The 270,109-nt window shown below is 37.5% G+C and overlaps 3 protein-coding genes and 1 long non-coding RNA gene across 7 annotated transcripts; 2 read left to right on the top strand and 2 right to left on the bottom strand.

Moving 5' to 3' along the window:
* Positions 1 to 48,789: 48,789 nt before the first annotated feature.
* On the top strand, positions 48,790 to 99,733 carry LONP2 (lon peptidase 2, peroxisomal). Its single transcript, XM_068693894.1, has 15 exons — positions 48,790 to 49,146; positions 49,957 to 50,191; positions 51,006 to 51,137; positions 52,416 to 52,538; positions 53,434 to 53,597; positions 54,297 to 54,391; positions 63,330 to 63,588; positions 71,267 to 71,408; positions 76,802 to 76,952; positions 78,597 to 78,723; positions 79,783 to 79,916; positions 88,072 to 88,214; positions 91,680 to 91,887; positions 93,130 to 93,320; positions 95,209 to 99,733. Exons 1-15 carry the CDS (start codon positions 48,914 to 48,916, stop codon positions 95,428 to 95,430), a joined length of 2,559 nt encoding a protein of 852 aa, XP_068549995.1. The 5' UTR covers positions 48,790 to 48,913; the 3' UTR covers positions 95,431 to 99,733.
* Positions 99,734 to 100,172: 439 nt separating this feature from the next.
* Positions 100,173 to 165,409, bottom strand: SIAH1 (siah E3 ubiquitin protein ligase 1). Of its 4 annotated transcripts, XM_068693897.1 has the most exons (3): positions 165,273 to 165,409; positions 122,589 to 122,648; positions 100,173 to 101,576 (listed from the first exon to the last, which is right to left on the bottom strand). In XM_068693897.1, the coding sequence occupies exon 3, from the start codon at positions 101,572 to 101,574 to the stop codon at positions 100,726 to 100,728; it is 849 nt and encodes a 282-aa protein (XP_068549998.1). In that variant the 5' UTR covers positions 101,575 to 101,576; positions 122,589 to 122,648; positions 165,273 to 165,409; the 3' UTR covers positions 100,173 to 100,725. The 4 variants fall into 4 exon arrangements, with proteins under 4 accessions (XP_068549998.1, XP_068549999.1, XP_068549996.1 ...); XM_068693898.1 differs by lacking the exon at positions 122,589 to 122,648 and having other exon boundaries at positions 165,273 to 165,293; XM_068693895.1 differs by lacking the exons at positions 122,589 to 122,648; positions 165,273 to 165,409 and adding an exon at positions 119,136 to 119,272.
* Positions 165,410 to 175,436: 10,027 nt separating this feature from the next.
* N4BP1 (NEDD4 binding protein 1) lies at positions 175,437 to 195,908 on the bottom strand. The gene is made up of 7 exons (XM_068693136.1): positions 195,302 to 195,908; positions 191,205 to 192,964; positions 184,154 to 184,284; positions 183,644 to 183,740; positions 181,760 to 181,867; positions 180,110 to 180,217; positions 175,437 to 177,980 (listed from the first exon to the last, which is right to left on the bottom strand). The coding sequence occupies exons 1-7, from the start codon at positions 195,554 to 195,556 to the stop codon at positions 177,644 to 177,646; spliced, it is 2,796 nt and encodes a 931-aa protein (XP_068549237.1). The 5' UTR covers positions 195,557 to 195,908; the 3' UTR covers positions 175,437 to 177,643.
* A 37,702-nt stretch (positions 195,909 to 233,610) lies between these two features.
* Positions 233,611 to 263,366, top strand: LOC137862049 (uncharacterized). Its single transcript, XR_011100033.1, has 3 exons — positions 233,611 to 233,747; positions 245,884 to 245,996; positions 260,280 to 263,366. It is a non-coding gene; the product is annotated as an uncharacterized lncRNA (long non-coding RNA).
* The last annotated feature ends 6,743 nt before the right edge of the window (positions 263,367 to 270,109 follow it).

Here is a 270,109-nt window from a genome sequence, read left to right as displayed (position 1 = left end):
CCAAACCAGAAATAACTCAGGTGTTTCTTACTCCTACTGTTCTTATAGAACTTGTAGCATTTAGCATATGTCTGGAGAGTGCAGAAGAGAGATCAGTGCTCTACTTCAAAATGCCGTGACTGGTAAACGAGAAAACTGAATCTATTCCTATTAGGCTTCAGTTCATTTGATAGGACCCCATTTTCTGTCAGAAAATGCTTAGATGTCTGCAGATTGAGAAACGTTGAAGAGCACTGAAACTATCAGCATAGATATTCTGGCAAAGCTAGCCTTGCAGGAAGAAGGTAGGGAGCTCTGAAGACCAAGGGTGCAGCTGGCTAGCAAGAGATGAGGCACACAGCAAAGCTGAGAGGGGGTGTGGGTAACGATACCTGCTGTGAGGAGAGCAGTGGAGCACAGGAAGAGCTGTTTTCTCTTTATAGCAACAAGTCTGAATTTACAATTGAACGTGTGGTGACTCTAGTCCCCATCTGTAACCTTTATTAATACCTGGAAATGCTTTTCTCTTATGTCCTCCCTGCCGAAACTCCACCCATTGGTTATTTTTGGATTGGAGATACTCAGAATTCACAGTAGTGAGAAGTGAAGAGTCAAACTGGGGAAAAAAAAAAAAAGCTGCTTTGGCTCAGATATTTTTTCTTTTTCCCCCCTCCAATCTTGGAAATAAAACAACTCCTTTCATTATAGGAAGGAAAGAGGAGAAGAAGCAAGTACAGACACTTTAGTACCTTGGCTTAAAGATGTAATATAAAACGTTCTCGGTGTTTTGAGGTGGAAGTGTAACATGCAAACAGATCAAGTAGGTTGGTACTATGACAAAGGAGAGTTTGAGATGGCTGGGCAGAATATCAGTAGGCCGTTGAGCTAATTTTATTTTAAGTGAGAGTTGATTGTTGAGGGAGGTGAAACTGAGTGTTGGAGGAAATCTCTTACATGCTATTCTTTACTGTTAAAGAAATAGTATGAGAACTTCTGCACCTTGGTCGATCTGATCTGTACTGCCTTACTAAGCCATTCCTCTGAAGTAGAAACAATCCTTTTTGATGTACTTTCCAATCCAACTACAGAATATCTTGCAAATAAAAGTCTACCATGATTACGAAAACAAAAGGGGTTAGTAATCAGATAATTATCTCAATCAGATAGTGACAGGACAAGGGGGAATGGTTTTATACTAAAAGAGGAGAGATTGAGATTAGGAGGGAATTCTTCACTCAGATGGTGGTGAGGGACTGGCACAGGCTGTCCAGAAAGGCTGTGGATGCCCTGTCTCTGGAGGTGTTCAAGTTCAGGTTAGATGATGCCCTGGGCAAGCTGATCTAGTGGGTGGCATCCCCACCCATGGCAGGGGAGCTGGAACTAGATGATCTTTAAGGTCTATTCCAACCCAAGCAATTCCAGGATTATATAATAATGCTGATTCTGAGTTTTGTACAAAGCTTTGCTGACTGGTGTTGAGGACTTTTGCTAAATGGAAACACCATCTCCAGCTGACACAGCATCTGGCTGCAAATTCTGCATTTTCTTCTTACTCTATTCTACTCTCACTGGTTTGTAGGCTTGAAGATCAAAAGAATAGGGTCATTCTACTGGTCTCCAACTCTAACTAACTCTTTTCTTGTGAGTTCTAAACAGGTACCAGTTTTGTTCTCAGCAGATATATGTTGGACCTCTTGACAGTCATTTGGGGTTCATCTGAAACGCTATTACAAAGTAAAAATGTCAGAACATATTTTTGAGTGCTATATAAAACTCTCTTATTTGCTTTTACTTTTGTTTTGATCTATATATGATTGAATTGACTTCCACAGAGCTCTTGTTCTCTGAGCATGAACCTGAAATATATGCATTGCACAGTTGTTTTACAGTAACTTGTTCACTGCATTTAAAGTGATAGTCACTGAAAATTTGACTGATATCTGTTCCATATGTGTTTTATTAAAGTAGGTACTATTTCTTATCTGTTTTTAACATGACACAGTTTATTGTCAAAAATCTTAGACCCAAATTTACCTGTAATCTAATTCGAGGGATGTTATTGTACAATCTATGAAGTAAAATCAAATGTAATTGGTTTTGCATAAATTTCCATTATTGGTGATGTTCAGAGTACTGCAGGTAGCTGATAAAGCATTTGCTGGTTTTCCATCTTCTTGTGGTTTGTGAAATGTATGACTTCCTCTGATTAAGATGTTTTTTATTGCAAAATAATTTATGCACACCTTACAGTTTTTACTAGATCTCAGCTACTCTTATGGGAAAATCACAGCTTCTGAGATGTCAGCATTTTGTGTGTTCATTGGTTATTCAGTAGCGCTCTGTCCAACTTGAACAGCTTCAACAGCTGCAAAAGGATTTCACTACGTATTAGTAAGATACAAAGTAAAATCCTGTCTTTCATATCCCACATAGTATCTTTTGTCTACTATTGCCCTAAAAAGAGTATTAGGTATATCCTGCCACATAAATCCATAATAAATCAAGTCTTCCTGTTTAGTTCACTTAACATCACCTTCAATGGAATTACGAAGGAAAGAAAAACGAAAGCTTCCAATCAAAGCGGTTGTTAAGAAGATATAAAAACAAAAGAAATGCACATGTAAAGTTCAGCATTTAAGAGCTTTTGAATTTGCAGGTTTTTGATGCATCCTCCATGGCTATAAATGCTAATAGAAGTGTAGGATTTAGAGGGAGAATCTCAAGAGGTAGAAAAGATCTTTGGAAGATAAAAGCTTAATTCACAGAATTCCTGTTCCCAGCACTTCCAATAGTCAAACACAAGTTTTGCAGCAAAATCCCCCTTTACAAAAGATGCACGAATACATTTTGCACTTCTAAAAGCTGGAACTGTTGAGGTCTAAAAGGCATGAAATTATCCTTAATTTACAAGATTGCTTATAACATATAAAATGTTCTTCTTTCAGCTATAAAAGAATCATACACATTTATTTATATATTTTGACTGCCTATATAAAGGCATATGCACAGCCTTTTTTTTTTTATCTGCTGGAGAGATGTGTACATTATATGTTTGGGCTTCGATATCATTAATATTGTGTGTGCCAGTAGTGCTAGCACATTGGGCTAGCACTTAGAGTTGTGGATATTGTGAGGAAGAGTAGATAAAATGAAACAAGATGAAAGAAATAAGATCACTTTAAAAAATAAAAATAATAATAAAAAAAATAGGAATGGGTAGAGGCGAGAGAGAGAGAACAAATGATGATGAAAAATTCCAGGAAATCCAAAGACGGAAAAGAGCAGTACAGACAAGAATACAAGTAATGAAACAAATTTTGAGTTGAGATCTTTATATAACCATTGAGTTGGTGTGATGTCAAACATTTCATTAAAAGGATAAGTAACCTTATACAATTTCTTTGCTACTGTTAAATTGAACGCTTTAGGAAAAAGACCTCTGTAATGGTAGTTGTAAATTTTAAATCATGGTTGTTCTTTAAAGAAGACCACTATTTCAGTAAGATAGTAAAAGTGTTCTCTAATTTTGACCTTGCTACCTTAATTCCTACAAGAAACTTAGAAATGTCAGTTTTGCATGATTGGAAGTTGGGAATGACTGTTTTTATTGATAGAATCAGTAATGCTTGTCGTGTATTTTCCAGAAGTATTTGCTTCAGTGACTATTTCAATTGAGTGAAGATATTTTTCTTAATTTAAGAAAGGCAAGTGGTTTCATTTAACAGAAGAATAGCTGTGTTAAGTGTTTCAGACTTCCCTTGAAAAGAAAGCCTTATTTTCTACTTTCAGCTAATATGTGGTAGCTGAAATCTGAACTGATGCTACTGTTCTAGTAAAATTTGTTATTGAGTTAGCACATCAGTTAAGAAAATAATTTAGCTACAAATTTGACAGTAATATTATAATGTGCAACCTTGGAGAGATTTGATTTATTGTTGTAAGAATAAATGAATATGAATTTGATCTAGCAATACTCTGTAAAATTCCACTGTTATTTTTCACATGCCATTTGATAAGGTGAAGATAATAATGCATTCTCACAGAAGAAAAAAAAAAATGCAGTATTCCAAGAAGTAAACTATTAACTTATAACCATAATGATTCAGAGCATTTAGAAAGGTTTCAAAACAGTCCTTAAAAAGCAAAGCACTTTATAGGTGCACATGGGTCAAAAGTACATTCACATGGGTTATAACTAGTATTGGGTTAAGGTGTTGGTTCATGTGGTCAGTCTCTACAAGATGTGTATAAGCTGTCTTCAAATTCTAGAGTTGAAACTGATAATTGTTTTGCATAACCAATTCTATGTCTTTTCTGTGTCTGGCATAAAACTGTTTTGGTTTTGCACTGCAGCGGTAGTTAGAAATATTTCTGATATTCTTCCCTCCCCCCTTTGAGAAATACAACAACTTTTACCAGAACTTTGCAGTTATTTTTAGCAGAAATCAGAAATGCAATTAAAAAAATGCATTGGGAAATGTTCCAGAAGCCTAGGTCTCTTTATTTTTCTTGTTGTTTTTATGTTGTGGGGCTGAATTTGTTAAGAGAATGATTCTTAAGCCCCCGTTTTTGAAATTTACTTGAAATAATTTGGCTTCTTCCAACTCAACAGCTATAGAGTGTCTCCTACTGCTGCTGATTCATACCATTTGTTCTTTGATACATCTCAGAAACATACTCCTTGTGACTGGAGCTCTTGTTATATTCCAGTCTAATTTACAGATTCCTTCAATTTTTCTGCAATTCTGAGTTTTCTCTGCTAGTCTGTCACTACATCCTTTTTCTGTGTCTGTCATTTCCAAAATGTATTTTGAAAAGGAATGGAAGATGAGCCTTTATAAACTTCTGTATCATATTATCTTTCCATTCATGAATGTCTAGCCTGAAAAACTTATTGATAGAGGAGCTTGATGCAAGAATGTCCTTAGAATTTTGGGTCATGCTTTTGTCTGATTCTTTGGACATACCACATAGCAGCTCTGTTCTAGTTGTTTGTAAAACATTTAGTATTTACCTAGCTCAGAAGCATAAAGTATGGATTGTGACATCTCATTATTTTGTATTGGCTGCTTTGAAAATGAACTATTGTGTAGTTTGAGTTACCACAAACTGGATTGTACCATAGATCCTAGCATTAAGCAGAGCTTCACCTTCCAAACAATCACGGCAGAGTTGTAATATAATATAGCTTGCTGTATAGAATAAGAGCAAAAGAACAAATTGTAAAGCTCAGGAGATCTGACTAGACCATTCCTAATATCAGATCATCTAATTTTTAAATATAGCTGTCAGTAGTATTTTAAAAATCTATTTTCAACATTCTGTAGAATTTCAAAAATGGGTTGTTAGATTACATGCAAAACCATCATGAGCTATATATTAGACAAATACATTTTTCTGTCTTTGGGGCTAACTGGTGAGGCAAGTCTGGGCAGACTTGAATTTTCTTTGTATAATTAAAAACATTAACCAAACAGTTCTGTTGGCATCAGTGACGTGGCACACGTGGTTTGAAACTAACCTCAAGCTGTTGCTTATTGTATCTTTTCAAGAGAAAAAAGGGAGATCAGGGAATCAGCTACTGTAAATTGTTTACCTTTTTATGTTTTCTACCTTTTCCAGATGATCCTCTTGCTGCTGCCTCAAGCTAGTCAGCTTCCTGAGGTATGCGCTAACTTTACAGAGGTAAAAGTAATTTAAAAAGGAAGATATAATTTTAACACGAGAGTTGGCTAATGGTATGTAATTTAACTTGAAATGAAGTCAATATTCCTGGGTGCAGAAGTATTGCCCTTTTCTATCAGAAATGAATAGCATCGGGGTTGGCAGGAACATTTTGAGTTATCCCATCGCATCATTAATTTATCTGAAATACACTGTGCTTCACTGAGATAATGGTGATCATAAGAAATTCATCTAGTAATTATGTGCAAGGCATAGAAATCCTTTGATCCTACCCTCTGAACATGGGTGAAGTATTCATACAGGCAGTAGCTCCTTAAAGTTCAACTGCTAACAATCTGTATTTTACATATATTCTTTTACCTAAGGGTAGTAAACATGAGTTCAGTTCAGTTTCTGTGCTTATATTCTTTGCAAGAAAGAAGTTTAAAACACCTTTCTCCCTCTTTGCCTGACCTTTTCTTTTGCCAATGGAATGCAAAACAAGCAACCAACAAAAAGCACGGTTTGTTTGGTTCGTGGAATGTTACAGATGCAGTGTGACTGAAGAACTGATACTGAATTTAATGGCTATAAAATGAATGTCTGCAGTCCTCAATTTTTCCTTTCTTACTGTTTGCACCATTTTGATTGTCTGGTCAAAAGAGGTGAGAATAAAAGATTTCTGAAATAGTAGGTTTTATGAATCTTAGCTATAGAAATACCTGATTTGTTAGGTTATTAATTAGGAAAGCTTTACATAGTATGCAATTTTTAATTTGAGCCATAGAGAGTAGGATGAGATTACTTGTTTAATGGCTGTCAGTGGTGCCCCTGTTTAGAACAAAGACAACACAAAATAAAAAAACTCTTTCCTATGGTTCTGGTACATGCTCTCTTCTTTTTTTTTTTTTTTTTTTTTTGTATTTTTGTGTACTCATAGTTTTTGAAGGCAAATGTTGTAAAATATGTTTAGACAGGGTGAAAACTGAGTTCATCAGTGGTAGCAGATGACTTTCAGTGATGGTTCTGACTTTTGTCCTTATTTTTTGTGTAAGCCTCTGAAAGGTCTCTATCTAATAAGGTGGTTGGTACTCCAATTTCTTCTTCATGATTTTTCACACAAAAACAGCACAATAAAACCCTTAAACTTATTATAAAAAAAAAAAGAGAGAACAAAAAAACCCTCAAACCCTATGTGACAGTAGGTGGCAAAAGGGGAATACAAACCATTTAGATTTTGGGCACAAGTATAGTCTTAAAATGGGTGAAGTTTGTCACGACAAAAGCTCTGTTTTATAGATGTGATTTTTTTTTTTTCAGTGTTTTTTATGTGAGTTCCTGGAAGCAGGTAAATGGTTCTTTCAAAGGTTCAGAGTAGATTGAACAGATTCAAACAAGGTGGGTATGAAGGCTTGTGGGTAGAGTATGAGAAATAGGTAAGGAGGCCATCCTTCTGGAGTTCTGGTATTTAAAAAAAAAAAAAAATAGTGGAAAAAAATAGTAAGATTAAATGTCAAAACCCACACTGTTTTGTATTTTGGTGAAGTAGCCAGGAGAAGAGCGAGTCTTTTTCCCAACAGGGCTTCGACATTCTCATTTTATTTTTATTTTATTTTTTTTAATTCATGTGCTCTCAAACACATTTAAAACTGCATGGGCTCAAGAAAATGACAGATCCCTCTGAGGACTCCTTTGCAGAGTAGAATGCGGAGGCTGGGAAGCCCTTCGAGGAGTCCCAAGCAGCTCTAGCCTGTTTCCTTTTCCAAGTGGGGTGGAGCTGCCACTTCAACATAATAAATAGGGATAAATAAAGTAATGGAGCTGTTTGCATCCCCAGCCATATGCTTCCTATCCCCACAGGCTCAACACCATCAATCAAATGTGAGTTACAGACACATTGTACCTCTGTTACATGTCAGGTAGCTATTCAGGCATTACCAGATGTAAATTAATTTACAAGCTTGAAATAAGGAAAAAGCAAGGTAAAAATGTATCTGTAAACTATTTGCTGTGTCCTTGGTTAAGTCTGTGCAGCATAATGTGCCTCAGCTCCACTTGCAGTATGTGCCCACGTGGATGAGGGGTTCTTTTGGGGTGATCAAAAGACGAATATCAACAGCCAAATTAGTTGAGAAGTGATTCACATTCTTCTGGCTTCTGCCATTGGTATGAAATCCTCATGCACATCTGGTGGACAAAGCTACCTTAGTGATTTAGCTGACCATTGAATCATTTTTCCTCTGGAGAGTTGTGCAGGGTGTAAGTACATGTGCTGCTGCTCCTAGTTTACTCAAGAATGATGGTCCTTTTTTAGGTGAGGGATTGAAGCAGATGTCGTGATTATCCTGAAATTCTCCAAATTCTTCTCGTCTGGTGAGGACTGTTTTTCTTGAGGGAGAAAAACAGGAAGTTCATTCCCTGAAAAACTTAGAGGGCTTTGTATTATTTAATTATGACTTTTAAATCTAAAACTGTGTCTGTACTGCTGGGCTACTGCTGTATTGGATTGCATAGAACCTGTAATGGGGACTCAGCTTACCATCAAAGCTGCAAATTATACTGATACAAGTGAAACATATCAGTGAAAGCTCACCTGTGCTAATACATAAATGTATGAGCATTAGGGGCTTGTGCTAGCACAGCTGCTCATTGTGGGAGGCATCTACTTGGCAAAATACAAATTTGCGATGGCTTAGTTAAGATTTGGGGCACAGGTTGCTTGTTTTGCTGTTGCTTAGAGGCTGCAGCCAGGTGTCATGCATGCTACCCCCAAAGCACCCAGCTGATACCCTAGAGTTCACTATACAGTTATCCAGCTACTACACCTATATATTTTTGGTAGAATTTAGCTCCCATAGCAGAACTATTTTTTTGCCCACATTTATAAAAAGGAAATGTTAGTCTCCATTCCAGAAGATATCATGCATTTCAAGTGGTTAAATGAAATAACCTTTGTTTCCTGCACTGTGCACTTCTCATTTATCTGAAGTGATATGGCTGGTACTGAATGCAGTTTCCATACAAAAAGAGTTACTGTGTCCTCATTTAATACTTCCTTATTACTGTTACTTCTTCTTGCTACTGATGCTTGGCTGGTTACAATCTGACACTTTCTTCTTCTGGTCCCAAAACGCAGTCTTAAAATAACTGGTGAAATGCAGAAGTTCTTCTGGAGCCAGCAAAGCGTAATATAGTTTTAGATGGAGCAGACAAACAGCAGACAAAGCTGCTGTATTTAAGACTGTCGTGCTGGAATGGAAAACAATGGGACTGTATATGCAGATATATTTAATGTACAAAATATGTGAATTTCAGCTTCCATGAAAATGCAAGTAGAGGCAATAGCCAGTGAGAAAATACTGGAAAAATACATGGGTAAATAGTTTGGCTGCTGATCTGAATCTGATAGGTAATTTTTGATTTGAGGATTTTTGGCAAAGCTGCATTATACTGTGCTATTTCAGTCAAAGTCTACGTTATTCCATTTTATACAAATTACAGTAGATTTTGGACAGATCACAGAATGGTTAAGGTTGGAAGAACCTCTGGAGATCATCTGGTCCAACCCTTCTGCCCAGCAGGGTCACCCAGAGCATGTTGCACAGGCTCACATCCAGGCAGATTTTGAATATCTCCAAAGGAGACTCCCCAGCCTCCCTGGGCAGACCTGTCCCAGGGTTCCATCACCCTCACAGTAAAGACGTGTTTTGCCATATTGAGCTGGAACTTCCTGTGCTTCAGTTTCTGCTCATTGCCTCTTGTCCTGTCTCTGGGAACCACTGAAAAGAGCCTGGTATCCTCCCCTTGACACCCTCCCTTCAGATATTTATACACATTGATGAGATCCCCTCTCAGCTTTCTCTTCTCCAAGCAAAGCAGGCCCAGTTCTCTCAGCCTCTAGAGGTAACTCTGAGTTCTGATCTGGATTCAGAGCACTAGTAACCAGGTACTAACAGCAATTTTCACATTGTATTATGTTGTATTTTGTTTTCTTTTTCCACATTATAAATATGTATTAATATGTAATCTGAACCCCAAGGAGTACATTGAATGCAGAGAGACTATGAGATTCTAACTGACATCTTAGTTCACATATATGATATGGCTATACTGGTGCATGTGAGATGCATATAGACAGCTAAGTCTATGTTTATACTGATGCATTCCCATTTGTTTTTAGATTTAGGTTATGGCCAGTAATTTAAAACTGGAGTGGTGGAACTTATTTTTCTGTACAAACAGAGTTCTCCCAAATCCAGGGAGTTAACAGTTAACAAAACAGTGATGGTATAGTAATAGCATGCAAATGTATGGCTAGATTTTGAGGTATAGATGTGATAATTGCATGTGGGGGGAAAAAAAACAACTATTGTCTAGCTTTCTACTGTGCAGCTAAATGGGACATGTATGTGAAGAGTCTTAGTCAAAAGAGAGCATTCATTCTTACTTGTCTGTATTAGGAAGTCAATGAGAGATGTCTGTTTCATTTTGAATTTGGAGGTTGTTTTATTTACCCCAGAACAAATTGTTGCATTACCTACTCTTTGGCAATAAATCTTTTTATTTTTCTCTAGACTTTTTAGACCTTCTCATTAAGCGATGAAATGATTATTTTTATACACTGAATTCTAACAGGGAAGATTGTGTGATGAAAAAGCTGGAAAAGCTGGAATTGCATTATAGGACTGCACCGAATTTGCATTAAAATTGAAATTGGCAAGAGATAAGAACCTACTTTAGACTACTTACTATAATAGCTATATAATCTCTGAAACTTGATGAAGTAATTTTTATTTTTGTGCGGTAAACAATCTCAGGGCTTACAAATCTAAGCCCTTTAAAATATGGGAATTCAATATAAAGATAAAGATCATTAGTGGATTTTTACCTGGTGTAATATAAGTAAGCAGGAAAACAGTAGGAACAGAGTCAGGTTTCATGCCATCATTATTAGCATTTCATGAAAGGTTTGTGACATCCCAGACTGTTTTTAAAGAAAGTGGAAACAACCTTCATATCTTCTTGCTAAAATTTGGAGTAAGCTGTAAAAACAAGCTGTTCTGCAAAAGAAATAGCAGAATAGAAAATAAATACTGGAACTACACCTTTATGTCATGAAATGGCCACTGAGTGTTTTTTTGTTTGTTTGTGTTTTTTTTTTTTTTTTTTGTTTTGTTTTTTTTTGTTTTTTTTTGTGGTTCTGTATGTTGTATTTCCTCTAACCAGGGCAGCACCTAGCGGCTGGGGAATGCACAGCTCTGGAAACGGAGCAGGGTCCCGGTGTTTGGCAGGCGGGGAGGACAGACGTCCCCATCATGCACGGAATCATTCCGTAGTAATGACTGTAGGATTGCTATCGGTCAGTTACATGCTACAGTAACTTACTTTGCTGCTGAAGTATCTCAAGTGCTTTTGATTGCGAACACCAAAATAAAATGCATAGAATTTGTAGCTCCAGATACCAAAGCATTTTGGGAGAAACACAGTGCAGCTGATACAGAGTTTAATGTCAGTGGTATTAAAAGTCATAAAATAATGTTGCAGATGGTATGATGCTTTGGATTTTGACAGGGCAGGCTTCCCTTTACTTAGGGACCTGGTTGACAGAGTCACTTGGGGGCCATTCTCAAGGGCAAAGGAGTCCAGGAAGGCTGGACATCCTTCAGGAAGGAAATCCCAAAGGCACAGGAGTAGGCAGTCCTTATGTGCTGAAAGGTGAGCTGCTGGGGGGAAGACAGTTCTGGCTGAACAGAGAGCTTCTCCGGTAGAAAAAGAGTTTATGATCTTCTGAAGAAGGGGCAGGGGACTCAGGAGGACTAAAAAGATTTTGTGAGGTAAAGCAGGGAGGAAATGAGAAGGGCAAAAGCCCAGCTAGAATTCAAAATGGCTACCGCAGTATAAGACAATTAAAACTGTTTTATAAAAAACATAACAAAAGGAGGACTAAGAAGAATATCTATCCTCTTCTGGATGCAGAAGGAAACATGGTGATGAGAGATGAGGAAAAGGCTGCGGTACTTAATGCCTTCTTTGCCTCAGTCTCTGTGTAAGAGTATTTGTTCTTGGGGTACCCAGCCCCCTGAGCTGAAAGGCAGGTAGGGAGCAGAATGCAGCCCTTATAGTCTGAGGGGAAATGGTTAGTCACCTGCTACACCACTTGGACACCCACAAAACTACAGGGCCAGGCAGGATCCCCCCAAGGGTGCTGAAGGAGTTTGTAAAATTGATCACCAAGTCACTTTCAATAATTTGTCAGTAGTCCTGGCTAACCAGGGAGGTCCTAGAAGACTGGAGATTGGCAAATGTGATGTTCGTGTTCTACAAGAAGGGCAGGAAGGAGGATCTGGGGAATTACAGGCCTGGCAGTCTGTCCTTGGTTCCAGGGAAGGTCATGGAGCAGATCACACAGCACGTACAGGATAAGCAGGTGATGGGATGCAGCCAGCATGGGTTTATGGAGGGTGGGCACTGCCTGGCTAACCTGATCTCCTGCTGTGACAAGGTGACCTGCTTAGTGGACAAGGGAAAGGTCGGGGAAGTTGTTTACTTGGACTTTAGCAAGGCATCTGGTGCTGTTTTCCACAGCCTTCTGGAGAAGGTTGCTTGTGGCTTTGGCTGATGTGGTGTTTGCCTGGTAAAAAGCTGGAGGGCTGGGCCCAAAGGGTCACTGTGAATGGAGGTAAAGATGGTTGGCGGCTGGTCACAAGTGGTGGTCCCCAGGACCCAGTACCTGGCCTAGTGGTGGATTTGGAAGTGTTAGGTAATGTACTTGATGGTCTTACGGGTCTTTTCCAACCTAAATAATTCTATGATTTATATCTAGTCTGAGTAAAGTGACGAGGTTTGAAGTGTTGTTTAGGTCTTACATGTTATTTCATGCTTGTATGCTGCCTTTGACCTTTGTGAAATATATACACCAGCTACGTTGATAGTTGAAAACTGATACTCCATTTGACCCCTGAATACCTTCCTTTCCTCAGTCAGTTAAGATGACACAAAAATTCAGTTGCTTAACTGTTTATCTAGGTAGTATGTCTGCTTACATTAAAGGGAAGTATCTCGTGAGTTCTTACACATCAGTTCTGTGCTGGCATGCGGTTGCTGTGCATCTCCCACCAGCTCAGGATGATACAGGCCATTACACTGGAAAAGAGTTAGAAAATGTCACTTATACCCTGTTCCTTTATTTTTTTATTTTTTTTTTATTTTTTTATCTGATATGACTTAGCCTTATCTGCTTCAGGTTGTAGACAGTCCTACAGATTGCCGTGAAACAACTCACAAGAGTAAAGTGCCCGCAGAACCACTCTGTTTTTATCTTGGAAGCTTCTAGCATTTTAGCAAGATAAAGGACTAAGAATAGATTTTCCAAAAGAACTCAGAGAAATCATATTAAAAACCTGGCACTGACTGTCGCAGTGGGAACTGCTGAGTTCTGCAAGTTTAGCCTCATTTCAGTGTTGAGGTTGGAACTGTCTTTTTTTTTTTTTCTTCTTGATTCCAGTCATGTTTACAGATATGTAGGTGTTGGTGATTTTTGAAAATCCAGTCACATGCAAAAAAACTAGAATCATGACAGGCTTTTGGGGGCTGCATTAGATTCCTTTTGGAAATTAATTTTCTAGTGAAGTGTAATCTACCATATTGACTATTAATAAGGAATAAACGAGGGTAGCCATATACACGTTTCCTACTTCAGCCTGGCTGTGAGTTGTTAAGAGCTCTGTGAAATTGGCTGTGATTCTGAAGGTTTGCCCAATTACAGTTCTGTGCAACACAAGCCGGAACTTCTTATTTAGAATTCTTTTTGAGGGAAATTTACATTTGGAGTAGTGGAACTGTAGCTCTTGATCTTCACTTAATTAATACTGACAACGTTGCATTCATTCAAATAGATCTAAACACAGAAATGTGTAATTTTCATGCCAATTAGACAGGTCAAGTGAGGTTAGCTAATGAGAGTGTATTTAACTCAAGAAGGAATTCAATATTTGTTCAAAAAAAAAAAAAAAGTCCTCCACTGTTATAGAACATGCAGTACAGATCACACACCTGCAAAGGTGCTAAATGGTGGTTAAGTTTTAGATATCTGGAAACTTGAGGGAAACAGGAATAAGACAACAAGCCTGCAATGTAAATGGACAGCAGTACGTCTCGTAATGGTTGGTGGCTAGCCAGCTCTGTTTACTGTTGATGCTAGCTGAGGAGAGGTCTGGTAAGTGCTGCAAAAAGCTGAGAATGCAGAGTAGGTGTAGCTGTCAATTTTAATCATAAGCCGGGAGAAACACGCGTAGTGTCTGCTTGCTAGAACATTGGGAGAGGCTGCGAAGTTTGCAGTGGCTCTTTTAGTTTTTTGTCAGGAGAAATTGCCTCAAATTTAGTTTTTGAGAATCTCTGCCTGCAGGAATTATGTAGAGATGCTGACGTATGGAGGATGATCATCCATGGGAAAGCAGGGGACTCGTACAATGGATATTTGGGGTTGAGGTGTGTGCTATTTGTCAAATTCTAGACATGAACTAAGGTAGGGAACTGGTCTGATCATTGTTACATAAATTGGTAGAGAAATCCATCTGTTATATATGGGGGGCACAAATCTCTAAATGGCAAATCATGTCAGCAATATTTTCTATGTAGGGGATGTGCAGTCTGGTTGCATCACTCAGTATGTATGCACCAAGTCTCTTGTATTTCCGCTCACCTTTACTGCAGAGTGACTAGCGATTGAGGCATATTCTTATCGTTCAATTTGTACTTTTCCTACCATAGCTATTAATGGATTGATAAAGTTAATTATTGCATAAGTTGCACATAACACATCTTTCAGATACGCAATTAGTATGAGAAGAACACAAAAAAAACCTACAGTTTGAAACTGTAGTGCATTAAGACAATAGTTCTGGCTTTTGAGATATAACAGATGCATGTATGTTTAAAAAGATTGCCTCTGTGGTCTTATCATAGTCCAGAGATAAAATTAGAAAAAGATACAGTTCAATTAAAACAAAACAAAAAAATGTTCTGTGCATACTATCTCCTGCTCAGCATCCAGCAACAGAGATTTCCTTCAGCAGTATCTGAGTTACCCTATAAACAGTGCCGCCTTAAAGAATATATGAGGCACTTTCTGTTTTCTGGAGATGCTTACACTGTATGCTGTTCCCCAGCCTCCCCAGGGAAAAGCTGTGCTCTGTTTTGGGCTACAGTACTAAATGTCAGGAGGTGATTGTGGATTTGCGGTGGAGGGGGGTGTCCCCAACCTGAAGCAGGTTGTTCCACCTACCTCTGCTGAGGCTCACAACTTGAAAAGGCTCTGGATAGCCCTGAGGTGGAGGATAAGCGAAAGTCAGGAGGATAAATACAACGGCATGTCTGTATGGAATTTGCAGGCTGCACAGGTCATGAAGAGAATATAGTTGGAGGCTTTGTTGGTCTCTGTGGGTCAGTTAGGTTGGACAAACATTCTCTGAGTAAAGCAGAAACCCCAGAAAGATTTTGCTAAACCTGGTCTTCGTGTGTCCTCTTGTGCTAGTTGCTCAGATCATGAATATTACTGAAATGTACACCTACTGGGGGCTTGGCTGGCAATTCATGTAGCCCTACTGTAAAGGAAGCAGGGCAAATATTGGCATCTGGAAGCACTAAGTGCATTTGGAACAATCAGCAGTGAATTTCAGTTTGATTGAACAATTCCTGTATTTAGGCAGCTTGTGCTGTATAATTTTGATTCCAAGTAATCCATGCAGTTTAAGAAAAATGCTATACATGAGTTTATGATGGGTATTGCAATGCCACAGTAACATCGTGCAGTGTGATTATACCGTGGGTTTGTTTGCAATGCTCATTTGGAATTTGGTTAGAAGCAATGTTGATTTTCTACTGGGTCTTCTGACAAGGACTCAATGAGGAAATCTGAAGCTTCTTTTCTATGTAATATCACTCATGCCTCTACAGGGATGATGTACAGCCAAATGTCCAAGGCTATGAAGCTAGTTGCTTGCTGCAGATGAGTGATGCAAATGAGTAGAGTTAGGCTTTTTTACAAGAACTTTTGGCTTACCACATTCATCTACATAAAAGTTAGAAGAAAAAGGCTTAAGCAAAACCATGACTGTTTATCTATCCTGCTCCCTATAATACTAATTTGAATGAGAATGCAGGCCATGAAGTAGAAATCTAAGTAAATATTTCCTGCAAATTTCTGATTTGTAAACTAGATTGAGGGAGAAATTCTTGATGTTCTCAATCATAGGCTGACATTCATAACTAGACAGGATTATGCTGGTTAACAAAGAGCTGGAAATAATTTCAAGATCCATATTTTTAGTTTTAGAAGGCAGTTTTGTACATTTGAACAACTTAGGAAGGTATTTGTTTAGAGGGCTGAAGCTGAACTGTTGATTACTGACTGATACTACCTTCTCTTGAAGGCTATTATCTGGGAATAATTCTGAGAGGGTATCTCAAAAGCAACCATTTTAGTGTATAAAATGCATAGATGACTTTAAAGGTTACCTTGCAGGAGCAAGGTAGAATTCCCCTGAAGAAGGACAAAGCTGCCATATCTGAGCTCTATCATCTCTTGTGAAGTGGATATACTATGGATGCTGCACTGTGTGATGGAATCACTGTCTGGCTTTTCTTGTGGATAAATTAAATATTTCATTTAAAGTGAAAGAGCTTTACTAATGAGCACAAAGGTCTTCATTTCCAATACCATTATTCTTTAAAGATGAGAGAGGACAATGAAGAAGTTTAAGTGTTTGAGAAATATACAGAATGTAAAAGCAATCTGGAGTGGGTTTAAGTAGCAATAAGGCAGAGAAATAATGAAGGCATAAAGAGGGAGAAGTTTCCACAAAAGATGCGTTGCAAGATGAAAATTTGCTGGTCCTTCTTCAGCAGATTTATATATCACTGCATGTAATCCAGATAAACATACCATAAGGAGTGAGAGGATAATAGCAGTGTATGGGGGTTGACTTGATAGGCTCATTTCCTCTAGTTTCCATACTTTTTGATTGCTCGTCATCAGAGTTTTGCCAGATTCCAGAACTGTCTAGGTGATGTGTGCTGGTTAACACTGTAAAGCCTTAAATACTTCCCTGATTGTGCATGAAATTAGTGCGTGTAACTTGGCATCAATAGAAGCTGTGGCTTCATCAGGAAGTATGATCTTCTGAGAGAAGGAACATTTCAGGCATTTGATGGATTAGCAATTCAATGCTAAATGTCTTGAAGCCTTGTTTTTATACAAGAGTAGAGAAATATATATTAAAAGCTAGGTAACTATTTTCAGTTGCTTGTTATTTACAGTGCAACTAGAACAAGAAAATAAAATAGCTGGGCTAAAGATTTTTCAAGTTTCAAAGAATTTGAGCAGTTGTAATACGAGCAGTTCCAGATAGCACACTTGAAACAGGTGATGGCAGGGTTTTTGTTGTGGTTTTGTTTGTTTGTTGATTTTTGTTTTTATAGCAAAGCAAGGAGTATCTACTGGAAAAATATTTTGAGCAGAAGCCACAGTTGAGAAAGAGGTCTCAGAAATAGGTGGCACTTGGGTAAGTTTTCAAGAAAAGACAAAACATTGGATATTCATCCTGGAGTCTGTATGAACCACGACCTTCAGTGTAGATATCCTGTTGTTTTTTTACGTGTGCTTATGAGTCTAAAATTTACCAAGTATTTTCAACCTTCATAGGGAAATCTACAGTACTCTGCAGCATGAATCTCATTAAAGGCCCTTTTCCCCTGCAGTGAAGCTGTCTAGCCACTATGGTAAGGCTAGTTTTCTAAGGAGAGTAAAATGGGTTCCTATTGAGCTTCATGCTGCTTTGATTAAACAGCTTCAGATACCTGAGTTACTTTCTTTAAATATAGGCAAAGTACCTCTTAGTACGAGACCTTTAAGTGACAGCTGGAATCCACTGACAAAAACAGTAGGAAAAAAAAAAAAAAAAAAAAAAAACATTAGAACAAAGAGCAGAAATTGTCTGTGGGAGTACCAAGATGGTGTCTGAATGTGAAGAACCATATTTACTGTGTAGGATGGCTAGTGAAGTGTAAGAATTGAGAAGGCTTCAATGGAACCTAAAAGATGAAAAGGATTGGGAGGAAAAAAGGGGGGGGGGGGGCGCAAAAAGTATGTTTCATTCATATTTATTTTGTACATTAACTGATCACCTAAATAACAGACAAAATACTATTTATTTTCAGGTTTCTCTTTCCCCTTTTTTTGTTTAGAAAGATAAAAGTTTCTAGCAGTTTACTGCTTTATATGAGTATTCAAACCCATACTTGGAATACAAAATATTACTTCTGAATTCTGAAGTGGTGGTCTAGCCATACAAAGAAACTTCCAGTTTTCAACAGTTGCTTGTAGGTTTCCTGGCAGTTCACCACCTAGAGTATGTGCTGTGAGGGGTTGGTTGTGTTTTAAAATGACAAGGCTTTTCTTGCATTCTTTATACTGGTTGTGTTCCGCTGCACATTTGTCTGATTTCATAATTAGTTGTATAGCATGTATTTCTGGCAATACTGTACCACAAATGAAAGGATGAAAGCACATTGTAGTTATAGTACATTCATATTAGTGAGAGTATATACTCAGTATTGTTGCAGTAGCTTTCATGGATAATTATGTGCTGTAATAAATAATCCATTTCAATTCATTTTAGTGCTTCTATCAGAAAAGAAACTGACTGAAAACCTCAAATATATACACTATCTTTTGTAAATGTTCTTTCAAGTGCTTGCCATACCTGATCATCTGTGCAATTACTGAAAGGATCTAAGTTTAGTGATATGGTTTAGTGGAGGACTGGTTAGTGTTAGGTCAGAGGTTGGACTAGGTGATCTTGAAGGTCTCTTCCAACCTAGACGATTCTGTGATTCTATAAATTTTATCTGAAAGAGGAAGAAATAGCCTTTAAAAAGGTAAAAGTGCAGGATTTCTGTTATGTTGAAATATTTGTGAGAGTGATCAAATCCACTCCATGCATTTCAATATAACTTTTATAATAGCCTAGACATAATTTTCTTCAGATTTTTCTGTACTCAGGTGTTCATGGAGTCTGAAAGGAAAAAGAATGTTTTTTCTTATGATTTCAGTAATTATTACCTTTCAGAAGAAATAGCAATATTTTTGTAAAGCATACTAGCTTCCTGCAAACTATTTTACCTAATTAATCCTTGCCTCCATTCTGAGAATGGTTGCCTTTACCTTTCTAATTAATTTTTGCAAAAAGAATAGTATGTTACAAAGCTAGATTTACAAAGGACCTAATGGTAACTTTGTCAACAAATTGAGGAAGGTATTCCAAGTGTAAGTAGTATGAAAGATGACACTGATGGTCTTGTGAAAATGAAGTAGCTACTAAGAGTTGGTAGAGAAGAATTTAAGGGGAAAGGGGAGGAGTGAAGGGAGACCAGACGTTCATTAATTCTGTATGTGTGTAGATGCCATTACTCTGTGTTCGGAAGGTAAGTTCAAGAACAGTCATCTACAGCCTGAAGCCATGGGAATGGAAGGCCGGAGATGGTGCGACATGAACATTTTGAAAAGTCAAGCATGGCTGAAGACTGATTATCTATTGTAATGAGGGGAGAAAGGATGTTGGAGAAGGCTTAACTCAGCTTAAAGTAACAGCTATTTAGCTGTTGTAGTATGTGGTGACATAGTTCCTAAGAGAGGGAGGTTTTTTTGAAAATGGCTGACCCATCCATAGTTTTTAAAAGTATAAGTTCAAATATTTTTAAATAGCTTATATTTTATATAGTTCTCTACCTCGTTCCTTGTGGATTTCTAGGCAAATGGTTATGAGATCTAGATTTAGCTTCCAGTTTTGTTTCAGGCTGTATAAACTTGAGGTATGGTCTTGACCAAGTCACTTGATCTGTCTGTATCCCATCTGTAATGAGTGTTAGCACTTCCATTCTCCAAACTTCTATTTGCTTAGACTGTTTGCAGTGTACAGTCTTCACCTTAAAATTGTATAATGGAGTTTAGATCTTACTGTTAGCTGAATGAGTACTAGAAACAAACCCAGTCTCAGACTGCAAGTCTTTAAGCTTCTATAATAGCAGTGGGAGTTCTACCATCAGGTAAAAATATGATATTTTTTTTTGTTGTTCCCTCACAACAAGTGTGAGTTTACAATGACAAAAATAACTACCTCATAACTACCTGTGAACTGAAAATGGTCAAGAGGAATAACCAAGTTTTGTTCTCAGATCTTGAAAACTAATTGTACAGACATTTCACACTGCCTATCAGGATAGTGCCAGCAGTTGGTTCTAATAGTTGAAGCAGTGCTACTCATAATGAAGACTTGCCTGCAGAAAATAAAACATGGAATGAAGTAGCTATCTATAGTGGGTGCTGCCCATAGATAGATGCAGGAGTTTACAGTGGCAAAGCTACAACTGAACATCTGTATTTTTTCCCCTACAGTTAAAATACAATATAATTGGTATGACTGCAAGATGCTAAAAGTAGTCTTTTTGCCATCACATCATTATTCCACATCCATCATTTGGAGCATGCCAGAGAGGAAGGTACGATTTTAAAGTTCTATGATGTTTGCTTATGCAACTTAATTGCTGTTTTGGGGTGGTCTGAAAATATTAACAAGTGCACCAGTAACATTAAAATGGTTTTATAACAAGGGCATTCTTGGAAATTTTCTTGAAAGCTTCTCAAAAGATTTCTGATTTCAAGAAAGGAGCATTAATATAAAAACTGAACCTACACAGTTGGTTTTTCTGGTATAGGAAAATTTACAAGATAAAATTAATGTATACCAGATTGTGCAAGCAATTTGTTGAAGTAGACAGTTTCAGAACTGGTAGAGTTTAGAAATGTCCATGAAAATTCAAAAGTTCTTAAACTTTTAAATTAACTAAATTAAAATTTAAAAATGCACTTAAAATTAATTCTTTTATCTTTAATTAAAGATAATCAAATCAATTAAATCTGATTTGATATTTGTTCAACTGTAAATGTGCAGATATCAATATGCTAGGATATTTTCATTAATTGCTGAGTAGGCAATATTCTTTATGGCTTGTGCATAATTAAAGATTAATCTTGATCACCCTCCCTATGGATTGTTTATATAGCATAATAAAATGTTGCATACTGATACCAGATCTGATTGTGTGCACTGAAATACTACAGTAATGCTGCTATGTTTACATATTGTTTGACAGCAGTTTACATACTCTTTCTTAGCATCATCTATTAATGTGTATGGAGCATAATATACTTAATGCATTGCTGTTTCTTTTATTAAGCTATCTTTTTTAGAATTGTCTTAGTATGTGATTTTACTGCCCTGCAATAGGTAGTATGTCTCTTTATAGCCTAAGACTATAATTTACAGATAAATGTATTTAGAACTGTAGGTCTTTGAGAAATACAGTGGTAGGTGGAATGAGGAGGAAAAAAAAAAAAAGGACCAAAAGAAAACCACCACCCTGTTTTCCGTATATTTCATTTGATAATCTTTAAATATAATTTCTTCTTTAAATATAATTTCTTCTTTAAATATAATTTCTCTGAAATGTTATGGAGGCTCTGGAATATGTTTCAGAAAGGGGGGGAATATTTAATGCACGCACCAAGTCTTAAATAATTCTGTTACATTTCTGCAAGCTGTAGTCTGGCTGTCACATTTACAGGTATCTCTTACCAAGGCCTATTATCTGTTCAACTGAAGTATCTTTTGCATCTGATTGAGTTGCTATTCTTACACGCACCTGAAGAAGTCCACTCAGCTATAATTTAACCAGGAAAAAAAATCAAATATAATTATTGGAAAATCACCTTTTGTTCATTTTTGTCTATAATAGCTCTGTTGGGAAAAGATAAGTGACTAATCAAAGTAAAAGGCTGCTTAGGAACGAAGCAATATAAAGCTCATCAACAACGGAATTCAGTGATAGACCCTGAGGCAATTTCCAAGCTATTACAACTGCCTGTGGAGACTGCCAAGCTGCAGTAGCTAGAAAAATATCTTTCACAGTTTGATGTGAAGTCTTCTGTTTCTCTGTCATCTCTTCCTTACTTTTAGGAGATATTGTGTAGTTAATGAAATGCAATAAGTGGTATATTTACTGTGAAATTTTAACTAAATATATGTATTCTAACAATACAGTAGTAATGTTACTACAGTGTGTTTATTTCCCTATGCTAATTTTTAATAGATGTTTGAATTTTAAATATAAATAGAAGTAATGGGCTGACATAGAGAAAAAAAAAAGGCTAGTATAAAAAAAAAGCTTATTGCATATCAGCATTATATTATCATTGGCAATATTTGCAAATATTACAAAAATGAAAAAATTAAACACCTGAAGCACTACCCTGAGACTGTAAAATGAGGATGTCAAAAATAACATTTACTGTGAAGGAGCAATTCTAATTCCTCTTATGCCATAAACTGATTCATTTTCTCTTATGTGTTTTAAACAAAGCTAAGTGATGTTTACAGATCCTCAAAGCACATATGTAGAACAATTTCTTGTTTTTTATTTAATAGCATACAAAGCCAGTAATCAGAATATGATACAAAAAATAAACTATAGTCTTGGCTTTGCCCATAATGAAAGACTTCGAATCTCATTTAAGAAAGCTATTGCAAGTAAGTTTAACAAGCTATAGTAGGTAGCTAATGTGGAATGAAATACATGTACAGTAACAGTGGCAGATACATGTACAACTTTGTGTCATACAGGAGCTCTTTCTGAAGTATGGCCTTTTCCCTTTCTCCTCCCTTTTCATTGTTGTACCTTGGTATGCTGACAGTATGCTGTCTGCTTATAAGTGCGATGGAATGTGGCCCAAGCGATTTTAATTCTTGAACCATTTGGTACAAACAGTGGCTAGAATAAGAAAGTTACATTTAACAGTATAATTTAACAACAAGATTAACCTGTAAATAAATCATTTTCCCTGGGTGATGTAGGATAACATCAAACCTTTTGATGCAGCACTTAAAGAAGGAAGGCTCAAAACAAGTAATGCCATTCAAAGTCACAAAGCTAATGAAAAATCTCTGTTTTAGCTGCAAACCAGTGTGACGCACAGTTGAATATGAGAAAATGTTTGGCATTTTCTTTAGTTAACATTTTAAACCTGAAATGAAAACAGAAGTTACTATTTAATTTTATATAAAAGTGTTTTTAATATAAATGGAAGTTTTATATCAAAAGTTGTAGTGCTGATTTTTTAACACAAGCTTCATGAATGTTTTCACTCAAAATACTGTGCAAGGGCAGTTGACTGAAGCAGGCATGCCCATTTATGAATTTATGAAGAACCAGTTTATTTTGCCACATTTTTTTAAGGGAAGTAATAAGTTCCAAAGAGAATTTTGCAGGTCTGGAACATAGCAATAAGAACACCTATGTGGTGAAGGCACTTGTACCAGTGTTTACCACTTGGGGAATGTATTTCTTAAAAGATGCTACCCACCCTTAGTTTGAGAAGCAATCTTCTGGAGCATACCGGTTCTTCTCTCTTTGCTGAATATAAATGCTCATATTAAAGGACCAATATTTAATATGGTCATAAACCCATTGTTTACCAGCTCTGGCAGACCAGTAGGTAAACTTTCGTTCAGTACAGACATGGAAAGATAAATTCTACACAAGCATGAATATTGAAGCTAAACTCCGTGCAAATGTAGAAAAGAACTGTGTATGTAATTTACTTGTCTGTGTGTATACAGGTTAAGCAAAGGATTAGCCAAGGAACTCTGGACATGATAAAAGTGTGAAGAGAACTAAGGAGATCCCTTATCCTGCCTTGCTGAAATTATGATATCTTAATATTCCTCTTATATGGAGAGAAGTGCATGTCATATTGTCACCCTATTTGGATAGGACCCACAGTACTCAGAGGGGCAAAGTGTGTACAACTGTAAAGGGATTACAGCTAATGTGATCATGCAGTTGAAGGGTCCTTTCCTTGTGTCTGAGCATCAAACCTCTGCATGGATGCAAACTACACTATTGAGTGTTTCTGTTGGGCAACAAAATTGCCTCTGGTCTGCACAGCATACATTGACTCTAGATATCTCGCTGTTCAGAATCCTGTTAGATTAAAGTGTTATTAGTTAACTTAATGATTCACTGGGTTACCAGTTTAAACAAATCCCATGCAATACATTCTTTTCTCCTTTATATGCTGAGACCTATTTTCTTACTCTCTGAGACAGATAGCTTCCCCAGAGGTTACATATAGCAGTATCAACTGTGTTAAGAACCCTCTAATGAGTCATTGAACCTTATCTCTTCACCTTTGAGATCTTGCAGAGAGTTCTGGACAGATTGGAGAGCTGGGCGATCACCAACCGCATGAAGTTTAACAAAAGCAAGTGCCAGTTCCTGCACCTGGGACGGGGCAACCCAGGCTATACGTACAGACCGGGTGATGAGATGCTGGAGAGCAGCCCCGCAGAGAGGGATCTGGGGGTTGTGGTTGACAGCAAGTTGAATATGAGCCAGCAGTGTGCCCTGGCAGCCAGGAGGGCCAACTGTATCCTGAGGTGCATCAAGCTCGGCATTGCTAGTCAATCAAGGGAGGTGACTGTCCCGCTCTACTCTGTGCTGGTCTGGCCTCACCTCAATTAGTGTGTGCAGTTCTGGGCACCACAGTACAAGAAGGACATTAAACTGTTGGAGAGCCTCCAGAGGAGGGCGATGAAGATGGTGAGGGGCCTAGAGGGGAAGATGTATGAGGAGCGGCTGAGGGCACTGGGCCTGTTCAGCCTGGAGAAGAGGAGGCTGAGGACGGACCTCATCGTGGTCTACAAGCCCCTTGCGAGGGGGAGTGGAGAGGCAGGTGACCTATTCTCCATAATCACCAGTGATAGGACCTGTGGGAACAGTGTCAAGCTGAGGCAGGGCACATTTAGTCTGGACATCAGGAAGAGGTTCTTCACCGAGAGAGCGGTTGCACACTGGAACAGATTCGCCAGGGAAGTGGTCACTGCACCAAGTCTGTCTGAATTTAAGAAGCAATTGGACTGTGCGCTTGGTCACATGGTCTAGAATTTTGGGCAGACCTGTGCAATGCCAGGAGTTGGACTTGATGATCCTTATGGGTTGGATCCTTCCAACTTGGGGTATTCTATGATTCTTCTAGAACCTTTTAAAAAGTATCTGCTACGTTTAAAATTTGGCATAGTAAGATGGATTTAATGGTGTTAGTGAAATTCTTTGAAGGATTGTAGCAGAAACCAGTAGCATTCCTGTGGGCTGTTCATTCTCTACATATAAAAAGCTACAGGATCTTTGCTGCCTGTACAGCACGGTAACTTTGATCAAACGATTCTTTTATCACCCAGTTGAGGTTTCATCAAAGACACTTGGGATACCAGCCTGTAGTACCCACGATCATCTGGATCTGAAGGCAGTGCTGCCTATCTAAATTAGAGCAAAAATGAAACAAAGAATGTTCAATTGCATTCGTCTTACTGATTGCTGTAGTTAGTCATCTTTTCCATCATAAGCATGAATTATCTTGAGAATTTGCACACAAGAAGATAAAAGGCCACGGTGGTGATTTGCTTGTTTTCATTCTTTTTGGTTCTTGAATAGCTCTCAGAAAAATTCTGCAATACAACAGAAACACAATATACAACTCTTATGTGTAAGTAAAACCCATGGGTGCACATCATAGCTGGTAATTTGGTAAATATACTGACTCATGAAAGTGATTTGAACTGAAACTTCTCAATATGTGTAAATGGTCAGCTCTCAGAAGGTTTGTGCTGTATAATTTTGCCTCCATCTCCAATGAATGCAGAACTCTGTATTTTCTTCCAATATCTGCTTTCCTTTTTCCTAGGATTTAAGTTCTGCTTTCAATTTAGAGCAAATTGAGACTATGGCCTTTTTCTTTTGCTATTAACTTGTAAAATATTTTGTACCTCCAGAAGCCTCCAAGAAAATAGTCCCTATATTTCCTGAGCAGAATGACAGCAATTTTATCTGGGTTAGGTGGAACAGTAGAAAGGTAAGACAGCCTTTTTGCTTGCAGTTTCAACAAATACCTATTTTAGGAATCTTAAAACACCACCTCTTGAAAACACCACTTCCTGTTTAGCAGGGTAGCTAGCACTGTTTGAGTAGGTTCCCTTCAGGTTAGCATAGGCACTTGTCAGTTACACTCCAGCCACTTCGGTACCTACTTCTACACCTGCCATTGGTCTTCCTCAGGTCTTCCCTGAAGATTTAGTATAGAAAAATGCTACTTAGAATATTCACAATTTCCTGTCATGTTTCAATATGCGTAATGTGAAATCTTCTCCATTATTTTGTCCTTTTATTACTGATGGATTATGAATATTGAAATATGACAATACATACCGGGGCGGGGGCAATTAAAATGCTGTAACTGGTGTTGTCACAAGGGGAGAGAAATCTGAGGAACAGCATCACATCTAATCAAGCATCTGCTCTTCAAACAAACAAAAAACCTACTGGATTCTTTTATATGGTTGCTGAATATAAGAAGGGGTTATCTTTGAATGTCCTTAATTCTTGCATTGCTGAATGCTCTTTCATGTGCTCCAGTGGGGAGTTTCCAGCTACTTCACTTGGCCAGTCATGTTAACCTGGCCTATTTTCTGGGTCTTTGTTGCTAGCTGTAGGGCTCTGGGTGAACAGGCTGGCAGCTGACTTGCATGTCTGTAATCTCATTCTGCGCAGATGAAGAGACTTGTCTATATTAGAAAAAAATGGTTTAACCAAAGACTGAATATAGCCCTTTATATAAAAAGCAGAGAATAATTGAGAACTTGCTGTGCTAGATGTGCTTGTATTTAAGATACTTGGTTCTACAGTTCTCAGCTTCTGATGCGCCTTTACAAACAGATCTGAAGAATTGGGGTTTAAGAATAAAATACAAAAGCATACTCTGTAAATTTCTACTGGTCAAACAAAAGGTAATTCAAATCATTTATCTTGAAAAAATAGTATATCAACCTCAAAACAAAAATAATAGCTATGACAGCAACTGCAATTAGCAGAAAAGGGAAAACAAGAGCTGTTATGACTAGAATAAAGACCACCTTAAACTGCTGCAAAAAATACTCAGCGTGAAGTGGAAGGCTCACATCCAATTCATCCATATTATTAGAAAAATGGTTCATTAGCCTGCCAGTGGGAGTTGTATCAAAGAAACTCATTGGACTCTGTAAGATCTGTGGATAAAGGGAAAGAGCAGAATCAGATGGAAGTCTTTTGTCTTTTATTGTAGTTAGAATTTATGTAGTAATGCAGACAATAGATTTGATCTTGGCCAAGATTAAAATTATAGGACCAGCAAACGATTTTATTACAGTTTTTACAACATCAGCGTTTGTAAAAGCAACTTTTGAAAGTAAAGTAATGCATTTGAAAGTAAAATAAATGTCTTCAAGTCTTTTTGTGTTGATTTTATAAGTAAAACAAAATAAATGCATGAGTCAGGATATCAAGAACCGGACTATTTTGTAGCAGAATTGTACTACCTCCAATTAGCTGTGACTTGTACACTAACAATAGCAACTTAAATTGCAGATTATAGGTGCTATTACAGATTTAGGTTACATAGAGTGATAGTTTTTATTTACAGACAGCTTTTGCTTCACAGGGCTTGGACTCTAAGAAAACTGATTAAAACACCCTCCTACCCACAAGATAGTACTTTCCATCAACTTCTTTATTTCATTAAAATGCCTGGATCCATATAAACTGTTTCAGGTATCTAAGATGTAGATGTCTGCACCTAAGCCTGTTATCTAAGCTCTCTTTACTATCAATGAAGTATACACTTCTGTAAGACTGTTCATCTGACATTTTTCAAACATTTTGTCCCAAGACGGGATGAATCTTGCTTAGGAGGCTTGTTTTTTTTTTTTTTTTTTTTTTTTTTTTTCCAGCAGCTGTTGAGGAAGTCTTGCCAAATAAGTATTCAATAAGTATTCTCTACTAACCATAAAGAACAAAGTAGTTCCTTTTACTTTTTAAAATAAGTTGTTAGGTATTGTAGAAGAACCCCTTAATGTTGTCTTTGTTAAAATAAAGCCTTTATTAATGCTTAGTATGATCATGGTTGCCATGCAGATTCTGTGGACTAATCAATAAAAACATATTCTAGGGCTATTTGAGATCCTTTCAGCACAGAAAGTTTTGTTTAATTACCCAGTGTGGTTGTTTTCTTTTTAAAAATGATTTTTAAAAAGCCATGATCTAAACTTTAGCTCTTCACGATAGGAGTGGAGAAAGACAGGGCAGCTGGAATAGAAGGGAACTCATCTATACTGCTTTCTATTAAAAATAAAAAAATAAAAAAATAAAAAAATAAAAAAATTGAAGTCTGAGGAAAAAAGATGTATAAAGCAGCTTTAGGAAGTCTCGTGCATAGTAAATCCTTCTTCTGCTTCAGGTAGAAAAGCCATGGAAGGCTGGATATCTAGGCTTTATACAGCGCTCTTGTATTACAGAGATGTCATTTTTTTTGTTACTGTATTGAGTTATAAAACTTCTGTAATAATTTTGATGTGTTGAGGTAAGTACTATATCAAATTTTGCCATCTAAAAAATGTGTTTTGACCCAAATTGTGCGCTCTCACTTTAATATCTCGCTTTTCATTTGATAAAACTGCTACATTTACACTTTCACCAATATTAAGTGCTTAAAGACTTGTCTTTCTGGATAAAAAAGATTCCTTCTGGATTCCTTTCCTCCGCTAAACAGAATAATTATTATTATTTTTTTTTTTCATAGGCAATGCATAAATCAGAGTTGCAGAGAATAATTCTTTTGAGTTTTTAAAGACAGGTCTGAACTCCATGTTGTAACAAGTTTCAGATGGCTGTGATATACTCTTGCTGTATCTCTTCCTTCGGGAATAATAAATTTGAAAATATTTGCACTCCTTGTACTTTGTACTCTCAGAAATACTGTCAATTGATTTGCACAAGAGTTTCTTTTAATCCTTTTGTATGTAAGTGGTATAGTTTAACATAAATGGCTTTTAGCTTATGATAACTATCTGAAATCAAAGTTTGATTTTGTTCCATTAAAATCAATACACTGCAATTTCCAATACACTTAATCTCTTATTAAATTAACCTAGAAATGTACCCACCACATTTACTGATTTTTATGATAATGCACTTAAAAGTCCAAGATGCTGCAGACTGATAAGTCTAATTATCTAGTGAGACCCACATGTAGTTGCTTTCTCTTCACTTTGTCTGTATAATGTTTCTTTACCTTTGCAAAGAGAAATATTTTTGTAGAGAAAATCATTGAGGAAAAAGAAAAAACGGAACAATATGCGTTTCGAGTTTATAAATATTTTATAAAGTTAATAATGTTTTTTGTAAATACATTACTTAATATTGTGGTTTTGATATTTAAAAAAAAAGGTTAAAGCAGGGTTATTGAAACAATAACTCTGTTTTGATACTGTATAGTTCAGTTTTGAAAAAGAAAACCAATTCTTGTCTTCTTGGACAGGCTGATTTATAGGAGTTGTAATATGAAGTGTTGCTTTTTTTTTTTTTGTGGGACTAGATGTGGTGATTTTTGTGCCAGTGTCAGCCAATACTAAGCATAATTTAGCACAAGAACCAGACAAAAGAACCTTTGTGTTATTTCATAGGAACATTTTTCAAATGTACTTACTCATTTGTAGAATCCTTGATATTGCTAAATGCTGCTATATGGCAAGTACTCCTTGCAGTTTTGTAAGAGTTATTGAATGACTAAAAAATGGTGGTAAATCACATGCACTTACCGAGAATGATGAATAGATTTAGATCTGCATACCAACCTCTATTGATATTCCATTTTTCCCTCTTCATCCTTGACAAAACAAAATATCAATACAAAGAAAGGCACAACCCCAAATTTTGTTCTATGTCAAAGTAGCTATAAACTCAGTTTTTCCCTTTGTGTTTCTGAATTGAACTAGAAGGGCAGAATTTTTTGTAGTGTGATGGATTCTCCTTTTCTTATGGAATTATAAACTGTCTCACTTGAATTAATTCATTTCCATAATTCTGTTTTAGACTACACTTAACCCAAACTACAGCCTTTCTGTGGTAATACTGTTTCTATTTTTTCTTTAAGAAAAATCTGGCAAGGAAGATCTGTTGAGACAAACTGGTACCATTTGAATTATGCTTAACCTTAAAATTCTGCTTTGGCAGACCTCTTACTGTCATCTCAGAAATACAAATTCCATGCTTTCATGGCTTCATGCAGATAAAGACTCATAGGATTTTTGCTACTGGAGAAGCACATACAAAGTAGATGAACACAGAAGTATTTATTATTTTTTTTTTTTTATTTTGCCTCATTTGAGGTCAGAATTTGCCATTCATTCCCTTGTGCTCTTTTTTAGTATTTTTAGCTAATGCCCAGTTTTATTCCAAGGGGACAGCAGTAGATAACAGTACATTCTCAAGTGACTGTGTTTGACCTTAATGACTGTACCTCCATGAAGTGTACTGTTCGCATTTGTGCATTGGAAATATGCACTGGTGGTTAAGTGCAGCCAAATACATTAAAGTGTCCATCTGAAATAGAAAGGAAAAGATCAGTTAAGTCAAAGTATTTCCATCAGTGTTAAATCAGCCAAGTTTATACAACTTTTTTTTTTTTTTTTTTTCCCTTCTGTGTTCAGCATCTAGGGGAATATTCTTTCAGGATCCTTCGATGTTGACTTCTTTTTATCTCTCTAACCTTAATGTTGAATTAGTTGAGTGTTTGTTATGTTAGCATTTACTCTAGGATATAGTCATGTATTTGATTCATACAGAACATTGTTTTCTAGCTTATCTTTTCAGTCAGCATATGTTGATTTTTTTATACCACCTGCTGGCAATTTGCTTTTATAAGGCTAAAAAGATCAGAAAAATAAAATAGAATGGCATTTGCTACGTAAATACAGAAGGAGAATGATTGGGAGAAGGACAGAGGAATATTTCTCTTCTAGGACCAGAAGTAGGCAGGTAAGATAAATTCCTTGTGTAATTCTGAATTTAAACATCTATGCTTCAACTACATACTCAGAAAAATAGGATTGTGATTTAATGGAGTGAGGGACTTAAAGCACTGTAAGTGGCTCAGCGTTATGAATATGTCTATTTGAGCATAAATCTGGTTCTGCCTGTCCGTTGAGGCTGTAAAAATTTCCATCCAAGACTTGGTTTGGGGCAAAGGGAAAATCATGTTGAGCTAATGTACAACTTAAAAATAAAATAGCTGTCAGTGAAGACAACTAGTGTAAGCCTTTTGCCTTTTTTAATTTTTTTTTTCTTCTTCAAGGGCCTCTTTTCTGCATTCTTGAGAAATAAGGTCTTCAACATGTGCATCAACTGCTAATAGGGAATCATCCGACAAATATCTCTGGCATAAACAGCATGTGCAAAGCTGATCCATTGGCTCTGATAGCCAGAAAGGTAGAGTCCTCTTTCATCTATCTAACAGGAAGAGGTAACTGTAAGTTAGAGGACAGACAACTATATGAAACACAGTATTAAGGGAGATAGTTCTGTATTTATAATTACTATTGATCCATAACTTACATTCTGTGGTCTTAATCAGATGAGGATTTACTTAACTAAAATAGTTCCGGGTTTCCATGGAACAAATATATCAAATCACACACAAATCTTATGAGGCTTGATTCTGTGACTTGATCATCTTTATTTTGGTGTTGCTTTTGTTGGCTTTCACACATTCATAAAAACACTGTGAGCTACCTACTGATGTTTGATGATAATCATAACAAGAAAGTATTCCCTCATAGAGCTAGCCATAACTTGACTGATGTGTACTGAACCTTAAAGAAACTTGCAGCAAGTTTAAACTTCAATTTCATGTCTTTCTAGTTATTTCGGTCAGGTATCAAATCTTTTAAATCTTTTAAAGAGTCAGTGAAATAAAAATTGTAGTGGGACATGTCTCTTCAGCACAGTGAATTGTGAAAAAGGGAGTGTGGCTGTCTAAAGCTACAAAAGGACTATCTTAACTTGGGAAAAAAGGGTAGCTCAAAATCCTCATTGTGTAGTAGTAACTTGCATTTCAACCTGTTTCAAAGTGTTCTACAAAATGGATGTTTCTCAAGAATTCTGTTACATATTTACTAATACTCTGTTCTTAGTATTTTTGATCTGTTTCAGCTGAAGCATGAGTTTTCTTTCAGATTTCAAAAAATGTTAGTCAACCAGTATTTTTCAGAGATCCCTAGCAATTGCTAAATATAAAAGGGGCAGATAGAAATTGGATAGGAAGGCTCTTCATGACTTCAGCTGCCCCTAAATTTAACTTTTTTTTTTTCTGGCTACATCACAGTATTTGATCTCAAATCCTTCTGAAGAATTTAAACCTGTCTTTCCCATATCTAAAGTAAGAATTGTAGCTATCAACTGTTTAACTGCAATGTACTTGTGAAGAAATTAATATACAAGCTTCAAACAGAAGTTGGAACGGGTGAGAAATTGTAAAACTTCTGTTCAGTTATGTCCTGATGACAGCTGCTTCTCTAGCCAAGGCAGAGAAAAAGACCTTACAGAGAACAGCTCAGGTCAGTGGATAACTGATCTATTATAAGCTGACGCACAGATGGTTTCAGTTCTCAAGTTTGAAAGTGGGTCACTTTCATTCCACCAAGATTTTTGAAAGAGAAGGATAAAATCTGAAGACGGACAAAATGACTGTGTAACAAGGTGCTGTCTTGTTACCTGATTGCATCACTTCTGTGACTGATCACATTAGCATTTGTTCTGATTATTAGAACTACTACTACATCATTTGAAATGCATACCTGTCAAGTAGTTGAATTAGCTTAATCAGTTGTAGTATAATTTTTTAACCGTAATTTTTTTCATCTGCATTTTCAATCCCGAAATGCAGATCAAGGAATTGTCACTTAAAGAAAATATACGACTAACTTCAAAACACTTCAGAATGTTTGTTCCTATGCATAATCAGGATCTTATATGATTGGGGTGTGGGGGGACACCAAAAAACTCAGTAGTTAAATTCACCTTTTGGAAAATACTGGCTTAAGCAGTAACTTCTTTATTCTTTTTGGCTTTTTCTTAAATGGTACTGTAATGTCCTATATTATAATATGAATGGTAATACCTCAGTTATGTCTCCTTGAGGAAGAATTTCCATATCTGACTCTAGGCTGCATACATGGATTGTGTAATTGCATCTGAAATATGAGTTCAATATTATTTCTTGGCATCTGAGAAGAACCTCATACATTTCTATTATTTATTGCATCTGTGCTCTGAAATAATACGTTGATCTGTACAGATACATTGCCAACATTGTTCTTCATTTAGCTCTAATGTTTTCTGTCTGTAAAAATTGCATCTTTTCCATGCTGTCAGATCTGTGGTATTCTCTTTAGCTCTTGCATAGGTGTTTTTTTGTGTGTCTGTGTGTGAAGATAAATATCGTTGCACTTTCTAGCACACATTTTAGATGGGGAGCACTGGATCTAAACTTTTGAGCTCTCTTGCAAACCAACAAGTTAGGTTGACCTAAGATTTTATTCAGGATTTCTCAGACATGACTGGTAATGTGTTATCAGTGTGCCTATCACTTTGTTGAGCTAAGTTTGTTTCTAATTACCATTAAGAAGTTTTAACTGTGCTCTCTTACGGCAGTGTAACAAGCCCTAAAATCTGAGTTGAAGGAGGTAAGATTTAAGGAAATACAGTTGTGTAAGTGCACAGTCAAATGCAAAATGCACAATCTTTAAATCTAGTTGTGGTAGAGTCTAGTTGTGACACAGCTTGGTCTTGGAAAAGTGTAGAGTTATTAACAATGAAGAGTAGAGTTTTGTTCTTCTTACAGGAGTGTCCTGGAAGTACAATACCTAGATTGTACTGTTAGATAGCAAGATGTAAGAACTCATTTTGAGTTTTTGAGCATGTTCCTATTATAGCTGGCAGTAAATTTAATGATTGTCTTCTCTAAGACTTGTACTCTGTTGTAGTTAGTTTGAACACGGCTGCACAGCAAGAGGAATAAAATAGTGATATGTAATGTTTGTGAATGCAAGAACAGAGAAGTTGAAAAAAAATCCTGTATTCTTCAAATCAATCAATATACTAATTCTGCTTTGCAAATCAAACTTAAAAATTAGAAAGCCATTAACACCATCTTGCTACGCTATGGGGAATATGCAGTAAATCCCATTATTTATCATACCATAGTTAACTTGGTACTGTATACCATTTGAAGGTAAGTGTTCACATTCACAAGTGAATATAAATTAATACAGACTTGTGACCATATTTACTCCTTAAGATTCATACATTTAAAACTTGTTATCTTCATAAAATTTGTGAAAAGTTAGTTCCGAAAAGACCAAGTTGCTCCTTACCTATCACTTTTATAGACTTTCAATTAGGGAAATCGAAGTTTAGCAAACTGCATCAAAAGTTCTTTGAAAAGTAAGGGAATAATTTATGAGAAAAGATTAAGTGAGTTAAATATGCATGGCTTATTTAAAGAACAACTCTGTGGTTCGTAAAGGTGTGCAGATATTTAACAGATAAAAACAGCACAGTGTGAGTGGAATTATTAAAGGTCTTCTAATCATCTGGTGAATAGCGAAGTGAAGTGGTTTTTTTTGTTTGGTTGTTTTTTTTTTTGGTTTGAAAGTCAGAGAGACTAGTGATTTAAAAATTTTAATCTTTGGGTCAGCATAGCATGATTTGGGTAACCTTTAACATGTTCAGGTAAGGATCAGGAATTGAAAATCATGAAAGAGTCACAGCACTTTTAAACAGATTGTTTCATTATTTATCATAATTTCAAAAATATTTTCGTTTTTTAAATTACTGGAATTAGCATAATTAACTAAGGTGCTTGGAAAATATGAATTAGATGTGAATGTAGTACCAAAAAAAAAAAAAAACAAAACCAAACCACAAACCAAAGTCACAAAAATTTCCAGGGCACTTCTGTAGGAAACTGCTTAAGTAATAAAATGCATCGTCTTACTCTGTCAGTTCATGTGAAGATGTCTTTAGAAGTAATACACAGAGCACATTTTCACAGAGCAACATCTCATGAAAAGAATTCATTATGCAAAATGACTCCTCTAGGAAATTATTAAAATGAAACATTAATTGAGAATTTGTTTCATGAGGACAGACAGTGTTAATTTTTGAGCTAAATGGAGACCACAGTGGAATAGGATGAAATCGTTGTTTTTTTTCAACCCCTGGAGTGAAGTCACAGAGTGCTAATATTAAGTTGAAATGAGTGTCAGTTTCCAGTGCTAGAAAACAGTTTCACAGGCTTATTAATGCCAAACATAAAGCTCATTTCCTTTCACAAAGCTTTGCAGTATTTTGGACCTGGTGCCATAAAGTTTTGAGCAATCTGACCCCACCCCATTGTGCCATAAACATGAATTTCAGGTTATAAATATATTTTACGGTGTTCTTCACTGTTCGTGCCAATTGGGAACAGGACATTTGGATTGGTTTCAATGTACACAAAAGCAATTTACAGTTTCTGCTTGTTTTTGATTAGGACCACATGCTAGTTTGGCTGAAGGCACATGCAGATTGCTGAATTTTGAGAATAATTCTTCACAGCCTTTTTCATTTTATGGGTAGAGACTAGAGATTGTTCCATAACATTGAAAGAAAGATGCAGCAAACTTTTTTTAATTTTGCTTGTATATTTATTTCTCTGTTTTCGTGTATGCACACAGCTCCTACTTGTCATTTTCTGTCATGGTCTGCTCCTCACGTCATTTTTATTTTATCATTTTGGGAATGATGTGTTAAGTAAAATGATGGGACCAGTACAAAATTTTTGGATCTGATGTATATTAGTTCTTCCAGTTTGCATGTATCTCCAGTCATGACTAACTCTAGAAGGTCACACAAATAAGAATCTTGCAGTATTTCAAGTTTGTTGACTGGCTACAACTGAAGCCTTTTTGCCTTTGAGTTTGTACTGTTGTAACATGACAGTGGTGGTAAGCTATCCACAGTGATGTTACGTGATAGATCCTATTAAGGGTGAAAGCTAAGAGTGTGTAACAGATGAGAACGCTCCCGCAACATCCACTGGATTAACAGCCAACTCAAGGGAAAACAGATGATGACATTATATATTCACTACGTTCGTTTTATTGTTGTCAAACTGACCTTAAAAATGTTAACTACAGGAAAACTATGTGCTGAAATATGTAAATATCTTTTGATGCTTACAGACATTGCCTATCATGCATTTTTAGGAGTGTAACAGACAACCCAAATGCACCACTTACTAATTATCTGGTGAGGGCTAAGAACCAAGACATCCTTTGCATTGAATGCATTCTGTTTGCTCTACTTCTTCAAGTCAACTGTTATTTGCTACACATAACCAGTATATTCCTCATACTGCTACGGGGCATGCACAGAGCATCAGGTAACACAGCAGTTTGTGTTAACATTCAACAGTGCTGAAATGTTAGATTCTTGAAGTTTATCTCAGCTCAGGTTGTGGCTAAAAATTATCTTGACAATGTATTGACCCAGTTTAAATTAAAAAAAAAATGTTTTATAATGAGATAGGTAATGAAATTTCAATTTTTCTGTTTGTTTCTGCATTTTATTTTTCAATTATAAATGGATATAACTTACTTTTGCTTTATGTGTTATGGATAGGAATATTTTTTTTCAACTTGGTTTGCATTTCTGAAGAATTTTTGCATTTACTTGTCCATCTGCCTCAGTGTTAGTTGTCATTGCAACAGGTATGTGTGTATATATATATATGTACACATATATATATATATGTACACCTGTGTACCTTATGTATTGAGGAATTGGAAATCTGATGGGAACATGTAGAGAGCTATCAGGCTAGTTTCAAGTTTAAAAACAATATTTTATTGGCCTGATTTTCATTAACAATACACATTGCCAATGGTTCCTAATCATGTTCATTTAGGATATTTCTCCTGTTATTTCTTAGCAATCTTGTAAACTAGCTAACTAGCTGATGTAAAAAAAACAACGACAACAACAACAACAACAAAAATAAATAAATAAAGGAGAGAAAAAAGAGGGGAAGAGAAAGGCAACCGTGGGCTCTGGTCTTGACTGTCTTAGTTGCAGAGTTCAAGGTGATCAGACTTAAGAGCTCTTCAACAAGGAGAGCTGGAACTGAAGGGGACAGTATTTTCCCTTTCTTCTCTGACCTTAGTTTTCTCACCCCATCCTCAAAAGAAAAGGGGGTGATCTCATGGTGGGGGAGAGAGTGCTGGGGATGAGGACTTCTGTTCTTTTTCTTTTTTTTTTTTTTTTTTTTCTTTCTGCCAGGCATCTTTCTTGCTTATTTTGCAGGATTTCTCTGGTTTTATCAGATACCACTTTTTCTGCTGGATAGTTTTGGTTTCATAGGCCACCTTTCCTGTCCACACTATTTGCTTTGTCCTTCATGCAAATTTTACTGCTTGTGGATGTTTTTCTCTACCCCATTTGTGCAGCTGTACCACAGATCTGTTTGCCTCTTTGTGGTATGTATATACATAAATATAAATAACTTTTTAAATGTTCTGTGTCTAGGTTTAAAAAATAATTTTAATCTTGCATTGTCTACTGCTTTAGGGGGGTGCATTTGTAGCCTAAAGGGTATGTTTTCCCTTTTGCATTTTTGTTTTCAATACCATGTTTCTTTACTGAATATATTGCATTTTACTATCACCATTTCTTCTTGAATACTTGCCATTTATGGTATCCAACTGAGGACAGAGGTGCTTAAACTTAGGAAATTTTAGTTTGAGAGAATTTAGTCTAATTGTCATCAACTTTTCTAGTGATAATGCTAACTTTATTCCAATATCTCAATGATCTGATTTAAACAAACAAACAATTGAAACATCTGCATTTTGGTTATTCTATATTTTGTTAATCTTTATGCTTTGGTATTCATCATTTACCAGACATAAAAAGAAAAGAAAAAAAAAAGAGAGAGAAAAGGCAAGTTACTCCATTTTTTGGTTTTACCAATCAGAATGTTCTCATTTCCTCTCTTTCATCTTTCTGTTGCTACACCTCTATCATGCCCAAAAACATCACCTGAGAGTCTGGGTTGTATTCCTTTTACTGGAATCAGTGGGATTTTTTTTTTTTTTTAGTGGGTTTTAGAATTAACCCCCAGTCTCTTTTATTTGAGTTAATATCTCATTTATTTATCTTGATTTCTTGGTAAGATTTTCTGCTAAAGTCTTCAAACCGTAACTAGAGTCAGCTTGCCCCAAAGCTGTATTTTTACAGCTGAAGTGTGTGTGCATGTGTGCATGCGCGCAGATAATTCATATTTTAAAATGCTTACCTACATGTATATACATATATTTATAAATGCCCCAGGAATCCTACTGTTTCCTACTTGTTTTCTAGTCTTTCTCTGTCACTCTAATTCACCTGCATCAAGTTATACATCTTTTTCCTCCTCAGTTTTATATCACCTGCATATTTGATCAAAGCACAATACATCTCTTTCCAGTCTTCATAAATATTAATTATGTTAATTGAGTATTAAATATAAATAAAATTAAAAGATTAAATATTAAGAGATCTGATGTTGGTGGCTAGGAGACCAGATACCCAGAAATTCTCTCCTAGTTAATGTTATATGGTTTGTAATTGTTATGTTAATGGCCCAGCAGCCAATTATGCATTTCAGACCACTGTATTCATGTTCATGTCACATTATATTTACTCCCTAGAATAGATTGTTGAACTATACTGAAACAATTGATAAAAATTAGTATAGATTTCCAGTGATTATAGTACATGACCAGAGAAGTATACTGATTAAAGCTGATGCTTGTTCCCCAGTTCTAAGGCTGCTGTCTTTGTAGCTTGGTCTTGGCTATATTTTTATACCTAATCATCACTGAAGGGGGGGAAAGAAGTATTATATTTCTACACTTTTTTTCCTTATTATGACTTCTACTCTTGGAGTTTTCACAATGGAAAAGCTAGTTTGTGCTTGACATTTGGCATTTTATGTAACCAGAAGATATTACGTATTTTTTTTGAAAAGCTGAGCTTACAGCTCTTCTTCAAACCTGTATTCAGTGTTGTGGAAAGAACTACATGTTCTTTGTGTTTGCTGCTGAAACATTCCTGCAATTGTATCACATGGTCTCATATGTTCAGGTAAATTGCAAGTGTCTTGACAGTTCTGTTGTCTTACTAAATCTTCTTTAAAGCTAAACTTGTATTACTGTGAATTTAAAATGCAACTCCACAAGGTAAAAAAATAAATGAATAGCAATGGGTGAAAACTAGGTTCCTTGTCTTTGCAGCATGTTTTCTCTAACAATATTTCCTACTGTAGCAAGGTTGCATTAGGAAGACTGGGCTACACAACAAGAAGTGCTGTATCCAGTAGAAGACAGATGTAGACATACTGGGTTGAGTCTAGTAAATGGATGCAGAAGTTCTTAAGCATTTAGAGCATCTAACATCTGGAAAGGTGTTATTTAATGCTTGTAAGCTTTTTGAACATGAACCTAAAGCTGTTTCTATAAGAGTTTTTTCATACTGACTCATTCCAGTGTTCACTGTATAGTGACATCACTGGTAAGTACTTGATAAATATTACTGTTGAAACAGGTGGGACTAAAGGATAATATCCCCTGCACTTGGAGTAAAGCAGTGGGAAGCTGTGTATGGGTGAAAACTCTTTTCAAACCTGTTACTGATTTAAATAATAATAATAATAATAATAGTCGGGTAACTTTTGTACATGTTGTGAAAAAGCAACTGGTATTAAGGATAAAAGAGGTCTTAATTAGTTTCTGCATTAAAAGAAAGGTAAGCAGAAGACTATTCGGCTTTATTCTACATCCTGTTTAGCAATCATTTCTTAGCCATCTGTGGCCAATTAGTCTTCTTACAGCTACAGACCAAGTAAAGTGCTCCTCTTTCAGTTGTGCTTGCAGATTACTCCAGAAGGTGCAAATGTGTAGCAATTGAATATTTCCTAGATTTAATTAAAGGATAAGGACAAAGATGTTGCTGTCATTAATACTTGTATGTGAGAATCGAACCTAATGTGCAATTGACAGGAAGATATGGTCCTCCCTTTCTAAATACCATATAAATAATGAAAGAACCAACTTCTCCTGTTCTGAATTTTCATAAGTATGAGAAAATAGCTTACATCAAAAGGAATTCATATTAATGTTGATATGGTAAAAACATATAATGTTTTCCAGAGATTACATGAATGGAGAAGATTGTTTCTATCAGGTAAATGAGGGTATAAAAATAAAGAAATGTGAGCAGAATGAAGCAGACTAAAATTTCAATATTTATGCAAAGATGGTGCCCCTGTGTGGAGCCAGGAGCTGGACTCGATGATCCTTGTGGGTCCCTTCTAACTCAAGAAACTCTATGATTGTATATGTAGAAATTAAGCTTGTTTTCCTTCTGTTAATTTGTAATTCACATTGGTACTTCTCCATTGTTGTGTTTTCCTTGTGATATTGAAGAGTGAATCCCAAAATGGGTGATTGAATTATAGACAGTTGTAATTCTAGTGACATGACTTGCAGTCTCAGATGTTAGCAGAGGGAAGGCTAACTGAATGGAAGACCCTTTACTTAGCACAGTTCTGATAAGCATACTGTACCTTCCATGTTCCATAGTGAAACTAGATAGTGTATAGTACGTCCAACTTAAGAAATTCATGCATATCACAATGACTTAATTTCATCACTGTAAATAACAGAAAGTGGTAGAGATGGTTCCATGCATACTTTATACTGTCTGTTTTCTCTTCTACAACCTTATTTACAGCAGGTTTTTTTCTTTGTTTGTTTGTTTTGTTGTTCTTTTTTTTTTTTCCAAGACTCTCAGGAATTTTTCAACACTGATTAGCCTTTTAAATTTTGTAATAGATACTGAAGAAAAAGAAGTGTGTTCACAAAAGTTTTACAAAGTGGCAATAGGTAAACATAAAGGTAGCTGTAGCTACAAGGTTTTGTATATTTGGTATCATAGTGTCCTACTGGAGGACCAACTAGATTAAAATGTACAAATGTAGATTAGACTGTGCATACAATCATTTCTATGAAAAACAAGTTTAAAAAAACAAACAAACAAAAAAACAAGTTTATTTATGTACGTTCAATCAGAATGAAATAGCAGAGTGGTTGCCATGTATATGTGATATGTTTCATCTACCAAGATTTCAGAATTTCCAACAAATGAGGTCAGTGGCTACCTGACCTGAATTTAGACAACTGTATTAGAGAGGAAATTGGTTTTAGTATATAATTTCCTGAAACATCCTCAGGGAGTACACAGTTATGATTACATAGTAGCTTTAAATCAATGCAGCTGGAACAATATTTGTAATATTTGGCAGCTTAAAAATATTTTCTTAAACATTAAATTATGGATAACATTTTGGCTAATGACTCATTAGTATCATGATTGAAGTCAGGAATGAAGAACTGCATGTTTATGTAGCACAGATTCTACCAAATGGCTGTGTGAAGATACAATTACAAAGAATGACCACCTTTGAAAGGATTACTTGGCTAATTCATAGATAGGATAACAGATTCTATTAAACTTTATTTTTGAAGAATTTTTTCTTTTGGAAAATTGAATAATGTAGATGAAACTCGGCTGAACAAAAAAGCAGAGTGGTCATGCTTTGTGTAGGGCCTCCTACCCAGGATCAGGTAGTGAAACATTCTTGAGTTAATTGACTACAGAGTGCAGTTAATGTACTATCAAACCATTAAAACATAGAAGTGTGACTAAATCTAGGCCAGGCAGTCTATTCAGAGTTCCTGTCTGAACAGATATGATAGAAAGCACATTCAGTTAGAAACTGAGGAGAAGCAAATGCAGAGGAAGAAAGAGCAAAAATACAGTAAGAATTAGAGAAAATGGAAGTAAATGTTCAGTCCTTCCTTGTATTTTGCTTTGAATGTGTCTTAAATACCTGCAAGGATTGCTAAACAACTTGGAAGTTGCAGGTGTTTAGCGGTACCTATGCAAGCAAATGAATCAAGAGAAAAGAAATCTGGGCAATAAATGTGGAGGGGAGTAATGTTATTTGGACAAAAATACACTGCAAGTGAGGTTAAAGAAGCAATGATAACAAAAGTAGAAGTTTTTATATTCAAATAAGATTGAAAATCAAGAAATTACTTTACTAGTAGTCCATCAGAATGAATTTGATGTAGATGCCAGACTAAAATTGCTTTAATATTGATGTAACTCCTGTGATACTGTAATGAATTGATAAATAGAATGGGATATATGCAAAGATTTTGTTGCTAAATAAGTGTTTAATGTGTGACTTGAATTTTACAGTGTGGTTAGGCCATGAACTAGGAAGCATCATGAAAAAATAAGGATAGGCTAACAGAAAGTGTGAAGTTGAGGCTGGCTTACTCTGTATTGCTACTGTGAAGAGCTCTAACCAAGTTGTCCATCGATAGCATAGAGGTTGCATGTTACTTCCTATCAAAGAAAATAAAATGTCCACTTGCACATAAATAATCCTAGCTTGGTAGAGCAGTACCTATTAGATAATAATGTTACAATTAGGAGAGCTATAATCTAATTTTTGCTCTAAGGGGCAAAGCTTACAAAAATATACCAAAGAAATATGAACATCAAACCAGGCCCATTCTGCTCTTCCATTCAGTTAAATTACACCAAGGAAACATTTTTGTCTCTCAGTAGCAGTTCTCATAAAAAGGTTGATTTGATATTATGCAGATCAAAGGGTAAAAAATAAATATCCAGAAAAAAATAATCCGGGTAGTATGACACTGTATGCTGCAAAACTAAGCTAAGTCTGAGTTAGAGATTCTCTTTCAATTCCTTATAGCTTTGTACTCATCTGAGAGTTAATCAGCACAGCTTTACTGATTCCATTTCTTTAATTTACCATGGATATTCCCTGTCCTTCAGAATTTCCTCTGTGTCTTTATTATTTTTGTGAAATGTGTCTGTTGTGAAAATCCTGTCTGGCAAAGCAAGACAGGCAAAAACTCTGCCCCAAGTTATTCTAGCTCAAGTTTCAAATCTGAACAATAAGTTTGAAAGTCCTTTTCGGTTACCTATTTTCCCCCTTTTCATAAGCTCTCTCTGATTTTTGAATAGAAAATGCAGATTTTAAGTTCAGTTATTCTTGTGAGGTCTGTTACCACTTGCAAAATGCATTTTGCAATTGCCGTAAAAGAATGCTATACGCAGCTTCAGAAATTTCCAAAAGGTCTCACACTGCCATAGTCTCAGTAATGTGCTGCCAGCCAGCAACTCTTGGCATGTGCTCAACATGCTGAGCTTTCATAACCAACTGGTAGCTTTTTAATCAAGCTAGATGTGAAAAATCCGATATTCCTTTGTGTGAAGAAAGAACGATTGAGGATATGTAATAAATACATTTAAAAAAAAAAAAAAGATTTTAGAATTTCCACTTTAACCTTATAGTGAGTAGAAAAATTAGACATTAAAAACAAATGAACTTTAAAATGCAGTTGGGTTACATTATGGCATTCTTTGAATAGCTTACATAAGCTTACTTCCTAGATACAGTATTTTAAAGGTTTTTGAGGAGTTTGTGATTCATGCCAAGATGGTAGGAAACAGAATTCATGCAGCACTGGGGGAAAATGAAATACTCTTGAGGGAAATAATCTAATGAACAGTTGATTTTGTAAGTTCATCTTGTGCATGGGGATGGACGGTGCGTCTATAGAGTCTCTCACCTGGTAAGGCTGCAAAACGTACATTGTTTCATCAGATGTATTGAAAAATCCTTGCAGTAACTACTTTATACCACATCAGTCTCACATATTTTTTTTTTCTTCATATTAACTGATGTATAAAAATACAGCTTGGAATCAATTCAAAGCATCAATTTGCATCTTTAAGCAGTGTGCTTAAGTACTTTGTTGCATTGTGAGCCAGATGATATGTTAGTGAAGAGAAGCTCCTAAATTTTTATTCTGTAGAGAGAAAATTTGAAAAGAAAATTGGCAAACTTTGTCGTTCTCTTTCATTCACAGACACAGCAGTTGAGGCTGACAAGAAATAATTTTGAAAGAACACCACTGAATCAAACAATCTGTAAGTTTAAACTAAAAACAGTATGAGAAAGGGAGTTTGATGGGAGATTGTGTCATCTTATAACATAGCTGCAGGAGGTTGAGCGAAGGCTTGAGAACTCTATGAAAGTGCCAGTGAGGGGGCAGAAGAGAAGAAAGTATGTGCATCTTATGCAGAAGAAGAGAATTAAGTTCAGAGAGGTGATGAAATGTTAACAGGCTAGGAGTTTATATTGCGTGGAAACTTAGCAGTAGATATCACTAGTTAGAACAGTGTTTTTAATATTCAACATGTACTACTCTGTAGGCACTATCAAGATGTTTCATTTTACAATTCAGTTTTGAAAACAAATTCAAATGGTTGCAGAGATTAACCTCTACAGAATTTACTACAGGTTTGAAATTTCTACCACAACCCACAAGAGAAAATGTCCTCAGTTTATGCGGATTGGCAGCTGCAAAACAGCTTGTACCTCTTTCCTAACTTTTAAAAAGATAGAATCACTTCCATTTGTCCTCAGACCATGAGCCTCTGGAAAAGGCTAATTTTATATAAAGGACGTTTTTATGTAGTCAAAGCATTTAAAATATGGGAACTTTAAGGTCCTAAAACTATGATATGGAGTAGAAAGACTTCACTACCTTTATATTATTTATAGTTGACATCTAGTGGGCAAAAATAAATATCATTGGGATTAATAAGCAAGTTAAGGATATAGCAGCTCTAAAGCATGTAACATCAAGTATGCACAACCTTAGTTAAGCCAATCAAAATGCAAAATGGCTTAATTCCTATGCATTGATAAAAGTAATATTTGTTTTAATTGTATTTTGTATCTTTGTATTAAATTATTTCCACTTTAAAGTAATGCTAAATACTATTTCCAAACAATAACAGTGAGTGCAAAATACTAGAAACATACTTGAAATGAAAATAGATGTACAGCAAGTATATGATATGTTTCTATTGGAAGTTTTTATTACTTGACAAATGCAAATTTTTAAAAATATAAAGTAGATCAAGAAGGACAAAGAAACTACCAGTTTTTAAAGGAAAACTACCTAGGATATGCTACATTATCTAAGAAATCTTCCCAACCCTCATGTCCTAACACATTCTAAAGCTCTTGTAAAACATTTAAGTGTTGAAGCCTTTAAAGGTACTACACAGATATAAATACATGCAGAAGCAGTGGCCAGACAGCAGGGAGATTCTATCAACGCTCCTACCAGGAAAAATTAGGGAGAACTCAGCCATTTTCAGTTGCATTTGTGATCTACCAGCAGGTGAATTAGTATGCTCAGTGTTCCAGCTGAGCTGCTTTCTTTTGTACTGTTTATTGCTTGGCTGTCTGGTGTGAAACAACCTATATAAGGACTGTGTGAGGAATCCAGAAGTATTTGGTAGAATGCATCGACATCTACTTGTGCCTATTAAACCTTAAAGAATGATGATTTTAGAGGAAAAAAAGATGAATACCACTGTTTCAATTCTGAATTTTAATTTCAGAATTTTTGTAAAGTATTTTTATTTGATATTTTGAAATAAATATACCACTTTCATAACACAAATCATCACTATATGGTATAAAACAGATTATCTCATGAGTTATTCCACTTACTCTATCAAAATATTTTTTTTCTATTGGCCATAAATCTTGAGGCAAATGTTTTTATACACAGTTGTACTGTAGCAATTTCTGTGCCTAATTAATATAAAGGTTAGGTCATGTTATGTTAAGACAATGTGTTTAGACAATCATTGTATGCAGTTCTAGCTGCAGCATTAATATGAACACAAATGTCTTGATGTGAAAGTCAGTCTAGTGCTTATGAAAATGAAGAGGAAGAACTGAGGCTAAAATTTGTTTATATTATGTCTTGTCCTTCAGTACAGCAATCAATTCCTAAGTCCTTCAATTGAGAGCAATGTGTATAGAATGAGGTATATATGTGATGCAAGGGAAATGATTAGATATATTCAAAGTAGAGAATGCTGGATTAGGAATCCTGAGCTGTTTTCATGATTGTTCTGCTGATATACTGCAAGCCTGGGGACAGCAACATTACTAATTTCAAGCCTTCATTGTGAAGTACCTTGATCTTATTTTATGGAGATGCCGAATTCTTTCATGTTCATACAAATGAAAGAAAGAGCAGAGTTGGGGGAGAGTGGAACAACTTAAATGAGTTTTATAGGTATGAAATAAATGCATCTCTGAATTGCTTGATTTTTTTTTTTTTTTTTGAAGAAATATGTCTTGCAGAAGACCCATATTGCAAAATATTCTTGTCAACGAGCTCAGGGAGATCATTGCTAGCTATCCTTTCAGTCTTTGAAAGATATGGAATTAATGGGACTCTTTACGTGCTTAATGTGGAAGAGCTGGTTTTGTACCTTACTGAACTGAGATCTAAAGCCCATCTGTTTTAGTCACTGAAAATTCCGTGAGGTCTAACTGTTGTGTCAGTCCAGCATCAGAGAGTGGAAGCAGGAGACTCTGCAGAGCTCAGGTAATAGACACAGATTTATGAGGTGGGAATCACAGTTGTACCATGCCATCTGGGATAGTATGCACTATCTCGTACCATATATCATATTGATGCAGATCTCTGTCAGTCAGATTTGTACAGCATCCATCACAAAGCGTTAGTGCGTAAGCTGTGTGAAGCAGCTACAAACTGCTAGGCTACAAACTTCAGGTTTGATTTTATAAGAAGGGAATATCAAATGTGAACACAAAGAAGGTATTATTCCTTTTATACACAGTTGCAAAGCCACTACTGGAATACTGCTTTTAGGCCATCTACCATTTAAGAAGGATGAAATCTTTAAATAAATAAATAAATAAATCAGAAATATACTTTAACAGAGCAGTTTAGTAAGATAAGTGGTGGCTTGGTCTCGGAGTATTGGTAGGGTTTTTCTCATAGTAGGCAACTCTTCAATCTAATAGGTAAAGATACAGCAGCAGCTGATCTTAAACCGATATTACAAGCAGGATGCAAATTTGAACAACATAATCAACTATTGAAACACTTAGCTGTGAAGGTGGTTGGCTCTTTTAAATAGCAAGTGTTTAAACCCCGGCTGAATTCTTCTCCAGGCAATACAGTGCATCTCAGATATTGCGGACTCGATGCAGAAGTTGCTGGTGAGATGCAGAGGAGGTCAGATCATGTGGCTGTTGTCCCTTCTGGTCTAAAAGCTTCTGAGTTGGAGGCACAGAATTCTGCTAATGTCTTAACGGTAGCCTGGTTCTCGATGTGCCAAGAGATTCAGCTAGTCAGAAAAAAGTTCAAAACAGCTGTTGCTTAAATGTCATCTGATTGTATTTAAGCAGAAAACAATTTAGAGAAGTACTATCTAGACATCCTAATCAAGATGTGTCCCTATTGTACTGGACACTTAGTTTGCGCAGTAAAATACAGTCCTGGATATTGGGAATTGCTTGTGGAAATTGAAAGGGATTTTAAATCACTCATTGAAATTTTCTGTTACGGTTCCAGAATGAGTTAAACTATTTTTAATGACCAGAGGGACTAGTCATTTCTGAAGAAGGGAAGAAAATTACAGCCTGGAGAATAAACATGATGAGATTGGTATTTTTTTTTTTTTTAATGAAAAGATTCAGATTGAGCGAATTTATCAATAACTATGATGAGCAAATGTTTAACCTTTAGATTTGGTTTGTGTTTGCATTCCAAACTAATATAATTAGAGAAGCTTAAACATATGTGAGTGTTGAACATATGTTTACAGAGTAATTATGTTTAACATCAGGAAGTTCACAAAACATTTTCCATATTCCTGTGTTAAGTACTCTTTTGCATTAGTATTTTCTAAATGTCATGTTGAATAGTACATTAAATTCTAGGTTCTTTCTAAGTTGTCTGAGGTAGCTGTTTTTTTTCGTGATTTTTTTTTTCTCAGCTGTAGTAATTTCTTGCATTTAACCATTGTTATTATTTCCATATATCATTTTACTGTGACATCTTCTAGTAGGCCAACAGAGAAAGGTATTAATAAACTGCATGACTAAGCAAGTTTCTTACTGTAGCTATACTTGCATGTTTCAAAAGTGCCAGCTTGTATAAACAGCCCTTGCTACCACAATTTCACCTTTGTACAGGCTTACCTTTGTTCAAAGCATACCGAGCCTGTCAGTGATTAACAAGGCTTGGCTAACATAGTTCATTGCATCATGCACTTTTAATATTGCACCTCTTGTCACCAGTGGAGGGGAGGGGGGAAAAATGGCAAGTTTCTGCAATCAGCTTGCTCATCTGACCTCTCCATAGGCCTGAGCGCTCACAGTCCTTCACTCGAGCAGGCTTTTGCAGGAATGAGCAAAGCAGTATTACTAGAGCAAAAGGAGCTAGACACAGCACCCCTGTACCCATGCTGAACCTAATTACACTGCGCTAAACGTTGCCCTGCAGTTGTGGGGTCCTGGGATCAGTGTCAACCCTCAACTGGCCCCATGAACAGGCTGGGAGTGGATTAGGCTGTGTCCCGGGCACCACCACTTGGTACTTGAATCCTCGTGTGGCCAAAGCTTGAGCTGAAGTTCTGGGCCCTCGCCCCTACCCTGCTGCAGAGAGATGGCGGGGTCAGGGCTGCCTGGGGCGCTGGGGAGCCCCTGCCCCAACACCTGCCTGAAGAAACGGGGCCTGGGCTGACCGTGTGGGAACGTGCCTTTTACTCAGGGAACTGGCAACCAGTAACTGGAATCCCAAAGCCTTGCTTTTCACTATCTACCCTTATGTTAATGGAGCCTTAGTGTTATTACAAACTCCTCCAGAGCACTTTTTGGAATAATTTATTTATTTAACAGGCACACAAACCGAAACCCCGAGCCCATTGCAAGTGCTGGCCTGCCCTCTGCTGGCCGAGGCTGCCGTGGCACAGCGCTGTCCCCGCGCCATCACCCCCAGGCAGGGGAGAAACCAAACACCACAGAACAAAACACGGGGTAGGGCCGGGGCCCGGCGGCAGGCGGGGCCCCCCACAGGACCGGGCCGCCCGGCGGCGGGTGCCGCGGGGCCGCCCCTCCGGGCCCGGCCGGTCCCTCTCGGGTGCCCGTAGCGGGCGGGGCCGGGCCGTGGGCGGGCGGCGCGGCGGGGCGCAGCGGGCGGCCATGGCGGCGGGCAGCGCCATCCAGATCCCCAGCCGCCTGCCGCTGCTGCTCACCCACGAGGGCGTCCTGCTGCCCGGCTCCACCATGCGGACCAGCGTGGACTCGCCGCGCAACATGCAGCTGGTGCGCAGCCGGCTCCTGAAGGGCACCTCGCTGCGCAGCACCATCATCGGCGTCATCCCCAACACCAGCGACCCCACGTCCGACTGCGACGACCTGCCCAACCTGCACAGGTGGCGAGCCGGGCCCTGGGGACGGGGCTCTGCGGCTCGGCCGCCCGGGGGCAGCCTCTCCCCTCCACGGAGCTTCTCCCGAGGGGTCGCGGTGGCGGGGACTGGGGGCCGGCGCCTGCCAGAAAGTTGGGAAGGCGAGACCGGGGTGCGGGAGAGTAGCGCGGTGCGATAAAGCTTGGGGTCAATAAGGCTCTACCCGTTACTGGTTATTGTTCTGCTTTAGTAACTAATGCAGGCAGAGAGCTAGGTTACTGAAAGCTAACTGTATTTCTGTGGGATAAAGTACAAATAGAACTGATAGGCTTTATTCCTTACCAAACTTTGTTTTGTTAGCGGATTCAGTAACGTTTTGCAAGAATGTATTTTAATTCTGCTTAAGCAGGTAGTTTAATCATAGTTCAGTCAGACAAATGTGAACTAAAACGTTAATTCTGGATGAGACAGACAATTTCACTGAAGAACAGTAGTTTACAAACACCCAGTTTTCTAGTGCAAATGGTTCAAGCAGAAATGTAAGCGTTCCTGTCCTGTGCCGAGATCCTTTCAATTATTTATGAAAAAGTTACTTGTTCCCAAGAAGGATGTTTGTATTATATTGCTATTGTTAGTTTGTCAGTTACCGCATTCCTTTTTGAGTTTTAAGGTTTGGTTTTGTTGATCCGTGTGCAAAAGAGGTCATGCAATTCTGTTACCTTTGTTGAAAATGAACTGCGACCTCAGAGGTCCTACAGTCCAGTTTCTTGATGGTAAGGGACACGTGAAATGTTCTGTGGAAGGTGCCAAGTAATACAAAATGTGTTCTGTTTTTAGGATTGGCACTGCTGCTCTGGCAGTCCAGGTGGTTGGTAGCAACTGGCCCAAGCCCCATTATACATTGCTGGTTACGGGCCTCTGCCGGTTCCAGATACTGCAGTTGCTGAAAGAGAAGCCCTATCCAGTTGCTGAAGTTGAACAGTTGGATCGACTTGAGCAGTTTACTAATCAGCATAAATCTGAGGAGGAGCTTGGAGAGTTGTCAGAGCAATTCTATAAGTATGCAGTACAGGTAAATTATTATAATCCGATTTAGTATATCAGTTTATTTCTGCGTGTACTTAGACTTTTCTCTTTGTTTCTTCTTGTTGCCTTTCTCTCCCCCCTCTATCATGTTTTTCAGTGATGGATAGTTTCAGTTCTACTAGAAAATAAGGCTTTGATATAGCTTAAGGTTTCTGTTTTGGGTTCCAGGGTCTCAGTACAGTTCATTGCAGGATGGTTCTAACATGCGTATATTACTATTCCAATAGCTTGATGCTGTTTCATATGTAGTAATGCAATGAGTATACTCTAGTAAAAGGAACTCTTGAATAGATATTTTTTTCTAGGATTCATGATATGCATAACTGATTTATTTACTTTTAAGTATACGTTATAGTATTTGTTAATTTTAAGTATATTATTAAATGGGAAAAAATGTATAGAATCTTTATTATAAACCATTATAAACCCAGGGTATATTGAATTTGTGTTTAAAGGAAGTGGAGAAGAAAAATGATAATAGCCTTAAGGGAACTGCAAATGTTTGTAATCAGGATGTTTGGGGGCTACTAGGAGATGTAGGCATTGAAAAAAGCACTGGAAACTATGATGATACTTTTGAACTTCCCGAACCAGTAGAAAGCCCAAAGTCTCAATTGTCCTATGCTGAGTTAATGCCTCTTCTGCATGCATTTTTGTTCTATGTTTTTGGTAAAGCATCTAGACATTTTTTTCGTACCAATACTTAAAGATGCACTGCTTTTTAGGTCAGATAGTTGCTTACATAATTTAAAAAGAAACATCAACGACTACAAATACTGTTCATTGTGTGCTCATTACAGTTGGTTGAGATGCTGGATATGTCTGTTCCTGCAGTTGCAAAGCTGAGACGTCTTCTGGACAACCTGCCTAGAGAAGCTTTGCCAGATATACTTACTTCTATCATCCGTACATCCAACCAAGAGAAGCTTCAGGTATTATGTCCTTAAACTGTTTAAGGAGAATTAGGTGTTGGCTATTTTCTTATAGTTAATCACTTTTTAGATAATTTTGAAGTTGCTTACACATCATATTGAACAGCAATAATGTCATGCTAGGAAGTATTCGTGTTACAACTGATAGTGAATATATTTAACAAATTTCATGCTGTTTAAAATATTTTTCCTTATGTCTTTATGTCAGAATTCACCTAAAACTTAAATATTAGTTAGTGCTGGAAACGGATCATTTTATACAACAACCAGAAGTATAACATGGACTTCCCCATCCCGTAGTAAAGATTATAAATCTATCTTTAAATTGTGTTGAAATCTTGCTTGTCAGAGTTGACAGATCACTATATATTTAATGCTAACAATTCCAGAATCAGGTTCCTTTTAATCGTTTTAAAAAACATTTAAACATGTGGCTTTTTTTAAATATTGAGACACTAGTGAAATTTGCATCTTATGTCACAATAACATTATATAAAAATAATGCTTATGTTAGGATACTTAGTAGTCTTCCTATAGTTAATTGCTGTTTTTGTGAGTTGTGTTCCTTTTCTTTTGTCACTGCCAGTGCTATGAATTCAACCTTGAATTGAAAGCGTAACATAAATTGTTTCAGAGTACAACAGTTAAAAATAAATGCAGTACTTTGAAGTGAAGTTGTGCACTGTAATACAACCTCCTGCTGGAGGAAGGTACATCAAACAACAAATTTACCATGTCCAGTTTTTGTCTGAAGTGATAAAGGAGAGCAAGCAGTGGAAGCTGTGGAAGTCATATTCTACCCATTTCCACACATGAACATAATTAAACATGAGGATGAAATACTGTATAAAGTCAAAAACAACAACAACAAAACAAACAAACAAAACCCAACAGCTTAACACACAAGGTGATTTTTTTGGGTTAGCTGAGGAGATCGTGCTGTAGTTTTTTTTCAAGAGAGAGCTCTTTTCTGAGGCTGTGTAACTGAGAAATAGAATGCTGGTAGATGTTTGCCACAGAAATGTAACTGAACTAACAAGGCACTTTAAAAATGGGACAAACTTTTGTTCTTTGAGGTATTTTGTAGTTTTGGTATACAGACCTTAAGGCTAGATTTTGTATCCTGTAATCTCTTTCATTTTCTATTTCTTTTTTCCCAAACCATCTATTTCATAACAGTGATCAAAAAACAGTAACAGCATCAACAGGGTTTTCCTTCCTCACATTGATAATCCATTGGTGTGAACGTGTTGGTTTCTTATAACTCTGTGCTCTTAGATTTTAGATGCTGTTAGGCTGGAGGAGCGGTTCAAGATGACTATACCATTGCTTGTTAGACAAATTGAAGGACTGAAGCTGCTTCAAAAAACAAGAAAACCCAAACAGGACGATGATAAAAGGGTATGGACCTTTATGTCTGGGATACTTAAATATCGTAAATAAGTATAAAGCTGCACTTTTAAACAGGCTGATGAACATACATGATTATGATTTGTGCAAAGTGTTGATCTGTGGCCACAACGTCTCATGGTCATTCTGTATCAGCAGAGAACACTCAGCTGGCAACTTTGGTTGTTCAGGTACTTAACAAAGAAAACATTCTTTTAAAGTTACCCAGGCATCATTTGTTTTAATCTGGGCATTTTCTGACTTTGAATAAATGCTCTTTTTTTTTTTTTCTTTAAAGAATCCTCTGATGACCAGTATACACACATGGTATGTGCATACTGTGCAGTGAAAAATGTACATTTTATTAACAACATTGAAGGTGAATGACAGCTTTTGAAATGCAGATATGTGTTTGAAATACAAATGCGTGTTGTGAAATGTAGTTGGCTAAACTGGGGCAACCTAGACTTGCTGCATCTAATTATATATATGCAATTTAGAAATCAGGAAGTAATTGAGAAATGCAAAAGAGTAAGAGAGATGACTTATCTGTTTTGTAAAGATTATCCTTATTCTGCCCAATACTATGGGCTGCAATGCTAAGCCATTCAAAATATCACAGTAACTCTTCTAAATTTTGTCCTGGTCTTCTGTTACCGACTAGTAATATGACAAATGCACTTAGTGAATAATATACAGTAAAATAAAAACTAACTTTTTTAAAGTTATACCAGCAACACCTTTTCAAGTATTTTAGTGGATTAAAATCTGACTTTTTCTATTAAGTGGGCTTTCAAAAAATCTTGCATGTTTTTCTTATGGTTTCTATTCAAAGTCAAAGTACCCACCTTCTTTAAAAAAATAAAAAATGGTGCTATTCTGTGGCTTTCTGTTAACTATTTCATAGGTTGTAGCTATTCGTCCTAATAGAAGAATCAATCACATTCCAAGCACTGCAGAAGATGAGGAGGAGGAGGAAGATCATGATGATGTTGTTATGCTGGAAAAAAAGATAAGAACATCCAGTATGTCAGAACAAGCTCTTAAAGTTTGTCTTAAGGAAATAAAGAGGTAGGAGACTTTCAAATGAGGGTTTCATTTCTTTCTCTTAGAAAGAAATACTGTATTAGCCTTTTACATGATTATGTATTTGTGTTGGTTGTGTTTTAGAAACAATTCTTAGCATTTTGGTAAAGTGCTACTTTTTACTTACAAATTTCATCATTTTGTCTTTTTGTCATCCTGTTGGATTTTCCAAATACAAAGTCTTCTACGTGTGGATTATAAATTAATAAAGCATTAAATTGTAGGCTCTAAACCTCTATGTTATGAAGTGAAAAAGTAAAAGAAAAGGGGGGGACAAATAATACCACTGCTGTTAATAATTAGTGGATCAAAAGATCCAGATACTAGTCTTTTTTTCCTCCTCCTTTGGTGTGGAGATAAATGGTATCGGTGGTAGAGGTGATGGTTAACAACCTCCTTGGTGGTAATGTATATGCATTGTGTTGCATGCATTGTGTATGCAATGTATGCATAGGGATATGATACTTTTTTTTTTTTTCCCTTTTCTGGTTATATAATGCAAGTAAACTTGTTTTACATTCTGCAAAGACAATCTCCTAACTGATATAATAGTTATTTACTTTTTTAGTATTGCAGATGTTGGAAAGTTAAGAGGGTTTGCTAAATATCTTTCTTGTAGTACAGGAGAGTGTCTTTGCAGTTAGTTTTTCATTAGCCTTATGAAGTCTGTGCATGTACTTCCAGATTAAAGAAGATGCCGCAGTCAATGCCAGAATATGCTTTGACAAGAAATTACTTGGAACTTATGGTAGAATTGCCATGGAACAAGAGTACGAAAGGTAAATGCTTCTTTTATTGTTTGTCTTTTGCAGGGATGTTTTAGGACAAGTAGCTACAATGCAAAGACTGCATACTTCTCTCTTGCAAAAATTTTTTTCATTGCTTCATAGTAAAAATGTTATTAATGGTACTAAAGCCTCTCAGATTACCTTTTTTAAGGTAAGATCTGTATACTGAATATTTTAGCCAAGTTTGGTTAAGAACAAGAAGGTGAAAAAGGAGAGTTGTAGTTTTTTGTAGTAAAAATTTTGAGCACAATAGGAAAAAAAACAAGTATCCTCTCAGCTTTTTACCACAGTTTTCAAAAGCTTTGAGTAGAGATTGATATTATTCTTATAAGAACAGGATGCAAAAATGGAAAGCAATAAAAAGGTAGAAAATCAAGCCTGACTTTTCTTTCTGACCAAGGTGAGTAGATTAATTGCGCAACAATACTTTCCAGAAAAGTGTTCTGCTGGGGTAAAGGGTTTTAGTTCCTTCTAGCTTTTGAAGAATGAAGCTTTTAAATGACTTTTAAAACAATATGATCTTAAACAGAAATTTAATATACCACACCATCAGAAACATGTCTTTTGCCTTCTTCGCACACATGGTCACAAATCTTGGCATTTTTGAACTAGACCCTTGTGCGTTCACAAATTTTCTTGTCCATCTTTTTACAATTTAGTGATTAAAGAAAATATCTGCATACAAATGCAGTATTACACAAAGAATCCCAAAGTGGGTAAAGTGTTTGTTGACTCTCATGTCCTGTTGGAGAAAGGTGCTCTTTAATCTTGCAGAATTGTGCCATGTCACATGGTTTGAAGTTTTTCCTTGAAGCAAAGTTGCAAAGTTTGTTTTTGTGTTCATGTGAGTGATACTTTGGACTTCATAGATACAGTGAATAAAAATACACATGAATAGAAAAATGGAAAATCCAATTTAAAAATCCAGAAAAATATGGTAATTAATTTTTTGTTCAGTGTTTCATTACAAAAAAAATCACATGGTTGATGGGACAAATAACTGTTGTCTATATGCGAAACATGCACAATTATTGGTATGAGGAGGTTTGAATGTGCAGCCTGTAGAAGTTGAAAGGTAGGTGTGTGCAGAGTTGATAGACTTCATTACTTCCTGCCTTCTCTCTTTATGTTATAGAGGAAAGGACAGAGATCTGTGCTAAGCATTAGTTAATATTTGGATTCAATTTATCTCAAATTATGGCAACTGCAAAAGCTTAACTCTTCCAGTCCTAGTATCACAGGGGTATTTTATGTAGTGCAAAATCACTTAAAATGTTGTATAGCAAGTAAAGCCTGCCATTCAAGCCAATGGGATCTTGCTTTGTTAGTCAGATGGTAGCGTAAGTAGATGATGAAGAGGAGATAGGGATGAATTTGTCATTTGATAAGACCTGACAGGATCAGACTTGTTTCTGTACGAAAGCAAATGCTGAGAATTTTTACATTGCTGAATTGCTGTTTCTGGACACGTATAAAGTTCATTTGAACCAGATTTCAAATCTCTGACACAGCGGAAGGGTGTTTTGTTTGTGTGGTTTTTAATTCCATTATCAATAGTGTGAGAAACACTCTGTAGCCAATAACTTAGGCTCAGGCGAGGATCTCAGTGAAGTAGTAATTTATTCGCGATTGCAATGGCGGGCGCCCCACAAGCAGGAGAGAGCGCATCTACTAGTTCCAAAACACAGTTTATATACCTTTTGATGGCAGGACCCTCCCCTGTTTCCCCACTGAGTGGGTAATCCAGGTTCACAATCTATCTGATGCTTCACAAACAATGCATGGCCTTCAGTTGCCGGCCTGTTAAATTTCAAATTTCTTTTGACATTTTTACTGTTTGAAGTGGTAATGTTTCTTCACTTATCTGACTTGACTTGACACCGTGATTTTCACCTAATTGTCCTAAGGAGACTGGTTGTCTGCATTTTACTAGGTCGCCTGCTAAACTTTCTTATCACTGTAAGCATATCTCAGTACCACATTCCCTCCTTCTAAACAATGTAACTCTGCAAAAACAACATTTCTATTCCCACAATTCCCCCCTTTTCTTTTTTTATAAACTGTTGATTTTTGCAAAACCTTTCTCTAAGGTGCAATTTGATAGACTTCTTCTTCTTTGCTTTCTTTGCTTTCCATCTCCTCATTATCACCTTATCTGAGTAAGGTGGTGGCTCCATGGTCATTTGTTTCAATAGTGCGGTTTCAGTTAACCACTGTACTGGTCCTCTTACACAGAGGATAATGCAGCAACCAATGGCTGTCAAAACTCCTACAACTACGATCAATGTTGCAAATATGCCTATTTTTTTATTTTATTTTATTTTTTTTTTTTTTCTGCCAATTCACTGGCAAGGGTGGTAAGCCCTTGCAATGCTCTTGTTACCGAGCCATCTGGGACACTATTGTTAGGTATAAGATTGCAACAATGGTTGCTCAGTATTACACACACAAACACACCTCCTTCCTCTGCGAGCATCATATCTAATGCTATCCTGTTTTCCCAAGCCATTTTGCTGATGGCATCTAGTTGTTCAGTGATTCCTCTCATCACATCCTTGGTATAATTGATGAATCTCTGCTGATTATAATAGAAATAATTAATCCAATCCACATTTTTATTGATTGTTACCCACCAGAACAGTGACTCAAACCCTGCAGCAATTTGATTTCTGGCTTTATGTTCATCTGCAACTCCTCTAGGTACCCCAATAGAATCTATGTATACTCTATCATCAAATGATATTCCTAAGCCTCTTTTACTTCCTCTGGGTATTTGTGATGTTTCTCCCCCAAATGCCAGGGCGAAGGGTATAGCCAATTGAACAAGTGCACAAGTGCCTTCCCAATTAGATGGTAGGGTGGACCGTAAGATCTTCCCTCCACCGTACCACCAGAGATCTGCCCCGGGGATCTCCAGTCCCGAGCAGTTTCCCATCAAGTCCTTGGTAGCACAAGGCAAATTCTCATAGATGCCAGGTAGCACTCACACCCCGCCGTGAGAGGCAAGCCGCATGGCCACCTATAGCTGTAGAGAATGCAGGGGGAACCGTGATACTGTTATCATGCAAGGAACAGCAAAGAGAGACTTACAGGCCTCACCTCCCCAGGCAGTCCCCTCTTGGTACAATGCAATCATACATCGCATCCCCTGGGAGTCTTTGGTCCACCACCATGGGAAAGGCACCATCTGGGCAATCGGTCATCCCGAGGCACAAGCATAGCAGTAGCTACGGTTGAGACTCTGGACGGTACACTTGACCCATTCTATCCAGGCATTCACATCCCCATACCTTGTTTGAACTGACACATTTCAGAGGGCCTCCCGCTTTCCCTCCTGTTTTCTCCTTGAGCTTCTCCCCCCCTCTGATGGCAACAGAGGATCGTTTCCATACAGCTATTCTCAATCTGGCTGCTGGGTCTCTCCCAGTTATTTGCTCTCTCCGCTCAACTGTCGCTGGGCATCCAGATCTCCACAAGCTAACACCTCACAAACATCAAACGTGACAGAATGTGGTACATAACCCTCTGTCACAGTCACCCATATTTTGATGGGGTATCCCATTTCTGCTATTATCTGGTCATGCCTTTTGCAAGTTGCCAATTGACCAAGGCCTTCTCTGAGGCCTAGAATCACTAAAAACAAAATTAGTAATCAATTTTTCCCTGTCATTATTTTTAAACCTTAGGTTTCCAAATAATTATCGATACAAAAAAATAAGATGTACACTACTACTATAACAACCCCCCCCTTGGGAGCACTGCATTTCGCTATAGGTCTGTTCTTTCTTTCAATCACAAGTCGCAGTCGTTAGTTACCTGTGAAAATAAAGGTTAGTTTACAATTGTAAGCTCTTATCCTGCTCAGAGTCCACTATGAGATTTTTCTATTCAATTTCAACTTCCAACAAGTCTTTTGTAGGAACAGCTTCCCAGGTACTAGCGTCGACGGATGCCTTCACTCGAGTATAGTGAGTCCAACCTTTTTCCGCAGTTCTTATGGCTGTTTCAGTGGTTAGTAATTGTCCTTCCCATTCAGGCTGGAGTTGACTCTTTCCAGGTCCAAATCAGGACCCGGTTTCCTGGGTGATGGTGGTGAATGGGGAATTCCAAAGGTGGGGTTTGAGCCAACAACCCACAGGTCCTGAGAAATGACAAAGAAGAGGACAAACCCAGAATACAGTTCTTAAGAAAACTCTCTTGTTTTAAATTGTGGTATCTCATCCCTTCTGCCCAGATAGGGCAATCTGAACAGCATCTCATATGGTGAAATTCCTATATCCTTTCTTGGTGCTGTTTAAACCTGTAGGAGTAAGCATTTTACCCAAGGAAGTTGGGTTTCTAACACTAGTTTAGTTAATTGCTTCTTTAATGTCTGATTCATTCGCTCCACCTTCCCAGAAGAGGAGGGGTACCAGGGGCTGTGAAAATCCCACTCAATCTCTAAGGCCTGCTTTAACCCTTGCAGTAAAGCTTTACACCCATCCAGTCACGTGGTCAATTAGGACAAACAAGTAACTCAGTAAAGTTTACCTGTATACTTTGGAAAGGTCAAACCCCTGGCTCCCGTCCCCCTCTAGATGGGTTACAGAAGACCTTTTTATTTACCTTTTGACATATGGTACATCCTCTACATATGTGCTTCCCTAAAGTGTATATTCCTACACAGACATACTTTCTTATCACATATTGCTTGCACCTCCCAATGACTCTTCTGATGTAAAACAGTTAATATTTGCCTCATTATCACTTTATTCAGCATTTCTCTCCCATTAGGGAGTATCCATTTTCCTTCAGACTTCATGGCTCCTGATTTCTTAAAAAAAATCTTTCTTTTAAAACTTTTTAGTTCTTTCTTAATTTTCAACAATTCTTTGAATCCTCTCTGCATTTATTCTTTGTTTTCCTTCAGACATTAGATGCCTTAAATACCTGACTTCTCTTTCTCCATATTGTAATTTATTTATTTTTTTTTTAATACTCCCAAGCCCTGCTTTCCCAGAAAGTTGAATAGCTTGTTAGTAGCTTTCTTCACAACTCTTTTCTCCTGTCCTGACAATAGAAAACGATCCATATATTTGTTAACATTAATACCCCCTTGGGAGGTTGTAATTGCTCCAAAATCTTTTTTAGAACTTAACCAAATAGATAGGTGGCCCAGTAAACCCTTGGGGTAAAATTGTCCACCTATATTGTTGCTTCCGCCCCCATTTCAGGGTCTTTCCAGTCAGAGGTGAATATACATGTATGTTTGCTCTCAGGGCCTGAGAGCACTCCATTAATAACACTGTTATTCCAGTCTAACAATTTACTATTTGAATGCCCAATTTAACCATCAAATCCCTTCTCAACAAGTTAGTCCCTGCCTTGGGTACATACAATAATTACCCAGTGATCATTTTATCCCCTGGTCTCAGCTTGGTATCCCCCAAAAGTGGCACTGTTATTCCAGTCCCTTCTACCCCCATCACTTTTTAGGGTTTCATTAGTTAATTTAATCCCTGATACTTTACAAGTCAGTAATGACCTAGCTGCTCCCCAGTGTATTGGGTTTGATGGCAAGGTTCGGGGGCTGTGAGTGGGGGGGGTAGGAAACTGCAGTGGCAGCCCCTGTGAGGAAAAAAAAAAAAAAAAACAGAAGCCTCCCCGTGGCACATAAGGGACAATTTCATCTGGCCCTAAAGGGGCCCACTGCTGCCCAGAGCCAAGCCATGAGCAATACAGGCCGTGCCTCTGTGAGAGCACATCCACAAAAACAAACAAACAAACAAACAAAAACCTGCTGCTCAACAGCAGTTGGGAGAGCGAGAAACCCCCCCCGCAGGCACCAAAGTCAGTGCAGAAGGAGGGGGAGGAGGCGCTCCAGGCGCTGGAGCCGAAGCCCCCCTGCGGCCGCTGGAGAGGCTCCTGGTGGAGCAGGCTGTTCCCCCCCACCGTCCCCCTCCCCGATGCTTGGGAAACTGACCAAACACCACAGCAAATATGCAAATATACCAAAACTTCTAGACTGTTACTTAGATAATGCCTACATCCCCTTTCCCTGCTCATTCAACTTCAAACAGCTCTGTTAAATACTACATGCCACACCTTTAACCCCTTCAGCAACCCTTTTAACACTTCCTTTATCTTTCTCCAGCCTGTACTTTAATACCAGCACCAAAGGCTCAGTCAGGGTCCAACTTAATTCCATACTTTTTCCCTCCAAGATAAACAACATATCAATATAGCATATTTCATCCCATTTTCCTTCTTCCCTCCTTCTTCCACTCCACATATTCCTATTCGAAGTGGCCAGCCTGGCCACACTTAAAACATCTTATCAAAGCCTGTCCCTGCTAGGACTCAGGCCACAACACAGGCAGCCTTCTTTGCCTGCCATTCCTTCATCTCTCTTCCTCTCCTTTCCATCCTGGCCCTGACTCTCCCTGAAGATTTTCTTCCTCTTTCTCCAACCCTCTGCCTCACTACCCGCTGCACTGTCAATACCATTAGTTTCGCTCTTTTTTTTTTTTTTTTCCTTCTTATCTCCCCTTCGGACACACACCTCCCAGGCCTCCCGCAGGAGGGTCCCCCAGTGACTGTTCACTACATCCCCCCACCTTCTGAATCATTTTCTGCGTATTTTGCCAGGCTTTAATCACACAATGAACTTTCAAGAGCCCTTGGGTTACTGGGTCCTCAGGTCTTATCCCCAAGTACTTTCTCATTCTGACCCCAAGTCTCTCATATGATTTCTGTGTTGCACACTATTATTATTCCAGCCAGGATTGGCAAGTGGGTATTTCTGCCCTGCCGGTATTACCCCTGGTCCTGGAGGATGAGCTCTTTCCCATTCTTGTATAGCAGCTCTCCTCCTGATCATTCCCATTTCTTTCCCTGTAAACAACATACTTATAGACATAATTCCCTCCCCCAAGAGTATAAATCAGGTCGTAGGAACTGGTCTAATTGTTCAACTAGGCTGTCGGGGTCCTCAAATAAAGACTTCCTCTCCTTCTTAAAAGTCCTAACCTCTCTGCTGGTAAGGAGGGGGGGGTAGTTCACCTAAGAGGATACACAGTTAGTGTTAATACTGTTAGTATCAGGGAAGGCAAAATTCTCAGTATATCTTCTACCTTGTTCTAATTCTTGCCGGAGCCTAGGGTACGATACTTTTTTAGGGACAGTGTTAATTACAGTCCCTGTCTCCCTTCCTGGAGTGACTGCTGCTGCCACCAGTTCAATATTAAGATTATAGGGAGCATAACTTGGCTCCTTCTCTGAAAAAGGAATCTTCTTGTTTACACATAAATTTAAAGCCTGAATTTTCATCAGACCCGTATTTTGGCCAAAATACTGCTGTTTCCTTAATTGGTTCTTTTGTCCAGACTGATACACAATATTTAACCTTTTTAAAATTATTTTTCTTTTACAATCCCTCTAATTTTGGGATTATGTTTCCAATTTCTTATCATTCTTCAGGAAGAACTATTAGTAGGCACTCCCCCAGGGATATCTCCCTGTCCCCTGGAACTCATATTTTCCCATTTTTCCTAACCCTCGCCAGTATGTGCTACAGAAATTTCCCTTCTGCAGTGTACCACACACCAACGTACTGAAAAATGGGGGTGTACCGCCGAGCACTTCCCCGTGCCAGCGTTACCGCACACCTATGAGTTTACCAGATTCCCTGGAACTCGTACTTCCCATCTTTCCTAACCCTCGCCAGTATGTGCTACAGAATTTTCCCTTCTGCAGTGTACCACACACCAACGTACTGAAAGATGGGGGTGTACCGCCAAGCACTTCCCCGTGCCAGCGTTACCGCACACCTGAGTTTACCAGATTCCCTGGTGTACTTCCAAGCACTTCCCCGTGCAAGGATTACCGTACACCAGATTCCCCTGGTGTAGTGCCAGCACTTCCCCGTGCAAGGGCTTACCATACACCAGATACCCGACCCCCAAGGCAATACTTAATATTTCTTACCTTGGTCTGTGCACAGAGTTACCGGATCGATTCTTAAAAACCCGGAGTGCCTACCTTCTTCCTTTCCCCACTACTTCACGGATCCTGCCTCTTTAACCAGTCTCGGGCCCTCTGTCAGCTTTCCGCAGAACCGCCACCGTCGATGCACAGGACCGCTGAAATCAGCGGGGCATGCCTTCCTGCTGCTGCGGCGGTGGGGCTCCCCAGTAGGTGACTGGATCCCGGACGAGCCCCCAAATTGTGAGAAACACTCTGTAGCCAATAACTTAGGCTCAGGCGAGGATCTCAGTGAAGTAGTAATTTATTCGCGATTGCAATGGCGGGCGCCCCACAAGCAGGAGAGAGCGCATCTACTAGTTCCAAAACACAGTTTATATACCTTTTGATGGCAGGACCCTCCCCTGTTTCCCCACTGAGTGGGTAATCCAGGTTCACAATCTATCTGATGCTTCACAAACAATGCATGGCCTTCAGTTGCCGGCCTGTTAAATTTCAAATTTCTTTTGACATTTTTACTGTTTGAAGTGGTAATGTTTCTTCACTTATCTGACTTGACTTGACACCGTGATTTTCACCTAATTGTCCTAAGGAGACTGGTTGTCTGCATTTTACTAGGTCGCCTGCTAAACTTTCTTATCACTGTAAGCATATCTCAGTACCACATTCCCTCCTTCTAAACAATGTAACTCTGCAAAAACAACATTTCTATTCCCACAATAGTTTATAGTAATAGTAATTTATAGTTTATAGTAATAGTTTAAATAGCAATTTACTTTTCCTTATTAAAGAAAAAAGGATTATAAGAACGTTGTTTTAGTAAAACATTGTGTACAATTGTGTGTGTTGGGAAGATTCCATTACTGAATGTGTTTGAGAATGTATTTTTTTTCTGTTGTACTGTAGAATGAATTGTTTCCATTTCAAAGGGGAAATGTGCTGATATCCTTTCTGTTGTTAATGATAGATCGCCTAGAAATTCGTGCAGCTCGAATTCTTTTGGATAATGATCATTATGCTATGGAGAAGTTGAAGAAGAGAGTTTTGGAGTACTTAGCTGTCAGACAGCTTAAAAACAACCTCAAGGGACCCATTCTTTGTTTTGTGGGACCCCCAGGAGTTGGTAAAACTAGTGTTGGAAGATCAATTGCAAAGACTTTGGGTCGAGAATTCCACAGAATTGCCTTAGGAGGAGTCTGTGATCAGTCTGATATTCGAGGCCACAGGTAACAATTTACTCCTTTCCTACGTGTATTTTTTTCTTTTATTACAGAACATATCGATTATTTTAATTGTTCTGCTGATGTAGAGAGATTTTACTAATTTCAAACACTGGTAGTTATTAATTGATTTTCATTGGTATTCAGTAATATAATTTTAATAACAGGAGAGTATGTTCAGTGTTGAGATAGGTATTTATCCTTCTGCTACTGCCCTTTATTGTAACAGTGGAGAACAGAATAATCACAAATAGATATAGAAATGCAACACAAAAATCATGAACTGCAAAGTTCAAAAGTTTGTGACTTAAGAATTGACATATGCTTGGGATAATTAAAAGTGCAGTTATATTTTTAAGCCATTTAATCTTCTGTTATTTTGGCCCTGTGTACTAAAATTCAGTAGAAAGTCTAATGCAAACAACTTTCTTAATATTGGATCTGATTTTTCTCCTTTGAAGGGGAGTGCAAAGATTTAGTTACAAAAAGTAGTGTTTTATCAACAATTCAGTACTTTATAACAATGTTTGATACTAAAGCCAGAATAAAAACTGTAAGTGATGCTTAAAAATTGCTCAGGAATAACAACTGAGTTATTAATAGTATTTCAAACTTGTTGGTGTACTATTTTTCCGTTTTTACAAGGAACTTAAGCTGAAAGACTTCAAAGGAGATTTTTTGGTTAACTTTCCTTAGGACTTTTGTTTTCATCTTACATCTCTTTACACCTTAATCTTCTAAACCATTTGTTTATATCAGTTTGTTTCCCATACCTCACAACTGGAAGCATAACGAATGGGTAATGTAGATAAGTAACTGCTAAACATCAGTGCAGCATTTTTGGTTCCGTTAACCATCTTCTGTGCTTACTGCATGCAGTGTAAGAAGTTTGGAATAATGAATTTGTTGGGGCTCTACAGATCTGTAAAACCATGAGATTTCTCCTTACAGCAGTTGGCGAATAATTGCAAATTAAAATTGGTTCTTTGTTGATGCTGTGTAGCAGATAATTTTGCCCCATGGCTGTGCTGCTGTTTTCAGCTCTCAGAATACACCGTCAGCGTTGCTTCGGTTCCAGATTATCCTGTGATTTCTTCTTGTTTTCAAGGCATAAAAAAGACCTTGGTATTCTTATTACTTCACTGCTGATTTTAATGAAAACTTAAATGCCTAACAAAAGTTTATTTTGTGGTATCAAACTTGTCAGTGTGTAAGCTCGTTGTATGAGTGAGCACATTGGCGTGGTGGAAGTTCAGAGTCCCAGCTGGGGAATCTTGTGGTGAAACTCTTGTGCATAAACTTCTAGGAATCCGGGATGTAATGTATTACTAGGAATCTAGTGTTTAATATATTATTGATCAGTCACTTCTTCACCCAGAACATGGGAGAAAAAGTATTGAAACAGTGGTTTTGTACTTGATAACAACTTAAAATTCAGAGTTGTTTTGTAGACCTTTGGTTGAGCTCCCTTGGGAAAATGAGTAATACGTGTTTATTCCTATACGCATTCTTCTGTCACAAATCTGCAGGGTTTTGTTTTCCACTGTTGGACACACCTAGTTTGGCCTTGAGCATGTAGCTTGAATGATCATCTTAAGTCTTTTCTTAGGGTAGGTTTAATCAACATACCCAGCAGCCACTGGAGGTCTAAATATTGCATAGTAGAAGGTTGTAGATACATTTGTTTTAATATATCATTTTTCAGTGTCTAGCAACAGTGTGTCTGTGATTGTTTTGTAAACCTTTGCAGTATCTGGCCTTCTTGCCAGTTTACTTAGATACTAATGGAAAAAGCAGCAAGACTGCCCTCCTTCTTCACTGGATGTTATTCCTGTAATTCACAAAGTGTCACTGTTTTAGTAAGTAAGGATTCTCATGTTTCAAATTACTTATGGTATGGATCCTAAAAGTAATTTAAGTGTAGTTCAACTACCAGTTGCTGTTTGAACTGGAACCACTAGAGGCTGTTGAATACTAAGCATTTACAGACATTAAGTAACTTTTTCCACAGCTCGGTGCGAATCAAGCATTTCTAAAAGGGAGACCGTGTCTGTGAAGCAGACATTATGAACAAAAGTAAAACTGTCATCAACTCTTACTCAATTGCTGGTAATTCCTTACTGTTTTCTTTATTTAATTTTTGGCTTTCTGTCTTGCACTTACACCTAATACAGAAGGCTACAGTTACATAAGGACTTTAAAAACTGTCAAATTCAGGTGCTTGTGGCTGTCATAGTATTTTTGAAGGCGTTATTAAATTATTAATGCATGTGAGAAGCTAATCTTCATTTAAAAAAAAATGCAAAAAATTAGCTGATGGGAAGTATTTGATAAGACAAGAAAGGAAAAACACTACCCAGAACTGACAAGAGTTTTATGTGGTTACTCTTCAACAAATGAGTTTATAGTTGAACACTAGAACATCATGGCAGCTAGTAGGAGTCCCTTGTAACCAACTGCTTTTGCAAGGTTTGTGTAAGCAAAAAACCAAGTTGAATACATTTTTTTTAAATTCTACTACAGTTTTTGTTCTGCATTTCTGCTTCTCAGATTTAATCAAGTTAAAACTACAGCCTTTCTGTAAACTGTTCTCTGTAATGTCCTTTTGCATGAATAGATCCTCCAAGTTAATCCCAGTCAAGTGAATCCGTATCGTGCTTCTGGCAGCAGTCGAAGAAAGGAATTACAGAAGCTGTCTGAACGTGGAGGAGACATAGGTTCCTGTTTCCTGAGTGTTACTGATAAGTAGGCTGGTTGTCTAGTACTACATGTTGGGAGCCCTTCTTTTTCTCCTCAAAGCTCCCATTTAGGCTTTAAGGCGTAAGTTAAAAGATACCATTAACACCTCAGAAAAACGATAGCGTATGTACCACTAATGTACTAAACATTTACAGAATGTACCAAGTGTACTAAAACATTAAGAAAGAAACTGTGGATCCATCTCATTTGCAAGCAGATAGTGCCTGAAATGGCATTTGCTTTGGCAGTGTGTTACTGTCGCAGGTGAAAGGGGTGTGCTGCTAGATTCAGCAAGCAAAGCAAAACGTATTGGATTGCAGCAGGGAGGGTGGTGGTGTCTCCGTGTGCTGTTCTGCGTGAGGTGTAACTAGGGCAATCTGCAAGTGCCCAGTTTCGACCATTGAAGTGTGGATCATGTGCCTGCAGCTGGGGTTTCTGTGAGTTGTTTTTGATTGGGTGCGGAGCAGCTACTACTGTTCTGCATTCCCCAAATGAAGTCATCAGCTTGGTACAAAAACAGAACTGCTTTATCAGACATCCTCCAGCTGTTGTTACATGTACAACTCAGCTACACCATATGTAAAAGTTTGCTCTTTTATTCTTGGTGGTAACTTGAATTTAAAAAAAAACAACTGTTACCCAGTAAGTTCACTGAGTGTAAGATCTCCTCAGTCCTGATACTTTGTTCCATGCACGAACTATATGATCTTCTCTCTTGCATGTGTGTAGTTTTCTATTTTTAAAAAGGAAAGATGTAATTGCACCGTTCATTTATAGAGGTGCTAGTGAGATCACTGTGTATCTCTCTCTCTTCCCTGTGCGAAGTGCTCTTTTATTATCAGCACTCTTCACTTTCCAGAAGCTTGGATTACTTCTGGCTTAGCTATGTGCTGAAGATTTGTTCAGGTGCATCTGTGTGTGAAAAGGTGCAGTTCCTGACCAGCCATAGTACAGGCCTTGTTGTACTAGGGGAAAAAAAAAAAAAGAAAAAAAAAAAAAGTTTGACCCCTGCAGAATAGCTTTGTTACACAATTGCAAAGCATAGATACATTTGTAAAGCACTTGGGTAGGTGCACCCCAGATCATAAATAATATCTCCAGTGGCATTAACGTTGTTATCTTTCCTTAATTCTGCAGTTTGAAAACCACTGTAGTTAAAAACAATTTAAAACTGTTTGTCATAGAACAACGTGAAGAAATTGGGTCATGCTTTTATCCATAATACTAAGACTGCTTTAAGGGTTCTGATTCATTAACATTCCTAGTGTACCTTGGGAGAACTGATCAAGTTAGATTTTCCACCTGTCTTTTTTCTATGATAGGTAGCTCCTGATACCAGGCTGTGCAGCTCTAGTGTTTCTTAAGGGTAACTTTTCACTGATTTAAAAATAAAAAGATTACTAAATTATAGACCTTCTGTAGCATGAACTCTTAAGGTGTTTTTCAGCTGTTACTACAGAGGAGAGACAGCCAGGAAACTTGATCTGAACTTCCTGTTTTAATGGAAAGGAGCTGATGCTGTTTCTAGGTTGCATGCATGGAGAGAAGCAGTGTGTCAAAAACTGAGCAAAGCCACATTATATCAAAATGCTAATGTTAGAACATCGTTTTTCTTTCTTTTAACCCTTGCTAAAATAATGAAAATAGAGAATGACATCCTTACAATCAGCGGCTGCTGCTCACAAACAGCAGCGTTTGTTTTTACATGTTACAAGGCAAAGGTTGATGTCCAAACAGATAAAAGGCCATATCTGCTTGTAATTTTAATGTTACGATATTGCAGTGTTTTTATATGTAAATATCTGCTGAGTCTGTCTCTCAGAGGGCTCTTCCATTCAGTTGTGTTCCATAGTAACTGTTTAGAAATTAGACAGGCTATCTATGTTTGTATTTTTAAGGTAAAATACTAGGTTGTTCTTCTTTGTTGTTAAATGTGTGGCATTAGCATTCCTTACTCACTCTGAAGATCGTGAGTCTTTGATAAGTAGCATAATGAAATAGGCATTTGTCCATCTCTGATAAATGAAGGTGTATCACAGATTTAGGCTGTTACACATGAGAAGAGTAGATTGATACCTAGGTATTTGTTATCCTAAAATGTATAGACCCAAGTTTCTGTTGTGTAAATTAACTTGAACATGCTTTTATTTGAAATGCAATGTGTTGATTAAACATTTACATTGAAGTTAATTGTTTGATTTACCAAATCTAGAGACAATTTAAATTGCAAATGAGAAGAAGAATGTACAGGAGGGAGGAAGAGAAAGACTAGTCAATTGTTACATAGTGAAAGGAAGAGTAGAATACTTTAGCCTCCATGTACTTTTATCATCTATTATCCCTAATTCTGTGGAGATGATGGTATTTTGCAGAACTCCTCCATATTTCCTGCAAAAAGTTCCTTTAATTTTGGCCTTTGATTTCTTGAAGATGTTTTGAGTTGTATAGGTAACCATTTCATCCTTTTAGTAACAGTAGACCCATTTCAGTTGGACTGTCGTTTCTATTTTTTATGTGGTAGCTCATGACCCAAGGCTTATTTTGGACAGAGTGCATTTAAACAAAGAATCTTTTAATAATTTGCTGTAACTGTTGGAATCTTTTTCTTATCTCTTGCTTTAGAAGCCCTTTAATTTTGATACTCTTGATATTCTCTGATCTGTTAATCTCATGTGACTTGTTACAAATTGGCTTCAGTACCTATCTGTTTTCCTGTTTTTCCATAACTGCATCTTGATGCGTTGTTTCATCCTTCCTAGAGCTTGGTTTTTGTGCAATATTAAGGAACTTGATTGTGCACAACAATTTCACTGAAAGATTTTGTGTATACGAGAATCTTCTACAAGTGTTCCTGTGTCATTAAATACCCAAATCTTCTTTAAACTAAAATGACTGTGAATTGAAGTCTGGCTTCAGGGTTGAGGGGGGAAAAGTGCATTTCAATCTAAGAATAACAATATCTGCTGTTTATCAGGGAAGAAAAACCCTGATTTTTTTTACAGTGTTTCTTTTTGAAAAAAAAAAAAATAATAAAAAAAAAGGGTGAGGGTGTAAATGAACACGTGCTATTCAGAAAATCTTTTGGTACCTAGTGCCTTTATTCTTTGAACTGTTTTGTTGCAATCAGATGGTAAAGGCAGAGAAAGAGCTGGTTGTTCTCAGTACTTTCCCTGCACTAGAGAAACCCAGTATGCCTCCATTCAGTTTATAAGCCAAAGCTGTTTTTTATAACCGGTCGGAACACAGGTGTCTCAAAAATGTATAGAATTTAAAAGGATCAGCTAAAACTTAGTGTGTATAAATACACACGTGCTCAGTGTATTGTCTTTAAGCATGTACTTGAGAATAATGTATCAAGCAAGTAAGAAGGTTTAATGTTTACTTAAATATTTTATCTTATTATTGGTATAGAAAGAATATTAAAAATATTCATGCTGCATTGTCTGTGAAGCATATGAAATTATTTACTGGTGCAGTAAGCATCCTGTGAAAAAAACAGAATTGCTACTATGATTAGTTTGGTTGAACTGCTACGTGATTCACTTCTGTGAACTTCAGTTCTGCTTCAGTCTCATATTTTTTTGATAGCATTTTATGGGATCCTTTCATGCTTTTGGCAAGGTTGGTGTGTGCAGATGGAGAATGAAGTGACATGCTAGTATAATAGCTCCCCCGTGCAGATTCTGGATCAGTAATAAATGTTATATAGTGTACTTCTCAGTGGAGAGGAGTGCACTTGTTCACTGCAGAGTAAAGCTCTACAAAAAAAAGCAGTGAGGTGATGACAAACTAGTGCATACTGCACCGGTCTGCTCCAGTCTGTAACAGCTGTCTCATGGAGGTGGTAATAGGCAAACTAAAATTCTATTGTACTTCTGCCTATTTAAAAGACCTTATCAACTTTTATTTTTGCCCAGATCCAGAATTAAATACAGTAACTGCAGTTTGTACCCTCAGTCATTAAATATTATATGGAACTAACATAACTGCCATGTGTTTTGAGAGTGGCTTGTTGGTGGTTTTTTTTTTTTTTTTTAGCATATTTAAGGTCTTCTCTAGTATGTTTTGAAATTACTCCCATGGTACTTTTGGTTTCATCATTCTAAATGTCATCCTGTTTATTTTGGACTGTGTTAAAACAGATCATGTGGCAAAGCAGGCCTGTTCTGCATATCTGCTCTCTGAGTGTTATGAGATAGGTACTCTAATTCAGCACTTCATGTATCTCTTTCTTCTGAGTGATCAGCATTTTGTACTGTTCATTATTGTATTTTGATTAGTTACACACAAGCAGAAAAAGCTATGATAAATACAGCAAACAATTGATATGCATGGATGTAAAATATCTGTATTTATTGTGAAAAAAGTTTTACTAGCTTTGCAGAATAAATTCAGATACCTTTTTGTTCCACTGCACTGTTCAAGATCCCATTTCATGTTGATAGGATTCTTTTTATGAGTATCAGTTAAAGCAGTACATATCAACATTTCAGCATATTTGGAATTCGGACCTAATTTGTAACGTGCTTTGTAAACTCTATTGTGATGACAAAAACCCGGTATCATCTTATTAAAATTGTAGTATTAATGTTCCCAAATCTGTTTCTGCTTGCTCGTACAGTAGAACTTGTACATTCTGCTTGTCCAATCATGCAGAATGCCTGTAAGCCATAAAGTTTTCCTATTCTTCAGTGGCTATGTAGTTTATCTTTCTAGACCAACTAATGCAACATGGAACTGGAATTTCCATCTTCTAATATAATTGCTTATATCAGTTTAGATGCATATTCCGTATTTGTATATATTAGTTCCAAAAAGTTGTGCAAGAAAGGAAGAATTGTTATAAGGCAGCTTATTATTGCATTTTTGAGTTTTATTTTCAATGTTTCTACTCCTGTTTCATGTGTCTGACTCCTCTTTCCCCACATACATTTATTTCTCACAGACGCACCTATGTTGGCAGTATGCCTGGCAGAATAATCAATGGACTGAAGACAGTTGGAGTTAACAATCCAGTATTCCTTTTAGATGAGGTTGATAAACTGGGCAAGAGCTTGCAGGGGGATCCTGCAGCAGCCTTACTAGAGGTAAGAGATACCAAATTACAAGTGTTTTTCCATTTATGACTAAAATGAAGTAAAATATTGGACTTGGGAAAATAGGAATTACCAGAGGAAAAATAGCATGAAGCATCAGTTCTTTTACTCAAATACCACATACTATGTTTGAAGTTCGTGAATTCCTCTCAGTTGTGCACAAAGCAAATGCTGTCATACAGTATACTAAGAAGGATGTTTTTCATGTCAGTGGTCCATACTTAAGCGTGAAGACGTATATTGTACTATGTGTTCTGTATATTTAAAGACTCTTTAGGCTTTAAATATATTTGGAGGATTTTTAAGGCATTGGTTTTTAATGACCAAATGCTGCTAGCTATCTGAAAGAACCACTAACCAGCCAGAAGGTAGGCGAACTTTTTTCAAGTTTTCCCTTTATTTCTTTGAACAATTTTAATACAAGCTTATTTTGGACCGTTCCTAGCATGGAATATGAATTAGTTGCGTGTTCTTTTAGCAGCATTTCTTTAATTTATGTTGTAATTAACTTGCTGAAGCAAAATTTTTCATTTAAGTCACAGTTTCCAACTTCTTGACTGATTATGATGTGGCACATGGCTTTGCTTTCCATAAGTCAGCTATTATGTTTGCCTGGGAGTGTGCTTTTTCTTTAACTTTGGGACTCAGACCAAGACACGAATGAATACAATTTTGAAGTACATGGTATAGTTTTACCACAAAGAGTTGAGACTTCCGTAAAGATACAGGTAAAATCAGGGACTTTGGTGAAGAAGATAACTGTTGTAATATCTATCAACTGTTGAGATATTATTAATTAGGTTAGTTGTTGGGATTTCAGGAGGCTGTGATGAACTGAGGCCTGGGCTTTGCAGGTTTGACGTATCGAAGGAGTCTGCAGTACAGAGCAGTAATGAGCTGCCAGAACCTTACTCATCCCTTCTCTTTCCCTGGTGAATGAAATATGATGATATTCCAATATAATTCCTTCTCCCACTGATTTACACATTTAGCAGTTTTGTTCTAGTAGTGTGCTAGAGAGAGGAAGGAGTATATTCAAGGGTATGGGGAAGAGATGAGGAGCTTTGCCCTTCCTCATTATCTTAGCACTGAAGATTGTGCACATCTTTCTGTCCTAGCACTGCTGAAGAGGAAAGGAGGGGATGAGGAAGGTAATGGCACAGCAAGCGTTCGCCAAACTTAAACGCTTCAGACTGTTCAGTGTTAGTGTACTTAATGATTTTGGTATTGTGTATATTTAGTATTTCGTTAAGCTGCTGTACTGTTATCCTGTCTACCACTTGGGTACGTTCTTTCTGACTACAGAGGCTACCATGCCATCGCTGAAAAGCTTGAGCTGCTTCTGTGATTGTTCGTTACCTGTTTCAGTCAAAATGAGTTGGATTAGTAAAATATTTAACTAAATTTTTTGAGCTAGCCTGGTACGTTTTCACTGAAATGATTTAGCAAATATTCCTATAAGCTTCTCAGTTGTCAGACCGAAGTACGGTTAACTTCTGTATCTGGGAGGTTGTGGCTGGGGATAAAAGTAAATGATTCCAGTAGTATTTGCCTACAGAGTCATTTTTTTGACTCTTTTTTAGCGATAGCGTTTAATATAGTGTTTAGAATATGAAAAATGCTACATTAGAGCAGGTTAAATTATTATTTTTTAATTATTTGTGTTTGAATTTTTGGTGTTTTTTGTTGCTTTGGGATGCTTCTGCTTTCCATATTTTAAAGCCTTATTCTCAGTGGTACTCAGCTCAGCTTCTACTTCCAGCAGAGGCTTGTTAGGTTAGCTTCCAACTGTCTGCTTGGGCTGCAGTCTGTAAGTTATTGCTAATTGACCAGAAGTTGCATCTGGAGAAGTAATTGCTCTGTTAACCATGTCTGGGCTGCTCTCACATGAGATGTGTATATCTCTCTGCTGCTGTCTAAACATCCTGCAGCAGGTGCTTTACCTCTTGTAAAGGAGAACTTATGCCTGAACGGCGAACGTGACAGCTTTTTGTGGTGTACACTGCTGGAAAGTCCATCTGGAATGAGCAAAGTGGGCTATTATGTAAGAGAACAAACAATAGCAAGTGGTCACCTAGATAGCACATTTGTTTTTCAGACTGCTGGTTCTTGTTTGGTAAGTGCCATCGTTAAGTATAAATTGCACATTCTTTTTTTCCTTACTGTGTAGGTGTGTTAAACACTCACTGACTGTCCGCAGTGTGGGAAATTGCCATGCCCTATAAGCTTGGAAGCAAAGCTTGGTATTTTATAATCGCCGGATATGTGTTTAGGTCTAGTGCTGCTGGAGAGTTGTTGCTTAGGCAAAGCAGAATGTCTTCTGATTTCCAGTTACTGTTCATCAACAAGGGAATGCTTTAGTCTAAATTTAGATGACCTCACTTTAAAACAGAAGAAAATAGAAATGGATCCAAGTGCTTGATAGCGAGTATTTGTATGCAGGAAATTAGACCAGGAGCATAGCCAGGCAATTAAATGTTCATGGAACTTATTCTGGATTTTGTGGTAATAAAATGCTGGTACAGAGAAGCCTTTGTAGACATGTGAGCTATCGGCCATAAATTAATCAAGATGTTTTGTTCATTAAATGTTCTTTTTGTACTTAATATTTTTCTATTAGTTGTGTATCTGAAAACTTTTGAACTTGAACTTCAGCACAGAAGAACAGTTCTATTTGCTTTGGAAAATCTGTTTTGATTGTGTAGGCATGGTCCTGTTTTAAGTCTTAAGAAATTGATACTGTAACAGAATTATTAGTCCAGAGAAACTCCTAACCCTTGTAGAAAATGTCAGATAATTCATATTTTTAGGTATTCCTTAGATAAGTTGTTTTTTATTACAGCTTGCTTTACCTTTATCAGATAGCATTTTTGCACTCAAGTACAATAACACAACTATTTTATAATAATATGATGTTATAATGAGCAGCCTAGCACTTCATAGAAATTGTAAGAATTTCTAGTTAGAGACTAGAAGGAGAAAGAGAGAAACATGCATGCAGGCACCTGCTATAAAACGTGATAGTTTGTTCTGACCATAGAACATTATTATTCTGAAGATTTTTAACTTTTCAAAGATTTAACAGAATTTAAGAGTAATGAAAATTAAGAATTGTTTATTTCCTAGCTAGCTAAGAAGTGTTCAAATTCATTATTTTTTTTTAGAATTATAAACACTGTTCTTGGCTATAATTCAAGTTGCTAAGACAAGGCATGCATTCATTTGGGTATGGGCAGATAAATTATTTTGACAGTAGTGTGCCATTTCTAAGGAGATGCATAGGTCCCATTATTTGTAACATGAGAATTCATGTGAGCATAGCATTGATAATTCATCATGTGGGAAGAAAAAGTGTGGCGATACTTTAAGGGGGGATGGAGCGAGGGCGGTACATAGGTGGTGGTAAACAACACATTTCTGAGTGCCTGAGCAGGAGCACAGTGGATGGGAGCAGTCACTGCATTTACCCAGGTAGATCAGTCCCGACCAACCAGGTTATTATTTGTGATGAACAAATGACTGAATTTGTGTGTAAAGGAAGAACGGTGAGTGTCGCTGACCTTGACTTTAGCAAGACTTTGGCCAGTTGCACCCACAACATTATTCTTTCCAAATTGCAGCCTGGCGGGGTGGATACCTAGACAGGTATAAAGCTGGTTGGATGATCAGGCTCAGACCGTAGTGATTAGTGGGTCTGGCTCTGTCTGCAGGCCTGTAGTTTTCCGAGTACCACAGGCTGTACAGGGACCTGTCCTCTTTATTGCTATTATCAGGAATCTCGAGGAGGTGATGGCATGCACTTGCATCATGTCAGCAGATGTCACCAAATTAAGGGAGACCGGTCACAGTCTTGAGGGCAGGGCTGCTGTCCAAGGAAACCTAGACAGGCTGGAAGCATGGGCCAGCAGGAACCTGACAAATCCAGCGTGGATAAGTGCAGAGTCCTGAGCTTGGGAAAGAACAGTGTTATGCCAGAATACAAGCTGAGGAAAGGCTTTCTGAGCAGATTAGTTGAAAAGGAGCTGGGAATTTTTGTTAATACCAAGGTGAATGTGGGCCAGCAGCGCATTCTTATCAGCCAAGAAGGCCAACAGCATCCTGGGTTATGTTAACTGGACATAGCCCATAAATAAAGGGATGTGATTGTCCCCTTACTTGGCACTTGTTAGGCTGCATCTAGAATATTGCGCCCAACTTTGGGTTCCCCAAACAAATAAGATATCAAAAGAGTGTGTGGAAAATTAATTTGTAAGCCTGTTATTAATATGCTAAGTGAAAATTCCAGCAGTCTTGAACTTTTTTAGTGAAAAATGATCATTTGAAAAATAAACAGGAAGAAAACCAGTGAGTTGAAAATACTCAAAAAATCAAATATATTTGCTATCACTTTTGTCTTTACCTCTGCATCAATTGGTTAGAAATGTCAGTTTCTGATACTATGAACTGAATGTGATAGTGAATTTTAAAGCGAGGAACAAATTGGTTCACCGATTATGTTTATGTGTGACCCAGCCAAAATAGAAGTTGATAGTTTCATTTATGGAGGAAAACAGTGGAGTGAGTTTTATTTTCTTCATTCACTGAAGAAAAACTACAATTTTTAAAATAATTGTAAGTATACTAACAATGAAAGGAACTGTTACCTTCCAACAGTATAAATCAGAAGGAAGGATAGAATCATGGATGCAGAGTTAAATGACTCGCAGTGACCTCAGTCCCATGAGAAGTGGCCTACACAGGACCTCTTCAGCCCTTGGCATCAAAAAGTTATGCTGACTACAGTGGTTGGAGCTGTTGCTGGTATTGCATATTAGAAGACTTGAAGGGTAATCATCAGGAAGTTGTTTCTTTTTTAAAACAAACAAACAAACAAAAAAAAACTGAAAGAGAAGAGTCAGGAAAACATTTTAAGCAAGTAAATTCTTAAAATCAGCAGCGTTCTGTAGTGGAGGTACATTAGTGGTCACAGAAACATTTGGTAGCAATATGTGATATATCCCTTGTGCTGAGTTAATTAGCTTCCAGCAATTTCTGATATTCAACTTTATAATTTAACTTCATTATGCACATTTTATGTTAAAAATAATTGTGCTGTTTGAATTGTTCATGTTGAATACAAAGCAATGGACAGGTAGGATCTATTTCAGTACTGCTGTCAATAGGACAGAATTAAAGGTTCTATTACCAACTTTTTTTTTTTTGGTATGTTGTATGGAATGTAGTTTAAAGTAGTCAGAGCTGGGCAGAGTATTGAGGCTTAAATAATAATAGTATTATATTTCATGAATATATAGTCAGATTGACAGATCCTATTAACAAAATGTGTATATTTTATTTATGTCTAATGGAGCAAATGCATCAATTTTATTTTCACTCTTGTTAAGGTATTGGATCCAGAACAAAATCACAGTTTCACCGATCACTACTTAAATGTAGCCTTTGATCTGTCCCAAGTCCTTTTCATAGCCACAGCCAATACTACAGCTACTATCCCACCTGCGCTGCTGGACAGGATGGAAGTCATTCAAGTTCCAGGTAACACTAAAGTGTTTTTATTAAAATGGCTAGTGCAAGTCCTTAAGGTTGGGTGTTGTTCCTGAAATAAAAAGCAGTTTGTTAAGCCTCCTAGGAAACTAGACTTTACAGCCAGAATCATCAAAAGAGACTGTTCACAATGCCTCCATTACAGACTCTGTCATGAAATTGGAAGGTTTTAGTATAGCACTTATTAAAGTTCAGTTTCAATTATATGGAGATAACATTACATTCTCGAGAAATATTTTCACTAATTGATGTGTTTGTCTGTTGGTGGGTGCATCTTTTTAAGATTCCAGTGAAGAAAGATCTTTGAAAGAGTAAAATTATTCTTCACGTGAGGTTATGAATAACCACAAAGTTATCATACCAACCACCCTTTAAGTTGTAGCTGGTTAAAGACTAATAGCAGCAACTGACTAGGTCTGACATCGAAATAAGTACTGGTATGAAAAGGAAAAGCTCCTCCAGAGACCTACATAGTTACTGGAAAGAGAAGAATCTGTTGAACGTTTTCTGTCAGCCCACACATTTATAGTTCTGTGTGAAAATTGCTTGGAGATGATTAGGACTTAAGAAAATGAAGCTGGATGTGAGCATCACAGGAGTTAGAGCCCATAGGTATTATACTTTGATAAGTATGCAAAGAAAAATAGCATAGCTCTGTAACATACTTAGGATATGCTTATTCCTCTTTCTCATTGTGTATTTGCTACAGCAAAGTAAGTTCTTTAGGGTGTCTAAAGCCTACTAGTACAAAATTTTTCAATTTTTAGAAATACTGTTTATGAACTAATAGTGTGAGAAAAAAACGTAGTGCATTGAACTATTTTCTGAAAATGTTTTCTCATTTGTGTGAAGTAATTCGGTAAAATAAGGACCGGATCTTCAGCGAAACATAGGAAGTATAAATTTTAGGCCTTGCATAAGCAACCTGAACTGGGAAGCCTGCATTTGATATATAGTAGCCAGTCTTTTGTCTGAGCATGGGCTAGACTGTGGGAAATCTCGGTCCTACTTTTTTCTCTGAAGATTATTTGTGTGGTTTTATATTAAATCACAATTTGATAATACATTGCACCTATCCCTTTCCTTTCCTAATGACTGCCCTAATAATTAAGATAACTCTCCAGTGTGGCTATCACCTTGCAAGGCATCAAAATGACTTTCAGGATCGCTGAAACAATGACTGATGCTATCGTTGTGTGTATGCACACACATGCATGCATATGTGCATATTAAATCAGTTTTTCTAGACATATACAGAATATGCTTAATGTTTTACTCTGTCACATTAAGGCCTCTTTAGAACCCTTTACACAGGAACTTGTGCATTTTGTTTGCACGTACCTGAGTGGAGTGTTTCTTAAATAGGGGAATTATTTCTAGACATGAGTGACGAGCAGTTTAGGTACCTAGAATTTAACGACTATAAATGTAAATGAGAATGTTTTTCTGATTTTTCTGAAGTCTTACTTTAGGGACCTGAGTAAATTTTTGTGATCTGGAGGTAAGTATATTGTTTGTTTATTGTTTATTATTATTATTAAATCTAATCAGGTAAAATTATAACTGGTATGAAATTTGATGATATTACAGTATAAAAGCAAAAAGATCGGCAAACATGTGTTTTTTCTTCTGAAGGATACACACAAGAAGAAAAAATTGAAATTGCTCATAGACACTTGATCCCTAAACAGCTTGAACAACATGGCCTTACTCCACAGCAGATACAGATTCCACAAGTAACCACTTTAGACATCATTACTAGGTAAATCCTTTGTTCATTGCTTTAAATTTTCAATAACTTATTTTTCTTGTAACTAGTGAATTAATTTTAGAGTGATAACACAAAGCACTTCTTAAGATCTGTTGTCCTTCATACCTTTAGAAGTTCAACAGTTGGTAACTTATGGAATTGCTCTTTCTGAGCTCTGTCAGGTTCTGCTCTCTAAACCAAATAATGCTTGTTTCCCTAGAGAATTCCGTGTCTTTGGCTCTGAGAGTGTAGCTCTGGATCAGTTGTGTTGGCACAATTGATAAGGCAGCATGCATAAATAGAAGCACTTGATGCTGGTATTTCTGCAGTGTTCAGTGTAAATTCATGGTCTTGGCAGCAGACAAACTTTATTTTAAAGAATGAAATTTTATTTCTGTCGTCTTCATAGAAAAAAAAGTAATTATCATTTTGTTTCTTGTGATTTGATGGGCCACATTTGTCTAAAAATTGGAATTTGTTTTAAAAATTGAAAATGCATTTTTAAACAGCTTGTACTAATCAGAACTACTGTTTCAGTTGGACAGGAGAGCAAAGATACTAATCAGAACATCTTTTGAACTTGAAAGTGACTTGTTTACAATGGAAGAATTGTATTGAATGAACTGATACATTTATGACCAGGAACAGCATTTTGGCATTTAGTAAATGTTTTTGCCTGACATTTCTTCTTAATTCATAGATTAAAAGAAAATATTCTTTTCTAGTCGGCTCATCTAATTTCAGTGAATTTTATTTTTAACTTAAAAATAGTACTCTCTTTTGATTTTTAATGCACGTGAAAAGAGCTCAGTGTTATTGGAGTATTGTTTAGCATTTCACTGAGGTTCAGCTCCAACCGTTACTCGTCTTCTTCCCACTCAGTAGTTTTCTTTCTTAACTTCTATCAGCAAACAACAGTTACTTTGATATTAGCACATGACATTTTTATGTTTATTACAGCAGCTCAAGGTCTCACTGCCTTCTACGTTTCATTTTATTAGAATGTATTTTTTAAAAAGAAAAAATGTTTACATTCAAAAGAAATCTCTCTTACAATTGTCTCTATGCTAGATACACTAGAGAGGCAGGAGTCCGCTCTCTGGATCGAAAGCTGGGAGCTATTTGCAGAGCAGTGGCAGTGAAAGTTGCAGAAGGACAACACAAAGAAACAAAGCCAGATCGTGCTGAAGTGGGTGAAGGAGAAGGTGTGTATTTTTTGCATGTTTTACTAAAAATGAATCTTCTAACACTGTAGTCACTAGTTAGCTGATTTATCAACATTTTCTTCTTTTTTATGCTTCTTGAAGGGTTTTTAACGTTTTGTGAATAGAGTAACATTCGTATGTATGTTCCAGTAGTGCTGAATTATAGGTTGGGATGCAAATAGTGTGATTTCAGCCTACCAGAGTGGTAACGGAGAAGTACAATGGATCCGTTCCATATCTTAAGTATGCAGTTCTGATTTGTTTATATTTTCTTACCTAGTTGGGCTTTTTTATGCAAATCTTTCACTTTTCTCTTTCTTTAATAAAAGGCTAAGCAGTAGCTTTAGTTACTGTATTTGAAGAGTTTCTTTAATTGTGTTCTGCGTGCTCTACCAGCTCAGAACTCAATCACATTGTTTTGTTGTATTCTGAAATAAATGTCTGCTTTAAGGCCTCTGAAATTAGGAAGGTTGTTTTTATGCACCTTTGACTGCAACATATCCATCACTTGAGGGGTTAGGGCCGTTTGTAAAACTCATTGGTTAGAATAGTATCCTAAGAAATGATGCTTCAGTGATCTTTATTGATAAAGATTTAGTACTTTTCAATTATTTGTTTGGTGGTTGTTATTCACTGTCTTGAAGAATGGGAAGCTTAGATTTTTCCTTTAGCTCTGCACAGTAGAATTTGATTATTTTACTGTTGACAAATAGTAGAATTTGTATTTGATCCAAACATGTAGTAGCACTTGACGCTTGTCATCGTTATTAAGTTTGTTCTTTCCCATGTATACAGAAGTTAGTGACTTCATATTCCCAGTGATCCAAATATCTGTAAGCTTTGTTGGCAATTGCATCAGCTGAAGGTAGATGACAAGTGTGAAAGGACAGAATCTCAATCCAAAGCTGAACTTCTAGAATACGGATGGATAGTCACTAGAATCACCTAGGTTGGAAAAGATCTTTACGATCAAGTCCAAACATCAGCCTGACCTACTGAGTCCCATCAGTAAACCATGCCCCTTAGTGCTGCTTTAGTCTTAATAAAACCTAGCAAATGGGGTGTTGGCTGTTCTGTTTGTTTCTTAAAGGCTGCAGTGAGTCGGACTGATGCTTTCTGACAAGAAGTACTGCCAGGCTTTTAAAGAACAACTGTGTGCCAAAGGACACCAGAAAGCAAAAACTGCAGAAAGGCTGCTTACTTTTGCTCCAGAGTATTCACAAACATAAAATACTAAATAGATATCTGTTGGTTTGATCACAGAATCATCTAGTTTGGAAGAGACCTCAAGATCATCTAGTCCAACCTCTGACCTAACACTAACAGTCCCCACTAAACCATATCCCTAAGCTCTACATCTAAATGTCTTTTGAAGACTTCCAGGGATGGTGACTCCACCACTGCCCTGGGCAGCCCATTCCAATGCCTAACAACCCTCTCAGTAAAAAAGATTTTCCTAATATCCAACCTAAACCTCCCCTGGCGCAACTTAAGCCCGTTCCCCCTTGTCCTGTCACCAGGCACGTGGGAGAACAGACCAACCCCCACCTCACTACAGCCTACCTGTAGAGAGCAATAAGGTCGCCCCTGAGCCTCCTCTTCTCCAGGCTGAACAAGCCCAGCTCCCTCAGCCGCTCCACATAGGACTTGTTCTCCAGGCCCCTCACCAGCTTCGTCGCCCTTCTCTGGACTCGCTCAAGCACCTCCATGTCCTTCTTGTAGCGAGGGGCCCAAAACTGAACACAGTACTCGAGGTGCGGCCTCACCAGAGGCATTATTGTGAAAGATTCCACAACTGAACCTATGTGGGGGAGAAAAATACTAGCTTTTTTCCCACAGCTAGAATAGGTTCTGGTTGGTATTAGAGGACAAATAGAGAGACTCATTATCTTTTCCTTTAAAATCAGGCAGCTTTCAGGTCTGAATGGTGACCCCTGACTTCAGGGAGTAAAACCTGGAGGAGGAAGTATAACTGGTATTTGTACAAAGACAGTGTTGTTAATTAGAAGAGCATATGAAAAAGTCTTACTCATAGTAAAATCTCCTTAATTTTTCTTCAGAAATCTGTTTTTTGATGGTCTTTTAGCTTTTCCTCGCTTTATTCCCCTAAGTTGGTATTCACTTCTGAAAATTAAATCTTTTACATTGTTGAGTCTTCCAGGATCATCATAATGTCCATGGAAGCTGCCTGTAATATCAGGAATTTGAACTTGGGTCAGTTCAATCAGTGTTTGCTTAACTGGATTCAGCTCAGTTTTCTCGGAAGGCTTAAGGAAGGTAGACTCTCACGGTAGCAATGGTTCTGTGAATGACTGCAGTTTAAATTTTCCCATCTACGTGCATACTTATTAGCGCTTTCCATTTAGAGTATGTATCTTGCCTACCTCTCTTCTTTGTGTTGGATGTTTCTGAAGTGAGATACTGAGTTTGTCAATACTTCATGATACCTGAATTAGCTCTTGAACCAGAATGCTGAGCCTTTAGGCTGTGGTGGCTGTGCTTACTGGCAGCAAGAAAATCAAGTTGTCTTGGCTCGTGGGAGTTGTGTTTTTAAAATATTTCTTTTCACTGAAATATAGTTGTATCTAAAATGTGTTTAAAAGGCCTAATATGATTGCTGAATAAGAAACCTAGTATCATTCTGCTCCTAAAACCTTCTGATTAAACAGAAGAAAAGTAGCTTCAGAGCACAACTCCTGATACTGTCAGAAGGATCATTTTACTATTAAAGCACAGCACAAAAAGGAGCTGTATTGGACATCTCAATCCAGTGAGAGAGGTATTTGCAATGTTAAAATTAGCACTGTACTTGCAACTTAGGAGAGGTATTTACACTTTTAAAATTAGTACTGGATTTGCAACTTACCAAAGCTAAGCAAAAACAGCAAGTTAAGTGATCCAAAAGAGGACGAAATGCTAGGATTTTTGGTTGACATGTGATCTGGAGTAGGCCCAAAAGAAATGATCTGTGAACAGTTGTCTTTGTGCCTCTGGACTTGAAATTCTTCATAAGAAGAAGCTGTATTAATAAGAGGGAGTTCAAGGGAAAAGTGGATCTATAGTTAAACTTTGGTGTTACAAAGACGTGTGTAGAATGATGTAGTCAACAAAATGTGGCTTATTTTGTACTAATGATGTGCTCATACCTAGCTGTATTTTTAGCAGAGTATGTCACTTGCTGGGAGTGTATGAGAGTGAGACATGTTTTAAAAATATTTTTGTTTAGTTTTTATTCGGTCTGTTGGAAGCAACCAAGTATTTAAAACAAAACCTGGAAACAATCCCCAAACTCTAATACTTGCAAGTTGACACAAATAATGTAGCTTAAGTTTCTTTCTTTGGTTGTATTGCATGTTTTTTTCCTGTTGATGCGTGGACATGTGCAGTTGTGCATAGAGATGATGAATTTTTATTTCATATAGTTAATGACTCTGGAGGAATACTTAAGTTGTTGTATCTTAATAGTTTAAATTTTCTAAATTATTTTTTTTAATGTATCTGTATAAAAAGACAATTCAGTTTTGCTTTAAACATCTGTCAGTGACTAATGTGGGATTAAGACTGCAGTTAATGCATTTGTACATCACAAGATTGGAATGAGAGAGTAAGTAAGCTACAAGCTCACCTTGTGGATGCTAACATGCTAAACTATTTTTTATATCTGATTTGTAGCACATCAGACTAGTAATGTCGTGCCTGTGCTGTTTATTCAGCTGAGTGCCTTCTGGCTTGTGGCTTTGTAATAAAATGTGAAAGAAACGAGGTACTAGAACCACAAATTTTCCATCATTATATTGATTAAATCAGATCATTAAATTAAAGTGGAGCAACTGTTTCTAAGTCTTAGTAAACATGGGGCTTTCGACACTCTTCAGTAGTGGGGCCTAGAAATGCAGAATATCCGCAGTAGCAGAACTGATGCAAGGAGATATGCAGTCAAGAGATGTTTAGCGCTTTCCAAAAATCTGTGCCTGAAGTACACTGGCAGTTTTGTTTTGCCTTTCTCGCTCCTTTGATTCCTGAGTTTTATGACAGAGTTGGCAAGTGGAAGAGTGTTCATTTGCATCAGTCGTTGAATTTGTACAGTGAACTTGAGGAAAAGCAAATGGAGTCATTTTTCAGACCTCTCCAGGGAGGCATCCTTGTGTACAGTAACACTACCTGCTATTTTATTGAAACACTATCTGAGGTTTATGAGACACTCATCTAGTGTTTGACACTAAAGAAAATTCCAGGAGTCACAAAAATAGGTGAGACCTTCCTATTTTGGAGCAACTGCCTCAAGACTACAGTGAAGCAGCTGGGATCAGATCATGATACAGCAGTTGAAACCCAGAGTGAAAAATGATGTATCGAATTCAGACTTGAAAAGGAGGTTTAGGAAGTTTACTAAACCTCCTAAGTAACTAAAAGTGATTGAGGATCCTATCTACATTGAAACCAAGGTTTTGAAAATGCTTAAGTATTTCTATAACCCAGTAATGATACACAGCTTGTTCTACTACTTGGGGATGAAACTACGCTTGTTTGTGAGTTTATATGCAAGCATTACTAGTGCTTAGCTAACTAAATCATATGAGGAGCTGAGAAATTGTACATGTTGAAGTTTTCTTCATCTCTTCCAGTTACTTTCTTCCATTATATCTCTAGAAGAAAGCAGCAGTCTTAAATTCCTAAACCTTTGTTTTTGTGCCTTGGAATTCCTTTTTAGATGAAATCCTGACGTATATAGTAAGTAGTTCATTGTCTGTGTGTACTTGCAGGAATCCATTATCTTACAAATCCAGTATTTAAATGCAAGGTTTTGTTTAATTTTTGGAACTGCAGATGTCTGGGGAACATTGTCTCAGTCTTTGCTGAATAGCTGCTGTACTGAGTAGCTAAGTAGCTGTGAATTTTACTTTCAAGCATTATCTATTGTTTTTTGTTCTTTTTTTCCCTTCTTTGACCTAACCAAAAAATGCCTCTTTCCGGAGACTGAAATTTTACTGATTCGTTTTAGATAAATGTGTCATTTAACTTTTAATATGATTTATGGTCATTCCTCTGCTATAGGTAGGGAACATGTATATGCCATCATTAATGGAATCTTGATTACTTGTGTCCTTATACATTCTTCACAGTAATGTAAAGGTGATAAAATAATACATTTTTTTCTATCAAAGAAAAAGCTAGTGTTTGTAATATATTTGAAACATGACTTTATGCTTTTATAGCAATTCAGTTTGTGTCAGAATTTAGGTTAATACTAAAAAAGAAAAAAAAAAGGATTTTGAAAAAGGATGTCTGGAGTTTGTTATTGTTACAAATTACAAAGTGGGGTCTCCCAATTAAATTATATAAGCTCAAAGAAAGAGATTTTGATTCTTTTAATAGGGCAGGTGGCCTCAAAAATTAACTTACTGATTTGTTTACAAGAAGTCTGTCTGCTTCAGCTGCATACGTAGAACCAGGTGAAATATAAGGGCAAGCAGAAATGGGAAATTGTGTTTGTTGGGTAGTAAAATCCTGCTATAGAACAAAAGTAGTTTCTTTTAAGGTCAGTTTTGTTTTAAAATATGAATTGCCATATCAAATTACTTGGGTTTTAAAGATCTGTAGTACTGGAATTGCAATCTTGAGTTGCAGGAATAGCATGCAGGGTTATGTTTCCTAGACTTGTTAGTATTTGTGTATTTAAATTTATTACGTACAGAAATAGTAGTTCAACAAAAATACAGAGACATGCTGGAACAACAGGGGGGCCATCTGACTAAGGCAGTGTTTACAATAAAGGAATGGAATTTATGCATTGAGCAATGAGATGTACAGTGGAAAGATTAATGGCTGTTGGATAATAAATATTAGATTTGAGTGCTGAATGAAAGCTGAGTTGGTACTGTTACAGGAATAACGATGTAGAATATTTTCCCTGATACTGCATGGACACATTAGTGAGAATTGCGCTGTAAATAAATTAACTGTAAAAAGGTTTTCCTTATATGCCAGGATTAATAAAAGGGTAGTTTGTATCTCATGAAATGAGACATTCACTTTTCATCCATTCTGAGAATTACTTCTGTAGCACAGAACACTTCTTAATGTTACATTAAATAGATTAGATCATTGATCTGTGTTTTCCCGTAATTGTTTAAAGTCCTGGATCTTCAGTTAATGTGCATGAATTAATATGCAAAGAAAGACAGTTTCTTCATTGAATGGGGGAAAAAATCAAAGAAAGGAAGCGACTGTAAATAATTTTCCAAAATACACTACAGGAGTCTTGGAGCTCAGTATACATTCCTGCATAATAAAGACATGCTTAAAATTTATCTTAGGTTTGTATATTTGGGGTGGGAAGAGGTATCTCCGCTGTATGGATGTGTACAATGCTTTTCTTAATGGCAGCCTCAGGGCAGGGAGGCACTGCTGTAAAGCTCTGCCACAGAACCTTAGAAACATCTGGATTGTTCAAGTATTTTTCATTTCTCTGATAAATGTTTCACTGAAATATTGCTTTGGGCTCTCAAGAAAATGGTAATGAGTCCTTTGCATCTGGATCAAATTCTGTGGGGAAATGACTCCCTGCTTGCCTTCTCCTTCTGTATACAGTCACTGAAGTATATGTACAGTGTAGGCCTACTACAAATGATGTTTAAGTTCTTCAGCTTATTCATGCAAATAAACAGCTGCACAGTCTGATTTGAAACAATTCTGAGGCTTTGATATTTGTATGGTCTGCATTACAGTTCGTTTTTGTACAGAAAACACATTTGTGTAGAAAAACATTTTACTACTAAAGAAACAATCGTATGGATAAGCAACACAATCATACTTTAAATGGAGGAAGGAAAGAGCATGGTTTTGAATCCACACATACTGTTTTAATTGCTTGGTCTCTTCTTAATGACACTTGAGTGTATTGTATTCAAAAGTGTCAGGCTAATTGGGTTTTATAGCCTGTCCCGGAGAGTGCATCACACCTATACATATTTCTAAAGACAAATAATTTGATCTTTGGGGAATGTTTTGCTGCTACTGTTTATTGTTCAAGACACGTTGAAATATCCAACAAAAGAGGAGAGCAGAGTCCTGTTAAAGGTTAATATTGCAAGATAAAATCAGTAGATGAAGTTAATTGTACAGAAATTATTTGGAGCTTTTCCACTGAGCAAGGACTGTGTATGCTGTGAACCAACTGCGTGTTGGAAAAATGAGGGACATGGATTTTGTGAATTAAGCTTTGCATTGAGTAAAGCCGTAATAGCCCTTAGAGACAAGCATTGAAGTAAAAAGTATAGTGTGAAAATATCTGCTGTGTAGGTAGCCCTAAAGGTGGGCTGTGTTACACCGGGGCTGTGGTTCCCAGCGGGGTGGGGTGAGTTAGGCGTCCTTCCACAGGAGCTGTCCTGGGCAGGAGCCGCAAGCACTGGCGTCTGCAGCTGCTCTGTTTGGCATCGGGGGTTTGTGAGGTTGGGGTATGGAGCCAGGAGGGCAGAGCCACGCGGTGTGATGGCCTTGTTGAATACTACGGAATGAGATGGTAAGGAACATGTGGACTATCTCTAAATAATGGATGCAGCTGCGTGGCAAAGCAATGTGTGGAAGTCTGACCAAGATGCACCTACTTTATGTGACAGGGCTTAATTATTCGTCAGAGGCTAAGCATTTAAAATCCTTTCATAAGGAGACCACAGAGAGCACAGTAGCAAACCCTTCCCATCATAAAAGAGAACAGTAATTGTAGAACTTCAGTAAGATTTCCACATTCAGCTCCATTTTCTATATTACACTACATTAAACACGATCACTTCTGCACTGTTTACTCCTTACACTGTTTTTATGCACAAATCTGACGAAAAGTGCAAAGTCCTAAATGAACTTAATGCATTTTTGCTATTTGGCCTGGTTTAAAATGCATTTGAGCAGGTGAGTTGCACGTCTGTCAGTGGTCTAGACTTAATAGTATCCTTGCTGAACTCTTAGAACAAGTTTAGTCTTAATAAATTTGATGCCATATTACCTTTAATTTGACAAGATTTTTGTGAAAGATGCTTTAAACTCGTTTTCATGAACTTTTCTAAATATTTCTATGAGTGTTGTTTTCTTGTTATGATTTTTCTAATTCCTGTGTCAAGAAAGACTGCCAGAAATCCTAAAATAGATCTTCTCTTAGATTGCAAAGAACACGTCACAGAAGACACAAAAGCAGAATCCATCAGTGACACGGCTGACCTGGCTCTGCCACCTGAAATGCCAATTTTAATTGATTTCCATGCCTTAAAAGATATCCTGGGGCCACCCATGTATGAAATGGAGGTAACATCCTCATTTTTTTCTGCTTCACTGTTGTTTCTGTGTATTTTGATTAGTTGACTATTTTATTGCTATTGGCTGAGTTTATGCAATGTTAACTTTAAAAAATATGTATTCGAAACCAGATTGTGTTTGTGTTCCACCAAGCATTTTTTCACCTAAAGAATATATGTGTGTGTGTGTGTGTGTGTGTGTATACATATGTATACTTTTTTTTTTAATTGAGAGCACATAAATAATGTAATGGCATGACTTTCTGTTGGTAAAGATGCCTGCAGCAGTGCTTAAGAATGTGGTAGTGTTTTTTTTCAGTTCATAACATCTTTGCTTTTGTTTGGAGGATGTTTTTGTGGTCTTGGGAAGGAAGCCAAAATAGAACCCAGGAATCCTGTCTCTGAGGCAGCTTTCTTAAGGACTGTCCCACATACCTCCTTAAAGCCAGTCAGCATTCTTGGGTATTAAAACCACTTCACTTTACACCAGAGTTCTCAAACATTCTTCAAATTAATGTAACACTTAGCCAGTAAAAATAAATGTTATCGTCAGTCACCTCCAGCCTCCTGGTGTCTGCTTTGCTCCTCAGTAGGCATGTTCCAGATTTTTTCCCCCATCTGTATTTTCCTATATTTTATGAAAATGACATCAATTCAAGTAGTTATTTGGGGGTTCTCTTTTCACCCTTTATGTTGCAATTATTCTCTGCTTTACTTTAGATCCAGGGAAACTGGCCAGGTGTAAGTAGGATATATAAAACTCTGACAGGAATCCAGTTGCTGATGGAACTCTAAACCCTTTTTGTTTGTTTGTTTGTTTTCCAGGGAAATAACTTTGTATCTAATCTATTTCCAATGACAGTTCATCTGGCCTCTAGGGCTAAAATACTGCAGGATTACTTGTTGCTTTTAAGCTTGAAATGCAGACTCATATAAAGCTGTTATAATGAATTGAACATAATATTCAAGCCAGTATTCTGATTTCTACAAATGGTGTTTATTAGTTTTGTAAAGGTGCTAAAAAGTAAATTAAATGGTGTAAATTTGTGCAAAAGTTCTGGTCACTTCCAACTGTACTCCCCGTAAGAGTAGAATTAATCAAGTAAGTATGAAAGATTGTAGGCCAAGAAGTGAATGTGACTTTCCTTAGATGTTCTGACTAGTTTTGAACTTGCTCTGGAGTTGATTATTCTTTTAAATTTGGTGGTGCAGCTGTGTTGACAAATAACTTTTGCTATTTTGTTCCCTTTCTACAGGAACATAGTGCAAGTAAAACTTTTAGAGTGTGCTTCTCAACTCCAAATATATAAATACAGGAGTGCTGGGTTGGTTTGGTTTTTCTTACATGAACATGCTTATAAGCATTTGATGCTGGCCTATATAACCTGAAATAAGGCTGACTGGAGCTTTTGACTTTTATATCAAAGGCTTTTTAAATGTTTCTATATTTAGTAGGCAAATTAAGTAGTGCATAAGTAGAAGTAGAGATGAATCCACACAGCATCAATTCCCTGAGCAGTTTAAGATTAATTTTCATGTGCTATTTGCTGCATGTAATAATGAGGAAATAATTTTCAATACACATCCCTCTATAATTTTTCTCAGTGTAAGTTGCTCAGGTAGCCACATAAGTCCTGTTTTAGTGAATTTTCCCCACTAACCTATAATTCCTTTGATATTTTTTTTTCAAGTGTCCCCAAGATTCTTCCAAATGAAGAGTATAACTCCCATCTCAAAAAACAACACTAGCCAATCTGAAATTCTTGTCATTTTCTGGTTTTGTAGTCTGCAGCACACCTCTTTTCTTTCTCTACCTAGCCTTTAAAGCTTTGCTTTTGACCTGCACTTTGCCATTTATAATTAGTTGAAATGAAGATACAGTGGAGGCGAGGCAACCCCTGTGTCAGTACTTGGATGAGACTAAGCAAACAGAACAGAAAATATGATGTGACTTAATTGATTTGTTGTCCTCCAGGGAATACCTTAAAATGAGTGATTCATCTTTTACCTTTTCAGTGCATTGCTTGTATGTTTTCTGCAAAGGTCTCCCAGCAGAAAGGCATGACAGATTACTCAGCTCATACTTGTAGAATTAATTCATTTATCACAAATAAATAATTTTACATGTCACTCTCCAGAACAAATGTTGGAATAAATCACATGTTATGGCTTTGGAAGAATAATCTTGACAACGGTTGAAAGTGTAAAAGACTTGATGAAACATTTCAACACAGCATGCTTTGGGGGGAAGAGCTTTGTGGCATGTCCAGCTTGTTTGCAGTATTTCTCTTTTGTCTTGGAATTCAGGTTGTTTATTTATTTATTTGTTTGTTTGTTTGTTTGTTTCGTCTTCCTTCAACCACTAATTCTGCTCAGGTAGCAAAGCACTACTGGCTTTGCATGGAGAATTCATCCATTTCAGAAATGAATCAAATTAATTTTCAATTCTGTATTTCAGTAGCAGACAAAATATTTTAAAACAGCCTATTGCTTTACTTTACAAAGGCATATTTATCTTTGCTCTACGCACTGCCTGACACAGTAAAAACTTCCAATTTCTGTTCTACCTTGTAATAAATACCTAACTTGGTAGTTCAGAACGTGCCGAGTAGCTGTATGATTTGTCATCAGGGTTTCTTCCACTCCTTGTAGCGTAGGAAAACAAAAGGACTTCCTATATGTTCTAAAACTGTCTTTCACATAAAGGAAAAAAATAAAACCTGGAACCTTCTTGGAAAATATCCTGCCTCTTTCCTTCTCTGAACGCAGGAGACTGGCGTTCAGACACTTGAATTGCTCACATCAGTGACTGGACACAGAGCTTAGATAAGTAGATCATAGTCTTGTATGGAGCAGAGATCTTGCTTAATTACTTTTAATTACTAATGAAGGCAGTCAGATTCTCCATCCTTTCACATCTAGCCTGCTAGCACACTCAAGTACTTTAATTGTTCAAAATTATTTGTAAATGTTTGCCATGAACATTTGAAATGAGCGCATGAATCACTGTGTTGTGAGACAGGAGTTTGAGCAATGAAACCACTTTTAAAAAAGCCCAAATGTTAGGGAACATTCAGGCTTAGAATTGATTTTTCATGTAAGTAACAAGAATCAGGACAAATATGACTTAATCCATCTGCTGGAGGTATATAAGCATTCAGTCAGGATTGACTAAATACTTGAAGTCCTTTGAAGTGAAAAGGAAGATTGTCATTGAACTGCTGGGGGTGGGGAAGGTTGCAAGAGCGATATATCCAGATGTTTGCCATTGCCTCAAGCTAAGCAGCCACATACAGGTCCTATTGCTGTAATTAATGTTTACATGTAGGCAAAGTTACTGCTGCATAAAAAAGTAAATGAGATCAGACACTTGGGCTTAACCCTTGTGTTTTAATCAGTACAGCTGTTTTGAAAACTGTTATTGCAATAGCTTTGTTAGGATTATTTCTGAAATTGTTTCTTGTGGTCCCTTCAGGTATCTGAACGCTTAAGCCAGCCAGGAGTGGCCATAGGCTTGGCTTGGACTCCGCTAGGGGGAGAAATCATGTTTGTAGAAGCCAGCCGCATGGACGGGGAAGGTCAGCTGACTTTGACTGGTCAACTTGGAGATGTCATGAAGGAGTCGGCACATCTTGCAATTAGCTGGCTGCGCAGCAACGCAAAGAGATACCAGCTGACTAATGGTAGGTAGGGAAAAAATGACAAATGTTCCACAGTCATATTGCCTTACAGACGTGTGCATCCCTTGACCTCTTATTGCAGGAGGTGTGCACATTTAGGAAATATTAATATCACATGAAAATTAAATGTCCTAAAACATGCTGTCTTAAAATAATTCAACATGCTGTCTTTAAGTAATTCAATAGATTGCAGCAGTGGACGTTACTTGTACTTGTGGAAACGTAGCAAGCGTTACCAGAGGAAATGTTTTTCCAGCAATCAGTGCTGTATGGAAGTTGAAATCTGCTGTAGCATTCCTAGTTGGTTCTTCTGCCGATTTCTGCCCAGCTGAGGGTTTAGTGGCCTCATGAGCAGGCTTGGTGTAGGCAGAACACGAGTTGTCACTGCAGCCTCCCACTCTGGTCAGTCCCTGCCTGCAACAGCCCGGGGTTGGCCTCTGTGCCCAGATGCGTCTGGGAGTTGTGGCAGACACTGCTCCTTATGCGTTTTTCTACAGCCTTGCCAGCAGCAGTTTTGTGATGTGTGAGATACTCAAGGCTATAGTTTTCCTCTAAAATTAAGGTAAAGCTTCCAGTAAAAGTAGGTTTTTATAGTTTGGTTTAATATTTTGGGAATTATTTAGGCTTATATAGTAACTGTTGAAGTGCAGTGAAATAGGAACTTTATCCATATTAGTTTTAACTCTTTTTTATTACCATCTTTGTAGTTTGATCATTGTCTGAATAGTCAAATAATAGCTAAATAATTGTCTGTCATCTATCATTATTTATAGAAGTTTAAATAAATTAAAAAAATACATCTTGAACATAGGAAATGCTGCCAGCATTAACAGCGTAAACTAGAGAGGTAAACATATACACAGTTATATCCTATAGGTGAAGTAAGGTGAAAAGCTGTAAATAAGAGATCTACTTCATTACATTAATACTGCATTTTTTTTAAGATAGCTGCTTTTGTGTGATATGTTCTCTGAAAATTTACATTTATAGTTTGGGACATAAAACTAAAAAACTATGTAGAAATTCCTTGGTCTCTACATTAATCCCTATTCTGAATTTCCCAAGCCATGCAAATGAGTTATATCCCCTCGCCCTCCTGTACCTATGCAATATAGTGTTGGTTTTTCAGCACAGTTTAAAAAATAGTGGCAAGACTTTTAGTTCTCTGGTGGCCTTTCAGAATAAAGACCAGGAACAAAATGGGTTTAGATTTTTCACATTCAAACCATTCTTTTTTTCTTTCAGCTTCTGGAAGTTTTGATCTCCTTGACAACACTGACATCCATCTGCACTTCCCAGCTGGAGCTGTCACAAAAGATGGACCATCTGCTGGTGTTACCATAGTAACCTGCCTTGCTTCTCTCTTCAGTGGGCGGCTGGTGTGTTCAGATGTAGCCATGACAGGAGAAATTACACTAAGAGGCCTTGTTCTTCCAGTATGTATCGTTTGAGAAAAGAGCTAAGTTGTATTAATTCTCCATATTGTACGTGTAAAGTCTGTTTCTAGCCATTTACAAAAGCATGGTCTTGCTGGATCATTCCTTTAGCAGCAATCCAGTCTCTTTTGGTGTAATTGTAAGAGGCTGATGGAAGCCAGCCTAGGTTAGAGCTGTATATGCATGTGCCTGCTTTGCATTTAATGTTAAAAATGGCCTTGATGCTGTTTTCAGGAAGTGCACATTGTTAGCACGTCTAGTTAGAAGGGAAACGTAGAAATCCTAAAATTCAAGATAGTTCCAAGATAAATATATTGCAATTTCAACACATGCTACCTAAAACTACTAGTACAAAAGTATCTCTGGTTTGACTGAAAAGTTGTTTTTTTTTGAGCTCTCACGGTAATTTCATGTAGGTTACTCTCAAAATTCTCTGTGTATTTTTAGACTCTACGTATATGTTGTTATTATATGTAGTTCAGCTGAATGATGTTCCCATAAAGCTTGTTAAAAGCATATGAGGGCAAAGGGAACTTTCAGCAAATACATTTTTAGTTTTAAGTATCAAACGGAGACTGGCATAATTGATTAAAACAGATATAGATGATCTATCATCTCATACCAAATAACGGACAAAGGAAGGATGAGGTTGGTATTCTGTTTCATGCAGTAGAGTAAACCAGAGCTAACATAATTAAAGTAACAGACTGGAAGGCCCTCAGAAGTAGTGTTCTGGTGGCCATTATACTGACAAGATTGCCTTTTGTTAAAGGCTCTGGTGAAAAATAAACAACTGCCTTAACTCTGATTTGGTTTAAGTTTGCTGAGCTTTCCGAATAAAGTGCTTTTATTGCACCAGTGACCAAACTTTGCCTATTGTTTAAGGTACAGAAGTTACTCGTCTGTGCTAAATCATTTATAAAAAATGACTCTTACCTTCTTTCTGAATGTTGGCTAGGATCTATTATTAGTAATTTTAATTTATGCGAGCATGCCATTAACTGCATCTGCTGCCTGAAAGAAAGCAATGTGGTGAGTATTCAGTAGTAGTGTCCAGACTAGACTGTGATCACTGTGAAGATTTATGGCTCTCTGTTACTTTGATTTGCAGAAGCCTAAATAGTACTTTTTGCTATAATACAAGCCTTTCTTTTCCTCTAAAGCACCATAAAAGTACAGGTTTCTTCTGTAAAATGGTCTTAAAATAGGATTTGAAAAAGTTTATGGGGAAGAAGCTATAGCTGCGACTAAAAGAAAAACTAATTTTAAAACCATCTTTACATGTCATTACAAACTCAAAATAGGTAGCTTATTGAAGTGATACTTACTTTCCTAGAGCAAAGCCATCTTTGCACTTTTGGGGTACAGATTTGTATTTTCTTTTGTTTAACTCAAGTAATTTGTTGTGTAGCATTGCATCTGTAAGATTTTTCCCCTTTTCCTCTTCTAGTGCTGCCTTTATTTTGAAAAACTTTTGTTCTTACATAGGCATAGGATTTCAGCATGCCACCTTTATTTGGAAAATAATTTCTGAAAATGGATGACTTTTCAACTTCTGATACTTGTACCTGCATTCCTAGATAAATTTTTAATCCAGAGAGATTTTTTTCTTCAGTTATGGAAAAAGAGTGCTGTAGCATAACGTATTTGGAACTAGATGATCTTCAAAAGTTCCTTCCAATCCAAACCATTAATATATTTCCCTTGTTAAGCACATAATGAGGTAAAACTACTGCTAAATTTTTAATTACTTCACTAAATGATTGGGGGAAGGAGATCATTAAAATTTAACTCCTGGTGTGACTTCTAAATTTGTTACAATAATTACTTTATGGGAGTAGCATATATATATGTAAAAAACCCTCTGATATTTTTTTTTCCTCATTAGGTTGGGGGAATTAAAGACAAAGTCCTGGCAGCACACCGAGCTGGACTGAAGAGAATTATCATTCCTCAAAGAAATGAAAAAGATCTTGAAGAAATTGCAGTGAACGTACGGCAAGATTTGACTTTTATTATGGCAAGCTGTCTGGATGAAGTTCTTAATGCAGCTTTCGATGGAGGATTTTCAGTTAAGCCCAGAGTTGAGCGTTTGAATAGTAAACTTTAAGTAGCCAGGCTGAGATTAACTTCTATATAAAGTTTTAATAGAGATCAGTAACTATCAAGTATAAATATGAGGTACATGTGATTGTTTAAACGTGGGTGTAAGTGCAATCAAAATAAAAATATTACTTCAGCAGTTAAGAACCCAAAACCGCATTTTATGGGCATATGCTACTACAAAGAACCTTGGGGAAAAAAACTTCTCTTCATAGTAGGTTTCAAGCATAAGCTGAAGTTCTTGAGAACTATTTGCTTACTTTATCTGGTATGTATTTTATATAAACGTCAACAGCTGATTATATCTGTAAAGGGGGAAAAATCCCTAGACAGGGAATAGTATGCAATTTGTGTGTTCAGAAGACACAAACTGCAGCAAATGCTGCCTAGCAAGAGGAGCTAATAGAGATGGGATGTCACCCTGATTTGGTGCAGTTTTCTTATTTAGGAAATAGCATTGAAGCAATATACTATGGAGCAGTGACATCACAGGAAAAACATTTTTTGAAATTTAAAAAAATACTTAAAGGATTTAACCAGATGCAATATAGTCTAAATTAAGTAAGTCCTCACAAGCACTCACAAGAGTTATAGCATGTAGCAATGTCAATGTAGATATCATTTTCAAAACTAAATACAGGAATGCATTAACTTTTGTCTAGGAAGGGAGACAATGCACTAAGGTTCACATATGCGAAGTAGTACTTACAGCACTGGAAGTAGGTGGCGTGTACTTGAAGACTTCATGAGAAAGACTGAGCATGGTAACACTTTGGAGGGATGAAGTACACGTCCTTAATTCTTACCCAATACAGAACTGGGAATATTGATTCTGGGATGCTTGTTTAGACTCTAAAATTAAATCAATTTAAGCAATGTCAAGAAAATTACTGGATAGTTAAATTGCATTAGGTACTGCACACTGTGAATAATGTAAGGTTTTAGAAAGTGTGTCAGTATCCTATCTGAGCTGATAGCTTTGTCTCTTATCTTCCCTTGAATGCTAGAGAAAATAGAAATTTAACCTTATGTAAGCTACAATTCTTGGGTTTCTCACTGTTTTACACTAGGGTCAAGCACAAGAGAAAACCTAGTATCATAGTCCATTCTTGCTCATTAATCCTGAAACAAACTCAAATGTCCTTGAAACCAATAAATCAAAATTAGCAGCTTGTTTTGCTTTATTTTCCATAGGTACAAACAAAGCTGATTTACCTATTTACCTGGAACTTAACATTAATTGTATTAATAAATTCAGTGGGTATTTCTGCACCTGACTTATAAGATCTCAAAATTTTCACAGAAGACTTCATCTAATAAAACATTTTAAAAAAAACACCTTTGTTTTACTCTTTTAAGAATTAATTATACTCTTAAGTAATTCACTAGCTAAGTTCCAAGGTTAAGAGTCAACAAGGAGTCTTTATGTTTTCTGCCTTACAGAATACTTGAACACAAAAAGTACAAAAAAAAAAAAAAGGGCAATCAGTAAAATAGCAGGAATGGTAACTAATATCCTGCTTGGCCTTCACTCAACACCAGTAGGGGAGAAAAAAAATGTTCTCTTTACCAAACTTAATTAATATCAAATAACAATCCTGCAGTACTTATGCTAGTAAGAAAACAGATGTGCATGGAATTCCAGTGCAGTCTGTTTATACATACAGAAAAAATGCATTTTTTGAAAGACAGTAAATATAGGGTGTTTTTTTGAGGAAAAAAAAAAAAAAAAGGCTTCTACAGCAATTTCACTTCAGAAGAACAGGGAGTTGCTCCCCAAAAAAGTTGAGCAATGACTTTCTGCCACACCACTCCAATGTCTTGTCTACCTGGACTTTATCTAAAAGGTGAAGAATTTAATGTAACTCTAAAGATCTTTACCTGAATTTACTTAGAGATTTTCATGTTCCCACTTGTCACCACAAGAGGTGACTTGGTTATGTTACTTTGTTATTATTTTTTTTAAAATATAACCTAAGCATTACCCATTATAACAGCAGATAGTTACATTTAAGTGCATTTTATTTTCACGAAACACTCTAGAGAATAACAATCTGTGCAGCAGCAAACCAGAATATTAATGATCTTTTAAAGTAATTTTGATACACTAGGGATTATTCTGCTTTGCACTGACATTTAAGCAGACCTGATAATAAACATGAGCGTGTCCCTCAGAATATACCATAAGGTAACTAAGTTTATCAAAGGTAAAAGTCAGCAGTGGTAGTTCCTTTCCTCTATCCACAGTCCACACTCTAAGTTGCTACAGATAAAACTATCCCACTAGTGCAGTTCATGTTTTTAATCATAGTGGCTTTGAAACAATTCTGAATAATGCAATGGTATAGGTTAGCAATACAAAACAGTTCATCTGCTTCAATTTAAAGCAATATTGCAAACAAAAACTAATCAGAAACTAAAAACAGAATCCAAATATTTGGATTTGTCAAACATTTTCCTTTTAAGGCTTTTTGTTGTTTTCAAGGCAATGAAAAACAATGGAGGTAGTAATAGGGGATAAATATAAGATCTACTGCATTTCATCTATTAGAGACAAACTTGAATACTTTCCCAATACAGCAAAGAAAAATAGTACTTTCTAAAATAAATAGCTAATGCTAAGACATTGGCAGGCTTTAACACACCATTTATTTTAAATAAGGTAGTAAGCTGTACAGATTTTTAGTACGTTTTCTTTTTTCATATATAACAGAGCAAGGTTTACTTACCAGATCCTCAAACTACTTAGAGGAGACCCACTGAATTATGCTTCCAATACTTTTGAGGATCTGGGCCTATGTATAATTTTAGTCATTCCATCCGATGATGGGCATCAAATGTTTCATACAGGTTTGTGTTGTTTTGTCTATTACACCAAACAGAGTACCGACTTACATCATAGTAGTAAGTCCACCATATGTTAGTTGTGCTATAGCGTGTCATCTGTAAAACACAATGAAAAAACAGTCTGACCTTATCAATTAGCTTCTAAAGCTCATTACAAATGCCCTTTTTTGTCCCCTTCAGAATCATACTCTCACGTTCCAGCCTAAACAAAAATCACTGTGTATCAGTGCAGAAAAGTTTCAAGATTCACAGTTCTTCTGGGGACACAACACGAGTACAGGCAGCAGCAATCTCAAGTAACTTGCACACTTACACAGCCCTGTGACATTCCAGTTGCAACTATCAGGCTGCTCAGGGCAACCCTTACAGGTTCTTAGCTAGATTTCCTTACAGAACTTGAGCCGAGAAGCAGATAACCTTGGCAGGTAAACTCCAGTCCAAGCCAGCCAATGAGGAGTGAATAAGGGTGAGCTGGTGAGTACACGTATGCCTATACAATCTATTTGCGTATTTAGCTGAGTTTCTGTCAGTACACCAGAAGACAAAACTTGGGTAAATATAGACAAGCTTAATTAGGTGGGAGTAATTACTGAGTTCAGAAGACTGCAAACAATTAGTTGTCTATTTGGTAAAGAAAAAAAAATGCTAGATTGAAGGATTTGCTTTGAAACATCTACTGTCACAGTACATCTTTTAACTGAAATCTGTGCAAAATTTTAACAGCCTAAGAAACAAATTATAAGAAGTAATTTTTTTTCTTTCATTACACAAAACTAATTGTGGCTGTAGTAGTGTATGTATCCAACCTGAGGGGTTTTATGCTCCTTACCTGTACAACTACTTACCTTATGCACCAAAATAATATGAACAACACTTGACTTAACAAAGCAAGTTCTGATAAGAAAGTTAAAGACAGTGCACAGTAAATAAACTGTATTTTAATGTGTTACAAAAGTAATTCATAGCCAGACTACCTCTCTGAACAGATGCCCATTACTACTAGGTTTGACAAAGATTTCCTTTAAATAGCTTAAGATGAAACAGCTTTTCACCTTATTCTTTTTTTCTGTCTCTCTGTTTTGTAACACAAATACCATTATACATTCATGGTTATTTTTTTCACATATAGGCAGTCTGCATAAAGCCCAGTATCCTACAAAAGCTTTTATGGCTGGTGAATCATACCTGTGAGAGATTACTTGTATCTGACTGTGTATCATCACTAAAACAATATACAAAAATCAGTTCAAGAAATTACTTTAGTAATAACAAAGAGACATGAGGACAAGAAATTGAGCAAGAGTAGTAGTCATGTGTCAAACTTTGAGCTAAAGCAAAAAGCAAAAAATTGAATTTTAATTTGCCAGGTATTCTTTTAATGAGAAATATAAAAAGATTGCAAACATCTCGTTCTGACTGCCCTTTTTTTTGTTTTGTTTTGTTTTGTTTTTTCTTTTTTTTTTTTTTAAACAAATGGTCTGTTTTATAGTTACAAATACTGTGCAAGACAATACCTTCTTTGTACTGGAAAAACAACAAATACAAGGATGCAATTGAGTTTATAAGCATCTCTAAATTTGAAACGTGATTTTTTTTTTAGTTTGGAAAAATCTTGGTAATTCATTTATGTTAGATCATAACTCAAAGTACAACAACATCTAGACCTGTTTTTAAAGGAGCTTTCTTTCCTGATACATCTTTGAACATAATTACTCCTTTCAAGTTCAATACATTCACAAAATAGCTCAGTTAAGAACAGCATCACCAATGAATTGACTACTGGAAAGAGACAAAATTTACCAAACATACAGAAATATTAATTTTACCATAGCAATTATGCATATCAAAAGATGACACCTGTAGTTAATTTTAAAAAGATACAAAAAAAGAGAAAAACCTGAATTACAGAAAAGAAAGTCATATTTATTTAATGAAAAACTAGAAGTTAATAAAAATTAGCAAATACACAAAAAATATACACAAACAGCAGCAATACTATGTAGTGACTTACAAAGGAGGGAGGGAGGGAGGAGGGGAGCGGGATGCAGCGGCCAGAGACCAAACCGCTCAACATGGCTTGTCAGTCAAAGGGGGAGGAAAAGAACACGAACAAAAACACGAAACAGTATCCTTTTCAACAGTACAATCAATCTACAAACAAGTTTTTAGAATTATTTTACAACATTTCCTGTAGAATCAATTCTGAATACAAAAGATGCCCATTTTGGGTGTATATATATTTTCAGTGGTTTACTGTTGACTTATTTTAAATATATTAGTGTTACTACATGCAACTGCTTCCTGTAATTTAACAGCCTTTCCTTTTATTTACCTTCATATGTCTATCCTCCATCTACCAAATAATTTGTCTGACAGTCAACGATGGTTACCCTAGTTTCTGCTAAGTTAAATGCAACGGTTTTCAACACTGGCCTGAAGAGGTTTGATTGCCATTTCAACACATTGATATAGTTACATTGATGCCTAAATTGCCATTTTCTGCAAAGAGCTGTGCAATGCTGGTGTCAAAGACTAGACAGTCACTATTCATAATGGCTGTTGCAATTCCCTCATGGATAGATCGAGGAGTTGCTTCCCAAGTCAATCGCCGCCTATGACCGTTTAACTCAAGTCGATAAGCAAAGTTTTCTGCTTGCTTGCGTGTTCCTATCAGCTGTACAATCGCAAAGAACTGCTGGTGACCATCATATTTTTCCTGTTTCTCCAATACTAACATGAAATGAAAGCCAAAACAAGACTGCATCATAACCCAGTCAACAGCACCAGGAAGATTAATGTCTGTAGCAAGGAACACTATATCTTCTCCCTGAAGTGTGGTAATTGACTTATGTTGATGCATCAGATGTGGCATTACAGCATCCAGAGAACCTTGCCATTTACATGAAGCACCAGGACATGGACAGGAATAAGGCCTAAACTCACACAGCTCCTCATGGTCTGCTTTTTCTGTGTGTGGCAAAGTTATCTCACATCCGGAAGAGGCATATTTACACGGGAATAGTACAGAATTGGCAACTTTCTCCATAGCCAGGTTACGAATGGAGCCCAGCGGGCCTCGGCAAGTTGGACAGCACGTAAGTTTGGGGCGACAGTTGCTACAAACAAGATGGCCACTCTGACACTGAAGAATTGGTGGCAGCACATAGTCAAAACAAACAGGACATTCAAAGAGACTAGCCAAGTCATTATTGGAAGCTGTAGTGCCAGTCAGTGCAGGCACCCTCTGTGATGGCGTACACTTTGAAGTACCTGTAGGTAGTGCTGTAGCAGTCTGACGGCTCATTTCTGAAAGAGAAGAGAGAAAAAAAACAATGAGGATAGAGTAGAGATTACAGCTAAATGCATTTTATTTTCTTCTGCACACACTATTTCTTGATTTGCAAAGAAGTTTCAAAAGAAACTAGATAGAAATGGAAGCAAACCCTAAATATGTAATGGCAATTGTGGGTGCTTTACATGTAGATTATCAGCTGTGCTCCACAGGACAGACAGATCTATGCCATGCAAATTTAACAAGGGACGAAATTCTGCTAATTACTCTGAAGTGGAATTTACCTATTGGAAGCTGCAGGGTAAATGAGTAAAGATATGCTTAATGTACGTGAAATCCTTAAAGTTTTTTTTGGGGGGGGGGAGGGGGGAGGGGGGAGTGTTTTGGTTTTTACTATTGCACTTTCAAAACATTCCATCCAGATTAGTTGACAATTAGTGTAGCAAATGGGCACACTACACAACAATTATCAAGCTGAATTTTAAGTTGCTGTGTATTTAGTAAGATGAGAAACTAGCCATTTTTAATGAACACACAAACTTCAAGATAGGACCTCTGTAATCCTGTTTACTGTATAAGCATTAAAAAAAAAAAAAAAAGTAACAAGGAAAAACACAAATAAGATCACTACACTGCTTTTTCCCAGGATAGGATATTGACTCATTTTCTTATTTTTAAGTCCTACAGCTTAAGCAGAGCTATTGCTTCCACTTGCTGAACTAAGCCATTTGCGAAAATATCAGAAAAGAAACACAAAACATTTAATTGAATATCACAAACAAAGAAATTCACAAGATGAAATTTGAGAATTAGTTTTAATATTTAAGTACTCAAGTATGCCCACTACCTTGAAAAGGCACTGTTTACAAAGTTTTACATTCAGTGGAACAGAACTAAAAAGTTCAATTTTTTCAGATGTCCCCAAACCGATGTTAACAGCTGTCTGACCAAACAGTTCTCTCAAGGGTTCAACAGTGGTAAAAGTCCCGTATTTCTTACTGCATATGGATGCTTCGCTTTGTACTGCACCCCCTCAACTCTCCTCCTAGTTGTGCAAAAGGAATCACTAGTAGACCCAGGAAAAATAATCCTTCAATTTTGAAAAATGAACCTTAGGTTAAGTAAAATGCTATCCAAAATTGGATTTCATTACACAGTGACATTATTCTCAACCAACTGAAGTGTTTCTCTGCAAGTACACCAGCTCTGTACCCGTCATGTATGTATAAAGCTCTCAAAATAAACCTCATCTTTAATCTCCTTTGTATTTGACATGGGAATATTAGGCAATAGGCAAGCTTCCCATATTTAGAATCATTTCAACCACAAACAAACTTACTCATACTTGGACCAGATACCTCAACGCAGCATACTGTGCGTGCTTTTGCAAGACACACGTTATTCAGGGCATCAAGTGAACAAACAAAGAGATCCCAACAGGCAAAATAACTTATCCCTTGACATTCACAAAGTAACCAACCATAGGCAGGCAATTTTACCCTTCTACAAAACCAGCTCTCTAATCCAAGCTAGTAAAACATGGGTGGCTAAGATTCGGTGTTCAGTTGCTGACTGTGTCTCACACACCCACTAGCAGCAGCATCTCACCCCTCCCAAGTCTCTTTCAACTCCAGCTTGTTGGACACACAATACCCAGTTCTCATCTTTGGAACTAAAGCCATACAATGGTTTGCGCTGCTGGACCTTAACTGACAGTGTGGAGATAGGAAAGGAATGCTTGTTTCTTTCGCCTTATTTTCCTACTGTAAGGCATTCTACTGAGATGGAAAGTCCAAGTTATCTGTGACAAAACAAATCTACGTTCAGGGGAAGCGATACTGCACCAGCTTGCTGCAGCAGAGGGATCCAAATGATAAGCCCCTATGACAACTGATCACTGCTGCTATTTTTCCCCAACACCCGTAGGTGGGAGACTCACGATGGCACACTGCAGTTCTGTGGTCTACGAGAACAAATTATACACAGAGAATGATTGTACACAGCAGAACAAACTCTTACCACGACATTTGCTTGGAAAGAGCTTAGAAATTGCATGCATATTCATACATAAAATTCTGAAAACGTTTCCTTTCAGAAATTGCAAACACATTTCAGAAAAGCTTGTGCATGCTTCATCTAACCTGAACCCACACATCCTGATTCAGGGATCCCCAATAACCCTCAGATAACACTGGTGAAAACCAGGGTGTCAGACCAGTTCCCTAGGCAGTCAGACTAGCTGGGTGAGCTTTGGTTTGCCTAATTACACCTCCCAGAGCCCATACAACAGTTAAATTAAGCAACCTACAAGCTTTGCAAAAGACCTTATGCACAGAGGCACTTCCCACTTCAGCTTTCTAAGCTCCAGAAGCACTGAGGAAGATGAGAATTGTACAGCCGTGCTTTACCACTTCTGTATGAGACCAGCCTTTACGCACAACTTCCACAACCAAGGGCCATCCAAATGAGTGGGGAATGGAAATGAGCAGGAAATCTGTGAACCAGACCATTGAGATTAACAAGCAAGGAAGAAACTGGATAAATCTATAAACTGTAATTTACCAAGCCTAGACCTGCCCAGAGCCTACATTTCCATCTCCCCTGTTAATAGAAAAGATGAATAATGCATCATGATGGCAAAGAAGTTGATTGTTTATAGCTGTCTTAAAAGCTACAAGTTTATCACAAGTAGAAGTGCTAACAGTGTAACACAGTTAACCTCTATTCACCCCTGCTGAATTCCCCCCAAATATAATTACAAACCAAGTAAAATTGGAAATAAAGTTTAAAGGTATTTTTAGTTATAAAAGCCTTTCTATAGGTAAAACCAAAACAAACCGAACTACATGCACTACTACTCTGTTCCTCCACAGTGGAGATAAATCTCTGGGAAGCACCAACAACCGACAGAGTGCCGGGTGTGCGTCTGCAAAAATACTAGATCCCACAACACACATTATTCGAATATTGTACAAATTTGTAAAAAGTTCAGCCAATGGGAAGAGTGAAAAGGGAAAAATGGTATTTTAAGAATTCCTTGTTCTAGATCATGGAAGAGCAATGCCCTTGGCAGAAGCAGCAGGCACTAACCTCTCGTGGAAACTCCCCTGCATCCCAAAATGCACCCCCCTGCTGTGCCATGGGCCAGGCCCCACCCCAAGCCCCAGTTCGCATGGAGCCCAGCAAGGCACAGCCCCGTGGCTGCAGCACCAGGTGCCCAAACTGCCACTGGGGCAACCCCAGGGCAGAGCAATGGGACAGCACCGGAGCACAGAGCACGGCTGCACAGGGCTCTGGGCCGAGGCAGCACCGTGGGGGTACCAGCTTCAGCCGAGGCGCGTTGCCATCAGTGGCTCTGGCAGCACACAAACTGAGGCGACAGCATCTGGGTCAAGGAAGTCATCTTAATAACGCTTTCCTCCTGCTCAAAATTTCCATCCTGCTGAAGAAAGGCTGTGGAACCTTGGATCAGCCCTGTGACGTGCAAGTAGAGGCCACCTACCAAAAACGTCAGTAACTAACTAAATACCAGCAATGTTTAACAGTCACTGCCGTATGTGCAACACGTGACATCCCCACCTGTTACGAGTCAACAAAGTTTCTAGCCAAAGCAGGCATGGTTGAGAAAAGCCACAGAAATGGCCTTTGAGAAATTCATCAGGATCACGCCCTGGAGTGCTGGACACAGGCCCTGGGCTCTCCCTCCTGCGGCTGTCCCATGAGCAAAGCCCCCAGCACCCCGCAATGCACCATCACCTGGGGCACGGGGCCTGCAGGGAGAGTCCATGCAGCCCCAGCAGGGCGAGGAGAACCACAGTGCGAATGGGAAGAGGTGAGAATCTGACTGGGGAAAAAGCTGGGCTGCAGTGCAGACAAGAGGGAAGCAGTTTCAAGAAAAGTTCATAAAGAGCGTGGATCTCACATGCCATGGCAGTAACGGCAGCGTACGCGAATAGATTGACACCAGCTCAGCTTCTCACCTTTCAAAGGCATTAGCTCCAGACCCATCCTTGAAACTAAATCTCTCCCATCTCACCGAAATAGAGGGCACCTTCGACAACTTCAGGTTAACACCAGCCACTTCTGAAATATCTTCACTCATTTTGAACAGATAAGACTTGGGGTTAGTATTTTAAATTCCTTTTGAGAGGGTGACTGAATATGAGTTTTGGGAAAAAAGAAAACACCACAAAACCCACAAAACTTCATACAGTCATCTTAATGGCTGGAACAGAAAAAAAAAATCTAACTGTATAATGCTGAAAGAATAGTTCAAGGACAGAAAAAATGTGTTATCACAAGTTTCTAGATGTGATGCAATAAAATCTTTCTTCAATCACATTCAGAACTAATTGTATCCAGAGACTCGCATTCAAAATTTATAAACTCTTAATGCCTTACAGACATCAACAAGATAATACAAAATCTTTTAACTTCTTCAACTGTACAATCATATTTGAAAATTAGACTTTTTTTTTTAATACCCATTACAGAGCACTGGAAATTAGATCACTTGATAACAACGTTTGAACTTGTGGCAAACACTGACAGTTTACTCTCTGAGATGGCTACATCAGCCAAAGAATGTCAAAACCCAAAGGCTAAATGAACTGCTGAAAATAATGATTAGACTAGTCTAAATAATAACACGAAAGTAGATACAGAAAAGTTAGAGAACATCATGAGAAATTTGTACGATGTAATATCTGTAACATCTGTAAATATTACAAGCAACAAATTAAAAAGATTCAAAACCCACCAATATTGCCCTGGTGGCAGAAGGAAGGTTTACTGAACGCAAGAGCAGCATGTGTGCCTATTTAGCAAAAAGGATGGTGCACGTGTGTGTATACACATACACACCAAGTACGTAATCTCATGCTCAAGTAACTCCAAGTGTTACTGATACAGAAAACCCAAGTGAATATTATCTTAAGAATGAAGGTAATTAAAAAGCACACTTTGTTCCTATTAAAAAGGGGCACCCTTTTAAGTAGGGAACTTCCTTGCCATTTTTAAAGTGGCACTAGGTTAATTTCATATTAAAAGTCCTTAGGACACTGCATTTTTGTTCCATGGCTGCACAATTATGAAAAAGTCTTAATCCGCTGGGGATAAAGACTCCAGGACTACAGCAGTATGTACAAGCCGGTTCCCCAACTGCATGTGCTTAGTATTTCTGAAAATAATTTTCCAAGCAATTTATCTTTCCTCTGTCCCCTCTCTTGCACTCATGTTAGCCCAATGTACAGCAAAACAGAAGGGAAAGAGGTTTTGGCAGGCTCTATTGAAAATACCGTACATTGCCCTCACCACCACCACACCTCAGCAGATACATACGGCACAAAATATATTATGCACAAGTATCTCAGAGAGTAACTTCAAAGTATTTGTTGTTTGTTGTATTTGTAAAGTATTTGTTTGGGGCCCATTTTTTTCCATTTTGAATTCTGCAAAACTTTAGATCACAAAAAGCCTGGCATAGTTAATGTCAAATGTATGGCTCCCTATGGAAACCTGACACTGTTAGACGCAGAAGTACATCGCTGCTCACACAGCCTCTGTGCGTACTGACCTGCTTCAAAATTTTAGAAGCATTTACAGTTCATGACATAAATTATTAATCAACTACATAACCCAATTTAGTCTCCATCTACTGTTTTTAATTTATGAATTAAGAATTTTTCCAACCCTTACAGACACCGTTTGCTTTGGTGCCCTTAACGATACTCTATTTGTTATTTCAGACACCTCAGGGCTGCTCTCCATAACAACCAGAAGCCAGAACAACCCAATCTAACAGTGTATTTTAAGCCAATACAAAAATTAAAAATAATAAAAACGGCAGATCTCATGATTATTTCATTTTGGAAATGAAAATTAAGATTCCAAATTCTTTTCCAAGTAAATTTTGGAAAGTATCACCTCTCCAGCTCACCTCCTTGCCACACAAGGTTACTGTAATTTCCACTGCCTTGCAGTGACCCCATCTGCCTGAAATTGCAGGTATTTATTTCTTGCCTCCAGAAAGCAGCTCTCTACAGACATCTCCTTCCAATCATCAGGAAAGGAAACCCCCATGGATTTACAGTCATGGGACCGGTCATGCTCTTTGTGGCTACATCTGCAGCGAACCACCAGACCCTAACCCTCAGCGCATGCCTGATGCTATCGAGTCTGTCCTCTTGCACAGAATGCTATCACCAGTGAGTCACTACTAGTGGGCAATCCAGATCGTCTCCAAATTCAGCACACGTTACGTAGCAGATGAAAACAGCACTATGTAAACAAAATCAGCATATTATTACGCCCATTAAATTATAGCAACCTGTTTCTAATCCAATACAAAAACTTGAGCCTTGGCCAGTGTTGTTAATATCCATCATTACTATTCTGGCATAGATAGGAGAGTAGTTGAACATCCATCCAGAAGGTGGCCTATTTCTAGCTGCCAAAGATTTTCTTCCCAACAACCTTATAATGTACAATTAGGAAGGAAGAACATCCTATAGAAGATGTACAACAACCACATAAAACTTAGCATTCATTTTTAAATGCAAAGAACTTCATCAACTTCAAGAAGCGAATAACCCATATTCTGCTAGCCTGGGATATCAGGCTAAACTGCTGGGATAATTCCAGTCTTGCAATGAAAGACGAGCTCAGAAACAAAGTACACAGAGAATAAATAACTCCAAATTTCATTCTAGAACAAAAACTAGAAATGTCTGATCAATACCAAAAAACTAAGTCTGGCCCACTCACTGTACTACATAATCAGAGAACATCCCAGCTCTCACAGGTCTTACAGTAATGCTTAGAACTAAATAAGAAAACGTGTTTCTTTGTAAATTCAGACCATCAACACAGTATTATAAAGCAATACATGACATTTATCTCTCCCTCCTTTTAAGCTTGGAAGGAGAAAGCTAAGGGAACTATAAAGGACGTTTCTGAAAATTCAAGCTAGACCAAAAGCAATTTATCAAATGCTGCCACTAGAAAAATAAAACAGTGATATGTTAAACAAACTGGTATAAGCAACAATAGCAAAAATTATTGATCTTTGGCAGCCTATTGGAATAAAATAAAGTTAGGCTAGCGAAATAACTTTTTCCATTACATATAGCTACAAATATGGAAGAAAAAGAACCATTCTTTAAATACAAATCAAAAGCAAATGCTTGCATTAAAAGGCTGTTGACCATTTCCACATGAGAGTTTATCACAGTTTTCCCTTTCCAAAAGGAGCAAATAACTTAGCTTGCTGATACTGCAGAACACCCCCACCTGCCACAGAGGCGTCAGGATGGTGATACAGAAACACTGTACAAAGATGCTCATTCTTGCATTGTACCTTAAGTGGGGCTCTGGGACCAAAACCCTCCTCTTTTCTCAGCTCACCAGCTCTGTGTCCTCCACATCAATACCACCAGGCAGAAGCCAGAGCATTCCTTGACAGAGGACACCTGAACATCCAGCATGCCTGCACCTGGAACCTGTCCCATGCTAGCCTCCTCTAGATACCACACTAGAAGTGCTTTTCTGCAGTCTGCCAGAGCTTGAGCACAGTACTGCTGAGATAAAGCAGAAGTACTGATTTCAAAATAAAGATCATGGCAGAAAACACAGAATCTAACAAAATAAAGACAAACTTCATATGAAAATACATACAACTCTACAGAAACAACAATTATCAGGGAAAACAGTTTTATTTTTTTAGTAACATTTTGTTTTATTTTACTGTGCACTTAGCACTCCATCGGGATCCTCTTCCAGCAGTAGCTCTGAACTCTCATTTCTACAAGCACAGGTAAACAGTTACCTTTTTAAAAGTTCCAGGCTTAGCGCATTGCAATAAAAAGGCGGGCAGGCATACAAGGTGGCCAGCTACAAAGCAAGTTATTAACAGCACCAGGAAAAAAAAGCAAGTTATTTTTCATGCTGTAACATATGCCGCCACCCAGAAGCATCTAAAGCAGGAAGCATTTAATTCTGCTTTATGAGATATCATAGCTGGACTCTGTATACAAGTTAAGAAAAAAACAATAATACATGAAACAACAACTCTGTAAGCATTAACAACAAATCCTACCAAGTATGGCAATTTGGGGGCTGTGTTTCTGTCCTCAGTCTGACTTTGCAAAAACTATATTCTTCGCTGTATACTGTAATTGCCATGCAATATTGCATCACCATTCCTGTGTCTGTGGCAGACACGGGGAAGAGGGTGTGGTATGGAAGTGCCTACCTTAATTCAATAAAGCGCAACAAAAAGAAATACCTGCACTCTGAGGTGCTTTCACATGCAAAGTCTTCCAGAGATAACTATTCCAGTTCAGATTCCAGATCTGTTTTATGCTCAGTTACTTTCCTACATAACTAAATAGGGAGCAGACCATCAGAATAACCAGACCTGATGAAAGAAAAAGTCATGGCCCTCAAGAGACCGATCCCAACGCAGACAGCCGCTTTGCAGGAGGAGTCAGAACACAATTATGTATATAGACTATTTTTTGTGAAGATCTCTCTATTTTGTGCATTGCGTAGGTTCATACATATTTCCATCTCAGATAATAATCTATTCCTGTGATCTTTAATCTGTTCTGAATTGCTGTATGCAGGGCTGTGCCCTGGAACACAGTGGAGCCCTCTGAAGAATTGAAATGTGGCCTGTGGAGGGTGAACATGCATGGGAGGGCTTCGGGAAGTGAGAGCAGAGATCTTTGTGCCACAAGGTACATCAAACATGAACTCACGCATAAGGAGAACATCCAAGTTCCGCAGATCCCATAGCAGTGGCACTGGAGGCTGATTCACAGATTTGATTCTTTCCCATAAAAACAGATGTCCATCCACACAGGAGGACTGAATCAAACACCAGATTTCAGTTTTCCCTTTTTCAATGACTTGTTTTTTCCCTGCTCATTAGTTTTGAATCAACTGTTTCTGTGGTACTGTAGCACAGGGATTCGACCGTCACCATTAACAGTCTTTTTTTTTTAATTAATTATAGCAATGTTACTTGCATTCTCAAACTTGACTACTGGTAAGTTACCACTGTCGTATTTGGATCCAGAGCACCAGCGCTGCTGTCCATAGCCCTGCAGAACATGCTTCCCATGAAGACACGAGTTAGAACGTGGCTTTATCTCACGAATATGAGCACTCTTCCGCCAGCACTATCAACCTGAGGCACAGCAACCATATGCTATGAACTGCTGACTTCACAGACCACCACGTTACACAAGAAGATTCAGCATTCCTTGAAACCTGAAAAGCAGAATTAGTGGTACTAGAGCAGTCTGCGGCATGGGAAACCTGCGTTTAGTTCCTGCTCTGTCACAAGTTTCTGAGTCACCACAGGCAAGCACTTCCCTGCCTGTTCAAGGTTTTAAAACACTGTAAGTAGCTGCAAGTCTCAGACACCAATGCAAAAGGGAATGAACTAACATGGTAAGGATACTAAATTTACTCTGTAGACCCTTTTCAAATTCACTTCAGGTTAGTAGTAACTAAACATTATTACATGCTAAGTGGCACTACGTTAAATTATTTTTAAATTATTTTAACATCTCAAACTTTAAAGTCAACAATAGCCAAACTGTGATCACTCCTTACTTTCCAGAGAAATGGTTCAAGTCCTGCTCACATATGGAGGCTTCTATTCCTTCCACTATTTTCTACATCAAGAGACAAATTAGAGATGAGACTTTTGCAACATCCTTCTCATTAATTTTATTTTACCTAATCTGAAGGCCTTCTTCCATCAACTCCACATTGACATCCTATGGAGAACAAGTAATAGAAACCTCTCTTTAGGGGAATCCTCGTGTTACCAGAAAATTCTCACAACTTTCCCATGAAGATCCAACCACCCAGCTTTTGAAGCAAATGTTTCATATTCAGCAGAAAAGGAGCTCTCAGGCAAGAGAATTACATTTATTTTCTTATATTCCCATTAAATTCTCTTCAGATTTATCTAAATCACAAAAAAAAACAAAATGGGCTATTTTATGTATTCTTATTGCCTGGGAAATGCTTCATGGCATACAGAATTAAAATTCAGCCATAATCACTCTGAAGTCAGGCTTGAGTCTGTTTCAGAAAATAAAACACAAGATATTACAAATGCTTCAGAAATGACAGGCACAAATACATCTTTCTGCCACTTCATGCTCCCTTTCTCAGCACTTTCTAGATGCAAACATTACTACATCCTTCTCTGCAAAATACCATCCCCTCTTCTGTTACGTAGTTAAAGCAAAACTTAAGTCTATGTTGCAGTGCTTGATCTGGAACACCAAATCCTAACAATGACTCATTAAAGCATAACTGTAAACTTCAGTAATTTTTAAAGTTTTTCTTCTACAAGAGTGTTATAAAGAATGTGTCAGCCCAGAAGATCAAGCATTCAGGAATTAGTTAAGAACAAAGTTGCATAGGTGACTCTCCTCTGCATATGAAGGAACAACCTTCATGAAACAATCTTTTCCCCCTGCTCAACTCATTTGGCAGAAGAGCATGTGTATACACATGGAAGAAGTACAATTGCACAAAGAACAGCAGTTTTTCTTTAAATTGAACACCTGATTTAAAATAAAACCAGGGCAGCAGCTGTTTTTGACATGCATCAAAATGCTCTTAGAATTACTGCTTCACAGGTGCTGTTTTAGAAAAATGTCCATCTAAAGTTCTGTTATGAAATGCGTACTTTTATTTGTAAAACATCGTTTTTAATGGTATTAATGATATACTTGACCTAGCACGAAGCCAAACTAAAATTTTACAGTACACCATCAACATCTGCCAGCCAAATTATCCCCTAGTCACACCTGTGCAACCAGTCTTCAAATTACATCCTTGGCGTACTTGCATAATCGCACAGATATCAGCCGTGGAGAGCTGAGCCATACACAAATCTAACTCTCAACTGCATTGACACTTTCACACTCCAGAATGGGAGGAAAATTCCTGTGAATTGAACTCACTTCGTAACTCTAATGATTTTACATATATACACACGTATATATGTGTGAATATTTTTCAAAATCAATACATAGAGATCATAGTTATATTAATTCAGTAATCAAAGGATTAGCTAGGAAGAGCATTTTCACTGCTTTTAACTGTAAAAACTCACATCAATTAAAAAAAAAAAAGATTTAATTAAACGAGAAGTTTACCACATGTACCTTAAAATGGGATAATATGTGTCAACACTCAAATGTATATGATAGTATGCTGCAAATATGATCTCCAAAACAACACTAGGTAAATTAAGAAGATACCTGATCCTAAGACTAGCAAATTCTGAGGCCTATGTCTGGTCAAAACAACCTACCAGCACCACCAAAATGGTCCATTTTCATAGACCAGAGGCCTGGAGTAAGGTCCGGGTGCTAAGCTGATACAATGAGTTATGGACGCTATTTTTTCAAAGAGAAAGTAGCATTGTTACACACTTTAAAGGCTATTAAATATCTTAATAGCACTTTTAAGAACTGCTCAGTTACATATTTGTTAAGAGCCTTCAGATAGCATTACAAACAATTAAAGAAAATGGTTTATCTACAGTACAAAGAACACTCCACCAGATACAGGCTTCATGGCTCCAGACACGTGCACGCAGCGTGTCAGAGTGCAATTCCACCATTTCTGCAAGGAACAAAAGCAAGCTGCCACCCAAAGGGACGGCTGTGCTGCCTGTCTTTCACACACTGGTCTCCTCTCTGTTTAAGGTAACGCATTCAGTAAAATCAGTCTTGCACAACTACGTGAGTGCTTACACTGGCACAAAGAAGACACCAAAAACTAGCCAGCAATGGAGGGCAAGACTCTCGGCTGTAAGTCTGCACTTAGACCGACCCCACGTGCTCCTAGGAGAGAGGATGACTTCTCTTGCAGCAGCACTGGCTCTTATGTTGCCATGCCGCAAGCTGTTCTGGGAAGCAAACCAGGTAATAGTTACCCATTTCTCACAGGTGACTGATTGGTTTTCAACTAAACCTGGAACTGAAACAGGCCTGTTTCACATTCACGTTGGTGCCAGCTTCACTGCCAGTGATAACACCGCTGTTACCACAGTAGCGTTATCACTGGCATCCTGCTCGGAGACTGTCTTCAGGTGCTGCAGAACCGTGCCCTCAGCGCAGGCCAGCTAGCTCAGCACTACATCTTCTGCTACTTCTTTTCTAGCAGTGATGTGTCAACAGCAACTTATCGTGTCGTTTAGAAATAAAGCTATCTGACTTCATATCACTACCGACATCACATCATAGCATAAAGCAACATGTACTGAGATTTACAAACCAACTTATAAACCTAATTATTTCAGTTATCAACCCCTTACAAAAAGCAGAAAACACAGAACCTTTTCTCATAACAGATCTGTGATACAGAGTCAAACAACAAGATAAGCCTTTAAATACACCTACATTTCTAGGCTAAACATCCAGCGATTTTTACATAAATGAATTTATTTTCAGGCTTTCCCTCCTCTAATTTAACACCAAGTTGCTTTAAAATACTCCCCTCTAGTCAAAACCTTTTCAATCTTTTGACAATCTGCACATTAGAAAAACTTAACATACAATTTTCCTTCATATATATTTTTCCTTTGACATATTTCAACTTTACATGTGTTTGAGAATAACTCTTAAAAAGCATGACATTGTAAATGCTCCTCCTTGACAGCACTCAAAATACAAACACTGGAAAGCCACTTCAGTCTTGCAAAGACTAAATGAATTTTTGCTCTGTTTAGCTCTATCCGTGAGAAATGTAGGAAGGAATATCAAAATACGAATTGATAGATTTTTATACCACAGACACCAAAGTTCAAAGAATTACTGTTTCACGTTAAAGGAGCTGATAACTACTTCTCTAAGCAACAGAAGCTACTGTAACACACTGCTTTTCGTGTCTCAGGAAGGTCACCGATTGTTATAAGAAAAAAAACAAACAACTGTTTCTAGGTAAAGCAAACAAAAAACGAAATGGTTGACAACAACTGTCAGGAGGTGAATTTGCTGTTCTAGATCAATTTCCCTGCAGAAATATGTATACAGTATTTCTTTAATGCATTTCCTGATGCAAAAAGACAAATACAATTGTCACCACTCAAATATTTTACTTCCCTACTGAAAGCACAGCCCAAATCAGCTTCTGTGCTCAGCTCTCAGCACTATGCTTCTACAAAGAGAAACAAGTCAAAATCAGAAACGCACCATTTGGTTAACTGTAATTATCTAGCACTTTATCAGATTAAAGTACTGTATTAGTAACCAAATCTCTCATTACTCCTGTAATAGCAAAAAGAATCACCATTTTATAGATTAACTCAAACCGGAATATACTTAAAATAGTTGTCCAGGGCTTTACAGAAACACAGCAGGCTCTCTGGCCTAGAACATGTGCGTTACGTGTGTGTGTGTGTATCTATAAGAAGTGTGGCATAAAACTAGAGAGTATTAATGGAAGCATTAATGACAGGTTTTGTCTTTACCGAGCATAGCTCACGTCTGAACACTGTAGCACGGTAGCAAATAACCTCAAGTCAATGACTTGGAAAGATCTGTTACAAACAGTTGGGAACTAAGAGGAAAAACTCAGGTAAACCTGCAATACCAAGTCACAGTGACCAGTATTTGTCTCTCTCTCTCTCTCCCCATTTTTAGTCCACCACGTGATATCATACACAGAGAACACAGACCCAAATTGCATTTCTGTCCTGACACTGTTTAAGATGTTAACAGTACGTGCACTTTGAAACAGTGTAAATTGCCTGTAAGTTTTCTTATTAATGCAAAACATTTTATTAAAGGTAAAAATGTCTTTACTTGCAGCGTATTTCTGCTAAGGGATATCTCCTACTATTTCTTTATCCCCACAAATATTTTTCACTTTTCTTAATACCATTTTTCCTTAAAAACAAAAAATAGCCAGTAACATGATGTCCTGCATATACAATGTTCATGTTTAATACAGCAAACTTCAGAGAAGAAATCCTGAACTGTGGGCCTTAACAGATGGCTGAGATGACTAGCGCTTGCTGGTGCCCTCACAGGGTACTTCACTGCCACTGGAGCACTTAACCAGGGATTCAGGGAACTCTGCAGTCAACAGCTGGAAACACCATTTTTACCTCAGCTGTTCGCAGGCTGGGAACGTGCACCACAACTGCATAACCGAGTTCCTTATGTGTGTCCAGGGTTTCAGATACTGTTGATTTACCTTGATCCTTCTGGTTCAGGTTAGCTCCCAAAAATGAGACAACCACTAAAGCAAAACACCCAAGGATAACATATTTGGCACAACTTAGTCCAGCTTCTAAAGCTAACAGTTAGAAGTGCAGAAACAATGTTACAAGCAGAAAAATAAAACAAAGCTCTTTTAATTTACAATTAAGAACGCCACATTTCTCTTAAGAGTTGTAAGGATAGTCTTCCAAGATGTGAGTACCAGAGCTCGCTCGTGAAACTGTCCCACTTGATTTCTTTGAGTGTTCAGACCAGGACGAGTTGCTTCTGATACAAACTCACCCATGCTCCCCTCTCTTGTGCATTACAAGCAGGTGTCTTTGATATCCGACTAGTAATACTTTCTCAGTTTGCACTAAGCAGACAACAGCAATAATGCTCTTGCTTCAGTACAGAAAGCACTTCAGCTATCTAAAATATTTACTTTCCTTAGTTCACACCTAGTTAGCTGGAGCCACTGGATTTCTGAGCTAACTCCTCTAGTACAGTCCAACACTACAGTATTAGAACCCTACCAACACAACCGATAAATTAATGGATACTGTACTCTGTGCATGCTTTCAGGATGAAAACACTCATCATCTCATCAGTATTAGCATTCTTAGGTCACAACAGGCTCCTAGAAGTATACTAGCGAAAGCCTTGTGCTTTCCTGCACTTCTCACTACTGTGAAAAGTGTTGAAGGCAATTACAAATGTGAGTTTCCACTGCAGTTTGTGTAATTATTGTTTCTAGAACTCAGTTTCAACATCAGTGTTGCAGCACAGAACAAGTGATAAAACCTGATCCGATCCAATTTCTTCTTTAGGTACACTCCCCGAAGTTGTTTTCTGCAGCAGAGACCTAGCCCAGAGGTCTGAATTTCACCCTAATATCAGCCTCAGTGTTGGAGCACCTGTACTCCAGTACCCCAAATCTTGAAGACCAGCTGGAAGATCTCAGGGCTGAGAAGAGCCCCTTCCCTTTTTCCTCCCCCTCTGGAATGCACCGTGCTCGCCTCAGAGCTTAGGAGGGAGATAAAGAGACAACTGAAACCACGCTCCTGCATGTGGAACGTCCCGTGTCCTTCATGACCTAGTCCAATTAGCTACGAGCCTCCTAATATCCACTCATCTGCCACCTTAAACAAATTAACTCACTTTATCTATTTATTTAGCGCATAAGTAAACGGCTCGTTACAGAGGGACGGCAGCGTTCACCGAGACTGCTTGAAGCAGAGCCGGAGCGCACCGCAGGAACACGGCGCAGCTTCACGAGCAAAACGTGCGGCGGCAATAGGCGAAAGGGCCGCGAGCGCAGCGCTGGAGCAGTCCCTGAGCTCCCCTCCCCTCCCCGCCGCGCTGCCCAACAAACGCTATTGTTTCCCAGCCGGGGGTAACCCGGGGGGGCGCAGGGGCCGGAGCCGCGGCCCCCCCGCCGTTAAGCTGGGCGGGCGGCACGGCCCCGCCGGGCTGGAGCCTTGGCGGCGCGGCCGGGCCCGGTTCCTCCCGCGGCCGCTTCCCGCAGCGCCTGGGCCGGGCGCGCAGGCCCCGGGCCGCCCCCGGCCCCCGCTGACCTTGGCCGCGCCGCTCCGCTCGCACAAAGCGCGGCCGGGCCGGGCCGGGCCCACAAAGGGGCAGCCCCGGGCGCGCAGGCCCGGGCCCGGCCTCCGCCCGCCGCACAATGGCCTCGCTCCCTCCCTCCCTCCCCGTAGGCCCGGCCGGGCGGCAGCAGCAGCAGCAGCAGCGGCAGGGCCCCGCCGCCCGCCCGGGCTGCGCTTAGGCCGCGCCGGGGCCTCGCGCGGGCAGCGGCCTGCGGGGCCTGCGGGGCCTCCCCGCGCCTCCCCTGCCCTCCCGCCGCCGCCGCGGGCCGCTCACCTGCGGGCGCCGGGCTGGGCGGGACCCCGCTGCGGCGGCCTGGCTCCGCGGATGGCGACGGGGCTGCGCGGCTCTCGCCCAGACGCTGGTGCCCGGCCCGAGCCCGCGGCGCGCTCCCAGCCGCCCGACGAGACACCGCCACGGGGGCGCGCCAGCTGCGGCGGAGCTCGGCTGCCTCCCTGCCTGCTGCTGCCAGGCGCGCTCCCGAGGCGGGCGGGCGGAGGCGCGCGCCCGGCGGCGTCCCCGTTCTTCCCCCCCCTTCCCCTGCCCCCGCCCCCGCCGCCCCGCGCACGCGCACCCGGCGGCGCCGCGCGGCCCGGGCTCGCCCCGCTGCCGGCACGGGGCCGGCGGCGCCGGGGGAACAAAGGCCGCGGCCCCCCTGAGGCACCGGGCCCGCGGAGCGATCCGGGGCAGCCCAAGTCAGCGCAGGCACCAGGCCCCGGGCTCGGCTACGGCGGCTGTTCTGCCAGAGGAGAGCCCGCGGTTATCGCATTTTCAAAACAATATTTATTTATTTATTTATTTTCTCCTGAGTGACCAAGCACTTTCTTGGTTGGCTGAATTGGGCACCCAGCGGGTTCTCAGTACCCTGCTCACAGCTTTCAGTGACCAGGCAGCACGGCTTTTTGTGTAACGTCCCTACGTCGCCCTGCCCCTTCTGCTCTGACTCGGAGGTTTTTAGGACCAGCTTTAAAGCCGCCTCTCAGCAGTGCATCGCTGTAGTGCTGCGGCACAACGTGCATCGAGCCCCCTTTGAGATCCTTCCCAAGCGTGCTACTACCGATTGCCAAAGAACAACAGCTACAGGAGTAAAACTTATCTGCACCTGCTTTCTTCCTGCACATCTCGAAGCTGTGCGGTGTGCTGCCTGAGCCTTCTCCTCAAGCCCTCACGAGGAGGCATGCACATAGCAACAACTGCTACCCATGGGGTTGACTTAGTGCATGCTGAAGGAAATACATCACGATGAAGTATTAGTTTTGTTGAGTAAGGACACGTGCCCAAAGGAACACATTATCCATAGTAGAGGCTTTTTTTCCAACTTTGATTTCAGTGCAGAGTAAGGCCAGGCATTTGATGTATTTTTAAACATACAGAAGTCTATTCAGTACTGGAAACTTCAACAAAGGTAGTTCCTCATAGACAAAGAGGGGAAAAAAAAGCTTCCCTAGCAGTGGCAATTACTGTTTTTAGACAGGAGAACCAGAATGCTTATCATTTCCAGCAGTCTGGGTGGTTTATTACAAAGTATATCTGTGGTTGAGGCTTTAATCCTGCAAACATGCACTAACATTTTGCTTTAAAAACAAAAAAAAAAAGTCTCACAGTCCTGTATCAGATCGATGCCTTGCTGTTTTATAAGCATTATTAAACATTTGCCTTTCACGGAATAGAAATTACTTCCTTGAGCAGTGAAACTAATTAAGCCCAGTTTCTATGGGACTTTTATCCTACCTCTTTCCTCACCACAATATCCTCCCACTTTGCTCCTGTGTTCTTGCTGCTGAAACGCCTCCAGCTTCCCCACGTCTGCACCCTTCTCAGTGCCCGGCTCGCTCATGCCTGTAACTAACAGCTGCCCCAGAGGGAGCCACCCAATGCAGCTGTGCGCATGCACCCACTGGTCCGTCACCCAGCTCACCTCTGTGCATCTCTGCAGCAGGCAGACCAAGGAGTTCACATTCCCCTCCTCTCAAGAGGACCCTGTATTTCAGCCTGGATTCACTATATTTTAACATTTCTCAAGAAAGGCAAAAGTTGAGGCTTGTTCCTCTCAAACTGAGGTGAAATTAGCCCACAGGTTCAAAAGTCAGCAGTGAGGGCTTAATAGAATAGACCCTATAGCAAGATTTCATGGGCCCCATTACAGTAGGAAATCAGGGTAAAAAATGTCCGAAAGGCATGTTAAAAGGTCATATAATCCATCTTCCTGCTGCAAGGTAGAATCAACTGTGCCTTCTTTATTCCTGACAAATGTTTGTCTCAGCAGCTCATTTAAAAAAAAAAAAAAAAAAAAAAAAAAAACACCCTCCTGTAGTAGAAATTTCAAAATGTGCCTTCTAAAGCCTGTTCTGTAGTGTTTATCTTCCTTACCATTGTTTCTCCCCACATATAACCTGAGTCTCCCATTTTAACTCCAGCCCATTCATAGAATGCTTCAGTGAACACAAAGAGTTTTTCCTCTGCTCTATTTTTGAAGACTCTAATCTTCAGTAAATTACATCAGTTCCCTTCCATCCATAGGTCACCACTGCAAGGCCTCTGATTATTCTTGTCTTTTTTTCCCTGCAACGGTTCCTTTTATTCTTTTTTTGACTATCGTTCTGGGAACTGGACACAGCACTCCCACTGAGGCCCTTTTAAATGCTGAGTAATAAAGGCTGACTCTATGGAGATGCTGCTAAATTAGCAGTATCAGTCAATGTTATAATTGCAAATTGAGGTTGGTCTTTTTAACATCAAGTTTTAATAATTATTAATCTAATGAGAATTTCTGTATGCATTGTTTAGTAAGAAAATAATTTATTGTCACTATGGAAGTGTAAGATACCACTGCTTGATAGAGTTATATACATGTAGACCTGTAGTCTAACGGGATTACCATGTTTCCTTACTGGACAAAAGCATCCATAAGTCTTAAGTTTCACACTAAGATATAATAAAGTGTTTTTTCTCTAAAATTTAGACAATATTATTTCTTAAAATATTATTTTGTATTTATTAAAATGGATAAACTGATTCACACTTCGTTGCTTTAATATTTTTGAAATTCATGTATATTATTTAATACACATGAGATTTTAAGTGGCATTTAAGTTATTAGTTCTGTGTTTATGTAAAACTCATTCTTTATTTCGAGACTGAAGATGGTATTACCAGCTCTATTCTCTAGATAACAGTGTATTAGCAACACATGGTAGCATTCTCTTGAGCTTTAGAAATACGATTGCTAATGGTTGCTGAACTGGATACTCAGATTTTGTGGCTGTATCTGGTTTCTTGGGCAGAAGCACTGCTTCTGAGCATTCGTAGTAACACTTGATCCTGGTAGCTAAGTGCCTAAGTCCTAAGCAAAGCACACAAAAATAAACTATTTTGTAAGCTTGCATGTAATATCACTGAAGCCAGCAAAAATACACATAAGTGAACTTTCTCCTTACAGCACTTTAGAGTGTCTAAAAGTAATTGAAGAATTGATTTTCGCCCAGTTTTGTATATCTGATTTTTAGTGCTTTTTTTTTTTTTTTGCATTGAAATTAGAACATTCAGCCATTAAGAAAAATGAGTACATAGGTCCAACAAAACACAATCATTTTGAGACTTGAGTAAGAGAAGTACCTGGACGTAACATTGTATACTTCTTACAAATTTGTGACTACACAAATTACAAAAGGAGATCTAAGATAATCATTCCTAAAAGTACTAAATATAGCATGATTTTACAAGAAAAAAATACTGTCCTTCATATGGAAAGTGATACATGCTATTTACAAAAATAAAAATATTTTTATCCTTTTTGTCTAAACAACTAATATCTTCTTCTTACATCTTAGCACATTAGATGCATTAGTTGGGATTTCTGCAGTCCACAATTGCCCAGTATCACAGAAACAAAAAATGACAAACTTTCAAAGTTTGTCTCAAACATTCAGTAGGGCTCTTAAAGACAGTAATACTGATTAAGATGGAAGACCAGTTATTGATCTCTGCTATCTCCCCTCCCCCCTCATCTATATTCTTCATTTCACAGGCTTCAAAACACCTACAGGTCCCAACCATTTGTTTGGGAACTTTCTGATGGCAAACAAACTCAATTAAGTGGAAGAATAGCACAACTACTTAGAGCAGTTCATTAAAAAATAAATAAAAATCTTACTTTTTCAGGTAAACGTTGATATCTGTTTTCATCCAATCATGCTTTTTCCTACAGAAATAACGTTCTGAACTGACAAGAACTTCACAAAAAAGCAGTTTGGGGTTACATTGAAGAGCTTCATATATAGACTGTTGAACTAAACATCATTTGTAAGGAAGCACAGATTCTCTGAAACATGTATGATAACCTACTCTTAATTGCAAAGCTTCACATATGTATAGCGTTGTCGACTCCTATAATTATATTGATAAATACTTAATATGACACAAGGCCCGTTTTTCTTCCTGCAAGGATTTCTTTAACATTGTTGGCATTGAAGTTGCTCCCTCAAATTTGGTTTCTACTAGAAAAAGGGAACAAAGCCTTCAAAAAGCAGAAGCTAAAGTTTCAAAAAGTTAAAAAAAAATCCCAAATTTGGTATTTTAAATAGATTCAAAATGAAGTATTTATTAATGTTATGTTAGACTGGTTGGATTAGACAGTCCTGATGCACCAGTTGACTCCATTGGATATATAGAAAACACGTTATAGTCTATTGTTAATTACTGAGCAGCTATGTACAAAGTCTTCAAACATTTAAAACAAAGCCTGAAAAAGTACCAGATTGTACTTAATAGTTATTATAATTGACTAATTTAACTGATATCAGTTATTTTGTAGAGAAAGATTTTCTGCATTTTATTTAACTTCATAAATTTGATTTATTTACGATTTATGTCCTTTTGCAGAATTTATAAAAACCCGAAATTAAAAGAAGAGGAATAAGGCAGTTTTTATAGAAAGATAAAGGGAAGACACAATAATTTTTAGGTTAGCTATAGACACAGAGTTAGGGATGCATAAAAACAATCTTATTAAATTGGAAAAAAAATGCTAAATGCTTTTAAAAAGTTATTCTGTGGAAGAAAAGGTGCCTTTACACTCTTTAAATCAGATATGTATATTACAGAAGCATTTTCAGAACTGTAGATTTCATACAATACCAGATCTACTAACTCTTCAGAAGCACTGTATAGTTATATAAGACTTGCCTTTTACCCCAGCCTCATCCTTTCTGGTAACAGCCAGCGGCTTGACATTTTGTAGATATCCTAGCATACAGAAAACATAGAATTAGCTTGCACGTGTTTTTTTTCCTTCCCTTTATGTAACATTTATTTAAAAATAAATATTAAAAACCTATCAACTAATAGTAACTCTAGCAACTCTGATATGTTATGGAGCTCCACAGAAATATTTGTGATCATCATATCTCTAGACAATTGTTATCTTGCTATTTTAAGTAGGAAACAAGTGGCTGTCTGCCCATATGGGTGAAGTAATTCATCTAAATTCTGCTTTAGAACAACAAGCTCTGATTTTTCAAGACAGTAGTAGTACACTATTAGCAACACAAGAGCCAACACAAGCACTGTCCTCCTGAGAATCAGTACGAATCCAGAGAGAGACTTAGAACCATCAAGTTCTTCTGCAAGAGTCCATAACTAGTCATTAGGCAAAATACAATTCCAGTCAGCACTGACCTGTTTTAGATTACAACTGCCTAACTAAATTTAAAAGCCTTTAAAACCAATTAAAATCTCCCAAATCACCCAGTTCTTATATATGTAAATATGCAGTCTTCATTTGACTCCTGAGTAAAGAAAGAAATGTGTAATTATATAGCATTTAAAATTGTTTAACATTGGAAAATTTCTGTGGACACGTAGCACACAGAACTATATATAAATTCATAACTGTGTAACAATTCAATACATCAATTACAAGATGAAAAAGTGATTCTAAAATAACATGAAACTTCCATAATAACTTTCTCTCATTTTGAGATTTAAATGTCTTTAGTACAGTTGAACAAGATAAGGTGTTTTTGAGGGTTTTCTTTGGCAAGGTTTTTGGAGGTTATGCCTGGGTGGAACAAATCAGTCTTGCACCATGACCTAAGAAAAACGTAACTGGGCAGTGGTAGGCAATTAGAAACAATACCAAGAAATAAGCCATCTGTTAAATAAATAAATAAATATGTTGACGTCAGAGACAATTACCAGATTTTTTTTTTTTCTGAAAGGCGAACTGTATAGAGATAATCAAGTGCTAGCTAAAGCCTAAATGTTATGTATAAAGTTCTCAAATACCTTTAATTTAACCCAGAAGCAAACAACAAGCAGTGTACACAAACATCTTTAGCTACTAGCACAAATATGTAATTTTTCAAAGAGGTACTGAGACCCATACTGAGCTTCAGTATAAGCAGTTCCTATCTGAATTCTTGCAGGTTTTGTTATGTTATATTGCTACTCATGGTTCAGGCAAACAGCCAAAGTTTATAGCCTTCCTAAAACATTTCAATCAGGGGAGACCTGTATAGGATTTAGGTGGGTCTTTGGCATAAGCCTATTTATTCAAGAGATTGCTTCCCTGAACATACTGAAGGGAAAAGGAGAGCAGCATCGCTTTCCTTGCTTACAAATTCTTTTTGTGCTTTTGTAAAATACTTCTGACAGAGGCTCATGGCTGCTCTTCAAGTTTTCTGATAAGAAAAAGCACATTAATCCCCATTTCTATGCTTGCAACCAGTTTCCTAAGGCACACGATTAACACCTCACTCCGGCCCTGCCACATTTACCAGTTCCCACTGTTCTGGCTCCCCCACCACACATGAATGTTGCATTGTTCCTGCTTAGCCCTTACTGACTGACTGTGCCCAGGCCCATGACTGAGCACAGTCACGAACATTTGCCAGAATAACAGCACTTTGAGAACACCTCCAAAGAAAATGGTCATGCTTCCACCCCCCACCTTCCTCTCACCATACAAACAGGGACAAAGTGTCCTGTTTTTCATTTTCTGCATGAATCAGTAAGAATGAGAGCACCAGCATGGGGAGGCCTGGACAAAGCAGTGAGGTTTGCATTCAGCTTTAAGGGAAGGGAGATTAGGGAGGTTTGGTTTGTCCTCGTTAGTAACAGTTTTTCAGCAGACCTGGGGTGGGCAACAAGATCATACACTACAGTAAGGGTCACTTGATTCCCATTCTTGTCCACGCTTTGAATGTGTTCAGAAATCATTGCCGCTCACAAGAATGTCTCGTCACCGGAAACACATCAAGTCACGCACAGGCTAAATATAACACCTTACATCAGGTGCTCTGGAAACAGTACAAAGCCAGGGTCTTTATTACGAGGTGGCCTTTGTCATGCAACATTCCTCTTCATTTTGCTGGGGGTTTAGTCTGAGCAGACACCACTGAGCGTAATGAGGATTACAAAATCGGAGGGGATGCCTCACTGAAGAAGCTGTGGGCCACAAAGAAATCTGATTATGTGCTTTATCCCTGACACTTCTGATTTACCAGAGAAGAAGGAAAATTACCAGAGACAACATTCTGTTTTTCACACCTGAGAACAGATAAGGCTTGAGACATTATAATGTTCTTTGATAGTGTGCCTATTTTATACTGCAATTGGGGTTTTTCACGCTACTGTGATACCATTTACCATCAGAGCACCCCTCGTTCCCAGCCCTTCCCTTCTGCCAGTACTGCACAGGAAAGCTTTTGACTCACAGGCTTCCTTTTACTCAGTGAGCTCATTAAAACACCGTTATCCTTGGGCTCAAGTGATTTTATTTATTTATTTTTTAAACAGCCTGGTTTTCAACAAGGTAATTTGAATAATGTAATATGACAAGAACAGGTTAGCCATCCCATTTGGTACGGTGACACTGGACATAAATAATGCCACTGTAATGTTCTCCGCTGGATTTTTATTATTATTGTGGTTCTGTGTGTTTTATTTTTTTCATCTTTTTTTTCTCAATTCTGTGAAAATGACATCTCTTCGGTTGAAGTGAAAGACTTTTTTTTTTTAATGATTAGGCTTCATCCATTAAAGATTAAGCATATGCACAAAAGCAAACCTAAAATTATGTACACTCTTAGATAGCTATAAATAAATCTATGCTTGTTTTGATTATTTCATGCATTTGCTTAAAATGAAAAGCTCTCGGGAAGATCATACATTTACAGAGCTGCCTGAGAGAAAATTTATAGCTTGTCAGCTGCATAAAGATATCATCTTCCAAAGTATTTTTGGGTGACACGGTAACAACATTCAATAAGATGTTAAACAGAAATCCTTTGCTAGCTCTGCCTGTGTTCACTGTGATACTGTTTAGAAGTTTATGTACTTTCATTTCAATAAAAAATAATTTGAAAATAGAAATACTTTTTTTTTTTTTTTTTTAATTATGGTGCAAATCCTGCCCTGTTAGCCCAGCAGGGATGAGGAGAAGCATTATATAGTACATCCATTGCCACATAGATCCCACAAGCCAGGACTGAATTCCAGCAGGCACACCCCAGGGAGGCACTTCAAGACATGATAAAATACCGTAACTTTGTCTGCCTGCACAGCCTTACATACAGTGCTGGGAAAACCTACAGTATCAACATCATCTTCTAAATAATCTGCAATTGAAGGTATATCCAGCAGAAGTCTGCAACAGTCTCAATTTTCCTATTTCTTAATGTATTATTGTAACCCAGGCTTCCTTACATATTTATGAAGGGAGTACCAAAGGAGAAAAAAAAAAAAAAAAAAAAAAACATTCAGAAGAACATAAGCTATTCAACACGGGAATTTCTTGCTGTAGAACTGTTCTTGCTGCTGACCATAGAAATTTTGGACTAGTGGTAGGGAAAGCTACTGCCATCGCAACAAAATCAATCATCCGTGTATGTATCCTGAAGTACACTACTTGGAGACCAATTTCAAATAAATTAACTCCAATAGTTTCAACAAACGTGTCTGTCCCTTTAGTCATCACATTGTAGACAATTTTCACAACCAATAAATTTCATCTGTGAGCTTTCAATAAACAACCCTTGTAGGTGGTACAAAGGCAAGCCCTGGAATGTGACCTATCCTGGTAACCAACCAACGCAGCGTCTTCCCAGCTGCACATCAAAGCAGCTGTAAAACTGCTTTTAGCAAGGAAATAGAGTTCATATGAAAAATCCAACTAATTTTCCCTATCCAAATTCTCCTCGTCATTGACCCTAAAGTTCATATAGTGCTGCATCTAAAGTAATTTGTATTTATTTAGAAGAGAAATTCCTGTGCATTCCTGAATGGCAGAAAGAACTTGATTCCAACTACGAAATCTGCCACCTCTCCTCATTTCCTATGCCATTTTGACTATTTTGCACCCTTTTGCAATGACTGTTCTCTTGCAGGGTTTTAATCTACTGTTCAGGATCAACTGCTAGTATTGCACATTGCATTTTTCAGGGTTGCAGATCTCTCTTATTCTCCTTAGCTAGCAATTTTATCAAGATCTACATTAAGCTATGGCCACTTTGCCCTCTTCCTCCTTTTTTTACTGCATTTTATGGTGTTTGCCATAAGCTCCCCCTTTTTCCCAATATTGTCATCACCTTCTTGATTGCTGACTAACAATTAGACATTGAAAAAGCAAAAGGGTATCTGGGGTTGCTACCAAGGAGAAGGTACCCCCTGGGAATGAAAACAACCCAGGGCTGCTGCATCTGCTGGATTCTAATGGAAATGAATTTAATTTAGCTAGAGGATAGACATTGGGCCTTATTAGTGCCAGAGGCCATCTAAAGTGTGTGCATGTTTATAATAAATCCTCACAAACTATTTTAAATTTCATTCATCTTTGGAGCTTTCTAGCTTTGATATAACACGGTGCTTAATGAAGCCATAACAAAACCCTTTCACTATGCATTTTTTTTTTCCCCCAATATGGCTTTATGCAATGCAACCTGGCTACCAGCACCAGTGAAAGCTGTGTGGCCAGGGTGGACACCTGTTTATGTCAGTAGTGCTAAATACACTGTCTCAGCAGCCTAAGCTTGCATGCCTCAAACTGGTAACAGTATTTAAAATACTATACCCAAGACCTGCTTACCCTAAACAGGGTGATAAAAAGATTACCTCACACCCAAGAAAGGAAACAAATTTCTATCGAGTTCATCAATACAAATTAAGCAGGGAGGTTATCAATTACAACCTCTCGTACTGATGGAGGGTTAAAAGCAAGCAAAAAGTGATGCTCGCTCCTAAAATTCTTCACCTGAGAGAAGCACTTTCCTAAACCATTCCCAGTTTATTACCTTAGCCATTCCCATTTTCTCACCTAGAGTTCTGAGCTGCAGTTGCAATGACAGTGCATGTTGACCTGGCCTACGGGTGTTAAAACACTACAGAACTAGCTAACTTCAGACAGAAGCCCTAAGAAAGGCTCATTTCTCTGCTTTCCAGATCAATTGCCATATGCAATTTTTGCGTAGCAGAAGAAATTAACTCAGACCAAGTGCAATAACTGTGCTATTAGCCATACAGAGAAGTTACAACGGTAACACAAAAATATCATCTGACAGATGTTATTACTACAAGAGAATTAACTCTAACATAAACGATGAGTAATCTATTCCGTATGCAGTATATTGTGTTAGCAACCCACCAACATTCATTTAGCCAGGCCTTATCTGGGAATACCCTTTTCAATGTGCCCCCTTTGTACATGCTTAATACACACAGTACCAATCTTCCATATTCTAGACTATCCCAAATTCAGACAATTAACAACAGAAGCAGAACAGGACCTGGAACACTCTGTCTCTATTCTTAAGAGCACAGTCTGTGTGTCCCAGGGGAGGATGGAATAGTTGCTGCACTTCCCCAATTGCAATTTTTCCCTTGTTTCCAAAGCATACAGGAAAAGACCACCAGCATGTTTGATTTGCTTTGATTTTTTTTTGATTTTGTATCCCCCCCTCTATGACAAATGACAACTGACCACCTCTCAAATTACAGCATGCTAAAGTGAATTATACAAAACCACATCAACTGGATTTTCAGATATCTTGATCATGATTTCCTACTTTTATTTGCATAGCCTTAATAATATCAAGACCAGCTTCACACCAGGCTAAGTTACACAGCTAATTCTTTTATTAAAAGCACCCATGTTTGTAATTCATAATCATACGCCAGGGTTGCAGTATGCCAGTTTTTGAATGAGCATACAATTGGAAGGAGAGTTCCTGCCCCATAGAGCTCATTATGTAAGATGTAAGAGAGAAAGGAAAATTCAGCCAAAAGAAAGCAGCAAGACAATAAGAGCTAGCAATATAGGAAGTAGTTACAGTATACTGACATCCTGATATTTATCCTCTATTTTGTAGGTGTGACAAAAAAAGTTTACTGTGTTTTGAATGAAAACAACAGTTTTGCAGATGTGCAAGACCTATTTTGAAGCATGAAAAGCAAAACAGAAAAACATGAATATTTTAACTGAGTAATTAAAATAGAAATACACAGATCATACTGTGTTGAGATTATTGAAGGAAGCATTTAACTACTCAGTACCAGAGGTAACAGTAAAGGACATGCTGCGAATGGATTTAAGGAGGAGGATAGTTTGTTTGTTTGATGCAATATGTAAAACAGAACCATATGATCTCAGAAAGGGATCATATTCCCAAAGTCACTGTCTAGAGGGGGGAAACACATTTTAGCAAGGCAGACAGCAGCAGAGAGAAGTACCAGAATATGTTCATCTACTATGAAGCACAGATGCGTGATCTTAAAAATACATTATTTTTTTCCTGGCTGACATGCTGTATCCATTGAGAAGCAGTGAATTATAGTGCTGAGAGTCAACCCTCCCGGTGTGGCTTCGGAAGGCATTTCACATTCACCAGTTACACATTTAAACGGAAGAATCCCCTGGCATCACCACTGGCTTACACACAGCTTCACTTGTACATACTCCATTCTTCATGAGGTGCCCCCACCAGCCATGTAATATTACTTAGTGGAGAGAAATCAGCAAGGCTTCTCTGCTGTTTCTTAGTAAGACAAGGCTTCTCTTTCCTCTGGGTCCTACCATTTCCTTTTTGCTACTTTATGTCCTGAGGCACAAAAGAGCAGCAGCTGCCTTTCATTGTAATCCTCTGCTGGCTGTGGGGAGTAGTTTTCATGCTTGATGCATATAAGACCATCATTAGGAAAGAGACGTTTTAGCCATAAAACCTCCTTGGTTTGGGAAAAGATAAGGTTATTTCTTTGGTTACATCTTTGTGTTATGCCTTCTCCACTTGCTGAAGGTCTAGGCTGAATTTCATCTTCTGCAGAAGCAGAGCTTTGTATGTTTATGCTTCTGCATAAACAGTTACACAGAACATACACAGGAGCACTTCCAGCTTATACAAGGCCTTGGGATTCCCAAAGCATTAGAATTGTGTGAACAGCAGGAACATTTGTACCCCATTTGTGCTACAGGAACACAGCCCTTTACTGTCTCTGCAGCAGACATGAAGGAAGATTTGAGGGCCAAGCATGAACAGATGAGCTGTAGCTGAACAGATCTCCCAGGCTAACTCATACATGGCATTGAGAACTGCAGGTATTTCTGTCCCTCTGATGGTGGTGCAGTGGTGAACAAAAAGCTCTGCATCCTACTTCCAGTTCCATGGGAACTGCTGTCATAATTCTTCTGTAAATATATGCCAAAACATTCCGAGCTGTAATTCATGGAAATTCTCCCACGGGTTTCAACAGTTGGTACAGAAGACATGAAAGCATTAGCAGTGTTCATCAGTAGTTTGGGGCATTAATCCTGTCTGATCTTCATCAATTCCAATGTAATTGGTCAGGCATCAGCTCATCAGGAAGCTCTCCAGGTACTTGCTAATAGTCCTCCGGAAAAGTTCTATTCTATTTTATTCCTTTACTGAAACATTGACAACAGAACTGCTTTAAACCTTTTGCGCTTTTCAGGGGAATTTCTAACAAACCCTGTATTAGAATCTCCATGGCTTTAGCAACTTGAGCCTAATGAACAGACTAATTGCTCAAGTCTTTGAATCTCTCAGCTGGAAAGAGATTGTTACCTGTAATTTAATTTATTAACTGTGCACATACCTTTAATTCTCTGTAGAAATTAAGTAGAGGATAAGAAGGCAAATAATCTCTCTTAAAGCCATAAATTTAAGTGGCTATGAATTAACTCCCTCAGTTACCACATAATCCATCATATTTTGCTTCTCTTATCCTCATATTACAGAAAAACCTGAATAGAAAAAAGGAAAACAAAGAGAACTTGTGAAAAAATAGTTAGGACCACTGACACATATCTGGATAAGTGCAGCAGGAAATTAAAATCATTGTCACAGGCAGGTTTTCACTTTACCCTACTAACCTTTATAGGGAATTTTGCAGGCAACTTCCTATTTAGAGAAGAATAGAATATAAGAGTCTATGCAGTGAGAAGGGACCTTTCAAGCTAGACTGAGACATTGTACAGGGGGCCACGTATGCTCCTCTGTATTCCAAGACCTCTGCTGCAGCTTTTGCAAGTCTGCATTATTTGAGAAATGAAGAACGGGGCAGCATATGCACCTCATGCCTAGAGCATAATTCAAAAAGGAAAACAGTATTCTTTTTAAAAACACAACTGAAAAACTTACAAATGATGAAATAATAAGGTTTTGGACTTCATATAACCTGAACATGCTCTCCTTCCCAGTGACCATAATCTAATTTCGCCCACAGTAAGATTTGAAGTAATTTCATTACTAGAGAGGTAAAATACACTGCACATCTGTAAATTAATCATGAGGGATGGAGGGAATATTTTCACGTGGCTCATGAAAGAAGATGGGGTTATGATAGGCATAATTACTTCCCACTATTGAACAGTGATCTCCAGTTCAACATATCCAGAGTTTTCTGGCTACACAGCACTTACAGCCCCTACAATGACACCAGCTCACAATACAAGTGAGTTACTCCTTGGTAACAACTCAGCGATGTTACAAAGGACGTGGCTGTCAGACTATCAGATTCCTCCCTCACAGAAGGGCCATAAGGCAAATCTTCAAATCCAAGCCAGCATTCAAGCACAGAGGAACAAAACACAAACCCTCTCAAAGTCTTCAAGGAAACATGGAGTCAGTACTTACCAAGACACAGTTTTCTTTGAACATTACAATGCTTGCTATTGTCTTATTTTAACTCCCCTATGGATTCATTATAACCTTTGTCCCTCTTGCTCTGTGTCACCATTCTAACCCCCCAGTGACTGTGATGCTGCTCACATTTGGTAATTACTGTACCACTCCACAGTGGAAGCATGTTAAATTGCCAATGTTTGTATTGCGATTTACAGTGCAAGAAAAAGGTCACAAGTGAACTTTATCTGCCCATCTGTCACCAAGAACTCTGAATCGCATGTCAGAATTCTGATTTTTCCCCAAAATAGAACTTGTATTTCTTCAATATTTTTCAAGCAGTTTTCCCCAGCCCCTCCCCCCCCAAAGGGGAAGGGGTATCAAGGGTTCAAAAATGTAAGCCAGGGTGGATTCAAGCACACCATGCCAGAACAGCTAATCTCTCAGCATCATACAAAGCAGACATTCAGTTGTTACGGTACAGATAACCTTCTCCATTATTCCAAAGTAAAAAGTGTTTGTTTAAACTAAATATAACCATAACAAGTGCATATTTCTTCATTTTATAAGTCAAACTGAAGAATATTTAAAGCATTGTAAAAATTATTATTAGTAAGATAAACGGCATTTTCCTCTTAATGTGTATTTTGTGTGCTTTGACATGATCTGGGAAACCAACCAGAAGAAGAGAACTAAATAGATTTATTTACACGGTGATACGCTGCCAACAAGCACTGGATACAAGGGCTAGAAGTCAAGTTCCAATCCTCTGAGTGAAATTCACAATAGAAAACGATGTCACCACTTCACATTTTCTGGAAACATCGTCTGTCTTTTTTGCTACCCATTTGTCAGCACTCCATCAAGCTTCTGCCACACTATAGTAAACTGTTAGCTACCTCAGATTATTATTAATGTAACATCTTGCACTATTTGGTTTGATAATTTTGAAGCTTCATTAGCAAAGGTTACATCGTTAGTGAAGACTTAACTCATTACAAAGAAAAGCTGAGCTTTTATACCATTTTATATTGGTGATATAAATTATATATTGGGACATCAAATTATATTAGTGATACCAATCAAAGTACTTCTGCACTTCATACAACTGTGCTTGCATTAGGTATTTTGTCAGTATGAGGAGAAAGCTTAATTATCAAACGTTCACTCTGTGAGCAGTGAGATCAATAACGCCTGGTCTCCTGTCCAGAATTCGAGCACTTGGGACATCTAACCACTTACTATCACACAGTAAGAACAACAAAAACAAACAAAATAAACACCACTGAATTGAATACATTAGCATAAAATGCTTCTTAAGGAAACATACTCAAAACACTCTGCTCATATCACCAACTGCAGGCACCTGGACGTGATGCACACAGGATAAAAATAATAGAGACCTATGGAAATGCCTGCCATCTTTAGCATACTATGCTTCTACACTCCGCTGCGGAGACAGCTTAAAGCCTAGCATTTACTTAGATTTATTTTTCAGGGATTCTAGGAAGTCCTAAGAGGACCTCCAGATGCTGTCAGAATGCCTTCAATTTATTCTGAAATGCGTAAGCCAACTGCACTTCAATTGCAGCTAAATGTTTTCCACCATTCTTCCCCTGCTGGCATTACACTCCCTGTGCAGAACCTGAGCTTAGCATGCAGCAGGCATTAAACTTATCTTGACCCATGCGAGGGGCCAGAAGAACTGAATACACTGTCTATTTTAATTTCTTTATAGTCAGCTTGTGGAAAAAGGTCAGTATGCAGAGTATGGGTGTGTCAGAGCCCATTGACACAGATGGCAACGTTACGTAGGCGCACAAGGGTGGAAGTTTGCACAGGAAGTTGTAACTCCAGGTTATTTTTTGGAGACATCACACACACCAGAAATCCCTGCAATTAGCTTGGTTGATCCTAAGGAAAGAAGGGTCAAAAATGGTGGAACCGTATCTACTTTCTTAATCCACTTTGTTTTCAAGAGCAACATCATGCAGCAATAGATACTCTGGGCACTGGCACCACCCTTAGGTGGCCATGGCCCCATAACCTACCTGCCCATAAGCCACCCTGCTTTAAGCTAAATTCTTTCTCAAGTCACATCAAAAACCTTGTCCACCCCACTTACGGTCTAGTCTGAACATATCCCACAGTATGTATTCTGCTTTCAGAACCTTTTTTTTTTTTTTTTTTTATTTCAGCTACAGCCTTCCTCCTTTACTGATATCCCTTGGAATATATAACAGGTTTAAAAGAAGAGTCATTTATAAGATGCTAATAAGCAGTCTGTAACTCTGCAGAGTAACATACTGTTATTAGGCTCTGTGACAGAATGCTTTCTAAAGCACGTGTATGCATTTTTGGCAAGGTATGTAGAAATAATCTTTTTACCCTAGTATGTGCAGAAATAAAAATGCAAGAAGGCAAGTTTCACAAAAAACATGCCTTTTTTTTTTTTGATAGATTTGCCTTTACTTTACAAATGGAGAACAGCAGAATACATTGTGCCTTCCCTGGTATATGCATTTGTTCATATTTCCTCTTGAACTCCCCTACTCAGGAGGGAGTTTCCCAAAGGAAGGCCTTCCAAGGAGTGCTCCATATCAACTTTGACCCTGAAGCATCCAGCTGACATGCCAGTATCTTCCAACGGTGACATATCTATTCCCCTGATACATGAGCACCTTGAACTCAGTGTTATGTACTCCAAATTGCAGGGATGAATTCATCAAGATGCAATGCTGCTAATTTAGTAGGATTGCATAGGGTTGTATTTGATTTGTTCAACTTGGCAATGTTTTCATCTCTATTTCAAAAGCATACTGGAGAAAGGAAAGAAAACCCCAGACTACCCCATTAGCTGCATTTCTATTTTTCTCCACTGCTAGTACTCTGACAGATGTTAGTTTTTAAAAAAAAAAAAAATTGGGAAAACTGCAGCACGCCAGGATACTATTCCTTTGGAAAGTTGCATTCTGCCGTTTCTTGCATTCTTATTTTCAATACTGTTCGTATATTTATCAGCAGGTCTGCTGAATACCTACTACATTCTGAAATAATTACATTTTTCTTCCATTTCTGTTTCTACCCCCATACTAATGTCTTAAGTTACACAGGTAAAGACAACATATAATCACAGTACACACACCAGAATCTAACCATTCCTATATACAGAACTTCCAGAATAAACCCACAGGTAATATCAGTATACCAGTAACATCCTCTCCTGAAGAGCTCAGTCACATCCTTGCTGTCCCACTGAGGCCAGTAAACACATAAAAAGACAGTATTTGTCCCATAAGAAAAATACCCCACCATGCAAAACCAAACCTTCCACATGCCAGTTTTCTCCAAATATATGTTTAAATTATACATATTTAAAACAGCAACATTTAGTCTCCCAAGTACTTAGCTCATACTTCTAGATTTAAAACCTAATACCAGTGAAGCAGTTTTGAAAACATTATCCCAAGCTAATAAATAAGAAAATTTTTTGAGTTGAGAATTCCCCTCTTGAAATGTAGCATGGATACTTAATACAAACACCTCGTTTGTTTTCCTGGTGTTTTTAAATACAGGTCAATTGTACATACTTTTTTTCTGGATGATTCTTAGATGTTCATTGAGATGTTATGCTTTCAGTTTCCAATAAAAATATTTTTGTACAATTTGCTAATTCTCCAGAAGGCTTTCAACATGCTCTGCTGGCCAGGTTGGACCATCTGCAAAAGCATTTTGGTATTAGCCTATCATTTGATGTTCCTGTATTGTTTGTCCAGTTTATACTAATGCTACATTAGCTTAGAGAGGGAGAGAGAAGGACAATGAAGTGTGATCCATAGCTGGCACATCCAGAGTACCCCTTTTTCAGAGGAACTATAAAAATCATTAAGCTTTTTATTATGAAAGAAATATTGCCCTCTTCTTGTGGCAAAAGCAGCATCAAATGCATTAGTTTTGCTCAGTCACAGAGAAACAGAACAATTCAGGTCCAACACCCTGCTCAAAGTAGGTGCCAAAAGACCAGTTGGAACAGGGTTTTTGTCCTGTCCTGTTCACCAAGGACAAAAATCCTATGACTTCTCTGGACACCCATGCCAGTGTCTGACCACCCTCACAATTAAATCATTTTAAATTCATATCTAGCTAAAATTTCTTGCATTCCATCTATTGTTTTGCCCTACTGTGCAACCCCTGAGAACAGTCTGTCTGCCTTTCCTACAGCTTCCCATTGAGCAGCTGTAGAAAGCAGGAAGGCTTCACCTTCTCTTCTTTGGGTTCAGCAAATTCAGTTCTCAGACTCTCCCCTTGTATCATGTGCTTCAGCCCCCAGGCTATCTTGGTGGCAGTTTGCTGAAGTAACTTCAGGAGAATCATAGAAAGCTTTGGGTCAGAAGGGAAGATCATTTAGTCCAACTCCACTGCCATGGGCAGGGCCACCTTGATGCTGCAGAACCATTAAGGGGTTTCTATCACTCATGTACCAGACAGATATATCTCAGTTAAGTGACTGAAAGGTTTCAAATTCTTTCCAAAGCAACAGTAGATTTTTATTTTTTTAACCAATTGATCATAATGTATCCTACTTTCACATTTTATGTCCTCAATCTTGCACAAAGATTTTACATGCTACAATATACATGATTTAATTTGTATCAATATAAGAACCCATCAAACTTCTGTTTTCTAAAGTTTTTCTGCTGGAATGAGGAGCTAGAAACTAGGACACTTGCTGCGTAAGCCTTACCTTCACTCACAATAAAAAGAAATATTAACAAGGACATCAGGACTTTGAAATGTGTCAAAGTTTTGCTGTCCTAGTTTTGAAAAGGAAACAGCAATGCAGTGTCTGCTACATTGAGACTGACTCCTGGGAGCCAGAGGGAAACCAGATGAAAAGCAACTTTTTTTTTTATTTAATGACAGCACAGGTTACTAAATTTAAGCCTCCAAATAGAGACATCTTACAAAGATTCTAAAATGATACCTTATTCCACTTTAAAAAAAAAAAAGTTTCTGAAAGTGCTATTCATATACAGAAAAATAACAGCACAGGGATTACGTCACTTCAAGAATACATAAAGCAACAGTTAATGATTGTGCACTTCAAAAAGAAAGAATGCAAACAGCCACCTTCTCTCCATTAGTAGTGACAAAAGCTAAACAAAACCAAACGCTTCCTGCTCACACTGTACCTCGCAGAGCATGGTTCCAATGGGGCTCGTGCAAACAGGGCAGAGGAAAGGCAATGGCCTCGTGCAGGCTGGAGTGCTGAAGCAAGTACTGCTTCTTTCTAAGAAAAGGCTGCATAGATCTCCACAAAATACTGCACCTGTATCTGTCTGGTAGTAGCAGAATGCCTCACATTTTCTCTGGATGGTTTCTGAAGCACTCAGAGGATCTCCATGGCTCCAACAGGGAGCCAGGTCATGTCCAATAAATAAATTGGAAGCCCATTTAAATGTGCGCTCAGCCAATAATACAGCTTTCAAATTTTATTTTTTTTTTAAACTAGGGGACGCCTGGAGGCAAAATGTGGATTCAACAACCTTAACTCCCATATTCAGTTGCTGACTACATTCCTCTGATATTTACCTTTTAGATACATTACCCTACATTGTAGGCACAAAATCTTTGACCTCATTTAAGCTACTGCAAAAACAGAGACATAAAGATGACAGTGAAAAATATACCTAAAATTAGAAACTTAGATATTCAGAGAGCATGTGCTAAATGCTGTTTTATTCACTGTCAGAGAGGGAGTGTTGGAATCAGGAAGTTCCCCAGAAACTGAAAATGACAGTGGCTTGAGGAGTGAGAAGGAAGTGGAAGGAAGTGAGAATTAATCTAGCTAGCTCCTCAGTCTGCCTGTAGGCAACAAAATTCTTTATATTTATTTTGCATGATTCTCCAAGGAGTCTAACCCCAAACGGTGAAGATTTTCAGCCCCTGGCAGGTGTCTAAGGCTACTAGGTTATGATGACACAAGTTAAACAGACCTGCTGCAGCCTTCTTGCATAAAAAAAACACAGCCTGCATGGAAGCATCTGACCTTTGTTGAAAGTCATAGCAGTGTAAACACAAGTGTTGTCTTTCCATAACAAGTACTTGCATAACTAGGGCAATGCTCTGATCAGATGAATTCATGTACCTTCACAAAATAGAGGGAAGCAAGATTGTAGCTGGAAATGACCCAACTCAACAAGAATCTATTTATTCTCCTTTCATTTGAGGAAATATTCAGAAAGATTGTCACTTCCAGTCTCACGTGTAGTGGTTCAGGTACAGCAACCAGCCCTCCTAATTTTCTTTCTTAGCAAAGGAGGATTTATTTTTATTTTTTGAGTGTCTTAGTCTCTCATATTCAAATCTCACTCATTGTAGCAGGCTGGAGTTGGTGTTTCCTCCAGCTCATATTTGGTCTTTGTTTGCAGTCTCATTTTCTACCCTTAAGTTTTGCTAAATAAGATGTTAGTGGCACATCTAGTAATTTTAGACTTTTCCAATGGATAATAATCAATACAGTTAGTGGAACTCATCTAATATAATTACAGGAAAATTAATGGGGAAAAACAGCTTTTGTCTGAAACACTAAGATACCTTGGGGAGGGGAAAAACAAACAAACAAACAACTATGCATAGAACTTCGAAAGAAATGTGTTGTTTTTTTTTTCTTTCCTTTGAAATATTGCCATGAGTGCCAATATTATTGTTTTTCTGAAGAGCAATGTAAAATATGACACTCCATAAGGACCTGACTAGTAAAAGCAAACAAAGTGAAAATGATATATGTACAAGCATGTTACAGAGTTACTAATAGAGGAAGAAAGCACTGTTTTGAACTGTCCTACCTAACTTGTCTTCCTATATATATATACATATATATATATTTTTTTTTCAAACTAAATATAAGAGGCACACAGGTATCTGGCTTCTTGACACAGCAGTTAAAATGGATCTCTGGTCTTGCCCAGCTCACCACACCACTTTGGAAACTTAATCCATTATACCTCCGAATAACCTAGAAGAGACCTAGAAATAAAAATACTAAAATGAATTCAAAGTAGTCATTGGAGGAAATGGGCCGGGAAGAATTTGTTCCTTTTCAATACAACATTTAGGAAGAGACAAAGTAAATACAGCACAATCTCAATCATTTAGATGCCAAGAAAAAGGATCAACTATGTTTGAAACAAGTGATTTATTATGGTTTATGTAGTCCACGTATGCGCCCACATCCCCCTACAGGGATTTGGATACCAATGTCACGTGGACTTTTACCTACTACAAGCTGGGAAGGAGGCCAAGAACAACCTTTCCACTGGCCTTTGATGGCTATGCTTTCTATCAAGCCAAGGAAAATTGCAGAGGGACACTCAAAAAGTAAATGCGATTTTATGCTTCAAAAATCTGGACTGATTGTTTTCATAAATAAAATTTTGTAAATGAAATTGTGTAAAAAAAATCTCATAGAAAACCTTCATATCAGGTACAAGAAATATTCACATAGTTGACATCCATAAAACAGATCCCATATCAATGTTCTGTACATCCACATTGCTACACCATGCAAAAAGAAAAAAACAGAAAAAAAACAAACCTAACACAGAGCCTTCGCACTGATATTTACTGTTTGATTTCTGAGCATTTTTTTTCCCCTCTTTCTTGCCAATAGTAAATATTTCTACAGTTTCCACCAACACTGGAACTTTAACTTGAAGTGAAACACTGCATCTGAACAAATATATCAATAGCTGGCCTGAGTGACCAGCTGGCTCTCAAGAATCCCTCTGGATGCTTTCTGGCATAGTTAGGGTTTAATCTTTTAGGATCATACCTATATATTTTAATATTTAGAACAATTGTAAAACATACACTACTCCAGCTTCAAAATATTTAGAAAATTTATTTAAACATTACATAATGGAGAGAATATAAAGGAGCTCTGTTCCCCTGTGAAGAGGCAGCCAGGCTAGAATTTAAATATTCTAGATCACTGCAATAGCATTGGGCATTTATGTTTAAGTAACTGATTCATGTCCCAGTAATAAAGTCCTAAAACCTATGGGAAGTAGGACAGAGCATGCAGGATTCATGCCCAGTCTTCTGTGTCTAAGTCAAAGTAGCTGCTTAACACTAATTGTATCCCTTATGAGGATGCAAGAGTTATTAATTAAAATTTAGATAAGATTTTCCACAGTCAGATGATGATACAAAATTGATCTTTATAGCCCATAACATATTGGCATATCATAATAAAACTATTATTTGTTTTTATCAGTTTGTAAAGACTCAACACAAAGGACTAGAAAAGTGCAAGGGATCAGGATGGAGAGCTGAGTACAGTACTTTATCACAGAATCAGCTAGGTTGGGAAAGATCTTCAAGATGATTAAATCCAACCATCAACAAACCTACCATGTCCCATCACTAAATGGCATCTCTCAGTGCCACTTCCACGTCTCTTAAATACCTCCAGGAACAAGAACTCCAACACTTCCCTGGGCAGCCCAGTCCACTGCTCAACCACCCCCTCAGTGAAGAAATTCTTTCTGATATTCACAGAATCACAGAATTGTAGGGGTTTGGAAGGGACCTCGAGAGATCATCAACTCCCTTGCCAAAGCAGGTTCCTTAAAGAAGGCTGCCCAGGTAGGCATCCAGACAGGCCTTGAATACCTCCAGAGAAGGAGACTCTACGACCTCCGTGGGCAGCCTGTCCCAGTGCTCCGTCACCCTCACCGTGAAGAGGTTCTTCTGCATGTTGGTGCGGAACTTCCTGTGCTCTGTCTTGTGGCCATTACCCCTTGTCCTGTCCCCACAAGCCACTGAAAAGAGGTTGGCCAAATCCCTCCGTCTCCCACACCTCAGGTATTAATAAACATTGGTAAGATCCCCTCTCAGTCTTCTTTTCTCCAGGCTGAACAGACACAGGTCTCTCAGCCTTTCCTCATAGGGAAGATGCTCCAGGCCCAGATCATCTTTGTGGCCCTCTGCTGGACTCTTTCCAGGAGCTCCCTGTCTTTTTTGTACCGGGGAGCCCAGAACTGGACACAGTACTCCAGGTGAGGCTGGAGCAGGGCAGAGTAGAGGGAGAGGATTCCCCCCTTGACCTGCTGGCCACGCTCCTTTTAATGCACGCCAGGGTCCCATTGGCCCTCTTGGCCACCAGGGCACACTGCTGGCTCATGGTCAACCTGTCATCTACCAGGACCCCCAGGTCCTTCTCCTCAGAGCTCCTCTCCAGCAGGTCACCCCCCAGCCTGTACTGATACACGTGGTTGTTCCTTCCCAGGTGCAGGACTCTACACTTGCTCTTGTTAAACCTCATTTGGTTTCTTCCTGCCCATCTCTCCAGCCTGTCCAGGTCTCGCTGAATGGCAGCACAGCCTTCTGGCGTGTCAGCCACTCCTCCCAGCTTTGTGTCATGGGCGTACTTGCTGAGGGCAGATACTATTCCCTCATCAAGGTCATCGATGAAGGTGTTGAACAAGACCGGACCCAGCACCGACCCCTGGGGAACACTGCTAGTCACAGGCCTCCAGCCAGACTCTGCTCCTCCAATCACCACCCTCTGAGCTCGGCCAGGCAGCCGGTTCTCAACCCACCTTACTGTCCACTCTATCCCACACTTCCTCAGCTTTGCTAACAGGATGTCATGGGAGACAGTATGGAAAGCCTTGGTGAAGTCAAGGTAGATGACATCCACTGCTCTCCCCCCATCTACCCAGCTGGTGATGCCATCATAGAAGGCAATGAGGTTTGTCAAGCACAACTTCCCTTTGGTGAATCCATGCTGACTACTCCTCATAGCCATCTTCTCTTCCAATTGCTTGGAGACAGCACCCAGAATAAGCTGTTCCAACACCTTTGTAGGGACAGAGGTGAGACTGACTGGCCTGTAGTTTCCCAGATCCTCCTTCTCACCTTTCTTGAAGACCAGAGTGACATTGGCTACCCTACAGTCTTCAGGCACCTCTCCTGTTCTCCAGGACCTTTCAAAGATAATAGAGAGTGGTTCGGTGATCACCTCTGTCAACTCCCTTAGCACACATGGATACATTGCATTGGGACCCATGGATGTATGTGCACTGATCCCATTCAGATGCTCCTGAACAACTCTCTCATCAACCAGGGGGAGCCCTCCATTTCCCAGCCTCTTTCTTCTCCCTCCAGGGTTGAGGAGTCCCAGGGGGGAGTCCTTGAAGCAAAGAAAGCAATCAGTATCTGCCTTCTTGGCATCTCCCATTACCAAGACACCCCCCTCGTTCAGCAAAGGACCCACATTATCCCTAATCTTCCTTTTACTGTTTACATACTTAAAAAAAAAAAAAAAAAACCTTCTTAGTATCCTTTATCTCTTTTGCAAGCCTCATCTCTAGGTGGGCTTTAGCCTTCCTTGTCACGTCCCTGCAGGCCCTGACAACACTTCTGTACCCCTCCCAAGATGGCAGGCCCTTTTTCCACATTTCATAGACCTTCCTCTTCCTTTTGATCTTGTCAATGAGCTCCTTGCTCATCCACACAGGTTTCCTTCCCCCCTTCCCCGATTTCCTACTCTTAGGGATGCACTGATCCTGAGCTTGGAAGGAGTGCTATTTAATTCAATCAACCTCTGTAATTTAAGACCACTTCTCCATGTCCTATCACTTGTCACATAAGAAAAAAAGCTGCCACCTCCTTTCAAGTAGTTGTTGATGGCAATGAGGTCTGCTGTCAGCCTTCTCTTCTCCAAGCTAAACCACCCCAGTTCACTCAGCTGCTCCTCGTTAAGTCTTGTTTTCTAGTCCCTTCACCAGCTTCACTGCTCTTTTCTGCACACACTCCAACAACTCGATATCCTCCTTTCAGTGCAGGGCCCAAAAATGAACACAACATTTGAGGTGCAGTCTCACCAAGGCCATGTACAAGTAGACAGTTACTTCCCTATTCCTGCTGGCCACACGATTTCCATTGTGGGTCATGCAGTGCCATTGGCCTTCTTGGCTGCCTGGGCACTGCTGGCTCATGTTTAGCTGGCTGTCAACCAGTGTCCTCAGGTTCTTTTCTGCTGGGCAGTTTTCCAGCCACTCTTCCCCAAACCTACAGCACTGCATGGTGTATGCTCAAAACCAGAGAAGCTTAATACAGGCTGGATTGCTTATGTTCAACTAGAACTCTCCCCACCTCTTTACTACCCAAAATGCTTTTATTTCATATGAAAAGAGCTTACAGTGATGTTTATAAACTTCAAAATGAATAAGACTTGAGCATGCAACTTAAATTCAACCAAAAACGCTCATCGATTTGAAGTTACAGCTACTTTATAGTAGTAAGGAGTTACATTTGTTCACTAATTAGCCAACAGTATCAATGCACTTCATAGATAGTAATGCTCATAGATGATAATAAATATTAATCACCAAGGGATATTTCTTTCATGAATTCATGACAGTGTTGCCTTTTCATTTACTATTCAGTATGTCAGCAGAATACTGCTGAGCAGAGTTGCTCAGATTTGGTCATAATGGTCTAAATTAATTTACTCTTGCAGGAAATAAACTGGAAATGTGCCAAGGGCTAACAAAGCAGCTTGTCATATTTATGTTATGACATCAAATGACAAAGAACAAAAATCAATTCATAGAATCATAGAATGGTTTGGGTTGAAAGGGACCTTAAAGATCATCTTATTCCACCCCCACCTGCCATTGGCAGGGCCACCTCCTGCTAGACCAGGTTGCCCAAAACAATTCAGAGTGGTAGCTTCCACTGGCCAGGATTAGAAGTTGTTTTGCTGTTACATCTTTGCCAAGTGATTCTGAAATATTTTTGTACACCTCTATTACATATTCTATTATTTTTACTCTGTAGTGTAACATATTCTGCACTTGAACACTTCTATTTTTTCTTAAGATACTTGGTATTAAAGGGCACTTACTGGATCTTAGTTAGTTGGATTGATGGTAAATTTTATCTCAGAAGAGTAATACAAACAAAGTATTCAATCCTCCAGACACCTATTGCAGTGCATTGGAGAGAGGCCAGTTCTCACTCACAATGTTCTTGGACTAAATTGAATCCAGATGTTTACATTGAATAAAATATTAACAAATGTCTCCCAAGGGCAGCCAATCATTATTGAGTGCTTTAATAACCTAAACCAAAAATTCTTTAAGGTGACAACTAGCTTTTAGCCAGAAAGATACTTTTGTTTATTTTACTTTACATTTTTAATAATGTAGGGTATATTATCCTAATTTAATTCCAGCTTGTCATCAACAAAATACTTATCTGGGATAATTATGAAAAGCTGTACAACAAACCATTTATGAAAGCAGTAATAACTTAGTTCTGAGCATATGGTTCCAATTTTGTTTTTCTTTTTTCCCCCATAAACATAAGTTACTTGTAGTTTTATTTTCATAACAAAAATCAGATATCTTTGAGAGAGAGATCTAGACATAAAAGAAACGCTGTATTTATATTTCAAAACTTGGCTCTAATAGCCCACCATTTCATCCCTGTAACAATATAGTCCTATTTAACGGTCTCCCCATTCTTAGGGATTAAATTCAGAAAAAATTTAATAGGAACTTCCTGGGAAGATATTTCATCTATACATTTCTTGTGAAGATTACTCAACTCTATGCAAACAAGTACTGCAGCTTGTATACACACAAATCTCAATTCTAGGTTTCACACATGCCAGCGCAAAGTTGACCTGTGAGGACTCAAATGCATGTAAAGAACTGAATATTCATTTTCAGTATGTTTGTTCATGCAGCAAGGTAGAATGTGATTCTTATTTACATTTCTACCTCCATCTTGAATAGTTTGTCCTAATCTGCTTCATTGGGAACTTACAACATGCAGGAAGCATGGTTCATTTTACTTCTATAAAGGATTCTGAAAATTAAAAACTCCTACTAAATTTTCTGTGTTCTTTAAATGTATTTTTCACTCACTTTCTTAAATGCACTTACCAACCTGACACCACCAGCACCACCCCCAGTCCAAGTATAAGCCATTTTCCTGTTTCTGAAGACTAAAGATGCCCATTCTTCTCTTATGCAGAAGTATCACCCTGAAATGCCACTAAGTTTTAGTCAAGAAAACTCCTTCATTGGTAAGACTCTCCAGGCATTTTTCTTCCTCCTTAAAATGACTCTGACAAAGCTCTTCCCCTTCCCCATCCCAGCTGTTGCAACCATTTTTCATGCAAGGAATCTCTGGCCTCCTGTTTTACCAGGCATATTTACCACATCAGAGTGGTGAAACATGGCTGTATCACGAGGAGAAATCTGACCCAGAGACTTCAAAAGAAGTTAGCTTTGCGTCCAAGAGAACTGTTTACATTATGTGTGTTAAAATGTAGATTTTCCAAAAGCTGGAAATCCCTGCAAGGTACAGACATTTCTAGAGCACCTTTAAAACACAAATGCTGTGAGGAATTACTACTAAGTTGAAAGAACAATCAGTGTCAGATACACTGGAGAATGTAACAATCCCATTTTATACTTCTCTAAAATAAGAGAGAGAAATATCTGGGACATGTTAAAAGCTTTCAGTACATTTGTCACAAAGATACAATGGAATGGACAACAGTGCATCAGCTACGTCTCTCAGCTACTATTCAGACAGAAATACTTGCAGGACTTCCACACTAGACACGCAAATACCAAGCCAACAAACACGCTTGGTGAAGCCCTATTTGGTGTCAAAGGCAAGAGAAGATATCACATTAATTTTGCAACCTGAAATTAGGCAAGGAATCTGAATGCCTTGATCTGCTTTGCAACAACAGATATGCATCCTAAAACTGTCAATGGTGTAGAAAGTAGACTTTCTGGTCTTGCCTTCTGGTTTACTACCAAGGAGTTTTCTTCCAGAAGTGTTTCAGAGTAGCAGGCTGGCAAGCCTCCAAGTAGCCATTGACATATGCATGGCTACTACCTTCTCTGCTGCTTTACTTAAGTTTCCTATCAATTACTGTAATGATGGACAAAGTATGTCAATGACAAAAAGTCCAGTGTTATACTTACATGTAATTGTGGAAAAGATGTCACAGTAGAATCCTCTTTCTTCTACACAGACTGGATAGTATCACTGAAAATATTTCATGTGTATACATTTTATATTTTGGAGATTCTTGATACTTAGCTGATGGAACAGCAGTAGGTCCCAAGAATGTACTCAGACATTACAAAGATAACTGTAGTACACAGATCTGTAACAACTGGATTACAGCTCACTCCTTCCAGGCCCTTCTCGTCCCTTGAGAATCCTGACATATTAGTCTAAGGGAGTTACATGCTTCAGCTTCCCAGTGTTTTTCCAGGGGTGTTTCTAACTTCTAGGTGTTTGTACACAAACTACATACAAAGTGCCAATACAACCATAAAACCAGCACTAGCGCTCAGAAGAGCTCTTAAGCTTAGATGGAAATTAAGAAAGTAAGATTGATTCAGCCATAAAACAAAAAAATTCAGATTTCCACAATGGTTTGCAACCTCTGCTGAGCCAGATCCTGAAGCAACAACTGAACAACTCTGATTTGCCTAGGACCCATGAGTGTATCTGATTATGCTTTAACCTACCCCTATGGTATCTCCATACTTTTTATTTAAAAATCTGTGAAATACACCTTTGATTTTACTAAGTCTTTGTCATGCTTTTTTCTTGTAAAATAAAATGCTTGAGAAAGGTTTACTTAAGGAATATAAATGTTCTTTATCATTATAATTGTTTGATGCTGCCTGGGTTTTCTTGGGCTGAAATGGTTCTCTAGATTATTTATGTAATTCTAATAGTAAGAAGACCTTTCCAATGAAAATTTTGCAGAAGTTCCCAAAGATGTTCAGTGCCTGGGTTTAATCTGCCCTGCAAGCATACTTCAAAGCCAGAACCACTTAAATGAAAAAAAACTTTATTCAGGGCTTTCTGATCTCCATCATCCCAGGGGACTGCAGCTGGTGTCTTAACATTTCAGAGACTGAAATTCCATCTTCAGTGTAGCTGTGGTTTGATCTATTAACTACTGTGTCCTGTCACCAACTTAATGAAAAAAACTTGGAAGACAATATGTTATGTAAATTTAATCCATGTAGCAGCAGCATTATCTAGCCAAACATTACCCCTGGAGAAACGCATATTTCACTAAGTGTGACTGCCACAATAGAAGATGTTCTGAACTTTGTTTCTAAACAATCTAAACAACCACATCAGTTATAAGACAAGAGTTAGAGACATGATAATGAACAATTCAAGTACAAGACTGATGACAGGAGACTTCTAGAGAAAACATTTTGTGTATACAGTCCTCCTGAGAAAGAACTGATGCTGGTAAATAGGAACCACAAAATAGGCAAACTTCCTGCTTGTAGTGGTAGAGTTGTCACAAGAGAAGAATCACGGGCACAAATAGTTTGAACTTAAAATACTAAAATATGTTAAACAAAACAGGTTTGAATACCTCCACACAGTGTTTCACAGCCTAAAGAACATTGCTTTAAAGTGAATACAAGTTTCTAAGCAAATAACTGGAATTTATCTGCAAAGTTATCCCAGATGGTCCTTCTTGGCTTGACACCACAGTAGCTGCCTCAATAACAGGCGTGATAAAACTCAGTCATTGTATTAAGGTAACAAAGCAGCTAAGGGAATATATTACCATTTGGAAATTCCCTGGAGGATTCCCATGAGCCAGTTAAATGTCAGATATTATCAGTGTCTAAAAGAGACCAGCATGCCCTCTTACAGATATGCTGGGATGAGCGTAGGGGCTGCCTGGGAGACACAAGAAATGGAACTCCTCCCAGAATCCCAAATGACTAAGAAGTGGTTACAGAAAAAGCCTTAACTTCAGAACATGCATCTTTGTTAATGGTCCTTCACAAATAAAGCCTCATACAAGAAACAAAGACTCATTCACTCTGAAAATTGCTCAAGAAATGAACTCTGAAACTAATACATTCAGAGAGGAAACCAAAATCCTCCTAAACTTTGACTGATGAGTAGCATCATTTGGCTAAGCAAAGCACTTGAAATGGATATTAAAAAGTCCTTTAGCCTTCATTCTTAATTTGTGACCTCTGACTCTCCCTCAGATCCTCCTCTTCTACTCATTACCATCTCTCATTACATTAGTTTAAGAGTTTGCTCATAAGATCCTCTAATGCTAGTTCTGTTCATAGCATATGCTCTTCAGCTCCCAGTAGGATGCTATGGGTAAATACTCATGCACTCCAGAAGCACACCAGAATCTCTTCACATGGCAATCACGCAAACATTCCCTAGCCAAGAACAGACTGGTAATAAATATTAACTTTATCCAATGGCTTGGTAAGAATTTTAGAGCCAAATTCAACTGAATACTGGCATTTACAAATTTCATGGAGACCAAGGTATGCAATTCTTGCATGTCGTTTAAAGGAGCCGGTAATTACTCAAACAAATACTGCTTAAAGAAAACTGTGTAAGTGCACACTGAGTGAGAAATAATACCTAATATTGAGATTATGTGGTAGGAAAAAGAAAAATTTCAGAACTTTCATTTTTCAAAATCAAAGTGTTTAGACACGGCAGAACTATCATCTTGTATTCACTGCCATCGCATCATTTACCATGCTGTACTTTTAATTTCAAAACTTAAGAAGCTACACCAAAGCTATTTCACTATCAAAAAGAAAACTGAATTTGCCCAACTGAAAGTTTCAGAATTTAACCACAAAGAACTGTGTTTACAGATGTTTGTTTTTTTTTTTTTTTTCCTTTTGTGACAAACCGTTTCTTTGGAAATATAAGGGAAAAATATTCTCAGTAAATTAAATACATCTTGAAAAATTCTTTCAAAGGCTTCTTAACTGAAGTTGCTTAGGCTCACAAGAATATTTTAAATAACACATAGACATTTGAAAGTCAGTGGGAACAAGGTGTCTTTAAGTTTTATTTCATAAGAATGAGCAACAAATACCTATTGAAAAGACAGTTTGCTAGTAGCATAGAAATAGATTTTATTTTTTTTAAATATATACTCTTGTAAAACCAAACCAATGCCTGATTTCTTGTTCAACCACTTTCAGAAAGTCTGCAGAGCCAACATAGAAAAGGTTCTAAGTGTTAGAGGTGACTTTAATCCCTTTAATGAGGTAGCAGTAATTGCCTTTAGTGTTCTCTTCAAATCAGCAATGTGCTAACACACTTGCTGCTCTGCCAGGCAGCTGTGAAGTGTACTCTTCCTTTTCCCAGGGCCTTAATTATTGCTTCCTTCAGTGACCACAACAATCCATTCTGATTTTCATTAGGGATGGCTGTGGAGTGGAATCCTCTTCTACAGACAGAGCCATATGAAACCAAAATGCTAACATCAAGTTAAGTGAATTCTTCAGAGCATTCAATGGGCACTTTAAAATATGCAAGACAACTTAATCAATCACCTGCAATTTCAGCAATATTTCTACTTAACCAAAACTAAAAAAAGTGCTATTAAGAAAACACAGGTATATTCAGAGTCTCTAAATCCATGCCAAAATCAAATCCCACGATGTTGTCTTCTATGCCCCAGCTCCCAAAGCACAGAATTTGCAAAACAGTAGGTTAATTTGGGGTGAATCAACTCTTCCTTACTGCAGCTTTCTCTTACTCAAGATGTGGCCATCCATTGTCTTGGATAAGAATATTTTAAATAAACCCATTCCTATGGAATTTATCCTAGACTCTTCTGCAAGTCCTAAACATTTATAAACAGTAAGAAGCACATACCAAATCCTATTTCAGAACAACACAAATTAGTTTAAGTAGCTACATTGACAATGCCATGGAAGGCGTTAACTAGAGCTGAACTTTCCTAGAATGCAAAGACCTTTGAAATCAGTTCTGCCTTTTGTCTTAGAAATGAGAACCTTTTTTTATTAACAAGGGTTTTGTATCTGCTTCTGGAATAGAGGAATTACTGTTACCATACCCAGCTCTGCAGCCCTACACACAGACTTCTCTAGTAAAGAAATAATACAGAAAGCACAAAACCATACTGCACCAGCCAAGAATTGCACATAAACAAGTTCAGAAACTCACAATTTTTGTCATCTCTGACAACCAAACGCTGTGCAAGTTACTTGACCAGATCTGAAATCTGATATACTTATGCAATCCAGCCCTGGCAGGGAGTTTTCCCCTTTCTCACGCTAGGAATGTGACTTTAAACAAAACTACATAGCTGAATTACGCTCCCACATAATCATTTAAAAATAAACTAAATTGATTTTCTGTGAATTAATTTTCAAAACTTTTCTGTTGATTTGTATGCTTAATCCCTCAGAAAAGTACCATGCTCAGATTATAGCCATCTACATAATTACCGACAATTAGCAGGGCTATCTGTGTACTAGCTATCTAGGACTTTCTGTTGAATACACGTACACTACAAAGCACATCTCAAAAATAGAAGCTTCCATTTAATCTCCTCTGCATTACAGAGAAATATTTGGCACTTGTTCATAATACATTAGCTTCTAAGTAACATAATAACAGAGCTAGCTGTCTGACTCCAGGCTATTTCTGAAGCTGCTAATTTGATTTTTTTCCAATAAACAGAAGAGTTTCCCCATTATACATAGTATTATGTAGCTTTTTTACTTGCAATGAATTATCCCAGGTTGCCACATAACTAGATAAACTGAAAAGACAAATGTTGTTTGTGTCAAATAACCTTCATTGGTAGCATCCACTGCACACAATGATGGATGTAAAGTGACAGTATAATGATTTTTTAATAAACATACTTTATACTTTTGACTGATTTATGTGACAGCAATATATCTTATATATCAAACAAGGAGGTATGTATGCTCAGAGGGCCACAATAGCACAAAGCTGTAGTACGGGCATGGCACAGGGTGGCTGGACAGCTGAAAGCCATGCAAGTTCCATATGCAGATGAAAATGTTCTAGATTAACACTGCTTTTATAGATAAATTTACTTGGCATACAGGAAGATATTCCCATATCTAAGGAGAAAAAAGAAGCCAAAAACCTTTGGAACCATCAGTATAACCGTATCCATTTAAAAAATGCACTCCAGTACAGCATGCAAGTGTTTTTATGTCAATAATGAGCTTCTAGTTTAAATCACAACTTCAGGATAATGCCAGTACTGTACATGCACGTTCTGTCCCATCTCAGACTTGCTCTTGAGCTCAATGAGCAGTTTCAAGGAGAAATGAGGGGATTTTTAAATTTATTTTATTTTAATTTTCATGTCTGAAGAACCAGTAAAACAGAGCTGAGGGGCTTTAAAAAGAGAGAAAGTGAAAGGAGAATTCTCTTGCCCAGTGTGTACATGGAAACTTATTTGTTAATTAAACATTTCAGATTCAGGTTTTGGTTTCATTATTGGTCATTGCAGACTCTTTCAAAACACAGAAGACTGAATTTAAAATTGAATTCACATAACTTTGGTCTTAACTCCTCTTCCGGTAGGAATAAGGCTAGCAATCAATCACAATTTAAAGAATGCGTTGCTGTATGACAGACTTGATCCTACCCTTCATTCAGTTAAATACTCTGAAAATGATGTGAACTTTTCCAGTGATGACGCAACTACCCCTGCCCCCAGGCCAAAGAACTAACATTAATTTAGTAGTTTATTAAATCACACAGATCGTGTAAGCTAGTTTTTGGTATGGGTGCCAGTTTCTTCTAGATGACATGCTGCTGTTTAGCCAAGATTAGCCAGATTGCTAAGGATATGCAAGTATACATATTTTCACAGAATCACAGAATTGTCTAGGTTGGAAGAGACCTCAAGATCATCGAGTCCAACCTCTGACCTAACACTAACCTCCTCCACTAAACCATATCACTGAGCTCTACATCTAAACATCTTTTAAAGACCTCCAGGGATGGTGACTCCACCACCGCCCTGGGCAGCCCATTCCAACGCCTAACAACCCTCTCGGTAAAGAAGATTTTCCTAATATCCAACCTAAGCCTCCCCTGGTGCAACTTTAGCCCATTCCCCCTCATCTTGTCACCAGGCACGTGGGAGGACAGACCAACCCCCACCTCGCTACAGCCTCGTTTAATGTACTTATAAAGGGTGATAAGGTCGCCCCTGAGCCTCCTTTTCTCCAGGCTGAACAAGCCCAGCTCCCTCAGCCGCTCCTCCTAGGACTTGTTCTCCAGACCCCTCACCAGCTTCGTCGCCCTTCTCTGGACCCGCTCAAGCACCTCGATGTCCTTCTTGTAGCGAGGGGCCCAAAACTGAACACAGTACTCGAGGTGCGGCCTCACCAGAGCCGAGTACAGGGGGACGATCACCTCCCTAGCCCTGCTGGTCACAGTGTTTCTGATACAAGCCATGATGCCGTTGGCCTTCTTGGCCACCTGAGCACACTGCTGGCTCATATTAAGCTGACTATCAACCATCACTCCCAGGTCCTTCTCTGCCTGGCAGCTCTCCAACCACTCATCTCCCAGCCTGTAGCTCTGCTGGGGGTTATTGCGCCCCACTTGCAGTACCCGGCACTTGGCCTTGTTGAACTTCATACAGTTGGCCTTAGCCCATTGGTCCAGCCTATCCAGATCCTCCTGCAGAGCCTTCCTACCCTTGAGCAGATCGACACACACACCTAACTTGGTGTCATCTGTGACCTTACTGAGGGCATACTCGATCCTTTTCCCTTGTTAAGTAGCCACAAATCAAAGACGTACAGTTTTCCCCCCAAATAGAGGTAACTATTGTTAATAATCTCTAAATGTATCTTTGATTGACATGCAGCTGATACTAAGAATGTATTTGCATTTCAATGATAAAACCCAAAATAACTTGAGAATTTACTCGGACTTGCTGATCCCACATTTCAGATTTTATGTACTATAGTCAAACTATTTACTTTTCAAAATATCAGTCTGAAGATTGATAGGTTTAATGTTATTTTGACAATTTGCTGGAGTGTTGAAAAAAATAGTTCAGAAATAGTCATTTTCTGGTCATTCAAATCCAAAACATGCAACACTCAATAAAACCTTGGAAAACAAAAATGGACAACTGATAAGCAAATTAAATGATTATAATACTCTGTTTAAAACGATAATCATCTCCTTGAACATTAGAGAACTGAGTAAATAAAAAAAACAAGAGTCCCTCTGATTACTAACTTAGGATTTGGTCACAGATGTTCCACATGTTGAGAGGAAAGAATTCAAAGATAGGAAAAGATCCATAGCTTGGACAGCAGTGGTAACAGTGATGATGCCACTAGTGGGAGAGTAACAGTGGAAAGAGTTGAGAGAGAATTTTCCCTATAGTGAATGGTTTCCTACACGAACGACCCTTTTCTCATTGACATTGCTGGTACATAGTCCAATCCTTGAAGACAACGGGTTAGCAGTGCATAAATATAACAGCTCACTCATGCAACAATTTTGAAGCTTTTAGTACTGCTGTCCAAGCCGCTCCTTTTGTAAATGAGGTCTTCAGCAACCACATTTAGATTTCTAAGTCATTTTATCCATCAACTTAAAGTAGCAATATTTAAATAAAGACATTATTCCACTTTTCATATCTGCTTTCATGAAAAGAAAGCAAGTAATGACTGCTACAGACATCATTCATAATAGTTTATTTCTTGTGATCTCATATAAAAGTCATTCTCATTACTGCCTTCTGAAAAAAGAGCATCACCTCCTCACCAAAGTCATTTCTAGAAGGGCCAAACAACTGCAGTACAAGCTGACAATAACAGGACGTGCATAAGCAACATCATCTCTTTCCAAGTGATGAGTACCCAGAGAAATTCTGCACTTATAACAAGCTAGAGGGAGACACATACATTTCTGGTAGGATGGAAACAAGCAGAGGGTAATCAAGCATCTGGAGATGGGTAGTGTACGTTAGGAAGGGAGTTGAAGAATAATAGATGGAAGTTTCTTGTTAAAACAAAAAGAATGCATACCCCCAGGCTTCAGTAATGAACAAGACGTCTTCATTTCTATTGTCCTTAAGTAACCAGTGCAGCCATCTCTGCAGACATCTTCATGGCATTAATATCATGCATTTCCTCTTCTGAGTACTCAGCCTAAAACTTCTAGTTGTAGGTTTGGTCACCTGCATTTTCATGTATAGGTCACATAAGGAAAATGAAATTCCCTGAAACCAGCTTAATGGTGTAAGGCCTCCAAGAAATGTTTAGCTGGCATCATTCAGTTTATTGTGTTGTACCGAGAGAATTCTGCTAATAAAAGACAACGATGCCTTCATGGCATTAAAAAACAACAAAAAAACAACTTATTTCATCTTATAAATAATTCATTATTTGAAAGAAAAAAGGTGCCCCATATGCAGAAAGATAAAGCAAGAAACCAGAATAACTCTCATACAAAATTATTTTAAAAGTTCGGATACCATCATTTTAGTAAACAACTGTGTAGAAATCTGGAAGTATTTTTTGTTATAGAAAATGTATTATGAAAAAGGTCCTTTCAGGCTGGGAAGGGAGTGCTGGATTGCAAACCACGTTATGCAAGCTTACTGCTCTAGAAGCCAAAAACCCTGCCCCATCAATTGCATAACCAGCTCCAAGGGAGAGCTGAGCCCTGTTCCTTTACGAAGGAGCCCCGATGGAAATTCAGCAAGCTACCAGCCTTCCCCAGGCAATAAACAAGGCATTTACTGTCACTTGGTATTTACTGGAGCCAATTGTGTGCAGTTTGATTCCCCCCCCCCCCCCCTTCTCATTTCACAGTGTAAACAAAGAAACAACTTACAAAAAAAATGACACTAGGCAGACTGTCTCCTGTTGACACTATTCTGATCTGGGAATCATATTGCCCCTTTGAAATGCTGAAAAAGCCTGTAAGCTGCGGGTACAATTCTGAAAGGAAGTGGGAGAGGCAAAAGCAAAACAAGATGCTCTGCAATGGAATGCAGTAAAGGAAAATCGAACATTTCAACCAGGATTTAAATTCCTCAAGTGTGGGACAAGACCTACTGATCTCATCCTAGCAGCTGAAACCAATACATAAATCCCACATATATAGACATAATATCTATATATAGATGGTAAAAATCATGCTTCACTAAGGATCAAGATAGCCATTCGGTAACCATGTTGCTACTGTATTGTTCATTCTAGATCGTGGCTCTCAATCCTGTTACAGGCCATGCCAAACTGTTTTGTTAGGTTTGTACATGTAAGAAGTTTACATAGAGTGTAACTAAAAATAATGGGATAACTTGCATTTTCCACGTACACCCACACTGAGTCTCAATCAGTATTAATATTATTCTCCCTCTGATATTAGCACTGCACTACTAAAGCTTTCTGTTTGTATACTGCTCTTGCCTTTACTGTTGTCTACGAACTGATTTAACATACAGGATGCTGCACTGTTGTTTTTCTGTTACAGTAAAAAGGAGGATACAAAAATCCAACTGAATCTTGACAGTCTGTTGGACAACTCTGGTCAACAGATGACACCTCACTTTCCACAGCCAAAAGCACAAGAAGAACTACTAAGAATATTGGAATTTATGAGCATCCCTGACCACCCCCTTGCCCTTCTCCTTTTTTTTTTTTTCCTTTAAATTTCTTCCCTTAGCCTTCCAATCACATCCAGCTTGGAAAGGCTGACTAGAGATTTTACTGAGACACTCTGCTGAAATTAAGAATGGCAAATGTTGAGATAGACTGGTAAATGTTGTTTAAATGTAGTTTTTCATGCAACATGGCTTTACCCTTGATTTAAGGGCAGAATTTTTATGGCTAGTATTGTATTTTTCTAAATATCACACTTGTTAGAGTACAGATTTTATTTTTTTACATATATATATATATATAACAACATTCAAATTTGCATGTTTTTTTTTTTTTAATAGCAGCAGTTTACAAACAGTATCTCCTGTAAAAGTCTTGTGTTATTCATATAATACATTGTTTTGTCAATTTTTTTTTCCTACAAAGCATTCAGCAGAACTGAAAGATCTGTAAAAACTTCAACTGTTTTTCTTGAAAACCACTAGTATCCGAGTTACATTTCCTTCACAGATTTACAGAGAGACTGAAGTATGACAAAAGTACCCACAACTGAAGAAAGCAGCTGCACAGTCACCCAACAGGAAAACACACTCACCATTTTTTATATCGTGTCACATTTTACTTGCAAAAAGTGCCACCAACTAAATATCTAGTTCAACATTTCTAAGTACATATAAGCAATTGACTGCAAAAAGCAAAACAACGTTTCTGTTCATAATATAGAGCCCAGCAATTAAAGATCTGTGCACTAACAGGAAACACTCAAAGAAAGGCCTTTTGATTTTTCAATTATTAAGATTCCTTAGGTATGATTCACAAGATTAGAACTGATGGAATTCAGAGTCAGCACAAACCCTCATCTCTTTCTTGGATCAGCCTGCACAACTCAACGGATTGAGCAACATATCCGAGCTGCCTTTAAGACAGATTCAATTACCCTGGCCATGACTCAGGACAGCCTTGATTATGAACAACTAGATAACCAAACACAAAGGTAGAAATTATAAGAGATACATTAACAGGAGCATTATTGCACATGATACACAACGAGTGAACTAGAACTATCAAGAAGTATCAAGTGCCATTAGTGAGTATCTACAACCAAACCAGCTCTGAGTACATAGTATTTTCCCCTTCACTATCAATTTTCGTATGAGTGCAGTGATGTTACAGCAGGCATACGGGCCATTCCCTTTGTTCTGCTGCTTTATTAAAATGACTGCTTTGCTCCCCTTCCCGATTGGTCAGAAATCCAGCATCTTTGTTCTGAGATATTAAAGCTTCCCTAGAAGGATGTTTTAGCCATACCTATTTCTGTAGCATCCTAAAAGTTACTTTAAACACTGATGAAATTAAGTAACACACGACTGATTGATTAGCAAGTAAAGGCCTTTTCAGCCATCACCTTTGCCCTCACATTGTTTTCTAATTAGTTACTGTGCTTGAATCTATGCCAACACACACACACAGTTAGCTAAGCATCTGTTAAAACTTCAGGCAGTAAATTAATCAAGTTGAGCAATCCTTTTTCGCTCTGTTAAGCCAAATATATATTGCCTTGGCATTATGGAGACGCTTCAAGTAACCAAAGTGAAATAAGTGCATTATATATATATGTATGTAATGTTTTCAATTAATGGAAAAGTTTTAGCAGAAAGAACACTCGCTTTCCCTCGAAATCAATAGGAAGGAGTCAATTAATGCAGTTTTGAAAATTCCCTTTGGTGTACAGCTGAATATTCAGTTACCAAATACAATCATAGCCAAAATTTTCAGTGAACTCGAGTGGCCTAGATAAATTGCTTATTTATTTATGATTCACTGTAGCAGCCAATGCCATGTAACACACTTTAAGTAGAGACACATCTTCTTAGGCAAAACATATCCAAATGTATTCCTTGTATGATTTAAAAAAAGTCAATAGAGATTATATCATCCCATGACATGAGCTACTAATGTTTTTGATCCAAAGCATAAAATTTCCATAAAACAAAAAAAACATTAGAGCAGATATCTCTAGATACAACACAACTGGGCTGCTTCATAAATAAGCAACCTGTGAGCATTACTCTTAATCTACAATATTAGTCTCACCCCACTAATTGCCTCCACAAACTCAATTACACCAAATTCAGTTTCCATCTAGCAACTCTCATTAAAACAGAAGAATTTGCAGCTGCATCTACTTACAGATAGATTTGCTTAACAGTTATAATCTCAGTTTCCCAAGATTTAGTACTTTTATTAAAGATATTTAATAATCAGTTTTGCTGATAAAGAAACAGAAATGCAAGTGCGACAAAGTCAGTTTTGACACTTTCTACCAGTGAGGTTCCATTATTTTTTGAAAAATATCTTTATGGGTGTAGGTGACAAAAGAATCTCTCACCTAGTCATTTACTTACAAATGGATGAGTCTTAATGGCATAGTCTCTCTTAATTCTCTGCCTGCAGCATTTCGTCTCCCAGAATGCAAAATCCAGACCCTAGGACTATCATCCGAGTTATTATGTGAATGACAATTACTTATCTTCTACGTGTCAGGCTATATGATTTTTTGGTCATTTTTGTCTTTAGACTCTATGAAAGCACAATCTATCATTAACTACATACAACATATAGGCTAAGTATGAACACAGAAGAATGATAGTAGCTTCTGGAGAAGCAGAACAATAATTCCTTGCATAGCAAACTATTTAAAAAGACATAACTTAGTTACAATGGACTGCAAATAATGAAGAAACCCAAGTTAAAAAGCAAGTCCAAAATCTGCAAGGATAAGTATCAAGTATTTTTTGGTATGACATTTTTTATATACAATGACAATAAATATCCTAAAACATATGGACCCAACAAATACATGAATACTGCATTCCTTTCTTCCCTGTATGCTTTAAGATTGCAACAGTATGCCTGTGAGCCTGCCAAGCAAGTCTTCTGAACTCATTGGTAAAGAATACAAATATTGAATAAAACCTCATAAATTGAGCACCAATACTCTATTACCATGTTCAAACAGAATTCACCAAGTTGCAAGAGGAAACTACTAACAAACAACTCCGTAGTTCCAAAGTTGCAAAATTCAAGTCATTTCATGCTTTCAGCAAACCTCCTTACACTTGTAACATAACCTACAGAACAAGGCTGGCGCGATTAAGCACAGCAAATTGCATAGCATACTTTTTCCTATAAAACTCAAATGTAGAGAACTAGAGCGGTTTAAGATTTAATGGCACTACCAGCAAAGTATGGATACTTCTAAGATATGTTTTCTTTAAATTCCCTATGTTACCACCAACAGTAGCACTTGCAGGCACTTTTTTTAATAAAGCAACTCATTATTAAACTGCCAGACCAGACTTTCAGCAGATGGAGTTAATTAACAAATGTAGCATACCAGGCAGGCAAAGAATGTCTCAAAAAGAGTTAAAAGCAAAATGGTAATACATGGAACACTGATCAATTCCACACCATTTGGTAATTGTGTTACCATTAAGCAGATCCTGTCTTCCACAGATTTACCTTGGTGACTAAACAAGCATATGATTTGTGAAATTTATACCTACTGTGATTAAAAAAAAAAAAAAAAAGCTGTCTGTTGGAAACTTTCATAGGCTATTTCCTGTTGATTTGTTCTACTTGGGTATCTAGCTAGTTTTTGTTGGCAGAATTTGCTGTTGCTGAACAACTGGAATGCTTCAACTTTTACATTGACAGGCAGGTTTTCTGTATGTGTGTGTGTGATCTCCCTATGTTAGGTGTCCTGGCTGTTCTGAAAATGACAAATCAGGTTAAAAGGCTACAGATGAAGATTATTTCCCTTCCATGAAGCATATGCTGGAATTCTTGTGTCTGCAACTGTGCACCAACATATGTACATAGAAACCAACACATACAGCACTGTTTTGTTTCTGAACAAAAACATGCCATGCTTCTCAACCTAAGGTTTGTTCCACAATGAACTTGAAGAGATTCAGAAACAGTTTCGACAGTCACCTTCTCAACCACGTCCAAGTATGCAGTTCTATAGACTGCATGAGAACTTAATGAGAATGCTCATAATATTTTCAACTTTATCAAAATTTTAGCTTCAACAATTACAACTGTGACCTCCTTTGGGTTCCCCAGTACAAGCAAGACATTGACAAACTGGCAAGAGATTGCCCAGTAGAGGACTGCCAGGATGGCTGAGACCTGGAGCACTTGCCCTGTGAGGAGAGGCAGCTGAAAGAAGGCAGGTGCAGCCAGGAGAAAGGTGCAGGACTTTAGGGATGCCTGGCAGCAGTCCCCCAGTACCTGCAAGGAGGTTACTGAGGAGCCACAGTTAGGCTCCTCACAATAATATACGGTGTGAGGGTGAGAGAGAAGAGAAAAAACAATCAAGAGAAGTTCAGACTGGATACAAGAAAAAAGTCTTTCAAGCATGAGGCCAGCTGAGCAGCGGAACAGCTTGTCTCAATTCTTGGAGGTTTTTAAGACCCAGCAGGATAAGGCCCTGAGCAGTCTGATCATGTAGCTGATCCTGCTTTCATTAAGAGCTTGGACTAGATGACTTCTGAGATCCCTTCCAACCTGAATTAACCTATGATGATACTCATTCTGAAAGCAGCATTAGGCCCTACTTTGTACTAATTGTTAACCAAATTCAAAAGCAGGGAGAACAAAATAGTTAGGACCTTTTATCAAACACACTTAGGCTTCACAAAAGCATTCACAAAGAACAGAGAACTTCGGTATCAGTAATGGCCAAATAATGAAAGAAACATTTCATTTTGAAAAAGGAGAAACAATTAACTAGATGACAACTTTGCTACTCTGAAAAGAAGAACTGCATAGACATGACATTGCAATATTCATGGAAACAAGGGTTTACATAACAAAATTCTTGTATTTGTACACAAGCAATTTCCTTTCTCCCATCCTCCCCAAAGGGAGGTTCTGTAAAGTCATCTTGGGGTCTGAGACACAAGCTTGGTGCTTTATTTTTGCTTCAACTACAGTAAAAATTACAGTTACTGTGTTTATGGGTAATCTCAAATCCTAACTTGCATACATACAGCTGTAAAGTCTACCAATACAGAAGGATTCCTACAGCTACACTGTTATATTTACTCAGATACAAGAATATTCAAACACTCCACATAAGTTGAAGTTAAATGCAAGTAACTTACTATAGGCTGAAAAAAATATTTTTATCCAAGAGTTAATTGTTTTATGCTTATAAGTTCATAAGCAGTGAACAACCATAGATCTTTAGAGGGATACCTTGAATCTATAAATGAAATTCTGTACTTTTATTTATTTTTTAATTCAAGCCCTTTTGTTTGCCCTTGAGTATACAAACAGTCCCAATTAAAACAAAACAACCTCCCCCCTCCCCTTTTTTAATTCTTTCAGAATAGAATCTCATTTCAAATACATAATGCAAGTACTTTGTGTAAGGGTCAGGCAAGAGGGCTGGGACTGAAATCAGAAACCTAATGAACTGAGATTATAATTGTAACAAAACATGGTCACAAAGAATCACAGGCAGGACAGAAAGAATTAGAAAGTTAGGGGGGAGTAGGAACAGAGGATCAAGCTTGTGAGAAGTGGCCAGATTAATCTATTTCTAGAACATTAAACTATTTACAAATGCAACTCATACTGCTTGAAACAGAATTACTGTAATACTCTGAGAACTGCATACCCAAACTTAAGGGATGCTTTAATCTCCCTGGGTTCACGTCATCATTACCATAAAATAGCAATAATAGCCTCTTATCTCATCAGTTCATAGCAAAAATAAAGTTTGTAGAGCAGTGGACTCTAATGAGAAAAATATGAAATCGCAGAAAAATTAGTTGTTCTATCTTCAAAGTAGAGTTTAAACAATGCTTAGTTAAAAAAGATAAAAGACCATACAGTACATTTGTAAAAAAAGGAAAACATTTAATAGTGGTATATTAAATCAGCAGCATTTGTTTCATTTAGTGAGTGAAGAGAACCACAGAAACAAAACCTGTAATTACAGTCTGGGATTTTTACTACTAGAAGGAAAATAAATGAAGTTAAGAAATGTAGATGGTTTGTTTTCAACAGCCCCCACACACAGTTCCAATAATGACAGACTTAGTCAAGCTGTGATAGGTTGGGGGAACTCTGATAACACTTGACCAAAAAAAAAAAAAAAAAAAAGAAGTGTACTATGAATCTTCTAAAAACTGTAAAAGGTGCATATAATAGTACTAATAAATTAATGATTCTTCAACTTGTTGCACTGGGTTTAGTTTAGCTCAGTAAGAAACAGCATAACTTGTGAATGTAATGGCATATTTGAAAAAGTCTCTAAAGAAATATTTTGATGGGATTTTTTTTTTTTCCTATAAGCAAGAGTGAGTGTGATAAGATACAGAGCAAGATATTCTCCAGATAAATTTAAAGCCTTATGCTCTCTACCTGAGCTTAGCAGAATTTCTTAGTATTGCATCTGCACAGGTGCAGGATTTGGGGCTGGGTTCCATCCCACTGCTCAGAAGCCAGGACTGCAAGCTACTACTTCTCAGAGGCTTGGGACTTGGCCAAAATGCAGTGAATTTCCACAGAAATAGCAGAATTGTACTTGATAAAAATGTCTATTAACCACACCAAAGCTGTTGCTTCCAAATAAGCATTCCTGAGAGTATGGCTAATAATGGCTAATTGATATTGTGACATATTTTTGCTATCTCCACTTTTGGGGGATACTTCACATTCAAATAACCTCATTATGCTGTAGGCAGCACGTGTGTGTTTAGGCCCAATCCTGATTGCTTAACTTCAGAAATCCCATTACAGTTCTGTAGCATATTACAATTAAACCAAGTCATTGGAGTGGAAGCTACAGACTTCTCTTGTGGTCATGGTTCAGAGTGCAAAGGAAGGTCATGTCTTTGTTCAATATCATGTGATAGAACCATCGATTCCAAATATCAGTCCTGCTCCTTAGCCCAAAATACCATTACTTTTCTCCTCCCCTTCCTATTTCTCACCTCTTCATTAATAAGATTTTATCATTGTAGAGTCATGACTTCTCAAGTACCCTCTATGACCTGTCATTTATTCTCCTTAGCTCATTAAGTCTGGTGAGCAAAATGTTAGAAGCTTGCGTACATTACTCCTCAAAACAAATAAATAAAAGGAATAAAGTAACTTTGCAATGTTTTCCAAGCTTAATTTTCAGTGATATGAACATACAACTACATGATTATAAAAAAAGTGGCCAGATTGGACATGTTATTTTCACTTCCACTATCCAACTGAAAAGTTTTTTTCAAGATTTTCCTTCCCTCTTACTGATTTTTTTTTTTTTAATATTGAATACATTTTCATAATTCTGGCTCTAACTTAATTTCTTAAGCTATGTCTTAATGATTACTAAAATTCAGGCCAAAGAGAACTAACTTACAGTAATACCAAAACCATCAACCACTCAAGTAACACAATTACTAGCAGAAAGTTCAGTCATTGAGACTATTTATTCCTAACTAAAAACAAACAACCACCAGCAAACAACCACCACAAACATAGACCCATTAAGATCAGTTGAATGAGAGCTGCAGGGCTAGGCTGCTGATCTGTGATATCAAAGTCAAGTTCTGAAGTATTTATTAGACTTTGTTAGTGAAACTGAGAAGGCTGTAAGCTTCCCAAACAGCAATTTCACTGTCATGTGAATCATTTCCAGAGATTGCCTTTGTGGATTCCCTAGTGAACTACTAAATTGATCTTATAGCTAGTGCTGCAGAACCTTTCCAGCTGGTTTATGATGAACACATGTCCTTCCCAAGAGCATATACCCTTCGTTACAGTCCCAGATTAACCCAGTTTGTGTGAACTCAGAACCCACACGTTGTACCTTTGCAGGCTCTGGGAACACCTCAAAGAGCCTCTCTCTCTCTAAACAAAACAAAAAACAACCCTCTCCTCTTCCCCCAAATGCAGCTCCCACCAAAATATAAACAGAAAAAAAAAAACAAACCAAAGGAAAAAAACAAACAACACCCCCTAAATAAAACCCAAAACACACAATTTAGAGAACTATTACAGAATTTTATCATACAGGAAAAGAGAAGTTTTAATTTTTTTTTTTTTGGCAGGTGCAGAAGAATCAAGGGTAGAAATACTAAAAAGATTTCCTCTATTAAACTAGTTAAACCAAAAAAAAAAAAAAAACAAACAAAAAAACAAACAAACAAAAAAAAAAAACAAATAAGGTCACTTCCAAATTAAACTCCAACTGTACACCAGTTATGACACTTCCAGAATTTAGAAGTATGTGTCTGCAAGTCTTATCTTCTTTAAATCCACAACCAATTTTGATTCATGAAGGAAAGTAGTGGTACACTCAATATCCCATTTGCAAGTGCATTAGCTCTTGCAACGTAATTACCTGGCTCACTAACCTCACATATCCAAGAATTTCTGCATGGTAACTTCATATTAAGCAATTCACAAGAAACAGAAGATATCACAGAACACTTCTGTAATCAGATATGCCACTACACTATAAATTATTTTTGTACAATAAAAATCTATACTAATAAATACAGAGGCAGCTGTTAGAGGAGCCCTTACAGTTAAACAGATCATCGTCTCTTCAGCACTGGTTAAGCACAGGGAAATTCCTCAGGAGACAAACCCTTGTAAGAAGCTTACCTCCCAACTGCCAGGACAGAGAGATTAATGGCACTGTCAGTCACACCAAGTCACCATGATTGTTGCCTCAGTTTTATGCAAGCCTTCTAGTTATTATCTAGTACTAGATGCTCACTAGTTATTTTAAAACCACCATGGCTTATTTTTATAAGCCTAACAATAAAAAGCATAGGAAAGCTTCAAAGAAACATTTATACTTACTACTGTACTGAACAGCAGTCACAAAGCAGTGTGAGAGGGGGGAACTAAAGGCATGGAAACTGACACAAGCAAAACAAAAGCTCATGAGAGAGACTGGAAGTTTATGACAAGGATCTTTCAGGCCAAGAGAGCTCTGATTTCATATTAAGCTAAGACCAAAGCATCAGCACAATTTAATGGGCCAAAGACATTCAGAAAGTCTGACATAGTTTATACTAGAGATGTTCTTTCTCCTTTGGAGAAGCACCATCCTGTACCAGATTTAGACAAAAACAGATACTTTGAAGTACACTGAAGTGCCTAAGTCAGCCTCTGCAATGAGATCCTGAACCTTCAATGCCTGCAAGTGACGAGTATTAGCTCTGACGCTGAGAACCTTAGGACTCCTAAAGAAGTGAGCCCGTAAGAAAGTTTAACGCCAGACAGATGATGACCCCTTAAAACAACACCTTGGGATGCACTAACAATTGCAATGAACATTGTAACATTCCCCACACACTTGGAAGTTCAGGCAGCTTGTACCGGAACCTGCATCTAGCAAGTTTACCAAGTCCCCGTTTCATTCCTGTGAAATCAGTCCTTTATCAGTCCTCTCTGAGTACAGCATATCCTGCAGTGACCCGTAGCCACATTTGGGGCAGGCACTGCTGCAGTTTACATGGAAGCGCTGCACAGCCACATAGCTGCAGTTGTGCATTCCTGTGGCATATGACATATCGCTCCAGATGGTGCAAATGGCAGGCAAGCTGAAGAATATCTACCTCGCACTGTAAATCCACATCTGACCTTCCTTTATGGAGGTAGCCACATTTTGGTGATGCTATACAAATTCAAAAGGTGTGCTTTTCAAAAATATAAGTGCTGAGGTTCTATAGCCACACCATCCAAAGATCCTTAAATATAACTGAAAACACACAGTGCTTATGTACCTATACACTTCCAAAAATTCTGTAGAGCTCCTGTTTCATCTAGACCCTTTATTGCCCTGTAAAGCTCACAAGTGCTTTTTGGGGTTAAAAAAAAAAAAAAAAAAAAAAAAATGCTGAAAGTCATGAATCACTATCCATTACAACTGGATGAGTTGACAGTAAGAAATTTGTTTATATCTTCATATTGTCCACAAAATAATTCTAATGCAAAAAAGATTTCTATATTTTCATTTTTTCATTACTGCTTTGTTCCTCCAACTCATCAACACATCAAAACATAATAAAACACATCACAGGCTTTCAGCAAAACAAGTAAACATGAACATAAATAAAACAACAAGAAACTGACAAAAACAAAATGCAAAACTACTAGTAGAAAATGAGTGGGAAAAAAAAAAAATACAACACAAACCTTACCTGAATAACATCCATTAAACCCTTCACATGACTGTAATCACACTTGATTTTTTTTGTTTTCGTTTCAGAACAGAGGGTCTCCCTGAGAGGGCCTCTTGCTCTGAACTTGCAGGCCATTTAGCACAGCAGAACTTTAATTAAGCTGGATCTGTTGGGTTTTTCATAATACTAATTACCAATCATTTCAGTATATATTCTGTTCACCTGTGAGCTAACTTACATTGCCACTGCATAGGCTTAGGAGTTATGGGGCTGTGGCCTGTCACAGGTATTTTCAATACAATTGTGGCAGAAAGCTTCAGAGAAAAACCTGGTTGAAGAATGAATGTAGGTAAGATTGCAGCCCACCACAGCACAGGATGCGTTTTCTTCCCCACAGCTCTGTTAAGAGATGGTGAAATCTTTTTTGCTCTTTTTCTGTCATAGCAAGAACATAATCCAAACAGCTTTGTCCCTTTGCAAGTGCAGGGACTGCAAATCTTCCCCTGTTGAGCTGCATAATGATAGGCCTTGATACTGACGTTCAGACACTCAAAAGCCAAGAGCTGCATAAACTAAGAATGACAGAGTATGTTTCAGTCAGCCATTTAGAAAAAAATACAGTATGTTATGAAGCTACGTTTAATCAACATATTTCAGTTTAAAGCTGTCCTGTTTTGGTTTTCTGTTCTGCAGGGCCAAAAGATATTCCAGCACACAAGCCACATACATAAGCTCTGGTTTAAATTTCTTTGGTTTGTTTTTTAAACAACTATGCCTCATCTTGACTTTCTACCAATCTTTATGAGGCATGACAGGTATATGACATTCTTATTTTGATTAAAATATATATTTTTCTGCTGAAAAACTTGATGAATACTGTTTTTAATGTTTGGTGTATGTTATAGTATGAGTTATTGCTTTCTGTTAGCAGCCTGCATTTGGGGACAGAACTATATCATTTGATATAAAAGTTGTTCACCATGACAACTTCTTCAACTATGGGATTTCATGTCCTGTAAGTGCAAAATGTGAGAATACAATCTCCATAAAATTAACACGGATTTCCTGGTTGTTATAAGCAACTGCTATACTGTGTGTCTTATCAGAAGCTCATCATCTCAGCAGAAGTAAAATACTACTTCCCACAAGTCTATCCACATCTGTGTGCAGAGAACATTGTTTTGTTCTATCTTCCACCTCTGCCCTAGAATACGATAGCTTCCATTTCAGTTGTATATTGATTTTTATATATCGCTTTTTTCTTCTGAAAGGCACACTAGAAAATATGGATCTACTCAGAATGTTGCTCAGCAATATAGTGTCAAAACAATGAGTAGAACTGACAGTTGGCAGAAAGGTGGTTAACTCAGCTCAAATGTCAGTAAGAATAAAATGTTAAGCCTGTGTATTATAAAAGCCAACTGGTATTCAACAATAGGATACAATTTAATACCCAGCTCCTTCCATAATGACAGTCTGTGCAGAGACACAGTGAGGCAATAGGACCATCTATGGTAGTTTGTTGTCATAACTCATGAGCACAATTTGTTCAGAAATATAACCATTGAATTTTCAAATATATTGTCAGTTTTTTACTTGTGGACTAGAACTCATTCCATATACACACTCAATGTGTTTAAGAGACTTCTGCTAAATACAACTCATCAAATTTCTCACCCTTTGCACACTGATACCTGATCAGGCCTTCTGCCCCATGTCTGCATTCTCTAACCACAAGATAGCCTTAAATGAAGTTCTGACAAACCGACTTTGTGTTCTTTTTCACTCAGGAAAAAAGTGGAAATAAATCTTCATAATTTCAAATCTTTGGTTTATTTATTTTTTTTTAAACAGTTTTAAAGCAGAGTATAGTAAGGCTAATCACTTTATCATGTCATCTGTTGGACTGGAAAGACCTTTCCAGCCAGAACAGCACACAATCTCTACTGTTAGTTTTAATACCAAAAAAGTATCTTCCTTGACCAACAGCTTGCCTTCTTTAATTTAGTGGAAATCATCTTGTGAATGAATGTTTCTGTAGAATTTCCTAATGCTGTAAACATATCTTAAAACTTTCAAAATATACCTACTTTCCATTTTACAGGAGGGCAAGAATACATGCAAGCAGCACCAGTGTTTAATCCATTACCAAATAGCAGTTCTAGTAATGAGATGGTGCCACATGTGCCTTAGATGGGGAAGAAAGATCTATAATCTATTCCTGTTTCAGCCACTACAGCACTGACTAACTGCTGGTAAGTCACTCCACTAATGCACTGCTGCTTCTTCCCCTCCCACCTAACGGTTTATGAACAGATCCACACAATTTAGGGCTGACTCCTATTATGTCCTTCTCACTATGTATCACTCACTATTGATGCACTACATGTATGATACAAACGAGGCAAGCAAGAGCTCATCAGTAATGAGAGAAATAAAGGGCTATAACATTTTTACAGGAACATTATAAACTCATTTAAACTGCTTTACTATTTGTATATAATTAAATATTGCATTAAAAGAAATTCTAACCTCCCCTCTCAAATAGCTCCTCAAGTAGCAATTACTTTCACCTCCTACCAGAAACATCTGAATAATGTCCATGGAAGGCCCTGAGACTAAACCCACCAGATGGGCTGGATGAGATATTCTGGACTTTTGCATGAATTATTTCACTCCATCATAATTTGGAAGACTCATAGCTGCTGTAATACTGGAAGGCTTGATTTGATTTCTGTTTATAAAGTTGAGCTTTGATGGATGTTATAAAACAAAGGATAGGCAGCCAGCTTCTATATCTTCTCTGCATTTTTGTTGACAGCAGAGATCTGAGGGCTCTGACTCATGACCTAGAGCAGTTTAAACCAATATGCCAGCTGTGACAACTGAGAAACCAGCACACAGCACTCTTGCAGTAACAAGGGTAGCTAAAGTGAATCTCCTGCAAATAACACCAGTAACATTTTAAGCTAATACAATACATACCAGTTACGAGTCAGAGCCCTAAATAATTTCTAGTCAAAACTAATGTATTGGAAGTTTTCATATAAAACATTTGTGTATATACTGAATCAGCATAAACTCTACAAGTTTATTTAATTTACATGTTAGTATTGTCTTAAACCATTTATTTTTCAGTGCTATTTCCTTACTCATGTACTCAAAAAACAGTTTCTGGCTCAACTCTATAAGGGAAACAAGTTTAAACATTGTGAAACAGAGTATTGATGTTATGTGTTTCAGACTATGTTACTAAGCTCTGGAAATTTCTCCTTAGGTTAGGTGCTAGCAGCTGCTAGACCTCCATATGTGCATGCCAAGAGAATACAAAAAAAAAAAAAAAAAGTTGGCTAAGAAGTTAAAATACAGAAAATTCTATTTCTGTAATGTAAAGAGTATTTGGGTAGCTGCATGTGCAACAGAAAACATTAATTTGTTTCCAACAAATGTCAAATATTACTATTTTAAAGCCCCTTCACTTCAGAATGTCAAGAATGTCATTATCCATATTCTTGGTGTTCTGCCAGTAGGAGATCTGGCAAAGGACTCTGATGTGCTCTTTTTAATTCAAGGCCTCTGCTGCAAAGATCTCCCACAGAGAAGTATTTATAAACCACAATGTATCTCCTCCTCTCAGAAAATATTACCAGATCTTCATGCTCTGCCTTTTAGATATTCCCAATTTCCTTCTGTCTTTGCAAGACACACAACTGACTGGGGCTCATTTGGATTCAAGGTGCAGCGATGCACCTCACACAGAGAGTCAGAGTGGCTTCAGCGTCATTTAGTTTTGCATGCTCTTAAGTCACTGCCCCAGTGAAAGGGCTGGCCCCTTCCTGCCTTTGCTTTTGGATTCTGCTTTGCTGCTTACCTGGGTTCTGGCAAAACTAGACAGGCAGCTCTGCCCTTGTCCTGTAAGGTGAATCTGTGGGGGTATCTTCTCTGTTTTTTAACATAATCACATAATCCCTCTAAATTTCTTCTTTTTTTTTTCTTTTTTTTTTTTTTTTTGATTTCTTATGCACTGATATCTTAATTTTTGGCAAGCAGAATTGTCCAAACAGAAGATTTCTGGTTGCAAATTTGAATTCAAAGAACTTATATCAACTTACTACCAATATCACTCTCATCTCAAACCTGAGATATTAGCAAAGAAAAAGTAACATCCCTGAGCCAAGAAGCAAAAGTTAAAGCTAACATATGGCAGTAAGAATACCAATAAAGGGGTAAAATGATACAGTAAGACATATAATTGAACTTGTGCACTAAGACTGAGTAACTATACAAATATTTATTAAGTTCATATATCATCCCATAATATTCTACATTTTCTTTGGAGACCAAAAATCCAACTGCTTACCTTTAAACTAAAGAATTAACAAGTGGCTCCCTCTACAGTTACAAGACTGTTATCACTGTTGATATTTCCAGAAACTTTGAAATGGTTTTGTGCCCAAAAACACTGTACAAAACTAGGGAATTGAAACACTAATAGTTTGGATTTACCTTCAACATTTGTTTTAAAAAGGAAGAGAGGGGTAATGTGCCTATATATTTGTGAGCTGGGCTGTTTTTTTTTTTTTACTAACAAACTGAGTAAACCTTTCTGTTAATAATATGAAGACTCAGTAATTCAAATATTGTATGCTTATTCAACAGCTAGGTTGAAAAATTATAGGTTACTTTGGGCTTAAACAACAGTGATTCCTATACTTAGTGACAAATGAAAATGTAAAATTAATCAGTATATTCCAGCAGAACTCTGTTTTTGGAACATAGTTTTTTTTTTTTTTTTTTTTTTTTTTTTTTTTTTATTAAAAGTAAATAACATTTCAGTATTCTTATGTACATTGAAAGTACCATTCCTTAAACTATTAAAAGATGTACTCAAGTGGAGACTGGAAAAGAGAAACCAATATATTCAAAACCAACTTTATTTTCAAAAATGCTTCATTTGAATTATCCATTAAAAATTATATAGGAGAACCTTGAAGAATTTAGATGTAAATGCAGGCAGAAAAACTTGGTATTTATCATACACAAGTGTGCAACTTCAGCAGTACAATGGAGATCCATTCTAAGCATAAGTGCATACAAACAACAGTGAAAAACATACATATCTTAAAATCCATCTATGTTTTTAAATTCATCATCTTTTACTTTCGATTGAGCATTGTGGTATTTCTGCTGTGTCCATAGCTTTACATACCAAGATATTTGTGTGAAACTGAGTGTGCACAGTAGCTGTCAGGAGCACTAAAATACACAGAACATGATTAGTTGCACTGCTGCAAGGCCCTTGGGTTTATGTTCTGTGATAAAAGGGAGAATCTGCACGTATCAGAGACACACCCAATTTTATAACCAGACTCCTCCAAATACCAGGTTCCCCTACCAGAGTTTATACAGCTTCTCACTGCAGAGTATGTAGTATTTGAATCTGCAAGGTAGTTATTATTTTAAATAGAATTTATTAAAATAACAGGTCATATGCATGAATTGTAGCAGAGCTGCAAACTTCCCAATAAAACAGAAGCATTCAGAACATAAATCAGACCCAGATCTAAAAATAGCATTGGATGCAACTACAAAAAAATCCAGCAAGTAAGGCATTCATAGCAAACACTGCCTGAGAGCTTGCGAAACAGAAGGAAACACTGTCAGAATTAGAAAGACACTGCGTGATTCACTGTTTTTCATGGAACTTTCTCAGGCACTTCCTCTGCTGTTGCAAAAGGCAGTTCAGAAATGCTCTTTCAAAAAAACAGACTATCCTAATATGGCACTGACAGAGAAAGGAAAAACAGCAGCACCAGCATGGAATCCTAGGATTTATTTGTAGCTTTGTTTACTTAAAACCTGATAAAATTAGTTATATTACATAATGCATACCTTAAAATGCAGAGAACAAACTTCTTGCAAGAGCAAACTCTTCAATTTACAAAAAATTCCTGTACTTGTCCTCCTACCAGGAATCAGTGACCAAAGACTTTATCCCGGAAATGCAGATTCTATAAAAAATTAACAGATGGAAGGGGATAACTCTGTACTACTCATTGATAGGAGATGGTTCCTGTTATCTTTCACTCAAAACACTGCTTTTAATCAAGATTTTTTTTTATTTAATTTATTAGCACGTAAAAGGAGAAAAATTTATCTATTATCAAAGTATTCCCCTCTTGACTCTGTCATAGGGAAGTACTGGGAAGTTGCTTTTGTCTTACAGAGCCTGTAAACCAGGAGCAGTCAGGCGGGATTAGTACAACGCTTAAATCCTTAACTTCTTTCTGGAAAACACAAAAGAGAATCCTGTGTCCCCAAAACCTATTCCCCAAGCCAACATAATTTGATTAGGTTGAGCTGTGATTTTTTCAGCAAAGAAAGGCTGAGTAGCAGAATGTATAATGTAAGAGGAGACCTTAGAGAAAGAACGATTGCCACATATATTCTAACAGCAGCTCCTAAAAATGAAAATGTGTGAGGTCAGAATCCACATATGTGAAAGAAGATATGTTCTTCAAGAAGTGTGTTCAGACATGTACACAGGCTCCAGACAGTTTAAAGGAGCCAATAGCTACCACCAGACCAAACAGAACAAAAAGAGCAGCCATTTCCCCTTTAAACCAAGAACAAATAAACAAAGCCCCCAAATCCTGCTGGCATTCTGTCTACACTTGACCAAGTAATTGTGCGACTTTGAAGTGATTAATCTATTCTTGATTAAGTCCAAGTATGCATATTTATTTTGGAATAAGAACATAATATTTAACATTTTCTAGGCATAGCTCAATCGCTCAGGACAAGAAAAACAACTCCCCAGATCTCTGCCTTCGGTTGTGGCAAACCAATTTTTACCAATAGAGGTATTAAGACTGAAACCTGTCACCTTTAATACAGATGGCTATGGTGTTTACACAGCATTCACAGCATTAAATCATAGACATAACAGGAAACACATCTGATTATCTCTTTTATCAATTAAGTAAAAACAGAAGTACAGTTTTGACCTCTGACACCTGTGTGGAGACTGCTCAGCAGGGTAGTCTACCCACAGCTTGCCACCTCAGTTTAGTACTGACATTACTGTATTCCGTCAGGGCTACCAGAGCAGACACAGCATTGACATTTAAGCTTACCTAAAACACATACCTACCTTAGAGCTGCTCTGTGCATGGCTGAGGCTTTTGGAGTTGCTGCCTGGTCCACCACCACCAGGCAGGGGTTTGGCTTGTGCTCTGCCGTCCCCTACCAGTTTCCCAGCAGCCTCTCTCCCCTCAGGGTCTTGCGTTCGCCCTCACCCTGCCTGTTTTGGCTGCAAAACTGGACCAACACACAAAAACCCAGCTCAGCTGCTGCCTAGGCTGCCATATGAGGTTGCAAAGCCTTCTGCTGAGACATGTTGGCCATCGGCCATTTCCCAGCCTTCCTGATTCCTGACGCTCCTTTTCCCTCCCTCTCAACAGCTCACCTGAGGTGAAACAAGATGGGCGCCCTCAGAGGCCTCTCACAGGAGCAGGGCTGCGGTGGTGCTGGTTGTGGGGTGAACAATGCCAGAGCCAGCTGGGGAAAACTTTCATGGCAGTACTGGACATCTGCCTAGACACAGCAGATACTGGGATGTAGTGGGATGAGGAGAATTTACAGAGTAGGCCATTGCTGTGGCAAAGCTTGGCTCTCAGTCACCACTTCCACTCACCATACTGAGTGGTTGCAGGTAGTTGGCTCTTATTTGTGCCCCATTGTCTCCATTTGAAAAATGGGAATTATTATGCTGACCATCTGTGTGGAACATTTTGGCCGATAAGCAAAAATAAGTAAATAAATAAATCCTTGCAATTCTGTAATTCTTCACATCTTAGCCCATTTTTTTCCCTTGTTTTCCACCCATTAAAATCTAAGCATTCTCTCAGACACTATATATATTTTATATATATATAAATATATATATATTTTTATAGACACTATAAAAAAAATTGGACTTACATAGTAATATTTACTCTACAGAATGACCCTCTGCATGCTCATTCTCTGTGTTAAACAAAAGGTCATTTACAATTACTTTGTTAACTTATCATTATTTTTTTTTCATAGGCAAAAAGAACACATGGGCATTTGCTATATAGCCAGTGAGTTACCTGCTGCCAGCAGGTACTCAAACAGCAAACTTGCAAGTGGACCTATATGATGCTTCCGTGTTAATGTGTAGCAAGAACCCTGACTTTGCTCCGTTCATTTCTGTAAGTCTCTTCCTAGAGATTTTACCTACTCATATTATGGTTTTCATCTTAACTTTTTTTTTATCAAAGAACAGCTTTCACAGATACCACAATATTTTGACAGCTTTTTTTTTTTTTTTTTTTTTTTTTTTTTCCATACAAGTTTCCATTAGGAGATACACTAGTATTTTGCAGTAAATACAAGTCTACTTCATATTTTCAAACTGATTTACATTTTCCTCTTAGGTATAGTCAACTCTGTTTTCCAAGATGATGGGAAAGATGCCTGGAACACACAAAACATTAATGCTGGTAGGAAAAAAAATGCCCAGATACCAAATTATAGGGGACACTGGGAAGCACTGTGCAAGGACACTTGATGGAATTAGCTCAGGTTCAGCTGGAATGACAAGTTCAGGCTCACCATCAGTGTATTACTTGCTTGCAAAACCGCATCACCTAATGTACACTTCTTTTGCCAGCACAGAACCCAGCAATACATGTATATCTGAAGTGTGAGCTATCTAGGATCTGGAACATTGCAGGAAGCAGAGAGCTCCAAGATCATTATTTAGGATTATGGTGGTCCCGGACTGACACATCAAGAGCACAACAGATATCTGAATTGCAATTCTCTCTCTACACAAGGATCACAACACAGCTAAACCACAGTTACATGTTAGTTATCACACAGACAACTACTTGAATGTACTCAAGTGATTGCGATATTTTATTATTTTACTATTGAGCTGGGCAATCACACATTGTGGTGTGTTTATTTTTTTTAAATATTTTGCTGGTAAACTCAGGGCTGTTCTGCCAGGTAATTATACCTACCTGGAATTATAAATGTCTTAGCCTGGACAACAAGGAAGTTCTGAGCAGGATCAAAAAACATTCCTTTCAGTGGAAATATCAGTAAATTGAAAGCTGTATTAGCAATAAGTACCACCTCTGAAAATTAGTTTATTCTAGGCATCAGGAACATTCCAGGTACATTCAGACTTATGGACATCACACTTGGACTTTACCTTCTCCTTTGATCATTCCACTCTGTGTACTTTGTACAGTTGATAAAGTAATGTCACAGGCCAACTTCCATGTGTAAGGAAAGCATATTTTCTTTGCCATAAAAAATTCTAAGAAAAAAACAAAACACACAAAAACAACAAAAAATGTTCTGGTGCATTTTTAATTATGTTAGATTGAAGAAGGCTTTCCAGGCTGCTCTTCACGCAGGGCTAGTTCTGTTGTGCACTGAAATAGAGGATTTTATGGCTGTTTATATTTCCAGCAAGTAAGTGAAACCTAAGTACATGTGAAAATAAAACTGAAAGACACTGATGGTTTTGTTCTAAGTGTGAGATGCAACCCTAGGTATTGCTCTGTCATACAGCATAGCATTACAGAAGTTCCATCCATTTTGTTCTAGGAAAATTCAAACCACACCGACCATGGTTGTCACTTTCCCCGTTAGCAGAGAAGCAAAGAACTCGAAGGCACAACAGAACCTTAGAAAAAGGATGGGGGAAGGGCAGCAAAGAACCTTTGGCCATCAATAGGCTTCTGCTATCAAATTCAGTCTTTTTTTCATTAATCAGTCTGTACTCCATCTGGGAAAAATGGTAAGATCACAGGTTCTAGATAGCTACTCTTCCCAGCTAGGTTTCTTGTGTCATACAAAAGTAATCAGCTACTACTCCACTGCGCACTTGATACTACATCCCTCTTTAATTCCTTTCACATTGGATGTTTAGAACAGAAATGAACAGCACGTTTGCATTTACTGGCATTGACGTAGCCCTTGAATTTGTTGCCATTTAGTGAAGACTCTACATATTCCATCAAACCTCCCATACGGGATAGCAGTCAACGTGGTATTTATCTTTTGCTACCTCTGCAGTACTTTGCAATACTTCAATTTTCTTCTTCCTTCCTTGTGACAAAAACTGAAAACAAAACCATATTTCTTTATTTGTATCTGTGTATGCTACAGTTTTTTTTTTTTTTTTTTTTCAGTTGTGAATATACTGATAAACAAAGGAGGTACAGGATAGTTTGTATAGGTTTTGGCCCATTTTCTTTATTCTCCAGATAACTTCTAGAACAGCTGCTTAGGTATTAGATGACCCTATATCTCTGTGTCTCATGCCAACATAGAACTAAGAATTATCAGACTCACTATTACTGTCCTCCTCAGGATCCTATCCCTCCAGAAGATAAGCCCATATCTGAACACATAGGACTTAGTAGGTGAGCCACTGCTTCTTTGCAAAGATGTGCTGGTCAGAATAATTTTGCCCACCTGACGCATGAATCATCCCCTCACGCACTCAGGAAAAAAAATTAAGCTTTGCCCATTTGGGTGTACAACCATGTTCAAATAATTTACTCGTCCTCATTATTTTTTTGAGATGCTGCAAAAATTGTTCCTAATGTTTTTAGTTTGCTCTTGCTGCTACTCCTGTTGAGGGAACAACAGGACTGCCTTCTATTTCTGACCTCATAATGCATATGAAAGGGCCATCAAAGACAGAGAGACTTTCAACACCTGATCAGTATTTCCCAACTCTTTTACACCCAAGAAAACAGTGATTTCAGAACTTAGCACACTACTGAAGAAAAAATCACTATTCATATGCTTTAGGGTAAGGCTCAGCATGCCAGAAGTTTAACACAGGCCCTGAACTCCATGTTTTCTTTTCAATTGTATTTGATCACCTATCACAAGAAACCTGTTAAAAGGGCAACGTGACCTAAGTGTGTTCACAGGCACAATAATCTTCACTCTGCTCCTACTCTCAAAAGTCTCACTGGTCAGTTTTTGAAAATTATGTCCTCTTTCCTCCCCCCTTTTTTGGGCTAGATCCCAGAACATATTTGAGGGAGTGGAGCTGACTGTTAACTGCATCCTATTAGTTCTGCTCAAGATGGTGTGCCATTTCTATATAAACAGCATCACATTCTGTTAATAGCCAATCACAGCATTCTTAGTTCAAACAGGCAGGGCAAAGACAAACAGAAAACAGCACAGATTGTTAAAGATACTTCAGTTATTCTGAAAGCGTATCGATGGTCAGAAGAATTTCTAATTTGAAAGCAATGTTAACATCACAGATCTTTTAAAGCATTACAAGTAACTTCAACTGATGGGAATTGTGGTTTTAAATTTTCCTGCTGAAACCTTACTTCTAATTACTCTAACATAGTATCCCACAAACTGGATGAACAAGTGCATTTTTTGATCAGTGTCCACAGACAGAAGAGACATTTTAGCCATGTATACAAAGCTTACTAGTCAGCTGTAATATCAGAAGACTGCTTAGCATCCCTAAGTTCTTCATATAATGTTTGGTTTTAACCACAGCAACATATACTGTTATCTGTCTTGCATTTTAACCTTTTTTTATAGAAAAACTAGCACTTCCGAGTACAGGTCAGTAACCTTGCTTTAGAACACTACAAACCAACAGATGAATAATGCCATCTTGTGACAGTACTGCAACAGTACACCAGACTCCCACACAGCAGATCTTCAAATGGTTGTCCACAGTACCTTAGGAGTATAGACCATTTCCAAAATAATGGATGCAGGCCTAAGGAAAGCAGCCCTTGCATCTGGAAACGTTCGAAGGGTCTGCTTGTGTTTTTATGGAGCGTGAAGGTTTGGATGTGTGAAGGTTTGTAAGTGAAGGAGGTACTACTATAAGAGCATGGGTTTTCTAAGAATATCTATACCATAGATACAAAACAACGATATTTGACAGGTGCATGGCTTATCTTATAGCATCTTGTCCATGCATCTGGAAAATGTATCTGAAAATGAGTCATTTTTAAACCTCTGATATGATTTATCCCCTTAGAGTTTTTGTGTGCACTAACACACTATTTAAAGTGATAGCAGTTCTTTAGAACTGCTACTGCTTTAACAAGCAATTAAAGTGAAGCAAAAGAATTTTTCATAGAAAATATTAATACAAATCTGTAGTAGCAGCAGTTTTTAATTTACCAAAAACTGACATCTATTAGCAACAGAACATACACAAAAATACCTTTGTTTATACAAATAAAATTAGGTTCTGAATATTCACAAAGTAATAGAGCAACATTTTTCTTCACATTGACATTCATTGTTAATCAGATCAGTTGTGATATAAAAACCCTGCATGGTATTCAGTCAAGCACCATGGCAGACAGTGCATTAAGATCTCTCATGAATGGATGATCAGCTAGTATTTGATCAATCTTTTGTCTCTGCTCATAATCAGGAAATATTTTTCTCAGGGCTTCTCTTAGCTGTACTGTTTCTGAGGCAGATCTCTGGGGTGGAATTGCTAGACAAGCATTCATGTTTGTTTCCAGCGGAAGCCACGTTGATGAACAATCACTGTGTGCTCGGTTTTTAGGCTGCCGACTGCTACTGGTTGGTTTGGGGACTTGCACGAAGAAAGGTGTCTCAGAAGAATATTGTCCACTGTTCTGTAAAGCTCTTTGTGCTGACAGAAAATCTCTGTGGAACAAAATTAAAGTTTTGGTTAAATTAAGGTAGAGGGAATGCTGTGTCTGTACAACCACAGAAAGAAAAAGAAAACCTGCAGCTCTTATACTTCACTGCTGCTCAGCTAGCTACTGACTGAAAAATGTGTATCCCTTGATTGCAAAAGTGAAGCAAAACTGCAGCTAAAACGTTTTTCAGCTTGAGTCTGGCATGCTTAACAACATTAACTAACATTATCTACAACTATTTTCAGTATGCTGTGAATAATAGGACATTTACTTGGCAGAATGACCAACAGTCAAAGCTCATTTTATGGAAGTATCAACACCAGTATCATTAAGCTAAATGGATAAAAAGAGATGTAACGAACGCATATACTCTGACTCAGAACATGTGAAAACGTGGACAGACCAGAGGGCTTCAGCTGCTCCAGTCCTCATTTATTTTGCTCATGACTGAGAGCTGTCAGCTGTGCCCATATTTAGGTCAAAGCCAGGTTTTTCTCATTTAATATCCTTAGCAAGGCAATAAATTTTTCATCAATTTCAGGATTTTAATGTTAATTATTGAGATTTCATTTCAGACTATTTAAAAAGTTGTAGCTACTCAACACTGCTAAATTTAGGGCCAATTCTACTTCAGACACCACCAAAATAACACAGAAGCATGAACTGGAAATCACATTACAGTCCATTTTCCTATGACCGGGGGAAACTATAAAAATGACAGGGCTCTATTTTAAAAGCAGTTAGGGTACAACCTCCCACTACTCGGCATGGAACAGTTCTCTAATTGCTTGAAATCCTTCCAGTTTCTGATCTTATGCCCGGCAACCAATGGTGCCATTTATGTTTTCTGTGTCATTTAACTCAGATAGAAAGGTCACAAGGAAGGAACAAAAACTTTTTACACTGGCACCTTTTCTCTGTATTAAAACAAAACTCAAGACAGACCACCACAGACCAAAATCAATTTCCGGTTCCAAATTTCCAGGTAGGAAACCAAGCTCTTCTAGACTCCTTCCAAAAGGTGTTGTTTCCCCCAACACTCCCCTTCCCTGCTTCCACAATCACAGCCACCTCACGACACTGTTACCACTTGATTTTCCTTGGACACAGGCAGCTAAAACAATATTCCAAATAACATCTCATAAGGGCTTTATATTACAGCTTCAGTACTTTCCCAGCTTTTCCTTTTGCAATTCCATTACCACACTTTTTTTTTAATGCCAACATTACATGGTTATCTTCAAGTCAACCTACAGCGTATTGATACAAACATCTCTTCCTCAAAGTTTTTCAATAGCCAATATTCCTGCTTATACTTTCCATTAATCCTGAAGTGGACGTGTTTGCATTTTGTATCACTGATCTTTAATTCTTTCACTTGTTTCTGAAAACCTCTCTCGTTATTCTTCACTGTCATTAGTATTTATAATTTCTAAGCTGGTGAAAAAAGAGCAAAGATTGCCTTAATTTCTTGTGCAAAAACAGTAAAACCATTCTCAAGTCTTGGCACATAACGGAGAGCAAATTCATAGTTATGAATACATGCACAGAGTAAAATAATCTTAAGTAACAATATGTTTATTAATATTAAAATTATGAATCAAATATGAATGCACTTAACAGCTCTCCAAAACGGATTTATCAGTACCATACCCTCAAGTGTGAAGTGAAATGCCTCTCCTGTGACAAAGAATACGAATTCAGACTGTTTCTTTTGTAATACCTCTTGTCCCACTATGAATACCGAGTAAGTGATCAACCAAAATATTTTAAATACCACCACGCTGTAATAAGCAGGCAGACCACCACATACCCAAACTACCAGTAGGTTTAGGAAATTATAACACACTGTATGAAAGCCACCACAGTCAAAACCTCAGAGGAAGTTAAGGCATTTGTCTTACTTATCTTCGTTTTGAGAGAGATGTTGATGCAAATGTCACCAGCACTTTCTGAACAGACTGAAGTAACAGGGAAAAAAACATGTTTTTGTTAAGCAACTACATGCTACAGCATTCTGGTCTGATTTCACTGTACCGTTACTATATAGATCTAACCAAGTCTTCAAGTGAGCCACAAAAACAGGTCAGAAATCGTAACTGTCTCAAAAAAAAAAAATAATTGTGCTTATACCTAGAACAGCCTTCACTTCGAAGGAAGTCATCTAATCTAGGTCCGTTTCTTCCCAAAGGATCATCAGGAACCATAAAAATGTCCCCCGCAAAAGTGTACTGGAGCAACCTGCAAGAGAGTTCTTTCAACAATCTTCACTAACAATGAATTCACCACTCCCCACCCTTCACCTCCAAAGCACAGCACAATCCCTCTTAGAGCAAACACTTCATACCACATCAGGAGCTACTGAAGCTTAACTAGTACATACCCACTTTAATTACAACCAGCATTCACTGTCAACATAATTTTATGGGCCCTTATTCCCACTGCACTGCAAAGTACTGAGGGTTTTTTTTTTTTTGACAACACATGTTGGGTGACTGCAGAGACCAGGATAGAATTTTCTAGATTGTTGAAAGGATTGTTGTTTTTTTTTTTTTCTTCAAACTTCTAAGGATCCTCAAACATGTAGCAAAAAATGCTCGTGTTATCAGAAAGCCAGACAGCCAGCAAACATTGTTTAGATGCTTACAGTTAAGAGACAAAGAAGCCTTTTTTCTGGAATCATTTTGGGACAATGAGAAATCTGCATTCAAAGAAACCAGTTCAACTAAAATTTGTCTGTGAGAAGAGGATTTGGTATAGTGGAATTTCCCCAGAAGTAAAACTAATAGCAGATGTTAACACAAGATCTTGAGAAAAAAAAAAAAACACAACAAACCACAGCCTAAGTATGACGTGCTAAGTATTCTTGCTAAAGTAGCATATGAGAACAGAACCTGACTTGGGTAAAACTTGCTAAAGAAATAGCGAAAATATCTATGTGACTAGATAAGAACTCAAGCAAGTTTTCAATGATTTATTTCAGTATGCCTATGCAGAACCCAGTCACTGCTGTAGATGTGTGCTCAGGTTATCAGGAAAATTGAGAGACTAATAGAAAGTTTTGGCAGAGTAACAGAAGACCATCCTTTAATAGTAAAGGTGGCCTGATCTAACTGAAGGAAAAAAAAAGCAACAACAGAAGAAGTTGAGAAGTTGCACAGGAGAAACTAGAATCCCCAGAGAATCTACAAATTGAAACAGGAATACTTGACAGCTAAGCAAACTTATCTAAACCCACAGGACACAACAATTGCAGGGAAACAGCTGCAGGGATACGTTGCAAGTGTTCGTTACGTTGTTTTGCCATGCCCATTTGTTGTACTCAGTAAGTGTGAGTGAATCTGAAACCTTAACAGTGACATTGTGCATCTGCATCATCCATTATATCTCCTTGAAGAAATGAAATGTGTAACAAGAAAGACTGTGAGAATTGACCTAACAGGATACTGCTGTAACAGGACGTGACACTGAACTTCAGAAGGGGCGTAACTTGGCTGCCATACAGACTTTCTACTTACATGAGCAATTAAGAGATCCTTATATGAGCAATTAAGAGACATGTATTAGAGGATACATGAATAATAGGAACATTAGGCGACTCAACACACAATTATAAGGCCATTAATCAAAGCAGTGAAACAAACAGTAATTTCTTCATCTCTACCAGAATTGCATCACAGATAACCTTCCTGGGGGATTTTTTTTTTTTTTTTTTTTAATTACAGTGCCTACAACTATAAGGACAGACATCCTTTAAACTTTCATAGAAATCTAAGTAATTACCTTTTCTGAATAATTTCTCTCCAGGCAAGTGATTCTGTCACAAATTCTCTGAAGTTATCATTAGTCACAATAACACCTCCAGTTTTATCAGCAAGATGTAATAAAAATCTGTAACATTCATTTCCAAGACAGTTAAGGTAGTCTGCTGTGCTGAAAATTGTTCAAAGATCTAGAAAACTAAATATTTTCACCATCCAAAAGTAACTTATTTACATGAAAACAAACATTTGAATTACCAGCAAATTACTTCATTTTGACCCATTATATGGCTTTAAACAACAAAGTTTTAGGTAGCATTTATTTATTTAGTGCAGTAGAATCTTTATGGAGGCTTTTTTCATTTGTGGGGGGATGGCAAACACCACAAAACCACAACCCCCCCCGCCCCCAAACCCACAGATTCATCCGATTCTGAGATATTTGTAGACGTACGTTGCTTGCTTTATAAGAGTACAATATTCACTAAACATTTTATCCCCAATTTATTTTGACATACCTTCTTCTTTTAACTTTAATGTCTGTGTCCTCCAAGATAGTATTATGCATGTTACTAAATTATTTGCTTTGTCAACATTTGCTAACAGATTGCTGCTACCATTTTGTCGTTAAATAATGACACACTAACTATTAATTTATTTAGAAAAACCCATGATTTTTACCTGTCTGAAAATAGGCTTTTTGCTAGCTGAAACAGTGTGGAGACTTTATCAACAAGATAATAGATGTTACTTTTTTTTTTTTTTGAAGACAGATGGCTACACTTCTGAACAAAATGAATCATAACATTCATTTCCACAATAATCTCAAATAAAATTACTGCACCTGCACAGTATTATATATGAAAGCCAGGTGTATATAAAAATATTAGTGTGTATCCAACTCCAACTTGGCTGCCTTCTACAAACTACTGGGATTGTTTTTGCTGTATCATTAAGAGATTGGAGTTCCTCTACTTTGAAGTAGAGCACTTCATTTACCTTTTGCATATCAAATTTTGCACTCAGGTAAAAGATTGTACAATTAACAAAATAAGCATTGCCCATGATGTAAAGAACTTGACAATTCTGCAGTCAGAGAAAAGTATGACTGATTATTAGTTAGAACACTGCACTTGCTGTCAGGAACAGTTTCAAACAGTTTCAACAGTTTCATCCGAGCACAATTAGGAAAGGCAGTTGTTGAGGAGAAAAAAAAATCAGCACAAAACCCCCTTAACTATTTTGTTCTTCTGTGTATCGTGACTCGCAAAATTTGGCAATACCAATGAAATCACTAACACGCCCTGCTACACCTACAGTAAGACCTAAAGCTTAGTAGTGCATTGTTCATTGAAAAATGATTCCCACAGTCTGAAGCTAAACTTGGGTGCTGAAATTAACTTGGAAATTGAATAGCCCACACATTGTTACAAGTACACTGGAACAAGTACACACCTGTATTTATATGCAATAATGACTTCAGAGAAAAAGAAAAAAATATTACCTGAACAGTAGCTAATTTATTTTAGTGCTCCCCAGACTTAATAGATGATTCAGGGATAAATCAGTTATCAATAAAGCATAAAAACCTTACTGGAGAATTCATTTCTTCCTCAACGTAAATCATGACATTTGAAATGGATTCACTTTTTTTCCTTAAAATTGCCATGAGAATTTTCAGAAATTCATAGAAAGTAGCAAACAGTATGTACAAAAATATTATGAGATTTACTTTCTTGCATTGTTATAAGAAACAATTTTATAAATAAAGCTCAGCCTTGTATTGAATGCACAGAGCTCTGTTTAGACAGACTGAACAGCTGGCCAGTACTATTGATCATGAAGTACTACGCTTTTACAACCATTAGCTGAGTTTGAACATTTTATAACTATGCATATTCCACACCTGTCATCATGAGCAGCAATCCTTGCTCCCAAAACCATCCTTGCAGGGGTTAAAGACAATATTCCAACATCCTGGAGCTGCGTTAAGAAATCCTGTTCTGTTAAAACATGAAAAAACTGTTCAGTTTTAAAACCAAAAGCTTTCCTCTTAAGCTATTTATAGATGACAATTAGTCTGATATAATTATCAGAGAACATAGGTACAAAAATAACCTATTAATTTACAGAAATGACATTGATAGTTGGAAGATTAGTAATACAGAAATAGAAGAGGAAGATGTTGAACAAGAAATTAAATGGTAAACAAAAATAATTAAAAGAGGGCTTCCATTTATGGCCTAGCAGTTAAACAGCATTTCAGAGTGCCTCACACTGTATGCTGAAATCAGATTATTCATGCTGAGCAGCCAAACACTGCTCATACTTTCTTTTTCATTTATTTTCACAGAAATACCCTAATAATTACAATTTACTTTAAATAAAGAAAACATTAGGAAACTATTTGCCTTACCTGTAATGTAAGGATCGCGTCTTGTTCTCCACTGTGGAACAAATACAGTAATATTTCTGTGGCCACGTTTCCAGAAGTAGTCAACAGCTATTGCAATTCCTCGACAGGAGAAGAATTTCTTTAAACCATGACTTGGGGAGGAACGCAAAGAATGGGAAGAAAAAGATGATGAGATTAAGTTCACTAGAGTCTATGAATACAAAGAAAACAGAACATTGCAACATGAAGTTGGAAATTTTACCTTTAAAAAGAGGCTAATAGCAATGGTTTCAAAAAACCTATTGGTTATACATTAAAACTATCAGCACGTATATATGATAGTTCCAAAAATACAGTCCTACTACAAAATGAAACAAAACCTCTAAGTGGTATCCCAGGATTAACTCTAAGAAATTCTATGATAATCTAAGATATTAGGGCCTCCTTTCCCTTCATTTCAACCAACTCAGCTACTATATTCAAACAAAATAATGAAACTTCTCTGGAGAAAGTTTCAAAACACTGTACGTGGCAATCCTTTTTCCTTTAGAAAGTAAGATGCTCTACTTGTTTTTTGCAACTCAATTAAGTGACTTCCATGAAAATCAACAATTGCCTACTATGAATGATGCAGAGGATGGAGTTGATAACCTTGTAAGGTCCTTCCCAATACGAATTATCCAATGATCTATCCAATTATCTATTTAACAAATGGCAGGAAGTCCTCCTTTGTGTGACCAGACTCCAGGAATTGAGCTTCAAGAGAATAAAGAAACACCTTAAAGTAACGCACAGAAGATGGAACAAAAGCTATCTCTAGAATAAACTCCTACAAAACACCTATTAGGAGCTTACATAAGGCTAAACATATCAAAGGCTAGACTTCTACAAAACAAAGACATACATAGAAAAGACATTTAGGCTGATTAAAACACACTATAATTGAGAATTGATGGCATAAACATACAAAGCATCTCTTATTATACGAAGAATAGTTTATATTCCATACTTTGAGTTAGATGTTAAATGACTGTTCCAGCAATCACTTTGTAGCAAGTAGTATTCATATTTTAAACTGTTCTTCATTTAACGTGTATGATTAGGCTTATATTAAGCCTAATATTAAGCCTTATTAGTTTTGAATGAAATCTTATCCTTAAACCCCTAGTTTAACCAACCAGGAAATCTTCTAAACACTGAGTTCTCTACAAGATCTCCATGCAAGTATTTTACAGTGAAATTCAGCCTTTAGTAGGATTCAAGAAACCCTTTCAAATTTCTGTATGCACTTTACAATAAATGTATCAAAATGTGAATCTATTAAGATTCTCTGACTGAGTTCAGCGAGAACCATTTTATGCAGAAGGGCAGAAAAATTAGTAAGCTACATCCGAACTATAAAAGGCAGAACATTTGACTTACTAACAGTTTGGGGGGGGGGGGCGGGAGAACAGATATGCTACACTTGTCCTACTAAAATTAAGAGCAGAAAAAAATCTCGTCATCGCAGGAGAGATATTCCTCATAAGCCTTCTAGATCAAACCTAAGTGCAGTCATTGTCCCCCTAGTTTAGTGTTGGATATCCCACTCTGTAACCTGAAATGCTTTGTTAAATACTTTTACTATTTAAATGGTTTTCAGCTGGACTTCAAGAGATGTAAAGGTCTCAATGTTCATGTTGAACACGCCTTCTCTACTTCTCCATTCTCCTGTTTTAAACCTTTACATCTGCTAACTACTACATGACTGTATTCTCAATTTTTAAATGTTTAATTTTTTTCTCAAATTTTAAACGTTTTCACGCAAGGCAGTCAGAAAGAAACCCGCAGCAGCAGCTCCTGATTAAGCAGCAGCCCCATGATCACCAACTCCCGCTCTGAAGCGATTAAAAAAAAAAGCAAGTATGCTACTAGAAACAATATACTTTCTCAAATAGCATGTAGAATTAAGCTAAGCTGTAAAATGAATAAATACATTAGTGCTAGATAAGCAGAAATCTGATACTTTATTTGAACTAGGTAGGTGTTTGAAGGACAGCAGGTCATCACAGTAAGGTGGTCTTTTCAAGGTTTCAAGACATCCATCTAAAAGACTGCACCTGTTCCATAACTGCCACTGTAAATACTATCAGCTATCCGAGTTCTTTAAAAACCTAGGATGACCCTAAATAGGTATTTCTAAAGATAAAGAAGAGATGATCATGGAGAGCGTAAAGCAGCAAACAGCAGATTGCTTTCCAGGACACATAAAGTCTTCCCTTTGGTTCTGTAATGACATTAAGGAAAGCATGTATCACAATTCAAAAGCCATTCTAGCAAGAATTCTAATTCCATCAAATTATTTTTATTCTGTTCCGAGTTTCTTCAGCAATTCAGTAATATTTAATTTAAAATGAACTATCTGGACACTTCAGTCTACCCTGAAAGGTCTGTTTTTAGCACAGGAAAAGAGGCAGTTTTAAAAAATACTTCTTAGCAGTTGGAGTAAAACGGGCTCCTTTTCCTTCAACAAATACTGAAACTACAGTTAGCATTAATATAGTAATGTGCAGTTTTTACTGGGCTGCATGTGACAAGAGAAAAATCTTCAGCTTCTTGCAGTCTTCCAGATTTAGGACCCAATGCAAGTGGAGATTCTGAAGCCCATTCAGCCTTAGTCCAAGCTTATGAGCAAAGCATTTGTATCTGCCTTAAAAAAAAAAATAAACAGGCCTTGACACTTAGGGTGCAAAAATACACATGAATGGAAAGGGATGTCCATAACCTCAAGATACTGAGAAGCAAAACTGAAAAGAAGTCAAAGCAAAATTGAAAACAATTCTTCGCCTTCTAAGATGTAAGAAAATAACGAGGCTTAATTTAACCATAAGGAAGCTGCAGAATACCTACATTAAACAACAAAACACACATACAAAAAAAAAACACAAACAAAAACCAACCAATACACAAGCTCCCCTGCATTGATTCAGTAGGATGTTTAAACATCTATCATTCTGCTACTTTTGGTTGGTTCCTCTGCCCACTGCTTTCCCCACCCACTTTTTTTTTTTCTTTCTGTAAGGAGAGTTTTCATTTAGTTGAGCAGCAGGAAGCAGATGTTACAGAACCATATTTAGGGACTGTCTGTACATCAGTGGGACCCAGCTGCTCTGCCCTTCAGCAGTGATCTCCTAAGTATGCACCCCAGGGGGTACACAAGACAATCCATTGGGGCAAGTGAAGAAAATGTTAGAACTTCAGTAATGCACATATACTTACTCATTTGTCAATAACATACATGTATTGGGGCATACATGCTCAATTTTATTTATTTTTATTTTTTACTGACAAGGATACACAAACAAGAAGTCTGGAGACTGGTCTCAGCCTTCAGAGCACTAAGTGGGTGCTTATTCACTGCGTTGTTACTTCATTGGTTTTAGATGCATTTGGTTGTTCTTAAAGCAAACGCATCTTCTTAAAACACCATGTTTCATACTATGCTTTATCTTCCAACATCATAAACCTTCTCTGTGGGAAGAACTATACATTCTCTTACAACAGAATGCTGAGTTTAACAGTTTCAGATTAAATATGTAGATGAAAAAAATCTCCCTGCACTTAGAAAAAAACAGACAAAGAGGATGTGGTATATTTGTTATTTTCTACATGACCCCAACAATTTACATTTCTCTTCCACTAATACACATTTGGGAAATGTTTCTAAAAAATTCAAGGTAGCTTATGACTCAGTTGTGACTTGCACTTCTACATCACTATTTCCTTAACAACAGAGTCTGAACAATGAGGAAGTACGCTTGCTTTATGAACTGTTTACTGTAACAAGATGCTGTACTTGAATTAAAGCAGCGACAAGAGTAATGGATCATGTAGGGCTTCCCCTTCAAAGCTAGCAAGACTGCTAGTCAAATGTCAGAAGACTTCACTTACCTATTTGATTAATCCTTCAGTGATTGACTTTAAAAGTTTTACTGTAGGCCCTCACAAACAAGCTCTGCACTTTTTAATGTGTGCAAATCTATTATAAGGATGATCACCACCTTCAATTAGTTATCACTTGGTAGGAAAGGTTACACATTTGAAACCTTCCTGCACCCCTGCTCAAAGTTACTTAGACTTACTTTTGACAATTAGTCTATGGCACAGAGATTTCTGGACTAACTGCAATTTTTTTTTTTTTTTATGACTACATTACCATATCCTTGTTCCTTAACTTGCATTTGAAGCTAAGTCATTCAAAAAGTATGCTTTATTCTGAATAGGGGACAAATGATGACCTAGCAGGAACATGTGCAAACACATACAAAGCCTATTACCTATTAAAAATAGGTAATAAGTTATTGTTATATGAAATAAGTTTAAAGTACCAGCAGAAATATTCCTGAATATTTGTCCAGGAATTGCAAGGTATGTTACATGTTAGAAGTTGAGACTGATTCACAAACTTGCTGAAGTAGAAGAACACTAACTGTTCTAAGAGCACTTCACAAAAATGTCTCAAAATTTCAGTTAAGCAAAATTCACACAGATTATTAGACAGACTTTGTGCAAAGAAAATGAGTTAGAAGTATTCATTAGCACTAACAATTGAGGAAGTCTGGGTATTCCATAAATTCTGGTAAAGCATTTAGGATTTCCAGCAGACTCTTCATAAGCATGGAAGAACAATAACCAAGGGCATCTTTGTCCATCTCTTTGAAACTAGATGCATCTCCCCCTCCCCCAGAAATTGTGTGCATGCAAACACAGATCTGTGTTTATACATATGCATTCATGAAACTATACAAGCTGTCAGCCGTCAAAAATATCAAATCCATTTTAGGACAAAACTTTGACGTTATTTTCTTACAGGACATAATGTTATAACCCCCCTTACCCTCCCAAGTACTTTCTTCCCCTAAGCAGCATATAAACCCATTCTTTAAGGAAACTTCTTTTATCTAATAGCTAGAAATAGATGACATCTTAACCAGCCAGACACATTTTTCTTAGCATAAACAAGCCTCATACAGAATTCCTGGAATCTCCGGTAGTACTCTAGCCTACTATTAGAAAACACCCCATTCAAGAATTAGTATCCTAGATCTATCTCTTCTAAGACTGATAAAAGGTTCTTCAGGATTTCTGATCTTTTAGAGTAACCTCTTTTTTGGTTTTGGCAGCAAGGTTTCCATTTGAAAACTAATGTTTGTAGTCTGAAGGTTTATGCATGTTTAGCAGAGAACTTTGAAAACACACACACACTTAAATAAGTTCTCAGAGTAAGTTTACTCTTACCTATTGTTATATTTACCAGTGGAGCAAAAGGACTGTCAGAGTAAAAAGAAAGTTTGGTCTTAAAAATTACCACTTCCTCATTAAGAAGAAATCCTGCATAGAACTTACTACTGCTCACACTTTCATGTTCTAAAACTATGAAAACACGCTCAAAGCAAGCACTGACAAACCGTTTAACATGCCTGTCAGAACTCCTTAGTATAAAGAGAAAAAGAACAATTTTCTTTCTGACTAGAGAACAGCAATCAACTCAAGGGTAGTTTTGATGAGACAAAAGTTAAAATCAACCAAGCAAAACACTAAATTTTTAGATATATAGGTTCTAATTGATTTTTGCTATTCCAGTTGATTATGATGGTAAACTTAAAAGAAAAAAGGAAAAGAAAATGTAATTGGCAGCACTCTCCAAAGTTGCCTACAATGAAAACAATGGGAAAAAAAGGAAAGGGAATTAGATATCTATACTAACAGAAAACCCCTGCATCGCTGTCAGTGAAAGGGATTTCTTGATCTTTTAACTGGGTCCATTTCACAAGGTTTCTTTGTCTGCATGCTGCCTTGTCAGCCAATCTATTAAAATTAGCAAACAGCCCTGTAATTGTATATTACTGTTTGCATATGTTCTTTCAGATAACAGGAGTAATAGGAGATGAGGTACGTGCGTGCTCACACAGTTCCTTATTCTGAGAGTTCTGAGATACCAACATTTGCAAAAAAAAAAAAAAAAAGCAGATTCAAGCACTAATATGCTAATATGCAATGTTGTCAAAGGACAAGCATGTTACTATTATACTGCCACTTTAAAATTGCAAGTAGAAGTGGGGGAAAAAAAAAACACACTTTACTCTTAAATTGCTGGTAATTCATTTTTTCTCTTAGGTGCCAGCTAAGTTAAGTTTCATGCATAAAATTGCTTGCAACAGAGCTCATTGAAATTACTTCGGACTGACACATTATGTATCGAGATGGAACACTGATTATTTCAAGTAGGTAGCTTTAAGAGAGCACACATCAGCCTTCAAGTCTAACACTTACATAGTAAGACATACTGCAGAGTTAATTGATTTTTCATTTTCATAAGTCTTGTTATCAAAAAGGATCCCATTTACCTCTAAGGTATAGCTGGTTTTAGATTCCATTGCCCTGTTATTTTTTTCAGATTTTAATATTTGGGTTTCATGTATCTAAGCTGTTTTACAAATTACCAATGTTCTACCAAAGAAGAATAGTTTGGACTTAAAAGACTACAGGGTAAATCTTTCCAAGAATATTGCTATCACCAATCACTTTAAACCAAACCTTTCCATATTCTCATTAATCAACTTCACAGCGTGGATGTTTTTTTAAATCAAAAGTTAATCCTAGAAGAATTGTTTCATGATACAATGTCTCAACTGCACTATTAGTTGAATTTGTGTATTGCTCTCATTGTCATACAACAAATCAGCTAAAAACTTCTGAATTTCCTTCTACACTCTGTATGTCAGTGACTAACTTTCAACAAGTCAGTCATAAACATGACTTATTAAACGGGGAATTAAAACTATAAAAACCTGCAACGTGTTAGAAATTAAAATGGCTATTTATCTCACATAACTTTCCATTATTAAACTTTCCCATAACTAATCTATGCAGCCATTACCAGTATCTGAATGACCCTGCACAATAGATGGACTGCTGATCACCAAGAAACTAGTTAGCAAAAACCTTACCTATGCCACAGCAGCCTCCTTATTCCAACTTCATTTTAAAGCTTATTAAACTTTAAGAGATAGCTGATAAGAACAATACTTACGACATTGCAACATTGCTTCCATCAATAACAATATGTTTTAAATATGGATTCCCAGGTTCGTTTTTCAACTCCAGCCTGTATGGCTTTTTGAGAGATTCCATGAATCTTTGAACCCCGGTAACTGAAGGATCAATATTACGTCTGTGTGGTCCTACCGTCTCTCTATCAGGACTCGAATGATGTATTTTTACATGTGCTGTAGTAGGTTTTTCAAAATCTGATGTTTGTAAAGGGTGTTGGTTGCGTGATCTCACTTGAGAAGAGCTGCTCTGTCCTAACTGGTCCTCAGCAACAGGATGAGGATTCTGCACCGCTGAGAGCCCTGCAGATTTTTGCTGAGCTGTAGTTTTAGTCTTAGCTGAGACACGTTGCATATCCGAGCTCCCTCTGGCTACAAAATCAACATCTTTTGGAACTCCACACTGTACAGGGCTGAAAGTTATAACGCCATCAGTTTCTGTATCACTTGATGTTGAACTGCGATTCTTACCAGAGGAGTATGTATCTCTTTGCTTACAGCATTGAGTTGAACTCTTGCCAGGAGAAACGGGTTTGCGTATCATGATATGCATTTGATCTTCTCCATCAGCTTGTGTACTTGGCACATCTCTTATATTGTGATGTTCATTTTTTGTCTCCTTTGAAGTATGACCGGATTTAAGTACATTTTTACTGCTAGAAATGCCTTTGTCTTCTGTTTTTTGTGAATTATTTGCATTACTTCCTAAAGGAGGATTTATAGTTCTGGGTTTCTGAGATGACAGTTCATGTTCTTTTTGAAATTTTAAGTTTTCCTTTTCAATTTCTTCTAGCAAGGTTAATGGTTCCACAGATTGTCCTAGAATGCCAATAACTTTCTCTACAATACTCTGGGAATAGCCCATTGTTCTGAAAAAGTTCACAAGAATCTTGTATTCCATTTCCTCACTGATATCATCATCTTCTTTAATAAAGTAATTGGGATCATCTAATTCACCACAGCTATCTGAAAGCAAATCAATAACTACATCCTTCCCAGAAGGATCACTGTGGGAGGTGGATTTCACTTCCTGGTCATTTTCCAAAGAGAATTGCTTTTTAGGGAGCCTTTCCTCAACATCAGAGGATCTTCTTTTACATGACTGCCTTTCTTTAGACACCCCTGCCTCTAACGAAGGCACAACATTTATGGGAACAAAACTTGTCTCAGGAGCATCAGAAAACACCGTGTCCATTTGCTTTGTAAGTTCAGTTACAGGTGTCCCAGCATTGTTTCTTGCTTCCTCACCACCTGTTCTTCCATCTCTGTTTGTAACATTTACTTTGGAAGCTTTGTCCTGTAAAAACTCTGTTGGACTCTCAGAACCCGTAAGATCTACGATATTGCTCTCTGCCTCACAACATTCAGTTTGCGTGAGACTTAGGAGTTCTCTTTTTAATGAGCTAGGCAAAATCAGCAAATCCATTGTATATTTATCTGCATGTGCTTCCACAAATTGTCTAAATTGCTTTTTAATCTCCGATTCATTGTCACTTGGTAAGCTTTCATTATTCTCAAAAAGGTTCACAAACTGCTGAACATGACTTTGAGCCATAACAACAGCCTCTGCACCCCCTTTAATAATAAGCAGTCCTATTTCCAGCACCGTTATATCAGCACAGGTATCCTGAATAAGACTGTTGAGAAACACACTCTGCGCGCCAACAAAAATGCAGTGCATGTCCTTTGGGTAGTACTGCTTTTCTTCGAGTTCAGGTTCACACAGTCCCTTAATATACTCCTAGGAGGAGAAAAAAACAGCAGAATGAATACTTATGAAAAACTGACACACAAAATTATTCAGTATCAGACTAATACATTAGAAAATAAAGCCAGCACAGCAAATGTGACAAAGTAAATACTGCCAGTAAACCTGGTAACAAAGAGAAGACAGGTGTTAAAACAGATTTCATGGAACATAACTTCCTTTATCACCCCATTCTTTATAAATAAGTTCACTAGAAACTGAAAGTAACTGAGTATATTAGTTATACACACTGTATTGTGTACTTTATTAATGCAAAAAATCCTTACCATTCTTGATTCTGAGAGCTCTTACTATCTAGAAGCCCTCATGATCATACAAACGGCAATGCCTGTACTTGTATCTCAAATTTAAGAATGGTTAACATTTTGGTATTTGCACCGAATTCAACTTTATTGCTAATATTTACAGAGTAACTTACTCCACTGGGCTCCAGAATAGTATCTATGCTATATACAGAACTGAATAAAAAATTGATTAGCTAGCTTTCAGTTATGCCACCTTTTTTTTTTTTTTTTTTTTTTATTTCAACTCATTTGAAACAAATCTTGGTTTTTCTACAGTCTTTAGCGTAAAGAGTGCAAGCATTTACTATTTAACAAGACAAGCCAAAATAGATTTTTCATCCCCATTCTTCGGTCAGACAATACACACTGCATGAAGTGTGAAGTTGTAAAGACAGTTTCTGAAGGATTTCCAAAAGCTTATTGAAATGGTATTCTATGCTTTTAAGTAGTTATTATGTGTGTTATTTTGTACTTCTCACTGTGGTATGGCAACAACATAACTAGCAGCCCCAGTAGCATGCATTAAAATATATCCTATCAAAAAATTAGGCTAAAACACAAGACAAAAACGCTATCTGGACTCTGACAGATTACATTAATAAAATACACTTAAATTTAAAAGATACAAGTGACAAAAAAACCTACTACCAAAAAAAATTACACCCAAAAAGCTTAGCAAGGCAGCTTTTCACAAAGCTTTGGAACAGTGTCTTGAAAAAGCAGATGATACTGACAAATGATTGAGAAGCTAGTTCTGTGTTAAACATGGACAACATGACTAGAAGTTTATTTATTTATTTAAGTACGTTAAAGATATCACACTATGATTTTTGCCACTCAGAAGTTACTACAGTTAAAGTAAATTCACTGTACTGCCTCATTCTATCGTAGTTCAGAAGTTTTGTCAAAACACTGTACTATTTTTTTTAAGTCAGGTACCATGATTTTTCACCAAGCTGTCCCTTTCTGCACTTAAAATCCTATAATGCAGTGAAACCAATTTCTAAGCTGCAGTCATTGCATGTGCGGATTCCCAAGCAGGCCAATTTTTATTGTCTTCTTACTCAGGGAATTTGAAATTCTCTTTCAAACGGAATTGAATTATCTTTTAAGTGAAACTGTAACTGTTTGTTACAAGGTAATGCAAGGCCACTTTCTGTCATCTCTGAGTCATACCAGAGTAAAGGTCGAGGCGGAATGCTTCAAGACTGTCCTCTCTGACAAACTGCTTCTGCAACAAATCCACAGAATTGTGTTTTGGGCCTTAGCCATCACATGACAGCTTTTGCCAAAATCAAAAAAAGAAACTCAAGATAGGGCCTGAAGATTGCTCTGCACGGAAGTGGGAAGTCTCCCATACCCTTTCAAGTATGTAGACTAAGAAGCTTTTTGCACGTGACCAGGAAAAGAAATAAACAGAAGCCTGAAGTCATCTGCCGTTTCTCAGGAGGAATATCCTTTATACAACCTGTAGCGCTTTCTGAAGTCATGAGGCTGAACTAAGTCGTAAAACACGAGCTAAGGATCCCCTCCAACACAGGACTGCACCCCAAGCCGTGTGACAAGCACAGGCAGAGCCTGGGCCGTGCCTTTTCGTCAGCTCAGCGCTGCGTTACGGAGGGAGCCGCGGCGAGCAGGGCTGGCGCAGCGCGGACACGCCAGCTCCGCGAAGCTGGAGCCCGGCCAACGCTCGCCCGAACGCCACAGCACAGGCGACGTGGGCACGGCACCGGGACACCGGGCAACACCCAGCCGGCCCCCAGCAACTCCCCGAGCCGGGGAGGAGGAGGAGGGGGAGGAGGAGGAAACGCCCGGGGGAGCCGCCTCTCGGCACGGCCGCGGGCCCCGTGCCAGGCGCCGAGCCCCCCCCGCAGCTCCGCCACCTCCCGGCGCAGCCGCTCCTGAGGCGGCGGCCGCGAGCTCGGTCCCGGGCGTTTCTCTTCCCCTTCCCCCGTCCCGCGGCGGCTCGGGGCAGCGCCGCACGCCCGGCAGGCCCCGTGCTCCCGGCCCGCCCGCCCCCGCGTACCTTGGCGCAGCGCACCGCCTTGCCGCCGCCCGCCAGCTGCACCCAGATCCTGGCGGCGGCCGGCGGCCGGCCCGGCGGAGGGAGGGCGGCCCGCCAGTCCTCCTGCGCCCCCAGCACGGCCAGCCGCACCTCGAACAAGCCCTCGATGCGGCCCCGGCTCCCCTCCAGCAGGCGGCTTTTCTCCGCCGGGACGGTGAACTCGTCCGGCCCCGGCCCCGGCCGGGAGCCGCGGGCCGCCCCGCAGCGAGTCGCCATCAGCGCCGGCCGCGCCGCGCCGCGCTCCGGCCTCGCATCCCGCCGGGCCGCGGGACAACAACACGGGGAATCCCCGGCCGGGCGCACGGCGCCGCGTCATCGCCCCGCGCCGGCCGCAGCAACGGCGGCGGCACCGCCCCGCCGGGAGCCGGGCACCGCCCCGGCAGCCGCCCCGCCGCCATCTTGTGGAGGGCGATGGCGGCCGCCGCTCTCCTCGCTCGGCTGAGGGGCGCTCCGCCTCTCGCTGCTCGCTGGGGCGGCTCAGCCCGGAGCTGTGCGGGGCGCGGGGCACGGCACCGCCCGCTGAGCTCCGCCCCGCGGTTCTGGCCTCCTCAGAGCGCCCCGAAGCTGCCCCTGCGAGCGCTCAGTTCCTCACGGAGTCCCCCTCACAGAGCCGGTCCTGAGGGAGGGGCTCCTCCTGCCCCCCTACCGGGGACAACCCCTCCCTTCGTACGCGTGTATAGCCCAGAGGCTCTGTGTTAAGTCACGGTTAAGTGACGTCGTGATGGATTTCATCTAGAAAACAAACAAACAAACAAACAAGCCACCACATACGAAAAAGTAAGTCATCCCCTGTAATCGTAAGGGGAGAAGTACGGTTCTACCCGGCTCCGCATCGTTAACACATCGCTAGTTCACAAAAAACATAGGTATTTACTTAAAAGCAAACAAACCAACAAAAAGAAAACACCCAAAACAAGCAAGCAAGCAAAAACTCTTGAAATGTAAAGGATAAAATTAGTTTATTAAAAGTAACTCTGTGGCTTTATGAGAGTCTTCAGTCCCTGGAGTTGATAAAACTGAGTAACTTGTAGAAAGGAGTAAACACGTAAGGCTTTTTTTTTTTTTTTTTTTCTCTCACCCTTGACAAGTATCTTGTGTTCTCCCTGATTATGTGATTCCCATTCATATCATCTCTCTCTTTGTTATTAGTGTGAAATTAGTTTTTGGCAGTAGTTCATTAAATGTGGCCTCCAAAGGGAGGGTGAATGTTTTAGGGTTTTGTATCTAAACCTAAGTAATAAATATATAATACCTTTTCTCCAAAGACACTTGTATCCCTATTTAGAAATTTCTTAACCAAATGAGAGTTTGCAGTTAGGCAGCACATCTGAAAATCTCCAGGTATGGCTATGTACTTTTTGCTACCTGCATTTAAATTTTTATTTCTCTCGGTGCAATGTAATTTTGGTCTGTGGCATGGTTAAATGAGTGAAGTTACATCTGTGCATACCGCATGTATACATGTCTATGCGTTCTAAACAGGATATGGTTCTGATGTTGGTTGCCATACTTGAAAAAAACGCTCTATTTTCCAGAAGATATATATATGTGTTCTTGAAGAATCCCCTTACGTGTAGTTTAAACATTTACGGTTTTGCTCCCTTGTCAGTTAAATTCCATAACACTCCCTTTCTCCAGCATTCCCATTATGTAATGCTCAGCTGGGCAATTTCTTGAGGTGATTGGTGCCATCAACTGTTAAATTGTGGTCACTGCAGCCGTTGTTGCGTTATAGACCATTAACCGCACATGAAATTATAAACAAGCTTTATATTAAACAAACAAACAAAACACCCACAAAGCACAGTATTTTGAGATACAAAATATAATTAATAATCTGAAAGAAATTTCTTTAATTTCTTTCTATTATGTCAACACTGCCTTTTGTAATGTCCTAGGATAGCTGAAAGCTTACTGGTTTCAAAACAAAGTGGATAATGTTTAGTGCTCTTTATACTTTCTTGTGGTGTTTTGCCACACTGTGTGTTATAAAACTTGTTCTCAGAGCTGAATTTACTGTAATCTGTATAATTCTGAAAGAATTCTGTATAGTCTGTGTTCAGAGGTGATTTACATCATTGCAATGGCCTGAAACTGCTTCCAGGGAAGTCATTCTGAGTGACTATGGTTCTGTAAGATATGATAAGACTAAGTAGCATGTGACATTTTAACATACAAGACAAACTAAAGCCCTTTTTAAGTGGAAAAGACCAATATTATAGAAAAGGCTTACTTCTGTTTACAAACAAAGATGAATGTAAACAGTTGGATTCTTTGGGGCTTTGAATGTTTGTAAAACAAGTTGGATTTTTCTTCCTGCATTCTTGTGACTGAGAACTCGAAAAAATATTTTGATTGTATCAGTTACTTTTTTTTTTTTTTTTCTTTTTCCCCCATTTTGAAACTGCATTTCTCATACTTCGTAGGAGTTGTAAGCCTCTTGTCCCAAGCTTATACTCAGGTGTACTAAAACCAGACATGTGCTAGGTTGAGAACACCAGAAATTCTGGTACTTTTTATAATAGGTTGCTTACAAAGAGGATTTGTCAAGGAAGAAAGACTATTCCTACCTACAAGCTGTTCACAGTAGAATATCCAGAATGATAGGCCCTGTTCAGTTGGAGGGGAGATTTCAGTTTCCTGACCTTTGGGGCACATCTTGTAAACTGACTTGAGGGAAGGCAAAATGCAGCATGTAACTGGTAGCCATCGAGGCAATTGGTGACAGTGCCTGCTCTTGCATTTCCAGCTGGAACACCAATGGGACATCTCACAAATGGTTCTGACGGTACAGTAAGCAAGTTGTTGGCATTATTTGTATTAGTGTTAGAGAAATACTGTAATCCATAAGTATTTTTTAATTTAATCTTTTAAAATAGCTTGCTTCAGCTGCCACCTACAACTTCTTGCTGTGCATTAAAATGCCTGCAATTGAAAAATAGTTGTATAAATGGTTTTGTGAAACTGTGTCTTCCTGGAGTGTTTGGGCTTGAGTTGTATACTTGAAATAGGACCTGTGCTAGTTCAAACAATGTGGAAATAGAATCTTTAAGTTATTTCTGATCATAAACAGCTGTGCAGTCTATGATGATGCACTTTACAGATTCTGCTATGATCCTCATCATTAGTCTTATGGTCTTCACTGGGGTTATTCTTATGCATAGATTTAAATATCTGTTCTACTCTTTGCAGGGTGGAGACCTACAATACTGGTTTGTAGAAAATATCCTGCATTAATTTGAGTAGCAGAAACTTGGTAGTAATAACATAAATAATGTAGTTGCATAATATTTCTAAATCAGTACCTTAAATTCCATATATCTCCAACCAGAAAAACAACCATACTAGGGCTCTCAAATCTTCGTGTAATATAATCCTAAAACTTTAGACAGTTTCTGATTATATCGTACTTTCATTAGGCGATTTTGCTATATGCTTGAATTATTTTTTGTTTGTTTACAGAAGTACAAAACGACAAAAAATGGTTTGATATAAAATAACTTTACAATGCTTTATAAGGATGAACTTCTAGACTTTTTTCATGTCTCCAGTTATGCCTGGCAGACTTTATACTTGCTTGAAGCCCTGGTGACACTTGTGATTAAGAAGGTTTCCCTTTTGTGGAGCTTATTGCAATGCAGAGGCCTTAATGAACTCGTAGATCAAAGCTTTTTTCACTTATTTCTTCAGTATCAAGAGCCAAACTTTTTGAAAATAATCCAAAGCATAGGTTCTGTAACTAGCAGTTTCTGTTATTAATCCTTTTCTGTCCCTTAGTTTTAATTGATTACTTTTTTTTATTTTTGTTCCAAACTATTTTAAAAAGAATCTGTTGTGAACATTTGAATCTTTATAAAAGAAAAGACAAAAGTATTGAAGTTATATATGCATCAGTCACTGAAAGTTGGTATTATTTTTCTCTGCATAATGGGATTTGTATTTGTTTTTTGAGGCTTTTTGAGTGTGTTTTCTGGAGTTTCCTAATTAGTTACAAAAAGCTGCAGGTGTATTGGCAAAGACTGGTATTTAGTCTGGGAAATATTCCAGAAGACTTTTTTTTTTTTTTTTTTAATGTAAATATTTAACTCTATTATGAGTCACTTCAAAGGTGCCATACTATATGTTTGCTGTGTATTTAAATGCTGTGGCTTCAGTGGAGTAACTGCCAAAACACCTGATCATGTTAAGAATATAATTGTTGTGAGAGGGCACTGAACACCACTGAATGACTTACAGAGATGACAAGTGGTATTTGAAGGGAAGTCACCCTCATGCAGCTGTCTGAGGAATATATAGCCCAGCTTCAGCTGCAAAGAAAGTGTGCTTGCTCAATTGCCACTCTGTGAATTAAGATGTGGTTAACTTTAGCAAAGTTTCTGCAATTGCAAAAAGGAAAGTGGTAGTCTTGGTAAAGCTCTTTCAAATAATTTTTTTAGTTCATGAAAAGCTAGACTTAGAATCCATTATGGTTTACTTCTGCAGCCTGATATATTTTTTTTTATTATTATTATTTTCATAAATGAACATCTTGCTCCTATTCTCACTACAGGAATTTAAACCCTGTCTGTAAAGCACTGACTGTGGTGGCTAAGCAGTGTTCTTGCATGTACTGTGCCTGTTTGGTAGCTGACTGCTTTTGGGCTGGGACCTTCCCGGGGGGTTCTGCTGTTCTGGGAAGTTTACTCCAGAGTAAAGGAGTTGGTGGACAGCAGCACCAACAGTTGAAAGGTGTAATGTGTGTAATAAGCTCCAAGGCTTACAGACTTTCTATGAGAATACTCTAAAGTAAGTGGGATTAATTGTCAGCTGTTGTAAAATAGAGTATTTTCACCAATTTCAGTTAAATTTGATGTGAACCAACTGGACATGCTAGGCTTGCATAATAGTGGTGAAAATAGCAAACTGAGCTGTCCTTCTTTACATAAAAACAGTGATGCATTAACATTTGATTCCAATGTATTTTACTGCATGTCACAGAGCAAAGATAGTTTAATTAAATATCAGTGAAGGGCTTTTTCTAGACAGAGACCTCTGGGAATTGCTTTAACCCTCTAACATTTAGAAAGCATATTTCGAGAAATGGGATGCCTCTTTTTATGTGCTTGTATTAGCAGTGGTGGAAGAAAAGAAGGCGTTTTCAGGAAGGTGTGATCCTATTTCACCCTGCTCCACCAGACATCACAGAAGTTAGCTCTACATTTTGTATTCTAATGATGGCTCCTAGATCAAACTCTTGGAGAAACTTGGAAGTTATTTCATATGACAGATGAAATTTTGGAAATTTCTGTCAGTTACATCATGAACTTCCTTGTACTGGTATCCTGTCAGACTCCAGTCATCTGCAGTCTATTAAGTCCTAAAACAACAAACCTTTTCATAAATGTAGGAGTACAAGAAGTCAGCACTATCTTTGACTGCATTTGAGCACTGCTAAATGAAGTTTTGCCATGGAGATAAAATATTATTGTTAGAATTCTCTGCCTGGTCAATGTCTACAGTTCAGTGGTTTAAAACCATCCTCTATGACTTAAAACACTTTGTATTTATTTAAACCTGTGTATTGCTTCTGAGTCCAGTTAACTGATAGTGATTTATATTAGGTGAGGATCAGAAAGGGATTAATGGTTTACTGATTTAAATGCTGACTGATTTAATTTTGTTTATTTTTGTACTGTAAACAATTTTGAAGTGTAGTCTTTTCACTCTGCAGTCCCTGAACAAGTAAAGGTGATAGAAATTTTAAGATTTTATCTTTTTAAAGATTCTCAGTCATGCCAAAGATCAGATTGTTGAAGGCAATAATGTACCCAATGCCTATTTATATGACTAAGTTACTTTGGAATAGAGCAGTTCTGTCCAAATACCTCTAAGAAGCTCCAGATTATTTTTTGCTTACAGCAATGTAATTTGGGAGTTAACTGTGTTGGTATCATTGGGTTTTTGTCACTTGAACACAGAATGAATAAAAAAGACTTGGTTAATAGTTCTTCAGTGTTTGATCTCTTTCCCTGAAAAACATTTCAAACTGTAACCCTGGTGCCTTACTTGCCCGTCAAGAAACTCCTTATTATCGTAGCTGTGGTACCAGAACTACCCACTGAATTGGTCTGCCCCACCTCAGAGGCCCTGCGTGACCTAGGTTAGTTGTTAATGAATTGTGTCACCTTGTCGCTGACAGATCGATTCTATCAGCTTTACTAATTGAGAAACATCATTGCTGTATAGAAGTTACTTGAAATGTGATTTATTCAGAAATACGTTAAGAAAAATCAAGTTTATATGGTTTCTTTAACAAAGAAACTTCTATGAACTGTAGGTTTTATGTTCACTCTAGCTGTTTGTTTCTGAGAGTTTCCTCTACAAGGCAAAACTCTTCATATATTTTAATTAAAAGCCAGAGAATAAATAAATTGTCCTTGGCATATGTCGTGCTAATGAGCACTGGTTAGTTTGAAAATACATGTTCATTGGTTTTACATGATAATTTCCCTTTGAACCAAAAGACCCTGCTTATACAGAAACATTTTCTGGTAGCAGTAGGGGGCATCATTTCACTTTTGTAATTCTTCAGAGACATTATCCCAGTGCATTGTGTGCAAACTGAATTTTCTTTTTTGTTTATGGCATTAATCCTGGGGTTAAGGTTGGCCTGTGGTGAGCAATAATAAGTTTAACCTTTGACTTCATACAATAAGATGTAATTTATCATTTCTAGACTCTTTTGTAAGTGCCATTACCCTCACTTCTGTTTAAGATAAACTGAGACAAGCGAGTACTTGATATCACTTAATATCAGTGATCTTTAGATGCAAAACATAAATCAAATTTACTTATTGTATGAGCTTAGTTCTTTATCCTATAATTAAGTCTTTTAAACAGTACAGATTTTTTTTTTTTTGAAAGTTTGTATTAGTCAATTTTTGTAATTCATAGAATATGTCCTTTACATAGATTTCAAACCAGTAAGTGTGAACCATGGAATGCCTAAATATAGAAACTGTAAGAAATGTGGAAACAAACCAAGCAAGATATTTACACTGTTATATTTAAGTGCTGTGTATCTGTGATCAGGAAAACATTTTAAAATTACGACAGTGCTCATTTAAAGACAACCTAAAGGCAATTTAACAAGTAGCAGCAGGTAAATAGATCGTTTTTTTTGTGGCCATTATTTTCACTTAAAAGGTATGTGTGTCTGCTATTTGTAAAAACTCGCTACTATTTGAATTGTTAATGAAAGTTTATTTTAAAGCACTGTTTTTAAATTTGCACTGTATATCTACATTGCTTTTTGTCTTGTAATTGAAGAACAAATAGCAGGTTTACTGCTCAATACTTTTTGAGGAAGAAAAATGTATACTTTTAAATTGCACATACTGTGAGTACAATGAGTATACCTGATCTTTTTTTTTCTCTGATGAGAAAGTGCTGATTCATCATAAGCATTTGGGCAGGGTGGGAGGCATGAAGCATATGCTGACTTCATACAGCATGTTTTGGTTTCAGGGAAGAACTATTCAGATACAATCATTCAGGCTTGTGTCCCTCAGAAAGACCAGAATTTTGAATCTCTCTTTCTACCGTATCAGACCTATTATATTTTGATAATGGGACCTGTTTTTATCAGCAATCATCGCCCAAAATTTTGGCATTTTCATGAATTTTAAATAGAATTTAAAAGGCAGAGAAAAAGAAAGAATAGAAATAAAGGTTCTGTAATGCTATTTTGGAAGAGTACTAATGTTTGGTAAAGTTCAAAATGTATTTTTCAACCTTAATTTAATCTCTTGTCAGAGAAAAACAATTGTGGGAACTCAGCCTATTTATGGGCCCTTCACATGAAAGCTTATATAGAAAATGTTTGTAATTATGTAATTTGCATGGTAGTACAACCATGATCAGTACATTTGGTCTTTGTATCACTAAGGGCTACCTGATGGTAGTTTCAGTCCAGCTCCTAATTTTAGAATAATTGTTTTTAGAATAATTATTCTGTATTATATATAGCAATTATACTGGCTGACAGTATGTGTAATATGTGCTGATATTTGAATCTTCACTAGTTCATTTAAGGGAAGCTGTCTTTTGGCTGAGCTTTCTCATTAAAAAAAAAAAAAAAAGGCAATTAGTTGATTAGTGTAGCCCTTGCTGGCTACTTATAGGTAAGAGATGAGTATAATATTATGAATCCAACAGTACCAGCTGCCTCTTATAATACACCACAGACGAAGGTGGATTGTGGTGGTAATTAGATTCCTCAAAATCATAGAAGGATAATTTTGAAAATCTTCCTTCAGCCTGTATGGCATAGATATTCTTTGTAATTTCCATTCAGTTTGATTTATTTTAGATAATGAAGCTGTAATAGTAAGAATGGAAGATACCATCAGTTACTCTACCTTTATACACTACAGCTATACTGAGTCGAATGTGCATAACTGTGAATTAAGGAGGGAGAAGTTATTCTAGTGGTATGGGGGGAATGAGGGGAGAGAGAAGGATTTTTTTTGTTGTTGTTGTTGTTTTTTTTTTGAAATGTCATACACATTCAAAAAGATTGTTTTTTACTAGACCAGAGTGCTGTATTTGAGAACAGAAGAGCTACGTGAAGAAGGAAGGGTGTATTGGCTGTTGGTGAACCAAGAGCACGTATTCTAAGCTATTATACACACTGTAACATGCCATATGAAATTAAGTATGTTTTTAATAGATACTAAATCTTAGGAGTGGCAATCCTTCTTACACTGTTGGAGCATCAAGTAACTTGGTAACTTTTGGTAACTTCTGCAAAAAAACAAAGGAGTATTCTTCAGATAATGATATTAAACAGATACTTTGCATACTGATCAGTTGTTAGAATACCTATAAAGTTTTGAAGCTTGGAAAGCAAATTCTCTTGTACTCTAAGATTTTCTAGATAGAAACGTGTCTACTTGCCGAGTGTGTGCATTTGACTTATGAATTTTCAATAAAAAGATGATCTGATTTGGTGCAGCTGCTTTTTTCTTCACAATTGAGGATACCTGGTAAGGTTATCAGAACTGTTAAGACTGGAAATTCCAGTCTGGAAGTTGAAAATCCCAGATAAAGGAAAGGCAAGGATACTAGATATCACTTAAATACATTAGTCTGCCATTGAAAGTGGTGAAGATGAGGTTTATACTGCAAAATGCTATGGTTTCTGCTTTGCAACCATTTTCAGGATAAGTCAAGAGGCTCTTTTGTCTGGCATACTAGCAGCTATTAATATTTAATGCACAGTTATGATAAAAGACAGAATACTGGGACAAGACAGATGATATTTCTTCTGAAATGTCTGTATTGGATAGCTCCTACTACTAAAGTGCTGCCTTGACTACGAGGACCAAGAGAAATACGGGAATGCCATGTATTTTATCTGCTTGAAAGGAGTTGTCCCTGTGGACCCACCAGAAATGCAGCTAACACAGTTGCTACTTCTTTTGCTGTCACCGTGTCATTCCCAAGTTGACTGAGGAAGTCATACTCATAGGAGGGAGGGGAATGGAAAGGGGAGTCCTCACCTGAAGATGTTAGTCCTACATGTACATAGCTGGCTTCCTGCACTTTCATCCCGCATGTCCTCCAATGTGTTGAATGGTAACAGCAGAAGCTATCAAACATACAGCTCTGAAGTCTTTCTTAATTCAAATATTTCTTTACCAAGATGGAAAAAAGTTGAGAGAGCAATGGGAAAACTGTCTGCATGACTGATGATGTCTGCTGGGGATAAAACATATGTCTGATACCCACATACGTGGTATGCCTAAAATATAAATATAAACTGACAAATTACTAAACTAATGGTAGCCATTGAAAGGCTAAGCTCAGGTGAAATATGGCTCTGAGCCCTGATGGGTGAATGTACAACCTCATTTTCCTTGTGTATTTGTGCATTTGATATAGAAGTTGTAATCACCAAATACTGCACATAAGTATGTCACCTATGGGGCGGGAAGGAACATTTCTTGCTTGTCAGAGGCAGCAGACAGGAAGGTCTTGCATGACTCTTCATTGTAACTAAGTGGAAATGTCCTTTTTCCACTGGGTGGATATTAATTGTGGCAGCTTTGCAGGCTTAATGTCAAGTGACATGAGGTTGTGTGTGTGATATAGTGTTTTCTGTTCCTGATGTTTTTTTAAGCCACATCTCAGTGGCACTGAACATGCATTGGGATCTTCATTCTACCTTCCCTTCCTGGGGAGTTTCTCCTTCCTTACAGCAGGCTTTTTTAGGTCAGAAGAATGGTTAGACTTTAGAAATTGCAGGTTAAGATTTGGAGATGAAGGAAGTTGTGGCTCATGTGGAGCAGAGGAGATAAGGATGGTAGATGAAGATGAATAAAAGTCTTGCAGCAGGGGGCTTCTGCTGACCCATTACTTTTAATCCTTCCAAAGCTTTTCTGTGGTGGATGCTAGCTCCAGCTGCAGCTGAGTCATTGGTGTACCTAAACCGGTGCAGCTTCTGGGAAAGTTTCTTTTTGCAGGAGCAGAATGTTTCAAATAAGGATAAATTCTCCTGGTGCAATTATTTGCTTATCCACATTACAAATGTGTGCTGATGCTGCTGGCTATCAGTAGCATTTCACTGGGGCATGTTCCTTTTTATAGACAGGGACTTAAATACTGAGGAAATTAAGTGGGAAACTATAAAGTGAGTGAAAATTCCCCCTCATACAAATAAAAATGAAATGCTAAAAATTATTTTGAAATTTTCTTGTGCGGGAGAGGCTGTACTAATTGTGGTTATTTATTCTCTCCTCTAAAATCTGCACTGCTTTGGCCAGTGGCCAGGAGAAGAATTGCATTCTGACAGTTTTGCCTTTTTATAATCCTATCAAATACTCTTAACTACCCAATTAAGGCAGTTTTTCTTCCACTAACATGCCTTTTCCCTTGTATTTTCTGTCAAGATTTTTTTTTTTTCTGGGTTTAAATGCTTGAATTACTGCTTCAAAAGGACAGTTGAACATTTTTAGATATGCTGAGATTGCTTCAGGTGATTTTTTTTTCTGATGGGCTGTTATGACTTAAGGGTTCTACAGATCCTAATGTAGTGGCATCTGAAAGAAGTTTCTGTGCAGGTGAAGTCTGGCTGTGGGTTTCAATGTGTTCATTTTCTCTCTGTTCTTGTAATACAAAAAAATCTGGGGAATTTTCAAGGATTGCAGTACACTTCATTTTCAGTTGTCAAGATAGCTGACAGTTCATTGTAGTATTATGAATAAATTATTCTGGGGTTCACACTTAAAACAAAGGCACAAGTGCTTCCTTTTATGTATTTTTTTTTTTTTTTTGGTCTGACAGCTTAAACTTATATTAAGCATAGCATCACCTGGATACATACTGCATGAAAATATAGACTATTAAGATTGAATTATTAACCCAAAGCTTTTGCTCTCTCAGATGCATTGGAGTTACTCTGCAGGCTACTAGGGGCATATGAACGTGAGAGAGAATAGGAGGCTTCTAATAAAACATATAACAGGCTGTAGTATCAGCAGATGTCATTGTTCAGCAACTATTTTCCATAAGAGAGAGTTCTTTATTGCAAAGTGGTGTGCAGAGATGCCTAACCATGTTAGGAGAACAGGAGCACTGTAGTTTGTATATTTACTTTAGGTAATGTTTTGATATCTAAGGTAACTGCATTGCTAGGATTGTGGTTTAAATGTAGCTGGTAAACCCATAATCCAATCAGCCATTGTATTTGGTTCATGTTTTTTAACAGTGATATTTGAAATGTCAAAGTTTAATCTCGTCTCAGTGCTGTCTGAGGAGCTGCCAGTCTCCATGCACTTCTGCAAGACTCTTCAGAACAGTCAGCTTGCTGGAAACTGAAAGAATGAGCTGTAAATATGGTCTTTTAAATTAAATGTTTGGTGAACTTTGGTGGTGACTTGGAAACAGCATAAATGTATAGGCAGCATCTGCCAAAGTCAAGATTGCAAAGTTTGTCTTTTGTTCTTGGCTTTCTTCATATTGGATGAGTAACTGAAGAGCATTAGGGTACATGTTTGCAGCTTTAGGAAGACTACCTTTGATTTTGGTGGATTTTGAATCATATTCTCAGTGACTTATTACTATTGTCAGAAGGAATGGTATAGTTTGGGCCTGATTCTTTTTTTTCACTGTAGGTCTAGAATGCCTAAAGACATGGAGAGGTATTATCAGAATGCTCCATATAAAGAAAATGACTATGACTTGAACAATTTGAGAAGGTTTCCTGTTGCTTTTAATGTAAAATTTAATGCTAAGACCTTTTTTTTTTTTTTTTTTTTTTTTTAATTTTTGTAAAAGGAAAACTCAAAATCACTTGTCACCATGGAAGAAAGTGTTGATCCCAAAATAGCTCAGATAGTTAATATGCCATCCTCAAAACCCTCAGTTAGTATCATGCAGGGTCAGAGAAAATGAAGTTTAGAGTTGGCTAAACTTTTTTCCAGATGACTTCAGCCCTGCCCATTAGCTGCCCAGTAACTCTAGTATCCAATGCAGTGTGACAGTATACTGGAAGTCTGCCTGTGTGATTGTTTTAAAATGTACAGAGGAGGTGAAATGATGCTGTTCTTCCCACTTTTACTATCTTCCAGGTTACTTTACTTTTAATGTTTAGGTAATCATCTCCAATGTTTCTTCTATCACCTTCTTTCAAGTTTGAAACCTTGATTTTTTATTTATTTATTTTTTAATTAAATTAAATTTTACTTTATTTTACTTTATTTTACTTTAACAGTATATCAGCATCTAGAGGTGGAATGAATGCAAGTGTTTGTTAGGGGTAGGGAAAACAAACAAAATAAAAACAATTAAACAGGTTATTTCAGACATTCTAGTCCACCATATTTGAAGTGTGACCTGCAGAAGTGCTGTATCAATGCTCTTTGCTATTGTCATGCCTTATAGCAAACAGCATTGTTTAAAGGGGTCTCAACTTGACAGATTCTTGTATACATTCTTTGGAAAGTTCATGACTGTATGAAGATCTGCTTGATTTATTTTTTAGCTGCAAAGTTGAAGTTGGTATTTAGGGATTATTTTACCTGTTGAAGATAACAGGGATGAATTTGAACTCAAGCTTGACAAGTTTCATTCAACTCCAGTATGCAGGACATTTTTCTGGTTCTTTTTCAGATGGAATCAAATAAGTTATAAATATGTCTTTAGGTACATTGAAGAATTCAAATAAATGTGAAAATGTCTTTGAAAATAAAACCTGAAAGAGTAAGAACAGTGCCCTTTTTCAGCATTGAGTTCTGGTCTTCTGCATGGATGCTTGAATTTCTACAGATCGGAAGGAATTAATAGCTCTTATTCTGTACTAACAATGCAGCCAGCCAGGAGACAAGTTGCACCCTGGTTTTCAACTATCTTTACAGACCTATGATTCCCAGTTTCCATGGATGTTTGTGATTTTAAGAAAGCAGTTGTATAATTTATTTGAAATTGGACATACATAGAAATAGCTGGTGTTCACAAAGCAACTTACTAGTGATCCGAGTGATGGAAAATTCATTCCCTTTGATTAACAGAGCCACCTTTACTGTTACGAATGTAGAAGACAGTAATTAAAATATATTTAATATAAGCCACCCTCATTTTGAAGCTGCCTCAGTTTGCAGCCCTGAGGGAAGCCAAGTAATTAAGTTTGGAGGCAGCACTGAAGTGAAGATACATGGTACTAGCAAAAAGATAAATAATGATTTGGACAGCACTAGCATAATAGAAGGCTTCCATTAGATTCTAGAACACTGTTTGTGACCCTTAGTGGATGCACTGCACTAAGTGATGTTAATTTCATTAAATGTTAATTTTGGATATTTTACATAGAGATAACAATGTTAAGCCATTATTATCTGTGGTTATTCTCCACAACGTCCATTCCCTGCTACAAAAGTAATGCTGCACCACTCAAGAGCCTGGTTGGAGTTGGCAATCAAAATCTCTCCAACAGTGAAAACAAACAACAACAGAAAAGCAACCCCCCCGAACAATCAAACAAACAAACCCCACATACAATCTGAAAACTGTTGCAAGATCAGACAATAAAGAGGAGTCATTTCAGATGGAATTAAAAGCAGCAATTGGAGCTGTCTGTGGATGGAGTGGGAGTGGTAGATAGATGGGATGTGAGCAGGAGTGGTGATGCTGGCCTTGGAAATAATCATTTCTGTGGGCTGGATAAAACAAGTAATTACATGATCCTAATTCCATGGGAAGTGGGAGTTAAGTACCCATCTCTGAAGCTAAAACTTGGAGATCTTCATATTGGCAGGGAAGATAAATACATCACTGTCTGAAACATTCCTTTTTCTGAAAATCTGCAGCTCTATTTGTCTCTTCACAAGCTCTGTGAGAGTTTGAATGAATAATTCCAGAATGACTGTCAGTTTCATTTCTGTTATTTCAGTTCTGCAACTTAGATTCTGGTGTTTCCTATATGTCAGCTGTGATGTAACATGCGCTAACTGTCTGTGTGTGTGTGAATTGGTAGGGATATGTTTCCTATTTCACTGATTTTTAATTGACTGACTTAAATTGACGGCACTAGGAATTTTATTGTCTGTAATAAAATCAGCAGGAGTATATGTTTTTTTTTGGTTTTTTTTTTTTTTTTTTTTTTTTTTCAGATTTCAGAACACATAACGGTTTCACCAAGACAGTCAGTGTAAGTTACACTAAACTTCAGAATGCCTCTACCATGGAAGTATTTTCAGCACAATTTTGTTCAGGCTTCCATTTGAAATATTCTGCTAGGTGGTGTGAAAGAATGCATCTTCTAACTGAAACCAGTTAACACATCTGATATGAAGAGCCTAAGAGGATCCTTATCTTGTTGAGGAAAAACTTGTCTCAGGTCTTTCTTATGAAAAAGAACAGAAATAAAGCCTGTGTTCCTGGGCAACAAGGCTTCTCAATAAAAGAATTTCTATTGGCTATGAGTATATGTGAGCTTTTGCTGAGAGCATAACTGGCTGCTAAATTTTCCTATACTAACTGCACTGTCGGTAAGCTGCTGTGTTATAAAGTGCTTTGGGACACTCTGTCCATAAAGAGGTACAATACAGAACCAAATTCTGTTTTATTTGATTCCCTGAAATGGTGCAATTCATTTTAAGTAAAAACTGTTGTCAAAGTGATCTGAAATCATTCTATTTAGGCATCTGACAATGTCAATACAACACTCTTCTGAATAGCTCATCTGAATGCCAAAAGGAAATAATAGGAGATTACATTGGTAGGAATAGTCAGAAAATACTATGATGGATAATGTGTTTCAAGGGTAAAGCATATTCATTGTACCTAGTAAATTTCAGGATTTTGTATCCTCTCTCCCTAGTGTTGTCAGCTAAATTTTTTCAACAAGTTTTGCTACACAAAAAAATGATAAAACCATAAAGCCAGTGGCATTACAGTAGCATGAAAACTGCATGTACATTAGAATTACTCTGGTATTTTAATGTGTTGAAGAGCTGGAAGTTTTGTGTTAACATTTTTGTCTAATATTTTGTATTTTAGTGGGTCACAATTAAATGCATATCTGTTATATCTTGAATGCTAGCTGGAAATATATGTGAGGTGGCAAATAATTACATGTAAGGATGAGGCAGTAACCCTATTCACATTCCTTTTGTGTCTTTTTTTTTTTTTTTTTTTTCTTTTTCTGCTATCTATTTACACATTTCTATCTTTATGAGATTGCCTGTTAGGCATGCTCCGGAAAGGATCCTCATTTTTCATCTCTGTTATTCCTTAACTAGAATCCACAGAATCAGCAACACTGCATCAACTATGATCTTAGAAGAGTTGGTAACTATGCACTTTGATTTCAGAGAAGTAATTGTTAAGAATATATTGCAGTTTTGTGAAGTGCACATCTACTTAACTGTCTAACAGTCCATTATTGTTGTATGTACTGCATATAATAAGATCAGTTTGCTGTGATAAATATTTTAGAAAAGGTGAAGGAAAGCTGCAGAGGAGTAGTTGGACTGTTCACCCTAAATGTATTGTTTAGAAACCAGGTGTAAAGGGAATCTTCTGTGGTTACTCTATCTTGTACTTGGACAGCAGCAAGAGACTGTCAAGGTTTAACTGAGAATGGGTTTTGGATCCATGACTGAGGAGTTTTTGAAAGGATGACTGCAGACAGAAAGAAGTGCTATTGGCCCTACTAGGGGCCAATATATATAGCATCCTCTAAACAAACTTGAATTGCTATTGCTAAATTTCTTGAAAGTTTACCTTTTGCCTCTTCTTTTATGTTCAATATCCTCTAAGAATTTTTCGTTTTATAGAAGAATAATGGGCTGTATTTTGCTGTTTACGTTTTGCAGTTCTACAGCTGCCAGTGCTAACAGTTTCCCAGTAATAGAGTGATTGCATTCAGATTTCTCAGCCTTTGTGAAGGTTTGTGTTCTGGATGGGACAGTTTCTTACAGGAGTCTGGACCTTCACTGCAAGGATAATGATTTGGGCATACCTGAAAAATGTAAAGTTTTTTTTCTGATCCCTCATGACTCTTTTCTGCTAATATAAAGTCCCATAAAGTAACACTGCCTGGAGCTGTCACATTCATACATACACCTTGTTTACTAATTCTTCTGAAAAGCCAACAAATGCAAATTGGGAATCTGACTGAAAAGATACAAATAGGAATGATATGCATGCAGAACCTTTGCTGTTACCCCACTGCTGAGGGTTAGCTGAAATTCTATTGCGTTTGCTTTTTAATGGTGTATGTATCAGTTCTATAAGTACATTAAAGGAGGCTGTAGCGAGGTGGGGCTTGGTCTATTCTCCCACGTGCCTGGTGACAGGACGAGGGGGAATGGGCTAAAGTTGTGCCAGGGGAGGTTTAGGTTGGATATTAAGAAGAACTTCTTTACTGAAAGGTTTGTTAGGCATTGGAATGGGTTGCCCGGGGAAGTGGCAGAGTCACCATCCCTGGAGGTCTTTAAAAAACGTTTAGATGTACAGCTCAGTGATATGGTTTAGTGGAGAACTTGTTAGTGTTAGATCAGAGGTTGAACTTGATGATCTTGAGGTCTCTTCCAACCTAGAAATTCTGTGATTCTGTGATTCTTTCCCATCCTTGGGTTTTTAGCAGCTTATACAAGAATGACAGTGGGGAAGAAGGGCTCATAATAGACTATAGCTTCTATCACTAACTTCTTCGGCTCTGTAGACACTATGTATTATAGCCAAAGACTATATTCTTACTTGGATACCAGAACAGAATTCCAGTTTTCTAGTGTTCCATGGAAAAAAGAAAGCAAATTTTTGAGAAATAAAAAATAGGGAAATGTGTCTGCCATTCTGAATGTTTTTTTTTTTTTTTTTTTTGGAATGCAAAGTAGTTGGATACTGTTTTGGGTGAAATGCATCTGAAATGATCTGTTCTCAGTCACCTTAGTGATTTCACATGTCAGAAGTCTCACAACCCTGTTATTTTTATGGTTCACTTCTTTATTCACTTCTTTCTGGCAGTATTGTTTAACTCAATTGCTGTCAGGCCTTTGTAAGGAGTAAAACCATTAGATACAAGGCCAAAAGTTAACATTCACAAGAGAATAAATAAGGAAAGAGTAGGATTTCCTAATATAATACTTTTCTGAGTTGTAATTCTACCAGAGAGGATCTCCAGAGATCAACAGTTATCAACTACATATAGTTGATAACTGTTCTGCAGCAAGCTCAAAGTGGATTAATTCTTTAACTCTCTACAGCATAACTTACCTTAGGTTAGAGACAGGAGAAGGAATATAGAGGTTTCCAGGGTGATTCCAGGTGATTTCTTGGCATCAAGGTGATTTCAATTATTAGATCAAAAATGAAGAGGAAGAATCAAAATGTTAATGTGTGCCATCAGATCAGTACAAAATTTGAACCGTGAGAAACACAGAAACCTCAGAGAGGAAATGCATAGTTCGATTAGAATATATATATATATATATATATATATATTTCTTGTGGTTTTGAGTCAAATAGCTTTCATAGCAACAATTCATGAGTAGTCAGTAAGAAGCATTGGTGGCTAACTTCTTGTCTTTGTCACAGACTTTACATTGCTTATAGTTATTTTAGCTGGATCAGTTTTCTATCTTTGTAAGGGTATAGAATTGCTAGAGAGGGAGAGAACAAGCAGTAAAACGCTGGAAATAACACTTAAACTTTGTAGTGGAAAACCACTTTGTGAAGGGATAATCTTTTTCTTAGAGTTCTCTTTCACTTTTAGTGTTCATCATGGCAGTTTATGTTTCTGATGAATTTCTCTGATGCTTTAAAGCATGAAAATGTACATATTGTACATATGAAAGAAAGAACCAAAAGTGAAATTCAAACCAGGATTTTGGACTGATTCATTTTGTGTTCACCAAGCCTTGGTGAGAAGCCGACAAGTTGAAATAAGTGTTCTGAGGTGAGAAAAAACGTGCACTGCATTCACCAAATGTTCACCTTTTTTTTTCAGATTATTATCCATCTGCTATTTTCAGATATTTGTTGTTGCTATATTTTTTGTGATTTCTCCCCTAAATTCATTTAATTATTTCTTAATTTTCCTGCCAAGTTGTTTTCTTTTAATTTCAATTAGATTCAGCATTATTTACTTTCAAATGACAAAGTCCTTGAATGACTTTAGCATCAAAGTGATCAAAAGAAGTCACCTGAATTCCCAGTTGCAGTAAAGGTGTGTGTGAAGGATACACATAGGAGATGTGAGAAGAGCGGAAGATGCACTGTGAAGTAGTGTCCGGGCTGTGGAACAGATACTGTTTCTGGCTGATTGTAAAAGGTCCCATCTACTCTGTTTTTCAAAGGAACTTGTGATAAACATTACATGTTTATACTCCAAAGTATTGAAGGAGAGTACTGTATATTTTCACAATAATATTGCTCTTCTTGTGACTGGCATTATTATTTTTCAAAACAATTCCCCTCACCTCCCCTTGCTGCTGATTCTCCAGTAATTTCCCAGTATTACAAATTCATGTTTGGTTCTTAGTATTCTTGTGCATCATCAATGAATGCTGTATGGACCGCTTGTGGTATAGAGAACACAGAACTAGTGCTGCAAATGGTTTTGCTCCTCAGATTTTCTGTAAAATGAGAGGCCACACAAGGGATTCTCAATCAAGGCATAAGGTTGCCTAACAAATGATTTCTCAATACCAGAGCTTTTACTTATGAAAAACTTTAAGAATATCCACAGGGAAAATCTTTGGTTCTGTAGCTTCATATTTAGATTATGGTAGTTGGAAGTTAATTAGCCCTGCTAGCCTTTTTCTTTTAGGCTAATTAGTAAGAAAACTGGATTTAAAAAAAGTCAGTCATTTTGAGAGAAAGAACCTCAACATTTTGTACATAACAGTCCCTTTGGAGGATATTATCTCCATAATGACCATAGGATACTCTCTGTTCTGACAGAATGTAGTTCTGCAATCTCTGGACTCGTTTAGACGATGTCTTAGTCATTAATGATTTTAGGCCTAGCTGCTTGCAATTGCCAGATGAAACCACATGACATGTTGTTTAATTATGCAATGATCAGCAGCCTTTACATTTTAATTAGGAAGCCACTGTAATGAAGCCGTCCCGTTTTACATGCAGCTTATTGGGCTGAAAGGTAGTCTTCACTAATTGCTTGTTTGGAAATGTAATTTTGACACAGTAATACAGGTAGACTCGTCTTCCCTTCTAATGTGTTTCCCAGTCTTTTTTTTATTATTATTTGGCTAATTAGTGCTAATAATTTAAAAGCTGCATGGCATTCCAGAACTCCTGCTGTTTATGATATGTGTAGTAGTTTCATTAACAGATTTTAGTACTGTTAACACTTGGTGACATACTGCTAGTATCTACTCACAATTTCCTTTGGTTTTGCCAAATTACAGGGACTGTCACACATTTCATTCCGTTAGTTGTGCATGAAAGAGATTCCTGATGCAAGCAGTTTAAAGAACTATGTTTTAATAACCATTTGCTGTACTCTTTAGAGAATATTGGCATTGAAAAATGCATGATTTGTTTGTGTTAAGATTTTCAGTGATTAATTCATGAAGATATCTGCAAGACTGCCAAGGTCTCCAGCATAATGAAAGCCTATCCTTTTATAGTTGTTTGTTTTCATTTCAAATCAAAGCTGTCTTGTTAGTTTGTTTGCTTTTTTTAAAGCATAGTCTGTTCTTTCTACTGGGGTTTTGATAACATTTTGACAAGTAAAGGAATTAATTTGCATTTAAAGAATCAAATAGGTAAAGTTTCCTTCTCCCACTGCATTATTCTGAGATACAATAAGTGGGAACATTTCCCAACCTGCACCACCAATCCAGGCTGAATGCTATATTAAGTCCCTTTCCTATTTAGTTTTTCATTTTATTTGGAACAATAAAACACAGTGCAATGAAGTTCCTCAAAGGGCTGTTATTTGGCTCTGTGTCCCTTCTCCCTTGAATGTAATTTTGCTTATATACAGTTGGGCAAAAAAAAAAAAAAAAAAAAGTTGCTTCAGTTAGTCAAGAGACTCAGCAGGGGTGTTTCAGACATGCACTGCTGCTGCTCGATTGGTAGGGTTCTCTAATGGTCAGACTCATATCGATTAATTCTGGGGTTGCTTTCTTTCACATGGCATTCACAACCCTTCATTTACACGCCTTCCAAGATCACTAACTTTAGGTTTTTACTTAGCAGCTTCTACCAACTATATGGGATTAAGATACAGATGAGTATCTCTAAAAAAGACTGTTTCATTGAAAAGGTTTCCTGTGCTTTTCAGGAAATCAATCCCATAGTTTTATCATCTGTTCCTAAAATAAAATAACAGATGAGGAGTAAGAACATCTTTTATTGTGTATTTTTTATTGTACCTAGTAAAATAAAGATTACAGCTTAATGATATCATTTGGCAATACTGAATACATTACAGAAAACTTTGGTTTCACGGGTTTGACCTGGTACAGTTGTTCTTGGTTTTGGGAAACCAGAATCCTGGACTAAGGAGATAAAAAGTGATTGTTGGTAATCTAAAAGTTGAAGTGTTTGAGGAATACTCTAGGCACTGGGGATTAAGTGTATGGGGTATGGCCCTGCAGCAGCAGTGGGAGATGATACTGGCTCTTGGGATTCTCTGGAATTGCTATAGAAAGAAAGGGAGCTCAAGACCTCTAGCAGGAAGGAAGAGCTCCATCTGTGAAAAGAATAGAATGTAAAATAGGAATGTGTAATAATATTGAGCTCTGACAGTAAGAATTGTATTTTTGGCATACATACAGCAAAATAAGGTTAGGGTAAAAGCAGAGTGTGAGGAGAGGAATGGAACTGAAGCTTCTAGGAACGTATAGCCAGCATACTTATGTGTGTATGTTGACAGGAAGGCACAACCCCCCCCCCCCCCGTTTTTTTTTTTTTTTGTCTTATTCCTTACCTGATCTGGCAGCCTTAAAATATAGCTGGAATGTTCTCTTATGATGGTGTAGCAGGAAATATTCACTTAAACATTTGACACATGCATCATATAGAAGATTTGGTAGCAACCTTCCATTGCAGGCTGTAAGTGATATGACATAAAAATGAATTGTAGCAAATGATTTGCTTTTAAACATTTACTGCGAGGCTCGTATCTTTAGCTACAAAAGCTGTTAATCATCGCCTATTAGGGAAGAGACAGGATATCTGGAAAAGACTGAGCGTCAGGATATTTGAGCAGCACATCTCAACTAAAAAAAATTCATCAGAATGGATTTTGGCAATAGATTGCTCTTGGCTTTGGCCATGCATCTTCCTGTTGGTTACAGGAATAAAAGATGTCTTTGTTGAAACATGGGCAGTGAGCTGCTCTGATGTTTTCCTCGCTGAGCTGCAGTTGTAAATGCAGCTTTGCAAATTCACGGGTTTCAACTTTCTCCTGCCAAAACTTTAGCTTTCAGCTAAAGACAACATGGGTGCATAGAGATCTGAAGTAACTTTTCTATCAAAAATATGACACAAATGAGTTGGTAAGCAGAATTTAATGATGCATGTACTGCTTGTTTCTGATCTTTATATCATTTCAGAAACTAAAATCTTATGCTTTAAGCAATTGGACTCGGCTAGTTATCATTTTCATGTTAATTCTCCATGTCCATCTGTCAGGACTTGATCCTTCATGATGCTAAATATCTTTGCTTTTATTTCACATACTACATGAGCAAATACTTCATTTTTACTGTCTCAGTGGTCTAATTTTATTGAGTGTACTTTTGTAGTCTAAAGTCATAACTCCATAGAAGTCAAAAGGGTCACTTATGTGCTTAAAACGTTGCCAAATGATGAACAAAGTGCTCAGGAAATTGTATTTTAATAGGATGAAACAGACCTTGCTCTTAATCCAAATGGTAAGCCTTTAAAAGAAATTTTCTCAGTGCCCTCAACTTCTCACCTGAAGCATTCGCTGCACAGACTAAATTTCTTGTTATCCACTTACAGTCAGGCCACGCCCATGACATATTGACACATTTTCATGTTGATTTGGCTAAAAAAAAAAAAATCTTTTCAATAAACAAGTACATTTCAGTTCAAGCTAACATGAAACAATTTATTTTGCCTCTGGTCTTGCAAGCTGAAATTTCTTTTCAGCAAGAAAAAAAAAAATTCTGTGGAAAATTTAGTTCTGCTGATCTTGCGATCTCTTGAAAAATGCCCTCCTTATTCTGATGACCATCCATCTTCCTCCCTTTCTGTTCTGCTTTTCATGTGCTGAATTTTAAATATTTATTTGGACTTTAGAAAGGTGCCTTTAGTGCAGCTAGTCTTTTAAAAATGGAGTTATCACTATGTGTGGAATAAAAGATAGCAATGTGAATAAGCATGTCCACTTTATCTTCTCAGATATGTCAACATGCTTAATATAAGCATACACTTATTTTCTCCAGTGAAGTTAGGCTTCTTTTCTTCATGGCTTTGCAGCTTGATGCTTTAAAAACCTTTAAAATGAGAGGCCTGAAGATGAAGATCATTAAATTTGCATGGAAAAATGAATATCAAACATAAATGATAGCTGAATTTCTCAGTAATGTGAAGGTCCTGAGAGTCTGACCTGTGCAAAGAACAATATTTGCAAAAGTGCCCTCAAGTGATCTGAAATGATAGGAGGCTTCCCTTTACACTATGGAGAGATTAGAGCTTGATTTTGCATGCTCTCAACCTTGTGCTATCTAAATAGACTTTGAGAACAGGATATATAGTCCTTTACTGTGTTTTCAGTTATTTTAAGATTATAATTTGATCATGCTTTTCTGTAATTTATTCAAGATATTTTCAGCTTTATGCTAACTGCATATGAACTATTTTTTAATATTAAAATCTTTTTTTTTTTAAGTTAAACAATAGCAAAATAGGCATACTTTTAAACTTAGATAACCAGACCTTTCTTCACCATCATAAGAGAAATTCAAATCTATGTTATTTGCGTGTATGTTTAAATTTTACAACTTCAGTAGAACTGCACAGAAGATGAACTTGGCCTTACTTATCATGTTAAACCCAGAACTTACATTTGTATTTCTTTTGAGGATAGGATGGTGTATGCCCACTTCTGCCTTGTACAAAAGACATAAATGATTCGTCTGTTGTCAGTAAAATTATGTGGTGGCTGAGACTCAATGTCTGTTATGTACTAAATCCTTGGCCTATTGTTTGAGGGGTATATGCGCTCAGGTTATGATGTCATCGTGATCACTTGTTTCTCTTGCCTATATTCATTTTGAGAACTCTAGTGTAAATCAGGATAGAAAATCTTGCTGGATGGTAACAGTGTTATCCACATTATTAAGAAAGAGGTTGCATTTTTTCTGCTATTCTTTAGCTGTTTTGGAATGCAATGGCAAGAATAAGAATAATAACCTCCATATACACTATATTTCTGGTTAAAAAAAAGATATATCTGTTTGCTTTGATATCAACATGGAATCTATTTTCTCTTCTGTAATACAATGTTTATTTGAAAATGTTAATAGAAAAGCTCTGGTGGACTAGCTTAATTTTATTAACATTTCCAAAACAACAACAAACAATATGTTTAAGAGTTTTCCTTTTTGCATTTACATGTATTCCATTAGTGTTCTCGTGGAGAATTTTGAAAAAAAAAATTAGTCTCGCTCATACCACAGAATAAACAAATGAGTATGGAATACACAGCATATGGAAATAAGCTTTGTGTCATTTCAAGAAAAAAATCTTGGTGGACAGAAATTTACATTTGTTTAAAAATGTTACAGAACCTTCTCTTTGTCCTCCAGTAGGACTTAATAACCTCTCCTACTTTTATCTGTTTAATTCTAAGTCCATTTGGTTTCTTAATAATTTGGATTACATGGATGAATTTAAATGTAATTAAATTGAGGAGACTTAAATATTTGAAAAGCTTTTAAATTCTCAGAATATGACTAAAACATGAAGAAATTTACTATGACTTGTCTTTTCGAGAGAGTGGCTTTGGATGTATCTGCATTCAATATATGATCAGTTAAATCTGACCTACAGAATATTTAAGTTGCCACTATTTTTAAATTGCAGCTATTGAATAAAAGAAAGAATGATGTATCAAAATATCCAGTAAAATATTTTTTACTTCTGTTCTTTTAAAATCAAGTACAGTGTTAAAATTCCTTTTAGAATAATTGCTTATGATTGCATATCATACAGTATTTTATCTCTTGGTGCTCCTAGCAGCATATTAGCAACTGAAGCTTATGGATTTTTCCAGACAGATTTGTTAAAGTATGCTTTATGTCATTTGTTCAAAAGTTTGTGAAAATCTTTTTCTCATTTGAAATGGTGCGTGATTCCATCCCTGATATAAACTGAAGTAATGATTCTGCCATGTACTGTTCTTTGCTGGCTTTTGTATTGTTCTTATCAGCCCCTACTGCTAAATTAAGTGGCATAATTTAGGGACTCACTTACTTGGCTCTGAAATCACAGTAAGAGCACAACAGTCTCTCAGGCTTGACTTTAAAAACTGTTCCACCAGGTGATTACTTCTGAAATGAATAATCATCATTGCCAAAATATCCCCTTATTGTATCTAAAGCTGGAAAAGAACAGATCAAAGTTCAGGCATTTTTATTTCCATCCCGTATTATGGTAAATTACTTAGTATGCTATATGACATGCTGTAGGTAGATGTCAGACAACCTTATATTGATATCGCTTTCATTATGAACTGTCTTTTTAAGAGAGAAACAAACACAATTAAAAGTAGACAAGTACATACTGGGTATGCAGCTGAACTAGTTAAAGGTGCTTAATCACCAGCGGGTGGTTTTTCTGTTAATCATGTCGGCTTCAGGTTTGTAACATTACTATTTGCCGTATTAGATCTAAATTAGATACTTCTGTAATTCAGATCAACTATCCAACATGTAATAAGATGTTGAAATATTAGTGGTTGCATTAGGATTTTTATGATCCTGAATTTTAATTATGCTGTGTTAGCATAGCTGGTAAAATACCTGAGAAGAATGAACAGGATTATTGTCCCTGTGGTTAACTCAAAATACTATGTATTAGCTCTGTTATTTATGCATTGCACAGTGCTGCATAGCATTTTAACAAACTGATCTATTTTGTAAAACAACGGAGGGAAGCGGATAGCTTCTATATGTGCTTAGCAAAGGCCTGAGCCAAAGTCTACCAAAGGCAATGGGAACACTTCTGTGGATTTGAGTTGTTTTGAATTAGGACTGGGTATAGCAGGTTGATCACAGGATACACAGGTCTTTATCTAAAAGCAGGTTAACTGTAGAATTCCACTCACACAGCAGAACAGGTACAAGAAATGTTTGTACCATGCAGAAGCGCAGATTCCTTGCTGATGAGACATTCTCACCATGTCTGAAAGGAAAATTGTTGCTCTTGTTGCTGACAAAACTCATTCCTGGAATGTGAAGGAGTCTGTCTCACAATGAGAACAGATTTTACAGATGGAGAAGAGAAATGCAAGCAGAGTAGGGACATCTCTCTGCAAACAAACACATCACAGAGCAGAGAACTGCACCAGAACCCAAGGCAATGTGAACACGCCAGCTAAAAGGCAGAGCTTACTGGCTTTTTAACTGAGCACTGTTAAGGTGTGCTTTCTTCTGTAGTCTCCTCATGTATTTACAAGCTGGTTCAGGGAAGCAAGAGCACAGGGTCCCCACTTCATTAATACATGTTCACAGTGACTTTTGAGATACGTGGTCCTCTGTAACACACAACAAGGCATAAAATTTGGATCTATATCATCTAATTTGGTGCCTGAGTTGGTCATTTCTCCTAAGAAGTCTCAAAGAATCTACAGCACGCTTACCATGTTGTCTAGATACTGCGTGTAGCCAACAGTCAGCCCCATGGATCCACAATTAAATGCTTGATATGACAAGAAAATCAGCTTTCTCTGTTACATTTTCCATGTTCATTCCCAGCAAATATTTGAAAATTTTAGTGATTTTGTCTGAGAGGTAGTTAAATTCTGCCTTTTGTTGTTTTACAAAAATAAGTCTTATGATACATATATGGAAATATATACTTAAATTTATCATGTAAAGAGAATGGGATAGGAATTAACATTGCAACTACCCTGAAAGTAATAGAGAAACCTTGAATATTTTCATTTTGTACCATGAAAGATGCTTCACATTACAGAACTGGCCTTGATATATCTCAGAATGAGCACGTTGGGGCTCATTTATACTGAGAAGGCTTTTGGTCATCAGGATGGAGAGAGAAAAAAAGCACAGCACTTCTAACAGATCAGGATGCTCTGCTGGCGAGTCCTTGTACTGAAAGACACATGTGCAGTGCCCTGAAAATTAAAATTCCACACTCTGTTACTCATCAAAAGAATCTACTGCTGGCAAAGAAAAGCCCTCCTTTTTGTTTCTTCATAGGAATTACTAAATGTTAACTAATGCTGAGTGTTCTCGCTGTCTGACTATCTCATTCTAAATCTTGAGCATACCAGCTGGTACTAAATTGCCTTTTTACTAACTTGGGCCTTATGAAAAAACAGCGGTTAACAAATGTGGTCAATTAAAGGTTTATTTTTATTTCCTCAAGGTGAGACATAGTCAATTATCTCACCCGTTTAGAAGAGTTGACTTCATGTTAACCCAATTAAATATTTTAAGCAGTGACTATATTATATTTTTCTTCTAGCACACCTGTCCCTTAGATTGAGAAGAACTTCACTGCACTGAGTGCTTTGCTGGTACAGAGAGCAGCTGCCCCACTCCAGGAGTGCACTGAGGCTGCCTTTCTGACTTCTGTTTGGCCTGGGGGTTGTCCTGTCACGGAAGCTGGAAGTAGACATTGCTTGTAAGTGAACCAGCCATGCTGACTGTTCTTTCTAGTTGATGTTATGTTGTGTTAAATTAAAAAAAAAAAAACGGGGATGGGGTGGGAAGGGGGAGGAAGAGAGAACAATAAGAATCATTGTAGTTAGAGGGGAGGAAAAAAGACCCATTAGTATTGTAGTGTGCACGCAGACAGCACGACAACATTCTGTGTGGTTTTCGAATATTTTGCAAAGTCTGCCTTTAAATGATTAATTAATATAAACATTAGTTAACATACCTTTCTGAAGTTGTATTTTAAATAATAATAATAATAAAAAATTTAGGTTCCCTCAAGGAGCTCTAAGGAAACCTCAAATCCTCCTACCTCGGAGTCCCATCTGTTGCTTTCAGCACCTGTTTTTCAATGGTTCTTCCATCTGAGAAGAATTTGAACGTTCATTTAATCGTTTCCCTGCTAAAATTGCCTCCTTACAGAAACATATTTGTTAATCCCAGTGATATGCTGCCATCATAATCATCAGTACAGGCATACTGGCTGTGTATTTAAGTGAGGGATCCTACTGATTTGGATTACCAGAAGTTAGCCATTACTGTAATACCTGAAGTTGACTGGAAAATTCTCAATGTGCTACTTTTTGTTGTAAAAACTGGACAAGTTCCCAGATATATTTTCTTCATCCAAACACAGACTTTCTTGTCTGACAAAAGACATTTTTTTCACCTGGGTCTCAGTTTATTTAAATAAATTATCTAATATACATATATACAAATGCTATGTATTTGTATATACATATATACAAATGACCTTGTAGTGACAGGTACTGGTGAGACATTAGAGACACTCAAAAGCAGTATAACTTTCAAACATAGGTGGAAATTTTATAATTCAAGACATTGTTTAATAGAAGCTAGGTCTAGAAGATTGATTCAAGCGGAGGGAGAGAACTCAGGAAATTAGTATTGTTTTTTTTTTTAATTTTTTTTTTATATAATTTGAAAGAAATAGCAGCCATGGCTTTATAAGGAAAAATATTTACCATTATTAGAGATAGCAATAGAATAATAACACAGCTCATCACTTTGTTAATAAAGCTATTAAAGTGAAAGCTTGAACTGTCTTTTAAAAGCAATGTTTTGAACCCTGGTTCAACAAAACCTTTGAGCTTGTGTTTAATTTTAAGAACATGCTTAAGGTCCTTTTCAAACTTAAATTCCTCAGAAGTGTTGCTGAATGGGAGTGGGCTTATATATACACATTTATATATCTTTTTTTCCTAATCAGAATCTTATTGTTCTTTTAATTGGTGTTACTTCCCAAATGTAATCCTTGTCCATATTTGGGGGAAAATTAACATGAGAAGCATCATCAGAAACTACATTATTTCTGCATTATCTTTACAATTTGGGAGCTATTTGCTGAATGATAGTTTAAAGAAAATGTGCATCTTTTGCCTTTCCTCTAAAATTATTCTAACATATACTTACTGAGGTTCTTTAAATCTTCTGAGTACTGATTTTACTGGGTTGGTTACATTCAAGGTTTAGCACATCTCTAGCAGTAAACAAGCATGTTGGGCATGTTATTTGATGAACTTCAAAGATTTAAGCACTCAGCTTTAATTACTGATGGTTTTAGCAACAGCACAATAAAGATAGGCTCCTGCTTCACTAAATCAAAGAAATGTGACTGAGGGCCTTCTGATCCAATTGTTCTCATTTAGTTCAGCTCTCACAAACATGGTTGTAAAATATTATTGTGGCTTGAGCTGACATGAAACACTACTGTCATCAATCAAATGAAAAAAAAGTGCGAGAATCAATACATAACACAAAAGCAGTGGCTTCAGCTACTTAATCAATTGTGCATGTATTTCACAGTTTTGTTGACCCACCGCCCCATTTTTTCTCAAACTTCTGTTTGTTTATTTTATTAATATTTTTTAATATGTTATTGTGCAATCTGGTAAGGTTTAACAGCTGTGGGGATGAAAGGAACACTTCCCAACCAGGATGGCCCCTGAAAGACACTGCTACTATATAACATTCAAGTGCTAATGCTACTCAGTAAAGCTCTGTACCTTTTAGTTGTTCAGTGATAATAATAATATTTTGTTTCCCTGCTTGATGCAATTATGCACACTATATTGAATAGTTATGATTGTGTGGCTTGACAGGATCCCAAGGTTTTGCCAGAGATCCTGCTATATGAACACATTCAGAGCAGTATGGCAGGTTTAATGGGCAAGTTGGATGAAGCGTGAGGCCAGCTGGTGTCAGCTGCCTCTTAACAATGGTAATATGTATCAATCACTCAGCATGTTTTTTTTTTTTTTTTGGGTGGGGGGATGATTTTTTTTTAAATCCTTGAGGTCTCTTACCAATAAAAATTATTTACTGGGATTTAAAGGGTAGTATTATTTAGAGGGAGGAGATGTGATGTTCCCTGCTGGCTTAATTTAAGCTTGTGCTGAATAGATAATCTTCAGCCAAAACGAGCATTACCAGCTGACACATCTACTGTCAGAAAGTTAATTCAAAGAAAACTGATGAAAACAAAAAGAGATTCTTGTCTGGTGAAAGAACTATATCTCTGCAGAGAATCTAATGCATAGTTTATGCAGTATCAGGTTATTCTTAATTTTTGCTTGATTTCTTCTTTTTTATTTGTTTGTTTTTCCACATCTCAGTGAGGAACAAACAAACAGAACAAACAAACAAACAAACCAAAATAAAAAAAAAAACAAACAGAAAAACAGTATCTAGACGTGTACTTTTTTTGGTTTCATCTACATGTTGCAGACTGATCTGAACACAGGTTGCTGTCCAATTTCTTCTTCTTAGAAACCTAGCAATCTAAAAAAGCATGCTAATGGTTTCTTCTATTAGCAATTGGGCTCAGATCCTTTCTTTTCTGTATAAAGTCTGCTATGGATCAAATGTCCTCAAAAACATTCTGTATAGCTTTGAAATTTACCGATGTCTAACTTGATTTTTCTGGATATCACATAGCATTGTATCATCCCACAATTAGCTATTGCCTGGCAGTTTTTTTCTGTGCTAGGTGTTCTTCTACATGAGCTACTTTCATACCTTCCGAAAGAAAGATACACACCAATTTCAGATACCTCTAAAGAAGTATCACAGTCATCTGCGGATATGTTCTGGAAGTCTTAAGTGAAGTAGGTTTCAATGGAACTTTCCAACTTGGAAAGTTGATGGTATATTTACATTGCACTTAGATCACACCTACTTAATGAAGCAAAGCAGAAAGTCATTGTGGTAATTTACGTTCTTCATCAGTTAGCATATATTCTAGAGCATACATTCCATAGCAAACCCATTCTGCAGTCAAAGTGAGCAAAGGTTTGTCTCCATATACACCTATGTTATTTCTAGCACAAGGTCATGTGGGGTATGTGTACTAAAGCTGCGGATGCATGTGAATGAAACAAATTCTGGCCTAAAAAAAGCTGTAAATACATTCTCCCTCATGACCCCAGAGTGAAATTTATATTGAGATTAAAGATCTGTAAGAATATTGGATACTATAATGATAGTGATTTATTTTGCTGAACTAAAAACTTGATTATCAGTGCTATACATCTGCTATGGATAGCTTAGCAAGGTTTTCTTTGTTTAATGTAAGCTCTAATAAAAGGTGAAGTAACATCCTCAAGAAGCTGAACTGATTATTGTTCCACCACATTAACTATGTTGTTATCTTTAAAAATAAATAAATAAATAAATAAATAAATAAATCAGCCATGACAAAAGCAAAAAAAAATAAATCCCTTCTGGAATTTTGTCTGATCTGTTTCCTTCAAAAATACCCCACAAATTACACAATGCTTTGTTTGGAAGAAAAAAAAAAAAGTATAATATCAGTTGGGTAAAGATTTTCAATTTTTTGCATTGATATTTTGGAGGGGGAGAAAGGGTACACAGAGGATGGACTTTGAAGACAAAAATATTGTAGCCAATTAGCTAAAATGTTACAATTGGTGCATTCTAAGCTTGATGGGCTCATTAAGCATTAAAACTCCTTGACATTTCCCTGTTGTAGTGATAAATAGGAATGAACAGTATGCATTTATACTTTAAATTGTGTCTTTTTGGCTTCTTCATCTGTCGTGTTTTACATGTTTAATTTTGCATCCATTTTATTAAAAAATTCAGCATTAAAGTTTCTTTGTTCTTCTTCTAATTACCTTCCTTCAAAAAAACAACAACAACAAAAAAGAAAAACACAAAAAAACTCTTAGCTTTGTATCAGTGATATTGTTTGGTTTTAATGTTTCATAGTTAATGCTCATTGTTAATTTGCCAAAAGGATATAGGCTAATTTAGCATGTCACTGTTACTTGGTGAAAATGCCATCATTAGTGATCCATGAGTTTTACAGAAGCACAGAAAGGAAGGAAGGCCACCAGTCTTTAAAACAGTCCAAATGGTTTTAAGTGCATTTTTATTAAAGGGGTGGTGAAGAGAACCCCCTAAACCTTTTTTTTTTTTCTTTCTTTCCTTGACATAGTTAAATACATTTAATTTGAGTTACATTTAAATGGAGTCACAACTGCATCAAATTCAACAGGCATGGAGTGGTTTTTTGTTTGTTTGGTTTTGTTTTATTTTTTGAATGAGATTGTGTTAGTCTTTTTATATCCGTGAAATTAACATCAGGACTACCCACTTTCTTTTAAAACAAAACAAACAAACAAACAAACAAAAAAAAAAAAACAAAAAACTTTACCCCTTATTTTTAATTATCACAAACCTATTCCAAGTTTTGAAAACAAACCACCTGCATGGATACTAGTAACATGGGCTGGAGATAAAGGCTTATTCTGTCCTTTTATTTTTCTTTTCTTATTCAGAACTAGTGGATTCTGAAGTCCTCAATTATTCAAACATACATTCCCTACCTTTCTGTTAGGAGGAAAAACTCATTTTCTCTAGACTTTAACAGACAAGTACTAGGCTAATAATTCTCAACTTCTGTATTGGATCTAAATGACAAGGTTTTAGAAGCAGATGTGGCTGCTGGGGTGGCCTCTGTGGAAGGAATTCAAGGGCTGTCCTGTGCAGGACACAGCTGGTTCCAGCCAGCTTTGCAATGGACCCACCACTTGACAAAGCAGAGCCATTTGAAGGAGGTTTTATTGCCTCTTTGAAAATATTTTTAGGAAAGTGTGTAAAAACATGGAGGAGGAGAGAACAGAGGGAGCAAGAAGATCAGAGATGCAGGAGGTATTCCATGGTACAGCAGTCACAGCCTGGAAGGGACTTTGACCTGTGGATGAGCCCATACCAGAGCAGGTTCATAACTGAAACGAGTGAATATGACTGAAATGACTGCAGCCTGTGAAGGGCTGTGCTGGAGCACAGGAAAACCATAGGAACATTTCTCTGACCCTTCTCAGAAGTTCTTCCACCTCTTCTACTTTCTTTGACCTTCTCTGAAGTTCTCTGAGCTTTTCTTACCTCCTCAATATCTTTGACCTCTTAATCTTCTTTGACCTTATTTGACAGTCTTTCTTCTGTCCTCTTTTCATTTCTGTCCTTCTCTTTTCTGATCTTTTCTTTGACCATCTTTTTCTCCATGTTGTCCAATATTTTCTCTGACCTTCTCTTCCCCTAGCTGACAATCTCTTTTTTTTTTTTTTTTTTTTTTTTTTTTTTTTGTCTTCTCTAGCATCTTTTTTCTATCTTCTCCTGTTTCCTTCACTTCCCTTTTATAGCGCTGGATTTGCAGAATCACATTTGAGACAGGGTCTTACAAGTCATTGTTTTCGATTACAGGTTCATGTGGAGCTGGTTTAACTTATTTCTTTGGTCAGCTATGAGTTGTCAGCCTTTTCTCTTTGTATTGTGCATCATCAAGTCTTTTTCTCTTCTTTTGATTATTTTTTTTTAAATTTGAGCATAAAACTATATGAGAATTTTTGCTCTGATCATCGTTATATATCTAATATATATTTAAATATAATAATATATTTATAAATATATATAATTTAGGTTGTTCCAATTGGATACAGAGGTGACATGTTATTTTGTAGAAATCTTGGTAGAAAAAGGCTCTTGTTCATTTTTTTTTTTTTTCTGTAACACTGTATTGCTCCTGACCAGGAGCCCTGTAGACACTGAGGAGCTGGTAATCCACAGTATGGTTACTCTCAGTAACCCCAAAGCTGTGCTGTGCCACCAGCACATATCCCTTGGCTGTAGAATAACCTCAGCAGCTCAGCGTGATGGAGAAACCTGCAGCAGCTCCTCCTTGCTTCTGCCACTGCACTACCTTGGTGTCCTTGCCTTTGTCTGAAAGTGCAGCAAGAAGTCTCATGTAAACTTCTTTTCTGTGTGGTGGTAGAAATAATGAATAGAATTCTTTTCTTGTAAGAAAAATCATATAATAGCTGTATTGACCCAAAAGGAGAAGCTCCTCTCCACAGACAGGGGCTGTTCAGTGTGCCATGGAAAAATCCATCTAGGGTCTGTCTGATGCTAGACAAGTACAGGGTTCCCAGAATCTTGTAAGATTTACTCACTACCTATATTCCTCTTTTTATTCTTTCTTATCAGAACAGCTAATTTATTAAGCCATTTCTTGTCAGGCCTTTGTTACTGAGATCCAGAAATAAACCTGCAGCATTTCTCTGTGTGCCTCCTCCCCAGCCCCTGCCGATTCTTCCCCATTGTGAAGCAAACACCTTTTACATTATGGTATCTCTATTTATCTCCTTGGAAATTGTCCCAGCTTACATTACATTCAACTCTTTTTAATATCATTGCTACCACTTAAAACACTATATAGCATTGTGTGGTTTTGCTGTTTTTGTTAGGAAAATTCCCACTGTATGTATGTTTGGGGAAGAGGTTCAAGCTATTTATCTAACATGCTGTGCAGCTAACCACAGAGTTGATTTTCCATATTTTATACGTTTTTCCGTATTTTATAGAGAGGGTGATAACAAGGTAAATTCAGCTTAGGAAACGAAATCTTTTTTCCCATTCCTAAATTTTAATTCTTCTCCTCAGTGTCCCAGACTTTAGGTTAATGGACAATCAGATTTCATCCAAGATGTCTCATAGCATAGTAAAAAGAAAGCATTGGAAGATATTTTCTCTTCTTTCTGATTCGAAATGGAGTTTTCCTTAGTGCTGTGGTCTCATTTTTACAGTGGTTATATTCATCTGTCATTTTGCTTAAGCAGTCACTCTTTAGGTCTTGATTACCCTTGCTTTGGGCAATCCTTTCTCTTTTAAATAATATGATGAAAGCAAATCCAGTGAGGCTTGCACAATGAGACCTTTAAGGTGCCGCCCAATCCTATTTGGTCTTGCTGCGACAAAGATTGGTCTTTCCTTTCATAGAATTCATGAGCACAAATGCAGTTGTCATTATACTTATAAAAAGCAGCCTATGCATGCAAATAGTTATTAACAGTATCAATGCAAGGCTCTTTCCAATGCTGGTTGAATTACTAGTAACAGAGATGTTTGTCAGTACCAGGGAATAAAAGCATTTCTCTTCGGAAGATCACTGCAGTCCTTCTGGACAAAACACTGCATGGGTTCTTAATATTTTAATATAATTTTAATATTTAAGAATATTAATATATTAATATTCTCCTGATTCATTTTAAAATGAATTATGACACACACACAATTGGGTTTTACTTAAATTGATAAAAAGCCAAGATTCAGTATCTGTTCAATATCCAGTTTAGGAGATTGGTTCATGTACCTCAGTGTAATCTATGTGGATGAATCCTGTTGGTTCATCCTGGGGTCTTCACGGTAGATTTATAAATAACTAGTGATGCAGACAGGAGGGGAAAAACAAAACAAAACCACAGGCTTGACACAATGAAAGCTGATAAGAGTTGCTTGCATCTCTGGGGCCATTGATTTAAAAACCTAACTACCTCTTAAAACTGTGTTACAGATTGTGAATTGTTGTTCTCCTAGATGGCTTTATGAATAATTCAAGTAACTGAACAGTACAGCCTGATCTTTATCACAACCTAGGAGAAAGAGCAACAGTTTCTTCTAGTATCTTTGGTTTTGGGGGTGAGGTTGCAAAATTTTTGAGTGCTTTGCATCAAACCTCTCCTTCTGTGTTGTGTCTGCCTGACAAGTAGAGACACTCATCACTATTTATACCTCAGTTGCAGGCAGAGTGAGTAGCTATGTTGCCACTGAATGCAAATAAATCAAAGATGCTAATTCCTTCTGGAGGTGTTTGATAGAGGTTTCTTGTTTCCTTTGTGCTATATGATCTAAGTCATAATTTAGCTCATGTAATCAATTTCTGAACATAAAATATTTGTAGAACTTATATATATTTTATGGACTTCTAATGGTAAATGCAACCCATTATCAAACTCAAAAAATTATTTAGTTATGTATTTATTACAAAGCCAACAATGCTGAGCTAAAAGTGAGAACCAGAAACAAAGCTAACTGATCAGCCTGAATAGAATTGGACTGTATGAAAAAAAAAAAAAAAAAAGAAGTAGGAAAAAACATAGAACAATATTTTGTGTTCAAGTTTTGAAACCTAGATGCATTGGAAAAGCATCTGTTTACTTTTTGTGCAATAATTACATTGACATGTGAAAGAACTATAGATAGCTATATTAATGTAACTGAGAACTAGGAAGGGTTATTTGATATAGGCTATTATTTTTGATGTCCCAGTCAGTGCACAGGAAAAGCGGCCTGGATGAAAGTCTTGATAGAACTTCATTGTTCAAATATATGAATAGAAATGTTTAGCTTATTGCTTTAACTTAAATTCTTTAGCAGAAAATCATAGGAAAAGATGAAAGCTTAAACTTAAAATAAGTAATTGCAATTGAAAAATGTTTCTCTTTCTGGCTCAATTAGGCATGTACTTAAAATCAATTTATTGGAATGGAGTCTGAAGAGGAAGCTGAAATTAGCACACTCTTTTAAGTGGTTAGCAAGTTTTTATGCTTTGATACTGGAGTTTATAGAGTGAAGCCAAAGGATTTTTTTTTTTTCCCCTATTGTGTTTGTTTAGGAAAAGTTACACAGAGCTGGGTAAATATAATCATTACAGAATTTAATGTTTTGCTATGGGGTTATTTGCACCAAAAACAAGCAAATAATGAAAAGAAATCTGAAGCCAAAAGAGATAAATGAGATTGCTACAAATAGGAAGGAAAAAAAATCATTTGTGAATATGAATGCTGAATAATTCACATTTTCTGAAATGGAATACACCATATAGTTTCTTTCCTAAAGTTACTGAAGAGTATTTTTAAATATGAAAATAAGCAGTACTAAGTTGCACCAAGGTTTTTGTGGGAAACCATGAGATTTTCTGATAGTTTCCACAGTAGAAATGCAAAATTAGATAAAAATACAAAGCTTTCTTCTCAAATGAAGTTTACAAATCTGCACAGGCATTTTTTCTTTGCTTTATTGATGCTTGCACAATATATATCAGCAGCCTAGTATACTTCCAATCACAATAGCATAATACTCCACTGATGACACCTGCCATCAGTTCCTTAGTTTCTGTTATCTCTACGGTGGCTCTAGCTTTTAAAGAGTTCATTCATTGGAGAGGAAGGAAAGGTCAGTGATCTCTTATTGTTCAACAACACCAAGGGGTTTTCTGAGATTGGCAACCAGCAGAACGTTGCAGTGCAAGTATTGTATAAAGCTGGCAGCATAGGCTTGCATAGTAGATCAGCGTTGTATGGCAAAAATAGAAAATGACTGATGTATTTTCTAGGTCAGGGCAGAGGAAGTTAAATAAACAAGGATACTAATGACTTGAGTAGGGGAAGGTTGTTATTAGACACGTATTACACCAACTGTGAATGGGCAATAGTATTTTTTTTTCTTTCACTCTACAACAATATACGAAGTCCTGAGCACTAAAATGCTAACCATTATTTTAACAAATTGGAAATAATACCATGCTTATCTTCGCTTATGTATCTCTTAGATATAACAGCACTGAAATAGTAGGCATTAGTGTGGATAGAGTTGACGTATCTTCCGTTCTAGGAGAATTATTTTGAAGAGAAATTTCCAGATAGTTGCTGTGGTACTTGAAGGTGTTTCTTATTTCACTTCTTCCCTTGAAATGTATTGCCTTACTTTTAAGACATTTTAAAAGTCTGTAATTGTTTAGGGAGGGGGAAGAAAAAAAAAGTAGATTAATAAATGCTTTAAATCATTTGCTTTGTTCCAAAAAATGTTCTTCACAGCCATAGCAAGTCTCAGATAAGCTGGTGGAACTCTGGGTTTTCTGAGATACTACTTAAGAGACTGAAGGCAGCAAGGGGAGGAATGACTCCTAAGGCAACAGGATGGTTTCTCCAGATCTTTAAAGGTCTGACCCTGTGCTTCAATTTGGAAGTGTGTGAGTAAGGCCTATGATGTCTGAAGGAGGAGTAATTAGGAAGAACAGGCTCAACAGGAAAAAGAGCATTGAAAGACCGTTTAAGGTTCTTAAAGAAAACTAATTTGTTTCTTGACTCTATTCTTCATTTGTAGCTATTTCTTAATTGTTTTACTCTTCTGAACTAAGTTTGAAAAACAAAAGTTTTGCCATTGAACAGCTCATAAGAGTAACCTTTACTAGAAATTTATCAGCTTTAGTACAATGCTGAGCAAATTTCTAACTGCCTTTTGAAAAAAATGAAAGTAATTTTTTTCCTTTTTTTTTTTTCTTACAAATGATAACTTTTCTCCTATGTAGTCTTGCTCCTTCTTTGTAGAAAGAACAAGACAAGGTTAAAATATTGTTATTTATTTAACATAATTGTTTGACAACTTACATTTAGAATTTGCACAATTCAAGAAGTCTGTGTAAATGTGACATAGGCACAAGTGACAGAAGCTGATCCTTAGCCTTCAGAATGCTTCTCTGAAGGGAGTTTTGATGCAGAACAGGTGGCTTGGCAGATAAATCTCCACCTGGATAAATCATGAGACATCAAAGTAGCCTGTTCTGACCTTTCTTCCTGTAAATCCAGACAATGCTTCTGCTACCTAAGGTGGAACCAAAGAAGATATTATTTTCTGCCTTGGCTTTATAGTGATTTTTTCTTAATTTTCTTTATTTTTACTTTAGTTATTTTTGTCATTCATATCTATGTTTTTAAGTAATTTTGGATTATTGCTAGGGTAAAATATGTGCAGAAAAATTAGAATGTTTGTATATTTGTAATAGAAGAAAAAAATGAAATCTACAAGGTTTAATTCTGAGGTAATTTCTCATTCCTAATCAGGTAAGACCTCACAGGGGTTAGATGAGACTTTGGCCCTCTCTTTGGAACAATTTAAAACAGAGCTTCTTTTTTTAAAAAAATGAATTTATTTCAGTTAAAAATAAAAAGGCATTTTATTTTTAGCCTTTGCAAAAAAAAAAAAAATCAGAGTCTATATCCACAAGACAACCTAAGAGTTGTCACCAAACTGCCAGATAACAAGCCTATATTGTCCAGGAAAATATATTACAGTTTTATCTACTTGTACTGTTCAATAAAACATTAGTATCTCAGCATTTTTATTTAACAATAGGCAACCTTAGGCCAGTAATTATGCAACAATTATAATCATAAAAACTGTCCCCTGCTGCTCACCTAGAAACAAGAATATATTAAACCAGAACTAACCATCTAAGAGGAAAGCAACAAACTACGCTCATTTTTAATGCCCCTGCAGTGCACCATGGGAAGCTAATAATTCACCCTCTAATTAGTATCCCTTCTGCTGCTGTTGGCGCAAGGACAGACAAAGAGGTATCCGCTTCATTACAAACTTGCCTTGGTAATCTTTAAATGTCTTTCTTCTCTGCAGGTTGAATGCATGCAATAGGGGCAAATAGAATGTGCAATTAAAAAAGGTTTGCTGGTATTGCTATTCTGACCATGCATGCTAAGTCTAATGAGTATACTGAAAAATCAAAAAAAGCCATTTAAATGCACTTTTTCTCTTTTTGGCTATGGCATATTTCTTCCTTTTTGTCCTTCATTAGTTTCTACATTAGCAGAAAAAAAGAGGATACACCAATGGGATAAGAGAGTGTGATAACTTTGCAGCATAACTGCAATAATTGCGTTGTTCAGACTTTGAGAAGTTGGTAGATGTCCTTAATCTGGTTTGAGAAAAACTGAATGATGGTAGGCCTTAGTGCTTTAGAAGATTGAGTTTATTTGTTTCAAGAAAGTATATCAATATTAATGCATTTCATTTTAAAAACCAGAATAATTTTGCCACAGGCCACTATGGGTTTGAAATACTATGAAGTACTTCTATGTTATTTTTAGTGTAGAAATTAGTGATAATATTACTGTTACATTACTACTTTCCTTTAACTGACTTGTTTACATATGCACAGTGTACTTGTTGATTAATTTAAGCTTATTAAAGAAAATGTTACATGCTTGAGGGTATTTTCAGCTTGCCAATGTGCAGCCAATTCCAATTATTATCAAGAAATTTTAGTTGTTGCAATGACCTGCTTGTACAGTAAAAACAACAACAACAACAAAAAACAACAACAAAACAAAAAAACACAAGGCAGTAGTGCTAAGAACTTGTGCTCTGGTTCAAATACGGCTTAAGTCAGTTCACTTATTTCCATTTGATAGTGATCTGGGTGAAGTCCGTTAGCAGTCTTGTAACAAAACTAGGTGAAATACTGCCACTCGAGTTAATTTTGAGGATTATCTTCTGAGTTTCAAATTACCTGCCTGTAACTTCCATTTATATCCAGTTCCCTGCGTGAACTTCTTGTCTAATCACTAGGAGAGTTTTGTATGCTTAGGGGAGATCAGTATCATGTCTTATTTTTTTGCGGACAGCCAATAGAAAAATCAAAGTAATTCATAATCACTCCCATCTGAATATGCTCAACTAAGAGCTGGTGGGGGCTGCGTTATCAATGTGAAAGGATGCATCACTCTTACTCAGCAACACTCTAGCCTTGGTGGTAGAACTAATTCTGTCCCACAAGCAATGAAGCTCCTTTAAACACCTTTGTGTGTAGCTGTTCCTGGCTCACTTGTCACTCTTTCTCCAGTGCTGCTGAGCAAATTGATCCTTCATATTAGCTGATACTTTACCTGTGATCCTTTCCCTGTCAGCCTTCCTGTGCTGCTGTTTTTTTGTAAGCTCACCTTACCTAGTTTTTCTTAATGCTCTATTTGCCTTCCTACTTCTTTCACCTGTTCCTACTGCTCTTCCTCTGCTCAGTCCTAGCTGTCCCAGTGCTTATCTCTTCTACTTCGCTATTATACCAAGAAATGTCAACAAGGAAAACTCGGTGGCTGTAACATAGAATAGAGCACCACTCTAACAAAATATGTAAATGAAGTGGCTGATCCAGCGTTGACTAAAGCTTTTTATTATTCTCATGAGCCCTGGACTGGTTCCTAAGTACCAAATTCCTAACAAACAACAAGGAAAGAGTGGATGTTTTGTCTCCAAAATTAAATAGGATCTTAATATGTTGTTCTCTCTGTCTAAAATAAAGATCTTTCAGAGTTTCTCAAAGGTGAGTCAAAGGACATCCAGTACGTAAGTTGCAAGTACAACTATTTTTGCTATCTTAGACTGTGCGTATACCTGAAGAAGGAATTTGATGCCATTTTAAGCTATCTTAGGACTCATGTTGGGAAATAAAAGATCTGGAGGTTGTCCTGTTTTAAAATCAAATAACAGGTATCTTATGGAAAGCTTACAAGCTCTTATCATTGATGTATCTCTCTGGGGAATAAATGGAGAATGTGATTAATTATTTCCATAAATTTAGCCTTAGCATTAGATTCACTTTGAAACGTCAAAATTTGATTTACTCAGCACTCAGTCATATAAAAATTACTTTCTAAAGAGTTACTTCGAAAGGTAATTCAGTAGTAGAAATTGTGCATAAGAAAATAATTGGATATAAATTATTATTATGTTGTGTTTTAGTGTAGCATGAAACCACATTTTGCATGAGTAAGAACAGAAATAAAAACAAAATATCCAAATGATATTCTCTTTAAAAACAACCATACACTTGTAATAAAGACTAAACTATAGGGCAACTGCTAAATTGCCAATGACATTGTGGAGTTAATGGATCTGAATGTAGTACTAGAACAGTCCCCCAAATAGCCATTAATCTCAATGGAGATGTTTTCTGCCTCGGTCATTATTGCTTATTGATCTGACACATTTGATCATAACTTCTCATCTAATTATGTCACAGACATTTGTTCTTATCCAATTATGTGGTGCACCATATCAGGTTACATTGTTTTTCATACATTGTTTGTCTCTCCTTTTTTTGTTTTTGTTTTGTAATACTGTTTTCCTGGTAAAAATGAGCTTAAATGTCTGGAACAAGTTGTGGAAATACTTAAACATGCTAATTTCTCTGGGGCAGGCCAGCATCTGCGAAAGGGAAACATGAACATCAGCTAGCCATGTTGGTTGTTTTTGCTTTGTTAGAACTAGTCTTTCTCAGGAAAAATGTCAAGGTTTTACTCTGTAAGAGGGTGTGCGTGTGTGTGTGTTTGGGGGGGGGGGGGGGGGGGGAGTGTCATCATGAAAAACTTTGTTTTTATACTTTTTAACTCCATACGTCCTTTATCTTAAATGAGAGCTTCCCATTGCTAGTCCTTGACACTCTGGCTCAACAAGACGTTGTGCTTCACTTATGTCCTCTGTGTCATTCAAAGTTTAATGCAGGGAAATGGAGCCAAACAAAGAAAACATCTCAATGACAAACATCTCCGCTTTTGCTTGTTCTAGTAATGAATGATGGCACCTTGGGGAATTATTATAATAGTAAATATAATAAAGTTATAAATACCAGTAAATAAATTAGTATAGATTCAAGCTTCATAAACGATATTTTAATTATATTACTTTATTTTTTCTTGGCTTTTATTTTCATAGGTATCACTATTTCTGCAAAAATTGTTTGTGTTAATCAAATTATCATTGATTGTTTTTAATCCAGAAAACCTTTTTCCTAAATTTATGTTTAGACTATAGGAAACTACCAACAGTTAGAGTCTGTTGCTCTAGTAGAAAATGTTTTAATTCAAGATTGCAATTCTTAAATGTAATTATTTGTTGTTCTTATCCAAATATATTGAATTTCTACTGTAAATACACTATTTTTCTTTAACAAAACACGTTACTATTTGGTGAGATGTGAGGTTTTTACTAGGGAGAAAAACAAAAGCAGAAAGTTCTTGTTTTAACTGATCAGCAATTTATATTGTCCGTTAAGGAAACCCTTGGCATAGCAAAAATTATAGTGGAGACTTTGCTGAGAAGGAGAAAAGGCATAAAACGTGTAAAGTTGTTAGAAGTATGGAAGGGAATGGAGGACTCTATCATTAACATTCTAGGTTAAGTTTCTGGTTATCTGAAGTCCTCTAGATTACATTCAGCTGACATGCTAATTTTTGCATCCCTTGGGCTTTAGAACACAGTTTTGTACCTAATAAGTCAATGAGAGTTTTCACTATTAGCTTCAATGCATTTGACTTCAATTTCTAGTTTCTGCAGGTGAGACTGAGAATAAACAGCAATAAAAAATGGAATAGTAACTAACAAAACAGATAAAAGTATTTTAACGTCATTCTTAAATAGCTTTTTAAAGAGGCCAGTATTTTACATAATGGTCCATTATTACTCAACCCTATATGTATCATCTATAAAATAATCTTGATTTAAGGTATATAATGTGTAATAGACCTGCAAGTAAAGGGTATCTAAAGATGTAATTACCTTGCTTGTGAAAGGTTGCCTCAGAAAATGGTTACTCTACACAACAATAATGTACCATTATGCTAGTTTTTTATATACCACAGCTGCTCCACTCATTATATGTTTTCACAGATTTTGTAGTGATAATCCACATATTGGCCTACTTTGCACAAAGTATAAACAAAAATATTTCTCACTGTTTATGATTAATCACTTGAATATTTTAAACATTAGAAGGTTCTAGAATATTCATAACATCTTAGACCTAAACTTCTGGAAACTAGAAAAGACATCTTTAATGGAGTTTTATGGTGTTTGCATAGCAATGCACAATTGAACAGTAAGACTATCAGCATCAACCCTTTGAGCTCTTGATCTGTATCAAGTATCTGTAAGAATACAGAAGGTATCTGTAGCCTATATGATTCCATTTAAATGGATTGAGATCCAGGATCTCTAAACATGTTAGAAAGTGATGTTTAGCATAATGGAAATGTCACCAAATGTTAGTGGTAACGGTGAAGACTTGACTGGCTACTATACGTAGGTGTAGGTACATAGGGATCTATGGCTTTGTTAAAATATATTTGTACCTACCTGTATTTGAACAGTTCTTGTTTTCCACTTCTATTAATTGAGAATTATTTAACACACCATGGTTATTTAAAGGACTACATTGTAAATTACATTTCTTTTCTGAGCTGAGCTAATGTTATTGGGCTGAATATTTTGTGCATGCACAGGATCAAATGATTATTAATAGTTCTAGTCTTTCCTGGGTTGCTAGCTGCACAATAATGAAAAAAACAGCATGGTCAAGGTACAAATCAGCTTGAAACATCTCCTGTGAACTTTTAATTCTAAATTAATACATAGCAATTAAAAAGCTTGTACTTACATATTTCTTTTAGACTACACTAATGGTTTGGAAGTAACAAAGACAGACATTCTGATTAGAAGAGACCAGGAGTTCACAGATCAATAACAGAATGTTGCAATACTTTCTGTAAGTCTGGATTATGTATTTTCTTTCAGAGACTTTCACTTTCAAAGTAATCATGGAAATTTGTAATTGTGAGATGAGAGTGCTTTGCTCCACAAATTCTAAAATAATGTAAAATTTAATATATCTCTGAGTATATCTGTCCTGCTATATACATTGCAGTAAAAATAATATCGCTTATATCAACTGAAGAATACAGACACACTTGCTTCTATGCCAACAGAGGCTATTAATGATGGAATTTCCTTGTGGGAGTGACAACAATATTTTAGAGCCCACAGACTATGAGCGTTTTTTTTAGAAATATTGGGCTCTCTTACCTCTTTGACCTTAGTTACAGTGACAGAATGCAACTAGGGACTTGGCTCCTGGGAGTCAAGGTTTCTCACATAAACTGCACAACCTTTTTGGAGAAGGTATAGCCAACAAATGCATTTCATAAACAGGTGAGGGCTCTGTGATCTTTCATAATTTCAGAAATTATTGATGGATGAAGAAGAGTTAGAAAACCCACAGATTTTAGACAATGAAGCAGTTAGAACAAATTTTTCCATTTAGTGAAAATTAAAATGTTTTGTTATGATAACTAAATAATTAAATATCGGACAATTTGGAATAAAGATGAATAAATTTATTTAATTTGCTTCTGACTTTCCCACTTTATTATAGTCAATGCTATCAAGAACCATTCACTGTGGATGTTGGATTTTGATATATACATATATATATATATATATATTTTTTTTCTCCACTGACTAATTGCATTTGACTTTTTGTCTTGTATATTTCTGCTTCAGACTGATAATTTTTTTTTTGTCTTTTAATCTGCAATGTCATTGATGCATCATCTTTTTCTCTGTTGAAAGAAACAGGTTGAGGGGTTGGATTGCTGAGACAGGATTACAACAGCATATTAACTGTCTTTCTGTTTCTAGAGATGTTGCAAGCTGCTTCTACTGTGTAGGGTAGTAATTATTAATAAATTTACTCTACTTTGTGAAGTCTGCCCTCAACCCTTCCAATCCCCATTCTTCAAAATAAAAAGTTGGACTTTAAAGTAGTAAGTGCCTAAGAAGAAGGAAGGTTTTTGACGCTGTCGCTAAAACGAGTACCGAAGAGCTTGCGTTATCCATCTCAGAGCTGGTATCTAAGATATGTACTATTTGAACACCAGTAAAAATTAGCTGAGAAGTTTATTTCATCCACAGAGCTGAGCAGGAAAGTGAGAGATACCCATCCGTGGACATCTGAGCATTTCTTGTAGAAAATCTGTTGGGCTATTTCTGTAGCATTAGAACCATGTAGCCTACCACAGAGACTTGGCCTTTAATGCCAAGACATTTTGGTTGCTACACCTCACATTCTTTCAAATGTGCTGCTCTTCAGACCAGTCTCTGTTCATACAGTCTCTGTGTTTTTGCTGCTGCTGGAGGAAATGTCTGACAGCCTTTTTAGAGTCTTTCTGTGATTTTTCAGGTTCTTGACATGGTCTTTGACCTAGCTGCCTCAATGTGCTGCTGCTACTCCCTTGTCTCTGTTCTCCCTATTCTGTACAAAATTTATAGCTGGATTGTACAGCCTCTGTCTTATGTTATAATTTAAAACTTTGATGCGATCTTTAACAGAAATACCTCAGTTGCAGGAGTGCAACATCACAAGTATGGATGATTACTGCAATCTTCACTTCTGCCACCTTGGACAGGCAGGTCCCCAAAGGGTTACTGTTAAAGCAGGTACAAAAGGGGGGCAAGCTGTCTACTGTCTATGCCTGTGTCAGCTCTAACATTAGGGCACAGATGAAACAATTCTAGTATCTCCTAAAGGGCTGCACAGCAGGATACATTGCACCGGCAGCTGCAGTATGTGTTGAAAGGCTGGAGCAGATGCTCTCTATTCACTGTGCTCACCACTGCAAATTTAGCACCAGCAACTTTCACAGACTTTGAGCCCTAGATATTGGGACAATATATTGACACTCAGTAGGGAATCATACTAGAATAAAGGAATAGTCTTTCTTTCCTTCCTGTCTTGCTCACAAAACACTAGAAACAACATGAATCTTACTGTTCAGGATATTCTGCTAGTTCATGAACTGAAACCTATTTTCATGCTTGTAGAAAGCTGTGAAGAGTATTATTTATAAAATGTCTACCATAAAATGTAAGTAGTGCTATCTGAAACTGCTGATTTCACCATGGCCTAAAGTGACTTTTTTTTTTTTTTTTAACTACTCCTAATAAACAAAGATTCCTATCTGCATTTACTTACTTTGAATTTTATGGAAACAGCAGTTTTCTCACTACAATAAACCCAGATCAAAAAGTGTTTTCTTTTGAATTCAGATCAGCCAAATGGGCATCTCTTTCTGAATTCATTTGTGCAGCTGATCTCTGATCTGCAGCGTAGCTAGGAGTTTCATATGGTAAAAGGGGTGTAACTCATTTGCACTGAATAATGTATGCATATATAATACGTGCAAAACAGCCAGAAGCCAGAGAAATATCCTCCAGCCATCTACCTGTGTTTAATAAAATTTACTGTCCTTTCATGGAACTCCACTCCTACAAGTATCCTTTAAAATTGAGATTAGATGTGTTTTACCTAAATTATTGTACTATCAGAGAGTACCATACTACCATCTTTCAGTGTGTTTCTTTTACAAAGCAGGACAGGAAGATTAGTTCAAAAGGATATAGCTAACTATTTTACATTACTTATGAATTCCATGCACCATTTAAGAATCCATTAATTTTGGCCTACTTGTTAAGATATTGAATACCTCTAATTCTTAGGATTTCCCATAGATGTCAGTGCAGAAGACAAGTGCACCTATTTTCCATTGTTACTGTTACATACAAGCTCTTTTTCTCTTATAATCTGAAAATGGTTTCTATAATGAGAAAAATATTAGAATGTATTTTTCTGGAATTTGACTGATATATTTTTTTTTTTTTCAGTCAGTCAAAATCTTACGGGAACCCTATGCAGAGGGAATGCAGATCATTAGGCAACTCACTATTATTCAAGTTATGCAAATCTTCATCGCGCCCTGTTGTGGTAAAAAATATTGGGCACATTAGTCATGGCTGCTGAGCACTTATATCTCCAAGTTAAGACAGTAGAAGGTAAAGGTGTTCAACCCCTCTGAAAGTAAGTGTTATTACATTAAAATAGATCTATCATACTAGATTGAAATGTTACAAGTATACTAAGAGTTCTCTGACATCTACTTTAAAATATGAACCTCTGGGGACTGGTCTCACACCATAATCTGAGCTGCAATATGAAAAGTTGTACTTTCAGAGCAAGCCCTATTAAGGCTGTTTCCTATTGTTCACATATCTTTTTCTTTCTTTCTTTTACTTTTTTTTTGTTTGTTTGTTTTGGTAGACATTTGTTCTTCCTCTACAAGTTGAAGCTGTCACTCTTCTCTGTTTTACCTTGTTATCTGGTATTTAAATATATACTCTCCTAGCTCCCATCTGCTCCCTGATCCTGGTTGCTGTAGGATCAGTGCCAAGCATGGAGTATGCATTATGATCAGGTATGCACTTGCAGCTCAACCTCACAACCAACAAGCTTGGAATCCTTTGCAGTCCCATGGGTTTGTAGCCCTGGAATGGGTCCTTGTATCAAAATTGTGTTAGCAGACTGCAGCAGAGGGCTACAGTTTAGATGGCCAAGAAAGCATATGTACCTATGTGGGCGTAATATATATTGGACTTTCTATTTACTTATCATTACTAAGATATCACCATTATCATCATTTGTGCCATTTAAAAGCTTCCCTGGAAATAATATTCTGAACAGTATAATGATTAGATATATTCTCTTTATTTTGTTAATCCAGATTTAGAAAGACTACCAAAGCGTTCTCAGATGTTGATGACACAATTGGATGTTCTGTGTTAGCAGCTGATTTTTGTCAGCTTACACTTTGGAAACATTTGGCAAGGCACATGAGGTTTTCAGTCCATCTCTCTCAAAATGACTTTACTGACGGGGATACATATTGTCATGCAAGGGGAAAACAATCTGCAAATCCTGTGGAGCTGGTGACCCAGCGGGTCGCAGCTTGGCTCCCAGTTTACTCTGGGGGCAGTGAAATAACATTGTTCTTTGTTTGAGATGTCTACCAATGCCACAGTCAGGTACCTGGCTGTGCCCTTTCATGTAGTTCCCACCACGTGCATTAGGCTTCTTTCTCAGTGCTCTATCAGGGTAGCATTTCTGTAGTAATCCCTGCAGACACAATTATTCTATCAGTTTTGTGTGCTCAAAATAGGAAGCAAATCCAATTCCATTCCTCATCTCTGCCGCCAGCAAGACACAGTTCTCCCAACACTCTTCTTTCTCTCAGGTTAAGTGTTGTAGCTGTATTTGTTTTACCCATGATGTAAAAAGCAGCCTTGGAACTTTTCTGTTAACCTAAGCTGTTGGGTTACCCCTATGATGATGCAGGACAGATGCATGAAATCATGTAACATCCATTCAGGTAGCATGTTAGATAATGAGAGAGGGCATGCAGTTAACAGATTTTTATTTATTTATTTTTAATAAAAATACTTTTCAGCTTGCATTCAGTAATGGCCCAACTGCTCATGACGTCGGGTTATGAGGAGTGGCTAAGTAACGCAAGGTAAATTATTCATTTGCTTAAAGCAAGTCTATAGGCCAGTGATCTGCTTAAGGCTGCCTTAGACCTGCATCTTAGTGCTGTCAGGATTTCTCAGACTGAGAAGGATTTTTTGAAACTTATTTGATGTGGAGTTTTATTACATTTGAACTGAAAATGAGCTGTTCTGGAGGAAATCCTTGGAGAAGCTCCACCAGTACAGGACACAACAAACAGCAGCAGCTGCAGCATCAGCATGCTCCTCACACTTTCAACTAGCAGCTCAATGAAAGATTTTGGCAAGGCAGAAGACCCAGTGGATGCCAGGTTGGCACCGGTACCTGTTGTGTTTTCTTGGTCTTATAGGATTGAAAAAAATGATAAAAAAGGTAGCCTGTGTTTATGATACTGCAGCTTGAGATGAGGGGGAAAAGGGGAAAATAAATTATTCTTTTTAGAGTCCCTTCTCTGTCATGGCCTTTTGCCTTTGTTCTTCTGCGTTCATTATATTAATTAGGAAAAATATTCAAAGTACTGATGTCAAAGACAGTTTCTGGAGTTGGATGATATCTTTTAAGGATAATAATTTAATGAATATTAACACTACAATTTCTTCTATATATTGGTCCATGTTTTCAAATTTAAATGTTTAAAGGCATGCTGATCCCATGCAGTATCTCAGCACAGAACAGGTTTGCCCTCTTTCCAGAACCAGAAGAAAACAGCTGTGCCACTGCGGTGTAATGCAAAAGCTAAGTGGGGGGGCCTGCTGGGGACAAAGACTATCAATTCAAGAGAACTGGCAATGTGACTGGTGGAACTAAGTAGCTTCATGTGGCTATGCGTTATATAAATATATCAGCTGAGGTTGGTGCTAGCTGGCAAGTTGCTGCACTGTGTTCTATTGCAAGACAGAGAGATCCTGAAACTACTTGTTTGGCATACTGTTACGTTTATTTGTCACAAGCAGCTAACCATAAACCTTTAGGTCTTGAAGGATGTTCTAGTTAAACGTATGCATTTCTTTATATTATATATCTCTGATGTTACTATGTTTATCTTCATACATAGCCTCTCTAAAACAGAACAGACTATGTCTCTCTTGCATGATCTAGAAGGAAACAAGAGGCCATTACCTTACTTACTGTACAATAACTTTTTGAGCAAATACACCCTTACTGGAACTTGTTTTTATTTTTTTTCCAAAAAAGTCTTTGATTTGTTGCATGGGAGAATTAAATTTTGCTATTTTAAATAACACCAATTATAATAACACCTTGGATTTTCAAAGGATAATATTTAATTTTCCTAAATGACTGATTTTAGTTTATCTTCATTTCCTATTTTCAGAGATCATAGGGATTTTTTTTATTATGATTCTTAATTACTATTCTTAACAATATGAAAACTTTTTAATAATTAAAAAATCTTAGTAGGCCTGATTTATATATGTACAATTATTTGAATTATACTGACATCACATATCCTTTCATAATCTAGCAATTGGTTTTCCCTTATACTATGACTTTGTTTAACATTTTCTAATTACTGGAATGAGGAGAGAATGGAACCTTCTTAATGTATGTTTTGTGCCATCTCTTAGAAAGATTTCCAGAGCTATGTATATGGGCTTTCTTTGGTAATTTCAGCAGAAACTAAATTTGTGATGAAATGTGTCCTCAGTATCTGTCTTCGTGAGGTGTGTTGAGGCTCTGCAGATACCACTAGTTTCTAATTAACTTGCAGGCTAAGTTCAAGTTGCTGACCTTTACCTGTAAAACCCCAAATGCCTTGGGACTAGGTCACCTGATACAATTTGTGACACTTCTTGCAGGTGCCATCAACAACTCACCTGTGACAATGGACCTCATCTTTAAGAGAATGGACCTGATGGAGAGGATGTGTTGTGCTTGTTTCTTCAGTCTTCACCCTGTAGACTTTCTGAGGGTGAGTTGGTTGAATTAAATGGTCTAATGGAATATATGAGTGCACAAATTATGAATACCATACTTATTTTGTTAGTTTGTACTTAAACAGCAAGATATACTTTGTCAAAGCAAGTCAGATCCTCCTAGTTCTCTATGGAATGATTCCTGTTGTGTTCAAACAGAACACCAAGGCAAGGCATAATTTGATTATGAGTGTTTTCTCTGTGACAGAAATGAAAGGTACGGAGAGAGCATTTAAGTGAAATATGTTATTGAAAAGGAATAATGGTGTGCTGAGTTTCATACACTAAAGAGCTGAACTTGGTTCTCTTTCCTGGCAGAGAAGCCCTATGGAAAACTGGGTAAATCACTTAAATTCCTAACTCCAATTAATTTCAAGAGGAATAAAATATCTAAATACTGATGAAGAGGCAGGCTTCAGCCACTCTCTAAATTGGTTAGTTAAAGTGGATAATAGCTTTTTTAAACTTTGAGTATTATAAAGAGGCATTCTGTGCATGGGAAGTAGTCACATGTTGCAGTGATGGACACCATATACCTCCAAGGTTTGCTTGTATGTATCTCTAGAGCATTACTGAAAATGTCTGTGATAACAGAAGTATACGTGTGGTTTTTTTTTTTTCATGTCAGTAGACCTGATGAAAATACAGTGAGATCCAAATTATTCTCTCAGTAGGGAGAATTACTTAATCACAGAGAGAATCATCTAAACAATTTAATCACAGTGTGGATATAAACTGTTTTTTGTGGACTCAATCCATATGTCAATCTTCTAAGTTCTGTTCATGGAAGTTCAGCACATTTAATAGGGGTTTATGTTGTTAATCTGAATGATTTTTACTTCCGGACTTATGAATGATGAGGAAAAAAAAAAAAAGGACTTATTTTTTGTGGAGATTACACAGATGACATGGGAAAGTATAAAAGAGGAAACACTGGCAAAACAGAAGATCAGAAAAGGAATTTGTTTTTCTACTGTATGGGTGAAACTAAAAAATCGAAAGCAAAGGATCTAAATGAAACTCAGTTTCTGATTTCCTCTAAAATCAAGTATGCAGCAATAGATAACACATTTAGATTTAATAGAAGCTCATAATGAAAGGTAAGTTAGTAAGAATTTTAGAAAAGCTGAGAGTAAATAATTTTATTCACACTTGTCAGCTAGACTGAAAAACCTATTTAGAACAAACGTGAAAAGATAGTAGTTGCCTTTGCAAAAGATATGAATCTTCTTAAACTATCTAAATAGGTGATTATATTTTATATTATGAACAGCTATGTTCAGAAGTATGTTTCTGGAGAAAAAGAAATACTAGGTGTCAGCATGATTCCTGCTTCAATCGCAGCTGTAGCAGATTTGAGCAATAGCTTATTTTATAGATTTGCACTTGCATTTCTTTAAGGAGATCAAAGCAAGTTTGATACAGTACACCAGTTGTAGAAAAGACTTTTAAAATTCTCTAAGTAGAGTTTGACAGTCTTGTTTTGAAAAAAGTATTTTGATAATTAGGTTCTGTATTTTGCAAAGACATGGATGCTTGTCTTTATGTGCCTCACTGAAGTCAGTGATTTTATGCATGGGGAGTTAAACTACTTATATCTTTATGCAGTCGAAGATTTTGACATTATTTATTGTTTAGCTGTTCCATGATGCAGTTGTCTTCTGAAAGCAAAGTGGATGAAATGCAGAAATGTTTTTTAAAAGGGGGAGGAAAAATGTGCTAAATGAATTAGTACTTATTGGCAGTTGAGAATTTTGCAACAAGATTTAAAACAACACCGAGAGATAGTAATTATTTACTGTGCTTCAGCTCCTTGAATGCAAATTAAGCATAAGCTAAGTAGATCATTACCTCTGTTTTGATGTCTGCATAGATAAACTATGAGGAAAAAATATCACTGATATGAGAAAGTGTACCTATACAATTATCTGCTCTCTTGCTGTTTACCATGCAAAAGTCCAAATGTTTTATTTCACCCTGACCATGTTAGCATGAACAGGGAGGTCAAAACCATTAGCAGATTGATCCTTCTCACACTCACATATTATGGCCCTATCCACTGCTGGTTTCACTTCAACGAGTTTTCTATTTCTCTTTCAACTAGCTAATTTAAATAAACAAAGTTTGGGGTTTTCGATTCGGTTTATCTGCCACTTTCTCTGTACTTGCCTTTTTTTCTGAGCTCTCTCCTCTTCATCTCCTTAGTCATTACCTCCTGCATGCTATCTTAATGTTTTCAATTCTTTTTATTTTTTTTTATGAGACTTTCTATTGGATAGAAGTGTCTCGTCTTAGGTAATCTTTATTGATTTTTTGGAAATGTTTCCAGATTCCTCCTTTTTTTCTTGTGGAAAGCTACAGGTTTTCTTAAGCATTGGAATTCAGCAAATACAGCCAATTGCCATCTAAGACTTATTAGCAGCTTTAATTCTTGAGAATCTACATTTATACATTTACATTGACGTTTACATGCCTATGTCTTAGTCATTTTTCTCACAATTCATCTACAATAAAATAAGAAATTCTTTAACATAAAATTAACGTTTATCCTAACAAATGTGACTGAATTGCCCATCACTCTTCTAACAATGTTTGATCAAACTGCCAGTCATTCAGCTTATTAGTGTCAGTATTTGTTTCTGATTTTATTCTTCAAGCAGAATTATTTTCAGTTCACTCACTAGTATCCTCCATTTCTGCACCCTTCGGTACTCCTTATACACAGGGCTCTTTTCTGGCTCACCTAATCTTTCATGACTGGATTCCTGCATCAGAGCTCCCCAGAAAACCTGAGGTCTCTGGTGGTATCTGAACAGCTGTGCAGAGCTGAACTCTGCTTCTCCATTGTATTTCCTATGGCATTATTTCTCCTTGTGTGTTTACACTGCGCTCTCAGGAACTGGGAGTGAAGTGATTGTGCAAGCAGGTATGGCAATTTCAGGGTGCTTGTGTGTTTGTGCAGAAACCCTTCCCAGGAGACTGGTTACTCATTTTGGCTTCTGAGAAATGTAAGGGGGAGTTGTATATTGTACACACAGAGAATCCAGCAACTTTGAGAGGGTTGTGTAACATCTGCTTTGAAGTAGAATGCTTCTAACAGAGTAAGCATTAATGAAAGGTAATTGGATGACAAAATAACATATTATAGAAAAATCCAGATGTAAATTATATGGGAAGGGCAGTTTAGTGGAAAATCTAGCACTAGGGCTGGAAGAGTCTGTAGAATCAATGAAATAAAATTTCTAGATTAATAGAACCCCGTTGCAAAGGTTAAACAAAATATAAATATGGAGGTAATAGCAAATGGGTGTAGAAGAGAGAGGACAGGATACATAATGAAATAATACTGAAGTATAACATAATGACATAACGTGAATTTGTTCTTTCAGTTATGGTCACCCCATCTCATAAAGATTGCAAAAGAAAAGTAGTTCACAGCAATTATAATAGACATAACCAACTGATATTGTAAATCTTATTAACTGATCAGGTGAGAGTGGGGCAGACAAGTTTAAAAACAAACAAACAAAAAAAAACGTTTGGATGTTGTATTTAGTGTAGTGTCACAAATACACGTTGGCACAAGGCCCTGTTTGGGTGTACAGTACAAAAAGCTTTGTATATCATGAAGATCTTAAATCAAATGAAAATCATGTATGTGTGGTTGTGTTTCTCTGCAAAATAACAGGTGTTTAATGCATGTATTAGGGCACCTGTTTTATTTGGCTGTTATTTGTCCAGAGATGCTTATTCATGCTAAATTTAGCAAGATTGTGGCAGAGCATGAGTTCACTCGGGAATGTGAATCTTTGAAATATGCTCTCACTGGAGCTTGGTGAATAATTTAACTCGCTAAATCTCTTTTCCAGCTTGCCATTTAACTGTGAATAGATTTCAGTTTTGATTTATTTTGTTCTTTATTCAAGTTATTCAACAAAAAGTTTATGCAAATGCATTGCAGCCTCAGGATAGCTCGTATATTACTCACAGACTATAGCTTCTGCTGCTGGTGATGGGACTGATTTGATACCCGTTTAAATAATTGGAAAGGCTCCTATATACTTCAGTTACAAAATTCTACAGATATTTTTCTATTGACTTCAGTGAGTGTGGGATGAAGCTGTGTTCTCTGCTGGCTACTCGTGCTGTGTGACTGGGCTGATAGCTCATATAATAGGGTTTCTGCTACTTGACTAGATGACTTGAAAATCCAGAGTTTTTAAAGATTTTCATGAGAATGTTCCTCAAAAGATGTATATGTCTTCATGATGTTTCAATGAATTTTTGCAGAAAGGTAAAATATGTGTAGACTTGCCAAAATGTCAGCAGAAAGCAATTCAACAATTGTATGGTACATTTGTAAACTCATTAAATAACCAATATATTTTTAGTATTTACCAACCTAAAACCAGCTTAATACATAAACTCCCAAAGGTATACTACATATATAATGGAAAAGTCTAATCTGGAAAGAATTTTTACTGACTTACAATATCACTGTTTTTGAAAGACTTCATAACATTGCTTTTAATACTTAAGAATGTATCTGTTTTATTTTCAGCTAGTAGTTCAGCAAGTTTGGGTTTCATTTCTTATAGTCAGAAGTCCTGTTGGGAAACGCGTCTGAATGAGAACTGCAGGATAGCAGCCTTGCACTATATGATTCACAAAAATAAAATATTCATACATTTCTAAATTATTTTCTTTAATCCCTGATTTTTCTTTAGAAGCGAAAAAAATAACAGTTAATTTTTGTCTGAAGTAAAATCTCTTGAGATGCTTGTTTCAGCGATCATAAGTTAGAAGAGTGTATCTATTAGGATTCTGTACTATCAAATCTAAAATATACCTGGGGATATTTCTGAATCTGATTTTATGATTATTAAGCCTTCTTTAGTTGTTTAGGAATTTAGAAAATACTTGTTTTATTTTTTTTTATTTACAATGATTAACCATAGAATAGCCTCTAATCATATTATTTGCTTAACCAAGTGAAAGATTTAGTAATGTGTACGTTTTCTTAGTAGTTTGGCTATATTTTTGTTGGTCAGTGCCTTGAATTGCCTCCTGAAAAGAATTGATGCTAAAACATTTGTAGAGACTTCATTTATATGCATAAGTATCACTTGATCTATCAATATTCTTTCAGTTTGCAAAGTTTCCAAAGTAGCTTATAAACACTTTTTCTATATATACACATCATCTTAATGCTACTAAGCAGTAAGTATTTTAATGATGAATCTTTATCTCCTGCTCTTCTCTCTGGAGGCAGTTTGATGAATTTTCAGTGGAAAGCCTAGAAGTACTTAGTTTTCTCAGTGTTTGCTTATGAGGCTTGTGTGGTTAAACCTCACCATATGTACTTCAATCGGTTCTTTTGCTATTACCAAAAGATCTTTCCATCCCTCACTCCCCCCCCCCCCCCAATTATTTCAAATATTTTTCTTTTGTATTCAAGACACTTAGGTAGTGGTATGAACCCTTGGTAATCTCTTTCTTCACATTTCTTTTAATGTTATATTCTGGATTGGCTATTTGCAAAAACGTTAAATGTATATATACAGAATCACAGAATTGTCTAGGTTGGAAGAGACCTCAAGATCATCGAGTCCAACCTCTGACCTAACGCTAACAAGTCTTCCACTAAACCATATCACTAAGTTCAACATCTAAATGTCTTTTAAAGACCTCCAGGGATGGTGACTCCACCACTTCCCTGGTTGCTTGCAAGTCCCATGCTTACAATTTCTTGTAGCATTAAACGGCTGACTGTGCTCCTTGGACTGTTTCAAGTATTCTGTACTCATATGAGGTTCTTTATAGTATCTTTGCAAATAGCATAGTATCTTTGAAAAGAATAACTTTATTTCTTCTGTGAATGAGATTTTGAAATTCAATAACGGCAAAGGAAATACAGCAGTTGCTGAGTGATTTGAAGCATCTTTACAGAAATTTGCTATTAAATTAGCTGGAAGACAACTTCCTCAGTATCAGATCAACTTATGAGAGATGTTTTTAAGTTATGTTTTAAAGAGCTTAGTTAATTCAGTAGATGGCACTATTCCTCCTGCATCACTGGGCTACTAACTCCGTTACAAGATGGTTCTCTACTATGACAGTCATCTTGTTTTTCCAGATGAGATGAAATAAGTTTTTTTAATATTTTGAATCTATTAAAAGTTCCCATGAGATTACCTGCAAGAATGTAAGCCTTGGCAAGCCTTCTGCCAAGATTCCAGTATGAGAAATTATTAGATTTAGATAAATTTATGGTTGTCTTCCTGTACATCTGAGATATGCCTAGACCTCTCTTTTGAATTCAGATTTTCTGTGCAATGTCATGGCTAATACTATTGTTCTACAAATCACATAGGTCAGTGTAAGCCATTATTATTACTTAAAACAAACAAACAAAAAAAGTCTGTGTGGACTGGCAAACTGATCCTGATCCAAACTGATACAACTGATCCAAACTGATATAACTAAGCCAGCAAAGAAGCAGCATGCCAAAAAGTTAGCCTGGGTACTTTTCCTGATCTGGTTCACTGTGCAATAAGCAAGTTCACTGTGCAATAAGCAAGAAAGTGGCATAAGAGGGAGTGACACCGTCAGGAATCATAGAATGGCTTGGTTTGGAAGAATCTTTAAAGCTCACCCAGTTCCAACACCCTGTTTTTTTATCAAGGTTATCTTGAAGATAATTCATTCCATGATTTTTGTACTTTTAGGAAACTGTGATTATTCTGTGATTCTACTTAGTTTGGTGGGTGTAAGAGAAATAATGATGGTGACAGTTTCATTGTTGATACTCCAAGCTGCCAGAATAAATCCTGATTTTTCCTTGAAAAATTATTAAAAATTGGAGATCAACAAAAGCAAATGAGGTAGTCCAAAGGACTAAACCAATGATCTGTGAAAGATATTTAATTCAACCAGGCACAAGGTTACTTCTTTCATACATTCTCCTTCTCTCAAAATAGGAACAATTCTTTCTTATTTCTTATTTTTGTAGGCTTAACTTTTTTGATGTGCCTAATTTTGATGTCATGACAAATGTATGTCTTTATAGCCTTGACACAATTTTCCTGAAACTAAAGGGATGATAGCTAACTTGAAATGTCTGACATAGAAAATCCCCCTCCCATACCTCCCAAGTCAATAAATATTAAATTTCATTTAGGATGAAAGTAATTCAATGCAAGCATTTCCTTGATTTTATTGGTAGCTTGGTCATATCCTCTGTTACTATGATCTAAAAATTCCTTAAGAATCGGTATTGCAGAGTCCTGATGCAATAAGTATCATGAGCTTGGTTTGAAATAATAAGACTGGAAAAAATATTCCTCTAGCTTTCTGGCAGAGAATCCCGTGGACTACATCACTTTTTATTTAAAATCAAAACAAAATCCAAATATTTCACGTATGTCAAAACTGAATTGTTATTAAAATACTTGTTTTAACTTGGACTACAAAGCCTGTCATTTTCATTATATATATATTAGTATATGTATATATATATATATATATATAAATAATTTTATCTATTAGATCTGTAATCATCCTAGAGATGGAAGCTATTTTGAGAATAGGAAAAGATTTCTCCCATCCTTGTATAACTTTGTTTGCAAAATGCTGTGATATTCACAGCAATCATCTCTATATTTCAAAAGTAGTAAAAGCAGAAGCCAAATAGTATTGATTTGTATTAATTGCTTCAGGTCCAAGTAGTAATTCTCCCATTGTGTTGAGTATTGTACGAACAGTATAGAAAGTCTTTGCCATCTTTGCTCCAACTCCAGTATTAAGACTATTACTTAAAACAGGACAATAAACGACCTGACTTGCTTTCCCTCAAATTAAAGATACCTAAATTTCCAATGTGCTGCTTGTGGTTTGCTCTCAAGTATTAGAAAATTAAAGTCTGTCAATAAATACATTATTTACTTTCTGTACAGAACAATATTGATTCTCTTTGCATTCCTTCAAATTCCTCCTGAGTTCTGTCACTCAATAATACAGCATTCCTGTCATCCTGAAAGGATCCCAGATGGACATAGCAAATCAGCAATGAATGCATCCTTTCTTCATTTATTTTGTTTAATAAGATAATATTGGTCTTCTGTCACTACAGCCAGATTCAAATGCTTTCTTTAAAGCAGTTTCAAGTTCCATGGATGAATGTTTGAGCTCTCAGCACATGTACTAAACCAGCTCCTGCTACCTTCCCAAGGCAAAGTAATTAAAACATTACATTTCCCTCAGCCCTCCTGGCTAATGATGGCTACTTATATTTTCTGTGTACAAGATGGGAGAATGAACAGATCTCCTTGTCATAGAATGCTGGTATTAAATGATACTGACTTTCTTTAAAAAAAGTTATGTTTTATCTTTGCCATGCTGAATGCTTTCCTTCAAACTGCATGGGTCTTGGCCACTTTTTTTTTTTTTTTTTTTTTTTTCTGCAAAGACAAAAGGAAAAGAAAAAAAAGAAGTTTCTGTGCTAATGAAGACTTAGTTTTTTAGCTCTGGTAGGAGAGAGAAATTTTAATTTGTGATTGTGATGGCCATGAAAGAGTCAACACTATGGGTTGTGGAAAATTTGTTTTCATCAGAGTACACCCACATGGGAGATTCAGTTAATTTTAGCTCTAGGTGAGGCCCTGAAAGACTAAAACATTTTTTTTTTTTCTCTTTAGGGATGTCCAAGGTTCTTTATTTTTTTTTCCTTTTTTTTTTTTTTTTTTTTTAACTGTTCCAGTTGCTCCTCTGTGAAATTGAGGCATGTGCATGTGACAGTCAGTTTTCATGAAGACAGATCACTGTCTGTGCAAGGTCAAACTTCCTCAAGTCCATGAATTTTGGCAGCCACATCACTCAGAAATGGCCACAATCACCTTTCAGTCCCTTGTCTCTCTGACCTGCCAAAAGCTTTTGTGGAGCATGTTATGTTATTTAGAACACTTTTCTAATGAGTATAAAAGGCTAGTTTGCAACATGAGCAACTTAAAATAAACAAACAAAAGTATTTAACTGCTATCACAAGGAACAGTGATTAGTTTGAAGCTACTGTTGACAAATGTGGCTGAGAAAGTGATATAAAAAGCATACTTTATCATTTTCCAGTAATGAATAAGCAGAATTTCCAGAAATGTGTATAGGTCTGTTAGTCATACGTGCTGACTATCCAGTGACTGTGTGAACTTAAACAGCCACGTGCTCAGCACCTCTGGAAAGCATCTGTTTAGAAATAATAAAGAAATTGAAGAACCCAAATAGTAATCTTCAAGCATTTGTAGTAGGAGAAAGCATTTTAAAATACAGTAACTCCTGTTTGGGCACATGTATCAGGACCAGATTTTCCAAAACATTTATCAGTAGAGTTCCTATTATAACACCTGTTAAAATTTGTAGTGACTTTAGCCATCAGCTTGCTTACTTTCAAAAATGTGTAGGTGTAATAAATTCCTTCTCTGAAGCATAAATATCTACAGCTAAGAATAACCGAACTCTTATAGAGCAGTGTGGGTTTTTTTTGTTTTGTTTTTTTTGTGTGTGTGTGTGTGAATGAAATAATTTTCCTGTTCTTATATTCTCCCCCTCACATGGAAATGCCTGAAACTACAATAAAACTTCCATGTCCACTGGGATAAATAGGATTCAAGCAGATAATGTAAGAGTAGTTATGTATCATCTATTTTAGGTGAAGCAGGGAGATGGGAGACCTACTTCCCTAGTCAAGTGTTTCTGTCGCTTTCATTAATGTCAGAGTAACCAAAATTAATGACCCCAGGATACTCTTAGTAGAAGTTCTACAAGAAAAAAAACTTGTTTATTTATTGTTAAATGAAAAAAAAAAACAAACAAGCAAACAAAAACAAAAAACAAAAACAAAAACAACAAAAACATTCCTGAAGCTACTAGTTGATAATACAAATAACACTTATTGAAAAGTGTTTTTGTTTTTTAAGTTTTGCTAAAATGTCACAGCTCATAGCTTTTCAAAAGATTTTAAAATAAAAACTTCAGGAAGATAACTGGATTATGCATAACATTCAATAAATAACATCCAATAAAATGGTTCAAAAAGCATTTACTTTAAATAGGGAAAGGTAGTCATGAGGAAACTAAACTGGAGATATTTTCTCTGTTTCTTCAGTTATAAAGCATATCTTAAAACTAGGAAAATGTGAAGTGTATCAAATGAAAGAAACTATGTTAGAGTTTAATTTTCAATATCACTGATTGAAAAAAAAACACAGATAACATTTAATCTTAAATTTTAAAAAACAGCATGATTCACAATTTTCCTTTTAATATTTATCAGACTAGATTGGTATGACTTTATACACTTAAATGTGTTTTTTTTTTGTTGTTGTTCTTTAATGTAAACTAGAGCTCATATGAAAGAATGCCCTAAGTGTGTAAGTATAATTAGTCTGGCTATTATGAACCAAATCCTTCATAATCCTAGTGCATACAGAGACCAAAGGAGACTGGATTTGTTTGTCTCTGTAACTCCCGAAATAGAGCTAATTTGCAATGGTTACACTAATTTAGCTTATCTATAAAATGAGCACATATTACAAGTGTTGTTTTATAGTTTTAATATGCTGTTATTAATTTTGTAGTTAATTTAAAGACTTTGGCACTAATTGATGCTCACTGTCCTCCTATCTCCCTGAGCAAAATACCTTAATTCTATAAAACATTGGGGCAAGAAAATAAACCAGATAACCTCTTGCAATCTCTTCTACTTTTTATTTAATTATAAATTGAATAATAAATCTCCTATTTATTTGATGATAATATAAGCAACATGTGTTGTAAGGGCTTAAGAAATAGTAAATAGTTCCTGAAATAATCTTCACTCTTGGTGTGTATAGAACCCCTTTCCCCAGTATTACATTGTGTTGAACTCCTCCTGTGAAGGAAATTACCTCACCTGTGAAGATGAAAAGCAAAGAGGAGAAAAAAAAACACAATGAACTTAATGCTATATGGCAAATATACTGCTTAAATATAATGTCTTTTCTACCATGTATAGATGAATATGCAAATACCCACCTACATGTTGACATGGCAGTTTCCAGTCTGTTAACATCTGTGGGCTAGGAGAGACAATTTTTGAGTAGTGGAACTTTGCTGTGATGATTGAAGTTCAGCAGGACCTTGTAAAACTTCTCTAGAAGTTGTTTCATGCTTGTCTGTATAACCATATTCTAGACAGATCTGAAGTTACCTGCAGTTTTCTTGAGGGAGTAGATGAAATAAAGCCTTTCAGAAGCCTTTATATGATTCAAAGCAGCTATGTAAATTCATTATTTTAAGGATGAGTAGTGTCACTACTTTATTTGACAGTATTATTTGTTAGAAACTATTTTCATTCTGTAGAAGTAATTGTCTGAACATTTACATTTGTTTTTACAGCCAACATAGGTCACTACTAAAATACTGTGTCACTGACAGGTTTATAATTCTGCTGACACAGGCTGGCAGATAGACGAGCGTCTCCCATGGAATATAAACATAAATTTCAATGAATAAATAGAACAGTGCCTGTTAGTGCAGTCATCAAAAGAGAAAAGCCCCATAAGAAAATAACAGAAGGCTTTTGACCCTTTAAATTATAGCTCACTAGCTCACTGCTATAATCAACTGAGCTTCTTAGCACCGATGATGCTTTGACTGCTCCTGACATCATCTTGTGTGGTATTCACATTAAAATCCAAATGGAAGGTCAAATTGCTCCAAAAATTAAGTGGGTAATAGACCATCTGAATAGCCCAGGTTCTAGGTCAGAGAAAAACTTTTATGCTGTTCTGCAAGATTTTGAGTAGTGTATCTTCAGTGAATTATAGAAAAAGGAAGATATATTTAAATATACTTCTGGGTGTTTTCTGTTTTATTTTTGTGATTGTTCAAATTTCTTATTCTAACTAGTCTCTTCAAGGTTTATTGCACAAATATTTAAGCAGTGAGGTGCCTTCATGTTATTAATTAGCACTCACTTTCTTGGGAGCATTTCACAGGCATGGGGTTAGAATTTTTCCCCACTGACTTTGTTAGGGGTAAACTGGGTAACCAGGTTATCTGCTGGTCTGACATCAACCAGTTTTTCCAGAGGGAAATATAGTCCCACTAAACTTTTAAAACATCTTTGAGCACTACTTACAGTAGTAACATCCTTTTCTTAAGTTTTAAAAGGAGGAAAAAGGATGAGCACAATCAAGGAGTTCAGCATATTAAAGTCAGTGAAGCTGATCCTGTCTATTGTGAAGTTAGCCTATTAGAACCAACATGATTTCCTCATTGTCAGAAGACAATTTCTGTTAGAACTAAGACTGAGTTCAGCAGTTCAAGACAATACTTTTTTTTTTCTAAAGCAGAAAGGTGATCAAAACTGTTTATCAGGTGAAGTTGTCTGTCAGTCATTGCACCTTGCTTACATTTATACATAATATATTGTGTATATGTAGCTTCACGTACATAGGAAGCCTCTACTTAGCTACTTGTAAATGGATGGGAGGGTCTGTTTCAGAGAATGAAATCCTCACATCTTAGACGATGTAATTTCCTTTTTTTTTTTTTTTTTTTTTTTTAATTAGCCAGGCATCAATGCGTGGTCCATTCCTAGATCCTAACCTGCTTTAGGGCTCTGAGGTCATTACCACTTTGCATTAGCCATGTTCACTTACGACATTGTGATTAGCAATAGCTACGCTAAAATTTACTGGCATCCTTTCAGGCAACTGAAATGTGTGACTAAATATAACCAAGCTACATTTAAGCTAGCTAATTATGATAGTGATATGAGTCAACCTTTCAAATGTGAGACTCAGTCTGGGCTGCTGCCATCTTTCAATGACTGCCTTCCTCGCTTATAGCTGTGGCCCCAGCTGAGCTATCTGAATTACAGCTAGTTAGATGATGTTCACTAATGTTCCAAACATTACTCCTTTTAGAACCTGTTTTTACTTTCATTGATGGTCCCTTTACTGCTTGTACCATTCCTTATTCTCATACCTGTTATTTCTATTACTCCCATTACTATCTTTGAACCTTCAGTGAAGGACTCATCTATGTTGTCAGAACAGCAAACCAGGGAATTTCCATAACAAAAGACGTTTTTGTGAATCAGCTGCATTCAGCTTTTTACAATAAGCCTCTTCGAGCAGAGGAAAAACTCGTGGACTTGTTTGTTTGTTTTCCTTGCAGAAACTGTATAATTCAATGTTTGTAATGGTTCCAGCGATGAATTATTGGAACTTTCATAATAGATTCAATAATGTATGTAGGAAAGTCTTGTTTATCCTTTAAACAGATTCAGCCTGTCAGCAGGAAATTTTTATAGTGTTAGTTCTTTGATTTCTCTATGTATGGTTGTGGGTTTTTTGTTTCTGTTTATCCATGTTTGTTTATTTTTATAGGAAAACTAAGTTTGCCTGTGGCTGAAATTTGTCATTGACACTTTGGCTTTTCAGTATTGACTGATATTTTTGAAAGGCATTGCATGTTTATACTAGATTTCTTAAATATGAGCATCTTAAGTTGATTATTAGGTACAATGTGTGGGAGAGTTCTTGAAAAAATTCAAGTAGAGTTGGGTAATTTATAATTGCTATAATAGCTGAAAACAGGTCTGAAAGCAATTTACTAATAATAGATTAATTCAGAGGTATAATCATCTATATTCATCAAGGAGAATTTATTTTCAGTTGAAATATTTTCCTTTAACAGCAACTCTTTGCTGTATTAGATTCTTTTTTTTTCTTGGAGACTATTTACAATTGCTAGCATACCTTTTTTCTCATTCAGCATTTACTCTGATGTTCTGTTAAACTTCTGCCTCTTCCTACTCTTATCTCTACTTTACCTCAGTTAATAGTTGTAAGTTAAGTCTAGGAAAAAAAAAAACATTGGAGAAGGCAATGAGTACTGTGACACTACAAACTTCTTGAAGCAGACTTAAGCTACCTTGCAGAACAGATGCATTTCTTTAAGGGGAACACATTATGCTGAGAGTTGTAGTTAGTCTCTGGCAGAACTTGTAGTAATATGTGTATTTGAAAGTGTGTGTGTCTTGGAATGCAGTGCCTCATGCCATCATTTCCTGGCTTTTTTGTGTGGTGTTTGTAATGTGAACCTGAATGCTTCAGTATGTTTGTGTTGTTCTTTTTTGTAATAGCAAAACATAGTCTGATGTACAGCTGCTGTAAGCATAGTTGCATAGTTCTAGTCAATTTTCTCTAGACTAATTTCAAATATCCTTTGTAATTTAGGAATAACACAAATGTATGCAGACTAACATCATTCTGGTCGGCTCTGCGTCTGGAGATGGGTTTACTGATGAAGCTTTCAGTCTTCATTCAAACAAAATTTCATTCTTGAATTCTGTGAGTTAAAGGCAGCAAGATATTTTGGGTGACAACTATGGCTAATTTTAGTGTTTATAATATTTTTTTTTCTCCCATTTATTATCCCTATAGACTGAAATCATGGTTTTGTATTTAATGAGATATAATTTCTCAGTCCTTTTTGAGCAGTAGTATTTCTTTATTATATAAATATCTGCTTTAAAATGGGTGCACTGTAGGAGACCATATGAAGATATAATGTCCGACTTAAAATCAAACATAGTTTATCCAGAGGTTAAAGACAAAGTAAAGAGATCAGGTAGATGAGAAGAGAGATGAATCCATCATACTTCCTGACCAGAGTTCTTCATACAGTGTTTAAACTCTAGGGATTAAAAACAAATAAAAAATACTTTCAGAGAACAATGTGAGGTATCCACTTGCCTTCAGAGTAGGTAAAACAATTCCAAGCTCTGCAGTCCACTGCCAAAGTTAGGATATATTTTTGAACTCTCTAATCTCATGTCATGAGGTAACATAATGCAACCTTCTCCACTGTATTTTTATGGAGTATCACGGCCTTGTGGCTTAAAAGATTTCAAAAACTTTTCTCATTTTTCACTGACTGTGTATAATCAGGGCATGCTATTTTTCTGTTCAGAACTTTAATTACACATTTTATGTTCCTGATATAGGGCTATTGTGTAGATAACTTCTATTTGAAGGAAGGAACTCTATTTTCATGCCTGGCCACTCTTACTAATTTGTAACTTGTTGTTGTTGTTTTTGTTTGTTTTGTTTTGTTTTTCCTGTTAAATTCAATGTTATAACACTTCTGAGTATTTAAATTTCTCACATAAAAATGATCATAGCAACAACTTCCAGACTTAGTGGTCAAAAAGTAAACTGAATCTAAGCAGTAATGTTGTGTTTCAGTAATAATATACAATAGGACATTAGGATCGTTTTATGGTTATTACACCCACAGATCTGCAGTAAGGTGAAAAATGAGACAGGAGATGAAAAGAAAATGCTTTCAGCAGCTATATGAGATTGGTTAATGCATAATAATTTTTTACTCTGGAATGGTTTATTCCTGAATATGATCAAATCTATGTTATAACATAGCATAATTTGTGAATAAATTAACCCAAACCCAGATACGCTCCACTTTCATAAGACCTGTGAAATTCTAGAACATCAAGTTTAAGCACTGTAGAATTCTCCTTGCTCATGCTGCTGCCATACCTTCCAGTTACAGCTTCCCTTGAGGCATTTTTTCTACCATGTAAATACCTCTTTGTAATAGCAACGTCTAATACAATTTCATCAACTAAATATTAAGGACTGATTGGAAATCACTATCAGCCTAATCAAAACCCCATTAATTTTCTGTTGGCTACAAGACTTGGATGAAGGAAGCTACAAGAAATATAAATAATTTACTGTGGAGACCAAGAACATTCTGACACTGCAAATTCAGGGCATATACAAGGGCTGACAGATTCCTCTACAGCACTCACAGTAGCTGTATTTAAAAAAAAATAAATAAAAAAAATGGGGTTTTATGTTAAATGTTATATTGCACCAAGATTTATTGCACCAAAATTATTGTAAAGACATATATTGATCTGAAGGAAAGAAGAAGCTGGTCTTTAGTCTGTTCTGGTGGGATAGACCTCTAGCTCTGACCCTAATGATCCTGTACATTTAAAAATAATAATAATAATAATGCAAAAACACATTACTTCATTACTCTCCCTTTAGATAGTTCATTTTGTAAGAAGCAATAACTACAGTCCCACTGGGGAGAGGGATAGTGCCCTGTATGTTCTGTGGACTGCCAGCACAATAGTTATCATGACCTTTAAACTGAAGGTTTTAGATTCTAACATATTAGAAATAATGAAATATCACTAGATTGACTTTTCTGTTTAGCTTTCTCTAAACATTAAAAAAATAATCTTAACAAATCTACATGTTTTTAAATTTCACATACACTAGCTTTCAGTAAGATGGAAGTTTTTTTTTTTTTTTTCAGAATTCACAAGGTGAATGATTTTCCGAAATTCTGACAGATATTAAGAAATACAATTTCATTTTGCATTTGTGATTTTTATTGAGCTACAGAATAAGAGTTATTTAAGCCACTGGTCTGGTAATCTGCTGACCTGAGATTAGTTTCTGGTATGCTCTGAACTATTTACATGATGATAAGTTATATCTCGTCTGTAAGAGTCAGTCTTAAAGCACTTCATTCCTTCTGTTGAAGTTGACTGGTACATATATTGTACAAGTAAATAAAATAAATAAATACATGCAGTATCTAGCGTATCTGCTATATGAGTTAAAAACAAACAAAAATCAAAACCAGAAAGCATTGAAACTATTATTGTAGACTACATTGTTCTGTTACAATGAAAATGTTTTGTAAAATTGAAGTTCTCTTTCTCCAGAACTTCATTACTTCATTTGAAGAAAGCAAAAAAAGAAAGTTTCCCAATTGTTGACATAGGACTTTCCAAATTTTGTTTTAAATTTACTCTTTTTTTTTTTTTTTAATTTATACTTGTTTGCCTTACACAAAAAGCTTGTGTTTTTGCACGGACTTTTTCTTGGCTGTTTGTTGGGTTGGGGAACTCAGTAATACTCCATTTCTATTCTGGTTTTATGAATCAAGAATTTGACACTCTCCACACATCTAACATCCAGTAAGCACTGGAATTAACTCAGACCCTTCTTTGTAAAGCCGTTTTTCTCTAATGCTACCCAACTTGTAGGCTATCTTGTAGACAAAATACTGCATCTTTCAAGTTCTCTCATCACGCAGTTGCACTGACAGCAAGTTTTTCTAAAATTCTTGAAAAGAATTATCACAAATACTGGTTTCTCATGAGAGTTCTTATTCAAAATGCTGGTGAAGCACAATCAGTAAATTGTGGATTTAATGAGAAGTACCCATTTTGATTCTTTGCATCATTGTAAATTGGGAATAATTTATTTAGCTCTTAATAAAGCATATTAAAAAAGTAATGGGAAATAGTGTTGTGTCAGAATGCTTGTGCAAAAGAAAGCTACTGGAAAGGCTAATTTGTAACAATCACGTCAAAACAACATGGAAATACTTCGGCATAGAAAATCTTTCTGTATAATACGTTCTCAATTATTTTAAAAATCCATTTTATTCTGATCCCCTTTATTTATTACCAAGTAGCTAACAGATGGAGCAATTTTTTCTGAAAGCAGTTTGAAAGAGATGTATTGTTCCACACACTGCAACTCCACTGATTTATAGCTTCTACAGCTCAGGAAGCATCTTCGGATGTGCTTCTCTAGTTCTGTTCAATGCAAGGGAAAAGGGTTTTCAGTGCAATCTCTCTTTTATGACATAACTTCTAAATGAAAGAACTACACAGTGAAATATTGTACCACCAGTCATTAACATATAAACAAATTTAAATCATCAGATATCGTGTTTTTACAAACACTGGTTTTAAAGCTTTTAGTTTTTTTTTTTTTTTTTTTTTTTTTTTTAATTTTTATTTTTAAAATAAATCTAGCCCGAGGGAATGAAAGATTAAACACCAATTTAAACAAAGACTATTTTCTTGTGCCCATACGAGCAAACTGTATCAATGTGAGGAAGTAGTCTCACGTTGTGCCAGGGGAGTTTTATATTGCATATTAGAAAGCATTTCTTCACTGAGAGGGTGGTCAAGCATTGGAACAGGCTCCCCAAGGGAAGTGATGGGGTATACATCCCTGGAGGTATTTGAAAGACATATAAACATGGTCGTAAGAGGTGTGGTTTAATGGTAGGGTTTGGCAAGTCAGGTTGGTGGTTGGGCTTGATCATCTTGAAGGTCTGTTCTAACCTAGATTTTTCTGTGATTCTATTCCTACGAATATCTGAATAGCTTCTGAGCTGTGTTATTTATAGATTCTCATGCAAGCCTATTTTTACTTAAATTTCCTCTTACTACTGAGATTTTTAGACTGTTACACCCAAACAAGTTCTGATAACACAGCTTTTATGTAGTATTTTATTTATTAGCAACACTGATTCTAGGCATGAGAAGTATTTTTCAAACACTAATAACTGAGTTGCTACAAACATTATCACCTAGCAAGATAAAACTGAAGCAGAGGGATGAAGTCTTTGGCCTTAAGATGAAGGCAGTGAAAGAATGAGTATCTGTGTTTGGGAATTTTCATATATTAACTTTGAGTTATTGTTATTTCAAATTTAAGCCTCTCGTTCAATTAGAACTAATGGGACTGAGAAGTTATGTGAAATCACAGTGTTGTGGTTTAACCCGGCCAGCAGCTAAACACCACACAGCCGTTCGCTCACCCTCCCCCCTCCCTCTCTGGGACAGGGGAGAGAAATGGAAAGTGAAGCCCGTGAGTTGAGATAAAGACAGTTTAATAAGACAGGAAAATAATAATAACAATAATAATAATACAATGATGATAATAGTACTACTAATAATAATATGTACAAACAAGTGATGCACAATGCAATTGCTCACCACCCGCTGACTGATGCCCAGCCTAACCCCGAGCAGTCCAGCCCCCCTCCCCCGGCTAGCCACCCCTATATATTGTTTAGCATGACGTCAGATGGTATGGAATACCCCTTTGGCTAGTTTGGGTCACCTGTCCTGGGTCTGTCCCCTCCCAGCTCTTACTGCACCCCCAGCCTGCCCATTGGCAGGACAGAGCAATAAACTGAGATGTCCTTGGCTTAGTATAAGCACTGCTCTGCAACAATTAAAACATCGGGGTGTTATCAGCACTCTTCTCATCCTAAGCCAAAACACAGCATTCTACCAGCTACTAGGAAGAAAATTAACTCTGTTCTAACTGAAACCAGGACACACAGGAAGAATAATCCTCTTTAGAACCTTTGGTAATGAAGTAGAAGTATTTGTATTTATGTTATGAGATTAACTTTCACTGTTATAATAGTGATGGAAAAGAGGAGGAACAAGTTACAGGGAGATATTTGGTGCAATATCTGGCTTCCCAGAAAACAGACCATTTATTTGCTAACAGGCACTTCCAGGTTACACACTGAGTCACGTCCTTACCAGAAACTTGAGTATTTTCTGGTGGGGTAAATAACAATAAATGCATACCTCCTTCCTGATGGATTGTATATGATGTTATCCTTGACTTTCTCAGTAAACAAGAGGCCTGTTGGAAAATCTGCTTTGGCCATGTGAAATGGAAGGTAGATGAATACTGATGTACAGAATGAACAAAGATTGTATAAGATAACTAAGGTGTTTCATTGTTAGAAAAATAAACAAGCCACGAACGTATCCGTGAATATTATTTCATTAAGTATTGGAAATATACGACTGTGTAGAACTCAAGAATGTGCAGATGGCAAGAAAAAATAAAACATCACCTTTGTAATAAGGATATTGCCCATTGTACCAAACTGCTACTGTCTAAAATCACTTTGTGTTCTCCTGCCAATCCCATCTAATTTGCATTGAAAGAGGTTAAAAGATGATGACAGCTGTGCACAGTGTATCAGTGCATGAGAGAGAGAGAGTACACTTTGCAGTACATTTTGTCAAACTGCAATGTAGTGCTGGCGCTGGTCCAGAAGCATGAAAAGTCCTGGCTTGACTTGAAAGGAAAGTAATAAACTCTGTAAGGTAACAGAATAAATGTCATTGCTTTTATAATTGGTAATAGCTCCTGTATTATCATTATTATTGTAGCTCCTGTATTATCATTATTATTGTTGCTTTTGCTGTTTTTGTATATTAACAGACTACCTCAGGGCTGCTTATGACAGATGCTGCACATGTGCATACATAAATATGCCTATATGCACATATATAAGCACAGACAGTACTGAGAACATGATTGGCTTAAGCAGCTATGATTTGGAGCAGATACACAATATGTAAGATGTGCCATGAGGGAAGGAATGGCATTTCTTCTTAGTAATCATTGTAGTGGCAGAATCACAGAATCACAGAATTTCTAGGTTGGAAGAGACCTCAAGATCATCGAGTCCAACCTCTGACCTAACGCTAACAGTCCCCACTAAACCATATCCCTAAGCTCTACATCTAAACGTCTTTTAAAGACTTCCAGGTATGGTGACTCCACCACTTCCCTGGGCAGCCTGTTCCAGTGTCTAGCAACCCTTTCAGTAAAGAAGTTCTTCCTAACATCTAACCTAAAACTCCCCTGGTGCAACTTAAGCCCATTCCCCCTCGTCCTGTCACCAGGCACGTAGCAGAACAGGCCAACCCCCACCTCACTACAGCCTCCTTTAAGGTATCTGTAGAGAGCGATAAGGTCGCCCCTGAGCCTCCTCTTCTCCAGGCTGAACAAGCCCAGCTCCCTCAGCCACTCCTCGTAGGACTTGTTCTCCAGGCCCCTCACCAGCTTTGTCGCCCTTCTCTGGACCCGCTCAAGCATCTCGATGTCCTTCTTGTAGCGAGGGGCCCAAAACTGAACACAGTACTCGAGGTGCGGCCTCACCAGAGCCGAGTACAGGGGGACGATCACCTCTCTAGCCCTGCTGGTCACACTGTTTCTGATACAAGCCAGGATGCCATTGGCCTTCTTGGCTACCTGAGCACACTGCTGGCTCATATTCAGCCGACTGTCCACCATCACTCCCAGGTCCTTCTCTGCCAGGCAGCTCTCCAACCACTCATCTCCCAGCCTGTAGCTCTGCTTGGGGTTATTGCGCCCCAGGTGCAGGACCCGGCACTTGGCCTTGTTGAACTTCATACAGTTGACCTCAGCCCACCGGTGCAGCCTATCCAGATCCTCCTGCAGAGCTTTCCTACCCTCGAGCAGATGGACACACGCGCATAGCTTGGTGTCATCTGCAAACTTACTGAGGGTGCACTCAATGCCCTCGTCCAGATCATTGATGAAGATATTAAAGAGGACCGGCCCCAGTACCGAACCCTGGGGGACGCCACTAGTGACCGGCCTCCAGCTGGACTTGAATCCATTTACCACGACTCTTTGGGCCCGGCTATCCAGCCAGTTTCTAACCCAACGAAGCGTGCGCCAGTCCAAGCCAAGAGCAGCCAGTTTCTTGAGGAGAATGCTATGGGAGACAGTGTCAAAAGCCTTACTGAAGTCAAGGTAGACCACATCCACAGCCTTTCCCTCATCCACCCAGCGCGTCACTTTGTCATAGGAGGAGATCAGGTTCGTCAAGCAGGATCTGCCTTCCATAAACCCATGCTGACTGGGCCTGATCGCCTGCTTGCCCTGCAAGTGCCGCATGATGACTCTCAAGAGGATCTGCTCCATGAGCTTCCCTGGCACTGAGGTCAAACTAACAGGCCTGTAGTTTCCCGGGTCTGCCCTCTGGCCCTTCTTGTAGATGGGCATCACATTTGCTAGCCGCCAGTCAACTGGGACCTCCCCCGATAGCCAGGACAGCTGATAAATGATGGATAGTGGCTTGGCCAGCTCCTCTGCCAGTTCTCTCAGTACCCTCGGGTGGATCCCATCCGGCCCCATCAATTTGTGCACATCCAAGTGCCGTAGCAGGTCACCAACCAGTTCTTCGTGGATAGTGAGGGCCACATCCTGCTCCCCATCCCCTTCCACCAGCTCAGGGTACTGGGTATCCAGAGAACAACCGGTATTGCCGCTAAAGCCTGAGGCAAAGAAGGCATTGAGCACCTCCGCCTTTTCCTCATCTCTTGTAAGTAAGTTTCCCCCCGCATCCGGTAAAGGATGGAGATTCTCCTTAGTCCTCCTTTTTGTGTTGATGTATTTATAAAAACGTTTTTTGTTATCTTTAACGGCAGTAGCCAGATTGAGCTCCAGATGAGCTTTGGCCTTTCTAATTTTGTCCCTGCACAGCCTTGCTACATCCTTATAGTCCTCCCTAGTGGCCTGCCCACTTTTCCAAAGATTATAAACCCTCTTTTTTCTCCTAACCTCAAGCCACAGTTCTCTGTTGAGCCAGGCTGGTCTTCTTCCCCGCTGGCTCGTCTTTGGGCACATGGGGACAGACCGCTTCTGCGCCATTAAGATTTCCCTCTTGAAGAGCGCCCAGCCTTCCTGGACCCCTCTGCCCTTCAAAACCACCTCCCAAGGGACTCCACCAACTAGTGTCCCGAGCAGCCCAAAGTCAGCCCTCTGAAAGTCCAATACAGCGGTTTTACTGGTCCCCTTCCTGGCCTCGCCAAAAATAGTGAACTCCACCATTTCATGGTCACTCTGCCCAAGACAGCTCCCGACAATCACATCCTCCACCAGTCCTTCTCTGTTTGTGAAGAGAAGGTCTAGGGGGGCACCACCCCTGGTAGGTTCACTAACCAGCTGCATCAGGAAGTTATCTTCCACGCTCTCCAGAAACCTCCTAGACTGCTTTCTCTGGGCTGTGTTGTGCTTCCAGGATATGTCAGGGAAGTTGAAGTCCCCCACGAGTACAAGCGCTGAAGATTTCGCAACTTCTGTCAGCTGCCTGTAGAACTCCTCATCCGTCTCCTCATCCTGGTTCAGCGGTCTATAACAGACCCCGACCAGGATACTAGCCTTGTTGTCCCTGCCGATCCTACCCCAAAGGGACTCGACCTTGTCATTCCCAGCCTTGAGTTCTACAACATCGAAAGACTCTCTAATATAGAGAGCCACAGCACCACCCCTTCTGTGCTGCCTGTCCCTTCTGAAGAGCTTATAGCCAGGCATCGCAGCACTCCAGTCATGAGACTGGTCCCACCATGTCTCCGTGATGGCAACCAAGTCGTAGCCTGCCTGCTGCACGATGGCTTCCAGCTCCTCCTGTTTGTTACCCATGCTGCGTGCATTGGTGTAGACGCACTTCAGCTGGGCCCTTGCCTTATCCCCTGGCCTTGCTATTGTTCCCCCTGGCACAGCTCCAACAATCCTTGCTTCAGCCCCATCCCCCTTCTTACCTAGTTTAAAGCCCTCTCAATGAGCCCTGCCAGCTCCTGGCCCAGGATCCTTTTTCCCCTAAAGGATAGGGACCCATCTGCGGCCATCAGGCCAGGAGCTGAGTAAAGTGCCCCATGGTCGAAAAACCCAAGATTTCTGCGTTGGCACCAGTCCCGGAGCCACGTGTTTAACAGGTGGGCCTTCCGTGTCCTCTCCGTACCCCTCCCTGTCACCATAGGGATGGATGAAAACACCACCTGCACTCCCGCTCCGTCCACTAACCATCCCAGCCCCCTAAAGTCTCGTTTGATAGCCTTCAGGCTTCTCTCTTCAATGTTGTCACTGACCGCCTGGACTATCAAAAGAGGATAATAGTCAGAGGGGCGAACCAGGTTGGGAAGCTTCCTGGCAACGTCCCTGACCCTGGCCCCAGGGAGGCAGCAGACTTCCCTATGGGTAGGGTCAGGCCGACAAATAGGGCCCTCTGTTCCCCTAAGAATAGAGTCTCCCACAACAATAACCCTCCTGTCTTTCTTGATGGAGGCAGTCCTGAGGCGTGGAGTCGACCTCCTCGCCCTAGGCATCCTCCTGGGAACACTTGCTACCTCTTCCTCACCCACGGGTCTCTCAAGCTCCAGGGCCTCAAACCTGTTGCGTAAGGGCACCTGGGAAGGTGGGGCCAGAAGGGGAGGACATCACCTGCGATGTCAAGCAGGGAACTGTTTCCATTCCTCCTCAACTCCCAGATCCCCTCCCTCTGCCCGACAGCAACAGGGCAGGGGGTCCACCCCCATTTGGGGTGTCTCACCCTGGTACCTCTCCTTGAGGCCCTGCAGGGAGTTACTCCACCA

Source organism: Anas acuta, chromosome 10, assembly GCF_963932015.1.
Source record: "Anas acuta chromosome 10, bAnaAcu1.1, whole genome shotgun sequence".
Classification (NCBI taxonomy): Eukaryota; Metazoa; Chordata; class Aves; order Anseriformes; family Anatidae; genus Anas; species Anas acuta.
This window is presented reverse-complemented; position numbering and strand designations above follow the sequence as displayed.

What these genes read in the sequence shown, in the direction of transcription:
- LONP2 (XM_068693894.1), top strand. Translation starts at nt 48,914, where the DNA reads ATGGCGGCGGGCAGCGCCATCCAGATCCCCAGCCGCCTGCCGCTGCTG. An exon ending in GACCTGCCCAACCTGCACAG is followed by an intron (nt 49,147 to 49,956) that starts GTGGCGAGCCGG and finishes TTCTGTTTTTAG; the next exon opens with GATTGGCACTGCTGCTCTGG. An exon ending in ACTTTAGACATCATTACTAG is followed by an intron (nt 78,724 to 79,782) that starts GTAAATCCTTTG and finishes TCTCTATGCTAG; the next exon opens with ATACACTAGAGAGGCAGGAG.
- N4BP1 (XM_068693136.1), bottom strand. Translation starts at nt 195,556, where the DNA reads ATGGCGACTCGCTGCGGGGCGGCCCGCGGCTCCCGGCCGGGGCCGGGG. An exon ending in ATTGCTGCTCATGATGACAG is followed by an intron (nt 181,868 to 183,643) that starts GTGTGGAATATG and finishes TGAATGTTACAG; the next exon opens with ATTTTTATTACATCTTGCTG. An exon ending in CGAAGTGAAGGCTGTTCTAG is followed by an intron (nt 177,981 to 180,109) that starts GTATAAGCACAA and finishes TTTGTTCCACAG; the next exon opens with AGATTTTCTGTCAGCACAAA.
- SIAH1 (XM_068693895.1), bottom strand. Translation starts at nt 119,241, where the DNA reads ATGAGCGAGCCGGGCACTGAGAAGGGTGCAGACGTGGGGAAGCTGGAG. An exon ending in ATATTGTGGTGAGGAAAGAG is followed by an intron (nt 101,577 to 119,135) that starts GTAGGATAAAAG and finishes CTTCTCTTTCAG; the next exon opens with AAATGAGCCGTCAGACTGCT.